Below are 279,761 nucleotides of genomic sequence, written 5' to 3'. Positions count from 1 at the left end.
CCATCCTCGTTGCAGGTCAAGCAGGAGGGAGCTCCAGGGCCCTGATGTGGTGCCCCAGCAATGTTTGGCTCTCTGTATAGCATGTCCTGGCTCTGGTCCCTCACAGGACACAATCACAGCAATCATGGGAAGGGGAAGGAGCAGAGTTCCCTTTGCTGCTCCCAGTTGCTTGGCAAACTCAGCACCACAGCCCTGGCAGCTCAGGATGAGGCTTTGCGGTGGTGTGTGGCCCGGCAGCTCGCCTGGAGCTGCTAACTGCAGGAAATCTGTGTCTGTGGCTTGAGAGTGAAGGCTTGAAGTGACCAGTCCAGACACTCGTCCACACACGTGTGTGGTGCTGTGCAGGGTATTGGAAAGCACGTGGCAGATGACAAGTAAGAGCTAGTTTTGCTTTGCTCATTGCAACACGATTTGTCTGGCTTGTACCGGATGAAGCAAGGAGCTGCAAGGAGCTGCCTCCTGATGAGGACACAGTGTACCAGAAAATCAGGTGCATGGCTTGATAATGATATGATGATACAATTTGGGCTCATACAAGCAGTAACAAGAGACAAGAGCAGAATTCAAGGAGCCAAGCTTCTTGTGAGAAAAGAACTAGAGAAAGATATGTGGGAAGGAGATAGGGAAAACTAGATCTGATCTGTGATAGGATTGTTACCTTTAGCTTAGGGCTATGGATCTATTCTTCCTGGGGAGACGGTGGGAGGGCAGAAGATGAGCCCTTCCTCGGTCTGCCAGGCAGGAAGGTGACAGTTCTGGTTTGCCCCTCTTGCCTGAAAGCTGCTCTCTGTTGGCAGGAAGGGGTTGGCTTCCCATACCAGGGTGCTTTCATTTTTGTTTCAAGTTTTGCTTTCTTAATAGAATAAAACAGAATCATAGAATCATTTCAGTCTGTGAGCAGGCTGCTGATGCTCAGGGGGAGGCTGGCTTACAATGCAGGAAGCATTATTGGGGGATGCTTCATGCAAATGCATAATATGCATTATTTACCAATACATTAATATTAATGATCAACCCAGCCTAACCCCTTGTAAACACAACCAAAACAAAACTGCTCCAGCAGCTGCACGGAGGTCTGGTTTTCCCACCAGCGGCAGCAGGGCTTGCTTCCTGCTGCTGCCTCCTTCCGCCGCGCTCGGGTCCTCAGCTCCTCCCTCAGCGCCGGGTGAGGCGATGAAATGCGGCTGTAACAGCTCCTTGGTGCCCTCCGGGGCCGTGCTGGAGTTTGTCCTGTACCTCTGAAGCTCAGCGCAGCCTCAGCACTCCTTGCCCTCACTTTCCTTCCAGACATGGGCTAGATTTTCACAGACGTCACTTTGTACCTAAGATTTTGTGGTTTGTTTTGGTCTGGGTTTTTTTGTTTGGTTCGTTGGTTGTTTTTTTCTCCCTCTTGGGCCCAGCTTATCCTGGTGCCTCTTTCCCACCCTGCTGCTGTTTATTACTTTATACTCGCTGTTCGAATTGTCTCAGCTGGCACAATACACTGTAGGAGTCAATGCTGTGTCATTAAGACTAGGTAGATGTCTCCTGTAATGAAGCGTTATTCCCGTGTTCAACTTCATTCAGATCTTCATGAGTTGCTGCTCTGAGTCCATCCTAAAGGACCTGGTTCCAAGGAAGTGGAGCCCATGTCTGATCCCAGACCTGTTGGCTATTCCACCAAGAGGACAGTATCCTTTTGGAAACTGCTTCAAATAGTGACCACTTCTGGAGGCAAAAGCATCTGAGACCTTCTCTGAGAGCATCTCCAGGGAGCCTCATCCACTGAGTAGCCACAGCCCTGTGGGCCAACCTCCCTGTCTATGTTGAGCTGCACCCCGGTGTTTTGGAAACATTCCTCCAGTTCTGGCTCCCTCATACCCAGTGACATGGGCTCCCAGCAGCCAGGGAGAAGATGTCTCAAGATGTGGTACCATCAAAGTTTAGGACAGGTCAGCAGTGTGGAGGAGATGAGTGAAGGAGGGAGGATTGAGGTAAGATAATGCACCAACTTTACAGTTGCCTCACACCAAGAAGACAGAAGGCCAGGCCGGACTGGCACTCAGCTGCCTCTTCCAGCATACTTGTGTACCTGCACATAAGCTGTACGAAGGCATGGAGTGGGCTCTGCAGTGCATGAGGTTGGGCGCTGGCAGGTCTCTGTGCACAGAGCAATGTTTGGCCTCTGTCAGAGGCATTAAAGTTCAAGCAGTTGTGTAACCTCAGCACTCCTGCTCTGACCTTCCCTGTCCTTTCCTCTCTGCAGATATATTGGCCTTTTTTTCTAGAAACTTGTATTTTTTAAACCTGACTAAGCCTTCCAGTTTTTGGGTTGGGATGCAGGAACTGCCACCTTCTATAATGGATGCACTTGAGCAATCTTTCCTCCCAGAAAATAGGAGATTGAATGAAGAGCATCAACCTATAACACAGCCTGCCTTTCTTCTGCTAATGCTCGGTCGTGAGGAGGGAAGCTCTCAGCTCCTGCCAACCAAGTGATGCACTATTATTAAAGCTCTGAAGCAGCAAAATGCTTAAGAATATCTTGAAGTGCTTTCAGAGCCTGGAGTGAAATGTCCCAGCTGCAGCACAAGGCTGAGCCCCACCAGATGCTCGGAGGAGCCCTCCTTCCCCAGCTCTGCGCCAGCAGGTGGGACAGTGGGACGCTGCTCTCCAGGCCCCAGTCCGGCCCCTTGCCTGGGGCTCGCGCTGCTCACAGGGACAGATGTCCCCACAGGAGCCTCGGAAGTGGGTGGAGAGGTGACTGTGTGCTGCAGTCAGGTTTGTGTTTCTCTGGCAAACCTGACCATGCCATTGGGTTTCTCCATTTCTCTCCTGATGTTTTGAATGAGGGTGGGGGACACATTTGGCCTGTGATGGTCCAACCTTGTGATCTTGCAGAGAATTCTTACCTTCCATTGAAAAAATAAGGACGGCCACATGCAGGATGAGTATGGGATGTGCTGGGGTTCACACTGCTAATGGTGTTTGAAACTCCCAAGTTGTCTGAGACACGGCGCAGGGTGGGCAGACTGGCACAGGACTCGGGGGCACTGGCAGGGGGTGCGGGGGGAGCTACACCGGCCCCTGCCTGAGGCAGCTCAGGGACCCTGTCTCAGAGCCGTGGGTCTGCACTCAAACACCCCTGCTCTGCCCCTTTAGGCACAGCCCGCACCCCACAGCTTCCTTTCCCACAAACACCCTTGCTTTCACGGAGCAGGGCGGGACAGGAGGGAAAGCAGAGGTGGGTTCTGCAGGGCACCCCCTTTTTAGCCACTCACTGTGCCAGGGAGTGGGGAGAGTGCTGTTTAGCATGGACACATTGCCTCTGCCTCATGGCCGCCTTGTATTTCTCATTTCTTGTCCTCCCTGCTGCTGCCCTCATTTGGCTGCTTTTTGTAGATGAAGAGTGACCTTTAAAATATAGGACAAGGTCACCCTTCCCTCCTCACGCAGCCTTCGCAGCCCTGTACGGCTGTGCCGTGAAGCCTGGTGACAGCAGCTCTGCAGAGGCACTGGCTGCGGGTGCTGAGGGCTGCCCCATGGGGACACAGCATCAGGGGTGACATGTGTGACCCTCGGGTGGGCTGGGCATTGGCAAGGGTGCAAGTTCGTGCCCTGCTCCAGTGCCACCTCAGTGCCCAGGTACAGCAGCACTGGGCTGGTGGCCAGAGGGCTGGGGCCGGCACCCAGCTGTGCCATCTCTGCTCTGTAGCAGGTTTCTTTGCATCACACATCTCCTACAGCCTTTCCTTTGGCCATGCTGCCGACTGTCCCTTCGTGCCCTGCTGCAGTCCTGCTGCTCACCTTGCAGGAGAAATGCCTGGCCCTGCCTGGGTGTCTCTGGAGCAGTGGAACTCAGGCGGTTGGGTTTGCAATCAGTGTGAGCCACTGTGGGTGGAGCAGGAAATGTTCCTCTTGCTCACCATAGGGCTTGCTTGCTCCTCCTGGGATTTCCAGTGCTGCTGGCATTTTTATTCCTCTGTGGTGTGAGCTGGTGAGGGAACCAGCATGCCAGCAGCCCAGCGAGTGTTTCTGAGCCTTGTAGACCGTTGTCAGGTGGGCACACTCGAATGTTCTTGCAAGGTGCCAGGGTAGGACCCAAGGGTGCTGTCTGGAAGGGGTCATCTGTGTCAGGATGGCCTGAGTCCATTTTATTGCATCTTTCTGCTCCTTTCATTGCTGCTAGACATTGTCCTCTGTATGTCTGAGCCCTCTGCAGTGAGGACTGTCACCACTCCAACACTCCAAGGCAAGGCAAAGTATGCAAATGAACTTTCTTGGGAGCAGTGCAGGCTGAAAGTCCTCTGCCCTCCTTTTAAGCATAAAGATATTGAATATAAACAGGCTTGTTATTTCAAGGAGAAACATGGGTCCCAGGCAAAAAGACTCCCAGAAGCAAATGCTGAGCAGCAGCAACCCTTCTTGATGAGAAGTTTCCTTGTGCCCATCCCTGATGGTTTTCCAGGTGGATGCCAACACTCCCATAGTGCTTTTAGTTAATGGAAAAAGATAATCCTGATGTCCCGGCCAGCACTATGTCTGTGCAGTGCCCAGGGCTGTCCAAGCTGCTGATGACTGTTCTGTTTCTTTGCGCTGCCGTGTGCTGCCAGGAACTAGCTCTCTGGCTGGAGTTCCTGGTGCCCCCGGGAGGGGACAACTGCTGGCCCAGGGCTGGGGACCATCCTCTTCTTGGGGGTGCCACAGTGTGCAGGTGGGGCTGAGACAGAGGTGGAGGGACAGGAGGCCAAAGGCAGCACTAGCCTGAGCACCAAGCACACTTCTCCACCGAGGTGCTGGCTGGGTGCCTTCTACCTGCAGCCCTTCCATTGCAATCTTTTTGGCAAAGCAATGCTGCTACTGAAGAGAGGAGGCAGGTGGTCAACCCAAAATAACCATATGGTGGTGTGTTTCTGAATGCAGGACGGAGTGGACCTGTAGCTCCCAGTGGTCTTGAATAGTGCCTGAAGGTCTCATTTCCATTCTCTGAATGGAAGTGCAAGGCTTCAATTGATGCTGCCAGCTCCTGCCCCAGGGGAGGATGCAAAAGACCTCAAGAGCCATGCAGGCCCACACCCCCGCCTGTGGGCAGCACGCTGGAGGCATGCTGGTGCTGCTGCCGTGGGGAACGTGTCTCCCTGGAGTCAAGGGGCTGTTCCAGTCGCAGTGGCACAGAAGATTATGGTTTTGCTGTCTGGGCTGAGATTATTTCTGACCTGATATCTGAGAGACAGAGCTGCTAGTGCAGCAAACTGTCATGCAGTGCCTGCACATCCCAGAGCTCAGGGAGAAGGCAGGGGTGGGCTCCAGCCCTGCTGCTGCTGGAGGAGCAGCCTGGTTTTGCTGACATCTGTGCACATCTGTGAGCAGGGTCCTCCTGCACCTGCAACTCAGATTTGCTGTAACAAAAGCACTGGCTTTGCACACCCAATGCAGACATCCCTATGATGGACAGGGGCCTCCGAGTGGCACCAGGTGAAACATCTGAAAAGTTGTTTGTTCTTCAGCAGAGACTCCCCTGTCTCTGGGAGAGACCGTCCTAGGGGTAGCTGCCCTTGACAAAGAAGGGTCCAGCTGTTTCTTTGCCTTGTGCATTTCTCAAGGGTGCCTTTTGGTCCTGTGGCCCTGGGGCATTCACTATTTATACTTTCAAAGCCAAGCACTCTGGATTCAAGATTTATAACTCCATCAGGATATTTTGCTTATTCACTTACTAAATTATACTGAGGTGTGACAGGCATCCTTCCACCTCTCCTCCAAGGAGATAAGCCTAGTAGAAAATGTGTTGATGATTAACTGCTGGTCTGTTCACTCCCTTTAGAGTGCACAAAGCTGACATTTGCATCCTGATGGGTAAGGACAAGTGAAGCAGTGGTCCTCTGTTTGTCCCCCAGCTTGGGCTGTGATTCCAGCCATGGAAGGGAAATGATTGCCTTGACCCTTCCCCACCATCCTGCTATCTGGCTTGATCTATCTGAATTTGAAAATAACAAGCTTAGTGTCATACCAGAGTCCTGGCTGGTATTTGTTATCCCACTAGCTTCCAATCTCCTGAACATGCAAAGTCTGAGATCCCATTTCGCTCTCAGATCTCAAATTTGTGGTGCCCAGAAAGGCTCATTTCCTTAGGTTCTTGTCACTGTCACCAGGACAGTTCTATCAAACTGGGAGCTTTCCATGCGTCAGTCTAATGAGCGGCCCAGCCCTTCCGACTGGCTTTGGGATTGTCGGGATTGTCTACAAAAGCATTACAGAACAACCTTTGGGTGCTTATGGAGCATTATATATGGATAGTCTGGTACTTGTCCCAGAGCTGATATGAGCTGGCTCTCTTGAAACCTCTCATAATGACTTCTCTGTCTCATAAGCACAAATGCCACGGGGCTCACAGTAGCTTCTTCTTTGTGTGGACAAGTCAAGTGAAGAAGACACAGTGAGGATGAGCTCTTCCACACTGCCTCCACCAGGGAGGAGTGAAGTTCAGGCACCATCAACCTTTGTTAACAATCATTAAACTTGTCCCGGCAGGTTGGCAGCCAGAAAATATCATGTGGCTTTTAGTAAGGCTGCATGGAGCTTTTTAAACATCTACATCTTCAGAAAGATGCAGGAAGAAATCTGTGCCAAGGTAGGAAATCAGGAATATGTCCACTGAACCTACACCAGTATGATTTCAGAATGGAAGGTGACCTCTGATGACTCTGTCAAAACCACACGTTTTTTTTAAACATCTACCTCATTTTTCAGGGCAGCAATTATAGGCAATAAGTGCTTGCTGCAGAACATCTTAGAAGATCTAACCTAAGATGAACCTTTTATTCGTGTACCTGTGAGAGTAGGGAAGGAAGGAAGTGAGCTTAAAGGAGACTTGATGTCCTGGTCCCACTGCTGCTCACAGCAACAGCTGGCAATAGGAACAAGGTCATGGCAGACATTGGCCTGCTGTGATTCACTTACCATGGGCCTCATTGAAGAAAATGGTCCCTCTGCATCACTGTCACTAACTGTCAATGCAGTGAAACTGAAAAGACAAAAACTTGCAGCAGATCAGAGTTTTAGTTACACAGTCCAACCATGCTCAGCAAGATTTGCTTCTGTAAGAGGTCAAGAGCTGGGAGGGTGCAGGATTCCTTCAAACTCCACTGCTGGCACTGCCAGCCCTACACTCTGTCTTGGTGAAAGAGCCAAAAGCTGCCATTTCTCAGAATCATTAACTTCCTGCAAAATACCTGAATACAGGGATATTGTCAATACTTTTTGGGTAAGAAGGGTTTGCATCCACACTCTGGCCCACGGTCAGCACTGCAATGCTCTATGGCAACAGGACCCTTACGGTACCAGTGGGAACACAGTGAACTAAACCCAGTGTCATCATGTGGTAGGTAGATGAGCTCAACTACAGCCTGGGAGGCGGGTGGACCGTCATGGTGTGAGCACAGTGAAATCTGGCACAGGCTGTGTTCAGGACCACCTTGGCCCTGGCAGCCTGGATGAATGTGGTTCTGTACCTGCTCCATCTTGCTACCACCTCCTGCTCTCCAAGACCTCCTGAATATCGAGAGGGTATGCTGGGTTGGCATTTGCCATGGTTGTGCTCATCCTGAACCCCCTGGTAGGTCTTGTGGGGTTAGTTCCCTCACACCATTTGCACCACGCTTTTTGACCTTGTTTCCTATCAGAGCTGTGATGTGCTGGGCTCTCTCCCAGGACTTGGTGGGGGTGGGACAGAGGCAACTGAAGAAAAGAAGATGTCTGGTCCTCAGTGGCTTGTGGAAAATGGCCCAAGTGGCAGGTACCCCTGGGCACGGGGGTCTGCACTTAGTCCTGCTCCAAAAGCTGCATTGCGCTTGCACTGCCAGACCCCAGCAAGCAGTGAGGGTGGCGACCATGCTGCCCGCACATTCCCAGCTGAACACAAAGGCTTTGGGAAATTCCCAGAAGTGGGAGCCAACTCAACTGTGAGTTTTGACAAGTGACAGACCTGGAGGTTGAGCTGCAACCCAGCAATAATTAATGTAGCACTTATTTTAATGACTGCCACTAATTGGAAGTGCAGACAACTCAGCATCCGTGTGTCACTGCAACCCTGCAGGTGATCCTTGGCTCCTCGTTTCAAGAAGTGAGGATGGGGAGCAGGATGCCTGGTTTTTCCTGCTCCCAAGGTGATCCTGGGTCACGCTCCCCTCTCACAGATGATGACTAGACAAAGGATTCCCGCTGCAGATTGCACTTCCCAGCAATGGAGGAGCAGCAGGACTTCTCTCTAGTCCAGCTCTTGGATGCCACAGCAAGGTCGTTCCACACCATAGGGCAGTTGCCCCTGTGGAAGGCAGCCCAGTGGCAATCTCTCCAAGCACATCTGACCTCTGGACCCTATGGACTTGTGCCGTCCCTTATCCATAACCAGTCTCTGGCTCTGACACCATTTTAAGTCTCCCACCTCACAGGGCTGCTGCCCTGCTTGGGGCACTGGACCAAAATCCTGGGCTGTGAAACAAATGTTCTCATGTGGGGGCTCTGAGAGAGACTGAGAATTTCAAATGCAGAGACAAGCTCTCCTTTAGGGCATACGAAACAGAGGGTGAGACCTGCTGAGCACAGTGTGATCACCGATGTCTGAGGTAGGAGCCTGGAAGCTGGAGAAACAGGGAAGTGGGAGGAGGGTCTCTTGCACCTGGTCCTTACTTTTACTCCCTCTGGCCTCTGTCTCTCTCCTTGCCTGTGGAAAGCTCCCCAGAAGGCAAAATCACAATTACTTTGTTTTCCCAACCTGAGCTTTGAGTAAAATATAACTAAATAAATATTCCTGATGCAGCAGTGGTTTTCAGCAAAGACAGCATGACTCTCTAGGTCTTGCTATGGGGTGGGATGAGGCAAGAAGCCATCCTGGAGCCCTTACAGGGTGTTTGTGTGCAGGAGTCATGTCTAATGAGCCCAGGCTGCCAGCCTTACTACCCAAACTGGGCATGCAAACCCAGCATGCTTAGGGCATCAGTTTGTGTCTGCTGAGCTCTGGGTCCCTGTGTGTTGGAAACCTGGTTAGCTCTGTTGTTGCTGGGGAGGGGAACAGGGCTTGTATTTGTTAGTGATCTTGCGTGTTGCTTTGCTTAAAAGCAACCAATACTTACTGAGGCTGATGACCTTGGATGGGGTGTTAGTGCGAGTAAGATACAGCTGTGTACTCCTACTAGACCCTCCTGCTGTATCTTGCTCCCCAGGACTGAACCCAGCCTCCTGTGGCAGAACAAGGCAGGCTTGCTTACCTGAGCTGGCTGCAGTCCTGGCATTTCAAATCACTGTTTCTTCTAGAGCTAAAACTGGACATTTCTGTAAACTGTCATTTGCCTAACCAAGACCTTGGTCTGCTTTGTATGACCTATCTGCAGTGATCCTTCAGCAAACCTGTTCCTCTCCCACTGGCACTGATGCGATGGGCACTGCTGTCTTAGGGAGGTTGGTGGAGGTTCCCTGGGGTAACCTGGTGCTGGGTATGGTAGCTCAGTAATCCCTGGCTGGAAATTTGGTTTGCTGGGTGAGAGGGAAAGCAGGGACACTCCAAGCAAGGTGAGGAGGGGGTGAGGGCTGCGCTCGCCCACCTCTCTGCGGTAACACCCCTTGCTGTGGGGGTCAGGTCGACAGGAGAGGCAGCACAGTCCTTCCTGCCCATGTTGGAGCACTACCTGCCTGTTCACATGCCTTTCCGAGGGGCTGCAACCCACAACCCTTACTCCAGCTAGCACCCTAATGGTCATGTCCTTTTGTAAGTCCCTTTCTCAAAATCTTGGCTTAAATATGCAGGACTTTGCTGCCAGCCTCTCCCCTGGGGTCACTCCTGGAGTGACTTGCACCAGCTCCAGCACTGGTGTCTTTTTCATATCACAGGGCAGAGATGTTGCAATAAACAACCTCTCAGGTGACTGCAGGAAGAGAACAGAGAGGGAATCACATTGCCCGTAGTCATCACGCTCCTCAGATGAGGACAGAAATGGTGGGAGAGGAAAACCATTCCCTCAGTCCTGCTGATCAGGCCTCCTGATCCCCTCCGCAATCGGGATCGCCTCCTCCCCTGCTGCTGCGGCTGCCCTGGCAGACACGGGCTGCTCCCGTCCACCCGCCACCCTGCGCGGATCCCACTGCCCTCCCCAGCCCAGGGACGCAGCACCGCGTGTCTGAGCCCGTTGGAGACTTTGCAGAAGTACGGCTGGAGGTGTGTGCAAGGAATTTATTTATAACCTCCCTGGTTTCACCTGTCTGCTCAGTCATAACAGTCCCAGACACACTGCCTTTCCTCCCCCGTTTTCCATATGCTAATGCTTTACTCTCACCTGCCAGGGGCTGCTAATAGACTAGTTCGTGTCAGCCTGATAGACAGGCCTTTAATTTTCTTCTCTTGCAAACTCTGCGGCTGCAGGAGAAGGAGGCCACCTGCCAGGGGCGCCATGGTGGTCTGATGGATTTCCAAACTACTGGGGTCCCTGGGAGGTGGGTGTTTGGATCTGTGCTCTGGATGGTTTGAGACAAGCAGCCTCCACACTGTGCTGCTGTGCCCAGTCTGACCCCAGTGAGAAACTGGGACTCCCTACCAACTGATGGCAGGGAAAGCAGGTACAGACACACACAGAGCAAGCTCGACAAGGTCCTCCACCTTCCCGGCATGCCGGTCCCTGTCCTGTTCCCAGCCTGGCAGAGGGGCTGAACCCGCATCTGAAGGGATGCTGCTCTCCCAGGAGCAGAGACCTGCCTGTCCTCCTCGCCCAGCACACACATGAGGACAGAGGGAATAGATCCCTCTGGACAGGGATGCTGCAGGGACCCTTGGATGTGACAGTAGTGAAAGGTGGTGGCAACCCTGCCTGTTTGGAGAGCTGGGTGTCTGGCTGGGATGTCAGTGTCTGCGTTCTGGCAGCCTTTGGGCAGGTTGCTCTGCCAGCTCCCTGCCTCAGTTTCTCCAGCCTTGTTTTGCCTCAATGCCTTTGTTTCCATTTATCTCTAAGCCAAAGCAGTTGTGCTGTCTCTGGCTTTGTTTTAGAGGGCCACAATAATCTGGATCTTTTGGAAACTGGGAGCAGTCTCCATTCCTCACCTCAGTCTCCACCAAGCTCTCCAGTTCTGTGCTTCCATGGCAAACCCAAATGCTTCCCCCTCCTCACTCTTCTCCCAGCTGCCAGAAGAGCGCAGTGCCCTGAACCAGGACCTGCAGCAAGTTGGAGACACGCTGGGCACCAGCATCCCGCCGTGCTGGGCCGGTGCTGGGCCGTGCCTGCAGCTCCCCGGGCAGGTGCTGGGGCTGGGGGCTCGGCAGCCCCCCCGCCCGCCTGCCCTCCCTGGGCCTCCCCTGACATGAAGTTATTTTTCTCACTACATGTTACTCACGTTGAGCACCTCCCTCTATTCTTGGGCCTTTTAAGCATCATTCGTTTCCCAGGCATTCTCCCCTCACCCCCCTTTTATTTTTAAATTAAAAGGAAAAAAAGAGATGTTTCCATAGGAACTTGGTGAGAGGCTGATCCAGACCTCGTTATTTGCTCAGTGAAAGGAACTTTATTTTCGTCTGTTTGTGTACATTATCAGATTTTGGCTAAACCTACTTTCCTGACTTTGTACAGTGCGTTCTTTTAATCTTCATTTCAAATGCATTCATCCCGTGGCTTAATTTATCCCATATTGTGATCGAATTTAGCTGAAAGCAATCTGCTTTGCCAATTCTGAATATTCATCAGCTGCCTCATTCATTCACTGGAGCAAACCCTGCTCAGAGCAGGGGCTGTGGCCGCAGCAGCCTCGGCCGGGTGCTGCAGGGCGGGTTTCTTGCTCGGGGCGCTGTCTTTTGCTCACCCACACCTGCTGTGGGGCTGCCCGGACCCCATACCCGCTGCCCACGGCAGCGCCTGGGTGCTCTGCAGGCCATGGGCTCGCAGCGTGCCAGCTGACCCAGCCACCACAGCCAGACCCGGCAGCCAACAGGTACGGGTGCCCCGGCACTGGTGTCCTTGGACCTCTCTGAAGAGAGAGGAAAGGAGGCTGTCGCGTCCATGGGGAATCACAGGGGATTAAGGGATGGATGTCTTTGCCAGGTTCACCCGGGGGACCTGGAGGTGGTTGAGGACATCTGCGCTTCCCTACGCTCCGTACCTGTTTGGGACTTGTGCACAGACGGGACCTTTCCGATCTCTCCTTGGGACCCACTTGACTCCTTCTTTATCCAGAACTGTCTTGTTTCAGCTTCCATCCTCCTGGGGAGTCTATGGATGCAATGAGGGGAACAGGAGGAGAAACACCCACAACCCAGAGCCCAGAGGAATATTCACAAGACCTTTGGGGAAACACAGCCCATGCAGGGTATAGTCTGTGCTTCCCGGCTGGCACTGGAGCACAAGCTGGGACAGTGCTATCACCATTCCCTGCCGTTCTAGGTCTGTCTTGTCTTCGACTCAAAGTCTGCACAAGGTAGCAAAGGTGTTCAGTGGTGGTGTGAGAAGTTACACATCTTCTTGCCCAGAAACATGGTGACTTGCTCTTTTTAGGAAGACATTGCACCCCTTTTGGCAAGTCCCATGCAGAGAGCACAGCTGTGAGAGGCGGTGCTGGGGACTCAAGCTGTGTGCTGCTCTGTGTGGATGCAGTGTGCAGCAGGAAGGGTGGGAATCCCACAGCTTCCACTACCAGGGTTGCTGTTCTGTGGGAAGGGTTTCTTCACCTTTATTTTCAGGCTAGAGGTAAATGTGACAAAGCAAAAAGAAAATTACTTGACTTTGGTGCTGATGTTGGAGTTTTCAAAGGTGTTTTGGTACAGACTGAATTAGAAAAGGTGTGGGATTGCCCCATTCCCTGCTTTACCTTGTCTCTATGAATCACCAGTGTCTTAAAGACGTGAACAAATTTGTTTGGAAAGTGGGGTGAAACAGCGCTGTTCACTAAATATTTGTGAAAAAAAAAAAAGGGGGAGATTTGACTTGTTGTGATGAGTGAGTGCCTCTTCCCCCCCAGCTCAGCCTCGCGGGTCCCGAGGGCTGAGGAGCAGTTCCAAAGCCACATTCCCACAGCTACACCAGTGTGTGCTGCCCTGTCCCCAGTGCAATGACCCTGTTGCTGGTTTGCAGATTGAGGGTTGAACATGTGTGGGAAGTGATGGACCCACAGCCCTGCAGCGAAGCACTGTTAGATCCAGGGTATGCTGGCTGTTACATGAAGCTATTCCACCAGGCCGTGGCATGTCCTGGATAAAATATGCCTTCAGGCTCTGTTTCTTGATCCATCAGAGGCAAAGTCCAACAAGATTTGGATAAGGGATCAAAGTGGTCCTCTTGGTATATTCAGCTGGAAAATGGGGATACCTGAGTTGCCCATGAGTTCTTCATAGGGCAGGGACCAGCGTGAGAGCTGGATGGTGGGCATCTCTAAGGCAGTGCTCGGTGCCTTCATCAGACAGTGCAGTGCTTGCTATGTCCTGTTCTCCTGGGAGAAATGAAATTAGTTAATTCATAAATAAATGATGTTTGGGAAGTGCTTCATGAGAGAGATCGGAAGCTGTGGGAGTTCTGTGGCTGAAGAGCCAGCTGGGAGAGGCACACAGCAGTTGAGCTCGCTTCTCAGTGTGGCTGAGTTTGCTCAGCAGGCTTGGGAAGGGGAGAGGTGTCAGAAATCTATCTCAGGGCTCCCACTGATTGTCCTTATCCCCTTGATGTGCAGAGTAAGGACCCCTCAGCTGCAGACCTGCATTCAGGTGTGGGCATCAGAATGAGGACAGCCCCAAGCAAACATTGCAGTCAAAAGGACTCAGCAAAGTCAGAAGCAGCACTTGTAAAAGATACTGAGCACTTTGCGCATCACCTTTGTCTGCAGAAGGGCTAGTGTGAGATGCCCAGAGTGAGACAAAGCAGAAATTCATGCATAATGCTACCTCCAAATCTCCCATTTAATCCATCTCTCTGTATTAATGTCACTTTACAGCTCTTCCACTAGCATTGCACTGCCCCTAGAGACTAGAGAGATTACTGGGAAGGAAACACGCTGGTGCTTTGTCATGGGCTCCCACAGCACTGTGCCACCTTACACTGTCTGAGCATCTGCCCCTAATCTGATTTAGCCACATACAGCTCAACAAAACCACTAAGTGGATTGTCTTATCTCTCCTCTACTAACCCAATCTGTGAATTAGATCTGGCTGGTTTTTGTATAGTGTACAAGTCTGTCCCCAAATCATTCAGGAAATCTGTACAGATGGGCTGCCTCGGAGGCTCAGCCTGGCTCCAGCCACCCAATGCTCTCCACTGCCAAGCTACTGGGAGCATGCGGTGTGCAACAGCCCCCAGTCCTGTGCCGCTGGGCACGGCAAAACACACCTTACCCCATCTCCTCTGTGTCCTTGGCAGACCTGCATCACCTCCCACTTCCCTTTAGTTGTTACAGCAAGGGGAGCAGCAGGACGAGTCCCTGGACTGATTAGTTCCCTTCTCTTGCAGCCTTGTCCAGACTGACATGATGCCAAAGGTAGGAGCTGGGAGCACACTGCTCTGGCACGCTCCGTGGGACAGGGGGATGAGCAGAGTCATGGCCATTGGAACGTGGCTACAGACACTGGTATGTGTAATGGAGATCACGTATCTGTCCTTTGTTTGACCTCAGTGGAGCTCCTTGTGCCTCTCAAGTCCTTCAGGACACTGCACCGACAGAGTAGCACAACCACGAATGCTTCCAGCTCAGCCTGCTTACACCAGAGACAGCAGCTCCCAGCCCTGGAGCGCAAACATCCAGCCCTGCTGGGACATCGCATTGCTCACCTGCCCCTCCCAGGTCAAGAAAGCTGGGATGAAGGGCAGGTGGGCAAGGGCTCAGTTTGAGGCAGAGATCTCAGGCTGAGCCCCCTCCAGAGGCATCAGCCGAGCATAGTGTGGTGCAATGTCCCCCACAAGCCACCTGCTCACATCTGCAGGGCCCTGGCAAAGAGTGGCAGTGTGACCACAGAGCAACCCCACCACCACAGCTACAGGGCAGGAGCAACACTGTCCCAAAGTGAATACTGACAGAGTATCCCAGACAGAACCCCCATATTTATGTAAAAAAGTGCAACTCGAAGCATCCTACCTCCCAAGTCTGCCCATGAAGCCCCATCCTCCCCTGTCATTGTTTGGTCAGGGTTCCTTAGCAGAAATGAGCAGATGAATTTCCTGCGTGCTGCTTGCCAAGGACAGGCTGTGTCTGTGACCATCAGTCCTGCAAGACGCACAGACCCTGCTGAGCCGCATTACGCCAGGGACACACTTGGCCTCCTGCAACCAACTTTATGGCTCCCTGGCCTTTCTGATTACCAGTCCCTGATCCTGCTCTGGGAGCCCCCCCTTGTTCCTATCAATTCTTATCTGTGGCTGGTGCTGGCTTTTTAATTTCCCAAGCTGCTTTCTAGGCAAGAGCAAATTGCCTGCAAGAATCAAGTGACATTGTACATGTGTTCTACCGGGACAGCCACTTTCTTGAGTTTCTTTAAAAGAAAAAGAAAACACCCAAAACTTTCAGAGACAGATTAAATGTTGCCCAGCTCCTCAAGACTCCAATTTAAATCGAGATCAGCTTTTTCTTACTGTGAAAGCAAAGGTCAGAAGAGGAATGATTTCTGGCCATGTCCTGAGACCTCTTCTCCTCCTGGATGTACGTCTGACACAGCTTGCACCCAGGCCCAGCTGCAAGCTAACACCTCATGCTCAGCTGCTCCTCGACATCAGTTGCAAAAAGGGATGCAGCAAAGGTGTGTTAGACTTGCTTTTATTTCCAGGCTCTGTACACTAAAACACAGAGAGAGTCTGCTCTGAGGGTATATGCTTTGAGCTGGGCGTTCCAGTCTAACACTGCGCCCCCCCCAGAGACCACCACTCCTCCCTGCTCCACCTGCGAAATGGTGATGATTCTTCTGCCAGTCGTGCTCCTGTCTCTCTCCAGTGAAGCCTGAAAACGGGGCTGACTGAACTGGGACCCACCATTCTCTTCTTTAGCAAACAGGGTATGGAAAAGCAGCACAACTCCAAAACCCCAGGCCACTGGGGACCTTTACACCTCTTACAGGGTGCTGTGCCTTGTCTCTTGCTTCCTTCATGTGGACACACATGCAGTGCCCTGTGCAGTAAGCTTGGCTCTTGCACACAGTGTTCAGTACTAACAACGTCGCATCACTGGCCTGACTTGATTTTTAATGGCAGAATGAGGCAAGTGCTGTGCCTTGGCAGGACCTCACCTTCCTTCCTCAGCAGTGCTGAGGGGAGGAGGAGGCAGAAGAAGAGGAGGAGGAGGTCTGCTCCAGGATGTGCATCATCCCCAGCATTTCTGGGGGCAAGAAAGAGTGGAAGGGAGCTTGTGGTGTGTTGGTGGTAACACTTGAGCCTTTGATGCATCATGGGACAACCAGTCGCAAGGTTTCACAATATTTAGTGACTTTTATTGATTTTTATGGCCTTGCACAAGCGAAAGGCAGGGCATGCTTCTTGCTTTAAATTAAGAGGGTGAACAGCCTATGAGCAGAGGAGGGTTTCCATGTTCAGCCTCACCTGCGGTAGGTTGGAGTTGGTGTCAGCTCTCATGTGGTGAAGCCCTGACTATGGGTAGGACCGGGGGGAGCCCATGCTGTAAGCCTGCAGTGGCTGCAGCCATTTGGCTCTGAGCGCTCCTTCACCGTCCATAGTCACAGCACAATGGCTGCGGTCAGCCCTGCCCACCCTGGCAGCAGCCTGCTTTGGCCCCTCTCACGAGAGCACCAGGTGAGGTTGTGAGACGCTGATACACCTCCTCTGAGCAGGTCTCAGATCACCTCCTCCAGTCACACATCATGCAATGGCTCTGTACTTATTCTCTGCCTCAGCTGGCTCTGAGGAGACCAGCATCTCTAAGTCTTCCAGCCCGGGACTGGTGGAGGATATGAAGGCTCTGGGACCGGCTCCATTGATCTCAAGAGCAAGTTGGTCACCTCAGCACCTCGGTGATTTGAGTCCAGTGTTATGGGGTGCTTGTGTCATTATTCTGTCCACAGTGTGGGTATTCTAGTCCTCAGAGCTCCCCATGGCCACACAAGCTGCGGTGACTGGCTGTTTTGAGGGAGATGGATGACAGAGGAGGTTAGATGTGGTGCTCAGAGGAGCCCCTGACTAAGGCTGCAGGTGATGGTCCCAGCCATTCTGCCATTTATGCCTGGTGACAAAGGCTTTGCTGGTCTGGGCCCCCAATCCTGTGGGGCTGGAGCCTGGCTGGCAAGAAGGGATTCAGTATATGGCATGGATCTTCAGGGGCTCTGGAAAGGCATCTTTCTGGTGCACCATGACCCAAGTTGCCTTCCCTCAGCCTAAATGCTCCTGCACATGGTACCTGCTGGTTGTACAACACCTCCACTCCTGCAGCAGGCAGACCTCCAGGACACAGGGCCCCTAACTGGAGGGCTGCCCCATATGACCAAAGCAGAGGGGAACAACACCATGCCTAGGTAAAGGATGAAGCATCGCTTCCCCTTTGCTGAGCAAGTTGAAGACTTTAGGGGACTTCAGAGGAGAGAGGCTGCTGTGCCATGACCAGGCACGGTGTTAGGAGGCTGATCTCAGGTAACCACAGCTGATATGCAGGCTGGAGGAAGACCCTGAATGCAAACATAGAGCTGCGCAAGGCACAACTTCTTGGGAACGTGGAAGGATGCGAGGGATGGTTTAGGTGGTGCGTTCTCATTTCTCTGCAGGTAGTAGATGAACTGGAGAGGGAAGATTGTAAGAATGCAGCTTCATTTCTTACAATAGCCTGCTCTGAAGCACATGATGTTTTTAATACTTTCAATTAAGTCAGGCAGAGGAAGCTAGCTATCACAGGGTATTACGGAAAATTGAGGAGTTCCGCACTCTGCACAAAACCTGAGCAGCTGAGCAATGTCTTTGAATGAAGTGCAGAAATCAACAGCAAGCACAGAAGAGTTTGTGGCTCTTGTAAATCTGAAGAGGCAATATTACCAGGGTTATTGGATCCCTGATACAAGATGAGATCTTTTAGCAATTTGGAGATGGGGAAAAAAGCTCAGAAAGCCTGACACCGTTGAGCTGGTATAGGTTCTGGTCATCACAAGAGAAGACACTACCCCAGAGATTACAAACAGCAGTGCACAGGTCTGCAGGTGCTTCAGTCACAGCGATTGATGGGGAGTGGCGGTAAGGGGTGACAGATGACCCCCTATGCAAGGAGTTGCCCAGGGTGGGTAGGAAGGAGCTGCCTCAGCTTTCACTTGCTGAGGGGAGCTCTGGAGGGCAATGTGCACTGCAGCAGCCGCAGGAAAGTCTGAGGAGTATTTTCGCAAACAGAGGGATGGAGTAAAGCCAGTTTCCCTTTGCTGGTCACTGCTGAGGTCAAGGAGAGCTGAAGGAATACCATAACTTCGTCTGCAAGAAAGCGTGTTCTGCTGCCTTTGCCAGCTCCCTCTGCCCCAAATAAATTCCTGCCCTGGTTGTTCCTGTGGTGTCTGGGAGATGCCCTTAGGGAAAGAGAGCACATGTTTCTGAAGATGTAGAGTCTCCAAAAAGAGGTGGGTTCTTCTGTATCCACTGACATCGTTTTTGGCTCTGAGGTGCTTCACAGAAAATGTTCCATTCAGGAGAGTATGGCAGGGCCCAGGTTCTCCACTGATGGCCTTAGAGAAACCATCAAAGACCATGATCAGCCTGTAAGAAGTTTGGGGAGCAGAAGGACCGTTGAGCTAAAGTAATGAAAGGATGTCCTCAGTAAATAACACATCTGGGACAGTGATGGACACAGAGGTGCCAGACTTGGCTGTGAGCAATTACTGGAAAACACCAATTATACCAGTGTGAGGGAGGTCTGGCCCAATTAGCAGGTGTGGGAAGTTGCCTAATCTCATCCAGACCACCAGGAACCCCAGATGGCGCTGAGCAGTGGGGGCTGCGCTCCTGAAGGGTTTCCCGGGCGCGGGGGCCACCAGCAGAGCAGGCATGGTCACCTCAGGGCTGTGAGCCTGGGGAACTTGGGGGAAGAAGCTTCGTTTCCCAGACCTCTCCTGGCTGGTGCTCAATTGAGGGCTGAATTAAGTGTTGGTGAAGGAGTCAGAGGCCAGGATGGAACCAGAGCCACCAATCCTGGGCTCCATGTATTGCCAACATGTGCCACCCATGGTCTGAAGTGCTGGTCTGCACCATGAGGCATCCTTATGAACACCCTTATGGGATATCGGAGCTGAGATTAGTCCCTGTGGTTACCACAGGGCTGTCAGTTTGATGACGTGGTTTCAGATGAGGTATCTGTCAGCTTTCAAGGCTTCCTGGCAGCAGGGTGGCCATGTGCTCTGCCAGCAGCTGCTATGGGGAGAATGGGAACCGTAACTGTCTCAAAAATGCAGCAGGCAAGAGAGGAGGGATGGCAAGGCTTGGAACTACGTGGGCAGTGGCACATTTGTGTAGTTGTCTTTGCAAGGCCCATCTCCCCCATCTGCATGGATGCTGCTGGGGTTCAGTGGTGGAGGAGCCCCCATCCTCCCCTCCCAGACCGGGGCGGGTTCCTGCTCCCCCTCTCCAGCTCATCCCCCTGCCCAGCACGAGCCTGGAACCAGCACTGCTCCTGATGCCCCGTGCAGGATCCTGCTGCCCACAATGCGCCTGCTCCACCACTTCAGTGTTGACACCCTCACAGGTCTCAGATGAGGTTTGTGTTCTCCAGTTCATTTCATTTTTGTCTGTCTGTCCTTTTCATCCAAACTTTGGTCTCCCAAGGGCACAAATACTGCTAACACAGTTTGACATGAAGTTTCCTGGAAACTAAAGAAAGACAAACCCACCAATTTTGCTTCTGTGCTTCATGCTCTGATGAAAACAAGCAGTCTGTCCTGAAAGAGTCAGAGTTCTCAGACTCATGCGTGGTGTACTTGTAACACAGAGATGGCAGAATAAGCCCATGGGCGAGGGGGTGGGGAAGTAATGGCCAAGGCACCACAAGGGACAGTGTTCCGTGGCCTCTGAGGGCTCTGGTTCCTACCCTAAGCTCAACCCAGCTCTGGCATTTGGGAGACAAGCTGCAGCTTGCACTGCAGCCAACCTGGGCCAGCTACCTCCCACTCTGCTGTGAGTGCTCCTTCCACATGTGTTCCTCTGATGCTGCTTTTATCATCAACACACTTCCTGGGCAACAGTTATTTGGAAGCAAATGCATATTAGCTAACAAACATTGGGGCAATATTTGTCTTCTGTAGGAGTTAAGCCTTGTCCTTAGGTTGCTACTAAGCCTGGGTGGGCTGCAGAGTCCCATCCCTGCCTGGTAGGAGTCCAAAAGAGCCCTGAACTGGCAGGACGAGGGTGAGAAGGGGCACGTCTCACCTGCTGTTAGCAGTTCCCCCCCTCTCCCTTTTTACATGTCAGTCACTGGTGTTACCTGTGTGGACCAGAGTGACATTTCTTTGTATCTCACACAAGGACAGCCGGGCTCTTTGGAGGAGTATTTCTTGACTTGTGTGCCTGTATTGACACGTGGGGGGTGGGCAGGTTCCCCCTGTCACGCCAAGGCTGCCAAAAGCAGTTGTCTAACCCCTAAGCAGAGGGACATGGCTTTCTAAGTGCTTATCATGCACAGCTGAAAGTGCCAGCGCCACCTTTTCTGCAAAGCTTGTGAATCACGTTTTGCCATCCCAGCATCTGCACTGATGGGTCCTGACACCATCCCCTTCAAGAATGCTTGGCTGGCAAGAGTCAAGGCCAGCTGAGGGTTGCTCCTGTCTTTTGGGATCCTTGGTTGTTGCAGCCCCCAAGAGTCCTGCAGGGGCTCTTGGTGAGGGCTGCCCCATGGCAGCCGCTCCTGCACCCCACAGGGCCCTGGTCCCCGCACCCTGACCTGAAGGCACTGGCTTTCTGGCTACTTCACTGCCAGGGGTTTGCTGGGGGCGCTGGGCTGTGTCTGACCCTGGTTACCATCAGTACACCTGATCCTGACCCTGGATCACTGACTCATCTTCCCAGCTTGGCCTTGGACCTGTCTCATCACCAGAGAGTTGCATGACGATCATGGGTCTTGGCTGAATCTGACTGCTACTGCCAGTGCAACACTGAAAGGATTGTTTTCCTTTGACCTGTGATGGAAAGTGAATATACAAATGAGCTGAAACCTTGCGTTACAGAATATTCCAGGTGAATAAAATATGGCTTTGTGCATCTGCCTAGAAATTCCTGCTCTGCTTCTGGCTGGTTTTTGCAGCCAGGGGAAGGCATGCTTGGGCAGTCCTGCCTTTCCCTTGCGGCTCCTGTGGAAGATCAGGGATAGGGAGTCACACAGTGACCTCTTGCATGCACTGCACAGTACCCGGTGCCTTGCTAGACTGTAGACTAGGTGCTAGGCACTTGCTATGGAAAGAGCTGGTACCACTGCAAAGAGTGGAGGCAGGAATATCCGTGTAAGAGGTATTGAGGAAAGGAAGTTACAAGCTCAAGGCTTTGCTGCCAGAATCGTCTGTGACCAGTGGAAGATGCTCGAGCAGAAGTGTAAGAAACATGAAAAGCCCCAAATGCCTTCTCCAGCTGCCTCATTGAGGTATGGCTGCTTGTTCAGAGACTTCTGAGACTGTGTGCAGACCGTCATCTCAGATGCTGGACTTATCCCATGTTGAATCCCATGTGGCAAGGAGGTCCACAAGTCCCTCACACATTTGCACAGGCAGATCTTTCCTTTTGCAAGTTTATACCTTCTGTGTGACAGCTTCTTTGCTGGCTTAGCTCCTGTGTTGTGAGGCAGAGTAAATAACTATTGCTGACTTGTATTCCTGCCCTCCTTATCTCCCCATCTGTGCCCCAAGGACCCTGCAGAAGCAGGTAACATCCAAGAGACAGCATGTGACTTTTCTGATGGGACAGTTCCCTTCAATTTTTATTTTTATTTATTTATTTATTTATTTTCACAGAACAAAGCCTGTTGTATTGCTGAACCTGTGAAGATAAACAAGAGTGCAGGGCGGCCTGTGGGCTGGTGCTTAATGCTGCCACCAGGTCAGCAGCACAATGGCTTTCCATGGAAGGCTCCAGGAGCTGTGCCAGAGCTGATGCCAGGACGTGTCCTGCCCTTCCCTGCCCACCTCCCCATGCTGACCGACCCCTTTTCTCCTTCTCCGCTCCCACTTTGGCCACGGGAACTCCAGCCGTGGATCATGTAACAGCTGGCTTGACAAAGTGCTTCTGAATTGGCTGAAATTAAGCAAGATGTGTGTGAGACAAGGAGCCTGGATTGAGCGTGAAATGACTCTGTCCCTCCCCAGCAGCTAATTTCTAGATTGTCAGAGCCATTTACAGATGTCTTCCTGCTGCCGTCCTCTTGTCCTGCAATACCATGGTAGCCAAAAAATGATGAATAATAAAATTGGTTTTATCCATTAACTCTGTCTCTCAGGCTCATGCTCACATACAGAGTACAACAATCTCGTGTTAACTGATAGGCAAGAAGCTGTAACACCAGCAGATCGCCGGGTATGCTGGCAAGAAGGTGAATCACCAACTAGACGGGTGCAGGCAGACAACTGCCAGGCAAGCACATGGCTGGATAAACAGAGGTACAGGAGCTGATCAGCAGGCAGAAAGGCACGAAGGATCCTTTCATGACTCATCTGTAGTGCAATAAATAAGACTCTCCCCAAGAGCAGAGAGCACATCTCTCTGCAGTTTGCAGGAGCATGAGTGATGTGCCTTTGCCATGATCTGTATGGAGGAACGATATGGTCCCTGATTGATAAAGCCAAAGACTTTTGTCTCCTGTGCTTCCAAAGCAGATCATACTGAACTGCGAGCTGAGATGTGCAGAAAAAGGGAGGATCTCAGCTCTGCAGAGCCGAAATTTCTGCTACACTGGTACGGTGTTTTTTTCCACTTCTGAGATTTTTGTTCTTAAAATTGAACCTTTTGTCTGAGATTCACAAAATTGATATCTCCATGCTAAGAACAATACAAATCACACTTTAAAGTTCTATTTTTTTGTACTTTCCCAAACAATTAGGAAAATAGAACATTTTTAATTAAAATATTCACAACATTTTGCAAATCCGTTGTGAAAACAGAATGGTTCTTGCATTCCTAATGAAGAGTGAGAGACTGACAGAGAGCATTCCCCTGTTTCATTGCATGTATTAGTCACTCTGAGTGGAAAAAGAGACACAGATGTAAAGGTAAGCAGAGAAATAAATCTATAGAAAAACTGCACTTTGTGAATGGACTGATGAGCGACACAAAAGGGGAGAAATAGGGCGGAATTTGGGCAAAATGTATGTAAAAACAGTGGTGATCCTGGATAGAAAAATACATGGAGGGGTCACAAATGGAGCACAGGAAGATGCCTTGTTAGTTCATCATCTTGCTTGCACCTGAGGGCTTCATCTTATGCCTTCCACAACAGATCACGGTCTACCCGCAGTGCCCAACCGCCCCAACACTGGACATCTCCAGGAGAAACGGCACGTTATCTGCTGCAGGATTGTCCCCAAAGAGAGCGAGGAGCATGTGCTGTCCTGCACGGGGTATCAGCTGCCCCAGCAGAACTGGCCAGGATCCCTGAACGTGGCAGCACCTCATCAAGAGTGGACACAACAGCCTGGGGGACGTGGGACTGAAGGGCTCCCCGTGTCGCCCCCACCCCCATCCCCACCCCCGGTCCCAGCTCATGGGGGCTGTGCCAACGCTTGGCCTAAAGTGCTCTGAATCTCAGTTCAGAGCTGGGAGGAGGCAGGCGGTGTTCCAGCCCGCCCACCATCCAATCCTGCTCAGTCCTGACACTTCCATCATTTTTCAAAATTTCACCTGGGAAACAACAATTACACTCAAAATTAATTAATTTCAAGACTCTAATGTTCAGGTTTGCATCACTGTTATTATTATTTTGATATAGTAATCCAGTGTACACATCATATCAAAAGACAGATCACGGTTTGTACAATCACTGCTGATATATTCTAGTAGAATTGTTTCATAGTGAAATGTTTTGACACTTTGAACAAGATAGGAAGAAAGGCACACAGCGTACTAATTAGGGGACCAGTGGTTTTCAACATATTAAATAATTATTTTAAACTAACACGAAGCTATTGTGTCAAAGTATTTTATTAAAACACAGAGAAACACTTTGATCTAGAAAATAAGATGTTTCAATCAATGCTGAGTAAAAGCTGTTCAGAGTGATGTGAAACTAATACAGTAATGTGAATAAAATCATGGAAAAGCTGGAATCCTCTGCCCCGGTGTGTGCCTGATTGCTGTTACACGGTGCTGCTGCTGGCACATCCTGAGTGACGGAAATGTAAATAAATACAACTTCTATCCCTGGGAAAACAATGAGATTAATACTTTATTTTAAATTGTATTTCTGTATTTTATTTTAAAACACAATTTGCACTTTCGTATTCTAAACTGTATTCATTCTGGAATCACTCATTTCACAGGACTGTTTTTTTACCCTGAGCTAGAATCAGCAAGGGTTTCAAGATGTGACGGTTTCAGCCAAGCCCCAGCCAGCGGCAGGTACAGCTCGCTGCCGCCGTCCTGCTGTCCCTTGCCTGTCCACAGCTGGATGAGGCAGGAGAGACCTTTCTGCCTGCACCATTGGTCACACGTGCACCCCAAAACTCAATTTTAGGCAGACAACAAGTTCCAAACCAGACTTATTCTAATCGGAAAAGCGTAGCAAATAAACCAACTACAAACAGGGTTTATACAATTATTTAGCATTCTGACAACATAAAATACAGGTTCAGATATCAGCTGAGGAGATTATTGGGGTACAACAACATAAGGGTAATGAGGATCCACACCGTGCACACATTCACTCAGAAGAAACAAAACCAGAGGCCTCTCACCCCAGAGCGCCCACAAGGAACAATCCCTCCCCTGAGCTGGGTGCGGGCTCACACTCGCCTGGTTAGGCAAGGACTCATTCGGGATATATCCAGTAAATTACCACTCACACAAACAAGGAGTTGAGGTGCTCTCATTCCTGGGAAGCCTCCTTAGATGGTGTCCCAATCTAAGGGGGGGCTCCAGTTCACCGACATGCTGCTCCCAGACCACTCCAAGTGGGTCTTTGGTGGGGATCCCATTTTATAGCCTGGTCAGACGTGGCTGTGGGCATTACAACATGACCCAGAAGCTTCGCAGCTTCTCTGGGCACCGCCTTGTGTTAAGGACCCTGTCAAATGACTGAGGGTCCCACCCTGCCCCCCCAGCTGGTGGAGGTGAAGTCACCCTGGCCGGGGTAGGAGAGGATGTGACTGTCAGTACCTTGAGACCACCCCGGTGTGTATGTGGGGACAGGCACAGTGGGGCACAAAAGGTGCTAAAGAACCGTCAACTGCCCCATTGAAGGCTCTGGATCTCAGGAGGATGTGCAACTGCCACACCAGCGTAACATCGTGCTCTGGGCTCACAAAGCCCAGTGACTGTGCCCAGGCTGTGACCACCTTGCCCTCAGCGGCTGCAGAGGGGTTGAAAATTGGTGCTTCTTTCCCTCCCTTGGGGCTGATGCTCATTGCAAGGGCAGCAGACACGTGGGGCCGGAGCAGGTGTTGCTGACATCCTTTCCCAGGCTCCTGTCCCAGTGCAGCGGCAGGATCCTGCAGCTGGAGTCTTTTGGGAGCTCTGGATTCTCCATGGACCAACGGTGTCCTTGGAGAAAACAGCATCTAAGGGAGTCACAACCAGCCACTGACTTTCCCTTCGGGCAATAAATTCTGTTCCTCTTTCACAGATGTCAGGCCCACAGAATCACAGACTGGTTGGGGTTGGAAGGCACCTCTGGAGATCATCCAGTCCAACCCACCTACTAAAGCAGGGTCACCAGAGCACATTGCACAGGAAGGTGTCCAGGCGGGTTTGAATGTCTCCAGAGAAGGAGACTCCATAACCTCTTTGGGCCGCCTGTTCCAGGCTCTGGCACCCTCAAAGTGAAGAAGTTTCTCCTCATACTCAGATGGAACCTTATATGCTTCACTCTGTGCCCATTGGGAGGCTGCGATGTCATCCCGTGTACCCTCAGCTCCCCAGGAGCAGAACTGAACCATGTGGTCCATCACCCACCCTGGCTGGGAGGCAAGCCTGACATTTTCTGTTCCACTGGGTTTTTCATATATATGCTAAGCAGGTAATCCTGGCTGGTAGACATAACCCATTCATCTTAACGTGGCTGGGGATCCATCCATTTCTCTCTCTTGTTTTGCAGGGTTATGCCAGAACCTGCTAGCAGTACCTCGAGCTGGGAAAGTGCCGAGATGCTACAGATCTGCCAGGGGAACAGCAGCCTTGTCTCAGTTATGCAGACAGGTAGGCAGTGCTGCATTTCTTAGGCACAGCCCACAGTCTTCTTGGTCCTCTGAGGGCACCAACATGACTACACAGGATTTCCATGGAGCCAAGGCCACCAAGCTGGAATGCAGTCACTCCAGCTGGACGATATAGCTGGAGCTTGCCTGCCGTAGCCCTACTGTGCTGCTGAAGATAGAGTCAGAAATAATCCTGCAGGCATCATTTCATGGGCATGGAAATTGCTTCTGCCCTTCACGAGGGAAGGAACAGCACACCATGACAGTGTGCAGCAACACCATGACTAGCACAAAGTGCTGTTTGGCTCAGCTGGTGCCCAAGTCACTCCTGACTTGCTGTTCACCCAGGGTTCACCCCATCGCAAAGGCACCTCTGCAAGCTTGCATGGGCCTTGGAACAGGCACTATTGTTCCATAAGAGGCTCAGGAGGGATGCTGGGCTCTGCTGGAACTGCTCCCTTTAATACACCAAATCCCACACAGGTATCAGGAAATGTACAAGATTGTCAGTAAAGGAGAAACAATGGCTGTCAGTGAAAAAAACTGTGTATGTCACTAAAAAAGGTAGGATGATTTAGAATAATCTGCTTTTCTTCCTTTGGCTTTAATCTCTTATTGTTGTCAATGCCTTGAACACACAATTTGGATTTAAGGATTTCTGTGTGTTTTGAAGATTCAAAATGATGGATTTGTTCTAGAGGGGAGCCTGGACTGGTCTGTCCCTGCTACAAGTCTGTACCACGTGTTCCTGGACACAGGCAGGGCTGTCCCTCTGCATTTCAGGAGAAGCCAATTCCCCTGGACTCCCGTGGTGACGGCCCAGGCAGGCCCGGGAGCTGCCCGAGCTGCTCCCATGCACCTGCTGGCTGCTGACCCTGTGGGCTCCCACCTGGCGCAGGTACCTGCTGGAGACTCGCTGACTGCTCCCCACACTGCTCCAGGGACTCAGCCACCACAGTCATGACTCAGTGTTGCCAGCTCAGGGACTTCATAAGCCAGATCGGGTTTCTTGATGTTTAATAACCTGCCTATGGATTCCATTTATTTTCATTTATTTATTTTTCACGCTTGTTACTGCTTGTGGCAGGATGCAAGCCCCCCTCTCTTCCCCCCCTCCTTCAATATGGAAGGAGCAGACACATCTCCCTTGCTCTCTGCTGTTTGAGGCTGACAGCTTCTTTTGTTTGGCCCCAGAGCCCCTGGCCAGGACCATTAGGAGAAGGCAGTGCCGAGGCGCCAGTGAGCCGCTGGGCACGTGTGACCTGTGTGGGGGATGTTTGGAGGCTTCAGGGGCACCCACAGCCGGTGTGGGGGTGCAGAGAAGCTTCTCAAATGCCCACAGTCAGGTCTGATCAGCCAATAAAAAACGGGACTCTCATCGAGACCCCGCCGATTGTCGCGGGTCTCTCGGAGCACGAGCGAGATGCTGCCGCCGAGAGCCCCCCGGGATGGAGACTGCGCCTGCCTTGGGCCACGTGTGTGAGTGAAACTGCTCCTCGCAGGATCATGAGTGTATTTATCCCTTCCGTGCACATTTGCACGTGTAACTTCCTGTGCTTAATACAAGCACGTATAAAATTATTTCCTCGCACAATCGCGAGTGTATTTTCCTCCCATGCTTCCACATAAGCAAGTGTAATATTCCGTGCACATTTGCACGTGTATTTCTCCTCGCAGGATTGCGAGTGTATTATAAATTGACCCTCGCAGAATCACGAGTGTGCACTTTCCGTACTCACTACGAGTACGTGTATCCCTTTAAAATAATCCCACACTGTGTTCAGGCAAGAGTGGACTCCTCCGGGCCTCAGGGACGGCTCTGGCATTGTTTTGGTGCAGCCATGTGTATGGACACTGTGGACCTCCTGTTGTATTAGTTACTGCCCCTTAATAATTTTCCTCAACTGATATCCGAACCTGTATTTAAGTCACTTTTGGAGTGCTAAAACCCTGTTTCTCACCGGTTTAATAAAAGTTGCTTTGGACCCTGTTGTCCCTTAAACGAACCTCCGGGTGCCTCCGTGACACTGCTGAACCCTCACAAATTTCTCTTTCAAGCAGTTTTCTGATCTCCATTTATTCCTGTACACTCTTGGCATCTGCAGTGTCCTGTGGCAAGGAGCACCACAGCTCTGCCTGCGCTTCCTCACAGCCCTTTGGGTTGGCCTGAACCTCATTGCTGTTGGTTTCATTTGGAGTAAGATGCTGTGAGCTTTTTCCAGGCCTGATTCCTGTGTATGCTGAGGGAAACAGGACTGCAGTCAGTGTTCAAGAGGTGTTTTTCAACTTGCACGGTGGCTCTGCCATCTCTCTGCCTGTGTTGCTGGGGCCCAGCGGTGCTCCCGGAAGGGGCACAGATCCCCAGCTGCACAGCCACCTCGGGCTTCGTGCTGCACCAGGGGTGAGACCGAGCTGCATCACGGCTGTTGGGAGCAGTTACAGGTGAACCCAGCTTCAGACCCTTGAACTACAGGAGCTCCAGGGCATGAGCACCCAGAGCTGCTTTACTGCCCAGGATGCTGAGGTCCGGAAGGCAGCAGTGAGCCATGCAGCTGGGCCATGCATCAGTTGCAGGAGCTGGGACCTGTTCAGCTCCTGAGGCATCACAGCCATCCCTGCATTTTACAATGGCCTTTCTATTTCATCTCTAAAACGTGCCTTGGCTACTTTCTGTGCCTGAAAATAAAATAATATAAAAAAAACCCAAAACAACAAATGTGGTATCTCCACACTGCATGGAGATAACAAAGACTAAAAATGATCTATGTTGTACATTATTTTAAAAACAAAGTACAGCTATTTCTATTTCTATTAGGCTTTTATAAAGCTTTTAGAGGCTTTTATGAAGCTTATAGTTGGCTTTTTTAATTAATTAACTGTAGGCCCTTGCCTATGGGATGCTGATGTTGCACCTTTAGATCAGGTGTACTCTCCCATCCTGCATCAAGCGCCTCTAGTCAGGGGACACATCTCCATCCATTTAACAAAATGTCTCTTAATCTTTCTAGATTTTCCTCCACACTGGTATTAAGCTAATTGCTCTGTGATAGCTCAGTGATCCCACATGTTGTGTTTGCTGCTCCTCAGTCCCTGGAATTCCTATTTTTCTTGAGGGAACTGAAACTTCACGCTCACCTGGAAGCTGCATTTCTCTTGCCTCCAGCTAAAAGCTGGTTCTTTTCCCAGCTGCATTTTCCCAAACCACCCTGTAAAAAGGGAAGCAAAACCTGTCTTTGTCTGCCTTTGTCTTTGCTTTGGCAGGAATGTTATCTGGAGATGGGGTCTGGATGTTTTGGAAAAGATACTGAAGGATGAGCATAGAGCAAATGCAGAAGGCGGCCACACGTGTGTGGTGTTGGTGTGAAGCAGCAGCAGCCGGCAGGCTCTGAGTTCTGTCCCAGCCCTGCACTGCCCGCTCGGGGCAGCTCTGCCCGGCCCCAGGGCTGCGCGGGGTTGGCGCTGCTGGCAATGGGCATTTGCATCAGCAGCTTAGTTTGGGTGGGCACACATCTCCTGGTCATCACCACCTCCGCACTCTCCCTCTTGGGCCACCACTTGCTGATGAGATGGAGCCAATGAAGGAGATTTCTGCTGATATGCATCTGATACAGTATTTATAAAGCACTTGTGTATTTGAACCAGGAAAAGGGGAAATTATTCTGTAGCAACTAATTAGGTTGACCACTAGGCACGAGAGAAAAGGAGTCCCACCGTTAGCCATTGAATATTTTTGCATCTCTAGATAGAGGATGATTTTATGGCATACATGATGTAAGACCCTTTGTCCCCGCAGGAAAACAGATGAAGTGTTATTCTTGGTATATCTATGAGAAGAAACATCTCACACTGGTCCCCATCTCAGGGTTGTATACTCCATCTGAGAAAAAGAAGGTATCGAAGTCCTTTTTATAAGAATGTCTTTTACAAGGTAACTGGAAAAGTTAAAAGAAAATGTGTTAGGTATGACCTGCCAATCAAATGTCTTCTGAGATCAGCTGAATATAGCATGAAGGGAGGCAGGCAATGTGATGGAAAAGATTAGGCTAGTACCCAGGCCTGTTTGCTGTGTTAAAACATCCCCAAAACAGCAAAAGCCATCGCCTCAGGATGTCCAGAGCAAGTCTGCTCTGGGCAGGCTGGGAGGGGAGGCTGTGCCTGGGCTGCCTGGTTAGGAAAGGTTCGTGCAGTCTGAACTGGGCAAATAAAACTCCACAGCCATAAACATGTCTGCAGATGCCTGCCCAACTCCGCTTTGCTCTGCAGATGACAGCTTCATCATTTCCAAGCATTTTAGTTTGAATTCAGTTGGACTGTAAAAATATTCAGTTTATCCCTAGCTCAGATGTTGAAATTGAATGTCAGTTAGAAGAAGAAACCCAAAATTATTCTGTGAGAAAATGCTAAAACGAGGCTTTTCAAACTTTTGCCCAAAGATACGATTTTCCAGTGAGGTAGTTTGCTCCTGCAAGCCCCCGTGCTCCCCACAGCCCACGCAGCAGCAGCTCAGCTCGGGACATTTCACAGCACCTGCAAATGTTTGTGACCTCCCGCAGCCCAACGCCCAGGGCAGTGCTGCCAGGAGAGTTCCAGCGCTTCCCTCCCCTTCCCTCTCGCCGTGCCCCTGGCGTTATTCTCACATAGTGAGAGCTTAGAAATACAGACTCTAAAGGTTTATACACTAGAAAGCAAATATAACTCCACAACTATTATTTTTATTTTATCCAAATCTGTAATCCAGTGACATGGATATAAAAAATAGTAATTTATCTTACTGTACTTTCCAGTGAGGCTGATTTTTTTCATCGTTAGACAAAGAGTAACCAGGGCTCTATTTAGCCAGGGATCAGACTGCACTTCCAGAGCATCCTACAGGATCTGATACTAAATTTCTTTCCCCCATCATTTTATGTTCAGTCTCTGCTGCTCCAGCAGTGCTGGGGATGATAGGGTCCAGGATCAGCCACTCTGCCTTGGTTTCCAGTGGCCAACTTAACCACTGATGAGTGCCTGTGCAGTGAACGGTGAGGTGGGTCCTTCTGAGCCTTTAAATACAGCAGTGAGGAGTTACCTCATACCTTTAAATACACTGTGGAGTTACCTCCTGCTTCTGCCAGGGGGCTGGTGCCACAGGGGTCTGGGTTCACTGTGTCACCTGCCCTGGCAGAGCCAGGAACCAGGCTGCTGAGAGCTACGCCACCTTGGACATATCAGATCGCCCTCAGACGCAGCCTCCTTGTGTTGCAAACACTGGTGCCTATGAGGAAACCCCATTTTCAGCAAGCACTGACCAGTGACCAGCACAGGATCGTGGCCATGGGAGAAGACACTGTCCTGGTAAAGCGAGGCTGTGCAGCCTGTCCCTAGGGCCAGGCCACAGCATTCGCATCTCACAAGGAACAGTGAAGTTACACTGCCAACATTTTTGTGGTTAGTACGCTGGCTTTGCTGCGCCTGTTTTGTGCTGCAGTGAAGCACACATTCCTATTTCTGGGTCACATCGTCAATCTCCCTTCTTATCAGATTGCACCTATTTTTTTAATTGAATGCACTTCTGCTTAGCTGGTGTGTACACCTCACCTGCATCCTCCCTGGCAGAAACGTGGCTTGTTCCTGAATGTTCACATGCTGAGAGTTATTACCATGTCCACTGCAACTGAGAGCAGTGTAAAAAATACTGGGGTTTGGGGAGGGTGTGTAGATTTTGGGTGCATGGTTTTAATTAGAAATTGACATTTCTAAGCCTTTGGCTGCCAAGCAACAAGCATCTAGAGAATGATCTCAGTTGTGATATGTAAGTTCCCAGCGTCCATCCTCACTGTTGTATTTAAAGGCTCAGAAGGACCCACCTCACTGTTCACTGCACAGGCACTCATCAGTGGTTAAGTTGGCCACTGGAAACCAAGGCAGAGTGGCTGATCCTGGACCCTATCATCCCCAGCACTGCTGGAGCAGCAGAGACTGAACATAAAATGATGGGGGAAAGAAATTTAGTATCGGATCCTGTAGGATGCTCTGGAAGTGCAGTCTGATCCCTGGCTAAATAGAGCCCTGGCTACTCTTTGTCAGTCAAGCTCAGGGCTTCCCACAACCTGAGGACTTGGCCCCTCGTTGAGCAGGCAAAGGGGAGCGTGCAGCCACAGCCCAGATCCTTTACTAACAAAATGCAGCAGGAGGAGCACAGAGACGCTGGCGCAGCTCTACAGGCACTCCCATGCAGCCTCCCCGGCCTCATCCGTTCAGAACAAGCAGGTTCCTCCTTATCTTTCCTTTCTGGAATATATTCTTGCCTTGAATTAGCTGACTGACTCACTGCACTCTTTGTAAAACAATGTTTTGTCCTTTCTTGCTTGCAGCACCCCCCTAGAGCTCTTCAGCCAGGCTGCAGCAGAGGAGAGCGTCAAGAGACTGTGTCTAGGAGCAACACCCTGCAAAGCTTTGGCATCTCTGGGTCATCCTGCACAGCTCTGGCACCGGGATGCTCAGCGCCCACCTGGTGAGGCTGTTCCTGGGCTCAGCAGGCGCAGAACTGCCCATTGGCTGGGGTCAGTGTGGCACCAAGATGAGCTCCTGAGTAACGGAAGGAAGGTTGAAGCTGCCATATTCATTTCCCTCTTCCTTTCCTGGTACAGACTAATTTCTCACAGAATATTACCCAGAGTTTCACAGGTATTAAATATACCGGTATCTCCTGAGGAACAGCTGAACAGTATTGTAAACTGCTTCCTAGTGCCCAAGCTATAGTTTCCTGCAGTAAAAACATGCGAACAGTCACACTGGAGAAGATCGATTGCCTGTCTGGTCCAACACCATATGTTCAACAGTGGCTCATGGCAAGTGTTCCCAAGGAAGTCATTTTATGCTCTTAATGTGCTTAACTGTGCAATCCTGTCCCATGGGGGCCAGGTCCCAAGTGGCCAGCTGCTGGTCTGTAGCAGGTGGTCTGCTGTCCCTTGTTTACTTCCCTCTCTGGTCTCTTCAGGTCCAATCTTCTTTCTGAATCTTACTAAGCTCTCTTCTTCAGTTTTATCTCATTACTCCTCAGCCTTCCTCCCTGACATCCCTTCAGATGACTAGATATGGCCTTATACTCTCAGCCCTGCTTGGCTCTTCACATATTGAATTGAACTTGGTGCATTGCAAATATCAGACTGAGAGTCTGACTAAGTCTGGTCCACTTTTTTCACCCTTCTGGGTATTCAGTTCTTGCTATGCTCTCTTCTGAGTGCTCTCTTGAGGTAGAGAACAGGGTATTTTTTGATTCCAATATATCATCAACTATAGGTGATGCATCTTGTTTATGTGGTACATGTCTCTCCCCAGATGTGCTGATGGTCTCCAGCTTGCTCAGGTAGGGTAAGAGACCCATAATCTGCCTGTAGGTGCCCAAGCAATAACCACCGCATCTGTCCTCAGAGAGAATGTGGGCTTGAAGCCTCCACTGAAGCCACATTGCCTGGAATGCACCACTACCGGGTCAGGAGGAATTGTATGACAAAGGGTAGCAGAGGCTGGTCTGACAGACCATTCCTCCTGGGTGGAACAGGCTTTGTAAGAGCTGCCGCCCAAAACCAAGGCAGGGACAGGGGGAGACATTTTCTGTGAGCAGGACACAGAGCACAGGAAGCCTAGGGCTGAGGTTTTGAGCACACGGCTGCGTTAACAGGTAGTTTACTCACCAGCATTTGATTTCAGCAAGGAGTAGGGAGGAGAAGGGTTTGCTTCTGAGTGATTTGTTGACAGAAGATCAGAGCAATCCAGGCCTGCCCTCTGCCTAGCTGGGAGGTGCAGGAGATCTGCATCACCCTTTGCAGGCACTTCTGATATTTTACAGCCCATTGCAGATTTTCTGTCCTTTCGCCTCTCACGGTCTCCAGAGGCACCTGCAGCACCGTGAAGGCACAGAGAGTTGCACGATCTCACCGAAAGAGCCACATCAGCTCAGACCTTCATCATATTGAGGGATTCCAATGCACCCTGTGTTCAGTGCATCACCCCTTTTCTGTCCCTCCATGTGTCTGAGAGCACTGGTTCTAGACCCTGCATACAAACAGCTGCTTCCCTACAACACCCTCATCTGGGTTCACTCTGTCTCTTCCTTAATTTGCGGGTCTTAAGTTGCTTGTCTCAGGGTCCCTTAGACTCAACACCATCAATATGGCTTTATGCGTGCTCAGCGCTGCAACCATCACTCTGCATTGCCACCTCACGCCTTCTCCTCTGACCAACCCCTCTCCATATGTTGTCCTCCAGTCCCTACCTTCCTGTGCAGAGCCACACTGGGCCATTTCTCCTGTTAGCAGTGAACGTTTGGTCCAGTATGACCAAAATGTTCAGTGGCATCTTTGACAAATTTTGTCGCCCTTGGAGACGGAAGCAATTCAGTCCCAGAGGAGTTGCTTCTGCTTTATAGCAGAGAGTTGCAAGCTGTGTTCAAAGACTGATCTGTGGGCTGCAAAGCCATTCACCAGTCAGACTCCCAGGAGGATAAAACTTGCGATAGAAGGGCCTTTGCATGACCAGGCTGGCTTCTGTTCTCACACACTCCAAGTGCTCATTGCTCATACAGTGGCATAGTGCAAGTCCCAAACTCAAGCCAGCTCCTCGACTCAAAACAGCTCCTTTTGGATTCAGTTCTGCCTTCTCCTCCCCAAAAGACTCTCTTGCTCTCAGCAAATTGACTTCCCACACAGCATCCTGCCACCATCTTCATGAAGGATGTAAGAGATCCTGACTTGTCAACCCTTGTCCTCTTCTGCTGCTCTGTGGAGATGAATCTCCCCTGCCACCTGGGGGGATTCTCCTGGATCCCTCTGTTTCTCCTGGCAACTCCACCTCCTCTCTCCCATGGGGGTAGCCCCATCCCACCCTCCCTCTGCTCTGCTCCCTCCCTAACCTGTGCTAGGGTCCCTCAGGCTTACAGCACAAGCACCTCTATGTCTGGAAAAATCCCCTCAGATTGCTGCCCGATGTCTTCCAGGCCTTCTGCTCTTCTACCTCCACACTCACACCTTCTCCACCTTCTGTCTCACTTGCTCAGCACAGTGTCCTGTGTTCAGGATTCTCATGATGGTTTCAAAGCCATGCTCAGTTGTCATCTTTGATCTTTCTCCTGGTCTCCATACATTCAGCCAGACCAGCTTAGAAAGCTGGTCCTTCTAAGCCTCTCTCATGTCCTTCCCTGTTTTTCTACCTGCCTTTCTCATCTCTGCTTCTCTGCCTCTTCCTCACACCCGCCTCCCTCTTCTGCTGGATGCCCACAGAATCCTGTCCTTCAGCCCTTTCTGTTCTCCTTTCACACATTATGTCTGGGTAATCTCCGCCACCCACTAACTCCAACCGCTATCTCTATGGTGACTCTCAGATCTACTCTGCTGTGCCAGACTTGCATCTTTCTTTCAAAAAAAATCAGCCAGCCTGGCTGACATTTCCTGGTGGAGGTCTAGACTGTCAGCCCAATTTCAGCACAGCGCGAGCAGAGTTCATCACCTCTCACCAAAGCCCTCTCTCATCTCTCCCGAGCAGACAAGACCTCCTGCCCTGCTTTGCACCACTTTGAGCTTAGCTCCCTAGTCCCAGCTGCGTCTGAGTCCCACACATTCGCTCCATACCCTGCTTCTAGACAAAGCCTTTCATATTAATTTCTCCAGCTAAAATACTTGTCTGGGCTCAAATACATTGCTGTTTGATTACTGCTACATTCTTTTCTCTGGGCTTACAATGGCAGCCATGTTAACGAATATTCAGCACACTCATTCCCAGAAAGATTATTTCCCCTTTGCCTTGAACATGTCACTTCTTCCCGTGTTCCCTCCTTTATCACCAGGAACGGGAGGCATTTGTCTTCACTTGGAAAAGCCTCTACCTTTGCCTGTGGCTTTCTCACTAGTGTCCAAGTCTCTTCTTGCCTCCTGTACACCTGATAAGGGAGGGTCTTGGCTGTTTTGTAGACAAAGCTCCCCAGTTGCCCTTCATTCCTGATATCCCTCCTTATCCTACCATCCTATTCTTCCACATGGGTTTTGCTGGTTTGGTAACTGAAAACTCAAGAAGGGAGCATGTCAGTCTGCCAGGGATGCTCTCCATCATTCTGGGTGTTGCACTCAGCTGTAGACCTTTCAGGACACTGCATGGTTTTTCTGAGGAGCATGCATATACTCAAGGTAAAATTAGCAACAAATTCATGCCTTTGTCTTCATTTCCTCTCAGACAGTTGGGGCTGACATAAGGCTCAAGGGGGCTGTAGGATAGACAGGATGATGGAAAAGTCATTGCCCCTCAAAGCCAAAAGATTCAAGACTGACTGGTCCTGCCACAGGAATCTGGAAGTTTTCTTGCCTTTGACAGATATGAAATATGCTTTGCCTCTGCAGCAGTGTGATGCCTTTTGAAGTCAACCATCCACTCAGCTTCTGCTCTCTTTTGTCCCCATGCCTCTGGACCTCAGTCTCCATCATTGACAAATAACTTGCCAAATTTCATTTTGAGAAGAAAAACCATTTTGAAGGTGATAGGGATTAAGAAAGGGGTTTTGAAAGCATGCAAGTAGCCTTCATTGCCCTGCAAAGGCACCCTTGAAACTTAGAGAGAAAATTCCTGCGTCGAGAAAGACTTTAGAGGGTGTAGAGAGCACTGTGAAGCTCATTGTTCCTCTCTACTTGGTCATTTCCCTCAGGGATGCACTGAATGGTCAGTTCTGTATTCAGAGCTGTGAAGGCAGCTGCACTTTTGCTGATTCTGCTACAGGAAGGAAAAAAATCTGTATATTTCCATTTTCCTTAGAGCGCGAAGCTTCTTGCCCAGAAAGCCAAACTGTCCATTTGAAAAACACCAGGGCAAAGTGACGCAAAAATAACCGTGCTAGCTGCTTATAGCACCTTGTACTCATCCTTCAGGCCTGACTCTGAAGACTCTAGTTAGGGAAACCGAGGTTCACAGTGGCTGCAACATTAATTTTTAGAAATGACAGCTGCTCGGCTCTCTGAACACCTCACTTTCTCATGGGGCAACCCTGATCCAGCTGTCCAAAGCAGCAAAGTCTGTGAATTACCCCTGAAACCACAGAGACCTGAGTTGTCTGAGGCCAGGCTGTGAACCTGTGGCAGGGGGAAGTTCAAGAGCTCTTGCTCCATGTCCTGCATGACCCCATCTGCTCAGCGTGCTTAAAAGCTCGTTGTTTTGCCTGCACACATCTCAAATGGGGCATCTGAATAGCAGGGCTGTTCCCCCAGATAGGTTCCTCAGGTCTCTCCAGGCAGTCAGGGAGGCTTGGCAGGGGCAATGCCAGTTAGGAGCAAACCCTCCTAAGAAGACCAGAGAAAGTGTGAGGAGCAAGCACACTTACCAAAGCCCAGAGCTGGCTGCCAGGTGAGGTCACCCCCAGCCTAGGGCAAGCTGGTGCCTAGGAAGACACACATGCAATGGAATGACCAAAGACCATGGGCAAAAGAGGCAAAATGAACAGTTGAGTCTAATTTGTGCAAGATTGTAAGCAAAAATTATTGTGGCAGATGGTCAGTGGATTGTTTTCCAGGGGTTTAAGCAAGACCTGAATTAGGAAAAAATGAGAAACTTTTGTGTGGTGTACAGGACATTATTCTGGGGCTCAGGACACATGGACCCCGGTGCCTTTTGAGGGAGTCCTGGCTGCACACAGTGTGAAGGAGCCCTGCCTGACATGGCAAAGCTGAGAGGCTGCCAGGGCCAAGCACACAGACCCTGCACACTGGGTTGACAACGTAGGTGAAAGGTGCCCCCGAGCTTTACATGTCCTTATAGCCAAGCTGCTGGCTGGAGTGGCTGGTGACCCCCTGGCTGGTGTCAGCCCTGACTCAGAAGAGGAGGACATTTTGGTTTTCCAGGGGATCCCTGACCCTGTTCTGGCCCGTGGGGGGCTGTGCCCACCGCCTGTATTCCCCAGGCTTTTTCTTGTCCTTGCCACCCTCACAGCACCGCTGGGTGCTGTGCCGGGGTGCTGTGCCGGGCTGGATGGAGGGTGCTGTGCCGACCCCACTCTGCTCTCTGCCCTGATTTCCTTGTGGAAATCCCAGAGTCTTCTCCCGATCCAGCTCTGGTTTTGGGGGCAGCCATCTCCCTCTCCCTCTCTCTCTCTTTCCTCTTCCCTCCTTCTGCTCTCCTTCCTCCTCCTCTCCCTCCCTCCTCTCCGCACTGTGCTCTCCGGGGGCTCTGGGTACCGCTGCAGCATCACTAGACACCTCCATCCAGGAGGCTGGGAGCGCGGGGCGGAAGGGGAGGGCTGCGGGGGACAAGCTGAATGAATGGGCATCGCCTCGGTGCTGCTGGAGCCTCCGCATAGGGGCGAGGCGGCCGGACCGCGCCGCGGGCAGGGGGGCAGCGGCGGCCGGCCAGCGGCGGGGGCCGGTGCGGGCCGGGCCGAGCCGAGCCGGGCCCCCCGCCGGGCCCGACGCCACCGGGGCACTGCGAGGAGCGGGCGCTGCCCCGCCGCGGGACCGCTCCGGCCCGGGCGCCGCCTCCTGCGGCGGCGGATCGAGGTGAGCGGGGCCGGGGACGCGGGGGCTGCGGGGCCGGGGGCCGCGGCGGCCGCCTCGACGCAGCGGGGGCGACCGAGAGCGGGGCAGGAGGCGCAGTCCGAGGGGAGCCGGGACGGGCTGGAGGGTACGGTGTTTAGGGACGGATGGTGCTAGGGAACGGTTCGGTGATGCTGGGGCCGGATGCTGGGGCCGGGCTGGATGATGCGGAGCTGGACTGGCTGGTGCAGGGCTGGGCTGGATGGTGCTGGGGACAGGCAACAAGGAGTTAAGTGTCTGTGGAGCCATGGGGCTCAGTGCGTGGATGTGTGTTTGCGTGTGTGTGTGTGTGTGTGTGTGTGTGTGTGTGTGTGTGTGAGAGAGAGAGAGAGATCCAGCACCCACCCGGGGGGGCGTGGCCCATCACACCCCACGGGTGTTTGTGCGCAGGAGGCCGAGGTGTGCAGGTGCTGGCCGCAGCGAGTCGGGGCCCCACGGTTGCGGAGGCTGGGTGCGAGAGCCACGGCAGAGCCGGTCCCCGCCACGGTCTCCCTGGGAGCCACATTGCGCTCCTCTGAGTGTGTGTGCGTGCCAGAACCCCAGGCTGAGTGTTTGCGCGTGTGTGGGGGATCCACTGCGGAGCTGGCATGTGCGTTTGCGCCTGGTTGTGAGATCCACAACACGCCTGTCAGTCCGAGGGATGCAGAGCTTAGCATGTCCCCATTTCCGTGTTTGTGCCAACTGCATGGAGCTCGTGTGCGGGAGCAACCCCAGCCTGAGTGTGCATGTTGTGTGCGCACGCCTGTGTATCGACAGGTGATGTGTGCCTGCGTGTCTGCGCGCCGCAGGATGTGTGTGTTTGGGGCTGTGGGTGTGCGCCAGGGAACACACAAGTGTGATGGAGGGAGCAGGCACGTGTGGGGAAAGCGGGGAGGTGTGTGCAGTCTGTGAGCCCCCACAGGCCAGAGCTGCTTGCTTCCCCCACGGGCCTGCGACAGGGTCTGATGGGAGCATCTGAGCCCAGGCTGGCTCTTGACACCTCCCAGGGAGAGGGGCTGCCAGCTCTCCCCAGCCCACTTCTGCATGTCTGTCCCCATTTCACCAAGCAGCTGCTGGCTCTGAGCGTGGCCTTGGCCTGTGTCTTGCTGTGTGCATCCCAAGGAGGTGAAAGGCCCTGAATGTGCCCCCCTCTGCTCCCTGGGATGGGGACAGGCATCGTCATGCTGTGCTGTGCTGTGTGTAAGGGCAGGCAGCGCCCACTGGCAGAGCTGCCCTGCAGAGGCAGGGTGGCCAGCCTGAACCTCACACCCTGCTGCCCGCTAGGTTTTGTCTGTGTAAAGGTGCTCCTGCTCTGTGCCAGATCACACGGAGCCAGAGGGGCTGAGGGGAAATGGAGCTATCTGACAGCAAGCGGCAGTGCCTGGCAGGGCAGTGCCCTCGGTTCCGCTGCGATGCGGGCGGCGGGCAGGCTCCCTGCGTGCCCCTCTGGCTGTAGCAATAGATCCGGTCAGTACACTCACGTTAGACTTTTGGAGGGGCAGACAAATGCCGCCCCGCATGCTAATTCCCCTCCAGGAGAGAGATGCCACGTAACAAACCCTCCTATGGGCCTTCACCATGACACATTTAGGAAGCCCCAGTCCAGGACACAGCCCAGGCAGGATCAGGATTTAGAGCCTTGTTGCCATCATTTCGACTGGAGTTTGGCACCAACATGCCTTGGAGGATCTGAACCTTGGTGACGTTCCCAACACCATGTCACCATTCTGGTGTAGGTCTGGCACCTACCACACCATTAGCAGATGTGTCCGTGGAGATGTGCAGGGGCTGGCAGCCCACAGGACCTGGGCATCTTGGTGCGCTTCCTGCAAAATGGACTCTCAAAGCCTCCAAATCTGCCTCTGACTGCTTCTCCTCTGAGGAAGCGCAAAGCAGAGCTAGCCCAGAGGCTTCCTGTAGGAAGCTGACACCTGGTTGGAGCCACCACCCCTGCTCCTGAGACATGGGGCTGCTTCTTACACCGGCAGGAAAATGGGGCTTTTCCAAATCCGGGCTCAGCATCTGTTGTGTGCAAGCCCAGTTCTGATCTCCACGGCAGCTCAGCTCCGTCTCTCCTCACAGTGTACATGACGTACTGGTACAGTTTGAAACACAGCTGCAAGTGATGAAGGAATAGAGCAGCTGAAGGGAAACGTGCCACTCTGCAGTAGGAGACTTTTCCACCTTCTTACACCCTCACACCAGCCCAATAGGGCCAGGCTGAGTTTCACCCTCGGACCCTAAACATCTGGCAAGCCAGAAAAAAATGTAAATCAAATAAACATCAGTAGTAATTGGAAGACCTGTTTTGAAATTGGTTTGATACCTGCATGCCTCCCAGGCAAGCTTTTCTCGTCTTAACCATTGTGCATCTTTGCATGAAAAATGAGGCTTTATTTTCAGTCTGGGTAAGAGCAGCACAGCATGGATAGAAATGAACACACTGTGTCCCCTCTAATCTGTCCACAATCAGGCTTCTCCCAAGCACTGAGCCACTGCTGCCGTCGTCAGAGATGAATAGTCCTGAATCCAGATGGCAGCCTGCTTTCTTCAGTGCCCACATCATCTCTTCACCATCCACAGAGGAGGGCAGCAGCCTGTGAGAAAGTGTTCCTGGGAGGACCCCACGCCACGGCAGCGCCTCTGTCCCTGGTTTTGCTGCCCGTGGCTCCGGCTGAAGTCATCAGGTTTGCTTTGCAGCATCAGCCATAGGCGAGGCAGCACCTGGTTGCCAGAAGCTGCGCTGACTTTCGATTTTCTTTTGGCAGGGTTCAAGGTGCTGATTTTGAGCTTGGAGCTCGGCATGGTTTTTCTTCTTGCCCTCTTCCAGCCTGGATCTGCCGCAGCCAGGGCCGAAGCCGCGGCTGGCCGAGCACTCTGACTGTGCCGGGGGCCGCAGGCAGCAGGCGTCTCTAAGACCATGGCGGGGTGTGCTGGTCACCCTGCGCCAGGTTGAGACATCACTCACTCTTCCCAGGAGGAGGCTGTGTTTGAGAAAGGACTCTACTCCATACTTACTGAAAGCACAAGGGTTGCAAGCAGACCACAGGCTGTACCTGGGATGATCGGCAGGAGTTGTTTTGAGCAGGGAGTTTACTCGATCATGCTTCATTTGGGGGAGGTTATTTTTAGATCTGTGCAAAATAAATGGCAGTGAAGATTCAGCTCCTATGCTTGGGCATGTGAGGGAAGTCCTCAGCATGAGCCGTTGTTTGCGGTGCTGCGTCTTGCTGAAAGCTAGCTTTGTTGAAACCACACGCCCTGAGATTTGCACCGACCTCTTGAAGCCTGGACTTGTTGTGTCTCGCTGTCCATGGCACAAAAATGATGACGCTTTGCAGAAGATATCTGTATGTCTCACTTTGTATCTGCTTACATGTCTTGTTTTGGAGTTCAGCTGGGTTCCTAAGCCCCTTCTTGCTTGCAAAGACATGGCATAGGGAAATTTCCCATGAGGCTGAACCCTGACATGCCAGCTCTGGTTTTGCCCAGGCAGGCTCTCATGGATGTCAGCCTTTCCCAGGTCTAACAGCTGGCTGGGGGGTTCTGACCATGGGCCGTGGGGGAAATTACCTTTCCTGGGAGCTTTCCCTGAGCAAGGCCTGGCTCACTGCAGCTCTTTGCAAAGCTTTCCAGCTGCTTGAAGGAAGTGCCATACAACTTCCAGAGCTGTCATGGTGATCTCAGCGGTTTTATGCCCACGGGGGATGACGGAGTGCTGACAAGCAGCCACAAACCCACATTCCTGCCTATGGGATTGTTTAGATGTCCCCTGGGTCTGGCTCCTGCATTCCCCAGGGTGTGTGGACCCTTCTGCACATCCCTTGGGTGACTCTCACATTGAGGGACCCTGTTCCCTCAGCCCCCAGCAACTGCCTTTGGGTTTGGCGTCCCCTTTTATCTCATGTGCTGCCCAAAAACCAGTTGGTGAGGAGTTGGAGGAGCTCTCTCTGCGGGAGGGACCCAGGAGCTTTGAAGAAATGTGTTGACACTTGCAGGTGGGCAGAGGTCTGGCCTGTGAGCAGGGAAGGTAGGTGGAAGCTCAGCGTGTGCATAAAACATGTATGAGGCAGGAGTATTATAACTGCTCAGCGCTGGCTTTGCTCTGTGCTCAGGAGAAGCAGTATGAGACCCATGATGAATGTCATGAAAGTCCCCTTACATCAAGTATTTAATATCCAAATCCCTCAGCCATTTGTCTCAATGTATCTTGGCAGGACAGGGGCCACCCACACTATTTCCCTTGTAAGATGACAAATGCGTGACAACACCGCAGTCCCAGGCATCCCCTGGCTGCACAGCATTGTGGTGGTGGCTGGCTGGCATGGTTTGGGTGCCAGGACCCTCTCCTCACCTCTTCCCTCTGTTTGCCATCCCTCTCGGATCTGCAAGGCATTTTTTTAATCCACATTGCCTCAGGGCCTTGGTGGAGGAGCTGGAACTGGAGGTGGGTCATTGATTTATTGCATTAGGTGCGCAGGATGGCCCTGCTGATGGCCAGGGCTTTGCAGGGAACAGCTTCTCTCCATGCCATGCGGACTGGGAAGAACATGCAGCAAATGTCCCCAGGATGTTTCAAGGCACCAGTTCGTGCTCTCAGAAGCCTCAGTTGCTACTTTCTCGTGTGTGAGACACCTTTGGGGAGCCCTGCGAGGATGACAGAGGCAGGCTGACTGTGTGTCAGGCCGGTTTGAGGCAGACCAAAGTCCTCGGCTGCAGCCACAGGGAGCCTCCTGGTCTGCTTTGGAAACATTGTCTGGGTGCTAAGGCTTCCCACCATCTTCTTACCTCCATCCTCCCGCTGGCTCAGTTCCATCCTCTTTGGTGTCCCTGTCCTTCTGTCCTTCACCCAGGGCAGCACCAGGCAGCTGCTGGCTCCAGCGATGGCCGTGCCTTCCCTGGGGAGGCTGCCAGGGCCGGCACCGAGGGGGAAAGGGCCACGTCCTGCTGTTCCATCAGCAGAGCAGCACCCCGCAAGATATTTATAGGCTCGGTAATGTTATTCCCCTGCCAAACTATTACTGAAATAGGCTCAATGTGTGTCATAGAAGAGAGGATTTTAATGGCACAGTTTCTTCGCTGCAGGAATGAAGTTGACACTCCCTTGCTGTTTCCCTCGTCCGATTAATCCTCCTGTAATGAAGAGGCACAAAGGGATGACTTCTCTGGCAGCCTGGCTGGGAGTTCGTGAACTTGGGCAAGTCCTTGAGCTGGCCACCTCAACCAGGTGTTCATCACCTGTGCCTGCTGGACCTGCTGCCTTGCACCTTAACCTGGACCTAAACCTCAGCGGTGGTGACTCTCAGGGGCTCCTGGGGGACACGGAGCCTGGGGGGAGCAGCCACACCCTGATCTGGGGGAGACCTACCAAGGCGGGTGGGACTCGGGGCTGGTGTTGAGACCAAGCAGATACATTTTAAAGGACAAGGTCCCTTTTCCAGTGATTTTTTTTTTTTGTGTTCTGAACAGTAAGGCAATTTCCGAAATGATCAGAAAGGGTCATTTTGGTATTTTCTGAATAACCCACCCTTCTTTTGTCTCACTGGATACTGCTGCTCATTTGGGAAGAGGTCAAAGTCCATTTAATCCTTTCAGAAGTGTCTTAGGGAAGTGTTTCAGCTGGCTGAAGCACAAATGATCTCTCAGCTTTTCAGTTCATAAACACTGGTGTGATTCCCTGCCTAGTCCCTGCTTGCCGTGGGCAAAAGTCTCTGGGTTGGGAAAACCATTTCCATGCCAGCTGTAGGTTTGGGTTGTGGTCTCTGGGCAGCATGCTGGGTGTCCTGGGAGCTGGAGGTGCACAGGTGGAGACACCCACTCCTCTCCCCCAGCTCATCACGGGAGGGTGAAGCTCACTGAAGGTGTAGGTGTCCCCTGTGATGGGATGCGGGGCAGCAGCACTGGGCAGGAACAGGGGCACCTGATGAGCTCCTCAGTCATCTCCTGGGGCTGGCCAGGCAGGGGGGTCCCAGCCTCAGGGGGTCAGATGGGCTTGTCTGTGGGATTTGAGCCCTGAAGGGTATGAACAGAAGAGAGTAGCCCTCCCGCTGCACAGCGCAGGAGCAGGGGAGGCCAAGATCATGGGCTCTGAGCCATGGGGGCCAAGGCCCCCATGTCAAATGGGGACGGGAGGCTACTACACACCAGGTTGTTTGGAAATAGTTGCTGCTGGGGACCCAAGGAATGATCTGAGGTTTCGGAGCTGGAGGAGCAGCTGGTGTGGAGCTGCTGACTGTGCAGCCCTTGTCACCCTGATGTCTCCACTCCTCTTGTTTGGAGCTGTGAGCTAGGGAAGGAAACCCTCCCCTCCTATTGCTCCCTGACAGCCTCTGAAGCTGCCCACGTGTGATGCAGACAGACCCGCTCCTGGGGCCTCCACGCCCTCTGCCCTGGGGCGAGCTGGCCAGGGGCAGGTGACCAGCAGCCAGGACCCAGGAGGAGCCCAGTGCCTGCCCCCCCAGTCCCCTGCAGTGCTCTCACAAGCGCAGCAGCCAGGCCCTTGCAGAGACAGCTTGGAAACCGGGAAACTCACCTGCTAAAGAAAAATGTCCTTCCCACACAACCCAACCTGTCCTCCTCCCGCTGCCAGTGCTGCTGCTGGTGAGCTGCACCCTCAGCGCTGCACCAGGAGTCAGCAAAATGATGGTACCCAGCAGGATGGAGAGACCCGAGGTCCAGGGCAGGTGGTGCAGGTGGAGTGGATAGCCTTGGGGGGCTTCTCCTGTCATGCCATCGGTATGTCCCAGGATCCAGCCCTCCTGCCTATGGCTCTGCAGGCCTCCCTTTGCCTCCTGCCAGGTCAGCAAGATACCTGGTGGTGGAGGTTATTGTGGATGGGGTGATGATGGCAGTTGTGTGGTTCTGGAGGCAGCATCCCAGCCCTGCTCCCTTCTGCCCATATCTCTTTGGCTTCCACCATTGCTGGAAGACCCACTGGACCCCTCATCCTTTGCACCCCTAATTGTTTTCCGGACAGTCGTTACCCTCCCTCTGGTGGCTGCGTATCCTGAGATCAATGCTGAGTGCGCTCCTCCTCCTCCTTGCTGTGCTCTCCCTTAGGACAGATCATTCATCTTGCTCCTCCTCCTCCTTTTCTACTCATTAATGAGTCTCTTTGCACTAAGAAGTCGTGATAGCTGCCAGGGGGCCTGGGAAGACTGCGGCGAGCAATGGGGAGGACACCAGTTCAGCTCCCAGGGTTTGGGATGTTGGGTGCTGGCTTTGGGATGCTGCTGTGGTGGCCTCGGTGCTGGCTGAGCACCTGGCATGGCACGGGGCGTGTGGGGCTGAAGGGACGTGACAGGCAGTGAGTGTTTTGCACTTGCTACCTTGCAGTGGCAGGAGACAGAGAAGTCAGTCTTGGGCAGACCCCAGCTGCTCTGCTACAGTTTTGCCCCATTTCTGCTGTGTGTGCTGCTCCTCAAACTGCTTCAGGGCTTATCCCTTGGGATTCTCATGGGCAGGGGGTGGCAGCCCCTGAGGCAGCCTGCCATCTCCCTCCCCTCAACAAGGCTCCACACCGCCTCTGAAGCTCCTGCAAAGGCCCATGCGTCTCACAGGAGGTTTGCACTGGCCCTGGTGGGCTGCAGGTCTTGTGGGCAGGACGTGTGCGTCCTGGGCAGCCTCACCCAGCAGCTGCTCCCCCAACTCAGTGCTGCTGGTTGGCAGCAGAGGGGTCTGTCCGGCAGATACGTGTGGCTCAGAGCCTTACTAATGAAAGCTGCATTTTCCAAACACATTTTTGTCTCAACGCTCTCCAAAACCTGAGAAACTGAGATGGTTTCTTCTCAGCAGGCAGGGAGGCTCCTGTTGTCGCTCCCTCACATATGCATGCACACACACACACAGGCTCTTTCTCTTCCTTCCCACTTTCCTCCTCCAAAGTACTTTGAACATTTTATAAAAATGTTATTTTCTCCCAAACTGTTGCCCTTCTGCCTTGCTCTCCCCAAGCAGCCTGCTGGCTTTCCCTGGGCTCTGCTCCTGAAATGCATGGCTGCAGCTGCTCTGCAAGTGCCACACCAGTGATGTCCCAGCAGCGGACACAGCCAAGCCTGCAGAAGGAGGAAGGTGCTTGGCTGGCTGTGCTGAAGGAGCTGGGCTGTCCAGGGGGGCTCACAGCAAACCTGTCTTTGCATCTAGTGGGGCTGATCCCTCGAAGTTGTTCTAGATGCAGTAAAGCAGAAGCCTCCTGCGAGGCGGTGCAGTGAGCGCACAGCTGCCCGGCTGTACTCTCCAGGATGCCATGGAAGTCCAATTCACCAGGAGCATGCCGGGTGATCTCCCCAGCCCCGTGGCAGCCTCTGGCAGCCGCCCTGCCCTGGAGCACTGGGTTCTGCTGTTGGGGTGTCCTGCAGGCATGGACAGACCCTGGGGACAGGGTGGGCTGGAGTTGAAAAGCCTTTGTTGTCTTGCAGGAAGGGGACTGAGTCACTGCTCTCCCGTGCTGTCATAAGCAGATGGATGATTTAATCACCTAGCAACCAAAATAACGTCAGGTGAGGAGCACTTCCCGATCTGCTCTTGGCCCACAGCCCCTCCACCAGGCTGATGGCAAGGGCTAGGTGACCCCCAGCCCCTCCCCAGGCCTTGGGCTTCCCTGGGCTGGCAGGGGGCCCCCTCCTTCCAGCCCCACCAGAGTGGGGTGCAGGATGCTGTGCATCACACCTGCACCCCAACAGAAATGGCTCCCAGAGCCGAGGCTGAGGTGGGGTGTGAGGGGCGAGATTCCAGGAAGGTGAAAGAGCCATCTCCAAACACACGCAGAGGGCCCACGACTCCAGCACCGTTTGGGCAGGTTGCTGACTGTCTGGAGCATCCAAAGGTCCTGTATGAGGAGGGAGAGACTTGTGCCTGGGACCTCCAGAGCACAGTGAAACCAGAGGACTTTGGATGAGATCTGCCATTCCCTTGGCATCCTCTCCTCTGTGTGCACCTCTACGGTGCCAGCTTCGAGCACCCTTGGCTCCTGCCCATTTCCCTTGTCTGGTACCCTCAAAGCGGGAGAATAACCCCAGCACTGGTGTGTTCATTTCAGTTCTTATCCCATCATGGGCAGGGAGCTGCTTGCCTGCCCTGCCATGCTCATGGCGTAGCTCTAATGCTGTCAATCCTGCACTGCCTGAGATGGCAATTACCTCCTGATGGCTTCAGCCACCCTGAAAGTCTCTTGGCACAAGGCTAATACAACCCTGCAGGATGGGCTCACCACAACCCACCTTGCAGATGATGAGGCCTCCTGGAGCAGGGTCTAAGCTGAGAAGGAAAGCAAGTGCTGGGCAGAGGGCTGCCCTAGCCCAGTGGGGCATTGGCCTGTGAGGACACTGTTGGTCTTGGGGTGCTCATGCCATGCCTTTGGAGCTAGCTGAGGTCCTTTGCTGCAGACCCCTTCATGGCTCCTGGCATGGGTGCATGTGCGAGGTGATGCGGTGAGGACACATCTGGCCAGGCCACAGGCTCCAGCACCCTTGTGGGATTGCACTATTGGGCTGCCCAGGGAGAGATGCTTCCCTCAGAGTGCTGGTCTGATGTTCAGACCTTGGTGGCAGTGAGAGATCACTTGCAGCCCTCTGGCAGCCCAATATTAGCCAGGCTGGAGAGTGGTTTGGAGAGGCCACTGGTCCATCAGACACTGACCCAGACCGATGCAACTGTCTTTTCCCCTCTAGAAGCAAACAGCCAGCCAGGGAGGAGTGCCAGGCAAGCCTCGCTGGCTGTGGAGGTGTGGGCAGAGGGGAGCTGCTGCTCCCCTTCTCCAGCCCGTGAGGCTGAAGGACATGGGGCCGTTGTGGTACCAGGGTGAGGGGTGGGCTGGTGCCAGAGCTGCAGCTGCCAGGGACCAGAGGACGGCTGTGTAAATAGGGCAGCCCATCTCCCAGCTCCTCTTTGTGGGACACAGCTGATATAATTAGACGATACGCCCTGTTCTGTGCAGCGCGCTGAGGAAGCCTCTGTGCCACTGCGGCCCTGGGGAGCCCGGCAGCCCTACTTTGGTGGCACCACTTGTCCCAGCAGAGGTGAGGAGCCACTTCCAAGCAATGAGCCCTGACTGTTTTGCTTCCTCCTTCTCTGTACTGCTCCAGGAAGCACTGCCTGGTCTGCTAGGTGACTATGTCTTCTCTGCTGTGGGGTTTGGTGGCTTTGGTGTATACTGCTGACCTTCAAGAGAGGGGTCAGTGAGGTGATGCTGTTAGGAGCTGAGCACAGGTCAGCACCTGTGACTCTGCACACCTATGGGAAGAAGTGACCCAGTCCAGTGACTACCACAGCAAGACAAGCTGCAGGACATGAGGCTGGCCTCCATGAGCCACAGCCCCACAGGCAAACCAGGGGAGTGGAGGGGGCCCTCCAAGTCAGGCTCTTAACCTCATTAGTGGACATCCCAAACTGCATCTGCACTCCCCCTGGAGAGCCTTGTCCCTCAAAACATCCAAGAAACCATCCTGGGGTAGCTCTAGAAGTGCAGAGACTCCTGGTAGCACACATCTCCTTAGTCTTCCTGCTAACATGCAGTTTGCCTGATACCACTGGTAGTGTGCCATTTTAGGGGAGAAGAAGAGCCAGGGCCTGCTTCCCTTCTGCTCAGTGCCACAGCTCTTCTCTAACACCCTGTGGTGTTCTTCTGTAGACAAATTAACGACCACAATCTAGGCAGTAAGTGGCCAGCTATTGATTTCTACCCCAGAGTGTTCTGCACATCCCTGTGTTGATCAGTTGACCCTACCGGACCAGTTCTGCCAAAGAATATGAACCATAGATATTTGGGAACTCCTGCTTCGTGATTCTGATGTCAAAGCCATGAAATCCGTCCATTTTTGCCCCTGTCAGCAGCCAGGAGTGTATTTGGCATCCCCATTCCTCCAGCCACTTCCAGTTATTTCACAGGGATGGGTTCAGATCAAGCACCCATCAGGGTCCCTCTGCCAAGCTCCCATCCAGGTCTGGGGTGGATCTGTGGGTTCTCCCTGCAGAGCTTGCTCTGGGAGCATCCCTCAGGGTAATTGCCACAGTCTGCTGCAGAAACAACTGAGATCTCTATGAACCAAGGCAAATGTCAGAGAAAGAGAAAAGGAATTTAAATTCTACAAATTCCCATTTACACAGATCTACTGATTTATACTGGAGATGTAAAGCTGCTTTAACCTCCCTTTCTCAGAGGGGTGTAAAGGGATGTTTATGTACATCAGACTCAGTACTCGGGTCTTCAGGCTGTTTTCCCCAGGAGTCAGGTCTGGTCTCCCGTCTGAGGACAGACTGGTGAACATACTGTCTCAGAAGCGGCTGCTCAGCCTTGTTGCAGCACCAGTGCCCACTCCTCTGTCTGGTCAGCCATGGCTCCTGGCTCGCTCCAGTCTGAGCACTTGGAGCTGCTGCTCTTCACCTCTCCAGATGTGCTGCACACACGGGTGCCTGTGCCTGCCCTGGGCATGGCTTTGTCGCCCTTCCACTGGAGGGCGCTTGCCTCAATTTGATGGCTTGACTGGGACAAAAGCCGTTGCCATTGCCACCAGCTGTAGCAGACAGTATGGACCAGGTGCCCATGGCAGCCGTGTGTGTCACCTCCAAGCCAGGTATGATGTAGTCAGCAGGAAAAAAGAGGAGAAAGGACAGAAGCTTTGATATTTCCTACCCTGGGCAGCAAAGTGACTTCATGAGGGGATGCATGGGACCGTGGGGCACACCAGGACCTTTTCCATGAGAAGTCACAGCACATTGTGGTCTAGAATGTCACAGAATGTCCTGAGCTGGAAGGCACCCCAAAGGCTCATGGAGTCCAACTGCTGTCCCTGCACAGGACACCCCACAGGTCACCCCGTGTGTCTGAGGACGTTGTCCAGTCTCCTCTTGAACACTGTCAGGTTGGGCCGTGACCCCTCCCTGGGAGCCTGTTCAGTGTCCAGCTCCTCTGGGGGAAGAACCTTTTCCTCATGTCCCACTGACCCTCCCTGGCACATCTTCTGCCATTCCCTGGGCTCTGTCACTGGTCACTAAAGAGAAGAGATCGGCTCCTACCCTTCCTCCTCCCCTTGTGATGAAGCTGTAGCCACCGTGAGGTCTCTCTCAGTCTCCTCCAGGCTGAACAAACCAAGTGACTCCAGCCGCTCCTCACACGGCTTCCTTTCCAAACCCTTCACCAGCTTCGCAGCCTCTTCTGGAAGCTCCAGCAGCTTTATCTCCTTTTCTCCTGTGTCCCCAGCCCTGCACACAGTGAATGCTGCAGGTGAGGCCGCCCCAGGCACAGCAGAGCGGGACAATCCCCCCCTGCCCGGCTGGCCGTGCTGTGTTGGGTGCACCAGGACATGGGTCCCTCTTGGCTCCAGGGACACTGTTGTCTTCAGTGCAAGGAGCGTCCCTGACTGCAGGGCCCCAAGCAGAGCATTACAAGCATGTGCATAGGTGGGCTGGCCTGGGGGTGCAGACAGGACTGTGTTGCCATAGGGACATGTCTGTGGCTTGTAGCAGCCCATGGTGAGGCCCCAGTGTAGAAAGGGCACTAGCAACCCCCAAGTTTTCCCTACCCCTACCAGGCTGTGTATGATAGAGCTGCTGGCAATGTGGGGAGCAGGACGGGGGTGGGAATGGGGCTGGAGGCTGCTGGTGGATCCTGCGGTATGTGTAATCTCCTGCAGATGTGGTGGGAAGGCTTTCTGGTCAGCTTCACATTTTTGTGTTGGGTGTCACCGTTTGTCCTCTCCTCCAGGCAAGGAGGACCAGCCTAGCAAGGCAGTGCTTCCCTGGAACACCTCATATGCTCTGGCACCTGGACCTCAGCCGGTGTTGCTCAGAAAGGGGATTTTAACAGGATTCACAAGGAGGAAGGAGGAGAAAGCCCAAACCTGTGGGTTTGAGGAGGTCATCCTAGGTCTGAGGCAGGCTCTGTTCACTCTCCTGTTTTTCCCAGTGATGAGGGGAAGGAGCCAGTGAATCAAACACAGGCTGCCTGCACCCAGCTCCAAGAGGAAGTATCAGAAAAATGAACCCCTGGTGGCAAAGCAGACAAGGGCCTGATGGAGGCTGGAGACTGGCTCCAGTATGACTCCTCCTGCAAAAGTCTGGCCCACAGGCTGGCCTCTCCACCTGAGATAAGAGCAGGAGGAGGGCAGGGAGAACCCATCAGGCCTGGGTGCTTAACTGGACCGGGGCTTATGTTCATTTCTATGAGCTCTTCGTTCTGCATGCACCATCTTCTCCACAGTAGAGGAAAGTCGGTGTACATTTTTCCATTGAAATTCACTGTTTTTCTAACTTTTGTCATAATGGGAACATGAAATCTTGCCTCTCCCAGAAGTCCGTGCAGCTTCAGCAAGACGTCACTCCACATGTAACTGGCGTGGTGCAGGGAGCTGCGATTTGGACAGTGGGTGCTTTTCTCCCAGTGGTTGTGCTGGCATTGCTGTTATAGTTGTCTGAAAAAAAATGCTCAAATGTCGTAAAAATGTGGATGAAAGTTCTGTTCTCTCTCAGATCATATATTTATGGGCATAAAGAGCCTGTATAGGTAGATTAATTAATTAAAATTGAAAGCATTCATTAATACCACTGCAACTCAATCTAATAATACCTTAAGTTGGCTGGGTTCATCTCTGTGATGAAGCTGCTCCTCTGTGGGTGCCTGTACCTGTCATTGAGGTTTCCCATCTTCTCCTTCTGCCTTCACACCGTCTTTGCATCTCTGTGTTGGACGAGGCCAGATGAGGGCTCACTCTGCAACAGGGTCAGCAGGGAGCACCTGGGGCCATGCAGGGTGGGAGACAATTCAGCGTGGGTCTTGCAGACATTAGGTCCCAGCAGGTCACACAGGGGTGGAGGGCAGGGGTATCACTGTGGCTTGTGCTTTTGAGCTCTGGCTCTTTGCTCTCTCTCCTGTGCAAAGTCTTTGCACACGCAGCATGGAGCATTTCTGGATGCAGCTTGGGTTTGTCCCCATCAGTGGGCTGGTTTTTACAAGGGGTGTGATGCTGGGGGATGAGGGTCAGGACTAGGATGACTTTTGGGAAGACCAAAACCGTAGAGCAGTTCCTGAGGTAGTCCTAGTCCCGCCGGATCTCCTGTTTGATCTGGAGAAGTTTCTCACCCAGAGAGAGGAACCCAGTCCTGTAAGAAGCTACGTGGGAAACAGGGCCCCCTAGAGACAGGGAGGGTTGGGAAGGGGCTGAAGCCAGCTCTGCTGACCCTCCTGGGCTGGGAGCAGCATCTTGTCTCTGGGCGCTGTCTGGAGGAGGTGTTCAGAGCAGTCTCCACACAACTCTCATGGGCATTACTGAAAGTGCACAGACACAGGCCTCCTTCCATCATGCCTTGCTGGTGACTGTGAAGCTGGTCTGTTCCTCTCAGAGGTGCGGCCAGGCCTGTCTGCATGCACAAGGACCACATCACCCATGGCCCTCAGCGTGGAGGTGCCAGCTGGGCCTTTCCTCTTGGAGTTCTTCCCCAGCCAGAGCCAGCTCCCTGCCGCCAACAGCCATGCGGGGAAGGAGACAAGAGGGGACCCAAGATGTGACGAGTGCTGTCTGGTGCTTGCTGTGCTGCTCCCCGCCGATGCCCAGTGCTCCGGCCTGACTTGCCAGTGGGTGGGCAAGTCCCCCTGACACAGCGCAGGTGGCCTGCAGCCTGGCGCCAGGCTGCCCTTCTCTGGCAGCAGCATGAAGATCCGATTTGTCTCCCCTGCCTTCAATTGGCCTCACTAAGCAGGTTTTAATTTTGTTAAATAAATATGAAGTAATGGCAGCGGGGCTAGGAGCCAAATGTCCTGGGGACATCCTTGGGAGCCAATTGAACTCTGCAGAAAAGCAAAATTCGCTGCAGGAGCTGTGCGAGCTGGGGATGGCGCGAGGCAGAGCCTCCCAGGGCAGAGGGAGCTGCTGGCAGTGGGGCCAGCGGGGTGGTCCTGGGCTTGCTGGCGTGGAGCAGATGCAGCTCCATGCTGTGGTGTGCTCACAGCGCCTCGCTGCCTTCAGAGCAGTTCCTAAATGGCTACTAAACACCACTGTCAGAAGCGCACTCATCTTCCCTTCCTAATTAGTGGATCAGACAGTAATTTGTAATCCTTTTGAATAGAAAGATCTTAGTGTCTAGCCCTGGAGCCTGGGCAGGGCACAGGGAACAGCAACATCGAACAGGGCTTACCCCAGCCAGTGAGGCACCAGGCAGGGGTAAAGCAGAAGGGCTTTCTGTAGGGTCCTCTTGGTCTCTGCAAGAAGTGCTCTCCCCTGTCTCTTTGGTCAAACCCACCTTCCTCTTCCATCTCCAGAATTTTGGTATTTTCATTTCTCTTTGTCATACCAAGTGTAAGATAATCAGCGCGGCAGCCCCAGCAGCAGGCTGGCTTGCAGGTCAGCTCCTGCTTGTCCCCAGGGTGGTGGAGGTGGCAGGGTGGCATAACCAGCGGAGCCAGAGCCCTTTGCACTGCTGGCAGGCTGGCTGGGCACGGTCACACTGGACTTGGGATGGGCTGGGGTCAGGGAAGCCCCCCAGGGCAAGCCTGTCTCACTGTGGCTCTGGTCTATAGGTGTGCTGATAAGCATTTGCGTTTTCAAGGCTGAGGATAAAACGTGACCTGGGAGCAGAAGGGTAAAAAACCCCCAAACAGCTGAAAAATAAGATGCAAAGGATCTGAGCTGGCAGAGGTGTGGGAGAGGGAATGAGGGCAGGAGTTGCACACAGGGCAAGGCCATGAGCAGAGCAAGCAGGAGCGGACCCAGGTTAGATCACAGGAGAAGGAAGCCAGCATGGAGATAAGCTGGACTGGTGGCTATCAAGAGCAGCATGTGCAGCAGAAGTTTGGTGTGATGGTCACAGCCTATCCCAAGTATCAACATCTCCATGTGGCCCTCGGACAGACCAAGCCATGCTCTAGGGAGCAAGGCAGAGGTTGGGGTTGGAGGTGGAGGCTCATATAGGGGTCACAGCAGCTTCCCTGATCCACAAGAGCGGTGGAGGGGAGAGCGGTCGAGATGTGGAGAGGGGCTGGTCCAATAGAAGAGCAGCCAGCAGACTTGCAGGCACTGGGTGATGATGCGAGTTGAGGAAGCGCTGTGTTAATTAACAGCAGTGACAGGCAGGAGCGCTGCTTTGGGCAGACTGAGGCCACCAAGGAGTAGTAGCTGGCTAGGAGAGGGTCATGCAGCCCTCACCACATTATCGGTGGCACTGAGCAACTCCTTGCTTGTGGTGTCTTTAGCATCAATTAATCTGGGAAAAGCATATCTGTCTTGCATGCATTAGCCTTTATAAATGGCTTAATATGAGGTGCAGCCACAAAGCACGGGAAGGGTCGTGGGAGTGATGCAGACACCGGCTCATGTTGTCACCCTGGGAATGGAGAGGCTGGGCCCAGGGGGCACAAGCCTTGTGGGGGGTAGATGCCCATTAGGCAGGCTGGGGGGGCAGAGCTGTCCTGAGGCACAGAAATCTTGATGGAAGGAAACAGCTTCAACCAGTAACTTCAAGGAACACCACTTTCCTACTGCATTTCTACAGCCTTTAGAAGAAAGTATTTGTAATAGCACCAGTGACTCACTGAGCGTGCTTTACTCACCAGTTAATGACTGAGCAGAGTTCCAGGGCTCTTAGCAATTCTGGCTTAGATAAACTCAACCTTTCTCTCAGATTCCCATTAATAGGGGAGAGGGGTCTGGGGCATCCAGAGAGGGCAGGTGAGCAGCATTGACAAGGGTGGCATCTTCTTACCACGGTCCCAACCCCCTACAGCTCCCTTGATGCTGAGCGTCTGTATCAGAGCCAGAGGTCAGAGGAGAAAGCAAGCGATTTCACAGGGAGGCTGGAGAGTCACACATGTAGAGGCTTCAGAAGCCACACACTCCATTTTTGGTGCTCATCCTTGCAAACCCCCAGGCAGCTGCAGCCCGAGGCAGCTGCCCACACATCCATGGAGAGGGTGGTGAGAGTGACCCAGCTCCTGGAGGAGCAGGAGGGGGTGTCAGTGGGTCGGAAGGGCCACTGTGACTGGAAGAGTACCTGGGGAGCTTCAGGAGCTGAACTTACTGTGGTCCCTGACCTTACGTAAAGTTATGAGTCTGCAGGGAAGAGGCTGCTTTGGGCATGAACAAGACATTCCTGGAAGACAAGCTTCAAGCCAGGCCTGGTTACAAACTGCTTGCAAAGAACAAAGCACTTGAGCAGGGCCACCATGCTGTGCAGGATCTTTGTGCACTGTCAGACATCCAGAGAAGGACAGGCTCTGCTCTCTGTGAGACAGCGTGTCCCACCCGTGTGCCCAGGTCCTGCCCCAAGTCCAAGTTGCCTGCGGGAGGTCCCAGCCTGGCCACAGCCGGGGCTGCTGATGCCGAGTCAGTGGAGCCCGTCCTGGCCCTCTGCTGCGGATGAGCTTCCCCCAGCGCTCACCCGGCCGGCTACGCAGTGCTACCCAAGCAGTGAATCATGAAGTCAGGGTGAGCAAGTGCTTGCAGGCAATCACAAGAAGCCTGTCATCACTGTCATGGGCTTCACACTCCAACCTACCACATTTGTCACACTCACCAGGGAGGTTTTGGTGGCCTCAAGCACACCCTGGCTGGTTTAGGCAAACAAGTGGTCAACCCTCCACAAGGCGTCCTGTCCTGGAGTGGTTCTGGATCTCTGCATGAAGTCTGAGTGTTGACATCAGCATTGGCACTGCTTTAGATAAACCATGGGATCAGAACACATTCCCTTCATGTGCCGGCAGCACACATGGGTCTGGCTTGTGCACGGGGACCCTGGGATGGTTGTAAAGGCTCCTGTTCTCTGCCAGGCACATGCTGAGCCAGTTGTGAAGCCATTGCAGAAGCAGGATGTGGAGATGAAATTGAAAATGATGCTTGAGTGTGTGGGGTGGGGAGGGGACTCAGAGGAACAGAGGTTGAGCTCTGCCTGCCTCACCCTTGGTGCTGCCTGTACCCCACGGGGGCTGGGAGGGCTGGAGGCTGCTGTGGCTTCTCGGCCAAGGTGGAAGGCACAGCAAGGGCCTTCCTCAGGCAGGCCAGCCACACCGCTCTGCTCAGCCTGCCATGTTCAGGCCATGCCTCGTCTGCAATTCAATGTTTCCCTGCTGGCACTGAGGCCAAGAGCCAAGGAAAGACCCGTGTAGCTGAGAACAGATTTGTGCTGGTCCGTCTTGTTTGTATGCTGCCTACACCCGAACCGCCTGGCGTGACAGCTCCCACCTGTGCTGGTCCTAAACCACGGCCTGAACCCAGGTGAGGGCTGTGCCCCTGGCGGGGCCCGCGCTGGTCGCTGGGCCTGGGGAGTTTCCTGGAGTCTGGGGCTGCCCAGGGCAGAGCTGCTGGAGCGGGTGACAACTGCCACACTCACAGTGCAGGGAAGGGGCTCATCCTCTGTCCTAACCAGGCATGTCCTGGCTCATGTGGACCAGAGAAAGTCCTCCTTGGTCACAAAGGCTGTGAAAAGGGAACATTGGGAGGTTTCTGGGGGCTTCACAAGTTCCTGTAAGGCTGGAGAGGGGCTGCTGCCAGCAGGCTCAGCCCAACCTGGATGTGGGGTGAGCCAGGCTCAGTGGGGCAGCCCTGGCCCCTGCGCTACTTGATGGCTGAGGCATTCCAGCAAATCCATCTTCCAAACTGCTTCTGACAAAAACATGGGGCTTGAGCTACATGTTTTGCTGTAATGGGGTCGTTGTCAACTGCCCCGTAATCTCACCGGGCTGCGAGGCGTCATCCCCTCTGGGCACAGAGACCTGCCAGGGTTGGCTCAGCAGGGCAGGGGGAACGTGCAGGGCCCCTGGTGTCAGCAGGGCCCTGTATGTGACCAGCTCAGCCCTGGCCCTGGGCATCTGGGATCCCAGGTCCCCAGGGAGGGCAGGCTGTGTGTGTGTGATGGACAGGGAGATCATCCCAAACCTTTGCACTGGGAAAAGAACAAACAGAAATATTTGTAGGAGAAATAAGTGCATTGGAGAAAGCATTTTAAGACTTTTTTCTTCCCCAGGTTTTTCTCCATAGATTACCAAATCTGGGACAGAGAGCTGGCTGTTTGCATTTGTCACACATGCACACAATGTTACATCTACACATTATCTTGACATCAAAGGGAACGTGTGACGTTTCTCTGACTGTGCAGGCAAGAAAGGACACTGCCTGCTTTTGGGAGAGAAGAGGTTATTATCAAAGGGTTACACACAGCACCTGGAAAGGAGAATGAGAAATAAGAACGGAGAGCACAGAACCAGGAGCGACAGTGTGGCACTGCAAAAGCAATTCTTCTCCTGGTCTTTTCATCTTCCCTCTTTATTAAAGCAGGGCAAGAGCGAGTCTCTCATGGCATGGACATAGTTATTATTTTAAGGAAAAAGAATCTGCACATGTGATAGCTGGAGGGAGTTGGGAGATTTTGTTTGGTGAGGAGACTAAAGGAAACCTATCCGCATACAAAGCTTTACTGCAGCGAGGCTCAAGGTTAAGCCAACACAGCTGCCTTACCCCAGCCAGGTGGGTGCTGAGCTCCTCAGGGTGGGGACACTTGTGCCACTCCTCTCCGAGGAGTTCAGCACCTCACCCCTGCGGAGCCCAAGCTCCTGAGCACTTGGAGGGGCATTTCCCAAAGTGCTACAAGAGCTTGGGAAGGGGATGAGCCTTTGGCACTCAGGTCAAAACAAGCTTGGGCTGAGGAAAGGTGTAAGAAGCAGCGTGTGGAAATGAGCAAGCTCTGCTACAGCTCCAGGGGACGGGCAGCCCCACAGGACCACCCATCCCACAGTGTCCTTCAGGGTATGCAGCCGCTGTCCCTTCCCTGCCTCCTGCCCCTCCCGCCTGCCCCTCTCTGAGCAGGGCGGGCTGGGGAGCTGCCGGGGCCTTCCTCACGTCCCCCTCCTCTGCCCATGGGGGTGGATGACCAGCTTGTCCCCGTGCACATCCCGGCAGTGCCTGTGAGAGCAACTGAGCCCTCTCCCTGCATGGAGTTGTCCTCACTGGGGCCATCTGGGCAGCCCGGCTGAGCCAGCTGAGCTACTGCCAGGCAGCTGGGCAGCCTGGAGGAGCCTGCCCTGCCTCCAGCCTCACAGCTGCTGCCCAGGCAGCCCCCAGAATTTGCCAGATGACAGCTCACCTTCCACCCCGAGGGGACTCCCAGCCGTGGTGCTCCTGGGGCTTTCCATGGGAGCAAGGTTGGATACTCCCAAGGGTTGCGGTCCCTGCAGACAGTGTCTTCTGCTGGGCTACCTCCTTTTTGCTCCATCTTTTCCCTAGCACCAGGGAAGAAACACAGTGATAGCGATGCCACCTAGCCACATTGCTTCCTAAAGTACCCCCCTTCCAGGCCTTGCTCTTCCCTGAAGCTCTTCACACCAAAGCAGCACAGCAGAGTTCCTCTCTCACAGAATCACAGGCTGGTTGGGGTTGGAAGGGACCTCTGAAAATCATTCAGTCCAACCCACCTGCTAAAGCAAGTACACCTGGAGCAGATCACACAGGGTCTGTCCAGGTGGGTTTGGATGTCTCAGAGAAGGAGACTCCACACCTGCTCTGGGCAGCCTGGGCCAGGCACCCTCAAAGTAAAGAAGTGTCTCCTCATGTTTAGATGGAACCTCCTGTGTTTCAGTCTGTGCCCATTTCCCCTCATCCTATCGCTAGGCACCACTAAAAGGAGTCTGTTCCCATCCTCTTGACATCCACCCTTGAGATATTTATAAACGCTGATAAGACCCCCTCTCGGCTTCTCTTCTCCAGTCTGAACAGCCCCAGCTCTCTCAGTCTTTCCTCATAAAAGAGGTGCTCTAGGCTCCTAATCATGTTTGTAGCCCACTGCTTGACTCCTTCCGATATTTCCTTGTCCTACTTAACCTGGGGACCCCAGAACTGGATGCAGTGCTCCAGATGTGGCCTCACCAGGGCAGAGCAGAGCGGGAGGATTCACCTCCCTGGACCTGCTGGTGACACTCTTCCTCATGCACCCCAGGATACCGTTGACCTTCTTGGCCAGAAAAGCACATTGGTGACTCATGGTCAACCTGTTGTCAACCAGAATTCCCAAGTCGTTCTCCACAATGCTGCTTTCCAGCAGGTCCACCCCAACCTGTACTGGTGCCTGTGGTTATTCCTCCCCAGGTGCAGGACCCTACACTTGCCCTTATTGAACTTTATCAGGTTCTTCTCTGCCCAGTCCTCCAGCCTGTCCATGTCTCACTGAATGGCAGCACAGCCCCTGGTGTGTCAGCCCTTACACCCAGTTTGGTATCATCAGCAAACTGGCTGAGTGTGCACTCAGTCTCTTCATCCAGGTCGTTGATGAACAGGTTGAACAGGACTGGACCTAATACTGAACTCTGGGGAATCTCACTAACTACAGGCCTCCAACCAGATTCTGCATCATTGATCACAACCCTCTGAGCTCTGCCATCCAACCAGTTCGTGATCCATCTCACTGTGCATTCATCCAGCCTGCACTTCCTGAGCTTGTCTATGAGGAGGCTGTGAGAGATGGTGTCAAAAGCCTTGCTGAAGTCAAGGTAAACAAAAACACAGCTCTTCCCTCATCTATCCAGCCAGTCATGCCATCATAGAAGGCCATCAGGTTGGTCAAATATGATTTCCCTTTGGCGAACCCATGATGACTACTTCTGATAACCTTATTTTCCACCACATGCTTGGAGATGACGTCCAGAATAAGTTGCTCCATCACGTTTCCAGGGATGGAGGTGAGGCTGACTGGCCTGTAGTTTCCTGAGTCATCCTTCTTACCCTTTTTGAAGACTGGAGTGACACTGGCTTTCCTCCAGTCCTCAGGCACCTCTCCTGTTCTCCAAGACCTTTCAAAGATGATGGAGAGTGGCTTTGCAATAACGTCTGCCAGCTCTCTCAGCACTTGTAGGTGCATCCCATTGGGCCCCATGAATTTGTGAATGTCCAGATTGCGTAGATGATCTCTAACCTGATCCTCCTCAACCAAGAGAAGGTCTTAATTTTGCCAGACTTTCTCTCCTATCTCTTGGGTCTGAGACTCCTGAGGGCCAGTTTTAGCAGTAAAAATGGAAGCAAAGAAAGCATTCAGTAACTCTTCCTTCTCTGTATCATCCTTCATCAGGACACCCTCCTCATTCAGCAGCGGACCTACGTTTTCCCTAAGGTTCCTTTTGCTGCTACTCCGCTGCATGCATACCACGGGTATGCAAACAAACTGATCTCAGGGCTTTACTGCAATGAAACTGGAGGAAGAAAAACTTCCAAGCCTGAGATGGGTGGTAAATCCTGCTGGGGACTTTCTGCAGCGGGTTTGTGGAGCTGACCTGTCCCAGCGCAGGGAGCTGCAACCTCGGTGCCTCCAGCCATGCTCCGGGTGAGCTCATAACTGGAGAACAGCAAACCACAGGGGCTGGATGTGCGCGTTGTCCCTCCTGCTGAAGGTTTCTTGTCTGTCTCAGGGGAAACCTGGAAGGTGAAAAGGCTCCTGCTGTCCTCTGAGTGGTCAAGGTCTTTCCTGGGAGCCAGTGCAGATGCTGGCTGCCACATGACTCGTGCCTACAGCGCTGTGGGGTAATGAGCTGGAAAGATGGTCAAGAGGCACAGGAAAAAGGCAAGAAAAGGAAGCAAACAGCAGAGCCATGCCCAGACTGGGGCCTGAGAAGGGTGGTCTTCTCTCCAGAGGTGCCTTTCCATGATCAGGTCTTCAGCCCCTGGAGTGGTGGGGAGACTCATGTGGGTATGCGTGGGGCGAGGGCTGCGAGCTCAGGCTGTGCTGGCTACCAAAACTGTCCTGGTTCTGCATCAGGATATTGCAGGTAGCTTTGCAGTGCCCCCCAGACATCTTTGCCTGGCCCTTCATGGACAGATTGTGTTTGTTTCAGCTCAGCACGCTCATTAGATTGAAGTGGAAGAGTTGATCTGATCAAACTTGGAATCATAAAAATAAACGTGCTGGGTTCAGCAGATGGAGGGAACAGCCTGGCAAGTCGGGCAAGCGATGGCAGTGCCCCACAGCAAGCACTCGCAGCAGCTGCCTCGCAGCAGCCCCGGACACAGCTCCCCGTGCCGCGGTGCGTGGTGCTCCCGCCCGCGGTGCAGCGCGGCAGGGATGGGGCTGTGCGTGATGGGGTGTGCACCGGGGGCCAGATCTGCTCCTGATGCAGCCACGTGGTTTTTCCCTCCAGAATCCTTGGCCGAGAGTCACATGGGGCTGCAACTCAGCCCTGGGTTTTCTCCCTTTTGCTTCCCCCAAACTTCCCCAGCAGTGAGCTCGGGAGCTGCTCCACCACCTCCTGGCAGCCTCGGACGGGGACATCCCCCACTCTCAGTAGTGTTTGCTGAGGATTTGCTGGGTGCTTTTGTCATTAACCTCACTAGTGTGAATGGTTGTTCCTCCTCTTGAAGGAGAGTGCTGGGAACAGAGGTGAATGAACCTGTGCACTACAGTACAGCTGCCAAATGAACGTTTTATGGGATATTTACTTTGCTGTGATGCTGAAGTACCTTTGAAATTCAAGCACTGCTGAAATACATCTCCTCTGCCCTCTCCAGCTCATTAACCCCCAAATGCAGCCTAGCCCATGCAAGGAGCAGTACTGCCCATCCTCTGGGGACCTTACACCCTCTGCAGTAGCAGAAAAACCCCCTCTGACTTCCTCAGCAGAGCCTTGCCCTGAGCCCTGCCCTATCCTGCCCTGGAGGGGGCCTGTGTCCTCCAGGCTGGTGGCACTGAGACCCCTCCCGAAAGTTTCCTAATCGCCATCCATGCCCTCCAGCATGGAGGGAGGGACTCTGCAGTGAGGTTTCAGCCAGCAGAACTGGAGTTACTTCTCTTGCTGGAGATGTCTCTGATCTGCCTCTGCCAGGGGATGCCAGGACATTGCTGTCTGCTTCTCCCATTACAGAGTCATTTTGCCTCTTAGATTTGGAGCCACCAGGACTCCTCCCAGCCCAATAAGGGCTGGTTGTGCATGTAACCTTCTCCTTAGTTAAATTCCTAATGGGTTTCTAATGGGTGTCTGGTCTGGGGGGGCTCCCAGTGCTCTGGCACTGGTGGTAATGGTTATACCTCCTGCTGAGCTCAGTGGGAGATGATCTGCCCTGGAGGGAAGGTGCTGGTTGCTTAGACCCCAGAACCAGTCCCCCCCGAGCACAGGTCCTGCTGTATTTGTGCACTAGGGGACTAGACTCTGGCACTAATATTCCAGCATGGATTTTAAGTCCTCTGTGGGTAATTTCAGTAATCCAGGCCGTAATGATCCTGACAGCTCTCCTCAACGGCTGGATGGCTTGGTGGATCTCTGTTTTGTGCATCTTGTTGCCCAGAGTGTGCTGATGATGAACCGGTGTCTCTCCAGGGAATGATGTTGCACAGACTGAGTACCGCCTTGCCATGAGTCCACACCCCTCTGAGATGGATGCTCTTGGGGCTGCTCTGGCTCCTAGTCTGCTTGTGTGCTGGAGGAAGAGGCCAGGAGTCTGGGCTTTGGCAGATACAGGCTCCATGCCTGGATCTTCTCTTGACTCCCTGTGATCTCTTTGGCAAGTCATACCTCTGTGTCTCATGAAACCTCATTGCAAGACAGATGTAGGGCTCATCAAACATACTGGGTCTTTGTACCGGTGTCATGCAGTGGCAGGATCTGCATCGCAGTAAAGCAGGGGCAATACAACCCCTCCCTGTAGCATGTGGGGACAGTCCTGGGCCAGCCTCGTGCCATTTTCCTCAACCCACTGGGAACTGATGGGTCTGGGATGAATCTTTCTGCTTGTGTTTCTCAGTCTGGGAAACCTCCTACTTGCAAGCGCTTCTGGGTTTACTTCAGGGTCATGTGAACAGAAGCAATCTGGTTTTTAAAGAAAATCAAGCAGGCCAGTCCTATGTTTACCTTGTGGCAGGTGACCTGGTGGGATCATGCAGTCAGGTCTGCTCCCTCAGTCCCAGGTGGGGTTTAGAGCCAGCGGAGAATGACATGGGAGGTAGCTGGGACACGAGGGCTCTGGTTAATGTTTGGGACTGAGGGAACAAGAACTGAAACCTGTTGGAGGTTGCCTTGGTCCTGAAGAAAAAGGAAATGGGGTGTGGGGGACTGGTGTGGGGTGGTGTGCAGGTGGAGAGGGGGAGGGATGTTGGGGGTGATGGGGCTCTGACCTCCTCCATCTGTCCGGGTGGTGGTGGGGAGAGGAAGCTGCTCTGTGGTCGACAAACCTGACCGCTCCCTCAGTCTGCCTGCACAGCAGTCACGGGCAGTGGCTCCGCTCCGCTCCTGCACTCTCCCTGCACCGTGGATGGGACTTATCCTGAGGCTCTCGACCAGTCTGCCCGGCGGTCACAGCCTGTCTTTGCAGGGATGGCCTGTGTCTGCTCGGTACCTGGTGTACAGAGAAGAGTTTTGAACTCTTCTGTCTTAAGAATTCAATTTATTCTATTTTTCTATCCAAATGTCTTTTCCTCCTTTGCCAAGAAATCTGTCTGATCAGCAGCAATTAACAGAGTAAACTGAAGCAATGATCTTCATAGCGTGTTCTGTGCGGTCTATCTGAATGACCTCAAAAAGAATGCGCCAGATGTTTAGGGGCTTCTGCTCTGCAGAGCCAGGGCCAGGAGATGACAAAGTGCAGGGAGATGCACAGGAGGGGCGGTGCTGGGCTGCGCTAAGGGTCACTGCTGAACTTCACCTGGGGCAGACCTCCTGCAGAGCCTCTGCTGGCAGTGATCCTAACACTACTTGGCAAACCAGGCATGGACTAAGGGACTGGCACTAGAGTCTCCCACTAAGGCTGAGAAACTTGGAATTCAGCAGCTGACTGTGCCTCTTCAACTGCAATAGGTCCTGCAAGCCCCTGTGGCTGCCCAGCCTCTTTTGATGGTTTGGTTTCAGCTCTTTCTTGTCTTCCTGCTGTTCAACAGCATATGCAGGAAAATGCTGGACTCGGGTACTGCTTTCCCATCCATCATCAATTATTCTCTTTTCATTTGCTTTTTGGGCTTTAGGTTTTTAATCCAGCTGTCTCCTGCCTTACAAATGTTCTTTCCTCTATTACTTACACCAAGCTGCAGGGCTGTCTCCATTCATCTCAGGAGCACAATGAAGTTGTGTACTCAGCCAAGACTTTGCCAGCTGAGTGCACGAGCACCTGCACCAGGAGTGTTGTCAGTCCTCACTTATGCCAAACAGATGGCCCTGGCATGAGGGATGGCTCCATCCTGTGCTTTCACCGCTGACCACAGCCCAGGTGGCTTCTGCCCATCTGACACACGGGTACTGCTAATGCAAACCTAGTGCAGGATCAGATTGCCCTCCTCAGCCTTCATCAGAGGATGCAGGTCAACACTTCTTACTCCCTCTTCCCAGTGCTGGTTTGGGGATTATCTCTCAAGGGACATGAAGAAGAAAAGGTGTCTGGCTTTCTTCGAGGAGCAAGTTGGAGAGCAAACAGCTTGTGTCTGCTTTACTGCTGCAGCAGTCAAGCTCCTGTTCCACCCATGAAGCATGGGTTGGGGTTGGAGATCACCCAGGTGGGGATGACTCTGGGTGAATGCCTCTGAATGAGGAGCGGAGCTCCGCAGAGGGCAAATGAGCCCTCTTTCCCCACATTCAGGAAGCAGAAGCACTTTCCAGAGGAGGGAATCCAGTGTCAGCGTGGAGCTGAAGTGCAGTTAGAGCTGGGAGGTGCCAGATCCCCTTACTGGAGGGAGAGATCCTGCCTTACTCTAAGGTCTCCTGATAAGGACTGTGCTGTCCTTGTTCCCATCCAGGATTTCAGGCTCCTGATATGGAATATGAGGTTTTGGAGCAATTCTATTTCCCTTATCAGAGCTCTCCCATCTCCTGCACTGAGGGGGCTGCAGGCATGGAAAGACAGGTCATGTTTGGAGGCATGTGCTGAGCTGCTCTCAGGTGCCAGGGCACATCACAGCCGGCTCTGCTGTGCTGCTTCCCAGACTAGGGACCAGATCAGACCATTCCTGCACCAAGGTTGCTTTATCCTCACTTCTTAATGCTCTTATCTTGAAGGCTCCCCTCAGATTAAAGCCCAGTCAGTCAGCCCCCTCCCTGGATTTATTGCAATGCAGTTTTCTTCCTCTAATCCGATCGGAGTGTAAGCTGCTCTTTTCCAAGTGCATGGGGAGGACAGATGTGCATGTCACTGTTGTGGTGAGCCAGGCTGATGGAAAGCCATGGGAAGGTGCCCTATTCTTCAGCTTGGTGGCACGTCTGACTGTTTATATGGCTTAAAACCCATTTCTCCTCTAAGACTCTGAGAGCAGCTTTGTGATGTCCCAAGTACACCAACAGTCATAAGGTGAAAGGTTTGCTTTGGAGTGGGATGAGTTGCTCACCATGCTGGAGCCTGTTGACCTTCCTAGACACCCTCATCAAGCTCGAGCACAATCTTTGGTCTCTGACAGCCATGGAGGCCCTGGAGTCAGGAGAACAGTGCTGTCCATTTCAACAGGATCCCAGGAGGTTTCAGGTGACATCTGAGGATTTAACCTCAGCTGTGTGACCACCACCCATTCATGGTGAACTGGTTGGTTGCTCCTGATGAGCTCATGAGTCCATGGCCATGCTTGGAGCAGGGCTGGAGAAGCCAGGGATGGACTTGCATCCCTGCTGAGTTCCTTCTTTGCCTCTGCCTCTTGCTCTACTGAGGGACTGGGGAGCTGAAACCACTCCCCTCTGTATGGCTGGCTCCCTGTGAGGGCTTTCCTGGTCCTTCTGATGTGTGCCATGTGGGTCAGCCCTGATCAGTGTGTTCTCAGACAAGGGAGGGGACACATGGGGAGCCAGGAAGGGCTGGTGGAGAGAGGTGTGTGTGTGGGAGATGCTGGGTAAGGGTGTGCTCTGAACCTAACAGGTTGTAGTACGTCTGGAGTCTGGGTATTGCGGAGCAGGAGCATCTCTGCTGGATCCCTCCCTCACTGGGTGGGCCTGAAGGGACCTGGGGCAGGGGAAGGCTGGAGGAAGATGACTCTTTTGTGACAGGGAAGGGACTGGTGTTCATCCATGCCTCCCTAGATTCACGCTTGTCTTTGCCCTCCCTCAGCCCAAGGATCCTGGTGAGCACGGCCACAGAGCTGCCGCCTGGCTCTGCCTGCGCCGCAGCCAGTGCATGGACCACCAACGTCCTCCAGCTCGCAAATGACGGCAGCGTCCTGGCAGAAGAGTCACCTCAGAGAGCAGCATCCAGACTGTGAGTGCTCGGGGCACCATGGGCAGGGCAGGGCCTGAGGCAGGACCCCCGCGGGGTCCCGGTCCTGCTCCCTGGGGTTTCCTTGGGTTGAAAGGCAAGATGACCCTGTGGGTGCTGGAAAGCCAGGAGCTTCTCCTCGCAGGATGTCCTTGCTCTGTGAGGCAAAGAGAGCCTGAGCGCCAGGCTGATGGGTCAGGGGAACATGGGGCTGTCCAGGGTGCACAGGTGAGCTGGTTTGAGGTGCTGGCTTGGCCAGCACTGGGGCCTGGGACAGAGGGAGGACTCCGTTATGGGTGCGACCGTGGCCAGGGAGAGCCGTGATGGTGTCTGCTGTGGGTGATGCCGGTGATGCTCGGCAGTGGCTGGAGCAATATCAGAGCACAGGAGCATCCAGGCTCCTGCTGTGACTGCGGAGCAGAGCCCGTGAAGTCCAGGCCAGCCATGAGCCAAGCAGCAAGCAGATGCGGGAGGCACCTACACCCACCAGGTGCAGTGGGATCTGTGGTTTGCTTTCTGCTCTCCGCTGTCAGCCCGTGACCATGAGTTCAGCTATGCATGTGGTGGTCCCCAAGGTCCCTGACTCGCTGTGGGCTAGGTGGGCAAGAGAATGCAGAAGCTTGACCCCCTCTGGCAAGTCAGAGAAGGAGGCTTCTGTAGGCAACGGTTGCAGCCTTCTCAAGCGCATGGAATCCTGTATTTCTCCCCCAAGGAGAGACGAGCTTGTGCCAAGGGCAGGGCTCTGGAGTCAATGAGTGTTGTCGCAGCTGCTAAGGTTCATTGGGAAACAACTTTTCATGAAAGCAGCAGACACTTGAGAGGTAGTGAATAGGCACGGCAAACCTATGGAGGAATAAATCACATGCCTGCCCCACGTCAGGAGTGATCTCCTGCCATGTCCCAGGATGTGACAATGGCTCCATCAGCAGCCCAGCCAAACCCAAACATTCAGAAGGTCTGGATTTGGCCTCCCAAAGGGAGAAGGTGGTCATAAAATCCAACAAGCATCAAACACATGTTAGGAAATTTTCCTTCACAGCCCTGGAACCTTGGTCAATAGCAATCAGCTGTGGGACCCCAAGGGGTGGGAGAGAGTGCAGGGGCTGGTGTGAGTGCCCTGTCCTGGGCCTGACGCCACTTACAAGTAGATAACAGCTTCTCCAAAGAGCACAGGCTGCCAGGGAGCTCATGGCTTTCACAGCACACGGCTTTCTCAACAGAGCAGCTACTAAAATCCTTCTTTGAATTATTGGCACAGGAAATTCCATGATGTTTTGTAACAAAGTGATCTTTTTGCCCACCCTCTGGGCCAATAAAAGAGTGTCTTTGTAGCCTTCTGGGTTCATTGAGGAAGAAGAGACATGGTTTTCTGCAGGCTGGCATACATGGAGGTTCCTGCCTAACACTGATGCTCTAGCTAGCGGTGCAGCAGCCTCAGGATTTGGGGTGAGGGTGGAGGTTGGGCAAACATGCACAGAGGGACGGGCTGTGCATCTGGGATGGCTGCTGTGTTGGATTGAGTACTGAGGTCATGCACAACTGCAATCTCATCCCCTTCTGCGCTGCAGAAAAGACCTTCTCCAGCTTTCCTCCTGAACAGCACATGCACAAACAGCAAGCCTTACCAACGCAAACTGAGCACACGGCTTGGCGATGACTGAGACACAGTGACAGACCAGGAAGCTCCCACACATTGTAGTGCCAAGGACAGGAAAAGGGACAGAAGAAAATGAAATAAGGTTGACTTGGGTATTTCCTGGATGTTACATCCAGGAGGATGAGTGAGACAAAGCTTGGTGTCTGATTTGGGAAGGGAGACCTGAGAGCAAACAGCCACAGTCCCCATGGGGCACAAAGGCAGATGGTTGCACAGGGAGGAGTTATGTCCTTAGGATAGAAGAAACCACTGGGAACACCCCTGGGCATTGGGAGGCCTCCAACACCAGCCAGACTGTCTGTATCATATGGGACCCACATGGCACAGTGGGAGCACCAGCCCCAGTCCCCGCTGGGAGATCCCTGGGCAGCAGGAGCATGGGGGCAAAGGCAGGCCTGGGTCTTCTTCTCTGACCTGGATGTGAGAGGAGAAAAGCCCTGGAGATGTCTTTGCTTATGTTCCTGTGAGGCTCAAGGTCAGGGCCAAGGGTGTGTGCACAGGATGTGCCCCCGCCCCGCCCATGCAACTGGAAGGTGCCCATGGTGCTGGTATGGGGATGGACTTCAGGGTGGCACTTGCAAATGCTGTGGCTGCACAGTGTTGGTCTGTGTCTGGACATGCCAGCGTGCAGCAGGTGATGTCCCAGGAGGCGGGTGGCAGAGCTCAGGACAGCCTGGCTAGGGGGACGCATAGCTGCACTGCTGGACTGGCTTCCTGCATCCTTTATAGCCAGGCTGTGGGTTGGCATTCAGGATGATGGTTCTGTCGTGCTCAGGAGGGAGGAGCAGTGGGTTAGAGCTGCCCTTCCTACTGTGAAGGACACATGGCAGGAGCAGAACACAGGGGTGGGATGCATGATGTTTCATGGGTTCCAGCCACCTCTGGATGCCTCTGCCCTCCCATGTTGTGGGACAGGCTGGAAATGAAGGGCCAGCCCCTCCCTGCCCCTCCTCCCAGGTGTCCCCTCATTCACCAGTCCAGGATGGCAGCCTTGGCTGGGTCCCCAAACGTGGTGAGGATGCTTGTGCATAGCCGGGCCTGTGTGTGCCCACTCCTAACCAAGCTCACCATGGGCAACCATTGGCACAACCACCCCATGCAGGTGGAGATGGAACCCCAGAGCAGGACCTGGAACTGCTCTCCTTCATCTGCTTGTTCTGTGCCAAGGAGGCCAAACCCCTCCTGGAGCCTGTCTGAGAGTTGCTGGATACTTCAGCACCTTCAAGATGCAGGATTTTGCTCGTGGCTGTCTGAAGTAGGGACCTTCTTGCATTTTCTGCACAGGTTGCTCAGAGAAATATGTCTTCAGAAAGGGGACTTGGGTCCTTATCCCTAGTCTGGACTTCTACTTTCATAACCCTTCTTGAAAGTACCAGAAAATGCAGGTGTAACTGCCTGTCTCTTGTCTTGTGTCTCATCAGAGCTCTGGTCTCATTTGCGTTTGTGCCCAGGGAATTTAGAACTTAAACAACCCCTTCCACGAGATACATGGTTGCATCTTGCTAATCCTCCTGTTGCCTATCAATTCTGAGAAACCAATAACTCAGTTTAAAGGAGAAAGAAGGCTTGCACTAGAAGCCCCTATCCCTTTGGTACCTGTGTCTGTGCACAGAGGCCTCTGGGATGATTACTGTCTATGCTGGACAACAGCATAAACCGCCCCGTCCTCCGACTTTGGGTCTGGAGGTGCAAAGGAGCCCAGGCTGGGCAAGGCAGGGCAGCAGGGATGTGTTTGCTGTGCTCCCGTGAGGATTTGCCCGTGTGGCTGGAGGGAGCTGCTGGTCTGCAGGAGAGGGATGGCAGAGCCTTTGTGCGTTGTAGGAGAATCTGAAATTAAAAACTAAAGAGACTGATTAAAGATCCCAGAGCTCTGAGAAGAGGTAGCTGAGGACTTCTTACTCCTAATGGCCTTCTTTTGTATGTTGAAGAGAACCTTAATCTAAGGCTCCAGCATTACTTATTGAGGCACAGGCAGTAAATGGGAGCAAAATTACCCCAGGGCTTGGTTCAGTCCAGCCTGTTTGGGAAGGACTAGGGGCCTTCTCCCCTACAGAGTTTTGCTTCCTTGAGTACAGTAGGAGGCTGAGCATTTACACCGTGCAGCCCAGCACCTGGCCCACACTCCCTAGGGTTCCTCCTGAGAGAGGAATGTATTTCCTGAGCACATCCGTGACAAAGCGTGGCTGAGGACCCATCTTTCCCGAAGTGTTCGGTGCAGCATGGAGCAGTGGTGTTTCTGCGGGGGGGAGGCTTGGCTGGGATGTGGTTCTCTGAGCTCCTGTTCAGCCTGGAGAATTGCTGGCACTGGACAACATGAATAACACGGAGCCATGAAACCTGGCGCCTGGCTTGCAGGCTCCCACCCTTGTTTCAAAGGAAGGAGGTCTGACCTGCTTGCACAGTCAGCTTCCACATTTGTATATGATGAGCTTGTGGGATTCTTCTGGTTTTTACATGCTGAAGGCCACTGGGGAAGTCATCTCTACTCCTTCTGGATGCCTACTTGCTTAGAGACTGAATAAAAGCAAAGGACAGACTTTAATGGCTGGCACCTTTTGCCCCAGGCTGCATGTTTTCAAAGCGGTGTCAGTGCCCAGACCTATGGAGATTCATCTTCTGTCTGGCACAAGAGTATAGTGCCCCTTCCCTGTAGAGAAACCTACAGACACACACTGGAGCTAACAAATGGAGATCCTAATAGTTGCCTGACTACCTTCCTTGATAAATAGCAATCCAGACAGCTGGTAGATTTGGGTTGTGTGTAGATAAAAGAGAGAACTACAGAGGACAGATGGCCAGGTGGATGGATGGATGATTTGTTCTAAAGGTTAAGCTAAATAAACTCAGAGGGGTGAAGAGGTGGGTGCTGTGGTGGGGAGGGCGGGACTGTAGAGGCAGACCTGCAGAGCTCGCTTGGCCAATGGCAGGTGGATCTGGCACCTCCTGACCCCACACGTTCCTGTGGTGCTTCTTGTCAGAAGACCTGGTGCATGAAATCCACTGCCAGGTCTCTTTGAAGACAACCACGACGCTGATGTGGCCCCCAGTAAAAATGAGTTGGACACCGCTGCCCTAAAGGTTTGTCACCTGCAAAGGACCCTGAGGACACTGTCCCCGGACTTCCACACTTCCTCAGTCCCTCAGCACCTGTGCCAAGGAGCTCAAAACCAACCTCTCTCTCCTTGGATAGTGGTGGCAATCATTGAGTAAAGTGGCTCCTAAAAACTTGGTGATGGGCAAACTTGTGCACCAGCAAACGTGGGGATTGTTTTGCTGTGGATTCCCAACAGATCTTTGTAGCCCAGTAGTGCTGTGTGCCTGGCAAGAGAACCTGCTGTGGGGCATGTGAAGTGGGTGTTGATGTGCACGTGTGGAGATGCATTTATAGGTTGGGAACATGAGTAACCTGAACCTCTGGAAAGGGGACAGCCTGTTCCTGGGGCCCCAGAGCACAGATCCCTACACAGACCAGGCAGAAACGAGCAGCTTTCCCAATACTGTATACCAAAAAGGGAACAACTTCCCCCAGTCCAGTTTTCTCCCAACCTTGGTCCTCCAACTGGTTTGGAGGAGGGGCTGCATGGGACGCACAGGGACAGTGCTGCACGCTGCCTGTGCCTTGGCCCCGCAGCAGCACGTGGCCAGAGCGCCAGGGCCCACGCGTGGGGCTGCAGCCGTGCCATGGGCACTTTGCTCCCACCATTTCACACAGCTCCTGTTGTGCTGCCAGCCAGCCTCCACAGGCCTGCAATCTTCTTCCCTCTGCCTTCTCCTCCTCTCCTCCTGCTTCCCAGGTTTGAAGAGAGAGCTCAGCCAGGGCTATCTGTGCTGGAAACAGGCACAGCAAAATGGGAATGGGTGGCTCCTGCTCCCAGCCAGGCTGTCTGCTAGGGAAGCTTTAGATTTATCTACAGATCCAGGCTCTCCTGGGGGCAGTTCCAGGACCTGCCTTGGGCAGGAGAAGGTGCCGGTGCTGTTCTGGACCCCTTTTCTCTCCAGAGCAGTTGTTTTCCTTCCAAGCAGCACTGCAGCACTCAAACAAGAAGGGATTTGCAATGCAGAGAAAACCTCCCACCCGCCACTCAGCAGCGCGTGGGCTGAGAGCAGAGCTGGGAGCAGCTGTGCCGCTTTCACCGCCTGGGCTCAACAGTCCTGCTCCTGCCCTCTGCGTTCGGCTGCCTTACAGCCTGTTCTGGGCCAGTCTGGGGCTGTGGGACCCTGAGCCTGCCAGGTGGGATTATGAGACTCCTCCTGGGACCCTCTGAGGCAGTGTGGTGCGGCTGGGGGGCTGCAGCACTGCTCAGGGACCATGGAGGGGATGATGGTCTGCTCTCAGCTGGTTTGGGGCCTCCTGCCTCTTTGCAATGTGCTCTGTTTTCCCAGTCTGCTGGTCAGGGACAGGACTGCTGGTTTCACTCCATGCCTTCCTTGGAGTCCTGGGTCTGAAAAGCACTATAGAGCAGGTAGAGCAGATTTAAGACAGTGAGATGTTTATGTCTGCGACACAGCAGATTGGTGTGTTACTTGAGAAATCTGGTGGATGCTTTGGCAATGGGGCACTAGAGAGAGGGTCTGGAGGACTCAGAAGTGTCACAGGCTAGTCCCGCACCAGAAGGGAGGACACTGCTCCTGGTCCCCTCAGGTCTGGGCATACTTTGCTTTCTTGCTGGGAAAATGAGGATGGCTGGTGGAGGCTGGTTTTGAAGGGATGGTGTGTGCTCGGTCTTGGCTGTCCCCTGTACTGCGTTGGCAGAAGTTCAAGCAGACTAGGTGGGGGGGAGCACCATCCCCAGGTTTGGAAACCAGTGCTGACCATGTGTCCTCTCCTGGAAGGCCACCATGCTCTCTGGGGCAGCTTTAGTGTTACCTACAGAGAGAAGTAAACCCCCTGCCAGGCACAGGGTAGCTATTTGTGCCCTTTTCAGTCTCTCAGTGGGGCAGGAAACGTTTGGGTGATCCCAAGGTCATCCCTTCATTGGGACTGTCACGAGCAATGCCACAGTGCTGCTGCTTTGCACTTTGGGCTGCTAACTCTGCCTCCAGCCTGCAAAAAGCAGGCCCTGGTGGCTTACATCGCTTCTCTCCAAACTGAGGGTATACCTGGAGATGATCTGCAGGTGCTGTAGCTGCTCGTCTCCAGGTGCCCCTGCAGCTGATGGGGCAGCCACCACTCTTGCAGCATGACTAATGAGCCCCCGAGCACATCCGCATCTCTCCTCCCACCCTCATTCCCTCCATACCCAGCTGACTGTGGGGCCTGAATCCTGTCTCTGAGCAGCGAAAGCAGAGGGAGCACTTCTATTTCCTGAGCTGTCACACTGCACTGTCGCCTCGAAGAGTCAGAGCTGCAGCCAGGATCACTGGGATCCCAGTGCTGAAGACACTGAAGGAAGCGAGCTGTACCATGAAAGCCCAGGGGCTTTATCTTCCAGGAGCTAGTGGAGTTTTCACTGCTCACCTCTTGGTTTGCAGATGGGTGCTGGGTTGTTTTGCCCCTCTGTGCTGGGTGTACTGGATTTCTGGGTGACCTGGGCAGCTCAGGATGCGGTGGCTCAGCGCAGCAGGATCTGCATGGCTGTGATTAGAGGGATGTCATCCAGCCTCTGGCAGGAGATGGTTCCTCCTGAACAGGCAGGTGCTGCACAGGAGAGGAGACCAGATAGTCTGAGATCATCACTTTTTTGCCAGAGTGAAAGGCAGAAGGAAACTCTGCCCCCTCCCCAGGGCAGGGTTGCGGGAGAAGGAGTTGCTCTGGTTTGCAAGGAAAGGCATGAGATCCCCCAGCCGAGGCTGGGACCACCTAGGACCTCACTGGTGGGATGTGTTTTCTTGGTTAGAGCACAACTGTCAATGGAAAAGTCTCGGCACAGACTTCAGTGCTCAGAAACACTGTGGGCTGGGACGTTTTGGGGAAGATTTTTAGCTGCAGCAAAGAAATTTGGCAGCTTGGAAGCAATCTAATCATCCTCCTCCCATATGCTTGGTTCTATTTAAAAGGGAGCATGTACCCAGTTCCTTCCGACCAGCACGGTGACATTTCCAGAGTGCGTTTGGAAATAAATTTGGCATCCACTGTCAAAATCTCAGATCGAGCCCAGTGTGGCTAATTTGGGCTCTGAATGCCTTTGCCTCTGCAGAGCACCTTTCCTTGCTGACAGATCCTAAAGTCAGCAATGGCGGGGTTTGCCTTCTGTGGCCAGGATGGCTTTGAGGGCTGAGATTTGGATACTGGCTGGTGGCTCAAGCCCATTTTGAACAACTGCTAAAGCTGAGGAGGCCATTCCCAGGTGGGTGATAGCTGTGTGCCTGGCTCTCCCAAGACGTTCCTTTTCCAGCATGGAAGCAGAAGGAACTGCGGATGCTTGGGCTCATCCTGCCATCCTCCCAGGAGAGTTAGGTCAGTCCACTTCCCCTTGATCACTAACAGAACACCCAACCTTCTCCAAGCTCTCTGCTCTCCAGAAACTTCTCTGAAAACAGTCCTGCCTCCTCCCATCCATTGCCCTGCCCAGTGCGGGGCTGACAGGCTGTGGAGGGACATTTAGGGTCCTCCTCACCTTCCCTCTCCCGTTACACACCTGAAGGTCTGTGGTGATGCCCCAGCAGGGTGGGAGCAACACGGTGCCTGGAGCACTGCCTGCACTGTGCACAGAACAGCCGGTGCTCCCGAGGGGGCTGGGGCTGCACTGCACCCCTGCGAAATGTCACTGGTGGGGACAGCAAAGGGCAGAGCCAGGCAGGTGGGAGGATGTTTGGACTGGGGTGTTACTGGGATGCTGCACACACACAGGCTTCTGTGTCATGTCAGCCTGTCCCAGTGTGTTAGGTTGAGGTAGATGGACTGTATGTAGAAATGAGATCTGGTGCCTTCCTCCTTCTTCCTGCTGATTTTGGTCTCTCCCCGTGCTGCAAAAGGGCATTGGGGTGACGGTAGAAGAGTAAAGTGGGTTGAAAGCATATGGTCAGATTAATGCCCTATCTCTGCCTCCTAGCTATACATGTGTTCCTTCTCTGCCTGTGCCATTAGCTTCGTTAGCACCACTGGAGTGGTGGATTAAACCCAGTGAGCTGTGCAATGAACCTCATTGCTTGAGTCAGTTTTAAGGATTATGGTGAATTATGTAGATCAGAATCAGACAGCAATCCGGGCATGGCTCGATGTCTCGAGGGGGTGACAGGGCTGTGGTTTTGCCATTCAGGAGGTTTGCTGTGATCTAATTAGATGTTCAAACAGACCCTCCTGGCCACAGTTCTGTAAATGCCTGCCTGCATTTACCACTCCTCTCTCTGCGCTCAGCTTTGCTCAGCCTCTGTAAACAGCAAGGTCTGGGCTAGCCTTGGGGACAGAAAGGGGCAGGATATGTTTTAATTAGTGCCCAGATGGCAGAGGGTCCTGGAGCCATGGAGGCAGTGAGGGAAGGACATAAAGGTAGGAAATGAACAAATGCTTCTTGACACCAGGTAGGAGGTGGGGCCTGACATCTCCCTCTGCCCAGGCTGAGCAGCGGGGGGTGCAGGGACGTGCCTGGGTGCAGGCTGCGCCTCTGCCCCCGCTGTGCAGTGCTGCAGACACCAGCTCCGCACCGCGCCCCCAGCCTGGAGCAGCGTTCCCTGCTCTCCATAGGAGCCTTCCCTGGGGCAGAGGGGGACCCATGGGTGAAAAAAGCAGGATCCCTCATTGGAGGGAAAAGGTGGAGTTTCTTCCATGGTCCTGATCTAGATCCTCTGACTGGCACAGTCCTTCAGAGCCATCCTAGTCCACTTCAGATATGCTGTCTGCACCTCCGCAGGGCTCACTTCCCACTGACCAGGGCAGACATACATGGTATTTTTTCCCTGTCTCTCTCCTTGAGCCCGTTTGCTTCTCCATTGCTCTGCAGTGACAAAGTGTGCTGTGCACTGCCAGTAAGAGCCCAAAAGAAGCCCAGCTCCCTGCAGTTCCCTGATCGAAGTCCCACAGCCCTGGGTGCAGGTGCTGAGCCTTCGGGAAGGCTCATCAGTGCCCAGCACCCTCTAACCAGCACTACTGGAAACAGAGTCAACCTAAGGCTGTTGTTCAGTGGTACACAGAATACAATACTTCAGCAACACCTCCTGTCCCAGAGTTTCAAAGGCCACCCAGGGATGAATGAAGTGAGCTCGACAGTCCCCCGCCAAGCCAGCTCATCAGAGCAAAAAGGAAACTGAGGCCGAGAGAACTGTGGATAGCTGAGACTAACTCAGGGCCACACGGCAAGTGGCAACCTCCCATGGGAAGGACACTGGCCTTCTCTCTGCCAGCCCCAGTTGCCGCACACCCGGTTTCCTCTGCCTTGGTGGGCTGTTGCACTGAAGAGTTTATGAGTTTACTCTGTCTTTCCCCTGTGAGAGATGTGTGCAGGGACAACACTGCCAGCTCTCAGCCTCCCAGTCCCGCTCTTCTGGGACTGTGGTGGCCCCACCTGCACCCCGGGCAAACCCGTGCTCTGCGCGGGGCTGGACACACAGAGGCCCAGCAGCCAAAAGTCTCCTGTGCTGCCCTGACTCGGACTCCTGTCCTGTGGTGAGGCCAGGATAGCTGAGAGCCCAAGTAAATCTTGTAACCCTGTGTCAGAAAATGAGGAAGGTGAAACCTGCGACTTAGTGAACAAAGCATTTCCTGGATTGCTGGGGCCACCCAAGCTGAGCATCCCTTCAAAACCTCACCTCGGCAAGGATCCTGCCAGGCATCTGCACCACAGTGCACAGTCTCTGAGCTCCAGGCAGAAGATGTAGGGAAAATTCATATGGAGACCATCACATAAAGTCTCAGATGGGAAAGGGGTTAGTCTAGCCCAGAATGACTTTGGTTTCAGCCATAGCAGTACTGGGCATGGGTCTGGTTCTGAGTAGTGATTGAAATGCAGAATAGCCGTTGGTATAAATCAGGATAACTTCAGCATGGGGCATCTTTGCTCCTGGGCTGATACCCATTCCTGCTTGAAGCCCACCAGGGCTGAAGTCCCTTCCAGGAACAAAACTCCCTGCGTCCCCTCCAGCCCAAGGCTCGAGGGAGGAGGTTTGGCTTGGACACACCATGGTGGCTGCCTGGCAGCACCTCTGGCAGCTCCAGTGGGAACCACCCGCCTTCCTGGAGTAAAAGAAAAGATGGGAGAGCAAAATCTGGGATGGGCACACACCAAATCAGGGGAGGTCTGGCTAGCCTGGGTTATTAAAAACCCTGTGAACAAATGGGTGACAGATGTAGTCTCCATGACAACTCACAGCTGGCTGGGCAGAAATCAAAGGGCACTGAGCTTCAATGGAGTGTCAGCACCTCAGGGTCATCTACTCACAGTAACGTGGGTAATTACAGATGCACTTGAAAATGTGCAGATCCAAATATGTTCGTGTTTTAAGCCCTTTGCAGATAGGCAGATACAAGGACAACCATCCAAAAGACTTATCTCCTGCTAGAGCTCCTGAATGCCAGTGATGTGTCTCCACAGTCTGTCCCTGGGTGTTGAGGGTGGTGGATGCGAATGAGGAGACCTCATTTGTTTGTTCTGCAGGCAGCTCACTGGAGAAGGAAAGACGGGGGTGCCAACACACATGACTTTTGTGTTTTGCACTGTGTTGTTTGGTAAACTGGTGGTTTGCATAGAACGCTTCGGGATCCGAGCCAGGCAAATCAGCTGTAATAGGTAGAAAGCAATTAATGGCAGGTTTAACCGAACACCATCTCGCAAAGGCTCAGCCCCATGGCATGGGCTCCCCTCAAGGTGAGGACTCAAGTCTGAGGGATTCCTTACATTGGGTAGGTTTGTTACTCAATAGCGGCTCAGCTCTAAACGAGGGCAGCTGAAAGCAGAATCTGTCCCGTTTAAATTGGTGAAGGGACTTCATCAATGCAAGGAAGAAACAAATGGAGACCAGCCTCTCCTCTGAAAAAATCTTTTGCCTGTTATTACTATAATAAGTCTCCAAGTCATGTGTCTGGAAGGGCTGAAGGGAAAAATCTATTTTTCTCCCTGTTTTTTCAGGCTGCTGCCTGTGTGACAGTCGCTCTGCAGTCACTGTGCTGGGTTCTGCGCAGAGGTAGCCAGTTTTCCTGTTGTTTGTGTGGGTTTCTCACATGGCAACGGCAGAGAGAAGATCTTTTTTGAAGAAGAAGAAGCAGCAGCAAATGTGATTGTGAAAAGCAACTCAAATTTGCAAGGAAGAGCGGGGAAAGTGGCAGGAACACAGACATCAATGTACTTCACTCCTGTCTCCATTGTGGGACCACTGCGGCTGTTGTGCTCTTCTCAAACAGCCGGGCCCAGGGATGTCATCTTCCTCATCTGCTCCAGGGACACCCAAAACGACACCCCAGCCCGGGGCTGCCTGGGTGTGTTTCCTAATGGCCAAGGCTGAAGCAGGTCAGCCTGAGGCTGACATTTTGCAGGAAGGCTCTGGGCACGCTGTGCTAGGAAGGATTAGGGGTTTGGATGCCTTGGGCCTCGGACACCCTTTGCAAAGCTGAGATAGCAAAGGGAGCAGGAGAGGTCTGGCTCTGCCGGGCCAGCGAGAGCTGTGCGGGAGCTCTGTGCCTGAGCCGGCAGGGGAAGCGCTTGCGCCAAGGCGGTTGGTGTTGACACAGCCCTGTGTGCGGGGTCCGTGTGCAGGGTCTGTGTGTGGGGTCTGTGTGGGGTCTGTGCGGGGTCTGTGTGGGGTCTGTGTGTGGGGTCTGTGTGTGGGGTCTGTGTGGGGTCTGTGTGGGGTCTGTGTGTGGGGTCTGTGTGGGGTCTGTGTGTGGGGTCTGTGTGGGGTCTGTGTGGGGTCTGTGTGGGGTCTGTGTGCAGGGTCTGTGTGGGGTCTGTGTGTGGGGTCTGTGTGGGGTCTGTGTGGGGTCTGTGTGGGGTCTGTGTGGGGTCTGTGTGCAGGGTCTGTGTGGGGTCTGTGTGTGGGGTCTGTGTGGGGTCTGTGTGGGGTCTGTGTGGGGTCTGTGTGCGGTCTGTGTGGGGTCTGTGTGCAGGGTCTGTGTGCAGGGTCTGTGTGGGGTCTGTGTGTGGGGTCTGTGTGCAGGGTCTGTGTGTGGGGTGTGCGGGGGAAGGTGCCACCCAGCCCCCAGGCAGTGCAGGAGGCCCAGCCCAGGTAAGGGCCACGGCCGCCTCCCTCACTGTGCTCCTTCCCAGTCCTCGTTGCTCCCGCTCTGGCCACGGCTGGAAGCCACGTGCAGGCTCCAGGCAGGCTGTTCTGCATTCTGCCCACCCAGCTGTAACAGCCCGCCCTTGGGAAACTGTTCCCTTCTTTGGTCCATCACATCCCTCCCACGGCTGGTGCATGCGTCACTTTTTTCCCCTTCTTCATACAACTGCCCTTTAGATATTTATATAGTGTTATCATGTTCTCTCTCAGGCATCATCTTTCTAGGCTATACAAATTAAATTCCCTTATTCTCTACCCATAAGTCATCCTTTCCAGTCCTTGTATCAATTTGGCTGCTGTACTCAGAGTGGTTATTTTTCCTTTTTTGTGTGTGATGTCTCTCCCTGTAAAAGCCATACTGGGTATTGTAGGGCACATTTACTACCACAGAGTAAAAATAGGATTAGGACCTATTTTGTCCAGTGAAGGATCATTCTGTCTGGGCTCACACCTGCAAACAAGCCGCCTTTCAGCAGGCTGGCAGCCTGGTGCTGCGTCCCCACCCTGGTGCTTCCGACTCTCCAGTCCATGGCTGCTCTGTACTCACTTCTCCCCGCGCTGCCCGTCTGCAGTCCCAGCTGGGAGGGGCTTGGTGCGAACCCTGAGTGCCAGTCTTGGTGTGCACCTGCTGGGAGAATCCTGCCTGGATCTCCTGGATGCTCTCCTGGCTCAGGGTGGCCACCAGATGCTCCTCTGTGCCCCAGCTTGTGGCAGCCCCTCATCCACACACTCACCCGCCTCATGTGCCTGGTGCCCCACTGCCCTGAGAACGTCCACCTTGGGCACAGTGGAGGCTTCTCCATGCTGCCAAACACACCTGGCTTGGTGACAAGGGGTGCGAATTAGGGAGTGTGGGCAAAGATGGAAATGTTGGCCCTATAGCTACAACTTCTGATCAGCAGTTTTGCTTGCAAGCACCTGGGGAAGGCAGCTTGTGGGAGACAAGAAGCCAACAGAACATGGGTTTTCCTTAGCCTGTCAATGAATCCGTCACTAGAAATGACTGTGATTAAATACTTACGGTCTCTGCCTTGGACACCTGCAAGCCTGCAGCTACGGTGGCAGCGCCTGGTGCTGTTTTCTTCTGCAGACACTTGGCTGTGGCAGAAGAATGGACTGGGAGGAACACATGTTAACATCATCTACTCTCTGCACTGTGACAGAGGCCACGGCAGAGCAGTAACAAGTGCTTGACACAGGATCAACTCATTCACATAGAACCTACATTGTATTTTATTCATTTTTTTCCCCAGAAAATTAGATTTTATCTCCAACTGTTGCTGCTTTTTCACATTCACTGCAAAGCTAACTGAATGATGTGTGCTAATGGGGTGCCTCAAAGCAATGCTGGCAGGGTTTTCCTAGCAGAGAGCCGGGCTCTCAGCACCTCTCTGTCTGCCGTGGTGGCCACATGTGGTCACAGAGTGACCTCTTGGGAGAAACTATTGTCTCTGTCAACCAAAAGGGTTTCTCTAATTCCTGCTGCCATGTTTGGGGTTTGTCCTTAGAGTTTTGCAGGCTGTATATTCATCCAGATCTAGTCCTGGGGGGCAGCTGGCTTGCTGGGGTGCAGCGAGCTGCATTGAGGACTCAGGGTGCTGCTATGGAGAGAAGGGTGATGAGCTGTGCCATCCCACCAGCTGTGGATTTGCAGCTGCTGTGTTGCAAGCCTTCCTCGTGAAGGATTTTGTTCTTCTCCCTCGATCTCATTGTTTTTCTCCAGACCCCTCCATCCATATGCCAGCTTGGGCTTTTCTCTTGGTTGTTGCCTGCAGGATGTCTTCTGGGGTGGTGGTGCCTGAGATCTGCATAAGGACTGGGGAGGATCACTCCATCCTTTAATGTGCTTTGCCCACGTTGCTGTCTGGTGATCGTAACCTCCCCTCTGAGGGCCAGTGGGTTGTCGATGCAGCATCCAAGACCTCTGGCTGCGCAAGGCTCAACCCGGCTCTGCACGGATGCTGCCGGCTACAGTCACTCTGAGGGGCAGCAAGGCAAGAGGAGCTTGTGTGGTTCAGCAAGTGTAGCGGGAGTCTGAAAAGCTGGAGTCTCAGCTTCACTCTCAAGCTCTGGTTGGGAGCCACCCTCCTCATCTGAGGATCCCACAGCTCCCGCGGGGCAGGGAGGCTCCACCCAGCGCTCAGTCCCCATCACATCCCCTGTTTCAGCGCCAGCACTCTGGAAAGGCTCAGATTGCCCATCTCCAAGCACCCACAGTCCTGCCTGCACCTCCCCAGCTGTAGCCTGGCTGGGACACCTGTGGAACACACACCAGCCTGGTGGAAGGGGCTCGTTTCTAGTGCCCAAGCACTGAGCACCCTGCGATGCCTTGGGCTCTCAGCCGTCCCTCCCCATTGCACTGTGCCCCTTCCAGCCTTCGCCAGACATTGGTGATCTCGGGCATTCAGAGTCACTTGAAATGCCACCATGTTACAGTCTCTCTTTCATCCCTGGTATCTCCATATGTTTCATCTTGGAAGGCTTGATATTAATAAGCATCTCATGAGATGTGATGAGAGGATTATAGAGGCTGAGTTAATAATGCATTTCACTTTGCAGCTTCCCTTTAAGCAAAACTTGGTTGGAGTGAGCTGCCTAAACAGGTGTGGACCCATGAGTGACAACATACAGACCAACCTGTATGGCTTGTAGAGTTGTGCGAGGCATTAAAATGAACTAAGTATTAATTAACTGAAACACTCTGAAGTATCCCTGTCATAGCAACCTTGTGTGTCAAAGCCTGCCTGATTTATATGCACGTAAGTTCACATTTTACATCAATATGGTCTGCTTTATGGATTCACTGCAGTTCCGTGTTGCATATCTAACCTGCCTGCAGGTTGATGGATTGTAGTGTGGCCCCGATTCAGGAAAGGAATCAAGTGTGTTTATAATGGAGAGTTGTGTTGAGCTGAATTGAAATGAAGCACATGCGTGGGAGTGGGCCACGTTCCCACCACGGCCAGTAAAGCACTTGTAGGGTGCCGGGGAGCCCTGCAGGACCTGCCCTTGGCTGCCTCAGCTCTCCACCGAGGCACCGAGCGCGTCACATCTCCCATGGGTGCCCCTTGCACCAGCCAGCACTGACCCCAGCGCCACAGGGACGTGCCAGGGGGCTGGGGTGGCAGCCGTGCTCTGGGCACCACACAGCCCTGCCTGGCTCTTGCACGGTGGCATCCTGCATATTCGAGACTGCTTGAACCCTTGTGCTTTCATCCTCTTTTCTCTTGAGGGGGAAAATCTCCGTGGGATTTGTCCTCTTCAAAATCTGCTGCAGCACCAGCCTGAGTCTTTGCTCTGCCTCGGTGCTTCTCGACTTCCACTCGCCATCTGGTCACATTGGATTTGACAGGTTCTTTTGATGTCTCTGTTCAATTCAGTCAGGTGATGCCAGAGAGGCTTTCTGCCTGCCAGAGAGCAAAGAGTTACCTGTTTAATGTCTGTGTAAGCCTTTGGGAAGAGTGGAGTTGGGGACATTAATCCTGAAATGAAAAACCTGCTCTTTGCATTAACAAGGTTGACTGAAAAAGGAAACCGTTAGATTATTGGAAAGGCAGCCACTCTGGGAAAGGCAGAGAGTTGGGGTAGCAAATGTGGGTCTGGAAACCTAATAGCTGGTGCAGGAGCAGAGAACAACAAGGAAGAGGTGTCATATGTTTTAAAACTCACTGCATTGATTCTGATCTCAGTGGCAGGATTTTCTCTTGGAAGTAAGGCTGCTGGGTTACTTCTGCCATGCCAGACCTGAATCCAGCTCTCTGGATTTCAGGGTTGTGGTTCAACATTTCTAGATTTCTTTCCCTGGCACTTGTGAGTTTCTGCTCCAGGGACAAGAGCAAAGTGAAATCTTGTTTCCCAAGCTCTTGCAAAGCTGTTGGCATCCACAGGAAAAGCACAGCATAAGAGCTAGGAGCAGAAGCCTGGATAGCTTGATTGCTGCCTATGCTGAATGCTAAAACATACAGGCAGGGCAAACTGAGCCCAGGGTGTTTGCAGAGCACAGCTCGGCAAATACAACATTGACAAAACTGCTGCCTGAAGGGAAAACCTCAGAATGGGACAATTGGTCTCCATCCCTTTGAATAGCACAATTTAACCATCCTCTGCTTTTATTTAGATATAGAGCATCACTTTAAAAAGCAAGAGAACGAGACTGCATATTGCTATGCACGCATGAGAGAGGGAGAACAGATTTTCTGCAAGACTAGCAAAGGATAATTAGCAGTTTAACCATTATAATCTGATACACGCACCGCCGCCAGCTTCTCCCCAGTGTGTCCGGTTGCTGGGGCACGCCGTGCCTGTCTCCTCGCCATGTACTCGCATCCTGGTGCGCTTTGCTTTCTGATCGTCCGGAAGAAGTTAGTCTGTCCTGGGGTCTACATCTTCCCAAGCACCTTGTTCAGGAAGGACACTGCCAAGGCCAGGGCCGAGCCAGGCTCAGGCTTGGGGAAGGAACGAATTTCAGTAGATAATGGGGACTAGGAGAGGGCAGTTTACCGACCATCACAAAGTGAAGGCTGCAAAGGTTGCGTCCCTGCAAAAAACTGCGGGAAGTCAGAGGCATCCACCCGAATCAGACTCCTTCAGAGGCTCGTATTGAGCAGCTGTGGGGACCAGCCATCCCCACCACTTGACAGGACCAGAGCAGGAGATGGGCTTTGCAGATGGGTTCCAGGCCTGCTGCAAACAGGCATGACCAGTCACTGCTGACCAGCTCCATCTTCTCTCGAGCAGATCCGTCCTCTCTGGTACCCAGCTGTATCACAGGTGCCAAATTCTCCTAGGACATGGTGAAAGGGCTGTGTCTGCCGGCAACATGGTCAGATCAGAGGCGGTTGGTGCTGTCAAGCTAGGGTAGGAGCCTGGTGGCTCAAGGGCACTAGCCCAGGTTGGTCCCCGGGCAATGCTGAGGATGCTGGAAAGGCACAGCTCTCCAAAGATCAGGCTAGCACTGATCAGAGAAGCCCGTTTAGTTTTGAGACATAAACTGTCCTACAGTAATGCCAATTAAATTTTACAGGCATCTAAAAATTTAATCCGAGTTTAATCTCCTTTGCCAAAGCCACGAGTCTCTGATAAATATTTTATTTTTCTCCAAGTAAAGAGGGTTTGGAATAATTAATGCAAATGATGAGTCCTTTACTGCACTTGAGCCGCAGCAGGCCAAGCCGCGACACGTCCGAGCTCCCGCGCTCCCCTGCGCCCCGAACGCAGCGCAGCCGAGCGGCGGCCAGCCAGGCACCGGCTGCGCCCCTCCCGAGCAGCTCGGGAGAGCTGCTTCTGTAGATAATAACAGAGTTTTGCTGGTTGCAGCAACACTGAAGAGTGAAGAGAGGAAGGCAGATGAGAAGGTCACTGCTTTCTCTTCACAGGGTGCATTTTTCCCTTGATGAAAGAATTTGCCTCTTTCCTGGTCATTTGGAGATGGTGCTCACAGTGTGATGCCGTGCCGTGTTGCACATGCCTTGTCAACACTTTCTTCTCTCCTCCAAGTGGGAAATTTTAGAAAACTTTTTTTTTTTCAAATCCTGTTACAGTTTATGGGAAATGCAGCAGCAATGAGAGAAGCCATAGGTGCACTTTCAGCTAGGGAAAGATCTTCCCACCTGGCTAAGGCAGGGAAGACTTTTCTGTGGGCTCTTGGCCACATTTTCTTACCTGATAAATAAGCAACAATAGCTGCAGGAAGATGAATGTGAGGAAGCAGGCTTATCAAAGAGGGTGAGTGCAGGCCATCGTGCCTGAGCCTGGCAGAGAGAAAAGTGGCTGCACAGAACAAAGAAATGATGTTGTCACAAAATCTCCATCGAGGGAGTCCATGGAAGTCTGCTCAGTGCACAGGGAAGGAAAGCATGTCAGCTAGCATAAATCTGCTCACCAGCGAGGAGAGCAGGAGGGCTGACATGGTTTGTGTTGGCGGAGAGTGAGCCAGGAGGAGTCTGGAGGAAACCAGCTGGGACATGAGCACTTCTGCTGGGAAGTCATTCACCTGGCCTGTGTTTCTGAGGCACTGGGAGCCGTGTAAGAGCCAGCCCCATCCCCCCCTCCATGGGGAGAACCATGTCCCCCAGCACCCTGTGTGGCCAGGCAGAGCGGGGCTGGGAAGGCGCAGGGAGACATGGCTCCTGGCATGGCAGGTGGAGCACGCTGGAGGAAAATCGAGCGTCCTCCACTCACCCCATCACCAGGGTGTTTGTCAGAGGAGGTGAGAGCGGGCTATGGGATGGGTGGGTGGCTCCCCACTGTCACCTCCCCACAAACTGGCCAAACTAAACAGCATGGGAGAGCAAGCAAGGCAGCAAACCAGAAACCCTGCCAACAGTCCCCATATCCACCCTGATATTCCTCCCTCCTCACTTGCCCCCTCTCAGCCTTCATCCAGCGATGCACCCAGAGCTGTCACAGCTCTGTTGCCCCCTCTCAGCCTTCATCCAGCGATGCACCCAGAGCTGTCACAGCTCTGTTGCCACAGCAGAGCTGGTGACAGACCCCTGGGACCGGCACCCCTGGCGGGCAGTGACCCAGACAGGGAGCGAGGCCAGGTGGTGGGGTCGTTACCCGGCCCATTGGCTGTGCAGTCAGGTCACTGGTGGGGCCCTGCTCCCCTCTGCCTGGCCCTGTGGGGAGGAAAACTGGCAGGTATGTTACGCTGTGTGCACAGTGTTTTGTTTTCTTGCAACTTTATATTTTCTTGGCTCTCTAGGATAGTGCTTGTAAAAACAGCCATAAAGAAGTTGAAAAGCAATGTGCTGGCTCAGAGGAGTCGTTCAATATCCTTATTAAAGATCTGCAATACTGGAACCATAATAGTGCTTGGCACTCAGAGGGCGTCTTTCATCTCACGAGTTCAAGTCACTTTACAAGCACTAATGAATTAAGCTTCGTAACAGCCTTGCATGCAGAGACTTGTAAACGAATTATTCATCTGTTCTCACAATATAGGCATTAAATAATAATAATAAGCTGGTTAATTCTGTCTCTCCTCTGGTCTGGGGATTGTCTTTGAGCCGATATCAATTCCTTCCCGTTTATCCAGTGCTAATGGCCAATATTTCTGATGTGTGGGATTAGGTGAGCAGGGTTTTGCTGGTGTATTTGACAGTCCGCCCGTGTTCAGGCAGAGCAGCTGTATGGTGGGGCTTCCCTTGGCACTTCTCTGCTCCAGCCACGTGTGGACTCTCAGGTCCTGCCAAGGGCTGAGCACTCACCTGGCCCAGATGAGCTCTTCATCACCACTTTTCCGTACGTACGTGAATAACGCAGTCAACATCCAGCAAAACACACCTTCCAGCAAATTTAGCCTGGTCTGTGAGGTTTTTCTGGCTGGAGGTTGAGTTGTCTGGTGCTTCGGGGGATGAACCCAGAAGAGGTAGCAGCGCTGTGCTCATGGAGAGATACAGGAGTAACACTGAATTGGTTCAGAGGATTCTGATCCACCAGGGTTTGGGTGAACAGCCCACTCAGGTACTGCCCTCACGAAGCTCAGGTGAGTGCAGGATTTCCTGGGGCAGTCCTGAGGGGTGAGGAGGGAATTGGTTTGGACCAAAACAGAAAAAACGACACTTCTCAACCAAGTAAAAACCAAAAGTCCCACTCTGAAATGTTTAATCTGGTGGAAACTAGAGACCCTCATGCCCCTGGGCGATCCTCCTTCTTATGCTTATTTTCTTTTAATTTGTGAGGTTTCAGTGTTAAAGCCCCAAACCTTGCAGTTTCAAAATGGTGTATTTAATGTTGCAAAGAAAAAGAGCAGCTGTTCCAGCACACCTGCCACAAAAGTCACTGAAGAACAACAAAACGCTTTGCAAATTGAACTTCCCTTCCCCTATTTTGGGCCCAAGCTCTTCACCTGGTATTTAATAGAAGCAACTAGATTTAGCCTCTCAACAGCAGATGCTCTCCCGTGCTCAGGGCACACTGTAGAAAGAGGTCGCTTTGCCTTTCCCACAGTGGCAGCACCTTCCTGGAGGCACTTTCAGGAATATTGGGGGCAGAGAGACGGGGCAGCCGGTGGGTCAGGCAGAGGTCCTTGTCCCGGTTGCTGAGCACCGGCAGCGTTGTGTTGGCTCTGGGAGGAGGGAGCTGAAGGCTGAATGCATGGGGGACGTGAGTAGGTGTCTCTTACAAGGAAATCTGCCCATCTCTTACAAAGAAATAACAAACTGTCTGGACTCAGTTGTCAGGATTGAGTTGCTGGTACAGGTGCAGGTGACAGCAACAACTGGAAAACTGCCCCAGAAATCCTGACATGTGGTGCCCCTGCCACGTGTCTGTGCCAAGCCGCAGAGAGCCACTGCAGGAGCCTGGCATCGGTGACACAGGGCACCAATGGCACCAAGCACCGACGACACCAGGTACTGAGGTCATGGCATGTTGGTTCCAGCCCTGAGTGCTGAAGCGCAGCGGGAAATGTGGGATGGTTGGTATCTGCCAGGGCCCCTGTTCTCTGAAGATCATCAGCACTGGTAAATAGGAGCAGTCGAAGTCAAGACTGGGTCACACTAAAACCCATCTGCCTGTGCTGGGATGGCTGGGCCACCAGCTGGGGGGTTGCTGGGGCACCTGCTCTTACCTGCCAGCACAGGCTGGCCAAGGAGATACCAAGTGTAGACACCTGCCCTTGCAAAGAGAGCAGAGCGGGAACAGGCGGTGGGCCAGCACCATCTGCGAAGCAATTTAGAACCACAGCAGAACTCTCACATCCCAGGCGAGGCTCAGGCTGTTTCTCCAAGGTGTCTCATGCAGCCCCTGGGCTGTAAAGATGGATACACAGGTGTGCATCTCTGTGCCGCCTGCCTCGCAGTGTCCACGGCATGTGACACTGAGGTGTCCCTTGCAGCAGCATGTCTGTGGAGGGAGGACGCCCCAAAAGCAGTAATGGCAACTGTGTGGGCATGCTTGTCCTCTCCTGGTCGGTGGACAGCCCTCTGCAGCAGTGGGATGTCTCCTTACAACCAACCAGCTCCGTGCGGTCCTGCCCTCTGATGGCACTGGTGGTGATCCCTCCCATCCTCGCCTGGGCATCCTCCCTTTCTCCTGGTTTCCATGGTGTATATTTGGGCGGTAATTATAAGGATGCTGCTGATGAACTCATTGCTATATTCATTTGTCTGGGTGCTGAGGTCACCATCTTCACACAGGCAATAACTATCAGCTGTGAGCACACAATAAAATAAATCTCCAGTTGAAGCCCCAGTCTAGAGAGAAAAAAAAATCCCAGGAGCTGTCTCTTCTGGAAGAATATGAGATAAAGAAGTGCTTGCTGCCAGGGATCTGCCATTTTCTCCCCGTGACCTGGGGAGCACAAGTGTCTAACAGGCAGTGTCTGAAAGGAGTGGTACAACAGGGTTTGAATCACCGAGGCCGCACGCTGCCAGAAGCGGCTGGGAAGCAGATGACACAGGAGGGATGCTGCGCCCGCCCCAGCGCTGGGGGTCGGGGACAGCAGCCCTGCTGGTGCTGGGAGCCTCAGCTGCGCCTGGGCGCTGCGGGATTGCTGAGTCAGAAATAATAGCTCTGAGGAGTCACAACCGAGCAGCAGATATGCCAGAGGGGCTGGCAATTGCTTCCCGCCTCCAGCTCCCGAAGCCTCTTGCTGGGAATCCCAGCTCCCACTAGATCCAACAGCTCTTTTGCTCACCACATGACCCTGGACGAATAATCTTTCCTCTGTTGCCTGCTTCCCCACCTGCATCGGGGACAAGGATTCTCCTTCCATTTTCAATCCCCAAGAATACTCGGAGATGGAGGCACGGGGGGTTTGCTTCCCCGGTGCGGGGCTCCCCGGGGCTGAGCTGGCTGCTCTCCTGGGACGACCATGGAGGGAGCAACGGGTGTCCGCGGGCTGGCGTGTGGGGCCGTGGATGTGGATACCTGCTTGGGCAGTGTTTGAGGAGTGCTGGGGAGCAGAGCCTGTGAATCATGGCTTGGTCCTGTCTGGTCGTTTCCATGTCACTGAATGGAAATCAAAATGATTTCTATGCCATTCTGAGCATAAAAAAGTTGTTGGGAACTGAGAGAGGAGTGTCAGCAGAGGGGTAAGTATGTGTGGAAATAGCGTAAGATTAATTACAGGAGCAACAATTATGACTGTTGATAAATCAGCTCCTGTTAGGAGAGTACCCGTGGTCCTATAACTATCTACTATTCTCCAGCTTGGATGAATGAACTAGCTAATTGTTTGCTGTGCTGAAAAGCAATCTTCAGGGAGCAGCACATTACATTAAATGAGTCAGCTCTGTGCTGGCAGGACTATTATCAAATATTATAACATTTAGCTGGACAATTTCTACCCAAGCTCAGTGTCAATGGAGAAGGGTGTTGTTTTCGTCAGTGTATGAAGGAAGAAAGACATCAGATACTGTTTGTTTCCTGATGAGTGGAGATCTGGCGAAAAATGGGATCATTTTACTTGTTAGAGCACTTTTGAAATGAGTCATGTGTGTTTCAGCACTGCTTCCAGAAACTTAATTGAAAGTTCTGGTGTCTGTTGTTGCAAGGGGAGAACCATATGCTACCGAAAGACATTACTTGTTTTTTATAGTCCAGAAAGACTGCAACAACATCCATTCCCAACTGTCGTGGCAGGAACAAATATAGGAGTTTCTACTGTACGGAGATCAAAAACTTGTCGATGACAACAACAACAACAACAAAGGAGACTGTGAAAACAGCTTCATTGTGCCGTTTTATACTGTAGATAATCATTGCTGACTGATCTACGTGAGGGCAAACGGCTGCAGGAATGTGTCCCCTCCAGCAGAGGACGGGATGTGTGACACAGTCAGTTGTTTGCGAGGTGCTGGTGCTGCTGGCCCAGCTTTGAAAATCCTGGTTAATCATCCCATGCCGTCCCATTCAGCCTTCCTTATTATTATTTGCAAAGCTCTCTTGGCTGGAAAATGAAGTCAGTGAATAACATGCTGGAAACAAATGCCTCGTGATGCCGGTCTCCAGCAGCGTCAGGAGCTGAGCTGCGAGTCCGCAGAGAAGTGTTCCCGAGATCCTCGTGTAAAAGCTTTCTTGCAAAGAGCTGGAATCCCTCCGTGACCGTCTCATCAGACTGCAGGCAATTGCCCTATGGAGGGCTTGCTAAGACAGCTTTTGCAAAATGATTAAGTGAAATCAAAAAGCCTGAAACGACAGCACTGATAAGTTGTATTGTCTGAGGAGAGCAACATGGGAAGCCGAGGGTGTTTCTACAGTGTCATCCCTCTTTCATCTACTGGAGATGTCCACAAGGACATAGTCAGCCAAAACCAAGTATCACAAGTCAGAAGCAGCTCAATTTCCTGGGCTGTGAAGTTGCAGAGTGTTAGCAGTTGGGTTACTGAGGTTTGCTCTTTGAGTTCAGTGGGCATTTCTGTTCGGATTGACTGTTAACAGCTCTGTTGCTTACATGGTGGTCGCAGCACAGCCCCACAGCTCTCTGCCTCCTCTACCCACTGTTTCACATTTAGTCCCTTCCTCCTGCAGGTCATCTTCAGCAAAGCACTTAAACAAGTGCATAGTTTTAGGTATCTGCTTAAACCCCAATACAACAGCACCTGTTTAAAGTGACATACATGCTGAGTGTCTGGTATGCTGGGATCGAAAGGGGCTGTTTCCCGAGTGGTCTGTGTGCCGGGCGGCCGCGGTGCAGAGCAGCAATGGCTCTGGCCCTGTTTCCAGGGTGTGTTGAAGGAGAGTCCTTGCAAGGACCTGCAGCAGATACAGCGATGAAATAATAACAGCCTGTCAGAAGTGGTAATCTGCAGGAACTCAGCCTTTCCCTAATTCTGCATTTCCCTCTTTAATACATATGCTGTATGCTACAGTAGTAGTGTGTCAGAAGATAAATTGCATGTGGCAGAGTAATATATTATGTATAACTAGAACACGGACTTCCTATTGTTGATAGATTTCTCCTTTCTTTTTATTTCTTTCCCTTTATTTTCCTCCTTTTGCATGTTTGTGCATTGAGAAAACACCATTTCCCACAGGACACTTGCAGGCCTATTCACTGAAAGTTTATCCAAGTGCCTATGAAAAGAAACACAACTAACAACTAAAAGAGGGGAAACTTCAAAATTTTAACTTCAAAATAGGGTGATAAAATTGAATGTAAATTGCTTGTTTCAGTGGGCATATTAACCCAATGAAAAGACAAACTGATGTTTAGCACGTTTTTAATGTCAGGAGGATGTTTCTGAGGATCCACCAGGCTCTGCACCTGAAGCAAAGGTCATTTTAGGTACAGGCAACCTGTCACCTTAAAATGTTCCTTTGAGATCTTATGGGAACAAAAAGGTTGCTGTTTTTCAATTGCTATAATTAAACACCCAGCTAGTAGGGGAAAAAATTATTTTTTTTCTACTTTTTATTTTGTCTCAGAAAGAGCAGTAAAATGTCACCTCTGAACGAAGGATCCTGCAAGACCCTCGGCTCCCTGTGCTCCATGAAGGCGGTGGCGCCTTGGGACCTCCTGGGATGCATTTTGCAGATTGAGTGGTGAGCAGCATAGAACAGAGGTTCACAAAACCCTTCTCCTGCCTAAGGGAGACAGCGCTGTGATCCAGCAGGCTGGTCTCAAGGCTTTAGAAGTTCATCTGTCTAATAAACCACCAAGCAGCTGCTTTGGAAGCCATTGACTTGCTTGCACTGCAGACATGTGGATATATCCTGGTCAGAATTCAGAGCTAAGTGGCAGGAAGAGCATGTCTTGGAGCATTTACCTCCTGGAGGGGCACTGAGCTACAAAATTTGTTTTCCAGTATTGCAGTGGACTCCCCACAAGCGTGAATGACAGGTCAGGACAGATTGCAGGCTGCCACCTCATCTGGACACTGGTGCAGTTTAACCCCAGCCAGCAGCTCAGCCCCACGCAGCCACTCGCTCACTCCCCCAGTGGGAAGGGTAGAGAATCAGGAGAGTAAAAGTGAGAAAACTGGTGGGTTGAGATAAAGACAGTTTAATAGTTAAAGCAAAAGCTGCGCACAGAAGCAAAGCAAACAAGGAATTCATTCGCTGCTTCCCATGGGCCGGCAGGTGTGCAGCCATCTCCAGGAAAGCTGGGCTCTGCCAGACAAGTTCCTTCTCCGTTTCCTGTAGCAGAGACTCAGGCATGGACTCTAGAAATCTTTCTAAAACAAATAATGTATCTGCAAAGTGCAGCATAGAGCAGCTCACGCTGATGCCTCCTGAAGAAGAACCCTTAGGAGAAAAAGGCTGGGAGAATTATACCCCCACAATCCCAGCCCCGGGCGTCACTCTGGGCTAACTGCAAAATTAGAGTCTGGGATCTCCCCGTTCTTCATTGGTTCTCTTCATTTTCTTCGGGAGGGCTGTCAATTCAAGTTCTGACCTTCAGTTGCTATTTTACACCTGCAGCTGGAGAAAAATGAAGTCTTGGCAATAGCCAAACCATTCTTTTTTTTTCTCCTCTGTCAGGTGCAATTACGTTCCTTTACTTATCATCAGGGATGCAACTCCTCTTATCTTCTATAGTTTGAAGACTCTATGGCCTTTTCTACTTCAAGAAGCAGAAAGTTTCAAAGGTTCACAGCTTGCAGAAGTTACGCTAAGCCAAATTACGCATGCTAAGTGAATCCTATGTTAGCAGTGTCTAAACAAGTTCTACATGAAGCAATACACCAAATAATTCAATAAACTGAGGCAGTCTATTCTCTAACCGCCCATAACACGTAACAGTGATGTGGGAAGACACACACCATAAATCCAAATGTCCCCCACTTCCTTCTTCGTCCCCCAGCTTTTGTACTGAGCTTGATATGCTGTGGTGTGGAATACCCCTTAGGTCAGCTGGGGTCAGCCATCCTGGCTGTGTCCCCTCCCAGCTTCTCCTGCATCTCTAGTCTACTAGCCAGTAATTCCTTGACCTGCTATAAACATTGCTTGGTAACAAACAAAACATCGGCATATTATCAACATTTTTCTCCTACTAAATCCAAAACATAGCACTGTACCAGATACGGAAAAATCAACTCTATCCCAGCTGAAACCAGGACAGAGACACATCTGTGAGGCTGTGTCCTGGGTGGGGGTGAGAAGCCCCTCCTAGAGCTGGAGGTGGCAGAGGGCAACGCGGGGGCATGGAAGGTGTCCAGCCTGCATTTGGGCAGGGGCCCCCATGGCCTCCCTTTCACCCGCAGCAGCCGGCCCTGGGTACCACGCTGTCCCCCAGGTCCTCACAGGTTTTCACAAATCTGTTATTCTTCTTGGAAATCACACTCTTCCTCCTGCAGTGCTGAAAACACCGGGCTAGGAGAAGGCTTCTGCTCCCTGTTGCACACACGAGAGCAACAGGAGTACCAGCAAACTCGGGGCTGTGCAGGAAAAGTAGATTTCTAATTACTTGAGGGGTCTTTGATTCCAAATTTATATATACAAATATATATATAGCATCATGACTCATGACAGTGCTCTGGGAGCACAGGAGGATGGTGAAAAGAGAGTCTGATCACTAGCAATTCGAGGATCTCCTCCTGTACCAGATGCTCACCGGTGCAGAGACACTGCTGACCTGATGGAGCTTTGGGAACTCAGCAGCATCCCGGAGTCAGCGTGCTCACTGCACTCTTCAAAGAGCAGCCTGAAAAGGCCCCAGATGCCTGTGCCAGGCTCTGAAGGCTCCCCTGTTGCCTTCCACTGTAAAGCACCACATTGGTTTTAAGCTGCAGACATAGGAAGCAACATTTCTAAAATGACCAAGCATCTGTTCCCTCCATCTTTTCTCTGTAGAGTGAAATGCCCATTTTGGAGGGGGTTCAAACAAGGGTCATGACCCTCTTTCATCTCACGTTCACCCCCCTGTGTTGTAGACTTTTGACAAAACCACAATGGATGTGGTGACATTTATTGTAGGCGCACCAGTTGATATTCCCCTTGTCCCGGTGACTTGGAAGCCCGCGTGGCCTGCCCAGCGCAGGAGTGGCTGTGTGCTGGCAGACATAAATTGCAGAGATGCTAAAGCAAGCAGGGGGGAGGAAGGCACACCAATCTGTGCTCCACTGGAGACATGCAGAGAAGTAGAACCTCTTGAGGAGAAAATGTCTGCAGGTGGATGAATTTAAATTCCCAGGGACTAGGACAAGCAAACAAATCACAGGAGGCTTGTGTTAGACTTTCATCTTGTATACAGAAGCAAAGCCAATTGCAAAAATTGCAAACTGCAAAAATGACAATGCTAAATAAGCCAATTTCTGTCTTTGGTCAGACAGGCGTACAGCTGTAGTAAGGCTGTGATGGAGGAGGCAGCCTTAAACACAAGCTTAGGTTGTTGCCCCTCTGCCTGACAGATTTCAGTCCACACCTGATGGCTCTAGTGGCCCAAATGCTGCAACACCCACATGGTAGGCAAGGTGCTTCGTAAGACAGGAGCAGTCAGTGCCTTTCTACATGCCTCTACATGCCTCCCCATGCCTCCTTGCCTTTGCCAGCAGCTGCAAAAGCTGTGTAGAGATTATCAACAGAACATTTCTTGCCATGAGGAGGATTATTTTTACTCCTACTGGAGGTGCAGCTGCAGCAGCCACAAGGCTCAGAGCCACCTGGCAAGGTGAAGTGTAGCATGTGGGCACCCCCAGGCTTCTGGTGCCCCTAGGACCCGCAGTGAAGAGCAGAGGGCTACTTTGCTGCCATCCAAGGGCAAATCAGTGAAGTGCCCAAACTGAGTTGCTCACAAGCTATTGCCAAGCAATGCTCAGCATGCTTAGACAAACAGATTTATGTGTTTGGGGAGAACAATAATTTGCCCATGTTGCCAGGTCTCTTTCTCTCTCTTCTCTGTTAGTGCATACATTTTACAGTGCCCAAAAAGGAAGAGTGAAAAAAAGTCTGTCAAGAAACTGCTGAAGAAAGAGGTCTTGTGAAGGTCATAGGTGTTCATTTTCTGTACTCTTTACTAGTTGTGTATCTCCCCAAGAGCTTCCAAATGATGTTCTTGTCCTTCAGCATCTTTTGGGGTGAAACACTGAGAAAGCACAAGCTACAATGGCTCCTTTCTCCTTACTAATTGTTTTCCTTATTGCAGCTGATGTATGCACAGCCCAGGACAAAGGTTTAGTGGGGCATTTGCTGAAGGATCTATGGCCAGAAAGATCTCTGGGTCCTGCTGACATGATAGCTATGTGGATTTTTGTAGAAGACCTGCAGAGGCAAAGTCCCTGGGAGAAATGACCTCAAATGAAAATCCTAGCCACAGACAGTGAGACAAAAACAGTGCATTTTCCGAGTTGTTGAAGCAGGAGTTGATTAGCTGTGTAATATTACATTACTTAGCAATCTACAACAATAGTGCACCTGATTTATTCTAACATTTATCCTAATGGCATTTTGGTATTACCCTAATGGCAAAACCAATCAGTAGAGCACACATCATCTGCACCACCTTCAGTGGGGTGCACAGACCGCAGAGCCGCTGTGCTGTGACACCTGGCACAGCTCTGTGACAGCTCTCCAGCCACCCAGAGGGCTGGGGACTGAGGAGTCTCGGGCAGAGGAGGCTCATGGCATTCACAAGCTGATCTGGGGATACCTGGGTGTCTTCCTAACTGTTCGCATGAGCATTACCAAATCTTGAACAGCAAGAGCTTGTGGAGATTGAGCCTTATAGGGCCAGGTCCAAGGCATTTCTTCACAGACAACACAGGGCCTCTGTGAGAGCCTCCGGGCTCAACTGCCTAATCTTCATTACCATGTATTTACACCTGTTTGCCATCTCCTCACAGTCACTTCAATTGTGAGAGCAATTAGCAGGTCTGGCGCTAGGAAAAGGTGTTGTGGTGTGCAGTGTGCGACAGGACCAGAAGTTATTGTTAGGTCTGTCGCACCCCTGTGCTGCACTGCTCTCCCTCCTGTCGTCAGCAGAAAGCTCTGCCAAACAGGGCTGTCATGGTCCACTCGGTGATGGACTCATGATGGTTCGTTTACCTTGATCTCAGAGCGCAAAATTAAGGCAACCAAAAAGCCAAGGTGTTATGATTCAATCAAACAGTGTTACTTTATTAATTTGCCTATAAAGCGACACGCGATAGAGAGAGAGTAAGAAAACAAAAGGGAGAAGAAATGAGGAGAGTAAAAGTAAAGATGAGAAGTGAGGTTGCATTTACCCCCAGTAGAGCTTCAGAGGCGTCCCTCTGGTCTCTGGTCCCGTGGTGTCCTGCCAGTCCTCCGTCATGGTTCAGGATCCTCTGCTGGGAAGATCTCGACAGTGTCCATTCGGGAGTCATCTCTTATGCTTCTTCACCCCCCTTGCTCCCATTGTTTGAGGCCAGTCTCCCCCCCATATCGGAGAAACAGTGCAACACAATGCTTCTCCTCAAGCCTCTCTCCAAGCCATTGTCCATCTGTTCTTTCTGTCAGGGCCTCAGTTCTCTCAGTTCCTGATGGCGATGTTCAGGCAAATACTGCTCCATCTTCAGACCGACTCTCACAAGGGCAGAGAGCAGTGACCCCAGCACCACCATTCCCTGCTCGCCCACGCCTGTTTTGTGCCATGCGTCTGACATCCACTGCCACGCTCACTTCTCACCCTGAGACTGGCAGGGAGGCTGACTCTTAATGGAACAACCAGGGGTACGCTTTGGGCCAGCCAGGTAAGTCACTAGAAAAAGGCACGTTCATAGCCAAGGAGCAAGTAGGTTGGTCACCACTGTGAATGTGGAAAGACTACAGTTAAATCAGGGTATGTTTTGTTCCCATTTGTAAAAATAAATAGAAGTCTCTGGGCTTCCTGCTGCAAACTCTGTGTAAATTTAGACCTTGTGCATCAGAGCCTGTGATTCTGAATGCCAACAGATGTCCCTCAAGCTGCTTCTGGTACAGGATCAGAGGTTTGCAAGCCTTCAGCACCTCTCAGCCCTGAAGCTGCCTTCTCAGCTGCGTCCAGCCCGAGCACATCTCAGAAGGTGACTCTGAACACGCTTTGACCCATGGAGCTGACAGGAACAATGTGGCATCCTGGGAACGGCTCAGCAGGCAGGACCCTCAAGCATGAAGTTGGATACGGTCCCAAATGCAGCCAAGCAGTGAGCCGGAGCTGACAGCTGTCTGCAGGGGCCAGGCAGCCTCCGTGAAGGAGCCCCTCGGCTATCCAGGGGAACTGTTGTCATCGCTGTGGCTTCAGGAGACACCCAGAGCAGATTTCTCACACTGTGGAATGATTCACCAGTGGTGCTCTGGCCTCCCTTCTGGCTACTACATGGGCTGTGACATGCTGTGTTTTGTCCCCAGGGGAGTTCTGACTCGAGCTGGCTTTGTCCTGAGTGCTTAAACTCAGGAACATTAAAAAAGAAACTAGCTGGGGAGTGCTGAGACCAAGGCAGCAGTCCCTGCAGGCATGGCGGACAGCCGTTCCCATGTCACCGGTTGGTTGTGGCACACAGGAGCGCAGCCGGGAGCTGGCCCTACCCCGTCCTGCCCATGGAGTGGGCTCCCTTTGCCGGCTCAGGGGATGGAGCCACAGGTCACAACCAATATTTATTACAACACCTTTTATTAGTGAAACATCATTATGAGCAGAATCAAGCTGTAACAGAGCAGTGTTACTAACTCACACACCTGCAGTGCCCTGGCTGGAGCCCCAGCAGGCAGAATGGCCCCGGAGGGTTGTGGTGATGTGCTAATGGCTTTTAGGCTCAGAAAGTCCTTTAGGAGTCCCTGCTTTCACCAGATGCGTATGTCACCTGCAGTCTTGGTCTGCAGCAGCACACACACTGGAGCCTGGGGCAGGCATGTTCTGCGAGCCCCAGCACACGCGCTGTGAGAAGGAAGGGCTGGTCCTCGACCGCGGGGACAGCGGCCCTGCAGTCCCTGTGCGGCGCCCACTCCTCTGACAAGATCGACGGGGCAGTTCAGAGTGTTTGTAGCTGCCTCATAGAAAGCAAACGAGCGTGGTGGTGTCTTCTGCGGCTCTCAACAGCGCCTGAGGACCTGACCTTCCAGCAGTCCTTGCTGCAAATCACATCACACAGGCTTAATTCTTCCTCCCTGCATAGGCCCTTGTGTTGCTACTGCTGTGAGTACATGGAGCGCTACAGTCCCAGATAAAACTCCGTACAAGATGTGATGTAGCTCACAAAGTGACCTGGACTCGGGGAGAACGTTATGCTTGCCATCTTCAGGTCTACAGACCGTCCCCTTCCAGGCTGCTGAAATCTGAACTTCCATGTGCTATTGCACTGCATTCCCACGCTGCTCCTGGAGGATTTGAACCCAACCCACACTTTCGGGTCTGTGCCTTTCTGTCTTCCCCAGCCTTGCCATGCCAGCTGGCCTGTTCCCATCCCGCTCCTCTTCCCAGTTCCCCAGCAGACCGAGGGATCCCATGTTGTGAAGGTAGAAGCAGACTCTGCTACCGTCTCCTCATGCTGCCTGTACTCTTTGGGATACCGGTCTCTCGTTTCTCAAATGAGGCCTAGGGATCGCCTGCAGCTCACCTACCAGCTGGCCAGGAAGGTTGTGCTGTGGGCGGGCTGGAGCCCGCCCCGTGCACGACAGGGATGGGACCCAGGAGCAGAACAAGCCATAGCCTTTCTCCACATGGCCTGTGCCAGCTGCTGTGTTCAGACCAGGCTCATGCAGTCCACAGTGGGCAGGCAGGGACACCCTGGACTGGCTGGGTGGTGTGAGGCTGGCTGGGCACTGGGAAGGTGTTCAGCACTGGTGCTGGGGGGCCATCATGGCCCTCGGACAGGCTCCCTGGCTCACCCAAAACACTAGCCCAGAGGTGCCAGACTTTGTCTGCAGGGAAGCGAAATGTCCCCTCTGGTCCATGCTGCCCGTGCTGGAGTGGCTGGCAGCAGAGCTGGGGGCTGACAGAGGCACTGGGGCTGGTGGCAGGGACAGAGGTGATGGCAGGGACAGGGGTAATGGCAGTGCTGGGGATGATGGCAGAGCTAGACCAGTGATAGGGACAAGGCTGATGGCAGTGACCACAGAGAACCTCTTTCCTGGGCTCAGCGGGAATAAGGGACCCTACAAACGGCTTCACGAAGGGGCACAGTGCCAGCGCTGTGCCAGGTCACAGCGGGGATGGCAGGGAGTGTGTGTGCTGCTTTGATGAAGACAAATGAGCACATTTATGTCAGCTCCATAAAAGTAACATCTGCATGGGACCTTAATGAAAAGCCAGGTACCTGATAATATAATTACCATCTGGATTGCCAACAGCAAATTAAACCCTGGTTAGGCTGGGTGCTACCTGTCGTCTGGGACTATCAGCAGAGCTCTTGGGGCTCAGGGCTGTGTTATTGTTTGCTCTCACAGACCCAAATTTCTGCTCTCCCTGGAGCATTCAGCCCCTTGCCTCTTCTGATGTGGCACAGGCACCAGAGGCAGCTTCGCCCTCAGGGCCCTGTCCTGCAGAGATGCTGCTGCAGGGGCAGACATGCCCCTATCTTTGAGGGGCCGGTTTTGCAGATTCAAACCCTGCTCCCAGTCTGGGCAATTGACTAACTGCAGGAAAGGCCTCAAGGCATGTCCTGAGGGATACTGAGCACCTCCAGTGGCTTGGTAGGCACCAGGGCTCGGAGTCCAGTGCTTACACTGAGAGTGACTGGTCTGCTGCCTTGCTGCTGCACCCTGCAGAGAGAGCTCAAAGCAAAGGAAGGGTTAACGTTGGGGTTCCCGTGGCTCCTGGACTATGGTGACATCAAGCATAGAGTGAGCTAAGTTCACCTAGGTCCCAGCTTGCTAATTTAAAGCTGACACCAGTGTTTGTCTGGATTGGAGAGGAGCCTGAGCAGGGGCTGTACAGCCAGCTCTGTGCCCTATGGCCTTGCGAAGCTGGGCTCACAGAGGGACACAACGTTCCCTGTCCAGGAAAGATGCTCATGGGCTTCCACTGGGCTCAGCCCCCCGTCTCTGTCACTTCACTGTCTCCACTTCCAACATCAACATCCTCAAAAAACTCTACAGCTGATGAGGGATCTCAGTACCCTCCATTGCAGGCCCTCAGAGCTGGGAGGGACTCGCTGCAGCTGCGCTGCCACTGCCCGAGGAGGCAGGAGGAGGCGAGTGGGCAGCGAGTGACAGCACGTCTGTGCCCCTTGCGCTCTTCCATACTCCTTATTGTGCTTCCAACTCCCTTTTTTGGCCAGGCATGACATAACAGCTGTTCTTAGATAATCACAGATGGACGGGAAGCCGAGGCAGCTGACAGCACAAACATCCTATCTCTGCCCAGCACTTTTTCTTCCCCTGCCTGTTTCTGCTCTCCATCCCTCTCAGAGGTGGAGGAAACCAGGGAGCTCTGATGAGCATGTGGCCTCCCTGCCAAAAAACTACGTTGTCTTCTTGGTGGCAAAAAAAGCGCTTCCAAACATGCCTTCCAATGGATCAAGCAACATTTTTAGAGTGGGATTCAGTCATGGGGTGAATGAGCAGGGCACAGCACCGCCTGTCCCACATCATGGATATAGAGTGCTCATGTCCCCCAGAGGTGTGAGTGGGGCGGCCCTTTTGCTCGTTCATCATGCAGAGTGTGTTGTGTGTTTTTACTGATCAGTCTCTGCTGACCACAATTCCCCAGGGAGCTGCATTAATGAGTGCCACAGATAAAAAAAGCGCCTTTACCTAAGTCTTCCACCAGCCCTAGTGCCCAAGTGCACTGGGAGAGTTTTCAGCAGGAGCCCAGGCTACAGCAGGTCTGGAAAAAGCAAATTATCATGTCCTGGTGTCTCTCCTGAAGGGCTCAAAAGCACTGTAGATCAAAAGAGCCAGTGGGACTGATGCTGCAGAGTGGGTGAGGCATCATGACATGCAATGTCCTTTCACCTTCACTCTGTTGCTTCATGCTCAGGCAAAAGCCCCTCTCCTGACCGTGAGTGCTGGTCGGCTGTGCCTGCTCCGTGGGGAGCTCAGTGGGCACTGTGTCTGTGGGCGCCATGTGCCGGGGCACGGCACCGGCAGCGTGAGCTCCTTGTCTCTTTATAGCCTGTGCAGCAGAAGCGCTCTGGCTTCTTGCCGTACACACGAACAGCTGTTCGGAGGTCAGCTGTAAATCGTGCTTTCTGAGCAGTTGGCAGATGCAAGCTGGCAGGCATGGACGCCCAGGACCCTACCAAGTGCTGGAGCGTATGGATCAGAGCAGAGCAATGCTGCCAGCTTCCACTGTCCCAGCCCCTCCAGCCACCAGCAGGATGCTGACCCTGGGACAGAGCAGCCCCACAGGCTGCATGAGGGGCTGGACTTGGGTAGGGAGGCATGAATTTGCCCACCAAAGTCCGCTGAGTGCTTCTCACAGAATCTTGAATAAGCCGTTTACTGCTAAACCTGTATAAAGCAGGGATGGAGCCTCCCTGCTTCATGGAAATGATGAGAAAGAAAAATCCTCAATACTTGAATGCAGTGGGATGGCCATGTCAGCTCCTACAGGGACAGCACTGTGTGCAGAGGTGCAGGTGGGAGATGGTCAGAAGCTATTTTAGGCTGGTGCTCAATGGCATCCTGATGTCTTGTCTCTGGTGGTGTTTCAGCTCATCGTGCCTGGCAGTACGTTACACTCACCAGCCTGCAGCGTGAGATGCCCTGATGATAAACAGTTTCAAAGACAGGACAAGGTAGGGCTCAATATATTATCATCTTACTATCATAGCCTCAGGTGTCAAAAAGCAGCTTTCCTGGCATGCTTTCAAGGCTGTTGTGCCAGACCTGCATCCCAGCTGCAACTTTGACAATGACGCTCTTGAGCTGTACTTGTTCAGGTGCAGCACGCAAACAAACCACAGTAGCAAAGAGATTAATAGGATCCTCAGCCTGTCCTGTCCCAGATGTTATTTCTAAGCATGTCCTTGGCCAGGACTGTTGAGGGTATTTCAATCCCATGGACTGAGTGTCCCAGGGATCTGGTTGAGACAAGCAACCACCTCCTAGCACTGTTGCCAGGTCCCGCAGCAGCAAGGCTGAGCCAGCCCTGCTGGGCACGCAGCCTGCAGGGCAGAGCAGACAGCGCGGGCCCGGGGGCAGTGCCTGTGGGGGGATGTAGGCAGCACAACCCCATCCTACTCCTGAGGCTCACAGCTGAGGGAAAAATCCCTTCATGGGTCTTTTCAGTATCAACTTCCCAGACCTTCAGCCTCCCCGGGGTCTGACTCCAGCAACGCCTGTTGCACTCCCTGCTGGATCTGGATCACACACACACACAAGGATGCACCACGCTGGAAAATAAGAAGGCAGGACAGACTGTATGTTCCTTCTTGTCCTACCAGGATCCCTCCCTTTACCCATCTTTGACCTTTCTCTGAACCATCCTATAACAAGTACTGTGCAATCGCCAAATTCCCTGGTTCAATCCCCAAACTTCCACCAGGACCCCCCAGGAAGCTCTGGGCACTGTGTGCAGCAGCCCCGTTAGAACGCACACCTTTCCAGAGAGCTCCCGCTGCTGGATCCCAATGTGGGGGTCGCCACAGCAGCAGAAGTGTGAATGCTCAGCCATGATGGTTTAGGGGTATCTGAGGGCTAGCTGAGATGGGCACTGCCTCATTTCCTCTGGTCACTCTCTGTTTATTTGCATTGTGGTTACACAGCCATCCCTGAAGGACAGGCACAGGGACGCAGCAGGGAAAGTGCGAAAGAAGCATGTTCATCACAGCTTTAGGTGAGCATAACTCTCATTTGAGGTGTTGCGCTTCTGTACAGCATAAAAATGTGTGAACACACAAGCATCATAGCAGCCCTATCTCTAAAGGGTATTTGTGACCCGTCCTGACCCTTTAGCAAAGAGTCCGCTGTCAAATAACAGCACAAGATAAATTGGTGTCTGTGAATGCCTGAGCTGAGACCACTATGCTCATTACATGGGAGTGCAATTCGGAATGAAACGGCAGCCTTGGAGGCATGTGTTGTGTCATAGCTGCTAAACTCCCATCTCTGAGCACCAGAACAAGCACCCACAGCATCGTACTTCTCCTCGCTAGACATAGCACAAGCGATCACGTTAGTCCCTAACGAGCCCAGGGATCCACTGTGTGAGCCAGACACAAATACATATTTAGAGACTTTTCCAGTCCCAAATGGCTTATGAGCCATCCTGGTAAGACAGACAGGGGAAATATCACAAGCTTCACTTTACAGATGGGGCACCAAAAGGTTTAAGTGACTTAACAGGGATTCAGAGAAGAGGATCTCCAGAGCTCAAGCGCAGAAACATCCCTAGGAGGAGGCCAGACCTTTTAGCATTCGCCTCATCAAAAATACCAGGTGGCACAAAATGAGAGGTGTCAGCACCTGCAGATGAGTGTTCCCGCTGCTGGCGCCACTCAGGTGTGCCCCCAGCTCCCCCGCGGCAGCAGGCTGGGGGGACACAGCCAGACCCTGGGGACAGTGCCCAGGCAGAAACCTGTGTCCCCTTCCTGGGCAAGGTGCACGCAGGACACACAGACCAGCATGCAGGACACGTGCGATGCTGGTGCAAGGCTGATGCCGAGGTTAGAAAAGCAGCTAACCTCCTGACATGTGCGAGGTTCACAGAGGAAGCCCCCAGAGCCCGTTGACACCTGCAAGGAGGGAGTTAGAAGATCCCAGGGAACTCTTCCTTCAGGGGCTCTGCAATCCTATCTGTCACCAGCTGGCCAGTGTCACCTGAGCACTCCTGGGGTCTTCTCGATGGATTTGTCTCCCTCTTGTTCTGTTGGGTACTTTTGGTGGCTCTGGCTTGGGGAACTGTGTCAGCATCTGCCCCATGCATGCACCTACACGTGTATGTGTGTGAGCATTGGCACGTGTGTGCATGCACATACATGCTTGGAAGGGGAGAGGCAATCCCATAACCTAGCCTAATATTTTACCAGGGCTGGTCTCAAGAGTGACTGGACTTTGGAAGAGGCCATGGCGAGCATGGGCATGAGCCTCTGCATGGGCAGGAGCATCTGGGGTGCATAGGAGGGGGTGAGCAGGAGGAGGGGAGCTAATGGCAAGTGCTGCCCGTGCTTGCAGCTGGCTGGGGTGAAGGTCTGTGCTCCCACACAGGAGTTGTGCACCAGCAGTAGAATCCATCCCTGAGGACAATCAGGTCAGGGCCACCCACCCAGATTGCTCAGAGCTCTCTCCATCTTCAGTAGTGACAGGGGCACCTGGAAGAAGTGCGGGAGCCCTAAGCCCCTCTGACACACCTAGGAGCCTGTGTCCCCCAAAGGGATCGATCGATCATGAAGGCACCCTTGTTAGCCCCCGCTTACTCCATCCTCACTGATGCAGATCAGCCCATGGCCCCAGGTTTCCTGTGCTCTGTAAGACCTAGGGAGGAGATCTGCAGAGAGGTACTGGAGCGGCTTTAGAAACACCTTGTGTTTCTGTACATGGGAGGTCAGGACAATCAGTGTTGGATGCTCAGATGTCACGTCTGGCTTTCTACAAAGCTGGAGATTGAAGATTTTGAGAACACCACATGCTGAGATTTATTTGCTTCTTTCTGATTTTTCAAGCTACTTGGCATGCCATCGCACCGCCACAATCAGGAGGCTAGAGCTTTGCTACTTAAAATACAGGAAAGCAAGCTGGGTTTTCACGTAAGCCTGTGGCTCCTGGAGCTGCAGCATGTGAAGCCCACACTGTGAGCTGAAGAGTTCACACAGGTTGGCCAGGTGCTCTGTATTTTTGTGAATGAATAAATTGGCTGCTGGACTCTGAGCCAGGGGAAAGCTTTGGAATTTTCTTGCTGAAGTGCAAAGTGGCACCGCACCGTGTGCAGCCTTGGCTGGCCAAGGGGCTCCGGGCCTCGGCCGGGGTCGGGGAGGCTGTGCAGCCCAAGGGGCTCCCACAGGCCCGAGGGGAATTGCTGTGGAGCAAATGCCCCCACACCTGCTTCACACCCTCCCAGGTGGGGTGGGAGCCTGGCCAGGTTGGCATGGCCTCGAGGCCCTACAGCTTCAGGGTCATGGGCCGGTTGCCCCATCACCCCCAACAGCAGCAACAGGCCTGGTTTTGCAGACCAGTCTTTGCAAGAAAGGTATTTGGTACCGTTGTTTGTTTTTTGCTGTTTTTTTTTCTGAAGGAAAGATGAAAGGTGCTTTAGCAATAGTGGTGGAAGAAGGACTTGAGTAATTGCTTATGAGAGCAGGTGTGCAGCAGTGTAAATTGTAGCTGTGAATCCTGGATCTGCATGCAGTGTTCGGGGGGATTTGAGACACATCTACTATAAATTTTGGGTAAAAGGGATTTGATGGCTTATAATCTCCTTCTCCTGCAAGGAATTTGTGTCTCAGGTTTGTCTCAGCAAGACTGTGTTGTCCCTGCCCTGTTTGCAGGAAGCCCGAGACTGTTTCCAATAATACCTTCTTGTCTTGTTCTCTGAATTTATTTGGGACCAAGCATTTGTCTCTCTGGCTCTCTGTTAATATTACATGCTGTAGGGTTTTGAAGCTATTTCATGGTTTGGCTGAAGGCCTCACTTAGTAACTGGCCGATCTCCTGGCTCAGAGAGATCACTGCCACGTTGCAGGCATGCAGTTCATGTTAGCGCCATGCTCAGGAGGGTCCTGTGTCCGAGGAATGGGGTGTCAGAAGTGCTCTGCAGTGAGGTGAAGTCTGAGCCCGCAGACACCAGGAGCAATTTGCCTGAGTGGAAGAGATGGCTCTGCAGCGAGCTCAAGGCCTCGATGCTCTCTGAGCTGGGGATGGGTGCAGGGTGCTTAAAGCCAGACATGGCAAAGCGCTGGGTGGCAGTGCCTTTGCCCAGACCCCGAGAGGATGAACCTGAGCTGCATTCACAAGAATCCCTCTGCTGAGGCTGTGCCTAAGCACCCAAAGAGGGGTCTTCTCATGCCCAAAGAGGGATCATCTCATTGCATTCCTGAGGCAGGCTGGTTATGGAGGGTTCTGCACGTTCCCCGTGATTTACACAGCCACAGTCTCCTTGCTCTGTGCTGCAGTGGGGAGCTGTTCCCAGGGCTGCAGGGCTTGGAGAGGGACAGACCCGTAAGGAGCGGTGTGCGTGCGCGGGACGGCTGCAGCCCCTCCTGCACCCCACGGCCTGCTCTCTGAGCTTTGGCTCAGCCAGGTCTCCTTCTCCAAATGCTGAAGGAAAGTCCTCGTGAACTGCTTTTAGGCTGCTGAGTCCCTGCCACAGCCCTGGATCAGCCTGGCCCTGGGTCCCACTGACTAGTCAATCTGGCCAGGTGTTAACCCCTGGGGAGCTGATTTGGGGAGATGTGATGTTCATGCAGAGAGGCAGCTGGTGGTAGCTGCAGTGGCCCTATTCACAGATGTCTGCAGGGCACACAAGCCCAGTACAGCTGCCCATCTGTCCTGTCCAGTTTTATGTCTCAGAAACAAGGAAACAAATGACCCAGAATGAGATTTTTAAAGCTGAAGGGCGACTGTGTCAGATGTGGTCCTTTTCAAGGCATTTGTGACATCTGCTGACCAGAATGACAGCTTTCCCATGGGAGCTGCTCCAGCTGTACCTGATGGGTGTCTGTACCCCAGTTTCCAAACCAGAGCAGCACACCAGGCCGACTGCCAGCAGGCTGCGACCACCCGGGCATCCCACAGCTGCACAGCCTGGGGCTGCCACACCAGTGCTGGGGACCAGTGCTCATCCCAGGGTGTGGTGTTCCCAAAGCACGAAGGGGTCCACAGTCTGCAGAGGTCTACTGGTATCCCCTCTCCGGGTCTCTTACCTATTAGAGAGCAGCGTAGGGGAAAGGGACCTGGGGGTCCTGAGGACAGCAGGGTGACCATGAGCAAGCACTGGGCCCTTGTGGCCAGGAAGGCCAATGGTACCTGGGGTGGGTTAGAAGGGGATGGTCAGTAGGTCAGAGAGGTTCTCCTGCCCCTCTGCTCTGCCCTGGGGAGACCACACCTGGAATATTGTGTCCAGTTGTGGCCCCTCAGTTCCAGAAGGACAGGGAACTGCTGCAGAGAGTCCAGCGCAGCCACCAAGATGCTGAAGGGAGTGGAGCATCTCCCGTGTGAGGAAAGGCTGAGGGAGCTGGGGCTCTGGAGCTGGAGAAGAGGAGACTGAGGGGGGACTCATTCATGGGGATCAATATGGAAAGGGGCAGTGTCAGGAGGATGGAGCCAGGCTCTTCTGGGTGACAACCAGTGACAGGACAAGGGGCAATGGGTGCAAACTGGAACACAGGAGGTTCCACTTAAATTTGAGAAGAAACTTCTTCCTGGTAAGGGTGGCAGAGCCTGGCCCAGGCTGCCCAGGGAGGTTGTGGAGTCTCCTTCTCTGCAGACATTCAAACCCGCCTGGACCCCTTCCTGTGGAACCTCAGCTGGGTGTTCCTGCTCCATGGGGGGATTGCACTGGATGAGCTTTCCAGGTCCCTTCAAGCCCTGACATTCTGGGATTCTGTGATTCTGTGTAGGTAGCACTCAGACCCTTCTGTTGCAGAGCCCTTGGCTTTCATCAGCCTCTCAAATTTGCTGTCATCTCTGCTCCACCATGCAGACATGCACGGCTCTCCAGGGCCTGCTGGGGAGCCAACAAGGAGGCTCATAAACCCAGTGGTGGTGGATACCACAACTGTATGTTAGGATCAGCATTCTGGTAGACTTATTTTTTTCTGTTTCTTGCCATACGACAGATAGAAGCAGAGTTTTCTGGCTTCCTGGGGCAACAGTTGAATTACTCAACCAGACAGGGACAGGGAGAGAGCTGGAAAGCTGGACACCTAGTTGCAGCCCTGCAAAACATGTCTGGGTGTGCTGCCAGGCCTTGGTTTCTTCCTCTGTGAAGAGGGCGTGGTTGTTCTTAGCTGTTTGATGCCAGACAGGCACCCAGAGCAGCCTGTTGAGCTGAGTAGAGTAACTGGGTGACTTCAGCCAACCAAAGTCCTTACTCGAGAACTTTGGTCAGCTGAAGTCCTCTAAACCACAGGCCACACTGGGAGAGCCTGTCACTCTCCTGTGTCCCCTTCCAGATGGGACACAGCTGGTGTGAGAGCAGAGGGGAGCCCCAGCACTGCTCCTGCTGCAGAGACCCCATCCCGGGGCTGTGCCTTGCACCGGGGGACGCAGGGAGGTTGCAGCAGGCCCGTGGGTCTGGCTGGTGGCTGGGGACCGTGTCTGCAGCACACCCTGCTCAGCTGCGGAGGTGTGTGTGCTTCATGTTAGGAAACGGCAAGAATGGGGTCAAGCTGCTAAAAAGTGACCCATGAGAAAAAGGAAAGACCACAGCACCCCTGAAAGGGCCTTGGGTGCCTGGAGCCTGTTTGCTTGCAGTCAGTGTTAGATGTCCTTTCTGCTTGGATTTTTCTTAGGAACAGTCAGGATCTCAGGTTTTATCACCATCTGCTTTGGTGAGGAACTTCCTGGGCTGCCAGATGATTCGGGCACAGTGTTTACGGCCTGACATCTAGCTGCCTCTGCAAGGGCTGGCCTGCCGCCCCTGCTCATGGTTTTCCTCCCCTTTCCTCTCTTAGTACCTGCTGGGGCACTCCTGTGCTGCACCAGACCAGAGGGTTAAGATTTAACCCCATGGGGAAAAGAACAGCACTTTCTGGTAATCTGGGTCCATAACCGGCTCCCCTGGGATATCAAGCAGGATCAGGTTTTCTTCTATCTTCTTGGGCTTCTCCCATTACTTCTGTTGGGATTTTTCCCAGGGCTGTCCAACAAGGACAAAGCAGCAGGACAACCCATCTGCAGGTGTGCAGCAGTGCAACCCAGAAGCTGCAAGGAGTGTGCTTTCCTGGAGAGGGGCTGCATGGCAGCTCTGGCATTGCTGAGTTAAGACACAGGTTTAGCAGGATGGTGGGCATCTACATTTGCAAAACACAGCCTTGCAAGGCTGCCGTCAGAACCTGGTCTGGTTTTAGAAAGAAAGGTGTCATGCTGTTGGTCGTAGTGTTTTTCTGACCTCCAGAGGATGATGCTACGGGGGGTGGTGAGCCCTGGGCATGGCGCCTGCCCTGCAGCAGGTCACTTCCATCTCCATCTCCATCCAGGTGTTGCTGGTGTGTGTTTGCACACCCTGCCCAGGGCGGCACTCACCGCCACCAGCTCCTGCCAGCCCGGCCAGTGCCGCTGCACTCACCTGCTGCCTGTGAGCTGGCTGCACCGGGGCAGCTCAGGGTGGCTGCCAGCCCAGTCCCCGCTGACACCGGCTGGTGGGGCTGGTCGGGATACCCACTGCGGGGATCCAGCAGATCCAGTGCCTCATCTCCTGGCAACAGTCCTTCCGTAGCAACTGCCGAGCCGTGAGGGGAGCAGGAGTGGGAGGGCTGCTGCTGAGGAGGAGGAAGAGCCTCGGGAGGCCTTGGCGGATCCCCCAGGTACGTGTGGCTCTGGCTGGGTGGTGTCTGTTACCAGATGCTGGGCAGGTCCTGCCGGCATCCTCTGCCCGGTCCCAGGTACCGAGTCAGCCTGAGGCTGAGTGCAGTCCCCAGGCTGGGTGGCAGCTCGGCCTGTGAGCACGTGGGGTGGCCAGAAGTGGCGAGTGGCATGTGCAGGGGCTGCTGGCTCTCAGCCATCACTTAGGCAGCAGAGTGCAGGTATTGGGGCCAGTAGGGACTCGGGCTGATGTCCCCCAGGCATGCCCATGTCCTGCCAGCCTACCCAGCAAAGCAGGCACTGGGCTGGTGGAGCTTCCTCCAAGGACATCCTTCCCTCAGCTTTGTCAAGGCTGAATTGCCTGCTGTACTGACTGGTGGCATCAGCACCTGGCCCCACTGGGGTGTTCTCTGGCTGCCCCTCACCAAGGAAAGCCAGTGCCCACAGACCAGCCCTCCCAGCAGCCAGTCAAGCCCCAGTCCCGGTGCATGGGAGCTCCCTGCCTGGTGTGCACCAAGGTGTGTCCCTTCAGTGCTGGTCCTCCTTGGCCCATCTTGGTTTTTCAGTTGCATGCGAGTCACAGAGCGAACATCCCTCTGACTTGCCTCTACCCTTGTTACTCCTTTTTTTCACTGCTGACCTATTTTAAGCTGCTCTGCTTTGCGTTCCTGGTTGCCTTTCCTTTGTCTAAGCAGCGCCTGCACCTGTTGAGTGCAGACTGGTACATTCCACCACTGTAGTTTAAGCTCAGCCTTTTGCTGTTCCCCAATCTCTCCAAACCCTGCCCCTGCACATGACTTCCCCGTCATGCCCATGGGTGGGTACATCTCTAGGGCAGGGGGCTGGGCACCATCTGGCTGAGATTGAGGGCTGGGTTGTAGCATGGTGATGGTGGGGACGTGGCCAGGTAAACTATGGGGAACTTTGTGACCCTCTGCAGAGCATAAGACTCACACATGGGATGGAGACCGTTGCTGCTGCTTGCACTGAGACGTTCGCTATTGCCCTATAGCATCCCCAGAGATTTGCTATAGCAGGTGCCTCTTCATTGGGTCTGTGGTTCCTGCCACTGCTGCTCTTCTCCATCCCTGACAGCACTGCCGTGCCTGCGGGATGCAGGATGTTCCCCACAGGGCTGCAGGCTCAGGCTACCACATCTCATCCCACAGCCAGCTGAGTACGTACGGAGAGCTGGAGAGAGAGCTGCAGCTTGCACCACCGTGGGCTGCCAATGTGCCTCTGAGGCAGACAGTGCACGGGTCCCTGCAGTAGTCATCATGGCCAGAAACGCTGCTTTTTTTCTGTAACAACAAACGGCATTCAGATGAACACAGTGTGCAAATCAGGCACTTGGAGAATGACAGCCAGGGAGTGCAGGTGCCAGAGGACACAGGCAGAAAGCACAGCTGGTGCAAGCCACCCGCAGGCCTGGGGGAAGGAGTTAAGATGCAGCCAGGTCCTGCAGACACGAGGCGGCTCTGGGCAGGGATCTGGTGGGAGAGTAGGGCTGAGGCAGCTCATCCCCCTTTCTCCCACCCCTGTGCCTTTACCTCCTTACAAGTAAAATTCCATGTAGCCAAGGTGGACTGATCGAGGGATGAGGGGTGTAAGTAGGCAGTAAGCAATGTCTAGCCATCACTCAGTGCTGCTCTGGGGCTCTTGTATATCTAGCCAGCACTTCTACCAGGAGGGCCCCTGTGTTGGCTGTGGATGCTTTGTCCCACACCCAGAGACAACAGGACTTGCCTTTCCCTGGGCCTTGCACATGCTCATATGTGAGGCATTGTCAGACTCAATAAGACCCCAGAGACCCTACAACCTGACCACAGATACCCTGACCATGGAGACTTTCTTTTCAGGGGTTCAGGTGTCATTCCCAAGTGACATGTTTGGTCTAAGTCTCCAATCTGGAGATTCCCCATCTGGAGATTTCCAACCCCAAAAGTGACTTCCAGGACCCCCTCACATTTCTTGAAGCTCCCTGCCCAGCACGGGTGATCAGATTCCTTGTGACTCACTTGAGTTCTGGAACTTTGGGTCAGATCTGCCTGGAGCAGACAGATCAGTCAGCTCAGCTTGCAGAATGCAGTCTACCCCATAAATTCAGCAGCTTCTCTCCCTTTCTCATCCCCTGGCTCAGAAGAGGCAAAGGCAAGGTGTGACACCGAGGTCCTGTGCCCATGGGTATCCTCTCCATAGCTGAATGTTTGCACAGTCCCGTGATGCGGCAGACTTCTCCAAGTAGGGAGAGCTGGAGGCAATCAGATCTGGGGCTGTTGTAGGAAAGACAGCAGAAGAAATAGGGAGGTATCTCTGGGGCAGTGGGAGCTGACCTGAAGCTTTCAATTAGTGCTCAATTGGTGCTGGGCCCCTTGGAGGAAGAGGAATTTCTTATACTGGAATCTGTCTTTGTATATAGAGAGACCAGAAGAAAATTTTTCTTCTACCACGTGCATCTGCGTCTATATGAGATGGGTCCAGATCTACCCCCAAAGCACAGCCTCCCCTGTGGCAGCTTTTCTCCAGCCTTATTGAACTGAGCCTCCCAGAACTTGATATAGCCATCTCCAGAAAAACTTCTTGGAGAGACTGTGAGATCTTATGCAGATGGACTGTATATTTCCAGACCTGTGGGCAGACAAGTGGGAAGAGCCACTGATCTCTGGTTTTGGCCTTCATATGTTGCTGTGTTTAAAAATTTAGCAGCTATAATTTGAGGCACTGCAGGCAGGTCTCTCCATGATGCAATTGGACTGGTCCAATTGAACTCAGGGCCTGAGAAAACAGCAAGACCTTGGCTTGACTTTGGAGATCCCAGATCTGGCTCCCCCGAAGCAGTTAGGTTGGAGAAGCCCAGGATCTGCAACACAGAGAAGAGGGAGCAACACTGTCTGTCAGCAGGTGGTCCGCTCGTGCACCAGCCCCGGTGGCGAACACGGCGCAGTGCCACGGGTGGATCTGTATTGCCCGGCATGGAGCTTTCATTGCAGCCAATGTCCCTTCTAACAGCCAGCTGCAAGGAGCGCTGAATGAAGCGCACACGGTGCAGGACCAGGGAGTGGCGTCCTGGCATGCGGTGACACAGGAGGACCCCAGGAAGCACTGACTTGTCAGCCTCCCGCTGTGCCTGGGAAGATCACGGCACAGATCCTCCAAAAGCTGTGCTGAGGCACATGGAGGACAGGGAGGTGATCCGAGACAGCCAGCACGGCTTCATCAAGGGCAAGTCCTGCCTGACCAACCTACTGGCCGCCTAAAGTGGAGTAACTATCTCAGCAAGGGCTATGGATGTCACATATCTGGACTTCTGTAAAGCCTTTGGCACGTTCTCCCACAACATCCTTCTGTCTAAACTGGGGAGGTGTGGCTTTGATTGGTGGACTGTTCCATGGCTGAGGAACTGGCTGGATGGTCACATCCAGAGACTAGTGGTCAGCGGCTCAGGGTCCAGCTGGAGCTCAGTGATGAGTGGTGTCCCTCAGGGGTCCCTATTGAGACCAGTACTGTTTAATATCTTCATCAATGACATTGACAGTGGGATCGAGTGTATCCTCAGCAAGTTTGCAGATAAAACCCAGCTGAGTGGTGCAGCTGACACACCTGAGGGCTCAGATGCCATCCAGAGGGACCTGGACAAGCTTGAGAAGTGGGCCCGTGTGAACCTCATGATGTTCAACGAGACCAAGTGCAAGGTCCTGCACAGGGGTTAGGGCAACCCCTGGTATAGGTCCAGGCTGGGGAGGAAGGGCTGGAGAGCAGCCCTGAGGAGAGGAACTTGGTGGACAAAGGATTGGACATGAACTGGCAATGTGCATTTGCAGCCCAGAAGATCAATCATATCTTGAGCAGCATCCCCTGCCTTGTAGACAGCAGGTTTGAGGGGATTCTGCCCCTCTGCCCCGCTCTGTGAGACCCCCCTGCAGTGCTGGTCCAGCTCTGGGTCCTCAGCACAGGACACACATGGACCTGCTGGAGAGGGGCCAGAGGAGCCACAGGAATGACCCGAGGCTGGAACAGCTCTGCTGGGAGGACAGGGTGGGAGAGCTGGGCTGTTCAGCTGGAGAAGAGAAGCTCCGAGGACACCTTAGTGCAGCCTTTCAGTGCTTAAAAGGATCCTATAGGAAAGACAGGGACAGACTTTTAAGCAGGGGCTGTTGCAGTAGGACAACGGGTAATGTCTTTAAACTAAGAGAGGGGACATTCAGGCTAGACACAAGCAAGACATTTTTTACACCGAGGGTGATAAAATACTGGCCCAGGTTGGCCAGGGAGATGGTGGATGAACCATCCCTGGAGACATCCCAGGCCAGGCTGGACGGGGCTCTGAGCAACCTGAGCTGGTGAAGATGTCCCTGCTCATGGCAGGGGGGAACTGGGGGAGCTGGGAAGGGCCCTTCAACACAAACTATTCTGTGAATCTGTAATCTCAAAAAGGATTTAGGGATGAAGGTAGGGGAACATTAACTGCAAGATTCCAGTGAGGACAATCCTAAGGGAGTAGAGTCAACCTGCAAATACAGAGTATGCAAGGCTTGTTTGGATTGTTGAAAGAAAGGGGGTGCAACAGCTATCTGTTGATGCATTACTGGGTGAACACTAGAGTAGAGAAGAAGGGCAGAGTTCAGCTAAAGAACACAAGAAATGGTGCAATGTTTGGAGGTGTTTAAGCTGGAAATTCAGGCAAAAGCACAAATCAGCACTGTGGGAAGGGGCTGCAGGGAGAGCAGAGCTGTTATGCCCAGGGGCTCCTTACATGTCTCCTGTGCAATGTGTAACAGGAATGGAGAGATGGCTCCCTGCCCATACCAGTCCTCTCATAATCACTGCTAAAGTAGCTGCATTTCTTCCTGGGCTCTGTGTTTCAGAGGGGACACTAAGAAATTGCAGATAAAGTTGCTTTCCAGTGCAAGAATTAAGATACTTGATCTGTTTATCATGTTCCAGGCAGGATTAAGGATGTCATGTCAGAAATTACAAGAACCAGCACACAGACAAGATATTTTGTCCCTATGGCTCAGGAGCATCGCAGAAGACTGCCAGAGAATGGGGGTTAGGAGGTGAGGCTAAACATGGCCATAGCTAGGGGTATGATGACTCCTTCGTGTAACAACCTGGTGCAACCCAGGCTGTGGGCTAATTGCAGGTGCAGATGGGTGACATATTCCAGCCCAGGTCCCACAGGACCAGGTGTGGGAGCAGAAATGGTCCCTCTGCTCCCACTAGATCTGCAGACCTTGGACATGGAGACCACATTGTGTTATTGCTTCATGAACTCCTAGTCTCTGGGTGATCATGCCACAGCAATAAGGAGAGATAAATGCAGTTAGAACTATTGTACAATTAAGATATTTGATACAAAATGGCAGAAGAGGCAATGTTGATGGCATTGGAGGGTTCACTCTTGAAGCCACGCATGACAGAAGAGACTAGGCGGAGCAGGAGATTCCCCTCAGTGTTCATCAGCCATGGAGAAGGCTTGGGGACTTGGCAGGTTCTCCAAGACGTGAGAAACACCAATCTGCCATGGATGTTGGAGAGGTCTGGCCCATGTTTCCCTGTGCTGTCACCCACTGGTGACTGTCTCCTCTCCCAAGCCTTGCTGCTGGCCTCAGGGAGCAAGGCTGCATCTCCTCACCTGAGCCCAAAGACCTAACACCAGCCTGTCACCCACAAGAGTTGTGGAGCAGCAGGTGACTCAGGGTTTGCCAGTCCCGGTCCCCACCAGACCAGCCAGCAGCGACTCCAGCTGCATTTGCTCGCTGGCTGTGCCCCCGGCAGCGGCACATGGGAAAGGGCTCCCGGCCCTGGCTGGGGCACTGCTGGGTGCCAGCCCCGGGCAGGGCGCAGGCTCCTCCAGCCCTGTCACCCGTCCCTGTCACCTCACCAGCACCGGCAGCTGCCTCGGGCTGTCCCTCGCCCTGCAGGCACTGCCAGCCCAGGGGTCTCACCGGGGGCTGCCGGAGCTCAAGGCAGCCTTTGCCGTCGCTGTTCAGTTCAGGCAGGACTGCGGCAACCCCTGTGTTGCACCAGGCAGAAGAGCTGTGACAAGTGGAATTTTTCAGCCAAAATATTTTTCTAAGTTGGAAAAAAACAGCTTTTTGATTTTTTTTTAAATCTTCTGGAGAACTCACCTGTCACACTGTGTGGGTCAAAATCCTTTTTTTTTTTTTTTTTAAAGTCAAAATACTTAACCACAATACTTTCCTCCAGGATGCCTCAGCAGCAGTGTCAGTTTCTTTGCATTTCAGTCTAATTTTATGATACTTCCTTATAAAATTTTGCCGAAGCTGGAACTGAAAGATCTTGCCTGGGCCCAAATAAAATGATGTAGACTTTAAAGGTTGCTTCAAAAGATGTTAATTTTAGTATTACTTAGCTCAAAATTTCTTTTTGCCATTTGCTGGCTGTGCACCCACTCCCTTGATCTGTCCCTGTGCAGGAAGACCGCTGGGGTGCCAGTGGTTCCTGGGACGAGCCCCCTGGGTGCTCCCAGTGAGCAGCCGCAGAGCTCTGGCTGCGGCGCAGCGCTGCCCTGGTGTGCTCCGGCAAACATCACCTCCCGTCTGCTTTGGTCGTGTGCCTTTCCAGGGGAGGAGGGAGGTGTCTCAGGGGGATAACTCTGAAGGTCAGGCAGTACAGACTGAGGAGGGAGGGTCTCTTGGCAACAAAGCACCAGCCTTGGCTTCCACCTCGTTCCTGGCCAGCCCAGCTCTCAGGATGTCCCTCTTATGTGGTCCTGCAGGTCCCTTTCTCGTCGGTCTCTCCCCTTGTGTCCAGGGGAGCTGCTGAGCTCCCCATCCTCCAGCATTTGCCTTTACGACAGTCTGTCTGTCTGTGCAGACAACAGGGTTCATTTTCTTCCTTTCCGCTCTAGTTTTACTCTCTCTCATGTATATCTGCAACCCTCCCTGTTGTGCCCTCCGCTCCAGCTCCTCCAGTGCTGCCCATCCTCCAGCTCCTGGGTACTCTGGTTAGCTGCCTGGGACACATCACTGACTCACGGACCCTGCAATGTTCAACAGGAAGAACAGAGTAACGGGCAAGACCTGCCCGTTTTGTCTGTCTGGTATCTCCTGCCCCATCTATCCTTTGTGTTTATCAGACGCCTAAAATAAGACTCATGTTAATATGTGTCTTCCTCCCAGGAGTGTTGGGAGGATTAATTAGTTAATGTTTGTAAAGTGCTTTGAAGATAAGTGCCAAGGGGGATGATGCTAGGAGTAGAAATGGATTCTTTCATCGTGTCTCCTTCCTTTTTCACTTGGGCTAATGCTAGCAGCCGATATGCTCTTCCTTCACTAGGTCCCTCATGGGAATAGTGTCACCTCTGGTTGCAAACCAGGGTGAGGAGAGAGTGTGTGAGCAGAAATCACCAATGGGGAGTAAATAAGGAAGCGGAGAGAAGGTGACCAGCTGGAGGGTCTGCTCTGCTGGGGTCTGGGCACGCAGCTGTGTGCCATAGCCCAGGAGGGTTGCCACCGGCTTAGGCTGGTTCAGTGGGTATGAACTGTGCCTGGGATGGCTCTGGCTTGTGTGGGAAGGCGACTTCAGCTCTGCCCACTGGTGTGCAGCCTGAGTACCAGCAGCCAGCTCAGGGGAGACTTCTACCCTTTAACGACAGGAGACGCAAGCTCTCCCTGGATGGCTCTGCCCAGAAGGGCGTTCGGTATTTCTCAGGCAGGCAAGAGGTTGATATCTTACTGTCGATAGACTGGTGTAAGATCTCGCGTGGCTCTAGTTTCCACATCCCAGTCTCCCCACTATACTGGTCATTCTGATCTCCTGACTACTTTCCTTGGCTCTTCAGCTCAAGAGGTTTGGTTTTGCTTTAAGGTGACCTTTCTCATAAAACACATGTAGCAGAGACAAGAACAAGAAGCTGAGTGGGTGACATCACCCCACACTTTTTGGCTGGCACATCAGGAGATTTGCTCCAAGGTATTTCTGCCAAGTGTGCTCGTTCTCAGAAGCTAGAGATAAAATGCCCAAAATGTAGGATAATAGTGTTCTCTGGGCTGGTGCTCCTGAGAGGGTGATTTGGGTCTGATACAGTGGCAAGGAGGGCTGGAATAAGTGGAGGGCACTGCTGGGACAGACATTTCCTGGGCATGGCAGGACAGCTCAGTGCTCATACTCCCTTCATGGTATGACCTGCTCCAGAGACTTCATGGCAGCACCGCAGCTGAGCTCCACTGCACCTGGATCACTGGGACACGCTCCCACTGTCACCCACCTTGGCTGCACCCAGACCCTAAACCACCTGTCCTGAGGACAGGACCCATGCCAGAACAGCACTTGATTTTCTGCACACGATGTAGGTGCAGGTGCTGAGGAGAGGGAGTCTCTGGAGCCTGTGCTCAGAGCAGCCGGGCTGCCCGCGCTTCTGCCCCTGAGAGCCTGGGGCTGCGCTGGGCTTTGATGCCTGGATGTGGTGGCCATTTTCCATGACAGCTCCAGGATGCTTATTGCCATTTTTACCAAAATCTCTTTCTGAAATGGCCAACGTACTTCTCTTATCAAAACCACACTTTGCTACTGAAAACTGAGCATTGTTTTCTCACGGAAAGAATGAGATTTTCTTGTGCAGAGTGATAGCACAAGAAAGTGTTCCACCCGCAGGGCCCTCTTTTCTTCTTTATTCCAAACTATGCAAAAAAGAAACAAACTCCGGTTGTTTCACCAATTTTCTTTTAGTCATTCATGCCAACTGCCCCCAAAGCAGCCAGCTCTGGGGAGGGTCACAGCAGCTGTCCCAGTCCTGGAGCAATACACGGGAAGCTGAGGCAGCGCTTCCCTGCCTGAGCAGGACAACTCCAGCATGCTGGGCAGCAGGACTGACGTTTCAGGCTAGTGAATTACCACCAGCCGTGCCCCAGCCCTGGCTCTGTCTCATTGCACATCAATAGTGGATGAGCTCCGGCTTTGTCTGGGCTGGGGAATACATGTTGTAGCTAGTTATGTTAATTAAGCGGTAACTAGACTGATGGAGATTTATTTTCAGACTGCCTGCTAGAAACTGGTTATACACATCTGGGAAACTGAAAATTGACCTCCTGCTTGTTTCCTGTCTTCTCCAAAGCAGCAGTTAATTATCGTGGTAACCTGAAGAAGCTATGGGGCAGGCTCCACACAGCACTCCCCTGGGGCTGCCCGGACAGGCCCAGCAGGAAGCTTCTCTTCAGTCTGGCTCTGGAGCCTGGTCCTCATCTCCCTCCCTGATCCTCATCCAGGTGATCAGCCCTGAAGCTGGCAGGGGTGGTCTGGGGTGGCCTCCCAGTGCCTCTTCCTCACTTTCCTCCCACTCCAAGCCAGCACAGCCCCAGGGAGAGGGAGGCTGCTCATGGGTGTGGAGATCTCTAAGCCTGGAAAAGGGGGAATGTGGTGAGCATGGAGGGCAGATAGAGCAGCTCTGGGCTCAGCTCAGCACTTAGGGCATGTGACACTTCATCCCTGGGAGCTCTTTCCACAGTGGGGACAACAGGAGGTGGCACTTGGCAGAGTTCAAGCAACCAAAGGTCTCTCCCTGTCTCCATGACTGCCCTTCCCTATCCTATGCCTCAGTTTGCCCCGAGTGACGGTGATGGTTTGCGTGAGGGTGATGGCCATTGCACTTGACAAGGTTCACTGTTTTGCTGCAGAAGAGGCCAGGAGTACTCACTCCAGAACCAGTGGCTCCAGTTGGTACAGGATTCTCTGTTTATCCAGACCTGTGCAACATGAACTACTCCTTCACATGTATTCCTCCATCTGGCTTTGCACACAATCTTAGTCTCCATCAGCGCATTGCTCAGCAGCTGGAGCATGGAGTCACTGGACTCGGGAGATCCGCTTGCCTGCATGGGGCTAACTGCGCTCTGCCAGGCCACCCTGGGGAACTCCCGTCTCCTGGGCAGGATGGGTGCTGAGTCCCTGCAGTGGGGCCAGTCCTGTGCCACACACGCGGCAGCTGCCTGGAAAAGCACAAAAGGGCCGTACAGCCTGTCTGGCTCAGTGCTGAGGCACGGACTCCATCTGCTCCCCATCTCCTGGGCCAGCAGAAGAGGGGAGACCTGGACTGGGAGTGGGGAGAACAATCAGCACTTCACTTTTAGGTACTCTTAACCCTTGAGTTTCAGGTCACTTGCAAACAAAACCCACAGCCCCCACAAAATCTCCTGGTTAGTGCCAAAAGCCAGCACAGCAGTTGCCCATAATGCTTTTATAATCTGCTTTCTTTAAGATGACTGTTCCCACAAGAAAGGGAGGAGGAGGCATGATTAATTTTCATTAGCCTTGTAAATAATAAGCTTGTTTCCGCTAATCTTGCCCTGTAATTAGGGCTCTGCTTCCAGGGCCCTGCAGAAGGAAGCTGAGATTTGCCGGTGACTCACGGGAAGCGGGGCCAGCCTGAACATCTCACCCTGGGCAGGAAAAGGGAAGCGGCTGCAGCCCCCTCAGCTTCCCCCGGCTGGAGCGGGGGTGAGGGACGGCAGCGCTCCCCGGGCAGCGGCACAGCACACCCGCAGGACGTGCGGGCTGAGGTTCGCGCATCTTACTTATTCAAATAAAAATGAAAGCAAAACTTCAGGTTCAGGGTTGGCAGTGTCTGCCCCAATAAGTGGATGTTGAATATGGATGTAGGACGATCTCAGGAGTTCAATGATGTGGAGATGAGGTGGGGAAGGAGCGCCTGGGTATGTGCATTGAATCTGGGGCTCAGTGACCTAGAACCACCAGTCCCCAAGTGCACAGTTCGAGACACCATCGAAATATCTGCATGTGGGCCATGGAGGGAGCAAGCCTCTGCAGCTGAGGACACCGCTATGTCTCCATGAGAGGGACCATGCAATGGTGATGTCTGATCCTCTGGGTAGATACGGCGTTGGTGTGGGCTCAAAGCCTCAGATGAACAAGAGAAAAATTTTTGGAGCATTTTGGAAAAATTTTTTAACAAAAGGGGGGTGGTCAGTAGGTCAGAGAGGTTCTCCTGCCCCTCTGCTCTGCCCTGGGGAGACCACACCTGGAATATTGTGTCCAGTTGTGGCCCCTCAGTTCCAGAAGGACAGGGAACTGCTGGAGAGAGTCCAGCGCAGCCACCAAGATGCTGAAGGGAGTGGAGCATCTCCCGTGTGAGGAAAGGCTGAGGGAGCTGGGGCTCTGGAGCTGGAGAAGAGGAGACTGAGGGGGGACTCATTCATGGGGATCAATATGGAAAGGGGCAGTGTCAGGAGGATGGAGCCAGGCTCTTCTCGGTGACAACCAGTGACAGGACAAGGGGCAATGGGTGCAAACTGGAACACAGGAGGTTCCACTGAAAGAGGAGAAGAAACTTCTTCTCAGTAAGGGTGGCAGAGCCTGTCCCAGGCTGCCCAGGGAGGTTGTGGAGTCTCCTTCTCTGCAGACATTCAAACCCACCTGGACACCTTCCTGTGGAACCTCAGCTGGGTGTTCCTGCTCCATGGGGGGATTGCACTGGATGAGCTTTCCAGGTCCCTTCAATCCCTGACATTCTGGGATTCTGTGTGATTCTGTGATCTATTTCTATTTTGGTGCCTGCTAAGCAAAAACATCTTGGTTCTCAATCTGAAAGCGCTGATTTGGTATATTTTAAAGAAAGAGCGATATTTTAAAACAAAAAGATTGAATGGTTTAAAGAACCCAAACCAAACTAAACAAGTATTTTATTATAGATCCCCCAAAATGGTCATTCTTATCCCAAAAGAATTTCTTATGCCAATTCCTTGAGAAAACCAAACAAAAAATTTAATTGCAGTAAAACCTGAAAGAAGCAATTCTTTCCTAAGTTTATCCGGAAACTGAAAAATGTCTGTGTAGACATCTCCCCACCCTGGTCTTTGGGAGCTGTAGCGTCTGCAGTGTCACCTTCCCTTCTCAAAGCTCCTGTGGACAAGGTGGCACTCACCAGTGAAAGGAAGAACCTGTCTCATCTGCTCCTCCAGAGCGGCTCTATGCGAGGTAGACCTCGAACCCAGCTCAGCTGTGCCCACGCTATGAAGAAAAGGGCTGGAGCCTCATCCCAGTCCTGGCATGTGTATGTGGAGGTCATGGCACAGAGGTTTGCATGGAGAAGAGCCTGGTTGTGCAGGACCACAGCAGAGCTGTGGGGAAACAGCCTCATCCAGAGCAACCTGCTTTTCTTCTGGCTGCTGCCCTATCCCTAAGCTGCCTGATTCCCATCCCTGCCCAGGGACCTGCGGCACAGCAAAGGAGCATGGCCCGGGACACCATGTCCTTCATCACCTTGTCCCCAGCTCAACACCATCTTTCTAACAGGATGAAACTTGAGCCTACTCTACCACTCACCACAAACTCTTTTGTTCTCCCTGTCATGAAAGATATATTTCACTGCCACTCCTATTTTATTTTCCATAGCTCTATCTAGGTTGAATTACACTCTCCCTTCCTGTAGGTTGGATCCTGCACCTCTGTGCAACCCAAAATGTCTACCAACCAGGATGTGTTTGGACACAGGGCTTTGGCTTCACCTGAAATGGAGGTGGCAAGTAAATGACTCTCACAGTATTTGGTATGACGCATTCCCTTCACCCAATGTATTGCTATTGCTTGGAACCAGACCTTGTATCTGGGCATCATGTTTCCCAGTTCTGTCACTGCCCCAGAATGTTACAGGATATTAGGTCAGAGCAGAGGTGACAAAATGACCTTCATAGACATGTGCAAGGAACTGTAGTTGGAGAATTTAGTGACTTCTAGGGGAGCAGCACTGGTTTCATTGCAAGGGGCAACAGCATTCGGGCAGCGTGTAGGTGGCAGGGGGCTGTCGGTGCTAGAGGCAGAAACGCCTTCACTCGGTCGTGCCCATGCTGTGGGATGGTGCTCAGCCTGTCTTGCCCACGGCAGCTGCACAAAGGCAGGAGGCTCTTGACTAAGCAGCAACACTACGTCCTGGCCCAAAATCTTTGCATGGGAAGAAATAAAAAGGGACTCATGGGGCTGAGATCTGGGAAACAGAGCACACCCTAAAGCAGGCAACTGCTGCTTTGGTTACTCTTTTCCCTAACACAAGGACAAAGCATCACAGGAAGCGATTGAGGTAGAATCCTTTCTCCTCTGGAAAATGCAATGTCCAGGATACCACAAGTATGGGGTATCTCCAGGAATGCCTCCATCCTGGCAGCAAGCACATAGTCCTTCCTGGGGCTTACGGGTTTCTCCGTTACCTCTGCATGTTGCTCAGAGCAGTCTGAAAGCCATACTGTCCAGCTCAGGCAGCCTGGGACGTGAACTGCAAAGCCAGGCAGGAGCCACCAATGAGGACACAGCTGCTTCTCCACTTCCAGTGTGCAAGAAGATACACATCTTCAGCAAGGCAACAGCCAGTTGTGGCTAAAGACTTCTAGAGTCAGGAAAATAGCCACCCTGGGTTGGGGTTACCACCCAGAAGTCAGAGCAACAAGTGGCTTCTCTGCTGGGTGCTCGTCCCCACGGTGGGCCAGGGATGAGCAGGACCTACACCATGCACAGTCCTACAGCCTCCATGGTAGGAACCTCTTGCCAAAGAACTAAGACATGGCCCCTTCTGGGAACAGTGTTTTCTCAACCTAGCAGATGCAGCAAAAAACATTATTGAAAGACCTGTTTGCTAAGTAAAGAGCAATTGGCATACTGATTAAAAGTGACTAATTAAAGGACTGAAAGGGAATTACCCATCTTGCTAAAGGCAGGCACCTGCAGAGCTCCTCTTGCTATCAGAGCAACAGCATCCTCCATACCACAGAGAGGACACAGCTGCTCGGCAGTGGTCAGCGCGTGGAGCAGCCCTGATCAACACAGCACACCCTCTCACCCAGCACAAACCTGCAGCCACCAGCCCAGCGCGTCCCAGGGAGCCACAGCAAAGCGATGCCCCATGGGGCAGTGCCAGGCGGTGGCTGTCGGTGACAGCGGGCAGTGCAGCGCAGCCGGTGCCGCGGGCCTGGCTGGGCCGATGCAGCACGACCGCATCCCAGCCATGCGGCCCCAGCAGCACCCCATGCAGGGGGTGTGTGCACGTACACTTGCCTCTCTCTTTCTGGGCTGGCTGTTCTCTTCTAGCACCAGTATAGGCTGCCCTTATTTGCGTTTGCCACAAATGGCTTCTCAATGTACTTCATCTTTTCCATCCCTTGCAAAGATGGGGCAAGTGGCCAAGTTGGAGCAGGGCTCAGGTGAGAAGCACAGAACAGAGCTGTCTCAGGAAGAGCCAAGGGTCTCTGCCTCAGTGGCACTCAGTTACCCGGTGCAGATTATCCCAGATGTCGTGCCAGGAGCTCTGCCAGAGTACTCAATGGCACAGTGGGTAGCCAGAGCCAGTGAGAGGACAAGGGTAAGGGCTTCTGAGCAGGAGCTGCACAAGTGTGGGGCTTTCTGACATGAGTGGTTGTGTGGCAGACCTGGTTTAGGGATTTTTTGCTAAGATTCTGAGTGCCATATCAGGTTGTGTCCAGTCTCAGAGACAGATGCTGCCCTTTGTCTCATTAGCTTGAGCAGACAAGCAGCATCAGGGCGGGAGAGCACGGAGCAGTGGCAAGGACCAATTGTTTGGGTCTTGTCTGCCATAGAAGAGTAGATATTCCTCACGCGGGGCTTCATGAGTGTGGTCAAGACACGGACACTTTGCAGCAGCAGATCCCTTCAAGCCCCAACCAGGAACAGGCTCCTCGGTTCCCTGAGTGAGAAGTGCAGCAAGAACAGACTCTGCAGAGCCACAGTCTGGGAACAGGTTGGGCAGCAGAGGAGGTGGCTACAAGCCAGCTCCTCTGGCCTTATCTTTACTGTGCAGCCACATTTCAGCTCTGGCTGGCTATCTCACCTGTGTGATCAAACCTGTGTCCTCTGGCTTTGCGTGATCAGCCGAAGGTTAAAATAAGAGCCAGGAGAGACTGTGAGCATGTGCCAATTCATGGCTGAAGGTAATTACAGCTGTAGGTACAGGGGAATCTGCTCTTCTTTGACTTTTGCCAAAGTACCTCCATCTTTTTCCACAGTCATGCATAACCTTCTTGGAAAACCTCTTTCAGTTGCACAGCCACCACTGCAGCCTGTCCTGCCTGGGCTTGGGCTGCAGCCACCAAGTCTGTGCTGCCCTACATCTGCCCCGCAGCCCCCAGCGGGTTTCACCTCATCCTCCCTCCCCTGGCTCAAGCCTGGTCCTGTAAGCACCTCACGCGGATCCCTTTCTCAGCCTGGTCCATCAGCAAGAGGCTGGAAGCAGCTGCTTGTTTTCCTTGCTGGCAGCGTTCACACCTTTGTCCTGGGTCAGTTGGGGGTAGCTAGGAAGGAATGTAGAGTTTCTTGGAAGAGGTGATGGCTGGGTGCCAGACACCAGCAATGTTCTCCCGTAGGGTCAGACAGTCTCCTGGCATCAGCTCAGGCTTTAGGGGACAAAAAAACTACAAGAAGGGTGGAAACTGTCATGGGAAAGCATTCACCACCTGAGAAAGGCAGAGAACCTCCTACCGGCACTGAGGTGCTGTCTGCAGGACAGCCAGGCTGGCAGCGGTCACCTGGAGCAGTGGTCTGTGTTCCACGCCAGGTTCCCAGCCCACAGGCTGGGCAGGCACAGCTCCCTGAGCCGAGCTGTGCCTGCACCCACGCGATTCCCAGCCTGCCGCAGACTTTCTCCCATGCTGCTGTCTGCTGCTCAGAGCAGGGAGGCCACCCTAGGACCAACCAGCAGGGGATCGCAGACCTCTCCACAGCACCCAGCTGGAGCCAGATAGTTTCCCACTGCCTCACCTGGCCCAACAGAGGGTCTGGCATTTGCCCCATCCTGTCTGTGGAGCTGAGTGGTACCAGGATGACTTGGCCATCTGATGCTGTTCTGTGTTGTGGTACTCGCAGTGCTATTTTTAAGAAAAAAAAAATGCAATCAATCTGGTCTGTCTCCTGGAAGATGTAAGCATGAAATCAGAGGGTCTGAACTTGTGTAAGTGACCCATTTATTGCAGTGCCCCAAAACAGGAATACAGTCACTTTTGGAAAGGTAATAGCAACTGAAGAAGAAATCTCTGAATTTGTATACCCTTCAGGTCTCAGAGCTGTATTTGAACTAAACATCTTGGGAAAAATGTCTCAGGTGACTTGACCTTTTGTCCATGATGGAGAACGCCCTGCTACGCTCAGCAGAGCGTGGTCCTTTTAATGGCCAAATGCTTTTGCTTGTTAAAAATAAAACCTCTCTTTGCTTGTGGTCTAGGCTGAACCATCTTCAGCTGCCTGCCCCTGGATGCACATGGGGTCTTGGGTGCAGTGCTGAAAAGCCCTCTCGTGTCAGCCTTTTAGGGACTGGTGGTCTGCAGTTAAAATTCTTGCGTTCTTGGTGTTTCCCAGTGACAGCCACACCGTGCAGCCCTTGTGGCTCTTCTCTAAACCATTTCCAGTTTATCAACGCCCTCCCAGATATCAAGCTGCCAGAAAAGGACCCTCTTTTCTAGTAAGATACTGTCTGTGCCAGACACAGGCCCTGCTTCTCTTGTAATGTCTTTCACTGATGGTGGCAGAGTCTTATTTTAGCCATCATTTTTTTACAGATGTCCAGCTGTTTAGCCACCATGTCCCTCAAGTCCACCTTGGGGTCATACTAGGATACAGTTCTCAGCACAAGTCTCTCCAGTTAAGTTCCTCATAACAAGGCAAGCTCTTTTCCATGCACATCACAAAGGCGCTTTCAGAGCAGGCTGTCAGGCTCACCGGGATGATCTGGTGGGTTGTGGAAGGTCCCATACATTTTCCATCTTCCTCTGCTAGGACGCAGATCTGTAAGCTTTACAGTTAGATATGACTCAAAAAGTTGACCTTGCCTGCCATGACATTCAATGTCCCTCTTTGCTCTCTCATTCCTCCCTGAAGGTGTTGATTTTAACATTTGCTGATTTTAACACTCCAATTATGTGATGTTCCTAGCCAGATTTTGGGAGCACAACTAGGTCGAAATTCGTGTCCGTGCGTGAGCAGAGTGTATTATCCAGGCTCCCTACAAACAGTGTGAAGACAATTAAAGAATTTCTCTTCAAGTCCCTTGCTGTCTGGACCAATTTTATTCTCAACATCATGATGTCACACACTAATGAAAGCTCCTCAGTCTCTCCTGCTTGCCCTTCTTCATTGTTTCATATCCTACTGGGTCTGTCCTGCACGCTCCTTGCTCCTCATGCCCTCAGAAGTTGTCCAGCATGTCCTGGACCACTGCACAACACGGGACCTGGCCAGCTCACACCTCACACTGCCAGCTGGGCACCGCGCAGGATTCTTCTCCTCTCAGAGGCCAGTAGATGCCCCAGCAGAGCCTCCAGCATGCCCTGCCCCACCACCGCCCTCTGCGCGCCCAGGAGCTCTCTGCCAGTGGGGTGTGTCGTTATCAGACTAGTGAATCCCTCCGCAGCAATTATAGACAGCCCAGCCTTGTGGACACCCAGCACATCTGGGTCTGGGGGAGGGACAGGTGGATCCCTCAGGAAGAGCATTCCTCTTCCCTGCTGGGTGCCACTGTGGCCGTGATTATCTCACTGCACAGACCAGAGAGGCTCAGTTCTGCTCCACCCAGCTCTGTCTCCCATTCCTCCACCAGAAACCTGAGAGATGTTTTCTGCTGTTCCCATGCTAAGAACTGGTAACCTCCACCCACAGGGAATTATGTCACCTTCTTTCTCTCTGGTGCTGCTGGCCTGCCCAAGCTTCAATCTCAAGATGGGCAGAGTAGATCCTACTTGTCTGTGTCTTTGTTTAGTAAATCAAATAAGTAAAATTTAATACAGGATCTTACAAGAAGTGATGGTGGAGTTTCTTTCAAATGAAACAGATTTCAGTGACTCAAACTCATTCCCTCTAAAGAGTTTCTCCTTCACGTACTTGCAAGCTCCAACGTTTATATCCAAGAGGTCTTGCCAGGTTCACCTGCTTACAAAATTAGAGGAGCACTACTATCAGGTGCTCACTGTGTCTCTGAGGTTCCTCTTGATTGACAATGATGTGGGTTTTGATTCAGTCTTTTACACCCTCTAAGAGTCATGATGGGTGCCTCGGACTCTTGTTTACTTCAACTTAGGCAAGATCAGTGTGCGTTGTCTTTCTGTTCAGGGAACCTTCCTGTGGGGAGAGTGGGAAGAGGAACGGCATGTGGAATGTGCTGTAACCTTGCTTCCCTCCTCCCATGACCCAAATGCAACTCTTCTACTGACAAGTCACCTGTGTGGACTTTTGCAGGGCTCCAGGTTTCTGGGCTTGGAGAGGGGAACATGTTCCCCGTGGTTCAGCAGCATTTTGCCATTCTTCCCACCTTTGCTCGATTGTTTCCTCTGGTGCTTTCACAGACGTATTTTTCCATTCATACCTCCTTCAGAAGAATCTTGATACTGGCTACAAATCTGTTCAGTTATGAACAACCACACCTCATCTGTGCTCTCCACTTTCTTCACAGCATCCTTTTTTCTTTCTTCAATGTGAAACAGTGATAACACTTAAATCAGGCCCCAAGCATCCTCCATACAAAATGTAATTCTTTCTGGGAAACCCAAAGGAGCTCAATGCATTTGTTTTATCCAGAGAAATGGTTATGGGATTAGAGGTACAAGAACACACATATATGTATTTTCAATATTGCTGCTGTTGGATTTGCATAGAATGATGCTACGACCAATTTCATAAAGGAGAGGAGGCCAGAGGTTTGTAATAACTATGCTGAACTTACTGTCTCTAAGTCTAAGTATTAGAAGGAACTCAAGTAAGAGGAGGGGAACACTGCCTTTTCAATAGGCCTTGCCGCCACTGGGAACCTGCATGCCTGGTTGTGCTCTTCACCCATTTCTCACTGCCCCTGTGCAGGACTTGCTCATCCCCTCCATCCCTGCGAGTGTCTCTGCTGTGTTCACAGGATCGTCACTTGGCCTCACGTGTCCCATATCAGAGTTTTGGATCCTACATGGGGCCAGCTACAAAATAGAGAAGCACAGGCAGGTCACTTTGCTGACACAAGGACTTCGTTTCTTCTCAGGTTTAACAAGAAGCACACATGGGCAACTTGCTGAGGCTCTTTCAAGTTTGGAAGAGAAGCAAAAGTCCCTGCAGCAGGAGGTGAGGGACCGGCCAGGAGTGGACCTCTCTTTCTCACACAGACCCGGCCCAAAACGCTGCTTTTTGAGCCTGTGACATTCCATGGTATTTTCTCAAAAATTAAATCCAGTACCATCGGAATGTTCCCAGGAATGCCTACAATGACTGCTCTGCTTGCCTTGCTCTGCTCAGGTTGTGGCCATGCCAGCATGGCCACACGAGTCTCTGGCTGGAATGGAAAGACCATCCTGCCCTTCATGTCGTACTGCCACGCGAGCAGGCTATGCTTTCAACAGCTCGGTCATGACTGAAACCCTCATCAGCTTCGCCTGAAGAACCCAGCAGACAATAGGGTCTTTTATTCAGCTGTACCTCTCTGTCACTTCTGTACAGTCATCTCTGAGGTGGCAATGCCAGGGATCATGAACGTTAGATTAGGCTCTTCAAGGTCCTCTTCAGCCACACATCAAGGCTGACAGAACTACATGAGCTACAGAAAGGCAGGTTGTGGCCCTGCTCTCCTAGACCAAGACTCAGGAACAATAATCATGAGCTGATTCTCCAGTGAGGTCTGGCTGCAGCGCGTCCGAGGCCCTAGGTAACCCCAAGTGTCTTGAATCATGAAGGGAGGGGAGATCGGTTGATCAGCAGGACAGGCCCGAGCAAACAGCAGCATGGGAGCATGCACACTGCCTTGGAAGGACCCTCAGCAGCTTCCTTGGGCATCCTGGGCTTTCATTGACTGGAAGCTCGGGGACCCCAACTTGCCTCCTGCTCCCCACCATTCCCCTCAGTCTGCAAACCACTTGCCTGAGGCTACACCACCTCTGGCAGCGGTGTGTGTCCTTCCACACGTCATCGTCAATCCCAGCCCCTCCATGCAGCAGTCATGACGTGAGCGAGCTGCTCCTGAGAATAGGAAAAAGAGGGGGATGATGGATGCGGATCACTGGTAGTTAACGTAACGTAATTGTGCTGGTGGCGCAATTGTTCATTTGCATTTCCTTGGGGCGTTGCTGCTGATATTAATTAAAGGTAATTATAGCTCTGCTTTCTCAGTGCAACAGCAGCATGCAAAGACAAAAGCAGTATTACAGACAAAAATGTTTCCTCCTCCAGAGCTTCAATGCCATCTTTTATTTCGAGAACTCTGCTGGGTGAGTGGAGGCCTGGAGCCCAGGCACTGCTCCTCCCACCCATCAGTCACGCTGTGCCCAGGGGGACCAGGATGGGTACCGTTCCTAGATGTACTCTGAGATTCTGTGAGAGTGCTGGTGACAGACACAAGCATCATGGGCGGTGGTAGTACACTTGCAGCACAAGTAGCTACTGGTGGTGACACAGGACACTGGGCACTGTGGTGAATAATTGTGCAGCCAGGAGAGGTGCTGAGAGCATTGCTAACAGACGCTGATTACTTCTGTGTTGAACATTAATTATGTACTGTCACCCTTCATAACTGTACTGGTGACATTAGAGCAGTAGAACAATAACTTTGCTGGTGGACACGGGGTAGTTGGATACTGTTGCTATGGACGGCTATAGGTAGTACTAGCTGGGTATTGGCTGTTGCAGGCTCTACATGTCTGGATTTTTGGCTCAAACCTAATTCAACTCAGTCATAGCTGGAATTCACTTTTCATGTGGAGAGAGCCATGAAAGGGTTGGATTGTGTCAACACAATTACTGCTGCATGGCCATATGCAGCACCCAGACTCATCATATATAGTCTTGTCACATTCACACAGTGCTATGTTTAGTGCTGGGAGAACTGGCCAATTGGTAGCAACTTGCAACCTCATTGACATCTCTGAGCTCAGAAATATCCGAGTTTGGGATGTGGAATTGTCCCTTGTCTTCAAGAGCTGATTCCTCCAAAACAGAGGCCTCCTTGGTGAGGTAGAAGCATGTTTGCTGTACCTCCCGAGTGTCTGTCTCCAGTTTTCACAGCTGAGTACCCATCAGCAGCAAGAAACTCAAAAAACAAGTGTTTTGGTGTAGATGACAGGTGAGCTCTGGGGACATATGTGACTGCTCTGTCTAAAAACCAGCTGTCTCCTGCTTGGCTTTCTCAGGGCGTGTGCCTTTCCTTTAACCATTTCCTCTGCATCATGGGGTTTCAAGTGGTACAGAGCTAGTGGGAAGGTGAAGAGTTTGTACTGGATTTAGGAGGACTGTTTTCTGATATTTCCAGGCGTTTTATTCCTCTGTCTGTTGGGATATCCAGCATGAGAGTCTCTGAATGCCACTTGAACACCAAGTCCTCTTGTTCTCTATGTGCACTGTATCTGTCCATCTATCTAGTCTTTGCTTCCTTGGGACAGATTATAAGAAGGGCTGTTGAGCATGTTTGTGAGTCTCTACGGAGGAACCTGAACCGGCTGGATCGATGGGCTGAGGCCAATTGTCTGAGCTTCGACAAGGGCAAGTGCCGAGTCCTGCACTTGGGTCACAACAACCCCATGAATGCTGCAGGCTGGGGAAGAGCGGCTGGAAAAGGACCTGGGGGTGCTGGTGACAGCGGCTGAACATGAGCCAGTGTGTGCCCAGGTGGCCAAAAAGACCACCTGCACCATGTGCATCAAGAACAGTGTGGCCAGCAGGTCCAGGGCAGTGACCGTCCCTGTGCTGGGACCTGGGTTGGCCAGACCTCGAATCCTGGGGGCAGTTTTGGGCCCCTCACACCAAGAAAGGCCTTGAGGTGCTGGAGCGAGTGGAGAGAAGGGAACGGAGCTGGTGAGGGGCTGGAGCACAAGTGTGATGGGAGCAGCTGAGGGACCTGGGGGGTTCAGCTGGAGAACAGGAGCTGAGGGGAGACCTTCTGATCTCTGAACTGCCTGAAAGGAGCTTGGAGCCAGGGGGGTCGGGCTCTGCTCCCCAGGAACAAGTGCCAGGAGCAGAGGAAACGGCCTCAAGTTGCGCCAGGGGAGGTTGAGGTTGGATCTGGGAACAAATTCTTCCCCAAAGGGCTGTGGGGCATTGGAACAGGCTGCCCAGGGCAGTGCTGGAGTCACCATCCCTGGAGGGGTTTAAAAGATGCATAGATTAGGTTCTTAGAGACAGGGTTTAGTGGTAGAGTTAGGTTATGGTTGGACTTGATCTTAAGGGTCTCTTACAACCAAAATTATTGTACGATTCTGTGAAACATGGTGCCTCTGGCATAACCCAGGCCTGCATTGCACTGGGCATGTCTGTACAGACCCCCTCCAGACAGGAGTTAACTGGGGAGAAACCCCTTCTGCTGGGTGAGAAAGCGGGGTCTCGTGGGAACCGCAGAGCCCACGTCTCTGGGGACAGAGTTGCCGTCTGATCACTGGCACCAGGGCACTGGTTTTGTCTTCCTCTGCTTCACCAGAGAGGGAGGGAATCAAACCCACCACTCAGTCCAGCTTTTCTAGGAAAACTGGTGAGATTTCTATCCTTTTCACAGCCTTCCATAAATCCTCCCAGTCAAGAAACTGGCGTTCATTTATTTTAAAGGGCTCCAGGCCTTCTCAAGGCCCTCATGGCTCCTTTGTTCAATTAGGAATGAAAAAAATACCATCATAGGAAGGGCGACCCCTCCCCTTGAGTTACCATGCCATTACCGCCTCTTGCTTCTGAGCATTGAAAGGCTGAGCTCCCCAGATTGTGCCAGCACCATGCCTGCACCTTCTCAGTGCAGAAGAGAAAGCAGGCACACATACACACAGCCTGCCTTGAAAATCGATTGATGTAAACCCCAAATAATACATAATCTCACTGATAAAATTATTCAGACTGTGTTCTCTGTTGTGATGTGTAGGATTTTGCGGACATTAAGAAACATGAGGTTTTCCCCAAATTTATTTCTTTTACTTCTCATACAGGGAGCATTTTCTTCAGTTGTTTGCAGTGTAGCTGATGGTGAATGATAATGAAGAAAGAAGCACAACATTTTAGCTGCAATACAGTAGCACCTAGTGACCAAATGGGAGAGATTTACACTATGAACTGCTCCAGTGAAAGTTTTATGAGCAGCATTGGTAGGTGACAGACATAGATTTTGGCAGGAATATATCTAGGATGCACCAAAGGTAATTGGCTGCCATCTGCCACCCTGGTCAGGGGTTTTACAGTGTGAATTGTCCTTCCTGCCTTACCAGACTCTGTTCTCCCAGGGCTCAGAGCAAAGTGAACAGAAGATGAGGCACAGAGGGTTACAGAACCATCCTACTCAGGACAATAAGCTCCTGGCATGGCCAAGGGCTGAAGACACAACCATGGCAGGAAGGGGATTCCTTGAGGGATTTTTTCATGACAAAGAAGCAAGGGAAGGAAACTCAAGGAGCACATTCCCACAAAGGGGCTTGCCCCAGCCTTGTGCCCCTGAGGAAGGAGCCCAGGCGTTTTGCACGTTCCCTCCTCACCTAGCTGATTTCCAGTCCATCCCTTCAGTCCACGGGCAACACAGAGGGACATGGGAACCCTTCCACACCTTCACCCCTTCCCATGGGTATTGCCTCTGGCTCTTTACATAGGATACTTTCTCATGTTTGCCTTGTGCCTTTGATAGGACTTAATGAAGACCACCCTGGTGTCAGAGTTGTTGTGTCTTTACAGCATCGGGGTTATGGCCTGGGACATTTGGGAGGAAGGCACCACTCTGCTCTTTGTGACCTGAGGACATTTTCCCTTTTCTCTCTGCCTGGCAGGTCTTCATGAGGGACAGCTCTGGAGCCCAGAGGGACGTGAGGTGCACAGGATGCTGAATCTGGCCTAGTCCCCAAGCCCATCAAGCTGTGAAAGGTACAGTATGCCCCAGGGCTGACTTTGGAGTTGTGCAGAGACAGCCCAAGAGCGGGACGGGAGGGACAGATACTGCTGTGTGCTCGTGATACGAGGGTCAGCAGAGAAGGAGGGAGAGGGAGGCTGGGGAAGGGGAGCTGGAGAGGGTGTTTCAATGACAACACTCCCTCCATCTAGTAGTGAATCCTGCAACACGCCCATCACTAAAACAAAATTATGAAATCTAATACCGATTGCTATAGTAACGTCATGCCTCCGCGCTGACCTAGTTTGAGACAAAGGAAGTGTTCCTGCAGCTTTGAGCACACAGGAGGCTGCAGACGAGTTTCAGGCTGTTCTCTGGAAAAAATGGCAGAGGGAGCTGCTGGTTTTTCCCCACTTGATTCCCCTTGCCCTCAGGCAACATGAGGCACTGAACAAATCTACTGCTGGAGAGCATCTCCATCCTGCATCCCAAATGCATGCAGAGCCTCACCTTGCTTCATCTGGACATTTAGGCAACAGAAACTTCAGCCCTGGAGCCAAGCAACGTACTTGCAAAGCTTCAGAGACCTGCTGGCACAGCAGCAACAGCCATCACCATTCGGAGCACCCTGTTACTACTGTGCCACAAACGTGCAGGGCAAGAAGCCTGTCCCTACCCTGCGGCTGTCCCCACCTCCTCCTCATCTTCTTGATCCTCGGTACCCAGCTCTGGGGCTGCTGCTCTCTCTGGCAGCACAGTGAGACAGGAGGATCTGGCTGGCAGTTTGGGGCAGGGTGGTAGCCGGTAAGGCCAAGCAGAGTGGCCTGTCTTCTTCTGAGTCACAAGTTTTCAGTGCAAGTGTGGACGACATCCTTGGGAGTCACGGCATAAGTAAGGTCAAGAGCAGCTGTGTTAAGTGCTTTTCATCCTCTCCTTGCTCCACAGAGAGCTTTGCAAATACACAACCCTTCAGGCTTCTTGGGCAGCACTGACCAGAACAAATCAGTTTTGGTCCCAAAAGGTCTCATTAGCTGCTCTTTCAGACAAGCTGAAACACGCACCATGTTGTCACCAGCATGTGCCCTGTAAGAGAGTGGAGACTGCAGGTGGGTTTCTAAAGACAGTGACCCTTGCTCACTGCCCTGGTTCTTCCACTCCATCTCATCAGCTCTGCTGTTTTCTTCCTGAAAACTCTCTCTTGCTTATCTTACCTTCATTTGTCTCATTTGACCTACTTAATGCTTTGCATTTCCTTCTTCAGAGCAGATCTCGTCTTCTGGAGAACTTTCAGAAACTTCTATTTAGGGACAGACAAATAGGTTGCGAAGTTTCTGAGGTTTTGTTCCCTTGACAGTTGATTATATTACCAGTGACATTTGCATGAAAATAAGTTCTCTGTCTCTCTCAAAGGTTCATCTGCTCCTCCAGCTTAGTCAACATCTGAAGTAAATCTCTGGTTTTGTTTTGGTAGCAGCACAACTGAATGCCGTGAAAATCAGTGTCTGCGACATGAAAAACAAACAAACAATACCTAGAGTAAGAAAAATCATTCTTGGTCTGTTTTGGGATGGCTCCAGTCAGATCCTGTCCCTCCCGGTCACCTCAGCGGGTGTCAGCCGGCAGTCCCAGCAGGGACAGCCCTTTGCCTGAAGAATAAGTGGGAGAGCATGGGCTCTTCTGGCTCCAGGGCTGCAGGGCAGCATTGAACTCCCATGGGGCCTCAAGAGCTGTGTGCAGATTCCTCATAAAAAAGGCACAAACCAGATTCAAACGTTCAATGATATGCGAGATTGTTCCACCAGAAGCATAGGAGTCAGTAATATTGAGAAATCAGTGCTGCACATTTTCGTGAGCTCATACACCCACGTGGCCTACACTGAGATTTGTTTCATCTAGAGTTAGCTGTGTGGAAGCTGGATTTGTAAGTGGGCTGGGAGAGCCTATTGGGTCACCTTCAGGCAACGGGCAGGGTGGCCCTTGTAAAGCAATTCACCCATCTCCTAAGGACATATCTCACTTGGACAAGACACAAGACTCTCTGGAAGCCCCTGTCTCCCCGCCCTTGCTGTACAGTGAGTGAGAGGCAAAGGGCGGTGTGCCTCGGTTCTCCTGGTGATGCTATCACACTTCTCAGTGATATTAACCCTGGATTAAACTCCCTCAGCAGCCCCGTATGGGCAGCATTGGCTGCTCAGACCTCGGTACCCGCGCTGTCCCTGGGACGAAGCTGCCCGGCAGCACTGGGAAACTTCCCAGAGAGAAGCGAGCGGCAGAAGGAGGCTGGAGGAAGGTCTGTTGTATAATGAATTGTTCTAAGTAAAAGCCGGTTATTTTTATCCCCTGTGATTAGATGCTGAACTCTTTGAATCATCATTAATGCAACGCCCTGAAAGCCAGCGGCCCCCCTCGCTGAATGCCACATGAAGTGTTTCTGCTAATTCAGGGAACGTTTGAATTCATGCGTGTAGGCAGATCAACGTCACCTACACCACAGTATACAATTTTTTAAGCTTCTTGTGGCAGGGTGAGGAGAGTCATTTTTTCTTCTGCAAGTTGAGAATAATTTCTTCCTTATCTAGCTAGTTATTAGCACACTGCTAGGTTTCTATATATAAAAGCCACCCATGTGTTTGCAGACAGCTTGGATGGCTGGGCTGAGCTTTACGTGGGAGATTATGGTATGCGGAGCCCTGGAAGAGCTGATCAGCAGAGGGCAGGACTAGCTGACTCCAAAGGGTGCCTGTAGCCCCACCACAACAGGCATTTTATTCCTCCTGTGGGATTTGTGTCCTGAGCAGTTCCATTTTACAGGCTGCTGCTTCTCCTGATGCTTCGCCCTTCTTCTCCTGAGCCGCACCTCAATGACCCTCATGGCCAGCCCTGCCTCAGTAGTACGTGTCCCTCCCCAACCAGTTCTGTTCAGGTGAACCCTCCTTCGAAGGTTGTGATCTCAAGAGATGCATTCCAACCTAAACAAGTCTGTGATTGTTATACAAATGCTGGCCAAGAAACCTGGTGAGAGGGTCTCTGGCTTCTTGCTGGCACCACCTGGACCAAGGTCTGGCTGTTGGTGCCCGATGTTTTGCACAGGTGCAGTGATTTTGTGGTGCATTATGTGTGTTAGATGGGATGTGACAGAGGTTGAGAGACCCAAGCTCTCCCAGGGGCGGTAGGTTCTTCCATTTAGCAAGGACGAAGGGCCCCAGGCTGGCATGTAGCACGGGGGCAACAGCTTTGGTGTTTCCACAGGGAACAAACTTAGAAGCTGTTGGAAAACCCTGCTGGTGGGAACAGCAGGAAGTCTATGGCTAAGTTGTGAGGGGAAGGCAGAGAGGAGAGGGAAGCAAGGGAAGAGAGGAATGATACTTTTGGCTTTGATTTGGGGAAGAAAGAAGAGTTCTTCAAGTGCCTGTTTCTGGATGAAGGTGCCACTCAGTCAGGGCAGCCACAGCTGTGCTTGCAGAGGAGGGCAACCAGGGAGGGGACATGGACTTCTGGCATGGAAGATGTGTGCCAACGGCAAAAAAGAGGGAGGCAGCACCCATGGCTGGCCATGGGTGCTGCCCTGGTTTCTCCAGGAGCCCCCGCAGGTAGACTGCGGCCCCTTGGGCTGTGGGAGCTGCAGAGGTTGGTCTGACCTCCCTCTTGGCCACCTCCAGTGCCTGGCATGGCAGCCTGATCCCTCTCACCTGGGTCTCCACCTTGCACACCACTGGTGATAGCACACAAACACACATGCACAACCCACAGCCACAGGCATGTATTTGCCGTCATGCTACAGTCCAAATAGACAGGAGCACACAAAGGAGCAGAAATCCAGGTGAAGCTCAGGGTGCTCTCAGGGCCCCCTGTGCCCTCCCAGGCTTGGTGAGAAGGTGCAAGCCCTGCCCAGTGACCCCCAGCACATCAGATTTGTAAACACCAGCTAATTGCAAAGTGAAAGCCCAGAAATGGACTGAAGCAGACAGCAGCAAGCAAGGATGGCAGGATAAGGTCCTACATCTCCTCCGCTTGTCCCCTCCACACCGACAGAGGGTGGAGGGTTTCCCCTGTCCTCTGCCCTGTCTTCTCCATGCCCTCAGTATAAGCTGTTTTAAGGTGAGTTTGCAGAATTTAAGTTGGGAATTTGGCCCATGGAAACCCAGAGACATGAGAAAAAGGGTAGTTTCTCCTGGAAACGCATCTCCACCATGAAAGTTAAAATGGAGGCATGGTGGGCAGTGGCAACTGGCTTATGCAAGTCCCTTGTTGTGCAGAGTCGCAGCACCGAAGCTGAGCAAAACTGGTGGTCCCTAATGTGGTTGGCTTGGAGAAGGTGCTCTGCCCTCTCACAAGCACAGGGGCCTCACAGGCTTCATTGTTTTGTGTCTTGGGGCTCGAGCCTGTTCAGAACAGGCAAGGAGCAGCCCCTGTGGAGCACTGATCCTCTGGCTCCACCCTCACCATGTCACAGCAGGGAGAGAAATTACTGTGGGAAGATGGGAATGTAGCCGTGGCCAGTGTCTCCTGGGTAGCCATCCTCTCAAGGGCACAGTGCATAGCCTGATGGAGCACCTCAACATGGAGAAAGGAGTTCTGTTTTCATGTACAGGGTGGAGAGGACATCACAGGATGGAGCTGCCACCAGAGAGATCTCAGATGGATAGTAAAAACTTCAGAGCTTTATAGGATTGCAAAGATAAACAGGCGTGTCCAGGACAGCTCCTTGGACTTCTGCTCTGGTACTGCCCTGGGTGACATTTTAAGACTTCTCACTTGTACTTTCTGCCAGGAGTTACAAACCATAATTTCAAGGACTCACGAAACACTGCCTGGCTGGGCGACTGGTTAAATGGACAGTCATAAGCTGGTGTCAAGGTTTGATTGCAGGGTGACAATAAACCATGGCAGGTGCTTTCTGTTAACCCCCTCTCCCCTCTCCAGCCCCCGCCTTCCCACTAAGGAGAGGTGATAGGAGGAAAAGAGAAACAGACTTGCAAGTTGGAAAAAAAGTTAAAAATGTTTTGCTAATGCTACTAATAAAATAGAGAAAATAACACAAAATATACAAAACCAGTCTTGAATTTCCTGGCAGCTCAATGCCAGCTGCTCCAGCAGCTGCAGGGCAGGCACCCGGTAGTTCTGAGTTTGTCTCTGCAGCAAACCAGAACTGGATTCAGGGATGCAGGGTCTGTCACTGCCCTCAGATTGCAGGGACGACTCGCAGGGTCCTCCCCAGATGCCAGCCATAGTGAAAGAGGAACGAGACCCTCATGATTGCCCACTTCTATATGAACTATCATGTGGATGGGATGGAATACTGAGTTGGTCAGCTTCAGTCACCTGTTCAGTTCGCTCCTCCTTGTCCGTCTCACTTATGGGACGTGCATCCTCATCAGCGACCTTGCATTCCATTGCTATGTCTACCAAAACGTATCCAACTTCATAAAAGTGCAATTACTTAGAAGAATTTAGCTGAAAGAAAAAATCACTAAAAGAGAAACTCGTCTTGTTTTTAACAAAACCAGGATACCTGGTCAGGCACGGGAGAGCGAGGACAGGACAGACAGACAGCAAATCATTGCTTCGCTAGCATATACACTGCATTGCAGCTGTCTCCTACATCCAGTTCCCTTCAGTTATCTTCTGCTCTGCCCAGAGTCCAGGCCAGCCTAATCGCTTTGCTGTTGCAAAGAGAAAAGCAAATATTTGCAGTCATTGAAGTATCTCTTATAAAAACCGAGGGTTTTCAGCTCATAATGAAGATGTGATTCAGTTACTGTTAAATGGAGTGAACCACCTCCCACCAGCTTCATCAGTCCCCAGACCAGCCCCATCTCCCACTCACAGCAAATGAGCGCAGCAGCTGTGGGTCCTACAGGAGGGGAATATTGGCAGTGCCCAGCGAGGGAAGGAGAGGAGTCCCTGCTGAGCAGGAAACTTCTTCAGGCAAAGCTATCATCTCCTGCATGATTTGAGATTTCATACACTGCTTGGTGTCTGGAGCTGCAGATGTGTTTTGCAGGAGGTGTTGCTGTGCGTGAATTCAGCACGGCCAGTCTGAGCCTGCGAAGAGGCAGCTCCAGTGCTGCCATCGCTGACTGTGCCCCAGAGGAGGCTGACACCGGCTGGGGTTCAGGGTGGTTTGGGACACACAAAACTGCCATAAATCAGGTCAGGTTATCCACTGTATCTCAGAGACCTCCAAGTGTCAGCAAAGCCACTGGGAAGAGGAAGGGCAATCCTGAAAAAACACAAGCTGAGGGGAAGGAAGGTAATGGGGCCATGCAGCAAAACCAGCCCCTTCCCCTGGACGCATCCTCTCCCTGCCCTGGCAGCCGCTGCTGTGACCATCTGCTAACCAGGGTCTTCTCCTGTCACCACTCTGGGTGCCCTCTCTGTGGTCAGGGACTGTATGCCTCCTTGCTGTGGTACTTGACCTGAAGTGGGGGGACACAGCAGGGGCACCAGGCAGCTGTCCTGGGAGACAGCCCTTGTACAGTTTGAGAGCTGCAGGCTCACAGAGTTGGGAGATTTAATTTCAAGCTTTTTCATCCTTCCAAATTAAAAAGATGGTGGGGAAGAGGCTTGCTGGGTTTTTCCTTTCCTAGCCCTACTTCTCAAGGAAGTGCCAAGGATTGCAGAGAGTAATTGAAATGTAATGAAAACAGTTTAATCCAACTTAAAGAGAAAGCAGCTCACAGAGGGTGCAGCAGACAAGGCAGGGTGGGGACCAGGGGCTGGGGAGTCCTGGCTGTCCCACCAGCCCTGACCAGCCACATGCCCAGCAGCAAGGGTGGTGCCCCACACTGCAGCTGGCCACGAGTGACACGACACCCAGGACAGACAGGAGGATTGGGACCTGTTGGCAGCCCTGCAACAGCCCACAGCAGGAAAAGGGGAGCAATGAACCATCTGCCATGTAGAAGCAAGTGTCCACCCTTGGGAAGAGCACACCAGTCTGGTCGAGAGGGAGCTCCCTGCCTTCCCATCCCGCCTGCTCCCACCTCTCTGCCCCCCAAAAAAATCTTCACTTTTCCTCCCTTCTCACTCATCCCCACAGCCCCTCAGTCACTCCTGCCTGCCCCTCTGCTTCTTGAGCTGTCCTGAGCCAGCCTGGTCCCCGGCCCCACTCCTCCCTTGCAAGCCAGGCTTTCATTGCATTTCATTTATTTTCATTTATTTAATTTCATTTCATTTTCCCATTTATTTTGAGTCCTAAGGCAGTTTTACTTTATTCTGGAGCCCAGTGGACACAAAAGCAGTGATGCTGATGTGCTTTATGGCAAAACAGTAATGCGGCTGAAGTCTCTCTCAGGAATGCCTGGAAGATTTCTGCTTCAAATATTGATTGCCCTTTGTAGGAAAAGATATATTTACTATCAATATCCAGAGACTTCTCATTACAATCAAATTAGCGCTGTGTTGTCTCCGTAGGGACTATCTGACTCCTGTAGCATGGTGTGATGGGAGAAGCACAGCGTCCATCACAGCTGGGCTGGCCTCAGGCAGCTGAGCCCGAGAGAAGGACCTTGCTGGGAGTCCAGAGCTGGGACATGGACGGAAAGGAGAAAGAGGCCATGGTGGGCTACCTGAACCTGGACAGGTCAGGGTGGTATTCAGGGTTCCCTGCTACCTGCAGAACTTTCCCTCCAAGTTGGGCGGGGGTTGAGCTTGCCCATTCATGGCCATCTGGAATTTAAAGGACCAGATGGATAGCTCGGTCTGAAGCCTGTCCTTCTCCACCCTGTTCTTCTCTCAAGAAGAGGAAACCCCTTTGAGAAAATTTCCTGGGACTTTTTGTCACTGCTTTCTAGCACTTCACTGATGCCAGCTCGCACAAAGTGGGAACAGGGCTGCCTGGCCCATCCGTGGGTCTCTCTTCTGTGGCACTGCTGCAGCCAGCACCCACTGCTGCTCTGCCAGCTCCCTGTCCCATGGGCAAGAGTCTCTGGAGGGGCTAATGCACTGATGCACCCGCAGGGACCATGAGCAGCTGGACACCAGTCAAGGCTAATGTTGCATTGGGTGTTTCGGCAGGAAGAGCAGGTTTGGTATCAAAGTTCCGTCAGCCCAGGCCAGGATAACAGCCAAATCCTCATCTCCAAAATGCCTGGGCACTGTCCATGTAGTGAAGAGGTGTGAGGGCCACATTGCCTCTCCCACACCACGAAAGCCCAGGCCACGTGGCTGGGTTTGGGTTGTAGGTGAAAAAAGCTGGAACAGCTGCAGGGCTCAGGTCAGCAGCAGCTCGAGAGGCCCCATCGCATGGGGTGGGACATCTTCTCCAGGTGGGTTTCAGGAGAAATGGGATGGGACAGAGCAACCCTTGTGTGAGGTCACAGGATCCCCTGGGGACAAGAGGAGTCGCGCGGGCTCATGTGGGTGCTGGGGCAGCCGGCTACGTCCACACGTGCTCTCGGCTGAGTTCACCATGGGGCTGGCAGGGCCCCGGGAGCAGGATTTGCAGAGGGGCAGGAGTGTCCATGTCGGAGTGGGAAGGGGATCCCAGGCTGTGCTCACCTGCTGCCTGCAAGCCACTGATGTAAAAAGACTGGCTTTGCTTTGCCAATCCACTGGGAGCGACAGTTAGACTTTTTAAAACCCATCGAGCCATGGAATACATTGCACTTCTTTTTTTGTGCTCCCAAACATCATGAGCTATTTTTCATTATTAATGCCTTCTTCCCTGCGTGAGGATGGAAAATGAGTCTGTGAATCTCTTTTGTCTGCCAGTGATTGCTGACCCTGCTCCCCCACACCAGTTCAGTCCCAGCTGCTTTTGCTGGCCAGACTGGTTGTGGGGGGACAGGATCCTCAGGGAGACCAGACTCAGGTTGGTGGCTGAACAGGGAGAACCCAGGAGCCCAGACTACCAGCTCTGCTTCTCACAGGGACACACCATTATCCAACTTGTTCTCTAAGAATAACCAAATGATGGGTTTCTTTCTAACAAACCCACCGGAGGCTCTGGGGGTCCAGGTACTATTTCTCCTTTCAGATCCATGTTGGGCAACGTTGGATCAGCCTAGTGTTGGAAAATGGTTCTTCTGCACAGAGCCCTGTCATCCGAGCTCCAAGATCAGCCCCTTTGTCTTACCAAGGAGCAGCCATTCAGCTATGTGTACATATTTTGTGGCCATGGATTTTGCAGAAGTAGCCTGGGATACCAGTTCTCCAGATTTTTACACCCATAGGAAGCTTTAGTGTTTGCGGCTGCCTTCAAGCTGCGCTCAAACTAAAATGAAAAGGAAATAGGGCAGTAAACTAAAAGGTAAAATTAAATAAGAGTTACTTTATACACTACATTATTTCAAATAGGTTTTAAGCATGGAAAATCAATACATTGATTGATCAACATAAGTAATCTATGTGTTCATTGAAAATTTTAAAAAGTTTGTCTTTTTTCCCTGTATAACCCGATGCAGATGAGGATCCCTCCAAGCCAAGCAGGATAGGGATGAGTGCACTGGAGAAACCTTTGGTGAGGAGCTCCCCTGCTGCACGGGGACCCCCGGTGTCCGGCTGCCCCCCCCACCGCCCCACAGGGAGCCTGTACCCAATGAGCAGCCTCAGCCCCTCGCTGTGGCACAGGGGACCATAGCGAGGGACACGGCCAGGCTCGGAGGGTGACACCGCTTCCCCAGAAGCAATGCAGCAAGGCAGGACAGATCAACTGAGCAGCAAACAGCTCCTCAGGTTAGGCTCTGAGAGTTCAGAAACACCTGTGATCTCATCATAGCTACTGAAACAATTTCCTCTAGGGTAAAACATGCCATAAACCAGGGTACTTATTGGAGAGGAGACATTTGACATCATATCACATTAGCACAGTTGCACACAACACATGGAGCAGGGCTGCCAGCCCTGTTCCAAGATACAGTAACCAGAGAAACACAAAGCATCATGTAGGAGATGGGATGCTCGGCTCCAGATTTCCCTTGGCTCAGACAGGGCCTGAGTACAGTGTTTGACAGCAGGTTTTTCTCCAGTCCCCTGAACAAATAGGACAGAAGCAGTGATTTGTTGGAAGCCTCCCTGCTGGCCTTTGTTACACTGTCTGTGGAAGAGACTCTATTAAATAAACATGTGCAGAGACCAGACAAATAGCAGCAGCATTATTTAAGCATCCTGTGGTTGAGCACTGAGACACAGAAGCACTTAAACTGCAGCTAGAAAGAATTAATCCCTTCCCCTCCTGTACCCCCGGTCTCACGTCCCTGCCTCTCTCCTCCTGCCATGCCATCTCCTTCCCATCCTGCTTCTGTCCTTTGTCCCTTAACCTTGGTGGCATTTGCTTTTAGAGCTGTGACAGTCCTTGCAAGGATGCCCCGGTGAGGCGTGGGCTGCCAAGGAGGTTCTCGCAGGGTCTGAGCATCTCTCCTCTTCCTGCAGGTGCTGGGAAGTCTGCAGGGAAGCAGGGTTGGGGCTTCTGCAAGGGCTCTGCTGCACCATCCCTGAGCAATGCTCTAGGAAACACTGGGACCATGAAGGGCTTAGGAGATAACAGAAGCCGTCACCTCTCCGACAACTTGGACTCCCCTCAAGACTCTCTTTATGCCCCCCAGGACAGGAACCCTTATCTCCTCAGCCCCACCGACTCCTTCACCATGGACCCCCGATTCCCGGCGCAGAATACCCTCCATGGCGACTGCCTCCTTCCACTCAACAACCAGATCTCCAACAGCAGCACATTCCCCCGCATCCATTACAACTCTCACTTCGAGGTCCCAGATGACAACCCTTTTCCAAGCCATGCCCAAGCCACTAAAATCAACCGCCTGCCTGCAAACCTCCTTGACCAGTTTGAGAAGCAGCTGCCCATCCACAGAGATGGCTTCAGCACCCTTCAGTTTCAGAGGAGCGATGCGAAGCACCGGAGCGAGAGCCCTGGGCGCATCCGGCACCTTGTCCACTCTGTCCAGAAGCTATTTGCCAAGTCCCAGTCTCTGGAGGGCCCCACCAAAGGCAATGTGAACAGCAAGAAGGGGGCGGATGACCCCAAGCAAAACCGGAGGAGCAAGAGCAAAGACCGAGCGAAGACCTCCGAGCCCAAGCGCAGGACCAGATCCAACATATCAGGGTGGTGGAGCTCAGATGACAACTTAGACAGCGATACCTGCAGCTACCGTAATCCAATGGGCCTCATGACACTGGGTCGGCAGCCGGACCACAACCAGCCGAAATATTTCATGCATGCTTACAACACCATCAGCGAGCACATGCTGAAATCCTCCAAGAGCAATAATGACCTCAAGGTCACCCCTTGCACCAATATCCCCATCAACAATGACTCCAACTACATTAAAAGGGGTTCCTGGTCAACACTGACACTCAGCCATGCCCGGGAAGTGTGCCAGAAGGCCTCTGCCACAATCGACAAAGCCTTGCTTAAATCCAAGTCCTGCCACCAAGACTTGGCTTATCAGTACCTGCAGGTGGGTGCACCAGGGGGGGGTTTATGGCTTGTTTCATGCAGGGACAGTGCAGGACAGGTGACACCCTCTCAGCAGGTACCCTGTTGCCCAGTAGAGCTTCTCAAACAGCTCCAGATGGTTCAGCTGCCACCTCAAGTCCCATTGCCAGGAGAGGGCTGGGGGAGTTGAATTCACCAAGGCCCTGGGGACAGACTACCACACCCGTGGGGACACCGATGCTGATGGGGTCCAGCTCCCCAGCTGCAGCGCTGCTCCAGGACCTCCCAGCCCATGTGCTGGATCATAGCAGTGTGGAGAGGAGGTGATATGCCCCCCCGCCCAGTCTCGGCACCCTCTGCTGGGATCCCCATTTGCTGCAGGACCCCATCACAAACCCACTGCCCACCCAGACCCTGCAGATGCTGTGGTGGGTGGGCCCTTGGGCAGCCAGGCACAAAGTTGCCCACATGTAGCTGTTTCCACTCGGTGCCCAGGCAGATAGGTACGCCGAGGGGCCATGGCTCCTGTCACCACTGGCCGAGCACCGCTGCCATCCCACAGGCTGAAGGTCACCAGTAATAACTGATGCTTAACCCCTTATATCCACGCATCACAAGGATGTGCCGGCGTGCCCAGTAAGCCCAGCTCTGCAGAGCTTCCCTGGAGCACTGGTAGGACCCGCAGCCCTGCGGGGCATGGCTGCCTTTGCTGCTCACCTGCCCGTGGGGCAGGTCTGTGGGGCCGGAGGGGCAGCGCCAGCCACCCCACTTGCATGCCGGAAGCCTGCATGGCTAGTGCTGGTTTGAACCCCTCCGTCACTGGTCACTGTGGCGGTTTCAAAAAGTGGTGCTTGAAGAACACAAAACTGGTTGTGCCCTAGAGAGAGGAATGAAGACAAATAAGCCAGGCCTGGATGGGGGGAGAAGGGGACTAATCTGTGTATGTAAATCTCCAGCATTCTTTTTAATGTAAAGGTGTCATGGGCTCCCCTGGCTGTGGCCAGCAGACTTAGAGGCTTTAAAGAGCAATGAATTATTGAGGTACACTCTGCTTCTAATACCTTGCTGGCCACAACTGCAAATCAAATTTCAGAGGGACTTATTGCATCAGGAACATCATCAGAAAAAATTGTTCTTGGCCTGGTTTCTTTTTCTTTGCCCCCCTCCTTTAACTGAAGCATTAGGAAGTTAAAGAGCTGCAGTCAAAATATCCACCTCCGTTCCCCCTCCGGGTGCAGCAGCAGAGCCCAACAGAGGCAGCCCAGGTGCCGAATGCAGCCCCCCAGCCCCTCGCCTCCTGGGTTTGGCCGTGGCCGGGGGTACGAGTCTGCCCTGCTCGTCATTCCCCACCCATGTAATGAGCCTCCGTTTCTCGACAGCCTGACGGAGGGCTGTGGGCACAGCTGGGTGGCGTGAGCCCAGCCAGCAGCTGGGCAGCCCCACCGCTCGGCTGGGAGGACACGGGTGCCGCCCTGCTGCAGCCGAGCGAGCCCCCGCGGCGGTGGGACCAGCCCCTCAGCCCTGGGCCGACCGACGCAGGCAGCGGCCAGGTAGGGACCTTGTTTTGAGGGGAAGCTTTTGCTCAGCTCCTTCCCTGCCCTGACCCTCCTGGGAACACCAGACGGGGTCAGCAGCCAGTGCCTCCAGACCTGGAGCAGGAGCAGCATGGGTAGGGAGCAGCGGCAGCCGCTGTCTGCATGGCTGGAGGGGCCCTGGGGACACCAGAGTGTGACAGGCATCCTGAGCACCAGGGCAACCCCTGCAGCCGGCAGCATCTCACCAGCAAAACCAAGACCCCAAGCACCCTGTCCAGAAAACATGATGTTTGGAGTCCTCACAAGCTGACGGGTCACAGATGCTCAGGCTGACCTTGCCCCAGGTGTGAGCCCCTCAGGCTCAGCCCCTCAGGGCCCTCAGAGTAGGATGGGGCGATTGTATCCAGACACCTCCTTGGCACAGGAAGGGGACTATGCTGGCAATGGAGAAGTTACCTCTGGAGCCCGCTGCATGGAAACCATCCTTCTGCAAGGCCACACGTTCCCTGCCACCCACTCCTCCTGCTTGTGCCATGGTGAGGGACCATGTACCTCTGCCTGGGGGAGCACGTGGGCCCTGACCCACAGTGGATGGGGCTGCTGCAAGGCAGAAGTGCCCTGTGGGTCCCAGAGGTGGTGAAGTGCCCCTTGACATGAGGGAAGGTAGGAGTGGGACGGGGACAAACAGGACCCCCAGCCTTCCAGGATGGAGGAAGCCCCTAAGGCTCCTCAAGTCCCCTGACCCATTTGCAGGCTCTGGGTAGTCTTGGGATTCATTAGGGACTATTGGGGGGCCATATGATATTTCCAATCCCATCCCCAGACCCAAACATTGGAGCAGAGAGTAGGCAATCACCCAGCTCCAGGTTCAGCCCAGTCCTGTCAGGGCAGAGCATTTCTCAGGAGCAGTCCCCAAGGCCCTGTCCTTAAGGCCCCATCCCCAGGGAGGGAGGCCGTGCTCCCTGTCCCCTGTTCTCCCTTCCTCATGGGGCCCTGGTACAGCTGCTGGTACAAGGGGAGAGGCTGAGGGGTCAGGACCCCAATGGCCAAGAAGCCCCTTGGAGTGAGAGATGCCCCAGACAGAGGCTGAACAGGAGGCAAAGCTGAGCACCATTTCTGCCCCAGACACAGACTCAGACCCATGTCCATGGATACCAAGACCACGCTGAAAAGATGGGCAGTGTCGGGGCTCTTACAGGATAGTGTCGTATCACAAGCACCATTAGCCTGGTGCGTCATCCAGTTTAGCCTCCCCAACCCCACTCACAGTCAGATCACACTGAAGTTTCCTTAAGCCCAGTAGTCCCCCAAATAAATTCATAATCCAGAGTGGGTGGCCCGTTCAGTGACAACCACTCTGCAGATGCTTGCTGCCCTCACACCTGCCCTACAGAGCTCCCATGGGGCAGGACACCCAGCCCAGGTCCTTCCCAAAGGGTGCCCTGCCAAAAGGACAGATGTGGCCCGTAGGCAGCCTGAGCTCCAGCGTTCTTTCTTGAGGACGTGCCTGAGACCACACACAGCCCTCAGGACACCACGAGGGATGCGGCGCTGGAGGGAGCGGCGGTGAACGCGCATCGGGCTCAGTGTGTGCGTTGGAGCCTGGCTGCATGGCGCGTGCACCCCTGCGCACCGCGGGTGCCTTTGTGTGTGTGCATGTCTGTGTGTGCCGGGGCTGGGCTGCATGTCAGAGCTGGCACAGGTGCGAATGGGAATCCTGTTTGCTCTGCAAGTCTGTCTTCCTCCAGACCTCACCGAAGCAATGGGAGCAGTGCAGCTCTTTCACCCCTGCTCAGTACCCAGGATTGGAGTTTCCTCCTTCCCCCCCTGTTCCTTCTGTTAATGCTCCAGGTGACTGGGGAATGCCCCAGGTAGAATTAAGGTAGGAGGAAACCTCTGTGTGGCCCCTTCTTTCCTTTTCCTTCCACGCTCAGCTCATGACTCGGAGCAGAAGAGACAGAAGGCACTGCTTCTTTGCAACGTGCAGTATTGTGGCAGATTGGTGCCAGTGGAGTCCAGCTCCCAGGGATGGGCGCATGCCTGCATCCCACATGTCTGCACCACAGGGCACCACACGAACTGAGCCTGGGCAAAGAGGAGGATCTGCATCCTGAAGCCTGGCAGAGCATCTCTGCCGTCCACTCCTCCCCTCCTGTGCAGCCACTGGGCAGGGTGGATCCCCAAGTTCTTCGTGCCAGCAGCCACCCACAAGGGCTCTCAACCTGGGTGTCCTCTTGCTCCCACCTCTTTCACACCAATCAAACCACCATGGGCAGAACCAAGCCTATATCTGGGAGAGCAGCAAAAGCAGAAAAGCTCACACAGCCTTTGAGGAGCCTCCTGAGCTTCCCTGTGCCAGCCCAGGTGCAACACAAGGCAGGCCTCATTTCCACTTTCTGTAATACAAAGGGTCTCTCAGCTGCCAGGAAAGTTGCTGCCATCGAGGTGCTGCAGTGGCCACTGTTGAGGACTGTTCCCTGGTAACAGGAGGTGCTCTGGGCTCTTCAGCCCCACCACAGAGCTTCAGAGACTGTGGGACAGGTTCCTCACATCCTCAGGTGCCTAAAGGTGCAGAGAAGCATCCTGGAGGATCCTGAACAGCACCTCAATACCTGCATTGCTTTCGAAGACCCCGAGGGCACTGACTTGTCTTTTCAGGTGTGGCACTTTTGACACACTTGTCCTGCCTTCTGTCCCACAGGAGCAAGAGCCGTGGGAGTCCCTGTGGATTTTGTATGCAGCCAGAGGCAGGACATGCTTCCAGCTGGGGCACCAGATTTGAAGGGTGTCCTGCCAAGCATCTTCCTTCTCTTGATCCTGCTAAACTGGAATGTGGAGCACCTTGTGAGCACCTTTGTTTCTTGCTGCCTTGCCAAGGCACAAAGTAGAGGAAGGGAAAGGAGAAATAAGGCAGCTCAGTTAGGACCACTGGGCTGCTGCAATGTGAGAGAAAACTGGTGGAGGCTGTCCCTAGGAGAGGGACAGGGTCTGTACAGGGCAGGCAGTGCTGAGGGATGCTTGGCTCACGCTCCTGTAGACAAGCTGCCCCAGCAGAGACGTACTGAAACCACTGTATTTGTGATGCTTTGCCTGTAGCTGGGAGTGTCCAAGGCCAGGAGACAGATGCACAAGCCCAGGCAGAGGTGAGCAGCCTGCATCCCTGCCCTCCAGCAGCAGCGGAGCGGCCACAAGAGCCAGGGGTCTGAGTGCTTCCTCGGCCCTTGGGCTTGCTGGGCTGAGCCCAGCACCTCTTGTTGCCCCACAAAATGCAGCACTTACCTCTGCACAGGGGATGTCTGTGTAGTCCCCTGGCCCCTGTTTGGTCTGCCTGGCTGCTGGCAAGCTCTCGCCTCCTTCTCCAGGGGCTGCAGACACTGGCCCTGTCTGCCCCTCACCCCAGAGGGGGCACTCACACCCAGCAGAGAAAGGGCTCTCTGCTCTTCCTTGTGCAGGAACCTGACAGAAAACACCCAGTAGCTCCTGAGCCAGACAGCCTTGCAAGCAGCCAGCCCAAAAGCCATCGCCAAGCACAAAGTTTGCAGGAGGCAGAGTGGAAAACCTGCAGCAGCAGTGGGTCCAGGGAGGCCTGGCCAAGTTGATGACTGACGTGTGAGACCCGCTCCACATCAGTCACCCACCTGGATCTCACAACTGGCAACACCTGTCTCTCACTTTCTGTTCCGTGTCCCCCAGCAATACGGGTCCTGGCTCATGGGCGCACATCATGGCAGGAGTCTCGTCACCAGAGTGGTCCCACGGGCTGTCTGGGTTCTGCTCCACGTAGCGCTGGGGTCACCCCTTGCCTTCTGAACACACACAGCGAACAGCGGGCTGCAGGACATGGGCTGGACCCTGGCTCCTGTGGGAGAATAAAGCCCTGGGAGTAAGCTAAGCTGTTGCATGTGGATTGAGCCTGCACCTGGCACAGCCCAGTCCCTCTCAGGAGAACAAGAAGTCACCAGCTGGAGATCTGAAGCTCGTCTGAAGGTGTTGCACCCCAGCAGCACCAGATACCACCCTCAAGCTGGCTCTGGCTCCCACAGAACATGCCTGCTGTGAACAAGGAGGGGAACCAGAACCATGCAGCACTTAATGACTCTGGCTCATTGCAGGTAGCTGCAACACAGCTCTGTGTGTCCTCAAAGCACTGGTTAGGCCCACCATGTCCTGGGCAGCTGAGCAAATCCAACAGCTCCATCCAGCAGAGTCACCATGGATGCTCTTGGCAGCACGAGCTGCGCTCAGCACAAGACCCTTCGCTGCTCCCCAACCAGCCTGATTCCCACAGCAGACTGGGGAGCTTCAGGCTGTCCCGGTGCCTACATGGTTTGCACATTGCTGCATTCCTCACATCTACCCCTGCTTCTCCTTGACCACGTCTCCTCAGATCAAGGGTGACTCACAGGCCAGCTACAAACCAAGCCAGCCACCAAACCAAGGCTTTCTCCTGGCAACCCATGTTGCCCCATCTTTCAGCTGGCCTGTCCCACACCATGTGTGGCTGTTGTCCTGATCAGTCCTGGGCTGATGTCTGGCTCTACTGCTGGCCGAGCACCTTGGCTCTGCCTCCGATCACCTACACAAACCCTTCACAGGCTGGGCAGACTGTGGTGTTGGTTACTTCAGTTGCTCACTGCTTCAGTGGAAACATCAGCTTGCCTATCTCTAATGAGGGAATGTGACACCATGTGTGCTTTAAATTAATCACAGAGTTAGTGAAGTCAGAAGCGTTTTTCTTGCACAAGATGCTACGCATCTCTGTGCAGAGAGGCCAGCACAGGGTCTGTGTGCCCAAGCTGCTCTAGACGGACTTGTGAGGGTCTGGCTTGGCTTCAGAAATTAGTTTCAGCCACTAAGAGTGACATTCAACTCAGAAACCTTAAAGGGTATTGGACCTACTGACGGTCTGGGCTCGGATCCATAGGTCTGGTCTACAACAGCTCTTAATTGCCTTGACCTGAAAAGCATATGCACTTTACATCAAATGAATGTGGCCTCTGTGTTGAACAAGTGTGTGCCACACCTGTCCCAATGCCCAGTGCAAACCTGGTGAGACTCTTCCCTCCCCGTTATGTCTGGCATTGTGCAGCTTGTATCGACTGTGTAAGCATGGTCCAGTGCGAAGGTGGTCTGCAGTGGTGCTGGGGCAAATGGCTGCGGGTAAATGTGCTAAAACAGGCAATCACACGCAAGGCTGCCTGGCATGAACTGGTAAGGGAGGGTCAGAAAGGAATTGCATTGCCCATTCCATCCACACTCCAGCTGAGGGTCCAACAGTTGTCCTTGACACCAGTTCCCCAAGTCCTCATGATCCTGCTGGTCCTGCAGGTGCCGTCCCTGACATCTGCTCATGCTCCCCTTACTCTTGCAGGTGCCTCAGGGGGAGTGGAACAACACGCTGTCTCGGGACAAAGACAGTGAGATCCCGTGCCGGCGCATGCGGAGCGGGAGTTACATCAAAGCCATGGGGGATGATGATAGTGAAGACTCAGAAACGAGCCCCAAACCATCCCCGAAAACTGCAGCTCGGAGGCAGAGTTACCTCAAGGCCACCCAACAGTCCCTGAGTGAGCAGAGCACCACCCAAAGGTAACGCTGGAGCTCCTCCAGGAGCTCTCCACAGGTTCCCAGGGCCACCGCAGGACAGTCCTTGGGGTCCAACCAGCAGCACCCACATGGAAACCCCACCTGGGGAACAGAGCCCAGCAGGGTTCTTGCAGACCGGCTCAGACTGCCAATGGAGCAGCAGATGAGGAGACAAGCAGGACAGAAGAAGATATGGCAGAGAATGGAGAGATCTATCCATCCTTGTGGCTCCAAATAGCCCTGGTGTTAGTAGCCTGCCCCAGGTCCCTGTCCTCCCAGTGCTGGTGAGGGCACCTCTTTGATGGAGCTGTGTGGATTTCCTCTCTAAGCATCCACTCCTCTGAGGGAGTGCAGAGATCCCAGCCCCATGATGTTATTTAGATGTGGGGGATGCTCAGCCAGCATGGCTGAGGACACTTGGCACGCAGCCTACAGGCTGCTGGGACTGTGCCATCTGCTTTGTTCACAGGTGTCCCAGGGACTTTGGGATCAGCCAGAAAGTGTCTTGTTGGCACACTAGGCTGGATGATACCCTGAGGCCTGGAGAGGTGAGTTAAAAGGTCTGGGATCAGGTACTGAGGGAGGAAGGCCCACTGTGGCTCCAGCCAGATAGACGGCAGAGTAAGGCAAACACAGGAAAAGTTTTCTGGGCAAGAGGCCGGTCCTGGAAGGACAGGGTCTGTGTGGACCACCTGACAGGAGATGATACTGTGCAGTGTCCTCACCAGCTGCTCTGCTTTCCGGGACAAGGCACCCAGCGTCTGTAACAGGCTGTCAGAGTTTTGGACGCTGTGGCTCAGGAGCAGCACAGAGGGGCAGGAGGAGGCAGGAGCCACTACGGATGAACTGCTGATGTTCAGCAGAGCCAGAGGGAAGCGAGGATGCAGCAGACTGTGTGGAGACCGCTCATGGCGGCTTCAGATCGAAGACCAGATGCTGCTTTATTCTGAGGGACAGTGACAAAATTAACTGTGGGGAGCCCTGAAAATGCTGACTCTGAATCCATCCTTGTTCCCTGCCTTCACATTCACTTCAAGGGGAGCAAAGTTGGGTCCAGGCGTCTCTGATGCAAAATACCCAAGTTGAGAGACTGACGTTTGTCTGGTCTTGGGCTCATTGTCCATCCAGGTCACCTCCCTCAGGGTATGACCTCACCTGGGCTGCCGGGGTCCGTGGGAGCCCAAGGACAGGCAGCTCTGAGGACGGGAGGGTGTTCGAGCGGGGAGCAGAGCCGGCCGAGCTGGGGGTGCAGGGCGGTCTGAGCGGCGCTGGGCTGGACGTGGCGGTGGCTGCGAGCGCTCGGTCGCCAGCGGGGGTCGCTGGCGGGAAGGGGCTCGCAGCTCCAGCGGGGACACGGAGCGGCCGCAGCCTGAGCACGGCCGCCATCTGCCGACCGGCCCTGCGCCTCGCCCCCGCACCACCCTGGGGACACTTGGGTGCGGCGGGGCCTCCTTGGGGTCCCCGCCAGCCCGGCACAGCCCCGGGACAGCAGCGGGTCACCGTGCCCTGGCACAGTCCTGCGCCGGCCCTCGCCAAGGTCCTCGGTCTGCTTGGCCGGAGCTGCTGGCAGGCCCCGGACCCGCGGTGCGGACAGGAGGGTCAGGAGGGACTGCGGGGAGAGCTGCAGCCTGAGCCGGAACGAGGCACAGAGCAGTGAGACAGGATCCGTCCCTGTGAAAGGGTCCCTGCCCTTCCAAAGGCTCTGCTCTGTGACTCGGTTTCCCCACAGACAGGCGTGAGGGCAGATCAGGGTGAAGCCCGGTGGGGTGGGCACAGGGAGGCTGGCAGGGACACAGCCTGCCCGAGGACACACCTGACTCACACCATGGGTGCACGGTGAGCTCACATACCAAACCCACTCAGGCCAAGGGAACCAAGGCAATCAACACAGCCCAGGGTTTGGGCTGCCAGTTTGTACCTGGCTGCTCAGCAGTGAGTCCCCTCGGGGCTGTCTGCTCCATCAGCCCTGGCAGAAGAGACTGCTGCCCGCTCTCATCACATCCCGGGATGGAGTCTCAGGAGGTGCCATGGTCCTTCCTGGAGGTCGACACTCTGCACAGGGTTCCTGCCCAGCTGGGATGCTCCCTGCCCTCAGCTTCACTGTCCCCTGGGCTGGTGAAGGACAGACCTCTGCACCCATGGCCCTGCTGGACACGGAGGAAATGGCTCCTCAAGGGTCCTCTGCAGGGATCGTGTGCAATTCAAGAGAGAGAGTCCCCACAGCTCTCCTGGGCTGATGCGGCTAATCGTGTCCTCAACCATGCCCCACCTCATCTGTGACAAGGACTCCTTCACACAGGGTCTCATGGTGGAATGGAAGAATGAGGGCACCCCATCTTTCCTACATCTCTCCTCTTCCTCCCACATCCTTCCCATCGTTCCCACATCTTTCCCAGCCCCTGTGCACCTGGGTGTCAGCAGAAACTGTAGCTCTGGTCTTGCCTGGGTCAGGCTCAGTGGCAGCCCTGCTCTTCTCCTGCTGCAGAGGCTGCTGCTGAGCCCTGGCCTTTTCCAGCTGCTCTGGAAATACCAGACGCCTCCCGCTCCCGCAGCACTGTCATTCAGGTTTGGGTCTGCCTTAACTTCTTCCAGATAAACTTTTGGGTTCTTCTACACAAATAATTATAATAATTAAAAAATCCTGCAGATGTTTCCAGTTGCCAAGTCCACAAAATACCATCTAAAAGTCATTTCTCACCTCACACCTCATCCCTTTCCCACCAGTCCAGACAGTGAATAGAGTGTTTCCCTGACCCCAGCCCCCAGCATCAACCTGGGCAAGAGCTGGTCTGTCACCAGGGCTGTGACTCTGACGGCTGGCATGGATCCCTTGTCCTCACTGGGGTTCAGCTGGACTAACCTGGAATCTGCAGTGTATTCCTGGGGGCAGCAGGACCGGAGATCTTGTCCCCTCACCTTCCCCTGCACCCCGCAAACCTTCACCCGTGTGCCAGACTTGGTAGCTCAGGCCAGGGGCCAGCAAGGTGAGAAAAAGCAGCAACAGGGGCCAAGTGGCAGACTTGGTGCCCAGCACCGTCTCCATGCCATCACAAGTGCCGGTGCCTGGCAGGGGTGCCGCGGGCAGGGGTGGTCTGGCAGGGCGGCAGCTCCAGCACAGCCCGCTGTGCCGTGGGGACACCCCTCACCCCTCACACCCTCTCTCTCTGCTGGCAGGAGCCTGGACCGCCTGGACTCTGTCGAGATCCTCCTACCTCCAAAGTTCCCAACCTGGGAGGAAGAATACAATCAGATCTCCGAGAGCGTCAACGAGTCGAGTTGCATCAACCAGGTGAGCCGGGGGAGCGCTGAGCCCTGCAGCACCGGCATGGCCCAGGGAGAAAGGAGGCCTGCTGAGGGGAGGGAGGAACTTCTTTTACTCACTTCAAAATAAGACTCTGACTGTGCTCCAGGAATTGCACATGCTATTCTCTGGCAGCTTTACCAAAGTATCAAAACCAGCTCCTTAATTCTGATTCATGTGAGACCCCCGTTTCTCTAGCTTTGCCTTCCCTCTGCACTGCTGGTGCAGCTGGAGTCTCTCTGCCTGGGCAGGGGTCTGGTGGCCCAGAGCGATGCGTCACAGTGATGGGTGAAACTCGGGGTTGCTCTGAGAACAAGACCCCCCCATGTCATCACCCAGAAGCCACCCATGAGCCTGCTCACTCCTGTCACAAGCTCCTTACACCCATTGGGTGGGTACAGAGCCCGGGCCAACCTCACCTGTGGGGATGGTGGCATCCAGCCTGGGACCCTGCAGCGGGTCACCGGGGACAGTAACCCTGTTTAGCTCTGAGGACTTTGTCCCTCATGCAGCAGACTGGGCCCAAGAACAAGGTGACCGAAATTCAGGAGACTGTCCTGACATCTGGCTGGGGATGTCTCCCTTGGATCACCCTCGTCCCCAAGGGAAATGCAAACCCAAGGATGCCAGTGACGTGCTGATGGTGGGTGCAAACCCCTTACCACAGCGTGGGCTCATGCCCTGACCCCAGTCTCCGGGGTGCAGTTAATGCAAGCTCAGCTTAACACGTTGTTCCACACTCTGGCTCTCCCTTGAGCTTACTCTGGAGCAGCTCAGGACATGGGTGGCTATAAGGAGCTGCCTCACAGGCCAGCAAATATTCCATGCCAGGATGAGGCCTTTGCAGAGGTCCTGTGTGCTTATCTCACCTCGGGGGGCCTGTCCTTTTAGTACCCAGGTGAATGTCCCCACCAGCAATGGCTCCACAAGCTTCACCCAGCCTCTTTGCTGTTGCCATGGGCCTCTGTCTCGTCCCGTCTCTGTTCACACGTGTCTGCGTGGGAACACATGCACACACGTGCCCCCTCCGAGCTGCTCCGCTCTGACTGTGCGATGACCCAGGGCGGCAGTGCAAGGCAGGGGCAAAAGCAGCAGGATGGGCAACACAAACCAGAGCATGGAGGAGGGTGGGCGGCATTGCAGCTGTTCCTCTGCAGGTGTGTGGGGCTCTGGGTCCTCCTCTGTCCCAGCCCAGCCTCTCCAGCCCCATCCTGCTGCCACAGAGTGCTGGAGCCCTTGGTGGAGAGCTCTGGGGAAGGGCACAGGGCATTGCTCACTGGTGTACATGTTCCTTGTGGTCAGTCTTGTTCCTTGTATATCAGCAGCAATGTGCTGGGTGTCTCATTGCGCAGAGAAGGGGTCAGGACCGTCACTTTCCTGTCCTTTGCATGTAAATCCATGTCTGAAGCCAGGTCTCTGCATGAAGACAATTGGTGGGCTGAGCCTGTGATCTCTCTTTGTCCAAACTGCCATTTAACGGCTGAGTGCAGCAACTCCATGAAGACATCAGATGCTGGAGCTGGAGGGTCTGAGCAGCCCATGATGTGCCAGGAGCTGCCCAGACAAATACCGAGACTCAGACCAGGAGCACTGTGATGCTGGGGACACGTCAACTGCCACAGCACCCGGTCACACGTGGGGCTGCCATCATCATGCGCATTCTACCTGCTTTCCTCCAGATGACAGTTCAGTTGCAGCTGGGTTGGGATTTAGAGGCCTCCCATGAGCTGCGTATCTGTTGATCCAGGATGGAGCTGGTACAGCCACCAGTGTGTGCTGGTCTGATCCTCTGGCAGGTCTGACCTGACCTTTCATCCAGTACCAGAGGCCATTCCTCCCCTGCCCTCACTTTTGTGTGCCCTCCAACACCTTCCTTGTGTGTACAACAAGACCTTAGTATCCTCCCACACAGAAACATCCGGAGCTCTGAAAGACAAGTCCACTCCACTTGGTTTTGTCCCAGCTGACATCCACCTTGCAAACCTCTGGAAGTTCACCAGGTGTACACGTCAGTGTCCACCTGTCACACCAAGGGGACCAGTGGCCAGAGAGAGCCAGCCGGTGATCCCCAACACCGCTTATCCACACGGTGAGCTGTGTCCTGTGTAGAAGGGCCGGACCCAGCTCCGGTGCCAAGCCTCTTCCCCCGGGTACACGTTAGACCTGGATTCTTCCTAAGATGTGTCATCTTGGGCAGCTCACGCAGGGCAGAGCTCACCGGGTGGGCGTGCTGTGCAGAGCAGGGATGCAGAGGAGGAGGAGGTGGCATTCCCCCCACAGGCAGCGCAGTGTCTGTTGGGCCTCTGCCCTACGCCGAGTGTGTGCTGTGGTTTGCTATGGAGAGAAGGCTTCTTCCTGTTGCAGGGACAAAGGATATGACAGTGAGGTGGGCAGCGCGACAGCCCAGGGTGAAGGACAGTTTCCGGGATGTGGAGCATTCAGACTGCCCATCCTGCCCGGCCCTGCAGGCTGTGGGGCCCATCGCTGCTCCTGGCCATGCCGTGAGATGCTGGCCAATGCCGGGGGCTTTGCAGAGCTGCCACCTGGGAGCCACAACAGCCCTTGTCCATCAGCCACAGACAGCTCACGTGTGCCGAGGGGTGTCCCAGCACTATGTGTCCCAAGTGTGCCCTGTGTATATATATTGATATATGGTGCATACAACAGGCTGAATGCATCAGCAGCTTCTCTCCGTCTGGGAGGTGTCCCGTGGAGCTTTGCCATTCTGTGTGTGTGCCGCTGTCTGAGGGCCTGTGCGGCATCTTGCTTGGCATCTTATGAGCTCTGAAGTTTGTACTGAAGTGTCAGCAGCGGTGGCCCTGGGGGATGGGCCATCCCCTCCCCTTGTCCTTGGTCCCTGTGCATTGGCTGTCTGTGTGAGGGGCACCCCCGTTCTTGGCCTTTAACCGTATCCAACTCTTTCTTCCAGATCTTTGGACCCCCCTCACTTATCCCTCAGATATTTACTCATGGAGAGCAGGTACCGTCCCACTGGCGTTTCCCTCTTCCTTCCTCACAGAGCTTTCTCGGGTCAGCCTGGACTCCCACGGCAGGGTGCGAGGCAAGGCCACGGGTCAGCCCGCACACCGGACCGTGCAGGAGGAGGAGGAGGAGGCAGCACTCCCGACCAGGGCACTGCACAGCAGCTGGAGAGCCTGGTTCCCCTGGCCCTGGCAGGGCATTAGGGACCATAAGTTTTAGGCAGAAAATAGAATAACTTTTTCAGCCAAACCTTGTGGAGCTCAGATGCCAATTCTGGACAGAAACACTGTCCTTGAGCCCAAAGAAAGGGCCACGAGAGATGGAAGTGGGCAACAGGGCTAATCTCGGCATCTCTCATCTGTATTTCAAAATGTTCTGGTTTAGGCTGCCTCTGGTTTAACCTGTATGAGCCTTTCCTGAGCCCAAGTTAGAGCAGCTGCTGCTGCCAGAGAGCAGGCGAGGGAGGGAGGTGGAGGCAGCAGGAGAAGCAGGAGTGAAGCTGCCCCTGCCCAGCTCACACCTCACACCTCAAACCTCACCACGCCTGCTGCCGAGCCCGCTCCTGGTCCCCACCGCGGACGAGGCTAGGACCTGCTCCTGATGGTGCCACCCAGAACCAGTCCAGGCAGCCTGTCCCCAGTCCAGCGCAGAGGCTGTCCCCTCACCCACGCTGTCCCACTTCTCTGTCCACACTGCACCCACTGCAGGGCCAGGCCATGTCCCCACATTGAGGAGCACACCTGTCCTGGCAAGGTCTCAAGGCTGAGGCTGGTGGGCAAGGGGACCTGTCAGAGGCTGGGCAGGGATTTTAGCCTCATGCACTCTCAGCCTCTCTGTCAGAGGCTGGGGCGTGTTTCACAGGCACTGTGGTGGTAAGTCTGTCCTGCTCCACAGGCAGGGGCCCTCTGGCCTCCAAGGAGGGTCCCCTCTTCCCTCTCTCTCACCACAGATCACTGCACCTCCGGGTCTCGTCTGCCATAAGCAGGACCAGGCTGGAGCGGTAGCAGGGCGGCTGCGGGAAAGGAGCAGGAGGGAAGAGAAGGGGCTGTGGCGGGCAGGGGTGACTGGTTCTGCTCCTTTTCCACACAGGCCCCTGAGCCGGAGCTGGGGGAGCAGTACGAGGCCGTCTGCGACTCCACCTACAGCGAGGCTGAGTCGGCTGCCGCAGAGGTGCTGGACCTGCCTCTGCCCAGCTACTTTCGCTCCCGGAGCCACAGCTACCTCCGAGCCATCCAGGCGGGCTGCTCCCAGGAAGAGGACACAGGCTCCATCCGCTCCATCTCCCCCCCGCCAGCTGGCAGCCTCAGCGGCAGCAGGACCCTGCCCACCAACAGCAGTGAGTGCAGCGGCGCGCAGCGCGAGGGGAAGGGGCTCGAGGCCCGTGGGGATGTGGGATGCTGCTGCCAACCGCCTGGCAGGTGTCAAGGACGTGAGGCCCTGGGCTTAGATACCAGTACCTCCAGCCACAGTTGTCCAAGACTTTTGTGGGCTCACGGGTGTCTGCTCTGTGCTGGAGAGGGAGGCCAGTAGCCAGGTGTGCCGCGAGGGCAGCTGGGGCTGGATCTCCAGATATGGGTGCAGAAATGGCAGACAGGCTCTGGTTGCTGGGGTCTGGCTGGACTGATGCAGCCTGCAAAGGTCTGGGAGAGCACAAGTCTTTGCTTGGTCAACCAAACCCAGGCCTGAGCAGGGAGTACCCCACGGGGTGCCCACCTTGCCCAGGAGCACTGGCTGCCCTCTGCCTGAAGTCCTGAGGGGCTGCGGGCGCAGCAGGAACCTGCAGCACAGGCAAGCAGCCCTGCTGCCCTACACTATCAACAGCTTCCGTCCTCCTCCTCTCCACTATACACCTCTTATTACCTCAGTCCAGGCTACAGCTGACAGGTTTGACCTCTCTCAGGAACACGTCTGTCAGGGACTCTGCACCAGTTTCTCCAGGGCATATCCTGGTCTCTGTAGCCCCTTCAGCCAGAGGCAGAAATTGGGGCTGACAGGAGCGGGGAGGGCAAAAGGCATCTGCCTCCATCCCTTGGTGATGGAGATGTGACAAGGCTTTGGAGTTCACCATGGACTTCTTTGCATGTTTGTGCACAGGGCAGGACTCCTGGAAACAGGTCTGGGAGATCGGATCTGGGAGAAAAGGTGAATGATGTGAATTTGCCCCCTCCAGATCCACAGGGTTTGTGACACTGCCCAGCCAGGTCCCTGAGCAGCAGCCAGTGAGGGTAGGACCTGGCCAGCCTGGAGCTGGGCAGCAGCCCAGGCAGCACTAAGCCGAACATCGGGCTCATCAGCAGCTCCTGCACCATCCAGGCCACAGTCCAGCTCCATGCAGAAGCAGAGCGGTGATAAGTGTGGGGCTCACAGCACTCGCATCCCGGTCCTTTCCCCTGCAGTCAGGGCAGAAAAGGTAACAGGCAGACAGCATCACCCTGGCACACCCAGCCCTTAGGCTGCTGTTTAGAGACAAACCTTTCAAAACCTTCTGACAGTGAGATGATGGGAGTTCATCCCTTGGCTGGACTGGCTCCAACTGCTTTCTTCCCAGAGGCAGAATTGCAGCAGCCACACGGGTGTCTAATGCACTGAGTTCTATTTGCCCCCCTCCATCAGATGTACATAGACTAGAGATCCCAACATCCCTGCTGTGGAGTAAAAACAGGTCTTGCTCCGAGTTTCAAGGCACCAGTGGGGCTTCCCAAGCTCCAGAGCCCAGCACCCTGCAGCCTCGAGGCACTGAGTGATCAGCAGCATTATATGCAGCTTCAGATGCCCTGCCTGGTGCTGGATGCAGGAATTACTAATTTCAGGCCTTTCTCTTTTGATTAGTAATTACTGTACTGGACAATAGCCTGGCCTCTCCCTCTGATGTGAGTCAGGATTGGCGCCATTCCCCCGAGTAGGGTGAGGCAGCCCTGTTCGGCTGATGTTTCGCACCAGCCAGGCCGTCTCTCCCAGGAGCAGCTCCCAGCATCGCGGCAGAGCCGGTCTCTTTACCAAACGCCTGGCCGGAGCTGGCTCTCCTGCATGCCAAGCCCTCCCTTCCCCAGCACCTGGAGCACCCAGCAGCTCTGGGATGGGCCAGGGCTGCCCGTGCTGCCCGGCAGCACCACCATGCCCACCTGCAGCACTGCCGGAGAAAGCTTCACTGAATGCCCCATGTATTCAGCACCCGGCTGGGAGGCAGAGAAGGCGATTGCTATTCTCCAGGATGTAATTTTACCAGGATTCTGGGGTCACTGGCTCAAGAGAGCAGAGAACAGCAAGGGCTGCCCAGACCTCGCAGCACTGGGAAAGCCCAGGAGGAAAGAGAGCTGATTTCATGTCTCATTCAAAAATGAGCTGGTGCTGGCTCCGTGCTGGAGAGAACAGCACCGCCCGGCCTGGGGACAGGTTTGGTACAGCCAGGCTCCACCTGTGGCTGCCTTTACCGAAGCACAATCTGCAGCAGGGGCTCCACTCCCCAGTGATCTGAGCCTGTGCTGGAAAACACGTGTGAGGGCTGCAGGTGGCAGGGAGGAGCATTGCTCTGGAGGTGCTGCTTCTGCAAATGGCTCCTGAAGGCCTGAGCAGAGCCAGCAGGTTCAGCTGTGTGGGGAGCAGCTCTGCTCTCACTGCAGCATTTCGGCTGGTGCGAGGCCCTCCCAGGGTGCTGGGGGTGAGAACAGGCTCTGGAGAGTTGGCAGGCTCTTGCCAGAAGAGAAACCTGTTACCTTTCTATAATGCTTCGAGTCACTTGATCTGCATCACTTTTGCATCATCTTCTTCAAGGCAGCCTGGGTCCCTCTCAGCTCTGTGACAGCCCTGGCGCTCTGGGTGAGGCTCAGCTGTGGCACAGGGTGCAAGGGACTGAGAGGTCCCAGCCCAGAATGGTTTTGGGACCTGGTTAGAAAAGGTGATGCCTTGGTGCTCCTGGACATGGTAGTGCCTGGACATCATGCCAGTGGACAGGAAGAGCTGAGGATTTCACCAGCATTTTACGGTGGCTGTACAGCAAGCCCTGTCACCCACAGGGACACCAGGGTCAGGTCCAGCAGGGTAGGCTGCTCTGGGCATGAGCACAGAACCACAGAGCTCTGGGGGGTTTCAGAGCAGCCTCGGTGTATGTGCCCTGGGAGAAGCTGCCGGGGTGCAGGAGTGAGCTGTTCTGGGGGAGCCAGGGCAGAGCCCCATCCCAGCAGTGGGCAGAGGGGGATGCAGGAAGGGGAACACCAGCAGCCTTCACAGCCAGCTCCAGGCCTTCCCACCCACGGACATGCCCATGCCCTTGTGTCTCCCTGCAGCAGTCTACACTGCAGGGCCATCACAGTCAAAATTCACAGGACGAGGCAGGGTGTGGAAGAGATTCACTGGAGGGACAGGCTCCTCGCTGAGCCCCATCCTGCCACCCTCCCTGCTCTGCTTCTGTCCCACACTCTCCCCGCCCCAGCTTGCCCCATCCTCCACCCGCCCATCCTGCTCCTCGGTGGCAGCATGGCCGATGCTGAGCTCAGTGCTGCTGCAAATCCAGGCTGACACCAGGAAGCAACAGCAGGCACAGCACAGAAGGGGGTTTCAAAATGGCTGGTTGACACCTCTCTCTGACATGACCCAGCAGAGACCTGCTGATTTCCAGAACATTCTCCAGCCCTTTGCATTGCCTGCTGGGGCTTGGGGAAGGAAACCTTTTTGATGGAGGGGGTGGGGAGCAGAGAGGAGCATCTGTGTTTGTGTGTGTGCACAATGGGGAAGGCAGGAGGCATATCTGGATGGCAGTCACACCTTTAATCAGCCACCTGAGCTCAGTTCAACCTGCAAATGTGCAGCACTGAGGCTCTAATTGGTTGGTGTTGTATGAGAGGGGCCTCCCAAGTACCAGATTGGTACCTCTCAGCTTCACACCATCAGTCTGGACCAAGAGAGAGGTGTGCACCATTGTCTGCAGGCCTAATGCCCACTCATGGCCTCTGCTCCACACAGGGCTCTGGTGTGAAACTGCTCCACCTGCTCCTTTCCTACGAACATGCCCCTGCACCAGCACCCATGCACCAGCCCAGAGGAACGGTTCCCATCATGTGCTGAGTCCCTCAGAGAGGGATCGGGTTTTTTCTCTGTAGGGACACATCCTGAAGAGGCACCAGCAGCAGCAGTGCTGTGGCTGACACAGGGTTCCCGTTCTTTGAGGACAGCATGGGAGTTGAAAGCAAAGGGATTCAGCCACCAGCTGAGGGCATGGGGCGGTGCAGTGAGCTCGGTTTCACCAGGACTGTCAGTGTCCGGGTCTGTGAGGAACAGGGCCCGGTGGGACGGTCTTGACAGCTGTCACACCTCGGACAAGCCCTGCCCCACTCGCGCATTACAAGGCAATTAGCTCCCATTTGACAGCCAGCAAAACAGATGATGAGCTGCCCTTGATCAGCCTTAAACAAAGCTTTGTGCCCTGTGAAGCTGGAGACTCAAAAGCCCCAGTGAAACCTATTCATATAATTGCCAGGCATTTAGCCGACAGCCAGGCCGGCTCCTGAGCATTACAAAGGGCTCCCCAGCCTCAGCTCCTTCTTATTAGAGGCAGCACTGGGAATTGCTTGCTTAACAGGCTGCTTAAAATACAGAGCTGAATATTTGATGTCCAGGGGAAACAGGAAAGCAGAGGTGGGAAAAGCACAGCACAAGGAGGTGAGAATCCCCAGTGCAGAAGCCCAGCCCAGCCTCCGCCCGACAACCAGTGACGGCAGGGACAGCTCACACCAACCCAGGTCCTACTCAAGCTCTTCCCAGTCCTCCCTGCGCCGTTTGGCAACATCACCCTTGCTCAAGCATCCTGCCCCGGGTTTCAGCAGCCTGTTCCCAGAAAAAAACAGGTGCCCGGTTCATCCTGTGCTCAAATATCTTCCAGGGAGGCCAGGGAACCCAGCTTTGCCTCCTCCTCCAGGACCGGGCTGTCTCTGTTGACCTGTCTTACCAACGGTTATGGCCCTGAGACGGTGAGCTCTGGAGGGCAGTGATGCTCCAGCTCTCCCCGTCTGCTGCCCCTGTGATCGCAGCTCTGGCTGCAGGCCCAGCCCGGCCCAGCGTGGGAACCACAGCACCTGAAGCAGAAGGAGCTTGAGAAAGCCCAGCCCTTCAGGCCAGCCCAACCCTGACCCCAACCAGAGCCAAGCATGAGGCTCATCCTTGAGTGCCACCAGCCCTCCCATAAACAACTGCCAGGGCTGCACATACCTCATGCCCATCCATATACCAGAGATCCTCACAGCTAAATTGAGGAGGTGTGGTCTAGACAGTAGAGTAGTGAGGTGGGTTGCAAACTGGCTTATGGAGAGAAGCCAGCGAGTGGTGGTCAATGGTGCGGAGTCCAGTTGGAGGCCAGTATCTAGTGGAGTGCCTCAGGGGTCAGTACTGGGGCCAATATTATCCAATATATTCATTAATGATTTAGACGAGGGAATTGAATGTACTATCAGCAAGTTTGCTGATGACACCAAGCTGGGAGGAGTGGCTGACACGCCAGAAGGCTGTGCTGCCGTCCAGCGGGACCTGGACAGGCTGGAGAGTTGGGTGGGGAATAACCTGATGAAATTTAATGAGGGAAAGTGTAGAGTCCTGCATCTGGGCAGGAACAACCCCAGGTTCCAGTAGAGGCTGGGGAATGACCTATTAGAGAGCAGTGTAGGGGAAAGGGACCTGGGGGTCCTGGTGGACAAGAGGATGACCATGAACCAGCACTGTGCTCTTGTGGCCAGGAAGGCCAATGGCATCCTTGGGTGTATTAGAAGGGGGGTGCTCAGTAGATCGAGAGAGGTTCTCCTTCCCCTCTACTCCGCTCTGGTGAGACCCCATCTGGAATATTGTGTCCAGTTCTGGGCCCCTCAGTTCCAGAAGGACAGGGAACTGCTGGAGAGGGTCCAGCGTAGGGCAACAAAGATGATTAAGGGAGTGGAGCACCTCCCTTATGAAGAAAGGCTGAGGGAGCTGGGTCTCTTTAGTTTGGAGAAGAGGAGACTGAGGGGTGACCTTATTAATGTTTATAAATATATGAAAGGTGAGTGCCATGAGGATGGAGCCAGGCTCTTCTCAGTGGCAAACAATGATAGGACAAGGGGCAGTGGGATCAAGCTGGAACACAAGAGGTTCCACTTAAATTTGCGAAAGAACTTCTTCTCAGTGAGGGTGACGGAGCACTGGAACAGGCTGCCCAGGGGGGTTGTGGAGTCTCCTTCCCTGGAGACATTCAAACCCGCCTGGACACATTCCTGTGCGACCTCACCTAGGCGTTCCTGCTCCATCAGGGGGATTGGACTGGATGATCTTTTGAGGTCCCTTCCAATCCCAAACATACTGTGATACTGTGATACTGTGATCTGCCAAGCCCAGGCTGGGCACAAGAGCACTGCCTGGGAGAGATACTCCCCCACGTCATGACAGTACAGCCACCCTTCTGCCTCCAACCTGCTTTCTGCCTTTGTATTGTCTTTTTTTTTTTCTTTTCATCACTAAATTAGAGATATGGCTCTCAGGTCCATTGCTGTGCTGGGAACCCTGTCCAGCCCCAGGAGAAGGCAGATCCCAGCTTGGTCCCCTGGCACTGATGCTTTTGCAGGGGGACCGTAGTTGGGCTCGGCAGCGGAGAGATGAAGTGCCTGCACACCTCCATGCAGTGTCACAGCACAAAGCAGCATCGTGCTGACCAAATCCCCACGGGCTGGTTCACGTGGCACAAGCTTTCACAGCTTCTGGGAAAGTCACATAGCTCTGGCTTGTGAGGGTTGAGCACAGACACCCTTCCTCCTCCTCCTCCTCTGCACAGTGACTACCTAGTCTCTAGGTAGGAAGGCAAGTTCTGCTCTTTTCCTCTCTCAGCTGTCATGGCCTTCTCTTCTTTGTGGGGAAAACATAGTGGTGTGAAGGGAAAGGAAAATCCAGACCAGCCCAGGACACATTGTTCAGCCTGTGCATGAGCGTCCACAGCTGAGGAGTAAAGCACCACTGCAGCCCCTTTGCTAATCGTATCAGCCAGTGCTGACCCCATGCAGCCTTTGAGGAGAGAGACTGTTATCATTCCCTTCAGATTTTCTCTTTCTTTTGACCTAGATTTCATGTTCCAGAAATAGCTTTCTCTGACATACCAGCAGGAAAGGGATTAGAGAGTGTGTGTGTGTGTGTGTGTGCACGCCAGGGAAAGATTTCTGTTGCATGCTCCACCAGTGTTTGTAAGGGAAAAAAGGTAGATATACATGTTCCATGATCTATTCATATGACTGTAGGACAGAAATAAATTTATGACAACTGTTGCTCTCCACATTCACCTGTTAGTTTTCCACCTCTAATCTTTTCCTTGTTATTACGGAAACTGCACTACCAAGCCCTGTGCCCAGACAGTACTCCCTTTTCCCCAGGAAGCCAGTGCTGTGGGTACAGTGCTGCTCTTCAGCTCCACTGCCAAACCCAAAATCTCTCTGTCCTTCTACCTCAGCAAAGCTGCACTTGATGCTCTTTGCTGCCAGGTTTCAGCTCTCCTACAGGCAGCATCCAGCACAGCAAACTCTTTCTGCTGTCTGCTGTGTGCATGTGTTTGTCTGGCACCCAGGAATGGCTGCAACGGGTTTGAGCCGTGTGGAAATATCCCTTGCGCAGACCCCAGGAAGGGGGAAGCTGCAGCCCGCATGTGATGCTGTGCTGACACAAGCAGGTGAGGTGAAAGCGGCTGCTCATAGACCTAATACTAGGAAGTGAGCATGGCTCCGAGGTCCTGGCCGAGCCTGCCTTCTCCCAAGAAAGGGCAGCTGCCAGCATTTTCCTTTGGTAATATGGTCAGAAAGCCAACTGCTTGTTCCTTGCTTTCATCAGCTTTGATGGCAGGAAAGGGAGTCTGCAGTGCTGTCTTAATGGGAGAGAAGGAGACCAAAGCACTGAGGGTGCATTAGCTTGCTCAGAGCCTGTGTGAGAGCAGCAGCAGGGAGCCCATGCACGGGGTAGTGCTCTCACCATGAGGCCGCGTTCGTTGGAGGGCAATGTGCCAGGTACACCAGACACCTCGGATCTCCTCTTAGGCTGAGGGGGCTGGTAGCATCCCAGCACGCTGGCCCTGCTGCCATCCATGTGAACCAGGTGGGCACAGAGCTGCCCTGGTGCCAGGCAATCACAGATCCTGCTGTTGTCCCTGCTGCTGGTGATCCTCAGCACCTCTCTGCATCTCCCTCTGCGGCCATGGGGCTTGTGCTGTCACTGGAGCAGCCCAGCAGTGACCAACAACAGTCCTGGCTAAGACACACACGTGTCCCAGGACAGCAGGACTGGATGAGGTTTAGAAAGGCCATGCAGCCAGGCCTGGGCATTCGCAGCTTTTCAGATAGCACAGGCAAATGAGGATTTCTTTGTGCGTGTTTCTCTTGTTCTGGGGTTGCTTTTCTTCTCCTTCCTGTTTTTTCCATTAGTTTTTCCTTCTATGGAGCCACGACATGGGCATTTCTGAGGATCTGGGAAGAGATCGGCTCAGAGCTTTGCAGAGCCACTCACAGCCCACGTGGATGAGGGTCTCGAGGTCTGAAGCTGCGCATCACTCCCAAGCCTGGAAGCAGTTAAACTGAAAACAATTTTCTTGTTTTCCTTGATAGGCAGCAGAGGGTAGGGGCCCTGAGCTGCAGGTCCCAAGTCTCAGGGCTGACTCTGTTGAGATCCTCCTTCAGCCCCACTTTCCTGCTCTGTTTCCAAGAGCAGAAGCCATAAATCCACAGCGATTCCATCGCTGAACACCGAGGGTGATGGTGTCTCAGCCCTGCCTGCCGGAACCAGCAGTGTGTGAGCTCAGTGCAGTGATTCCCCAAGGCACTTTGATCTCTCCTTGCTGGAGACCAGCCCTTCTCTCCTGAATGCCATGAACCCAGCGAGTCAACAGTAAATAAGAGCATCCAAGGCCTGATGGTAACAAGAAGTAGTTGGGGTGGCACGTGTTCCTGGCAGGAGCCATGCGGCAACACCGTCACCTGCAAAGCCACAAGCCCTGCCCCAGGCCAAGCACTCCGCAGGCAGCACCAGTAGCAGTGCCAGCACCACGCTGGGTCTGCGGGCACCACTGTTCGTCTCACATCAGACCACGGTACAGCGTGGCTCTGGCCTCACAGAGTCTGGGTGATCCCCACGTTCAGCTCTGGGTGTCTCAGGGAGGCTCAGAGGGATGGAGCCAGACGCTGCTCCAGCACGTCTGTGCCCGGGCTGCCAGACCTGGCATGGCTCTGCCCAGGCAGGCTCTCCCTGCAGCCCGCAGGCTCTACCAGCCTTGCTCCCCTCCCCACATCCATCCTGCTCAGGCAGCTTAATGGGGAGGCAGAAGACACTGGTACCAAAGCACAGCAACGGCACCCGCTGAAGTGAGGCTTAGTTCCATCTCCCTGTGCCCATCAGGATGGAGCTCAGCTGGCAAATCTGTGACAAGCAGGAAACACCCACTCAGGGAAACATCCACTTCCCCTCTTTTCTATCTCCCCCGCTAGCACCGTGCTCTCGTTGGAGTGATCCGGCAGCGATCCCCGGCAGCGCTCGCTCCCACCGCCCAGCCTGGCGTCCAACCGGCGCACGGTGCCGGGGCAGGAGTGGCTGCGGCGGGGGGGGCGGGAATTCTTTCAACCAAACCCACTTGGTGCGTGGGCGCCAGGAGGGGCCGTGCTGGAGAAAGTGTCACTGTGGCTCCCGCGGCCATGACAAGGAGACAAAGCTCCCGCCTGGGGCCGGGAGAGGCGCCCGCTTTGTTCAGCAGCGTGCGGCTCCCCCGCTGCCGCCACGCACGGGGCTGCCCCCGCAGCAGTTCCGGTGCGGGAACAGCAGCGGCCGATCCTGTTCCCGTGCCCGCTTCACGTCTGCAGCGGGCGGGACGCGGGGTCACGGTTAACGCTTGGGACACTCCGGGCCGCCTTGTTCCCGGCGACCGACCGGGGCCGCGGGCGGGGCGGACGGGGCCGCGCCTGCGCGGGGCGGGGCGGTGACGCGCGGGGCGGGTGGGGGTTTAAGGCGCGGCCCCGCCCGCAGCGCGCAGCCGGAGCGGCGGGCGGGCGCGGTGAGTGCGGTGGCGGCTTCTGCGCGTCTCCTCCCTCCTCGCGGCCGCAGGAGCAGCCGGCGCGGCCCCAGCCCGCGGCCCGTCCTCCTCCTTCTCCTGCCGGGCACGGCCCGTCCTCCCCTCCGCGGGGCCCAGGCCGAGCGCCCCCGCCCCGCGCCCCCCGTCTCTCCGGTCCCCTCCGCCCCTCCTTTGTGTCTCCCATGGCTTTGTGTCTGGAGCTCCTCAAGCAATGTGAGTGACTGCCCGGGGCGCGGCGGGCGGGCGGGGGGCCGGGCCGGGCCCTGCATGGCTCCGTGGCGGGGGTGCCGCGCCCTGCCTGCTGCCGCCGCCGCTTGCCGGGCCCGCCGCCCCGCCGGGATCGCAGGTGGCGCTTCCGCTTCCCACGCGCGTCTGACCCTCCGTGGGGGAGCTGCGTGGGGCGGCGGGCGGGTTCCTGCTGCCTCCGCGCTCGTCCCGGGCTGGGAGGTTGCCCCATCCCGCCACGCATGCCGCCTTCGCTGCGTGGGGCTCCGCGGCCACTGCGCTGGGGCGGGCGGAGGGAGCTGTGCCCGGAGCTGCTGGTCCCGCTGCCGCCCCGGGGGCTGCCCGCGGAGGGGGAGCCCCGGCAGCGCTGGGCCCCGCTGGCCCCGTCCCTCCGAAGTGAAGCGGGGTCGTGGCGGGTCAGGCTGGGTGCCCAGGCCGGTGCTTAAGGCCTTTAAGGAGTCCCTGTGTGCTGGAGTAAATGAGATGGTGCCGCACTAAATGCGTTCGCCCCCAGGAAACACTGACTCTTCTTTGAAGGTGGTGTTTGGATTCTTCTTCCCTTGGAGAAGAAAAGGGTATTGTCTGGGTGAGGCATGAAGCTCCAGCACCCGTGGCTGCTGAGGGCTGACATTTAGCAGCGCAGCAAGCTGGCACCTCCTGGCCAGCACAGGCTTTGAAAAGCCTCTTTTCTTAGCCTGGGAGAACAGGTCCTGGCCGAAGCTACCTGGTGATGCACCCCAGCGTTGAGCCGCCCTGCCCTGTCGAAGGGCCCAGGCTGAATGCCTCTGCGTTTGACTGCAGGTGTAGCTCAGGTGTCTGTGTGCTGTGTTGGAGAGTGGGGGTGTTACAGCTGGTTTTGAGCAGTAAGTAAATGTAGTTCTCAATTTCTACTCCAGTCTTTAAGAGGCTTAAGAAAGAGGCTTATTTTTAGGATGCTGTTGATAGGACTAATATTACTTATTCTGCAAAAGTACAGACCTTGACCCCAGGTTGTGCAGGACATGTGTGTTTGAGGCAGGAATGGAATTACGATCTCTGAATCGTGGGCTGTGACTTGGTACTGGGGGGTGGGTGAGAAAGAAGGAAAGAAAAAAAATCCCACAGCATGTGGCATTGGATCCTAAAATAAATCCCAATCATGTGGGATGATAACAAGCCAGATTGCCAACTCATGTAAGTTGGCAGACTTCGCTCCAGAGGGTCCAAATCACTTAGCTGGTAACTGCTTTTCCAACAGGAGTTTACACATCCTTGAAAGTGTGGAGAAAAGTAAACCTAACTAGTGATCAAACCTGGCCTGCTTGTCTCTGAGGTGGCTTGTGTGTGCTCTGCAGTGTTATACTCAGATACTGAGAAGGAGGTTTTCTGCAGAATTTATCTGACATGTTGCGGTCATGGAAAACCTAAAGGCTCATGTTTGGTTTTGTGTCTATATCTTGCTATTTCTATTCCCCTTCTGCAGTGGCAGCGTCAGAGTTTTTGGTGTAGCCGAGGGCCCTGGGATCTGTAACTTGGCTCTTGGGTGTAACTACCATGCAGTGTGCCAGTTTTGAAAGGACAAGACGACCCTGAGCAGCCCCTGCCTGATCCTTGTCAGCGAAGGTGATAATGGAAGAACTTGATTTCTGTTATATGTGGATTGACTCTCTGGAGAATACTGAGAATCTGGTGGGATGTGGTAAACCAGGGAGCACTGCGAGGCCAACAGGTACCTTTGTGGAACTTGATCGAGTGTAGCTGGTGTCCCAGTAGCTGACAGGGCAAATATTGTCAGCTGTGGGGAGAGCTTGTGTTTCGCTTTGCAGCTGTGTCTGAGTCAGTTGGACACTCGGTTGCTTAATCTGTGCATGCAGTTTAGATTTGTAGACACTTCTGACTACTTAGCTCAAGGTTATTCAGCTGCTGCTCCAGCCTAATGTGTAATGCATGGGAGACCTGCTGTTCCGTGAGCTCATTCTTAGCTGTGCATGCTGCCAGAGCAATATAATTTTAAAAGCTTTTAATGGATAACTAATAACTGCCAGGCGCTTACAAATAACTGTATGTCAGTTCTTGTCACTTGTATTGATTTTCCTGTTGTTTGAGTCCAGACTCGAGTAGTTTGGAGTGAACTATTTGCTAGACCCTGTAAAAGTCACTCTGTGACACTTAATTTTCCTAATAATACACTACATGCCTGGCTGCAGAAGTAAAGCTGCAAAGCCGTGCTACAGCAGGGCTTGTTTTTGTCTCCCCAGCTGATACTTTTGCTCTGTGCAACCTGCGCGACAGCCTCAAATATTTTTAGTGGATTGAGGATGCATAATTGGATTCAGTGCAGTGCAAGTTACAGTAACATATGTGAGCTGGAAGGATTAAGGCTGTACAGGCGGGTGGCTTTGTTCAAGAAAAATCCACTTTAATTTCTGCAGTGAAAAGTAGTCAGTGTGTTTCCTATCAGAGCAGACTTAAAAGGAGGGGAGGAATACTAAGTATGATTGCTGTTTGCTTTGAAAGGTGATTGGAATTCATGCTGTTGGCTAAAGTTCTGTGAAGGATGTAGTTGGGCTTGGGGATGAGAGCAGTGAATCCACGTCCCTCCAGAACAGCTCACAAAAGAATGTCTGTCTTTCCCTTCTCTCCTGGTCTCTAAGCCGGCCTGTCACCTGGAGAGAGGGAGGAGTGGGGACAGGATGACACCAGGGTGTTTGACATAAGCTGCCTTTAAACAAGAGGAAGTTAAACTATTTGCAGATGGACTAGTTAATGATGAGTGGAAATTCTGTCCCCTTCAATTTGTCTTGCAAAATTAATGAATTGCTGGCGTTGTGCTGCAGATGGGTACACTAAGCCTTCTGTCCCCTGGAGAAGCGGTGGGCAAGAGGAACAACAGCCTCTGGGCTTGGTCTCGCACTGTGAGATTGCTGGTAAGGGCACAGGGGGCACACGCACGTACTGGGGTGCGAGAAACTTACCTGAGTACTCTGATCCATGAGTACTGCGGCCTGCCCGCTGCTGCTTTGTCTTAGCAGACAGCACATGCAGGAGCTTGGTTATTTATCCTCACTGCTGTACAGGGTCTCTGGGGGTTGTTTGTCAGCTCCTCTGGCAACACCAAGAAAATGAAAAGAGTTTCTTAAAAAGGGACCTGCCTGAGACAGGCTGTGGCTTGCTGCGTCAGACAGCAGTGCTCGGAAGTGGAACGGTGTAGGGATGCATAAATTTTAAACATTAGTGCTAGTATTTACATCAAGGACAGGTTGACTATCAGTCATGTGTATCTTATTTGGGACTCTTCATTAAGACATCCAGGCTTCACTGTGATGATCTTTTCTTCTGAACCCAGTTCTAAGAGATCAAAGCTTAAACAACTGTGTTGTCTCTCCAGTTTGAAGCTGGCAAAGAAACTTGAGTGGTGAATGTTTCAAAGGTAAAGTCTTCCTTGTGGTGCAGGTCTGTCAGAGCTGGAATTAAAGCAAAGATTAGGAGTTTCATATGCCTTTCTACTGATGTGCTGTCATAGCGCATGGTGATACTTGATGAAAGCTGAAAAGGTATTTAAGAGTTGATAAAAAGGAATTTTTACTGCAAGTTGTTGTCATAAAAGTATTCAAGTTTCTAAAAATTGTCTCTTTTCTATTCCGGGGGTGGCTGAGGATCTGACAGACCAGAGTGCCAGCAGGGCACTTGCTGTGTTCAAGAGGGATCTCCAAGCTGAAAACTTCCTACCCATGGTGGGTGTACCTACAGCTGCATTAAGTTGAGAGTTAAAATTTGAAAGTTAAAACATGGATATTACATCCCTCGTAGGCCGTAGGTATAAGACATCTGTGTCTGAAGCTGGAGAAGGTGTCCCGAAGGCTGCGGTAGGGTTGTCCCCAGGGGGTTCCTGACCCCTCTTCTGAAGGCCCTTGTTGGGAGCCCTCGTTGCCAGTGCCCGCGCGGCTGCCAGCGCAGTCAGCGCTGCGCTTGTGGAGAGCAGCGTGTCGGGGCAGCTCGCGAGCCAGCAGGCTATTGCAGAGCTGCTCTCCCTTGTCTCTTGTAAGCCCACTTGAGTAACTGTTTTGTTGGGAAGTCTTCTTTTCCTTGTTTGAATCCTGAGGCTTTTCTCAGTCCCTCAGCTTGGCCCAAACATGGGGTCCCGAGTCATGACATTTCTGTCCAGGAACTTTTCCAGGTTTTGGTGCGCTCTATTGAACAGCTACCAGGGCTTTCTTGTCTGACCTGCCACTCCGGCAGCAGTCCCGGGCTGGGAATTTTGGCTGCTTAGTGCTGCTACTGTGAGCAAAGCAAGACACTTGGCATTGTGGAGCTAGTGTAATGCTCAGCCTTGTATAGCATGGACTGGGACTTTCCAGGAGGGAAGGTGGATTTGGGGTGATAGGTACTAGTAGAACAGAGCTGGATAACTTTTCCCAGTGCCCAAACAGATGCTTATTCTCTTCCCTTGGAAATAAAAGGGTGTTGGACAGTGCTTGCACCTCCTGAGCTCTGGTCTTGGATGAAATAGCTACTTTGATTTGAAAGGACTGAGTTTCAGTGACCCTCAAGTTTGCAGTCTGCCACAAGCAGTGCCTTGAGCAGGGAGATCCTGGGTGCTGGGAAGCAGAGATCTGCTCACCAGCAGCGCATTGCCTTGGCTGTGGCACCGCTGCTGTTGGCCTTTGCTCTTCGCACCACGCTCCTGTGTCTGCATCTCACTGTCACCCTGCAATCTTCTAGGGCATTCTGGAGGCTGCCGCTGCTAATAGTGGTATTATGCTGCACATTAGCTTTTATCGCTGCTCTGTTAACGTGCTTACTGGAGATGAGTGCTGCGAAATGCTCTGGGTTGCTAAGCAGAGGCTGCCAAAGCCGGCTCGTACAGCCCTGCTCTCTCACAGGAGCCGTTCTTGCTCGAATCAAATACTGACTCAGGCTGATGGGTGGAAGTCGGGTCTGTGGGGGAAGGGGAACAAAAAGGTTGTATGGGTATCTGTCTTCAGTTGTCTTGCTCGTTAACTGCTGACACCAACGCTGTTCTCTGTCAGCGTGTGAGCTGTGCGCACGGTTGAGCTTGTGATGTGCATGTGTGCCGTGACCCCCGGTCACTGCGTGGCCGTGGGCTGGGAGGTATCCCGGATTTCTGGCTGTTCAGCTGTGTGATGCTTCAGTCCGTCTTTGTGATGCTTCAGGGACAATGTCGATGTGGCATCAGGACTGAAGCAATCTGCAGGCTGGGAGCTGGGAAGGGAGGCGGCGCCTCCCGACTGCGAGCGGCGGGGCCGCGAACAGGAGCCGTCCATGGGCCGGGGATGCCCGGAGCCTGTGAAGCGCCTCTCGGGGGTTCTCACGGCGGCGTAGATCAGAGGCGGCCTGTGCCGCTCCTGCGGAAGCGTTAGGGGTGACTCCGTGCTGCGGCTCCAGCACCGTTGGTTCTGCCCTGGCCCAGGCAGCGCGGGGCGGTGGGGAACCCGGCTCGGCCGCGGGGCCTCCCCCGGAGCGCCGGTGCCGGAGCGGGGCGGATGGCGGCCCCGAGGCCCCGGCCCGCGCGCTTTGCGGCCGCTGCTCTTCGCAGCAGCCGTGGGGCGGGTGAGCGGCCGGGCCGGGCCGTGCGGGGCCGCCTGCCCCGGGAGCGCTGAGCCGCGGGCAGCCCGGCCTCCGCCGTTTCTTCAGTTAGCAAGACGAGCTGTGAGCGCTTGTGCCGGCCCCGCTGCCCCTCCGGACCGGTGTGAGCGGGGCCGCGGCAGCGCCCGGAGCCCCTGCCCGGGGCCACAGCGGTGCTGGTGCTCCCGTGAGTTCCCCCACGGCCCGGGCTGGCGGGAGGTGGCTGAGCCGAGGAGCGGTGGAGAAGCTCCTCCTAACCTGTCATCTCGGATGTTCAACAATCACAAGGTTTAAAAAGCAAGGCTGAAAGTGCCGATCTGTTTTTTCCCTTCTTTAAAGCGCTGTGCTTGGCCCTGTGCGATTAGTCCTGGCCATCCCCGCACTCGTGTGGCACCGCTCTGAGCTCGCTGTGCTGGAGCGAAGCTGAGCAAAGACTAATGAGGCCACTTCAAATCAAAGGACAGAACTGGGCCAGCCTTTCAGGCTGCTGGTGCTGTGACAGCACTGGGCTTTGAAGCACTGGCTGCTTTCTTCTGACACTGCTACTTGTGTGCGCACCTTTGATTATTTTTTTTCAAGGGCTCTGAATATCTTGGGTGCTGGGGGAAACAGCTCTAAAAATAACTTTAGAGGCTGGTTATTTCCAAAGTCATTATTTCTGCGTCTCTCAGGTTTCTTTCCTTCTGTAGCTAGTGTGTTTTTCCAGTGCTGCAAGGCCTGGTTCGTACTTTATTGCGCTTTCTACTCTCTTCTGGCTCTTGCTCTGTTAGCCAACGTGCTTTGGCTGTGGGTGATGGTGTATGTGCAAATAGCAGGTGGATGGGATTGCAGTTCTGGGTGAACAAGTTCACATACCAGGAATGCTGAGGCCGGAATGAACTAAAGAAGAACTAACTAGAACCTTTTTGAAGGGCTTGTGAGAACTGGAGCTGATCCAGTGCTGTCCTGTGTGCATCTGCTGTGTAAACCAGCTGTTTTCATGGGTGACAACGGCTCCAGGAAGTCCCGTTGTCCCATTTCTCAGAAGTGTGCCACAGGATGCCTTGTTTTCAATGGACGAGTGAATCCTAGCAGGAGCTCTGGTCACTGTGAAAGCATTAACTCGAGTCCTGCAGTTGCATGTGAAAGAACTCTACCGGAATGAGGTAGGAGATGGTAAAAGTGTTGTGCACGAAGTCTCACTTGACTGGATTATGACTGAGAACTGCGTTGCAGTTGTTGAGGGTACCTGTTAAATATATTTTATGCTAATTCTTATGGTGTGATGCTTTTCAGCATCAGTTTTAAGCTGGCTCACTTAGAGTTTTAGTCACAAAATAGCAGATAACCTGATTACTGCCCAGCCTCCACAAGCCAGTACTGGGGACCCGTGTGCTCCGCTTCCCCTGCCGAGAGAGCCGTGTCTCCCATCGGGTTGCCGGCGGGGCACGGAACAGGTCCGCTCGCTGCAGCTCCGGGCAGCAGCGCTACCCTTGAAGGTCTGGCCGCCAGTTGTGGGCACATTCAGTAACTGCGCTCAAGCCGCTGTGCTGGGTGCAGCTCTCCACACGCCAGCTAGCCGGGGTTTCTGCTGTGCTGTATGTACACCTCCACGCTTGCGTTCTTGGAAAGTGTACCCTAAGCTTATGCGTGGACTGCTGCAGCAGTTAGGCTTGCTTGAGAAAAGAAAAATGCTGTAAATGGACTCCTGAATGTAACTAGTATTTAATGAGCTGAATCTATAGACAAAGTAGAGGTGCCTAAGGCTTAAAACCTGATTGTGGTACGCTCTAAACAACTGCTCCTCCTGGGGGCTTTCTGCTGGCTTTGTGTTGCTCCTGGCCCCATGAGCAGTTGCCTCGTCTGTGGGACTGCAGCAAGTGCTTCCTGGGGAACATGCACTGTAGAGTGGGGATCAGTCAGCATCAGATTTAGCTTAACATGCCACCAACAACACTGGAACAATTTAACTTACACTAGCAGAGTGTGCTCCCATGTGTCTCATTGGTTTGGAGGTTGAAAACAACATGATGGAGATACTGAGAGGCTCCAGGTCTTGTTCACATCTCTTTCAAATCCGGAGTGTGCTTCATCCTTGGAGGCGGAATCTTGACTGGCCTGAGTCAGTATGGATGGGAGGCCTCGGGTTGGTTTCTTTGTGTGTTCCCCCCACACACGTGTGCATGGGAATTGTGGCAAGTTGAAAGGCACTTGGGAGGGTTTGCTTGAGCACGAGGGGCTGAGGAACCTTCTGAGCATGTGGGCAGGGAGGGAAGGGAGAACTCGACATGAGGGGAGAGGAAAAACGTGCTCTCTGATGCAAGCTGTGCTCAGTGTTCTTCAGAGCTGGGAGGGAAGCTAATGATATCATGGCTTTTCCAGTCTGGAAGGGCTTTTTTATACTTAGCTGTGATTTGGGGGTTTTATGTTCACCTGGCAAACTAAAAGCAAGGTTTTTAGTGTTGGAATGATGTACTTTCTACAACAACTTCTCTTATTTCTGTCTATTACTATGGTTGCAACCACAAAAGAGCTTTCTTGTTCTAATTGGCCTCCTCCTGTTCAGATTCAGTTGTGTTGCTGTGTCACCATGGAGACAATCATGATGTTGCAAGCTATGGCATCACTGAAAAGTGGCTGGGAGGCAGTTGGTAATATTCCCCCTCATCCCATCCACCCCAGTAATCAACAGCTGGGAGGAGAAAGCAGAACAGCTCAATAGGTTTCAGGTAAGATTCAGAGCTTTCACATGAGCCTGAAGTACAGCTGCGATTTTAAGGCTGTTGCTTCAGTAGTGATGGCAAGAGGTGTAATATAACCACTTTCTTGAAACCGCCTTTATTGCCATGTCTGTTGTTGAGCTCACTTACTTAAAATAGATGGATGGCAGGATGCCCAAAGTCTCCCAGTATTGCTGCGCTGCTTCACTTGAGCCATGTTAACAAACATTTCTGATACTAAAAACCCAAGTACCCACTAGGCTGCATTCCAGTCACAGCGTGCTGGGCTTGGCGTTGCTTGTGGCTGGGTAGCAGGTACACTGAGCTTGCCTTGCCAGCCCTGACATCAGTCAAAAAGGCTGTTGTATCACTAGGGAGGCAGTTTGAGGAAATTTTGGGGTCTCTTGCCTTTCTGAGATGCCTGTTTGCACTGTGGGAATACATAGGCACATAATGGGGTAGCTGGGCTGCTGAGAGCTGTGTGATGAGATCATGGAAGCCAACAGGATTTGACTTGTGTGCTCTCATGTGTGAGCTCAGTGGAGATGGTAACGTAGTGGAGAACTGGGCTTCCTTCATGGCTTAATTTTGCTCTTTGCCAAAGTGCTGGGAACTTTCTCATTTCCTGAATTGCCACGACTTGTCGCTGCAGAGACTGTTGTGTGTTCTGCTCTCTGTGATCTCTTCCGTGCGTTCTCAGCTTTATGCATTTTCTGGTAAGGGGTCTGGCTGAGAGTGTGGCACAGTGTACTTGGTACTGAGTCTGGAGCTGTGACAGCCTACTCAATTATTAACTCATCTCCCCTTGATTAATGGCAGGCAGGATGGTCTTCGCTGCCTGACCTGGCAAACAGGTACCTAATGCTTTCCAGTCATTTGTCCTTTTTGATAAGGGGGCTCTGTCATAGCTATCACAAGTGTGCTATCTGTAACTTTCTGTTTGTGTTACTGTGATATCAGGGAGGGGACGTGCCGGGTTTCCCTGCGTGGTGTGTCCGGAGCTCTGGGCTGAGACCGGGGGCTCTGCTGCTGCACCTGCTCGGTTTGGCTTGGGCTGCTCTGGGCTGTCATCTGTCAGGGCTTGGCAAGCACAGTAGTACATCTTCTCCCTTGTGCTTTGCTTGTTTTAAGCAGCCTTGTATTCAGACAAAAAGGGATAAAATTTCATGTAATGTGAAAGCTGAAACAAGTTGGCTTTTTCAGTGTGAGAGGAATTTCTGGCTGTTTTCCTGAAAGGATTAGAACTTTAGCAGTTCTGCTGACAGACTCCTCTTCTTTTTCTAATTTATTTTCTGAATTGCTGGTTATTTGAGATGAAAGGCTGGAGCAGCTCGTAACAGGAAGATTGCTTTTCACCTTGTCTGTTCCCTTGGAACTCTTGGTAAGTGTCCTGTTTAGGAGGAAAATGTGACTGGAAGGCCAGCTGCCTTTGAATCAAGTTAATTTGCAGTGCTGTTGATCTTCAGGTAGCTAGTGGTCTGGCCAAAGGTGCTTAAACCTGCTTTTTAACCAACATTGGTCAAAGGCCATAGAGGGTAAGAAATGCTTTGGTTCTCTTCTGCTGTTGGTCACATCTGTCCTGGTTGCTACAAGGGCTGTGGAGCAACCCACACCAAGGCTACTTGACTCTGACTTCTAACACTATAGTTACTATAGAGGAGAAAATGGATGCATAAAGGTTCAAGATGGAAAATGCTTAGGACTACAGTTTGCAGACAGATGTCATTCTGGAAGAAAGTTAAAAGCTCATTTACGAATTGTGTGGCTTTTAAGTTTAGCTGTATTTTTAGCATGCTTTCAGTTTTCAGTGTGTAGAAAACTACCTCATCTATGGGAAGGGTAAGATGAAGTTTCCCTTAAGATAGCAAAACAGCTAATTCCAAAATATTTGGAGATTTCCATTAAAGGCCATGAGTGGATTGCTTCCTAGAAGGAAACTAGTCCTGTCCTTACTCATGGGCTTGTCTAAGCACAGTTAACCCCAAAAAGTTGCTGTGAAATGGCTTATTCTTTCGGAGTAAGACTCTTCATGGGGTTCCCTGTGCCCCAGGGGGTTAACAGGGGATGAGTCCATGATCTGCTGTTCTCGGTTGCCAGTGGTGGCTGGGGGAGCCTGGATGCTCCTCTCCTTGCCTTGCTCTTCTAGCAGGTAACTCTTGCTGCTGAGGAACGGGGTTGCCCAGCTCTGGAAGGGGCTGACCAGCAGCAGCTGTCACGAGTGGCACGTCTCTGCGCGTCTCCTGCTTTCTGCGTTGTTCTCCCGTGGCTGCCGTTGGAAAGTGGCAGGAAAGGCAGCTCAGCGCTGTGCTGCTCTGGGAGCAGAGGCCCCTCCCGTGGCAGCTCCGCGAGCGCCCGCGCCCCAGCCCGCCCTGCTGCTCCGCACCCGCTTCCACCTGCACGGCTGCGCCTCGGGCTTCAGCGCGGATGCTTCAGCCTTGTGGTTGTGTTGGATGGTGTCCTCCCCACGCCAAACCGCTTCTGCAGTACTTGCAGGTTTCTTGAATTCCCCAGGTTGGTGTCGTGGCATCTATAACAACTGATGCACCTGCAGGAGGAAGAGCTGAGGTGCTGGCCCAAGGTAGGCTGAGTACTTGAGGGTGGGAACAGAACCATAAAACCTATTATCCTGCAGATTAATGAGGTATTCTACTGTGTTCTCTGAAATTCTAGCATAATGGCACATACCTGTCATTCAAACAGGTTTCAGAAGATGTCTTTGTAGAGCACTGTCACTGACAGCGTGGTCAGCAGTATCCAAACTTAAAAGGCAAGAGTGAGTGGGCACTAAAAAAATTTGCCGAATAACTTTGTGAAACATCTCTGAGATGTAAAGGGAAATGGCGTTCCTGCCTGTAAGATAAGGTACTGAAAACTGGTACAAGTTTGTCAGGACATCTCTCCAGCACCAAAGTTTCAGACATTCTTTGAGCAGCAGCTGAAGGGTTGTGACATCAAGTGCCTGTTCAGACTGTAAGTCAACAGATTGCATGCTGCAAGCCAGGACCTGGAGATGAAAATCAAGTTGTCTTGTGTGATCTCTGATAAGGACCTTGAAACTAGAGCCGCCTGATCCTGTAGCAACAAAGGCTGTGTATCCTTGTTCAGAGGCAAACAGAGCTCCTGCACACATCACCCGGCCATGGAGGTCAGTAAAATACGCATTTGTGCTCAAAGCAAGCTGTTCTAGACAAAAGCAGGTGACGCAGAGCTGGCAGGTGACTAAAAGTGAAGTTACTTAATGTCTGGAAGCCTCATGTTCAGAATGATAGAGTGGGACTCTTTTATTGGTGTCTCTTCACATCTTAGTAACTGCTGATCAGTGAGTGGTGAAAGATAAGGCTTTCCCTTTGCTTTGAGTCTCGTGCATTCTTTTCTAACCCCTCAGCAAGGAGAAGTACCTCAGCGAAGGTGACTGCCTGGGCTCCCTCCGCTTGGGCTGAGCACCGCAGGGCAAACACAACACTGGACAAGGGTGGCACTTGGCTGCTCCAAGGATTAAAGGTCTCCTTGTCTAGCCAGTAGTGACACATTTCAAGGATGTGAATCACTTCTGTGTCAGTGATATTTGCATATTTTGGGCAGACTTGCTGCACTGTGGTTTGTGCAACACTGAGAAACTTGAAAGATAGAAGGGAATAATAGTGTCAGATGCATTTCTTGATCTGAACTTCTGGTGCTGAAAGTTGAACTGTCAATTTAATGTGAAAAGTGTTAAAACTGGCTGGTGCTTAATCCTGTTTGCAGGATTGCAAGAAGTTTGCAAATGGCTTGTAAGTTTAAAACCTGCATGCGGGGCCACAGCGGCAGCGTCACCTCCTGCAGTAAGTGTCCCCAGAAGCCACAACTTGTGCTTAAGCCCTTGCCCAGGTTTTCCAAGTCCTTTGAGGTTTTAAGGGAGGGTGAATGCCTGCAGGGGGGAGCTGGTCTGTGCCGGTGTAGGAAGTGCCGGTGTGCATTGTGCTGTGGCCTGGGCAGACCCGTGGTCGCATGTTCTGTCTGCTCCATCCATGCTCTTGCCTTCAAGTTACCAACAACTGTTCTTATTTGAAGGGGCAGTGGATGCTTTTCAACTGGCCTCTTGCCCCCAGGTTCCCCGAGCCTGTTCAGCCCGGTTCAGCACTGCTCTGGATTGAGTGCAGCTGCCTATGGCTGCATTGGCTTGGAGTTTGTCTCCTGTGACGCCTCAGGGCCCAGTGAGCAGGGTGATTGGGCTGTCAGTGCAGTCTCTTGCTGGGAAGCACCAACTGCTGTTCCCAGCTCTGTGGACTGGTCCTTTGGTTGGTGTTTTCCTGCATCTCTAAGTGTTGAAGATCAGAGGTAAGATTTTCACATAGCTACAGTCACAAATGTAGGAAGGAAATACTTCAGCAGCATCTGCTGAAGGGGGAACTTTGCATGTTCTGCAGTGGAACTTGTGCATATGGGAGCTCTGGTCTCTCTGCACAGTTTCTGCATGTTCAAATGTCTAAAAAATAGAGAGTTCCTTTTTCCTCTTATGGGTAAGATTTATGGATAACTTTCTTAGTTGACGTTATGGTGAAGTCTTACTGAGAAAACACGCAAGTTGGGTTTCCTTAGTAAGGAGTCTCTGAATAGCAGATCTAATTTTTGAAGTATTGGTAAATACATCTACGTAGCAGGGTGCTTAATAACACATTGGAATTGGTACTTGGTAGCCTGACAGGTACCAAGGCATGAAAAGCTGGGCTGCTGTTCTTGAAGGTACTGGACATGACCAAGTGCTGCGATTGCAGCTCTGCATGTGCTCCTTGGAGCACAGTCGCTGGGCGGTTTGTGGGTTGTGGTTGTTTCTTGCCTTGGGAGGCAGCAAGTGCTTGCTGCTCACCTTGTCAGGCTGCTTGACGTCTGCAGCACTCAGAGCAGTGAGTGTATGGGGATGGCGGGGAGGGCAGCTGGATCATCTTCATGTCGTGAAACTTATGCTTGGTTGTGGTTTGGGATTTTTTTTGAGCATCATTTCCCTTTGGAGTTTGGGTTTTGCCTGTTTTGCTCTTGGGCTCAGTTTGTCATTTTGTTCATTGGAGCCACCACGTCAGCCTGGCTCTGTCAAGGGACTGAACACTGAAAAGGACAGTAGGACATGGAGCCTGGCTCACCACCCTCCGCAGCAGGCTGGCAGCTTTAGAACTTCAGAAGCAATTACTTAATGCCATTGCTGTTTGCAGTGCATTGCTCTCACACATATCTGACAGAAACTAATATGTACAATGTATATGTGAGATCTAAAGGAAGTGTCAAACAACTTCAGTGTTTTGAAGCACCAAAGCCTAAGGTAAATGTATTTGTTCTGGCAGGGGACACTGAATAAAGCAGAGCTCTTGTTAGTCAGGTTCCTGAGAGCGTTCTCTGATGCCTGCAGGATGGTTTGCTCACTGGAACCCATCTCTAGCTTCAAATGCTGTTGTGCTTTCCTCTGCGCTCAGTGCTGTGTGTGGCAGGGAGGAGGCTGCTGCAGAGCTCTGGCCGGGCAGGCACAGGCCAGAACATCCTGCAATGGAACTCTGGTGGAAAAAGTAGCAATCTGGTAACACAAGGCTTCCAGTGATTGTGTGAATCCTACTGTGTTAAAACTTACCTTCAGTCCTGCTTGTACTTCCAAATCACTGCGGAGGAAAGCAAAGAGAAAGATCAGGCTGGAGTCCTTAAGACAATAAACTGGAGGGTTGTTTTAGTTTCGATGGTGGTACTCAACTTCCCAACACGTTCGTGACTGTTTCCTGAAATTGTGTGTGCATACGCACCAGAGTGTGCAGAGCTTGGGTGTAGTGGTGCTGTTGTGCAAAATGCACCAGCTCATTCAAAACATCCGAAAGGGCTGGATCTAGGCATTTCCTTTGGTGTTGCCATAGCATTTGAACCATCTGCCTTAATTTTGAACAGGGAGCGCTTCTAGAGCTGTCACTCGAGACTGTACTGTTGAGACCTGTCCCGTGGGACAGGAGCTTTGGAGTGTGCGCTGTGTTTTGGTGAGATGTGATCCTGGCTCTTGTGAAAGGTGGTGCTTAATTTAACAGAGTACTAATATTTGTACTGCAAATAGCCACATGCTTGGTTTCCAGACTTAGAGAAACCACAAACTATGTGGATCTCGCGTCCTGCACCTGGGTAGGTGGATGTTAATGAGCCGCAGATCCTGTGCTGCTGTGTGAGCACCCGAGCTCAGCAGCCGGTGCGGGGGGAGCCATGAAGCCCTCACTGGCAGGTAAGGGGGGAGAAGGGCCCTGCTTCTGTGTCCTGACTCTTTCCGTCCTCAGCTCCGAGCTCCCCGGCTGTCCCTTGGCCCTGTTGCTGTGGCACCCATGTCACAGTGGGGAGCGGTGAGCACAGTTTGAGTTAATGCTCCCTCTGCTGCCCATCTCATACTGTGCTCCCATGTCCAGTGTTTCCTTTGATCTCAGATGTTGATCATGGTCTTCTGTTTGTGGATCTCATACACATGAATGCTTATGTTAACTTGTGCAGAAGACCCCACCATTAATGTTATTCAAGGTCCTTGTTTTCATGTCTTGCTTCTTGGTTCTAGAGTGAGCTGTATGCAACTTTTTAAAGCACTCAAAGTACTGGCTCCCCGGTGTGAAGCCTGCCAGGGCAGACAGATCATACCGAAATCGGGAGGCTGTCCTGGTGTAATTGTGTCAGCTGTGTGGGAGGTGACTCACTGCTTTTGTTACACCCTTTCCCCAAGGATAAGACATCCCTGCTATGGGGAGTAGGAGGCCCAGCTTGCACCAGGCTCTACAGCAGTTGAGTCAGATCTCTTGACAATTAATGTAATTAACAGTTAGCTGTAGAATACCTCCTGTAACTGTCCTCATGGTTGTGTCTGTGTTAGTGTCTAGAGTAGGAGGGGATAGTCCCATGGTACCCAAGGGAAGATGGCACTTCACGAATTATTCCAGCATAAGCTGCTGATGTTGTGGAGTCACAAAGTTTCCTGATGGAGATGGTGGGAGCTGCTCAGGGCCTGCAGCTGGAGAACCTGCGAGCACTCTGCTCCCTCCCCGAGCCTGCTCACAGTAATGTTCCTGCCCTTAGATAACTGCCCATGCATTTGTTTGCAAAACAGTATCCAAAATAACTTGTTACTGTTTTGTTTCCTCAGCTGTACTGTGCATCTTGGTTACAGTTAGAAAAATAGAAGAACTGAATCTGTTGCTGAAAGGGAGTTGGATTATTTTCCTATCACTGCTTTAATGCGAAGTTGTTTTCATCACCTCAGGGCTGTGGCTTGTTGGTGAGAAGCTTGTCCGCTGTCATCTCATAGGCATCCTGTGTCTCCTGGATGTCTGGGACAGTAATAGAAACAGAGCAGCTTTACATCCCTGTCTGAAGACTGGATCCATTCTTGGTCTGATCATGCAGAGGACACTAACCCTGGCACCTGGGAATGGTTGCTTGCGTAGGAAGGGCTGTCCCGGTGCGGCGGGTGCTCGCTGGAGCCGGCAGAGCGCAGGCAGCAGCCCTGCCCCTGTGGGCAGCCGCCCCTTGAGCCCCTGACCAGGACTTGATGTGCGGTTGGAGCTGGAGCAAACAGGAGCTTCCAGCTCTTCACTAGGTTTGTGTGACTGGAACATAACAGAAACCAAATGCTTGAAAATTAAAGGCACTCACTTGGTGTTGTCCAACCTCTTCATTTGCCACAGGGCTATTCAAAAGTACTTCTGTTTGATTTTGGCGTTTAAAAGGTTGTTAAGGGATAAAGGAGATTTTCCCCTTGCCTGTTGTGTAGTGACAGAGTTGAGAACACAGCCGCTGCTGTAGGTGTGCTGAGGAGGAAAAGGAATTTCTGCAGCATGTACTTCAGGTCTCCATTCACCTGTGCTGTAACGGGAGCAGCTTCAGCTCTTTCTTTCAGCTCCTTGACAGCACTTCTCCCCGCTGTGTCCTTCTCTTGTTGACAGCAGGTTCCGTGTTTCTCCTGCCCGGCTGCCAGAAGCTGTGCAGAGGAGACCTCTGGAAGGATCATCCAGCCCACTGCCCTTCATCTAAACTCTGGCTGAGACTGCAGAGCAGCTTTGTTCTCCCGAGGGACGGACCTCTGTGGTGGTTATTTGCTTGCTATGATTATGAAGAATCTTCAGCCGGTCTTAACCCTTCTGGCATAGCCTAGATCCAAGAAACTTGACTGGGCATCTTTGTCTGAAAGTGCAGCTCTGGTACATCAGCAACCTGAATGTTTCCTCAAAAGTGCTTTCTAGGAAGACATAGAAAGGATTAGATTTCCCAGTCTGGTGTCAGAGACATCAGGAGTGACCCCAGCCCCCCAGCGCACTGTCCTGTCCCAGGCGATGCTGGGACCGGCGCAGCGTGGGTGTTTGGCTGCGGTTCGGACTGCAGTGCTGAGGGCAGAGCAGCTCCCCTCCCAGCCGTGTCCCTCCTGGAGACGCTGTTTGCTGGTGTATCCTGCCATCCTCCTCCTCTCACTGATGGAGGGTCCTTCTGGCAAATGAGCCACTGGAGCAGATAGCTGGAGACCTGCTGCTGCAGAAGATCTCCTTGATTCCGACTGTACTGCACCCCACTAATTAAATGCTGCTCTAGGTTTGCATCTGCATGATCAGAGTTTGGTTATTTTTGTCTAGTGGTTCTTGTTTTGCAAGGCTGTTTGAGGTGAAAGCGCTTGCCGGACTAACCCCTGAGTAGCTGACATGGTGCCAGTCTGTGCTCTGTGCCCAGCAATTGCTTTGAGCTAAACACGCGAAGGTGGGGTTGTGAGTGCCCTGGAAAGCACTGCATGGAGAGATTGGCATTTCATCGGAAGGGTGAGCTGCTGGTACTGTGCATTTCATCCTACAGCTGGTCTTGGTGTTGGACAACTGGCATGACAAGGAGTGGCTGCCTGAATGCAGTAAGTCGTTCCAAGCCTGGAGTTGTTTCCTGGCCAAGTGTGGGGAGATGGCCAAGTGGAGAAGTAACTCCAGCCTTGGGCAATCTTCAAAGTGTCTGGCTTGGCTGGAATTTTCAGAGAAGTATAGTGGTGGGATTTTTCACTAAGAGCTGGTGGAATCACACTTGCCTTGGTGTATGTGTGGGAGCGAGGTCAGGCCACCTCCAAACACTGCTGCGACGTCGGCTCCTTACTGCCAGGAGCCGTTTGGAAAGGCCAAGCTGATTCTCTCCAGAACCACATTGTCCTTGGTTGTGTGAGGAAGCACCTGCAAGGAGCAGTGTGAGCTTGTTCACTTTATCCTGCCCGTGCAGGAAGAGCTTCTTGGCCTGGATGGTTTAGAGTTGCCTGCACCTCTGTGCTGTAACAGCTGCTGAATGCTCGGGCTTTGGGTGGGGGTGATGGGCAGAGGTGGGCAGGACAGGGTCAGTAACAGTCCTGACACCACCTGGGTGAAACCTCCGATCATGTTCTCCAAAGGCAGGATTGTGACTCTGAAGACCTCTAGCAAAAAGCCTCATAATTTCCTTTCCAGGACTTCAGGCTTGGCAAGCTCCTGGTAGGAGAAGCAAGGCCTGCCCACTGTAGCTGTTACATTAGTTTTGGTACTTCCCGGATGTTTTATGTCAAACTAAGTGTCCAGTAGATCTTGCATGTTTTCCATGGCACTGCTTTAGTTACTGTTTAGGTTACTTTGTAACTGACAAAAGTCTACTGTGCTTTTTTGGAGCAGGGGGCTTTGCAGTGTGAAAACCTCCCTGGCGTTTGTGCTGCCGCTGGGAGCGCGGGTGCCCGGGGCAGCCCGTGGAACTCCTGCCCACGGGAGGGAAAGCTGGGCGGGGAGGCAGCGTTGCAGAGCGGCTTCTGCAAGGCCGTCCTCTGCTGCTGAACCAGCCGCTGTGGAAAGTCTGCTCAGGACATGTTTACAGCTCTTTGGACCAAAGATTAGCTGGGGTGGGGTGTCTTTCAGCAGCGTCTCCTGGGGGCTCATCTGGCTCTGGGAGATCCAGTGAGCGCTGTTTTCAGGAAGGCTGGGTAGCTGGGCTTCAGCAAGGAGCAGCTTCCTCCAAAACCAGCTCCACTGAACTGTTTCTTGCTGGGGTAACTTCACAACAGTCTGATCATTCTCATCACCTTCTTCAAGCCACGCTAGATCAGTGGTTGTTACCTCCTTCCAGCCTTGTCAGACTAACAGCCTCTGCTTAGTGCTGTGCAATGGATCAGGAAAAGCAGAAGTGCCAGTACTGAAAGTTCTGCTTCACTTGCTTGCTGGTATTTAGTGTTTACAGGTGAAGTCTTGGGAGGGTGTTTTTTGGAATATCATGCAGAACAACCATAGGATTCCTGAGTTTGATTTGGATGGTGTTTATTTTGTAGCTGGAGCTATGCAATTGTTAAGTTGAAAGGAGCAGAGACAGAGGAGGTCGCTCATTTGGGAAAAGGAATAAATATAAGCAAGATGGAAAATGAAGCCAAGAGGTCTTCTGGCACGTAGCTTTCAAGGCAGGAAAATAAAGTAGTCAGTTCTGCAGTTGAGCAGGTTCCTGAACGCAGCAGGGGCCGCTCCGGTGACATTCAGTACTTTGCCTGGGTTTACTGCTGACCCCTCTTGGCAGGCCGGGAGTCACAGCGTCAAACGCAGAATTCAAGACAGCAGGACAGAGAGGAGTAGGTGCCGAGAGCGCCGTGGCAGACAGAAAGGCATAAGCAGCATAACTAAGACTGCCTTTAGTTTTGTGTCCTAGAAGCTGAATCTGTAAATGGATGTGGCAGGACTCTTCACTCGCCTCTCTTGTGTCCCTTTTCTGGTTATTAGTCTTAAATCTTCAAAGTGCCTTTCTGGCAGGTTCTGCAGGCTGGAGGGTCAGGTGAATGTGGGTGTGGGTGAACAGGTACCACACACATGAATCCAGACCTTCTGCTGCCCATGTTTGTGGCTGGAAGTGGTGGTCTGGGCTCTTTAAGAGTCCCTGTCATCTTTTAAGACTGTGAGCCAGGAACTTGGTGTGTTGGAGCCTCCAGTGAAAGCAAACTGAGCTGTAAAGATGGAGACTTGTTAGTGACTTGAAGGTGTTTTGGTCACAGGTAGCAGAGCCTCAGACGTGCTTGGAGGAGAAACTCAGTTCACACGTGGGATTTGCCCTGCCCGTTCATTTTGGAGCTGGTGCCTGCACGTGGCTCCGTTGTCGAATGGCCTGCCTGGTGCCCAAAGTGAAGTGTTCCAGAAAGCACCGTCTTTGCTCCGGGTACCCTTTCCCTTGGGAGGGTGAGAGAAGGGACCATTGTTCTGGAAGTGCTTGTGATATTTGAAATTCTTAAGAAATCAAAGCTGAGGACTCTTGGCCTGGGGGAGAACAATGTGAGCGGCGTCACTGGGATGTCCGTGACTGTTTCTCGATGGTACCTCTCTGTGCTTAGGAAGAAGAGTCAGCTCAGCTTTGCAGTACACATAGGTTAGTTCATACAGGAGCACTAGGAAATCCAAGCAAGATAAACAACTATGCTTTCAAACACTTTCTAGTACCCTACCCAAAAGGATTAGAGGGTTGGACTATTTTCTGAATTGCCTGCTCTGGCTTTGAGGACTTCCCTTGCCTCTCCAGCTCAGACCAGGGCTTTGCGCGCTGCCCGTTCTGGTTGGTGCCGCAGTTAACCCCGGCAAACTTGGCTAACGAGGAGGGGGAGCAGCCTGCCACAGCCTTTCCTGTCTTTGTTCATGTGGGTTAGTTTTTTTTAATCTTATCACTAATGCCATGTTAAATTGTGAATTAGAATATGGAATAGCTCTCTCTAACATGCAAAGCTTGTCCTGTGCCTCAGCAGACAGAAGTTTCCCAGCGATTTTGACTTTGATTCTTCAGTATTAGCATAATGTTGCCACGTCTTGGTTTGTACATACTTAAGGGAGGAAATAGCTTCAATTGAATCTAACTATTCAAATGTCTTGATGATTGTAGCTTTGAAGATGTAAATCTTGGGTGCTGGCTGCCCAGCAGCAGATGTCTAAGTAGAGAGGCAGTCTTGGCAAAGGGTTGGGTGTTTTCCATGGGCTGGGCGAGCGTAGGGCGCTGTGTCCACCCTGACGCCGTCTCCCTGCGCAGAGCCTGCGTTGCGTTGCTGTCTGTGCTGCTGACACATGTGCTTTCCCTGGCCCTGTGGTACAGGGTGTGGTTTGTTTTTAGCTTACAAAGAATTTGTAGTCATCTGGGGATGGGGGATTTCATAATGTTCTGGCAAAACCATCTCTCCTCCTGGTGGCATTGCTGAATGCTTGCCCTTGCCTAAAACAGCTGCAATCTCATCCTGTGAGCAAGAAAGAATAGCAGATGCCTGCAATTCCTTCTCTTAATCAGGTAAAATTTGGGATAGAGTAACAAAAACTGTGATTAAAATCTTAATGCTGAATAAAGTGATGGAGAAATTAATTCTTCTCTGGCCTCGAGGTTTTTCAGCAATGGTGGTGGCAATTTTTAGATCTTCTGGGTAGGCCAGAGAATCTCTGACTGCTTCTGTTCTTGGGGATGCAGCAATCCCCAAGGAGCCCTGTTTATACAGGGGGAACTCTGCCGTTGCTGCCTCCAGCGCAGCCTGTTCTGTTATCGGGCTGCGTTGACAGCCTGCTGGCTGCCACCAACATTTTCAGCACCCTCTTGGCCGGCTCTTATGTGAACAGTGTTTAAATGGGACACTTAAAATAATGGTAACCATCCACGCTGTTTCCACAGCTGCCTGTTGGTGGGAATGTGCCGATACCATCTCAGCAACTGTGCAGCTTTTACAACACCCTTCCGCTGTTCCCCGAGCACCGCGGATCAAACTAGCGCCGGTGGGCACTTCAGGTGTGATTCTGTGATCCTGGAGCTCGTTGTGGGTCCTGTGACTGCAAAAAGGTCCTGGACAAAAAGTGGGGTGCGTTACTGGTGGTCTTAGGGGATGGTCACTGAGCTGAAAGGAGGTGTGTGGGGAGTTACTGCAGAAAAACTGTGCTGTTTGATGGGCAAATTCCCCTTTCTGAGGGGGCAAGCAAGTTGGGTGTTTGTACTGTTTTTTTGCTCAAGATGCAGCTTACTGCCTGTGCATGGAAAGCTTGCAGTTTATCTCCTTTGACATATAGGAAATGTTTGGGAATGACTTGATTTTGTGCTTTAGCAGTCAGTATATCCTAAAACAGTAAGTTCGAGATGTTGAGCTTTGACATAGACAAGAAGAGATGTGGCTTACCAAGGGGTGCTGCGTGCTTTCTAGCCATATGGCTTTTGGCTGGGTGTGACTTTGAGGAGGTGTGTTAAGATTCCCTGGACTTCTGCAGTGACAGAGAAGCGCATTAAAAGCATCTGCATGTGCCATCTGCTGAGTGATGTGGTGTTGCATAAAGTGGTGGCAAATGGGAAGGATATTTTATGCAGTGCATAATTAGCTGGTGGAGCTTACTTCTGCAGGATATTCTAGAAACTGCTAGCTTGGAGAAAAACTAATAAGACCTGCCAAATTAAGCTAGCATTCCTAAATACTTTGAAGATTAATGCTAATACCCTCAGTGCACTTAGAAGTGGATATAGTAGTGCATAAATGGCGGATTCTCAGTCATTCCTTACATTAGTGTCTCCTCTAAGCCCTGGCCTGTGCCGCTGGCGCTTTGCAGTGCAGCAGCAGGCTCGTGTCCCCGGTGGGAAGGGAGAGGACAGCCTGCAACCCAGCGGCACTGGCTGCTTCAAGTTTGGTTTGCATTTATGCCCTAAATTCACGTGTGTGCTGCTAAACTTGCAGAAAGAGTGGCATTAAAACAGGGAGAGGAGGACGGAGACCCATCTCTGTTGTGTGACAGTAATACTGTGGCAGCCAGTTCAGAGCAGTGCTCCCCTCAGTGCCTCTCTCCAAGTTGTCCACGGTCTTGGATGTCCTGTACATTCCTTGTTCTTCACAAGGCCTTTCCAATACGGACCCTCAGGGATGTGGAGCCAGAACTGGTCTGAACTAAGAGCTTCAGTGTGCTCAGCAGTGACAGACTCCCCAGCTCCTTAGTGAAGAAATCATTTTTTGAGACTGACACAGTATCTATTTAAAAGCAAGGAGGAATGGGGCCTGCAAGAAGTGATATTTGGGGAAAAATACTCTCTGGAATGTAAATCTCTGGGTATATTCAGTTGCTTTTTCTCTCTGCTGTCCAGCTGGCAGATCAGGCTTGTCTCTCTCGTCTCCTGGCTGGTGGTGTTGGAGCCACCCTGAGCGCTGTGCTTGTGCTGCTGCACTGACAACCAGCGCACGGCCACAGTCCAGCAGACAATCCCGGTGCTGGGGCTGTTGCTGCCAGCTGAGCTTTATTTGCCACATCTGGAGAGCCTGCTGCAGGCATGGATCACAGCGTTGGGGATGTAAAGTGGATGATGATTTAGTCCATTAGCAAAAAGGGTTGTTGCTCTCCTGTTGTGGCAGCACCTTTCAGCGCAGCTTATCTCCCTGTCTGAGCAGCTTTTGGCTGATGCGTGGTCCATAAGCGGTGGTCCGTATACTGAAGTGGTTCTGGTGTCTTGTCAGCCCTGTGAGCCGTGCCTGCTGAGCTGCAGACCCGCTCTGCTGCCCTGGCTGGGCTGGGTGAGGTGCCGTGTGCTCCAGTCTGTCAAGTCGCACTTCTTCTTATCAGATGCAAGGTCTGGCACTGCTTGCAGGGAAGTCCATGTGGCCTGTCCCAGTGGCAGGGTCTGATGGAAATGTCTGTCTAGAAATCCTCTGCCTCTGTGGTGTGGATGGCTCAGAGCTCAGCTGCTTCCTGATGACCCTCTGAAGAGAAGCTGCTGTGTGGCCTGGGTGCGTAGGCTCGGTGTCAGCAGCGCTTCCCTGCCTTCCCACGGTTGGGAAAAGCAGCAGCGTAGCTTCCCTGTGGGTGTTGCTGTGTGCGCAGAAAGGCCCCGGGGACCCTTGCTGGGCCAGTGCAGCCAGGGGCTCCAGCCGCCTGACCCAGGGGGTCAGAGCCAGCGTGGTGCGGTGTGAGTGAACGGACCCGGGGCAAGGAGGGGGCTCGGGGAGCTGACTGTGCATCCGTGAGGCAGACACGCTGCTGGGTGTGCAACGAGTCCTGCCAGCTCTGCTGCCAGCCTGGTACGTGGGCTCCTTGGCTCCATCCATACCCCCGCATGGGTTTGCTCACCTGCATCCCCTGGACAAAGGCAAACAGGAAGAAATGGAGTATCTGAGAGTGGTTTTAAAGCCAAACTGAACTCCTGTCGCTGGGAGCTTTCCACACTTGTAAGAACTTGCCATGGGGATGGGATTACGCTGGCACTTCTGATAGCCTCTGCTTGCCATTCCGTGCTGAAGGGCTGCTGCATGGCTGGGGATTTGGCTGGGGAATGGTTACGTGTGGTCATCAGAGGAGGCAGCTCTGTCTTCAGTCCTGCCTGTGTGGGCTCATGGAAGTGGACTGGGCTGGTTTGGTGGCTCTGCAGCCCTGGTTGTGCTGGTGCAGCTGTGTCAATGGGGCCTGTGGAAGGAATGGGTTGGTTTCTCTGCTGCTCAGGCTGTGTGAGGCCGGCTGGCAGAGCCGGTCTGCGCCTCAGAACCTGCCCCTGGGGAGACTACGGGAGCAGAGCCCGGAGCTTTGCATTTGGGTTCTCTTTAGCTGTGCTGCTTCACATGTCTTGGTGTATTAAGCATTAGCCCTCATTGGTGAGGCTGCTGGGGGGATAAGCACAACCTGATAAGCACGAAGGTTGAACTGGGGGACCATTCCCTTCATTTCATCCTCTTTGTGGAAAAATGTGTGCACCACCACTACATGGGCAGCAAGGGACCCTGTCCCTGGGGGTCGGGCACCCCCACCCTGTCAGTGCTGCAGTTCTGCTTCTCCTGCAACTGTTCTCTTCGTAGTAACTTCCTGAGGCAGGATGGCTGGGTTTGGAGATCTCTGTTCTTGTTAATGGATTGAATGATAGGCAGGGAGAGGAAGGGGATGTTCCCTTAAGCTACTGCCCTGTGCTAGCTGGGCTGGAGCCGTGCCCAAGTCCCACAGGACAGACGGACAGCTTGCTGGCTGTGCATCTGCGGAGCAGGATGGAGTTGCCTATCACTGTTCCAACTTGCTTCAAAACCTGTGCTGAAAGTCACTGTGGGGAGAAATTACATCTCCTCTAATACAGATAGAAGCCTCAGTAATAGCTGCTGCAGATGGGTTTGGGAGTGTCTGTGGCCGCGTTCTCTGTAGCATCTGTTGTGTTCTCGCTGTAACCCTGCTGGAGCTGTCTGTGCTGAAGGGGGAGATGACCAAATAGGTCAGAAGGCCAGCAGTGTGGGATACTGTATTTTTAACCCACAGCATTCTTGGGTGGTGTCATCTGATGCTTCGTGCCTCCTTTAAATTTGTGACCTTCTACAAGTGGCTTTTTTTAAAGAAAAGGCAAGCTACCCTGCCATCCCAGTGTGATAGTTTTCAGTGTGTAAGTGCTTTATTATTTCTCTGCTCAAACATGGCTGTGAATTCTAAATCAGAACATCTCCAGGAAACTCAAATCCAAAGTCCCTCATGTAAAGAGATCACAGCCCTCTTAGCCTTTCCTTCACTCGTTAAATGTTTCTGCTCCCCACAAAGTACAGGGACTAGTTCTCCAGCCAGAAGTGGCTGTTAAATCTGCTGTGATCCCGAGTGCCTGTGCTGCCCCCCTTGCCTGCCCCGTGCAGTCCCTGGGCACCCAGCACAGTGATGGTGCTGTAACTAACGCCGCAGTTCACCCTAAAGGCATCTCAGTCATGGGTGACCAGAGAGCACACATGGTTGTACAGAGTGCCTTGTGGTGTATTTTTGGATGAAAGCTGTACTGTTAGTCTGAAAGCACACAACTGATATTCAGGGAGATCCCTTTGCTTCTCTGTTTGCATTGGGGCTGCTCTTTTACTGTAACATTTGAGGCTTCAGCTTGCGGTCCTTTTCCTGCAGATATGCCCAGTTCATTTGTTTTCATAATATGCAAGAACTTAACTGTACTTGGCAGTAGTTGAGCAAGTGCAGGGCAGTCCCTTATTTCTTAATAGGTGATGAATAGTGTCCTGCCAGCATAGCTGTAGAGACCTGAAAGAGTGCTGTGACCAAGCTGGGTACTGAACCTGAATGGGAGCAACAGGTGACAAATCGTTAGCAGCTCTGTGCTTGCTTGACCAGCTCTTGCAAGTGGTTTCCCAGCTGGGAGGCAAATTTTCACAGGGCTGTGTTTAATACTGTAGCCCTTGCAAACATGGAAGTGCTTGCTGCTTGGTAGTGAGGAGGAGGCAGCTGTGTTAGCTCCTCTGGCTGGATTGTAGTGGGGCTTTAGGGAAGCAGGTGTTTCTCTGGAAGCCAAGAAGTGATTTTTGTTCTTTCTGCAAGGAAATGCCGGGTAGCTGAAGTGTAGTCTATAGACCTGGTACAGGCTGCACCAACAGGGATCTGGAGCGTGGGTCAAGCAGGGGTTGGATGGTGGGCTGTCCCAGGAGAAGCCAGTGTGGGAAGAATGGTACTTGTTAGTAAGGGCATCTGTGTGCGTATCTCACAGGTAAGTTGATGCTGTTCACTTCAAGTGGAAATAGCTGCTTCCCACAGCTGTGTGGCTCAGGAAAAGTGACCTGGGTACAACTCCAGGTGAGGTCAGGTTGCCTCCCATAGCTGCTGATAGAAAAACAGCTGCAACTTGGTGGGATCTCAGGCTATGACCCCAAGCTGCTTCAATGGGAGAGCTGAACCTGCTGGCCCTCACCTTTCCTCGGTCTGTGCTGCAGACCCCCTGGCCTCAGCACGGCCGCTCTGCGCTCCCTCGTGTTGCTGTGATGTTCTTGCTTCTGGTTGGAGTCCGCCAAGCTGGTGTGAAGGGGTGCCCCATTGCCTCTGGAGGGGGATGGTGGCAGAGAGCCCAAGGCCTTGTTCTCTGCCCTGGAAACAAGCGTTTGTCTTCAGACAGTTGTGTGTGGAAGCAGCGGCAGCCCGTGGGCAGTGGTGTGGCAGTGGCCCCTCGTCCCAGCTGTCAGTCCAGCCGTGCCCAAGCAGGCTGCAGGGCTTGCTGCTCTGCCTGCTGGGCTGTGGTGGGGCGGAAAGCTGAGGATGAGTAGGGCAATACCAAGGGATATGTAAGGTCAGATTTCTCCACTGACCTCCTACAGAAGTACTTCAGGTGATGTGGATGTCTGGAGAAGGAGCTGGCCTGTTGTGTGGCTGGGTTTGAGCAGGGCTACAATACTGGGGTCATGGTGCTTTTCCCTCGACGCTGGTGCCTGGGAGGAGCACCAAGAGTGTGTTCTGTCTGATGTACTGGCACAGCCTGGCTTGTGCATTGGCTCTGTGGTTACAAGGAAACAGCAGGTACAGTGATTATAAGGAAGCATCTGGGATCATAAACAAAGCCAAGGGCTGTGGGGAGCTGGTGAAGTGTTAACCATCGTCACAGAATGTCAGGGATTGGAAGGGACCTGGAAAAATCCAGTCCAGTCCTCCTGCTGGAGGAACACCCAGCTGAGGTTACACAGGAAGGTGTCCAGGCGGGTTTGAATGTCTGCAGAGAAGGAGACTCCACAGCCTCCCTGGGCAGCCTGGGCCAGGCTCTGACACCCTCACCATCAAGAAGTTTCTTCTCAAATATAAGTGGAACCTCCTGTGTTCCAGTTTGCACCCATTGCCCCTTGTCCTGTCACTGGTTGTCACCCAGAAGAGCCTGGCTCCATCCTCCTGACACTGCTCCTTTCCACATTGATCCCCAGGAATGAGTCCCCCCTCAGTCTCCTCTTCTCCAGCTCCAGAGCCCCAGCTCCCTCAGCCTTTCCTCACACGGGAGATGCTCCACTCCCTTCAGCATCTTGGTGGCTGCGCTGGACTCTCTCCAGCAGTTCCCTGTCCTTCTGGAACTGAGGGGCCACAACTGCACACAATATTCCAGGTGTGGTCTCCCCAGGGCAGAGCAGAGGGGCAGGAGAACCTCTCTGACCTACTGACCACCCCCTTCTAACCCACCCCAGGTACCATTGGCCTTCCTGGCCACAAGGGCCCAGTGCTGGCTCATGGTCACCCTGCTGTCCCCAGGACCCCCAGGTCCCTTTCCCCTATGCTACTCTCTAATAGGTCATTCCCCAACTTACACTGGAACCTGGGGTTGTTCCTGCCCAAATTCAAGACTCTACACTCACCCTTGTTCTATTTCATTAAACTTTTCCCTGCCCAGCTCCCCAGCCTGTCCAGGTCTCTGGATGGCAGCACAGCTTCCAGTGTCACCACTGCTCCCAGCTTGGTGTCAGCAGCAAACTTGCTGACAGTCACTCTAGTCCCTCATCCAAATCATTGATGAATATATTGAATAATACAGCTCCAGTACTGACTCCTGAGGCACCGCACTGGATCCAGGCCTCAACTGGACTCTGCCCATTGACCACAACTCTCTGGCTTCTTCCCTTCAGCCAGTTCCCAGTCCACCTCACTACCCGCTCATCCGGACCACACTCCTCAGTTCAGCTGTGAGGATGCTGTGCAGACTGTGTCAAATGCCTCACTCAAGTCAAGGTAGATCACGTCCACTGCTCTGCCATCATCCATCCGTCTTGTTATGTCCTCATAAAAGTCAATGAGGTTGGTCAAGCATGACTTACCCTTGGTGAAGCTGTGTTGACTGCCCCTTATCCCTGATATTCCTTGAGATGGCACCAAGGAGAAGTCATTTCATCAGTTTCCCAGGGATGGAGGTGAGGCTGACCAGTCTATAATTACCCGAGTCCTCCTTCTTGCCCTTTTTGAAGACTGCAGTGACATTTGCTTTCCTCCAGTCCTCAGGCACCTCTCCCATTTCCCAAGACTTGGCAAAGATGATGGAGAGTGGTCCAGCACTGACCTCAGCCAGCTCCCTCAGCACCCGCGGGTGCATCCCATCCGGACCCATTGCCTCACTGCTCCCTAACCCAGTCCTCATCAACCCAGGCAAACTCCTCCATTGTCCTGCCTTCCTCTGGGGCCTCAGCAGCACGGGGCTCCTCAGGACAGTCACGGCAGAGCAGACAGAGACAAAGAAGCATTCAGTAACTCTGCCTTCTCTGTGTTTTCTGTCACCAGGGCACCCACCCCATTCATCAGTGGGCCTGCATTGCCTCTGGTGTTGGTTTTATCTGCCATGTATTTGAAGAAGCTCTTCCTGTTGTCCTTGACCCCTCTGGCCAGGTTTAATGCTAAGGAGGCCTTAGCTTTCCTAGTTGTCTCCCTACACCCTCTGACAACAGCCTGATGTTCTCCCCAGGTGGCCAGTCCCTCCTTCCATGATTTATAAACTCTCCTCTTCCACTTGAGCTTACCCAGCAGTTCCCTGTTAAACCATGCAGGTCTCCTGGCTCCCTTGACTTCCTACGTGTCGGGATGCTCTGATCTTGTGTCCGGTAGAAGCAGTCCCTGAACACCGACCAACTATCCTGGGCCCCTTTACCTTCAAGCAGCCTTACCCATGGGATTTCCCTCAGCAATTGCTTGGAAAGGCTGAAGTTTGCCCTGCTGAAATCCAAGGTTGTGATTCTGCTTGCTGTTTTGTTCGAGCCACGTGGAATCCTGAACTCCACCATCTCATGGTCACTGCAACCCAGGCAGCCCTCAACCTTTACCGCTTCAACCAGACCCTCCTTGTTAGTGAGGATGAGATCCAGCAGCTCCTCTCCTAGTCGGCTCCTCCATCCTTTGCATCAGAAAGTTATCGTCAATAACGTCCAGGAACCTCCTGGACTGTGGCTGGCCGGCTGAATGGGCCTTCCAGCAAACATCAGGGGAGCTAAAATCCCCCACCACAACCAGGGCCTGAGACTGTGAGGCTGCTCTCAGCTGTCTGTAGAGGCCTCATCACCTTCCTCACCCTGGTCTGGTGGCCTATAACAGACACCCACAACAGTATCACCCCTGCCAGCCTGCCCCTTAACTTTCACCCACAGACTCTCAACTCGCTCCTCATCCCTGCCTGGACAATACTCAATACATGGTAGTTGCTCTCTCGCATAAAGAGCAACTCCACCACCCTGCCTGGCTGGGCTGTCTTTCCTGACAAGGACATAACCATCCATGACCACATTCCTGTCATGTGAGCTGTCCCACCATGTCTCTGTAATTGTCACCAGGTTTATCTCCTGCCCGAATGCAGGTTTCTAACTCCTCCTGTGTATTCCCCGCACTGTGCATTGGTGTGCAGGCATTTCGGGGAGTAGGTATTCATAGCATTTCCACGATCTCTTTAAACGAATGCAGTCACATTTGCTTTCGAGGAGTGTGGTTTTGTTTAACCAGTGTTTGACTTTTAAAGCTGCTCTAGCACTCTGAAGACAGTCATTCTTTGAAGGCGGTGTCTTCACGTGGATTCCCTATTTTGTCTAGATGAAAGAATCTTCCTGTTGACTAATAAAGTTTGGGTAGGTTTCTCATCTGTGCCTGGAGCTGATAGAGGCATCTTGACCTTGAATCTGCAGAATACCCAAACAGCTTCTGTACAACACAAATATGGGTTTGAGGAGGCCTGTGTGCTGTGGCCATGGCTGTAAATGCTAGAAACATCTTGTTTTAGCAGAAAATAAGGTCTGAAGCAATTGCTGTGAACCGTGAAGTCAATAAAGATGTGTATTGTCTTCAGTAGCACTTGTAACTGGGGACCATTTTTACTTGGACTCTCTGCAAATAAAACATCCTTCAGCTCATTATGGTTTCAACCCTGAAGTGTTCTTTGAGCTGATGAAAATCAGAGGTCAGGCTGCTTGGAATGCAGTGGCTCCAGTTCCCTTTGCTATAGAAAACTGCCTCTAAATGCAGCTCCTTCCACATGCGAGACCCTGTGGCAAGCACAAGCCCAAAGGCATGTGACTGAAATCTCTGAGGGGATAATGCAACTGATGGTGGTTCTCATTTGCTGCAAGGTTATTGGGTTGTTTCATTTAAAAGACAAATGAGCTTGTCTAGTAGTGGGAGAGATTATTTCAGAGCCTGTTGCTTTATGCATGAGGAAATGAGGTCATTTCTTCAGGTCTTCCCATGGAGAAAGGGGGGTGTGTGGAGCAGAAAGCGATAGCAGTCGGAGCTCTGCTGATACGTGTGAAGGCAGTGGAACTCGTCTCCACAACTGACTGCGCCGTGGAGCCTCTGAGATTGTTTAACAACAGTGAGGGTGGCTTGAGTGGGTCCTTGGAGTCACTGGAATGATTAGAACTATCACCAGGCTGCACTGAATCAGCAATAGCAAGAAAATAACTGGGCACTTCATTCTAGATGCACACTTGAGGGCAATTATGATATTCAAATTTAAAACCAAATACCTTTCTGTGATCTTGGCTGTGGTGCTGGGCAGATAAGCGTAGCCTGATGGCATTTGAACAGGAGCCTCTTAAGGCAGTGCTGGATTTAACGTGCTGTTCTGGCTCCTTCATGTAGTCTTTCCAAAGCAACCCCCTGTCCTGTGGCAGGAGAGGCGCAGGATCCCAGGATCGCAGTGCCCGGCTGCTTGGGGTCAGAACACAGTGCCTGGGGCTGCGAGTGGGTATTGCACAAGCTCCCGAGAGCAGCAGGTAATGTCATGTGGAAGATACTCACTTGGAAACATGCTGTTTCTAAAAATAATTAGGCAAGGGAGACTATAAACAGACATCCCCCCCAAAAAAAAATCAATCATCCACAGTGCAGTTGTGAATTCTAGCAGCTTGCTGAAATAAGCCTTAGAAGATCCCGTGAGCAGGAAGAGTTTAGAGCTGCAAAGCTGGAAACTTAAGCAAAACTTCCACATTTTCTTGTTTTTCTACACCTTTCTGGGGCGTGGCTGATGTTCACAAGCAAACTTAGCAGAATGAATATGTGTACCTGCTCCAGTGCCCACACGGATTGTAATCCAATGTAATAGCACAAGTTGATTTTTGAAATACAATAGGTTATGACCTGCAGCAGCTCAGGAGCAGGTTCGCACCCTGCTGAGCTGTAGCCTTTTGTTAGAGGGTAACTCGGCAACCGGAACGTTCGGAGCTGGTGGGGTTGACCTCGGAGCCACAAGGACGTGCTGCCTGCGTGGTCGGTCCAGTGGCATCTTTCCTGCAGAAATACTGAGGTGCTCTTGGCTTCCTCAGTGTCTTGTCTCTTCCCACTGGTGCAAAAACCCCACTGAAGCTTAGTCCAGAGTTGTGTTGAGGGAGAAGGCCAGATTGTTCTAGATGGGCTTACTCTGATTTTTGCTTTTGAAACCTGTTTTAGGTAAGGTGTGATTGGTTTCTGGGTTTGCCACAGTCATAAATCCCTATTTTATGGTTGCAGAAGGCGTCAGTGGGGTTTCTTTGTAACTGAACTAATCAAAGCATCCTCAGTTCTTCAAGGCTCCTAGTCTTTTTTGTTTCTTTCATTTACAGTGTTTCTTAAAGCCATAAACTTGTTTTTATAGCTCACATAGTCAACTCTTTGACCACATGTATATCAAGAGGGGCATTTTTTGTTGGTACTGTGTGATTCTTCATAGCAAAATCTGTGATGCTCTTCAGCTGAGCCAGATAGCATGAAGGGATCCCCAGAAACAAGACAAGGGGACGCTGCAGTTTCCCCCTGTATATAAAGCAGCACAAACAGCATTCATAGTGTCTGTTGGTAGGTGGAAGGATTAATTTGGATCTAGCTTATTGGCACCACTGATCTTCCCCAGGAAACTGCTGCCTTCCTGTGCTGATGTGCTGCCCTCCCTTTGTTTTGCCTGGTTGCAACGTTCAATGTCAGATAGCAATTGATTTACTTTCCCCAATTACATTACAGCCCTGTGGGTGTAAACAGCAGCTGGGAAACCTGAGCTGTGTTTGTGGTAAACACGCCGGTAGAACCACCGCTGGGACGAGGTCACAGAGGCTCGGTGCCGGTGACGGGGACCCGGGCAGTGCCCGTTCTGGGCCCCCTCCCTGGGGAAGGACAGAGCCCGCGTGCAGGGAGGAGAGACGGTGTTTACTTGGGGAGACATACGGAGAGGTTTTCTCCACTGCCAGTTTGGGTGGCTCTTGCTTGTCCCAGGTTAACAGCTGCAGTCCCCCTGGTACGGTAATGGGAGGCAACGTGGGTGCCCTGTGTTTTGGGGGTGTAGCCACAGCTGATCAGAGGTACTTCTGTGGTTGCTTCTGTGCTGCTTGGTTGGGATGGGCCGTACAGGACCGGGCATAAGACTTGGCCTAGAAATTGCTGTAGCTGTTTAAGGTGTTGGTGTCTGGTCAGACAGCCCTGGCAGAGCGGCTGTGGACACCCCTCATCTGTGGGGTGCGGGTGGTTCCCCCTCTGCCTGCCAGCTCCTCCAGCCCCCAGTGCCTGCGCGGCTTCGCTGGGGGCAGCGATGGGGCTGGGGGCTGCTCTGTGCTCCCTGGCGCACGGCTGGGGTTGAACGTTCCCTCGTCCCGAGCGGGTGTCCTGCCCGGGGCGGTGTTGTGGCAGATGGCTGTTTCAGCACGTGCCCCCGAGGCCGTTCAGCTGCACAGCCTGTGAGTTCTGTGCCGGGGCAGAGCGCTCGTGGCCATGCTGGTGTGAGGAATGCTCGACCGGTGTGGCAGCTGTAAGGGCAGAGCAGGCAAACATCTGTAACAAGGCAAGTTTTAAGGAGGGTTTTGGGGATGTCCAGCAGAGAACATGGGGAAAGAGAGGGAGTGATTGCGCAGGGACTGTTCTGTTAGCACCTCTGTGCCTCGGGCTGTGCCGGCAGCTTGTGCATCTGCACCGTGAACCAGGTCCTGTGAAGCAGCGCCCGTGGGCAATGGTCGAGCTCTGTGATGCTGTTCAACCTGCGCTTGCAGGAGCAGTGCCATCTGATCTGGTACCTCTGAAACGGGCATCCCAGTGGTGAGCTTGGCTTGCTTGGAGATGCTAACTGCTTCTGAGCTGGTGCTGTGTGAGCATCTGTAGCAGGTCCTGCGCTGCCCTGGGTGTAGGGGCTTCCACTCTGCGTGGGAGGTGACACCAGTGCCCTTGTAGTCATCCATCGGCGAGGAGCTTGCGGTGCAGTTGCACGCTGTTTACATGATTGAATAAGTATTGGCTAAAGCATGTGTGTAGCTGTTTTGGTGTGTAAAAACTTGACAAGGTGAAGCACTTGCATCTGGCCTTTTAGGAAATGATTGTAGGTGTGTTTTAAAGTTCACAGTGAGTTCCTCTCCTGGCTGAGGATACGGCAGCTGAGGGCTCAGGCTGCCCTGAGTGGTTTACAGGACATGTCAATTTTAGGGGGAGCGACCAAAGGTGGGACAAGAAAGGGGTTTTGGTGACTTGGGGAGGAATAGGAGTGGGGAAATAGAGGGGTAAGGCCATAAAAGGGGCGAGTTGTGTGTGGGTAGCTGGCTGGTCAGTGTGTTGTCTGGCCGTGCCCTGCCCAGCACAGTCTGTCCTGTCTCACAGCAGCTGCGGTGGGACCTCGGCCTCGGGTTTGTGTGTCTGGGGCCAGGAGCTGGGCAGGCTGGGTGCCCCAGGACAGCGGTGCAGGGTCCACCTTCTGCGTGTATTTTCACTAATGGACTTTCCATCCTATCAAGCCAGAGGCAGGAGCAGGATGAGGCCATTGCTGCTGTGTGGGCGCTCTTCTGTGATCTGTGTTGCCAGCGACATGCAGATCCATACCTGTAGTGGGCACGTGTGCTCTGTGTGCCTGCTGCAAGCATCTCCAGCCCTGCTGCTGGTCCGTTTGGGGACGTGGAGCAGCAGTGGCAGTCTCGCCACTCTTGGGCTGTTGCATCCAGATAATGTATTTTCCTCTCATGCATAGGTTTTTAAAGGAACTTCACAAATGTTCCTCCCTGCCATCAGCATCTAACAAACTTTATGGCTTCTTTCCATTTTTATAGGAAAAAACACCACTCTGGTCCAGACACTGAAACTTGTCAACTGACGGGACAAAGAGCTGAGACACTTGACTGTACTAGGACAATAAAACGTAGGGTTTAGCCAAAGAAAATTTCCCCAACGTAGAAGCCTACACCTGCAAAACCCTGTAGCATTCTTGGGAGGCTTTTCTGTACCTCTTCTCCATTTCCAGCCTTTCACACATCATGGTATTCCTTTTGACTTCTTTTGCAAGCTAGCTCTGGCTCTGCCTTCCGCTTCCCCGTGTGCTTTGGTTTGGGTTACCAGTGTGAGCTGCTGGCTGTGGGCTGTTTCTGCACTTCTGCCTCCAGCTTCTGCTTGGAGGCTTCTCTTGGATGTTGTGACTGACCTGCTTTTTCTTTCTCTTTTACTGTATCTCTCTCTCTCCCCAATCTGTCTTCTGCATTCTCCATTCTTCACACCTCCGTTACTGCAGGTTCATCATGCCTAGTGGCATATAAAAAGACTCCACCTCCTGTCCCGCCTCGGACCACATCAAAGCCGTTCATCTCTGTCACTGTGCAGAGCAGCACTGAATCCGCGCAGGACACCTACCTGGACAGCCAGGACCACAAGAGCGAGGTGACCAGCCAGTCGGGACTCAGCAATTCCTCAGACAGCTTGGACAGCACCAGGACGCCCAGCGTGACGAGGGGCAGTGTCGTGACTGCAGCGGGAGAGACCCCGGAGTTACCCCAGAAAAATGCAACTTTGAAAAGTGACAAAGGGACTCTGACTAGTGAAGAGCCTAAAGTGGAGAACATCCCCAAAAGAAAGCTGTCGTCTATAGGAATACAAGTATGGAATACTTTGTTCTCCTTTGTTGTAAGGAATGGCCTTAACCCATATATTTAGCACGTGCATTTTGTGTGACTGGGTGTGCATCTGAACTCACTTAGAATAGCAAGAGAAACCCCCTGCTTGTCAAACTAACTTCCGGTGTTCCCAGGGTTGAATACAGTAGAAGCTTTCCATAACAGACCATAAAGGACTAAGTTTTTAATACAAAATTAAAACGTTTCATAAAGCAGAGGGACCGTGTTAACTGTGTGAGTCCATCTGAAGAGGCCTTTTGCTGCTGGGGTGCCCGTGCTGAGCCTCTCTACCGTGTATTACTGCAGTGCATTCCCTGCCCACCACTGTTCCAGAGACAACTCTTTCCTGGGTGCCCGTGCAGCCTGGGCCGCTGCAGCGCGACGCTCCCAGGGCTACCGCAGCAGGGAGCAGCTCCTTGCTGTCCACTCCTGCCTGCAGGCTGCTGCTTCCCTTGCTGGAAGTGTTCAACTCTGGAAATTGATGGAAATGAGCTGTTGATTATATAGTCAAATGAGAACCAATTGGTAGTGTAAATCCATGCTTTATTCAGCGAAATTTAAGTCATCTGCAGTTGTATACTCTGCTTGTAGGCACATTTCCAACATACAGATGGCTGAGTGCTGGGCTAGAGGAGCAAAACGCGTGACAAAAGGGCAGCAAGGCAAGATGAGTTGCCTTTTCTGTGCTGGTTCCCAAGCCACCTGCCCAGCACCTGGATTTCTTTCCTAAAACCTTCTAACCCTCTTATCCAGAGCTATGGGGGGTGTCAGTCCCTGGGCAAGAGGCAGCCGGGCTTCACTGTCAGTTTTAATCAGGTCACTGCCCTCTCTCAGATCTCTTGGTCTGTGCCCATGTCCGGTGCCGCCCGTGCAGCGGCTCCCTCGGGGTCACGCAGCCCTTCCCGTTGTCACAGCCAGGCGGGCAGCGGTGGGCGGCAGAGCAGATCCCTGCGGGACGTGGTCCTGGGACCTGCTCCCGTTGGCGTGCGGTGTCAGCGTGCTGTGTGTGTGCAGCGCTCCTGGTCTACTGACGTGAATTCAAGCAGCAAGTTCTTGTGTCTGTTTTTGTCTGGTTTTGTTTTTGTTTGATAAGGTTGACTGCCTCCAGCCAGTGGCAAAAGAGGAGCCTCCTCCACCAGCCACCAAATTCCAGTCCATCGGGGTACAGGTAGAGGACGAGTGGCGGTAGGTGAATGACGCAAGCTTTTGCGGTTTCCTTTCCTTTAAATTGCACTTCCCCCACTTTTGCTTAGACCTTCTCCCCTTCTTTGTTCCGAGTGCTGTTGAATGGGGGCCCATGGAGAGTTCTCTCTCTGCAGCACACACCTGCTGCAAAAAGCACTTGTTCTGTAAACAGCCAAATCAATGGGAGTGGGAAATTTAAAAAAAGGTACAAGATGTCATTGTAGATGTGCGTCAGTCCTCTCTTCTGAATGGTGTATCGCAGTAAGCAGGCAATAATTCTGTGTGTGTGGTGGGTGTTTGTGTGAGGAGGGGCAGGGCGGGCAGGGTGAGGCTCAGCCGCAGGCGTAACAAACAAATGCGTTTCACTGGCAGCGTGCGAGGCCGGCCAGGGTGAGTTCTGCTATTGAGTGTTTGCTTTTGATCTCTCCAGAAACAGCCACTCTCGCAGCATGTCCTCCAAACAGGACACAGACTCTGACACACAGGAACATAATAACTCTAGCTGTAAATCATCTGAGAGAAGCCTCGCTGAGTGCCCCCAACACAACAACTCTGTTGGTGTTGATGCCACTACCAGGCAACCAGCCAAGCCCTCACAGATTAAGAGAAACCTCTCCTATGGAGAAAACAACGACCCAGCCCTGGAGCCTTCCTCTCTCCCTCCTCCTGACCCCTGGCTTGAGACGTCCTCCACCTCGCCATCAGAACCCGCGCAGCCAGGAGCCTGCCGGCGGGACGGGTACTGGTTCCTGAAGCTGCTGCAGGCGGAGACGGAGCGGTTAGAAGGCTGGTGCCGTCAGATGGACCAGGAGACCAAAGAGAACAATCTCTCTGAAGAAGGTAGATGTTGTCAGCCTCTGGGTGCGAGACTGGAGCGGCCTAACAGCTCCTCCTTTCAGAAAGAGTTGTAACTGAGTGCTGGATCAGCTCTGTGCAGTGAGATCACTGACAGCCCGCAGAGTAAGGGTGAACGTGGAGATGAGTATGGGACAAGGAACAAGTTTTTGTTTTCTTTGTAAAGGATAAGGTAACCTTCTCTAGCACGTGGGGTAAGAAACAATGCTGTGATGCAGCACAGAAGGCTTTCAGGGGATGGTGCAGCTTCTGACCGTTCAAAACCGCTAAAAGATTAAAATGATCGCTTTCAGGGAGGCTGTGGGATGTTCCTCCCTGCCTAATCCGTTGTACTCAGGTGGGCAGGGGAACGTTTGATTGGCAGTGGGGCCGAATGAACATGACTTCTGAGCTTGTTCGATCTGTTGAATTGGTGGACTTGTTTTCACAGCAAAGAGGTTTCTTCATATGGGAAAGCTTCACTGAATTTGTGCTAAATACACCAAAAGCACAGGGAACACAAAGCCACTTGATTTTATTGGGTTTATTCCCAGTTGGCCTTGTTTCATTATTTTCAAACGAGTTGGCAAAACCTGTGCTTCTTGCAGTGAAAATGATGCCTGTGGCGCATACATAGTGCCACAAGTGGGTGACTGGGCTGCAGAGGGCAGGATCTCTGAGTCTGGTTCATTTCTATTGTTTTGATACCTGAGGAAGGTGAAATAATGGTGAGGTTCGGTTACAGCTCATTGTCAGTGCTGGGGTGTGGGGCGCTGATCTCCAGTCCTGTTGCACTACTTTGCTGCGCTGGCTGCCGAGTGGGACGGGCAGCACCAGGGCTCTCCCTGCCGCGGGACAGACTCGTTTTGCCCATGGCAAGAGTGCTCTGGCAAGAAAAGACACCAAGACCAGTGTAGCGTTATGTCGGGGACCTCTCACAGCAATCTCCTGATAGATTCTGTAACAGGGAACTTGGTGGGTACAGAGACAGCCCAGCTTACCCTTGTCCCACCAAGGTCTAGAACCGTTCAGATGATTCACTGGGAGCAGCCGCACACCAGGGAGGAGGAGAATCCATTCATCCCTGCTCATGGTGCGGTTGCACTGGGGGTCTCAACCCTGCCTTTGGAAAAGCCCATACAGTGGTTTTCCGCTAATGAGCAGAGCAACGTTGCCATACTCAGACACCTCTTGGAAAGCCCACCAAGAGCAGCACGAAGTCCTGGGTACTAAAAGCCGTAGCCTGCCAGTATTTGGATCCCTTGTGGTAAGCGGAGGTTGGAGACTGTTCTCCAGCCCCTTGTCACCTTCACCTCATGCATGAGTGGAGGGGCAGGTTGTGATCTGCTCACTGAGATGATGCTGGTGGGTTGTCTGAGGGGCTGACAGCACTTTCTGCAGACTCTGGTGTGACGTTCTCAGTCTGGCCTGCTTTTGACCTGCTCTAGAGGGAGCAAAAACAGATGGCGAAGACAGATTATAGTTTCAATACATCTTTCCCTGAGAGCAGTTACTTCCTTGAGGATCTCTGAAACTCATAATGCATCGAGAGTGGTTTTTTGCTCCAAAAACACTGAAGTTCATTGTTGCATTTAATTGTCTGTTCAACTGAGGTCTGTCTTTTTTCTCCCCTGTAGTCTTAGGAAAAGTCCTGAGTGCAGTGGGCAGTGCACAATTACTAATGTCACAAAAGTTCCAGCAATTCCATGGCCTCTGTGAACAAAATTTGGTGAGTCTGGGTCTATTTCTCCTGGTTTTTGGAAGGTGGATGTATGTGTTTCAACAGCACTGCGAGAACATGATGGGGTATTAATGGGCTGCTGTCGCTGTGAAAGCAAAGCCAATGCAGTGTAGGCTCCAGGCTGAGCACCAGCTGTGGCGGATGGATGCTGATGTAAAACTGCAGCTATCACCTCAACAGGCAGATCGGGGGCTGTGCTGTGCTCAAGGATCAATGTTTGCAATTCCTTTTGCTGCTCACTTGAGCACAGGGGAATTTTCTTGACCTGCTGGTCAGGGCATGCTGAATACGCAGGAGTGTCTCTCTGGGTCTGAATTGTCAACCGGCCATACTGTGTGTCACAGAATCACAGAACTGACTGGGTTGGAAAAGCCCTCAGAGATGATCCAGTCCAACCCTTGGTCCAACTCCAGTCCATTGACCAGATCACGGCACTAAGCGCCATGTCCAATCTCAGTTTACAAACCTCCAGGGCCGGTGAGTCCAGCACCTCCCTGGGCAGCCATTCCAATGCTGACCACTCTCTCTGCACAGAATTGCTTTCTAATCTCCAGCCTCAATTTCCCCTGGCAGAGTTGAAGCCCCTGCCCCCTTGTCCTATTGCTGAGTGCCTGGGAGAAGAGCCCAATCCCCCCTGGCTAGAACTGCCCTTCAGGTCGTTCTAGAGAGTGCTGAGCTCACCTCTAAGCCTCCTCTGCTCCAGACTGAACAAGCCCAGCTCCCCCAGCCTCTCCCCATAGGGCTTGTGTTCAAGTCCCTTCCCCAGTCTTGTTGCTCTTCTCTGGACCCGCTCCAGCACTTCAATCTCTTTCCTGAGCTGAGGGGCCCAGAACTGAACACAACACTCCAGGTGTGGCCTCCCCAGTGCAGAGCACAGGGGAAGGATCACTGCCCTTGTCCTGCTGACCACGCTGGTTTGGATACAGGACAGGATCCCATTGGCCTTCTTGGCCACCTGGGCACACTGTTGGCTCATGTTGAGCCTCCTGTCCGTTAGTCCCCAGGTCCCTTTCTGCCCGACTGCTCTCCAGCCACTCTGTGCCAGCCTGGAGCACTGCAGGGGGTTGTTGTGGCCAAAGTGCAGCACCCGGCACTTGACCTTGGTGAACTTCAGCCCACTGGAATCGGCCCATTTTTCCAGTCTATCCAGATCCCTCTGCAGAGCCCTCCTGCCTTCCAGCAGCTCCACGTTCCCTCCCGACTTGATGTCATCAGCAAATTTGCTGCTGATGGTCTCAATCCCCTCATCTAAATCATCAATCAAGTTGTTGAACAGGACTGGACCCAACACTGACCCCTGGGGACACCCCTAGTGAGTGGTCAGCTGGATGCAGCCCCATTCACCAGCGCTCTGTGGGCCTGGCCCTGCAGCCAGTTCTGAACCCAGCAGAGAGTGCATTTGTCCAAGCCATGGGCTCCCAGCTTTTGTCCTGCAAACTACCTCTTTCCTGTTGCTTCTAAATGGCTTTTAAGGTGAACCACCAAGGTTTTGCCAAATTGGGGGAAATGTTTGAAAAGTCTGTTGTTCTTCTCCAAACACACTTGCTTTGCATGTAGATTATGTGGATGGTAAAACTGTTGTGACAGGATTGTCCCCCATTGGTCACAAAGCCCTGAGTCTGATCTCTGCAGAGGCAGTGCGAGGGTCGCCCTTGCTGAGAGCTGAACGGGGCCAACACGGGGATGGGTGGGAGTCTGTGTTTTGTTTTTCCCTCAGGCTTTATCATGGTGTGAGTTTTGCAAACTTCCTCAGAGGTGGAGTCCCCTTTACTTGAGAAGAACAAAGCTTGGAGAAACTCAGGGGTGGCGGAGGAGGGTGTGCAGGGTGTGCAGTGCCAAGCGCGGCTGGGGGTGTCAGCCCCCTCTGAGCGCCGTGCTCTGCCTCTCCGTGCTAGGGTGCTCAGACCTGATCCCAAGCTTTGCTGAGGCAGTCCAGACCTGTGATGGCAGTTCAGATACCTCAGAGCTGGGAAAATTCTGTTCTTTGGAGAAACGTAAGCCATGTAAAATTTTTCAAGCTAGCCTGGGAAATACTGATGCTTTCAGATTGTTTGGGGAGGATGTCACAAAGTAATTTTGGTTTTGAAAGCTGTATCGGCTTCTTTGGCTTGCTGTACACGGGCATGCCAGGTATCGGTGTGGTGCTTTGCATCATGTTGTGTCCATTTCCATTATTACCCACTCTGAAATCAGGATCTCCAGCTCTGAATCACCTGCTGGGATCTTCAATGGAAGGTACCGCTGTGGGACGGGTGTTCGCCGGCGAAGCTTTGGGGAGAAAGGGAGCTATTGCTTCTGCTACAGAGAGTGTCTGTTACAGGATTCTTCTTCAGGCTGCTACAGGAGAAATGCAGTCAGGATCTCTGCTTCACAATCTTTGCAGAAATGGTTTTGACTATAAACGACAGCATTTTATCTGCATTAGGGCTGGTGACTTCTGTGGGTTCTTGGTGTTTCGGTTGTTGGGCAGGTAGACTCAGAAGGGTGAACACGGAAGCTGTGCAGACTGCTCTGCCTGTCAGGAGGAGATATTCTATTCCTTCTGAAAGGTTTTCTTTATGCTTTCCATTCTAGAACCCCAATGCCAACCCCAGACCCACAGCCCAGGACCTCGCTGGGTTTTGGGATCTCCTGCAGTTGTCCATTGAAGACATCAGCATGAAGTTTGATGAGCTGTACCACCTGAAAGCCAATAGCTGGCAGTTGGCAGAGACACCGGAGAGAAAGGTGAGCGTGGGGCAGTGGAGAGTGGCCAGAGCCCCTCACAGACATTTTGGGTAGCTGAGGTCTATTTCTGTCTGCAAACAGAAGATCTTTAGGGCTTTTACTGTCTTGCACTTGTGCAGTATAATCTCACCACCTTTCAATGCGCCAAGACCATTCTTCATGAGTGATAGTGGGAACAATTTTGTACAAGGGGAAAGAGTGTTACGATGGAGAGAGACCACAGCAGAGCGGTGGGTGCTGAAGGCGGCGATACAGAGGCCTCTAGTGTTACAAGCACTGTAGGCTTTAACTGTTCCTGGTGTCTGAGTAGTACAAAAAATACCTACCGGAATATCTTGCAAATACAGGCCAGGCTGTGTCCCCGGGCCTGGCTGGACGTGAGGGCAGGAAGGACAGGACTGTGACTCTGAGTGGCATTTTAAAATGTTGCAGTTCTAGATCAAGTTCAGTCTTGGTGCTGCCTGTGCTGTGCTCTGACCTATGGCTGCGCCAGACCTGGTCTGCAGACTCTAGTCCACTGCACAGAAAGCCTCTGCACCATGATGTGCAAAATGACCCGTTTCTAGAAATCGGGAAAGCTGGTTTTAATGAGGGTCTTGCTCAAGAACTGCTCCCGCTTCTTCCACCTGACACTTGATCTCGTTGCCTAGTCCCTCACGTCGTGAGGGTGCCCACCATACGAGGAAGATAACTTCTGTATGTGCATTTTTATTTTATGTTTGGGTTTTTCCTTACTGTCTCCCTAAAGGAAGAGAAGAAACCACCCCCTCCAGTGCCAAAGAAGCCAGCCAAGTCCAAATCCCAACTGAACCGGGACAAAGCCTCTGATTCAGACAAGCAGCGCCAGGAAGCTCGCAAGCGCCTCATGGCAGCCAAGCGCGCCGCCTCCGTCCGGCAGAACTCGGCCACGGAGAGCGCGGACAGCATCGAGATCTACGTGCCCGAGGCACAGACCCGCCTTTGAGCAAAGGGGCAGACGAAGGAACCGTGTGCTTTTTATAAGTCATTAAAAAGGAAAAAAAAAGGTTCTCTTAAACTAGTGTGATTTATTAAGTCTAGAGACAATGAGCCATCCTTGAAAAGGGCTCCTGAGTTGGCTTTTTTTCTCTCAGCTTTAAGTAATGAAGATTTTAAAAAAAAAAAAAACAAACAAAAAAAGAAAAAAAACACCCCTCGTTTTCTCACTGGCTGTGGTGTCGCTGATGGACTGAACAGACTCTCCTGGGAACTCCAGCCCCTCGACCTGGAACTTCAGTCTTTTTACTTGTTCTATCTAATGAGAATTATTAGCTTGTTTACAAGAAGAGGACAAGAAAACATGAAGCCTCGAGCACTCGCCATGCTGTGTTCTTCCTCTTCCTCACTTCTGTTCTTCCTCCTCATCCTTTATTTTTTTCTCCCTTCTGCTCCCTTTATACCCCACCTTCTGCATGGCTTTATTTACCGTGTTAGGAATAACCTCTCTTCCACAGAGCTCCTGAAGAGAACACCCACTCAGTGTGTACTACTGTTGCACTCTGCTAGCAAGCAGCCTTTCTTGGGTTTTTATTTGTTCTCCTTTGGATGGGGATGCTGGGGTGGGGGGAGCTGGGTGGGCAGGGACGGGGCGCAGCGGGTTTGTATTCCTCTGATGTACTGAAGCGAGAGGGTGACGGGGTCTGTGGAATGTAACGCAGAGTTGTTGAAACGCAGCCCAGAAGCAAACGTGCAATAATCTGGCAAAGGGGGAAGGGCCGGGGCTGGGCTGGCGGCTCCCGCGGGCAGCGCCCTCCTCGGGGCCACACGGCAGCCGTGGGCACCATCCACACATTCTTCACTTTGGTTTTTCTCCTCTTCCCTTTACCAAATTAATTTCCTTGAATTGCTTGTTGAGAAAGAAGCTGCTACACTGAGGGACCTGTTTCAAAGTGGGCTGGGGAGAGTGTCATGGTGTTCTGGGGTGGGAGCACTGGGTTTTGTACAAAGCGGAAGGCACAGGTAGCTGGTGGTAGGCTGCCTGCCTGTATGTATGTGTACATATGCACATATACACTTAGTAGTACCTGTACATTTAATTCATACACACGTATACATGCCCATACACACAGTGCAGATGGTGTACTAAAAGCACCTTGGTGAGAATGGGCATATGTATAGCATATATTTTTACATGTACTATATCTAGATGTGTGTAAAAGTGTGTGTAAAAATATATACCCTGTGTGTAATCAGATGACTATTTTTTTCCTTATCTCCCTGCTCTCTGGGTAGAGGAAGGATTGCTAAATATTTTTTAGCCCATTTTTCCCTTTGTAGGTCTCCTTTTCAGTCTGGCTTCTTGCAGCCGGAGCTGCCACCACTCAGTTCTTTGCCACCCCCTTAAAATAAGCATTTGGCCCCGTGCTGGGCAGTTTTTTTTCTTCACGTGATGGAACGAGGTGGGAGGCTGTGCGCTGCTTTCATGGGATGGGGGTAGAAGCCCAAAGAAGTTTCAGCGAGGGTGTTGGTGATCCAGAAGGCAAAAAATAAATAAAAGTGAAACCCTGAATGATGTCTGAGTGACCATTCTCTGCTGTCCAGTGTTGTCTGAGATTGCCGCCCCAACTCTCAAACTCGGAATCAGCGTTCTGTCAAAGCGGGGCTGTATGGTAACTCAAATTCAGCATTGGTCTTGAATCTTTGTGGGTGCACACGCTTGGGTTGCACTCTCAGCTTTTTGGGGAGAGCTGTAAAGATACAGTTTTAGAAATGCCCAGCATTGAAATTGAACAGCAAGGGAAGGTGGGTGGTTGGTTGGTTGGTTTGTTTTTCTTTGAATTCATTGTTCTAAAGCAGCTGAGGCTGCTGCTGGGTGCTGGCCGGGGAAGCTGCTTTCTCTGGGGCTGGTGGCCCGTGGGCAGCAGCCCCTGTTCCCCAGTTCCCAGCTGATCCTCACCCCTTGGGCTGTTTTCTGTCCCCAGCCAGGTGCGCACTGGGCCGGGCAGCGGGGCCATGGTGGCCGTGTTGAGCGCCCGCCCAGCTCCTGCTGCCGTGTGGAAGAACAACCGGCAGCGGCGAGGACAGCGGCACAGGACAGCGGCACAGCGGCTGTGGGCCGGGCTCAGAGCTGCCGGCAGCCGCTCCGCTGTGTTCTCTGCGCTGGTGGCCACAGCGGCTCCACAAGGGGCTGGTACTGGCGCCACGTTGACCATCGAGCGCGGGCGCCCCAGACAGGAGACCGGGAAAGCCCCACCCTCTCCTGCAGCACCTGCTCAGGGAGCCACACCCTCTTCTGGTCACATGGTCTGTGGTGATTGGCTGGCAGGACTGTCCCCTCCCAGCCTGCCCTGCCCCCGCGTTGTCTATTTTATACCATGGGCTGTATATAGTTAATCTCTACAGCTTTATGAACATACCTATATATTTTAAAAGAAATACACAAATATATAAATATACAAATATAGAACAGTGCATGTGGAAAATACGCATTTATACATACTTATACACACCTTTATGTAGATAATTCTATATATGCATACATTGCATATAAATGTCTGTATTTTTATATCTGGGCATTTCTGGGTCCAAAGGAAGCAGGCAACCAATCACAGGGTTGCCTGAGAACACATGACTACGATGGTGCCAAGCAAGTGCTGTCAGCCAATCACAGAGCTGTGTGACGTTTAACAAAATGGCTGCTCCCTACCATAAAATGGTGGCCAAAACAAAATGGCTGCCCCCAGGGTACAACGAGGGGGTGGCCTGCTGTGTCAAATGTACTTCCGGGTAAACCAGGAGGTGGGATGGCTGGTCCTGCCAGCCAATCACAACAGACCATGTGCCTTCTGGGGCAAATAGCTGCTGAGGCTGTTGGGAGGGGGCGGGGCTCCCTTCAGCCCCGCCCCCAGGGATGTGAGGGCGTGGCCAGAGGGACCCCGCCCCGTGCCCGGGGCACCAGCACTGGGGGATGGGGCCATCCATGCTCGGCGCCTCTGGGCCCTGGTTGTGCTGAGCCACCCCCAGGCCCCAGCTGAGCAGAGCCCCGGGAGCCGCGCGGGGCCATGGCCGAGGCCAAGGCGTGTGCCCTGGGCTGCGCTGCAGCAGCTGCGGGTCCCGGCTGGATGAGCCCCTGCCAATTTTCTCGCGAGTGCCATGTGTGCCACCTCCATGTCCACCGCGCTCCCGTGACAGCGCTCAGTGCCCTTTGCCCACATGCAGCAGCCCGGGCGGCGCTGAGCTGGGGGCACCAGCCCCGTACGTGCCCTGGGGAGCAGCCCTGCACTGCCCGGTCTGCGGAGCACAGCAGGAACCGGAGGGGATGTGGTTTGTGCTGCCACTGACCAACACATCCCTGAGGGCTCAAAGGCCCTTGTGACACATAACTGCCTTCCAGTTGCGCTGGTTTTGGGGCTCGGCATGGTGCCCTGTGCTGCCTCCTTGCCTCAGCAATTGGGGATGCAGCTGCTTTACACTCATGGGGATTTTCAGGGCAGTGTTGGTTGTAGCACAAGCATAAAGTGTCATGTTAACAAGGCTTTTCTGTGCTCTATGTGATGTCTGCATGTGGCCATGGGAGAGCACAGGGCTGGGGGGATGGCTGCAGGGATGGGAATGGAGGATGACGGTGCCCCCCCCAGCTGGGGCTGCTCCTGTGTATGTGGGACATGTCCATGGCCCCGTGGGGGGTGTGCCGGAGCCTGGTGGAGGCCCCTTCCCCGTGCGGGTGACTCAGGTCCCTGAGGTTTTGCCTGACCTGTCTGGGGTTCCCCAGGGCCTGGCCGGGGCAAAGGCACCGCTGCAGCTCAGGAACCCTGCAGTGCTACTTGAGGCTACAGCAAGGGCAGAGCTGGGGCAGCGGCTGTTTTACCCAGTTGGGCTGGCAGCCCCAGCCATCCCCTGTGCTTCAGCTGCCTCGTGGGCCCCAGCCCACATTCATACAACCATTTTGGTTGGCAAGGTCCCTCAACATCATCAGTTCAACCGTTACCCCACCCCTGGCACTGCTCCATGTCCCTGAGAACCTCACGTCCATCTGTCCAACCCTCCAGGGATGGTGACTCCAGCACTGCCCTGGGCAGCCTGTTCAATGCCCCACAGCCCTTTGGGGAAAAAATTGTTCCCCACATCCAACCTCAACCTCCCCTGGCGCAACTTGAGGCCGTTTCCTCTGCTCCTGGCGCTTGTTCCTGGGGAGCAGAGCCCGACCCCCCCTGGCTCCAAGCTCCTTTCAGGCAGTTCAGAGATCAGAAGGTCTCCCCTCAGCTCCTGTTCTCCAGCTGAACCCCCCAGGTCCCTCAACCGCTCCCATCACACTTGTGCTCCAGCCCCTCACCAGCTCCGTTCCCTTCTCTTAACTCGCTCCAACACCTCAAGGTCTTTCTTGTGGTGAGCGGCTCAGAACCACCCCCAGGATTCAAGGTTCGGCCTCCCCAGTGCCCAGCACAGGTGGATGGTGGCTGTCCTGGGCCTGCTGGCCACAGAATTCCTCACCATGAGCAGAAAGCACCAGCAGCCTGACAAGGATGGGGGACGTCCTGTTGCCATTCCTGTCACCAGAGCTGCCCAGGGGTTTCCCCGGAGCTGCAGGAGCGAGGCCTGGCTGGAGGGCAGGGGTCTCCATCCTTCCCCTGTGCCTGGAGTCACCCTGCACCACAGGAACCCGGGCTGAGAGGCCTGCAAAGGGCTTGAACTGGTACCATCCCCACTGCAGCAGAGAGCAGGGTCCCTCTCAAGGGAGGCACAGGCACTGCAGCCCTGAAGTGACAGCCATGGAAGACGCCAGCAGACAAAGTACCCGCAAGCTTGCTCGCATGTGCCAGAGCGCAGGAGCAGGCACGGCCCTGTCCCGCGGCACAGCCAGGCTGGCAGGGGCTGCTGCTCCGGGCGGCTCTGTCAGCCCCTCACGGGGTTCCGGGCAGGGGGGCCCCCCCATCGCTGCCAAGGGGCAGCAGTGCTGCTCTCACCCCCCGGCGCAGGGCAGGAGGAGGGAAGGCACAAATGCCTCAGCCCCCTGCTGCTGCCAAACGCTTTCTGGTTCCCCAGCTCGGGGATCAAACGCTGTGGGAAGCAAGCACAGAACAGACCAAAGGACGGCGCGTACGTGCCGGCCTGTGCCAGGTACTGGCCCCGTTTTTCCCACACCCTGCAATGCTCCTTAGAGCGCTTAAGCTGCTGCGGCTGAGCGCCAGGAGCGGGGGCTGGAGGTGAGGGAGGAGCAAGCAAACCACCCCCAAGTGACACAGGATAAAGAAATACTACACACCACACAAAACTAAAAAAACTTTTATTTGACAACAGAACAAACAAAAAGGTATTTACAGTAGTTTCTTGCTCCATAAGTTTCGATCCAATTATCTCTGCCCTCCCCACTCTTTCTGGTCCATCCCCAGGGCGGCCCCGCTGTCCCCGGCACAGGCACAGCCGCAGCGCTCTGCCCCGGCCGGATCCGCTTTGGTTTGACTGGGGCAAAATAAGGGAAGGAGACTAAAAAGCGTCTCCCTACCCTGGGGGAGGAAACAGAGCTGCGGGGGGGCAGCGGGGGGAAGGGCTACCTAGAAATAAGGGAAGGAATCCTAAAACTCATGGTTTTCCCCAGAAATTAGGCAGGGAGCAAAAGCTGGACATGAAACGGAGCTGGGGGAGATGAGGAAGGGGTTGTTCACAGCCCCACAACGAGCATCCACCCAACGTGGTGCCCCCTGCCCAGTCGGGCAGCGGCGGAGCTGGAGCCATCACTGCACAGGGACACCCGGCCAAACACACGCCATTGGCAAACCCTCCCGCAGCCCCGCTGGCACCCGGGAACTCCTCTCCCCTTCTCTCTCGAGAAGAAAAGGGCTGGGGAGAAACACTAGTCCCCAAAAATCAGTGTCTTCCCTTTCCAGGCTCCATCATTCCACAGCACTGCTCCCCCAGCACCGCTGGTTCCAACCGCTGCACAGCACCAGATCCTGTGGCCATTATTATCTCTAGTCATGCAACTTAATAATCAGGCTAATTACCTAGGATTAGTGTTTCTCAGGATAGATAACATAGGTGCGTACGTATCGCTATTTAACTTACATTTTACAGCGGAACAGCAACAGCTCAGTCCCAGGACCAGCACAGCGTGCAGTGACAGCCCAAAAACCACCCCAGGCCAGGCTGGGGGGGACCGGCCACCTCCCAGCAGACACCAGCTTGTCACTAGAGGTCCCCAGCACCACACAAGCAGACACAGCCCCGCCAGCCCTGGAGCAAGAGCTGCAGGGAGGGGAAAGGGAGCAACAGAACTCCCTCCGTTCCCGCTTGGCTGAGGAGACAACTCCGCTTTCCAGGAACGGCCATCCGCAGGCCGCCAGAAGAACACACATTCCCGTGCCTACAACACACCTCTTCCCAAACTTTTTTTCTCTATTTTTTTTATAAGATAGAAAAAACAAAGAAACTGGATAAAGAATTTCCCAGTCTGAGGCTTTGCATGCACCCCCGCAGCAGCCTGCTGTCAGCATCCCACAGCGCACCCCCTGCTCCGGACACAACGTGCACGTGTTCAGCGGGAACTCCGGAGAAACCCGGGGAAGTTGTGGAAATGCTTATCAAAGGAAAAAAAAATCATATAATAAGTCACAAGTAAAGGGAAAAATGGTTCAACAAAAAATTGCTAAACAGCACCATAGAGATCGCTACTGGCAGCGTGTGTAACACCCTAAGGCAGGAGAGGAGGGTCCCGTGTTTTCCGTGCGAAAAACGCCACAGAATTCAGGTTTCCAGTTCATCTGTCCTTCACCCTCCCGTGGGCAAGGCAGGGCCCCCGTGGGCAAGGCAGGGCCCCCGTGGGCAAGGCAGGGCCCCCGTGGGCAAGGCAGGGCTCCTGGCCAGCGTGAGGTGTCAGAGAGGTTCTCCCCAAAAAAAGGAGAAAAAGAAAAGGTCGGGGAGAGAGATCAGATGTTTGGGAGAAAAAGCTTTTCATCCGTAGTCCTTAGAACAGACACCAACTAAAAAAAAAAAAAAAAATAAAAAACAAATCTCTCTTTCTCTCCCTGGAGTGTTGGCCGAACCCTTGTTTACAGGAGAGAGAAACAGAAATCAGCAGGTTTTCCAAGGGTTGTTCCACAGGGACCATCAGTTGCAGGGAGAGGCCAGTGAAGCTGCAAAGGTCTTTTCCCCGCGCCGCGTCCCCCCAGGGCACCGTCCTGGCAGCGGGGCAGCGGGAGGGGACAGTCCTTCCTCTCCCTGCGGTGACAGAGCCCGGAGCTCCCCGGGAGCCGGTCAGGGGGTGCACACAGATTGGGACATGAGGGCGGAGGGCCAGGACCCCTGGAGGATGCACCCTGGGGGTTATTTGGAGAGGGAGGCCCCCGGGCGCTCAGTCTGGGGCGAGCGGGGCAGCTGCCCGCCCTGCCGCTGCGACTCCAGCTCGGCCGCCTTCTGCAGGGCCACCTCCACCAGCAGCTGGAAGCTGCTGAAGTCGTCACCAAAGAGCTCGGGGGGTGTGGGGGGCGGCGTGTTGAAGAGTCCACTGGTGGGGCTGGCCGCCTCGGCCCGGGCCAGCAAGGTGACGGTGCTGCCGGCGGCACCTGGTGGCACTTTGGGGACAGGGTCCAGCTCCGCCGGATACAGGTTGGGGGCTTTCTCCCGCTCAGGGCTGCGGGTGCTCAGCACCGTCAGGTTGCTGCCCAGCGCCTGCGCGGGGTGGCACAGTACCTGTGGGCACACAGACATCGACAGTACCTTGGAGGCCCCCGTGGCCGTCACAGGAGGTACCACCAGCACCCCAGAGCCAGCAGCAGCCCCCCGCGGCAGGGCCACCTCGCCAGCTTTGCCCCCTCGGCGGGAGATGGTGAACTGGTTGGGGTCCTTCCCATCCTTGCGCAGCATGTCGGGGAGCAGCCGCCGCCTGGCGTTGATGAACCAGTTGCAGATCTGGGAGGAGAGAGCGGTGAGAAATGTCAGCCCGGGGTGCCCCATGGGCACAGCACCAGCCAGGGGGAGCAGCCAGGCCAGCAGAAGCCCCAGCGGACCCAACAAGCAGCCACCACACATCCCAGCCACCACACGGCTCCCCTCAGCCCCGCACCCCTTCCCGTGGGGCTCCGGAGAGGCAGAGCCACTGCTGGCAAGGGCTGCCTGGCCCCCACGGAAACCCCAGCGCCGGCTGCTTCCTGCCCAGCACCACTTGCCCAGGGCAGCCCCTTCCTCCTGCACCCCGTCCTGGCCACCCGCGGTGCAACGCTCCCACCAGCCCTCCAGCCCACCCTGCCAGGGACCGTGCGCAGGTATCAGCCCCCATGGCACTGCCATGCACCCCACGCCACTGTGCGGGACAAACAGCCCGGGCAGCTCCGGCGCCCCACGAGCCAGAGCAAGGCTGCACAGAGCCGGGTTCTGCGCTTTCCCCCCAGCACAGCCCCATAGTCACAGCAACTGCCTGTGCCTGGCCACATGCAGGTAACACGGGGTGCAGCTCCCAGCACCCTCCCAGGGCTCCTGCCATCCCCAGACAGGCCGGGCATTGCACAGAACCAGCCCTGAGCCCCACGGCCTCAGGCGAGTCCCTGGTCTAGGGGCAGTTTCCCTTTCTCCAGGCAACTGACCCCAGAGGTCGGCGTGCCCGGCCGTGCCCCACACGCTGACCCAGTGCCAGCCCGGATGGCCGCGCTGAGGCTGCCCAGAGCAGACAGATGGCAGGACAGCAGCGTGGACGGGAAACCCCAAAAACCATCAGCCCCCACCCCCTGACGGCACGGCCAGGATGGCGGCAGCACACCGACGCCTTCCCGGGCCTCCTGCCCCGCACCAGGTCACAGCCAACTTAAAGGCTCTTCAGCATCCGCACGCCAAAGCAGCAGAGCTCTGCAGCCGGACCTCTGGAGGCCCTTCAGAAACACAGCGGCTGTGTAGTCAGTCTCAGCCTTGTATGGTTTCTTCATCTTTATATAAAAATGTTACATTAAAATAACTGCCTTCTTCCTAGAAAACAATTAGAAGATAATAAATCAGAGGAAAAAAATAACTGATCTTTCCCAAATCAACAGCTATATAAAATATTTCCCTTGGGAAGAGAGAACTTACTACAACTTTGATCATGGCAAGATCTCAGTTGTCCTTTTTTTGTCTTTAAGACAATATTTGGCATTTAACACCCTCAAATTCACCAGTCTCACCCCCTTTTCCCTTCCAAACACCGTCCTCCCTTGCAAGCCTCAGCCAGGTCCCCCTCACATGATCTTGCGGTTCCACGGCCTTTCCCTGCTGAAAACCCCCAACCACAGGGCTGGACTCCCAACAAAAAGCCCAACCAACACTGCAGCACTGAGAAGCCCCCCAAAAATCCTACCACACCCCTTCCAGCATCCCGCTCCCTCTGGAGAACATGGCACGAAGATGGGCACACACCGCTGCTGCACAGCACTGCCTGGGGCTGCATACACCTCAGCTTTGGAGAAGCAGCTTATTTTTTTTAAACACAGCCATTTCTTGGCCGCACCACCAGTGCACACTGGACCGTCACTCTGGGCTGTGTCTATCCCCACCCCACCATGGGCATCCATCCCTCTGCAGGAGAAGCCCACCCCCGCAGGGGCACAGACCTGCTGTCCAGGAGGCCTCGCCAGCAGCCGGCACCGCTTTCTGACCTCCCCGCTTTCTGCAAGGGAGACACGTGGCTGCCCCTGGAGACCCAGGGCTGCGCTCCAGCTCCCTGGACACCAGACTGGGCAGGGGGGTGCACAAATAAACACCCAGGGGTGTTCGTGTTGTGAAGAAGCAACTGGAGGGGTCAGATTGGCACCGATGGACTGAGACACTCCAGCCTTCCCATGGGGGTTTGTTCCACACCTCCAACCCGTTTCCCCTCATCAGATGGAGCAGCTCCCATGACATCCTGCCACGTCACCTCAGACTGACAGAAATCCCAGTGACAGCTTTCAGCTGGCCCTGGGAAATGCCACTGGGCTGGGACCCCCTGCCTGGGGGCTACAGGGCAGCCTCCGCCCCAGGCACACGCTGGCTGCAGGGGCTCCCACGGGACGGACAACAGCGGCGTGTGGCACGGCCACACCTCAACACAAGCGCGTGTGCCTGGAGCACCCTCCTCGGTCCCACAGAACTCAGGGCACAGAGGGCCGGGCACCTGCTGGTCCCACTGCTGTGAGCTCCGACACCAGGCACCACCGTGCCAACCTCGGTCGAGGACAAGACCAGATTCCCATGGGCCCAAACCCATCGCTGAGCCCCCACCACTCTGACTTGAGCCCTCCCAGGACCACCAGCCTCCCTGCAGAGCAGCTGCCCAGATACAAATCTTTTGCACAGCCAGTATTAAAGAAATACATTAAAATGAAAGTTTGCCTTGATGGTCAGGAAAAGCGAAAGCAGGCAGGCACTGCCCACACACCGGTGTCTGGCACAGCTGGCCAGAACTGCGCTGAGCCGCAGGGAAAGGAGCCAGAGGTGCAGAGGAAGCCCCGAGGAGAGGAGCTCAGCTGCAAACCCACCAGCCCTTGCCTGCTCCCCTGCACACAGAGCTGTCTTCCACCGCGTGGTGCCACCAGAACAAGAGAACAGCAAAACCTCCATTCATCTCCCAGCCTGCCAGGCTGGGAAATGAGGGACAGGGCTCTGGGCACACAGGGATCCCCTGTGAGAGGCTGCTGGCATTCGCCTCCATCAAAGGGACAGGCAGCTGCAGGCACGGCGAAAGCCAAAGCTGCAAGGAAGAATGCTGCCCCCCCCACCCTGCGAGTCAGGGCTCCTGGCTGTGAACCTGGCACAGCACCTGGAGAACATCCGCTCACAACCAGGGCCACCCCAGCCCAGGAGCCTTCAGCTGGCTGCCCCTTAATGCAACTGGTGTAACTGGGGCCAGCTGGGCCAGCCAGTATTAGTGCTGCTAATGGGTCAAAGCCTAGCCCAAGTGGCTTTTTCTGTCATGGGACAGTTGTCCTGGGCCCAGCTCTGTGTGCAGAGGGGTAGTCCTGGCCCCTTTGCTGGGGGGTGCCCAGGGCAATAGGACAACACAGGACACCCTGAATCCCTCCCACCTGTGGCAGCTTTTACTAATGATAAGGTGTTGTTTAGTTTGTCCCCATCCAAGTTGCTCCATTTTCTGGCCAACCAAAAAGCTCTGCTCCAGCACTGACAAAAGATGGGCCCCCAGGGCACAGATTTCTGCCAAAAAGGGGCTGCCCACATGCAGGTGCCTTTGCTTCCCTGCATCCCCTCCCTGCCTCCTTGCTGCCATTCAGAGGCAAGAGGTATCAGTGTGCCAAGTCCTCTGGGGTTCTCCTGGTCTGGCCCATCCAAAACACCATGGCAGAGGACTCAGCGGTGTCCCCAGCATGTGGGGATCTGACTCCTACCTGCAGCACAGAGAGGCTGGTCTGCCCCGACAGGCTGAGCTTCTCCTGCTCCGAGGGGTAGGCATTGAAGCGGTGCTCGTACAGCCAGTCCCGCAGGATCTTCACGGACTCCTTGGGCAGATTGCCCCTTCTCTTCCTCTTGTTGGACTGTGAGGGGTCTGGGGATGTGGCGCTGTCATCCTCCCCGAGGTCACTATCCGACATGGTGGAGCTGCCTGCAGATCTCTCCTGGTTAAAGCCTGGCAAGGTGGAACCAAAGAGCAGGCATCAGGCAGAGTCCCGGCCAGGGGAGCACGGGGGGGATGCAGCCACAAACCCCCCTGATGCCTCCAAGGTGGAGGGCGGCTCACCCCCTCCTCATCCAGCCGGGGGCTAAATCCAGGGGCAGAGGCCCCCCTGGGGAAGGAGAAGTTACAGACACCGGCCAAGACAACAGCCCACCCCAGCTCCCCGGTGCTCTGCGGGGACAGCACGGGCAGGACCCCGCACACGCCAGCGGGGTGCTGGGGGGGGACACACGCCAGCGGGGTGCAGGGGGGACACTCGCAGTGGGCAAGAAAAAAGCAAGCATTTTGCGCGAAAAAAAACCCCAAAAACAAAAAACAAAAAACCACAAATCTCAGCAGGAGAAAAGGCCGGGGCTGGCTAGTCGGAGTTGTTTCGGGCACAAGGAACCACGCGGGGTCATTGTGCGGCGGGGATGGAGGCGGGGGGCGACTTCCCCGCGCCGCTGTCACGGGCCGGGGGCTCGGCGGTGCGGACCGGGCCGGACCCGCCGCCCCCCACTCGCAACAGGTAGCGCGGCGCCGGAGCCGCTCCCGCCGCGGACACAAAGCCGGGGAAGCGGCGAGCCCGAGCCCCAGCCCCCCCCGCCGCCCGGGGACGAGAAGGAGAAAGAAAGAGAAGTTGGAAGCTCGCCCACGGCCCCAAACCCCGCACCCCCGCAAACGGCAGAAACCGGCCCCAAAATAGCCCCGACCAAACAAACAACAACGGCCAAGTCAGAAACGACGCGGAAAAGGAACAAAACCCACCCGAGCGCGCCCACCCGCGACTCCCACAAACTTTTCGCGGCGGGGGCGGCTCCCGGCCCGGCAGCACAAAGGCGGCGGGGCCGCTCTCGGCTCCGCGCCGCCCCGCGCTCCCGGCCCGGCCGGGACTCCATGTTTGCCGCCCGCCCCGGCTGCGCTCTTACCCCCGGGCCGCCGCCGCCGCCGCCTCGGCCCTTGCATGGGCCGCGCCGGGGTCGCGCCGCCACCGCTGGTGCCGGGGGTGCGGCGGGACCCTCCCGCGGCGGCGGGGCGGGCGGCCGAGGCGCAGCGAAAAGTTTTGGGTGGGCGGCGGTGACAGATGCCGAGACAGAGTTCCCTTTGTTCCCGAGGAGGCAGGAACTCGGCCGGGCCCCCCGCCCCCGGCCCCGGCCCGCCCGCCCCCGGCTGTCACCGCCGCGGCACCGGGCAGCGGAGCCCCCGCCCCGCCGAGCCCCGGGCCGCTACCTGGCGGCACCGGCACCCCCGCCCGGACACGGTGCCCGGCGGGAGGGAGCCCCGGGCTGCAGGGGCTGCGGAGACTGCAGAAGTGTCGCGGTAACTCCCGCCGAGCAGAGCTGCATCCCGCAGCCCAACAGGGGCACCCGCAAAGGGACACTCATGCTCACCCACGCACGGCCACCCGCCCAGCGACACCCACTCAGGGACAGCTGCACAGGAGGACCCATCCAGGGGCACCCACCAAGGGATTCCCACCCAGGGACAGCCGCACAGGGACATCCACTCACGAGGATCCACTCAGGGACCCACACTCCTGCACAGTGACACCCACCCAGTGACATCCACCCAGGAGCACCCGTTCATGGGCACCCACCCAGGGACACTCCCACAAGACACTGCACAAGCTCCTTCCCCCAGGCCATGTTAAGGCTGAACCCTGTATCTGAGCACCGACCGGCCAGTGGTGGCTGTAGGCAGTGAACAGGCAGGCACTGGTTGCCGGGTCAGGCCTGGGGACAGGAGCTGCTGGAGTGAGTGTGGAGTGGGTGACAGCCCCAGGGACCTCAGACTACCACTGCTCCCATGGCAGTGGAAGGTATTTCAAAGTAACTGTGGTGACTCAAGAGGCACCTGGTGGGACCTTTGCCATGTTCATTGACAACAGGCCAGGCTCTTTGGAGACCTTACTGGGCTGCCACTGCTCGCCGTCTGCCTCTCCACTGCAACTGCAGAGCCTAAGGTGACCTTTTGAGTTTTGGAGACCGAACCACTCCGTTTAAACGCAGGCATGCTGCTGGTCCAGGGTGTGGGTCCTGCAGGATTTCCCCACTGTGTGCTCCGTGCCTTTCTGCAATGTGGGGCTGGGTCACACCTTCACGCTCTGCCAGACACTTGGGACAAGCAGGTGAGCAGTGCGGAGCCCAGAAGGGAACACATCCATCGTGTCTACCCTGGCATGATGCCCTTCATCGGTGGGACCCACAGAGACGGTGCCACATCCCATGGGTTAAGCACCCTCTGGGCTGTGTGGGTGACGCAGTGAGAAACGCAGGCTGATCCCTTCCAGCTCCTGCCATGGAGAAGGTGCTGCCGTGGGAAGTCAAGATGACCCCATGCAGCAGCCAGCCCAGAGGGGTGCCAGCAGAGAGATACTTCTTTGTGGATGTCCTCGTTGGCATGGCCATCCCCCCTCTTGGAGACGCCTGTGCTCATCCTTGCCAAGCTGAGCACAGCATGTGGGACCTGTGTGCTCGTGGGGCACAGCAGCCCCAAGGGTCACCGGGTCCTGCTCTATCTTTCTCTATGCAGAGCTTATTTGCTGCTTGCATCTGACGGCACCTGGCACAGGAGCCGGCCTTGGGGCCACTCTGCCCTCCCAGGCTCCATCACGTTTGCAAGCTGTGCTGCAGCTCTCCTTCTTCCCCTCTTTTCTGCTTGCAGGGAGAAAGATGGGTATCCATTCAGGTATTGAGAAAGGCTGCAAAAAAAACTTCTATGGTAGAATTTTGGTCTGTGAAAAGCAGACTGTGTGGTGCAACAAATAATTAAACGAAACCAACAGGAGAATTCCTCAAAGTATTTGTTTAGTTGCTGCTAAACCTTCAACGTCCTGAGTGAAACTGTACCCACAAATTGCTATTGCTGCATTAATGCAAATGCAGTGTGGGCTGGTGAACCACAAATGAGGTGTGGAGTCAGCCCCGGGTGCAAATCCTGTCTGCTGCAAGATTGTACCAGTGCACGGTGCATCCCCCGGCCCAGGCAGCCCCCTCACACCAGGCTCGCTCCTGCCTGCTCTGCTCCCTGCCCAGGCACCCAGCCTGTTCCTGGTGGGTGGTGCCAGGGTCTCCTCGGTCTGTGTCAGCCACCGTGCCCAGGCAGAACTGTCCATCCGAACAGTATGGTTCTGCTCCCACCCTTTGACAAAGGTTGTATTCGTCTTCTGCCTAATTGATACACCTGTGAAATGGTGCCTGGGCAGCCCAGGGTTAGGCCATGAGCCCTCCTGCGCTCCCTGGGCTGCAGATACAGGCCATGTGGAAGCAGCATCGGAAAAATCCAACTGGATGCCTGAGCACAGCATCTTGGGGATCCAAAATCCCTGGACAAACACAGCCTGGAAAAGGAGACAGGGAGCTGCAGCTGATGGGGAATTGGGAGCTTTGTGGGGCCAGGGGCCATGGCAGGGGCTCTGCCTCTTGCTAAGGGCTTGTCCAGGCTGAGTCCCCCCAACCGGGCCGCAAAGTCTGGCCAGGCCCATTGACATGATAATACTATTAAACTTCAGCAATTTGAAAAACAATCAGCCAGCAAGAGCCTGAAGGGGGATGCTGGAAAACCCAAGCAGCCTCGAGAGGTGTCCCAGGTACAGCTCCCTCCACCCTTTGCCCTCCCTCTGATATTGAATCTGGACTTTTGGCAAGGAAAATTGGATTTGTCATCAGCTGTGCCAGCTGTTCGCTGCAGCCCTGGTGCGGGGGCCTGGCTCTGGGTCTCCAGCAGCCAAGGTCCTGCTCCCTGCTCAGGGCCACTGGACTCCCGCAGACTGGGATTCCCCCATCAGCACTGGTGCTGGGAGTGGTGTTAAAAGGGCTTTTCTACTGGCGAACAGCCTGTTTTTGCTCTGCAAAAGCCAAGGCATGGTGGCTGGAGTCATGGCAGCATTAGGAGGGAAGCGATAACTGGGTTTGTCTGTCCCCTGTGCAGGGGTGGAGTGGGACCCTTGGGCTGGTGAGCTTCACCCATCTCCTGCAGAGATTTAAATGCAGATTTAAAGGTTTAAAAGCAATCGCTGCCTCCTTGCTGAAGAGACCAATGGTTGCACTAGGGTGCCATCGGTAAGGGCTGGTGTGTGCCAGCCGGGCACTGACTGGGAACTAGCAGCACCTCAAGCTGTGCCCAGCTGTTGGTGCCACGGCCCCGCGGTGCCAGGCTCAGCCACAGCACCAGCTGCTCCACCACCTCCAGCACCGTGTGATTCTGCCTGGCTCCAGCACCGGAGCCCCACACTGGGGCACCACAGCCCCTCCATCTCCTCCTGCCTTTTCCCATGGGGCAGCCATGCCCTTCCCAAGACCGTAGAGTAGGAACAGACCCTCTTTCAGCAGGTACAGTGGGCTGTATGAGCAGAGAGGGCTGAGAACGAGAGTGCTGGGTCAGTGGCACAAAGGCTGATGGGAGGCCAGCGACCAGTGGGGCACCCCAGGGGTCAACGCTGAGCCCAGTCCCAGTGATCTTCAGTACTGCTCTGGGTGATGGGACGGGGTCCACCCTCAGCAGCTTTGCAGATGGCACCAAAGGGGGAGGAATGGATGATACCCCAGAGGGACCTCATCAGGCTGGAACAATGAGCTGACAGGAACCTTGTGAAGTTCAACAAGGAGAAATGCAAAGTCCTGCTCCTGGGAAGGGTCAGTTCCAGGCACCAGGATGTGCCAGGGGTGGCCCAGCTGGGAAGCAGCTTGGTAGGAAAGGTCCTGGGGGGCTGGAGGACACAAGTTGACCAAGAGACATCAAAGAATGGCCAGTGGTGGTGGCCCAATGGACAACACTGGAAGTGTCCCAGCAGGGCCAGGGAGCGGATCCTTCTCCTCTGCTCAGCTCTGGTGAGGCAGCCCTGGGGTGCTGGGCTCCCCAGTACAAGAGAGACAGGGACGTACTGGAGAGAGTCCCGTGAAGGGCCATGGAGATGATGCAGGGACTGGAGCGTCTCTGCTGTGAGAGGCTGGGAGAGCCGGGACTGTTCACTGGAGCAGAGCAGGCTCAGGGAGATCCCGTCAGTGTGGAGACAGTGGAGGGAGGGTGCAGGCAGGACAGAGCCAGGCCCTTCCAGTGGTGCCCAGGGACAGGACCAGAGGCCCAGAGCACAGGAGAGTCCCTCTGAACATCAGGAAACACTTTTTCACTGGGAACAGCTCTTTTAGATTGAATTTAAAGTACAGTTATTTTCTTAATTTGGTGCTCTCTTCCTGTCCCCTTCCACTGCCCCACCCCATGCACACACTTCTGAAATTAAACATCTAGTTTTATTTTGATGCTAACACCTTAGAAATCACGGAGTCACAGGTCGACCTGCTGGCTACGGTTCTTCTAATGCAGCCCAGGACACACTTGGCTTTCTAGGCTGCAAGCGCGCATTGCCAGCTCTCAATCAGTTTGTCCTTCTCCGCAGGGCTGCTCTCAATGCATCCATCCCCCAGCCTGAGCTGGTACTGGGAATGCAGGACCTTGCAGCTGGCCTGGTTGAACTTTCTGAGGTTCGTATCAGTGCAAACAGTTGCTGATGTTTCTTTCTCCCTCCTTGGATTAAGGGGTTGACCAAAATGGATGAAGTCTTTTCGGGGAATGCCTGTTTGACAGCACAGGAGAACTGCCCCATCTGCTTGTGTTGGTAGCACCAGGGGCTTTCCAAGAGCACCAGCGGATGGATGATGTGAGCCGATGTGATTGGAAAGGATGCTCTCCAGCCTCTGCACTGCTAGGAAAGCCAGGAAACCGACAGCTGAGCAAAAACAGGGGACTGGGCTCAGTTAGTACCAGGACTGAGAAGAAACAATGAAGCTTAGAAAGGGCTCTGACCATTGCTGGACTAACTGGTATGTCTTCTGGGGTCCCATCTCCCACCATGGCTAGAAGCAGGTGCCAAAAGAGGATAAGAACAGAGCCTGAGGGTGTGATGCTCCTGGCTCCAGGCGCCCTGAGCCAGACGTGGTTCCTGCATGTCTGGTAACACCCGTGCGCAGCCCGAGGAGGGGTGGGAAGCAGCACTGTCCCCACGCTGCCACCCTGCTCCCCGTACCAGGCCAGAGGGTTCACCCTGCCCAGGGTGTCCTCGGGGGGACGCTGGTCCATGCTGCCAAACCTTCCAGTTGCTCTTCTCAGGATGCTTCCACTTTGGCTCTTTTTTATATTCAAGACGTGAGCCATAAAGGGACCTACGCAATGGCTGAACAGTGGTCTCCCTTTTAATCTCCTTTCTTTTCCTAGTAATTCCTAGCATGTGATTTTCTTTCTCCATTTTTTTTCTTGATTTTCATAGCCACTGAGCTCTGACCTTTCTTTGGGGTGTTTTGGAGCACTTGGAGCCTGTGGTCTCACCTGTGAAGTCAGTGATGATCTTCCCCACGTGCTTCACTTTCCATCGACCCACCTACTACTGCACCTGCATTTTGGTGGGTTTCACTCAGCCTCTGAAGTCCTGCAAGACAGCCCCATTTCTGCTGCCCAAATAACTTCGTGCTCCACCTGCAAAGAGCTCCAGGATGTGGGGGAGGCAGAACTCCCCTTTGGAAGGGCCAAATTTACTCTTCTCATATGTACCTCAGTGTCCACTAGCAAAGTTCCTCTACTCTGTTGGCATCAGGGTTGCGGGATGCCCTCTCCTGAGAGCCTGGTGGTGTAACCCTAGCCATGCCGGTGCAGGAGCAGCTCAGACACAACAGCTTTAGTAGCTGCTTGAGACAGTGTTTCTGAGCCCCCCATGCTGGAGCCTCTGGCGGCTCTTTGCTCGGAGCCAGCAGTGTCTGCAGCTGGTGGTGACCAGCCGCTGAGTCCATCCCACTCCTGACACTGGGGGAACCTGGGCTGGTCACACAAGCTGATCCTTTGGGGCCAGTGGGGCTGAATTTCGCTCCTGGATGCAGCCGCCTCCAGAAGACAGTTTGCCCACAGCGTGGCTGAGACCTTGCTGAAGCTGGAGGTCCTTTCCCACACCTCTCGGTGCACCTCCAGCATCGGACCCTCTGCCCCAAAGTGATGTCTGTGAGACAGTCACTTTTATGTGAGTGCCAGTGAAAGGGAATTTTCAAAAAGCATCCTGCCCTCCAGCAGCCTTCAGGCCTTGGGCTTTGCTCTGGAAGTGAGAGACCTGTAGGTTTCTCCCTGGTAGGGCATGGAATTAGGGAAGGAACATGGCACCTGTGAGCCTGAAGGTGGGCTGGTTTGGGGCTGTTGCTGCAGAGCATGAGCCATGACCCTGGGAGCTCACTGGAAAGCACATGTTCAGCCTTTCTTGTCTCTGTGTCCCTGATAATTCAGTTCATCTTTCCTTGTGTTGGTAGCACTTGCAAATAGAAGCACTGAGAACCAAGGAGAAGCTTTTCAACCGTGGGTCATCTCCCAGGTGAGAGCACCTCCTGCGGCCTGGCAGGTCTCTGTGCAGGGATGGTGACCCCGCTGACCCCAGCAGCACACACCGCGGGGTCCCGCAGGGCTTGTCCGAGCTTTTCCAGTGCGCTGGGAGCATCTCTGGCATGCACTGTGCCCTCACCAGCTTCTGTGGGTTTGCATCACATTTTCCACCATTTTAAATAAAGAAATTCAGGAAAGTCATCCTTCCGGGGCAGAGAGACGAGATGACTTCAAGCAGCACTTACAATAGCAGCTTTGCAGGGTGGGAGTCCCACTGCACTCCCACACCCTTATTGAGGTGGTGATAAAGAGCCAAACCAAGGAGACACCCTCCCCATTTCTCACCCTCCCTGTCTCATACCCACACCACTGCAAAAGGGTGGCCCCCAAACCAGCTGATGGGGGGAGTGTGGCCAGCACTTGCCAAATGTATCTCAGTCGGCCCACCCTGATGCAGGGGCCAAGCAGAACCCTCATCCCATCAGCGTGGGATCAGAAAATGACGCTGAAGCTGATTTTCTGCAGGTTGGGAGCAATTTTCAAAAGCAGGCTCCCCAGCTGGGAGGAGCCCTGGCTGGCAACAGCAGCGAGGTGGGGAGACATGGTGCCCAAACCCACCCCTCAGAGCCGCCAGGCAGTCAGACAGCGGGCTGCAGCACAGCACGGCGTGGTACGGCACGGCACGGGTCCGCGAGGGAGTCGCACACAGCACACCTCCGTATCACACCCGTCGGGTTTTATCCGCCGCTTCGGCTTCCCAGATCCCTCAGATCACAGGCTCTAAAGCCATAAAACAGACAGGGAGGAGGAAACAAAGTGGGTTTTCTTTCATAAACGAGGGCAGTGTGGGAGGAGGGGGAGAGGCACTTTCTCTCTGTGCTGTGGCCCTGAGACAGGGATCGCTTGGGCCCGAGCCAGCCAAAACCCCACGGGGCAGCGCTCACCTGGATGCTCACCCTGGCCCCAGGGACTGGTGGCATGGTGGCTTTGAGGGGGTCAGCTGCTGCTGGGGGGGTCACAGCCAGGCTGGGGGTCCCACTGGGGCGAGCCCGTGGGTGGGAGAGGCGATGGGAGGGGAGGTCTGGGGCTGGTGGCTGGGCACACAGTGGTGAAGCGATGGCAGCACTTCCCCTCCAAGCGTGACCCGATGTGGGGTGACGGTCCTGGGAGGTGTTTCCCATGGGGGAGCTCCTGTGGGGCAGCAAGGGGGCCGAGGGGCAGGGGTGTGCGCAGGGAGAGGCAGAGGGGACGGGCAGCCCCGGGCTCTAATCGTCCTTGTCCTTGGCCCCATGCTTCAGGATGCGGGTGAACTCCACATAGTTGAAGTTGCCCTTCTTGTCGATGGGTGCCTCCCGGTACATCTCGTCCACCTCCTCGTCGGTGAATCTGTCTCCCATGGTGGTCAGCAGCTCACGCAGATGGTCCTCATGAATGAAGCCTGTGGGGACAGGGTGGGGTGGCATTAGCAGGAGACAGCACAGGAGGGCTGAGTGGCAGGACCTTCCCTGTCTCTCCCAAAGATAGCCTTGGCCAGCTGTCCTGCTCTGGAGCTGCCTGGGGACTGTCCCCAAGGATTTGGCCCCAGCCCTTGTCCTGGCTGCCCAAAAGGCAGAGCCCGGGCAGGCAGCACCTGACCTGACGCCTCCTCGTCGAAGCAGGCGAAGGCGTTGCGGATGACGTCCTCTGGGTCGGTGCCGTTCAGCTTCTCCCCGAACATGGTGAGGAACATGGTGAAGTTGATGGGCCCTGGTGCTTCACTCATCATGCCCTCCAGGTACTCGTCTGTGGGGTTCTTCCCTGCCAGACACAGGCAGAGTTGTGTGTTTATGCCCTGTGCCCCCACAGGACCCATCCCCAATGCCAGCCCACCTATTCAGCTGGCTGGGATTTTCATTGCAAATGAATTTGCTGGCTTATGTTCACCCACCTCACAAACAAGGGAAGGGGGTTTCTACAGTGCCTGGTGCTGCCCCCCTCAGCAGCTCTCCCCATGCTTTAATCCACGCCCCAGGCCGCTTGGAAGCAAGCTCTGCCAGGCTCAGCATTGAGGGAGATGTGGAAATTTGTCTGGGGTCACCAGGAACTAACCCCCCAGCTTCTCCCCATTCCTGTGGCAGCCGAGACCCTGCCCCAGCCAACGAGAGGGGCAGCAATGTCCCCACGTGAGCCTTGTGCTGCTGATGTCCGTAGCACTGCTCCTGCTATGGATGCACCAGCAATGGTTTAAGCTCCGCTGCTGAGGTCCATGCGCCCCAGCACCCAGCCCCTCTCTGCTCCCAGAGCTGCTGCTGTCAGGGAGGGGGGAGGTCCCTCCCAAGGCCAGGCAGGACCTCCAGAACAGGTTTGGCTGCCAGGTCAATCATTGACAGACCTCTGAAAGTGCCGTGGAGGCACCATGGGGAGCAGGAGGTGGAAGCCATGGCCTGCAGTGAAGGAGAAGGGGCTTAGGGTGCAGGATACAGCCAGAGCTGCAAGTCTCAACTGGTCGAGGTATCATGCCAGCACAGGGACCTACCTCTTCTGTCACCCTGGCTGAGAGCAACAGAAGCTTTGTCCCACAGGGTACAACCTCAGGTGATATTCTGGGGTGAAACCACTCAGATACTCAATGGCTGCAGCTGATGGTTGCTCCTAGAGCAAAGCTTCTCCAGCCCCAAGGGTCTCTCCCCTTCTAGTGAGCATGGCTGTAAAAGCAGCACATCGGGCTGCTGCCCTCGGGTGCCTCCGCAAACACACCTTGTGCAGTCAGCTGGTGCCAGCAGAGAAATCTGCCCCAGGTTTCACAGCCAGCATCAGTCTGGCCCAAAGCAGGAGGGCTGTGCCCCAACAGCACCCCACCAAAGCTGGTCCCCACCGCTGGCTGTGGGGCACTAGGTGACCCAGCAGCTCTCCCCACTTGCCAAGGAGGTGTTGAGGGCAGAGGGGCTGAGAGACACATGGAAGCACAAGGGAAGGGTCTCCTCACCGAGAGAAGCCAGCATGTCATGCAGATCCTCCTTGTCAATGAAGCCGTCACGGTTCTGGTCAATCATGTTGAAGGCTTCCTTGAACTCCTGGATCTGCGACTGGTCGAACATGGCAAAGACATTGGAGGTGGCGCGCTGGGGACGCTTCTTGGTGGTCTTGGCTTTGGCACGTTTGCTGGACATCTTGGCGGCTGGGGTGGTACCTGGGGGCAAGGGAGCAGGCAGGGGCGTCAGGGGGCTGGCGACAGACAGAGCCGGGGGGGCTGGAGCAGAGGCAGGGACACACAACTCCTGGCACATCCAGTCCCACGCCTCAGTTTCCCTGCCACTCACACAGTTTGGCAAGAATGCAATAAGGTGGCCGCAGGGTTGTACATGGGGACAGGTGACATTCAGGCTCTAACGAGTCCCTTGGGAAGTCACAAGCACTCACTGGCACTCCTTGCCCAGGGCTGTCCCTGCCGGCTGCAGACAGGGCTCTCCAAACTCACTTGCCACCTGTCCCCTTTGCACCCCAGGCACAGGGAGAGATGCCCAGTCCAGCACCCAGCGCTCCCCCACTCCACCAGTCCCGGGGGGCCCATGGGGACAGGTGCCTCGGCATTTTGGGCAGAGCTCAGCCATGGCCCCTGCCCCCCGGCAGGGCTCCCCCCAGCACTGGGTGTCCCTGCGCACCCTCCATTCGCTGCCCACGGCAGCCGCAGCCCGTCCCCGGGCCACGGGCAGCACCCAGCGGGAAGGGGTTATCTGCCCCGGGCACATTCCTCACATACCACCGCCTCCCTTCCCCCTCCGTCCCGCTCCCTCCATCCACCTCCCGCCCCCGCCGGGCCAAAGGCCGCGTCCCTCCCCGCTCTGCCCGGGGAGCCCACGGGAAGGGCCCCGAAGCGGAGGGGAGAGGGGGTCGGGGACCTCTGGGGGCTGCAGAGCCCGCGGGGCGGGGGCGCAGCAGCTGAGTAATGCCGGGAGCACGGGGCGCCCAGGGCTGGTGCTGTTGTTACAGGTAATGAATGCCAGGAGAAGGCGACAGCCCGGAGGAGCAAAGAGGGGGGCAGATGTGGGATGGGCACACCTTTGGGGACACGGCTGGGGCAATGTCCCATAGTGAATGGCAAAGGGAGCACATGGACCCCAAACACCACCAAGGCAAGATCACAGCAGGAAAACCTGATCTCTCAAAGGGGTGTTCCTGCCCCCAGGCCATGCTGGCGAGCACCCAGCAGAGCCAGGCTGGAGCAGAGAGCCCATGCCCAGCAGCGAGATGGTACCTGAGCCGCTCCAAAGCCTCCGAGCAGTGGTTTGGTGCCATCCCCCCATGCTGCCAGACTGAGGGATGCAGTTGGAATTTAAGACATCCTGCACCATGGGTGCTGGGCACCCAAACAGGATCTGTACAGGGTGCTCAGCACTCCTCTGTGACCACCAACGTTACCTGAGAGGAGGATGCTCAGACCTCTCCCAGTGGAATCCTGGACAGCGTTACTCAGCAAGATGCCAGCAAAGATGCCTGGTGGAGCAAGGGTGGCAGCTGCCAGCTCAGCACGGCCCCATGGGGAGGTCTGCGGTGGGGTCAGCCCAAGGGAGAGATGCTGCTCAGAGCTTTCATGTGTCTACTGCAGCCATTTCTCCCTCATGTGCAGCCCCATGCCTCAGTTTCCCTATCTGGGTCAGTACCTGGCATGGGGAGCAGTTAAATTAATTTGGCCTTGGTGATCCTTGTGGGTCCCTTCCAACTCAGGACATCCTACGATTCTGTGATAATGGATTATGAAATAATTGTCTGGGGGAAGAGCAGAGTATTACTACTCTGTTCCACTGTGTCCCCTGACATGGCAGGCAGCAGGGCCGCCTGGGTTCCTGCCTTTGCTGGACACGCAGCAGTTAAGGAGCCACATCATGCTGTGTGAAGCAGCACAAAGCAACGACACCAGTGAGCTCCATGCCAGCAGCTGCGCCCGGCTGGCCTGGCCGCCCTGGGCGTGCTGCTCCAGGATCTGCTCCCTGGCTGGGTCCTTAATGCTGACACCCAGGGGCCCACAGGGGAGCACCCCTCCTAGCGAGACCCCAGCGCTGGCTTGTCCGAGGCCTGAGCAAAAAGCCTTCAACACCTGCACGGCTCCCGCCAGCCCTCCCCGCACCGGCCCTGCTTGCCAGCTCTTTCCCTCCCCTTTTCCAAGGGGCTGCAGAGCGGGGAGCTAGAGTGGCCATGAGCCTGTTCCCCGGGCTCATCTGGGCTGCACTAGAAGGACATTCTAGGGGCTGTGGTGAGTGCCACATCCCAGCTATGGTGACAGTGCCTGCAGGGCTGGCTGGCATCACGGTGCACAGTCAAGCTCAGTGGGGGCTGAGGCCTCTCCCCGCACCCCTACACCTGCTCCCATCCCACTGTGGCAGCATTGCACCGCACCAGAGAGCCTGACAGCACCCTCTGAGCCCCAGCCAGGGCCTTCATCTGCAGGGGAGGTGCTTCATGTCCCCACATGGTCCCCTCCTCATTCCACATGAGCCCCAGTGGCTGCAGGGCTGGGATGGAAACAGCGCTGCCCACAGCTCCTCTCTTGTGCCGACCCAGCGCCTACCCACAGTCATCAAATCACCCCAGCACCCCCCAGATGTGCTGTTCTTCCCCAGTGTCCCCCAGGAAAGAGGCATTTGTCACAGCAGCAGGAAGGCTGGGTGGGCAGGAGGTCTCAGCCCCCCTGCTTCCTCCAGCACGGCTGCACTGTAAAGCTCTCTGCAGTGGATCAGCCTCTTTCTGCAGGCCCTGCGGGACCCCCGTGCGCTGCCGGCCCCGAGCCGCGGCCAGGCCTGGGGAGGCTCAGCCGAGCACCACAGCTGCGCTGTGCCAGGCCAGAGCCAGAACAAAAGCTCTGCCGCTGCCCCACGGCACTGGGCTGAGTTTTCAAAACATGCTGAGTTATTAGCAGAATTATTACCAGAAGACTAGAGAAACAAGCAGGAGTTTTGCTCTCACCACATGAATTAATATTATCCAAATATTTACCCTGCCCCAGCTGTGACCAGCAGCAGAAAGCGCAGCTTGGCACCCTCTCCAGAGAGATGATTCTTGTTATAGGGATTAAGTGTGATTTTGACAGCATATGGTTTTGCTGTTTGATCCAAAATATGCCCCAGAAAGTTGCTTGGGCCCAAGGTCCAGTTCAGCCTGGTCATCTCCTAATCATTCTGTTTCTGCTGCTAGCAGATCCCCTTGGGCTGGCCGGGACTTGGGAAGAGAATTTTTGGGGTTGGTGCAGGGAAAGGTGCCCCTTGCATGAGACAGAAGTGATTTGCAGAGAGTCCCGATTCAACTGGGGCAGTCTGTGCCCTGCACGAGGGCTCGGCAGCTGCGCTCCCCTGGTCTTCCAGGCTTTGCTTTCTGGGATTCCCAAAAGCCTGATGCTCAGCCCATTTGAGGAAATGCCCAGCCATGATGCCCTGCATGCTGGAGTGGACTCTGCTGAGCCAGTTGGTGCAGCCACCAAACCATCGGCTTCCTCCTTGGCAAGAAGGAAACCCACAGAGACCCGTCCTGCTCCTGCCACCCCCTGCTGAAAGCCTTGTCCCTGCTTGGGGGCTGCTGACCTCAGGCAGCAGAGCCAGGGAGGTCAGTGCTGGGCTGAGACCCCAGCCAGCCCGGCACGGAAGCCGTGTGCCGATGCCGTCACCACACCTGCCCCATCACCGGCTCCCTTAGTCCCTCATCCTTCTGCCACCACTCCTGCCAAGATGATTTCCCTGCCTCCTGCACCACGAGGCTTGTGCCTTCCTCAACTGGGAGTCAGACCCCAGGGACCACGGGCCCAGCTTCAAAGGTTCATTAGTTAGTAAAAAAAATTGTTTCAAAGAGAGAGAGCAAAAGCCCACAGTTATCAGAAAAACAAACCGCCATGTGCTTCCTCCTTGATAACACACGGGATATGCTGCTAAGGGTTTCCCAAAGGAGGCTCCTTGGAAGCTGGCAATGCAACCACAGGAGCCACCTGTAAAAGTGCTGCCGAGGCTGCCCTGCAGTCCCAGCACAGCCAGACATCACCTCCTGCTCACAGCCGGCTCCTCTTTGCCACAAGATCCCAGCAGCAAGACACACGATGTGCATCTGTTGGACACTTTTGGTGAGGGTAGGGAAAGAGCGATTCAAACAGCCCAGGCTGTCCCAGAGGACACCCCCGCCGGGTGAACAACAGCCCCTTGGAGGGACTGCGGTCAAATCTCTGCCCAATGGCTCTTCCCAAAATGAGTTGCTAGTACCAGTGAGCCACAACACAGCCATGTTTAGTAACGGGCAAGCACTGGCCCACCACAACACCCAGCCAGCCACACCTCAGCATTACGGCAGTACAGGGAGTGTCAGTCCAGCACAGGCAGCAGTTGCCATCCCCTCTCCCAGGGTGGCACGGGGGCCAGCATGCCCGCACAGGGGCTGCAGGCCAGCATCTTTCCACCCGCAACACTTTGTCTGCTGCGCACCTCTCCCAGCACCAGGACTGCCCAGGAGCAGACATCCCGCTTCCGGAGCCAGCAGGACACACAGACCAGGTTGTTGTGTGCTAGAGGAGTGAGCAGCTGGTCTTCCCTGCCTAATTTGTCATTAAATGTTCCCTTTCCTCCAGCACAGCCCTGCTCAGGATGCCCGTGGGATGTGGCATTGCTCGGCTCTGTCCCCGCTGCCGAGGCGGCCGGGGGAGCCCCAGTGCCGGCCAGAGGCACCAGGAGCTGCAGGAGCAGCCCCTGTCTGGCTCGGCACTGCAGGAAGGGAGGCAGGCTGATGTTCTGCTCCTTTTTTGGCGTTATTGGAGATGGATGTGGGAAAGGAAGTTTGGAGGCAAGAGGAAAGCAGAACACGAGCCCTGGGCTGTGACCCCAGGCCAGCACAGCCACCAGCGCTGAAGACAGCGAGCGGGTTTCATATGTAGACAGAAGGGAGCAGAGCAGCCTCAGGGAGCCAGAGGCACCTGTGCAGAACGTTCATCCCAGCCTGCCCTCCGCTCCCGGCAAGCCCCATGTGCAGCTGTGGGGCTCAACTGCAAGTTTCGGCAGGCAGTTTCTGGGCTAGCTCCTTCCCACCGAGTTTAGGGGACAAGGACCTCACCACACCCATATGGCACATGCAAACCTTTCCAAAGCTCACCTTCTGAGGCCACCATGAGAAGACCATGCACAGACACCGTCATCACACAAAAGACCCAGCACCCTTCTGGTGCCCAGGGAGGGTGGGAAACAAGACCATGGGGCAGAAGGTCTTTGTGGCCTCAGACCACTAGAATAACATGCCCTGGACTGGGTTTGATATTTCCCAGGAGAATTAAGGGTCTCACCTTGGCAGGGGAATCTGGCCGCAGTGCCTCAGAGGGGGAGGTGTCCGCAAACTCCTCCTACAGCCGCGCGGAGCCTGTCAGCGATGAGAGGAAAAAATTCAAGTGACTGAAGAAACCCAACCATCTTTGGTCAGCAGTGGTGGCTGTTGACACTTGGGGATGTTCCACTCCAAAGAAAGCTGCTCTGGCTGTCATCTTCTGCTACACATCCATGTTTTAGAGCCTCCCTGGCTTTTATCACAATCATAACATTTTGTACCAAAAGGGCGTGCAGGGAAAGAAGCCAAGATGACCTCAAGTTTTCATGGACATAACTAAACAAAACACAAAGTTCCTCTGTGTTCAAGACTGAGGGAAATGAGCTAAATAAAGCTTTTCTGCCTTACAGCAGTTCATTGCCTGAAGTTGCTCACAGATCACTGGGAAGATCACTGGAGCATCACACAAGTATCTGGACCTTGGGTCTGATCACCAGCAAAAGGATTTTGGGGAAAAAGCAGATGTTCCAGATAGGAACAGTTATCACAAACCAGGAGGCAGGTGAAGCCGCGAGCAGCGGGATCTGCTCTTGCAGCACTGCCATCCGGGGAGAAACCGGGATGTCTCAGCTCCAGGTGTTGCAAAGAGTTATTAAGAGCTTTGCTCAAGACCGATCCTGGCCTCCCCTGGCTGGGACATCCCTGCCGGGCCCCGCAGAGCGGCTCCTGCGCGGCCGGAGGGGACCAGAGGGGCTTCTCCTGCCGCTGCATCGTCCCCTCCCTGGGCCTGAGCCAGTGCGGGGGGGCGGCCGGGAGCTGCTCCTTCCCGCTCTCCCTTCCTGTCCTGCCACCTCCCCTTCGAGCTGCCCCGGCTCCATCCCGCCCGGTCCGCCGGAGTTACCCCGGCTCCATCCCGCCCGGTCCACGGGAGTTACCCCGGCTCCATCCCGCCCGGTCCACGGGAGTTACCCCGGCTCCATCCCGCCCGGTCCCTCCCGGCCCGCCGTGGCTGTCCCGCTCCCTCCCGTGCCGGGCGCTCCCCGTGGCCGCTCGGCTCCCGGCCCGTCCGGCGGGGCGGGGAGCGGCGGGGCCGGGTCCCCGGCGAAGCCGCCTCACCTGGACCGGAGCGGGGCAGCTGCGGGGCGGCGGGCGCTGCTCTGCCGGGGCCCGGCCCGCGGCGCGGCCCTAGCGGGGCGGGCGGGCAGCGGGGCCCGGGGCGGGGGGGCCGGGGCGGTGCCGCCCGGCCCGGCGCGGCCCATACAAGGCAGAAGAATGCGGCGGGGCCGGGGCCGTGGGGCCGCGGGACGGTGATCCTGGCCTTATATAGACGAAAGGGCGGCGGGGATGGCCCACGCCTGCCCGCTTTCCCGCGGGGAGATGCGCAGCACGGGGTGGTACCCGCGGGGCTGGGAAATCGCGTGTCCCGGCGTCTCCGTGAACGTCTCTGCACCCCCAGCCTGATGACACAGGGGCCAGCCGCGCTCTGCGGGGCTGCGGGCACCCACGGATGACAGCAGCCAGGTGCCCACGGGTGACATGGACCTGGGCACAGCCTGGACGCGCACCCTGGGCGTGCTGGAGCAGCTCTGGCGTGGAGCTGCCTGTGGACCAGCAGGGCATTCGAGTGACATGGAGAAGCCTTGCAGGTACCTTGAAGGCTGCACCCCAGCTGGCTGAAAGCTTCTCTCCATGGTCCAGCAGGACCACACTAGCAAGGGAACAGTGGCCAGAAAGACCAGCCGATTGTTCTGAGCCCTGCTTCTGCTGGGCTGTGAGCACCAAAAGGACATGGTTGAACAGCCCCTCGAAGTGGAGTGGAGAACAGCCAGGGACTCAGCCCATTCCCGAGCTGGGGTCTGGAGCCCTGAGGCGCAGAGATGGGAGCTCCTGCCCCTCACCAGCCCTGGGGTCGCCTCTCCAGGGCAGCGCGTCTTGCTCAGGTTTCCTTCCCAGCACCAACCCTGCGCCGCATCCCACCCCCGTGGTCACCCAAAGGAGCTCCCTGTGGGCTGCTGCTCAGGAGCGTCATGCCCTCCCCAGACATCATACCAGGGGGAATTTGTCTTTGATTTGGAGGACCCCACGACACTGGAGGCAGAATTCAGCCTGCAGAGGAGCAGGCAAGTGGGAGATGGAGACACCAGGAGTGTTTCTGAGAGGGATTTGGCCAGCCCTAGAGCAAGCAGCCGGAGCAGGACTGCTCTGCCCAGGCACTGCCGGTGGCTCTGTCGCTGCCCAGAGAGACGTGGGAGCTCAGGGACAAGGACCATACTCAGCTGTCCTCCTTGGCCACTTCTCAGCATGGCAGAAGGGTGCTGACGGGACAGCATGGAGCATGCGGGCTGCACTCGCAGCGACACAGGTGAAGAGCGGAAATGAGCATGACACAAATTACTCTTCAGCTGGTGGTCTCCTGTGGGGCGTCACTACAAACAACTGTTAACAAAAAAAATAAAACAGTTCCAGCAGTGGTGCAAAAGCATTGGCCATGGCCTCCAGCAGCTCGGCCAGACCTGCCCAGGGCGCAGATTTTGTTCCCGCTAGCTCAGAAGACCAGTGACCTGCTCTGCCAACAGCCCGCCAGACTTGGAGACATCCTAATCCTGCTCCTCTGCTGCTTGAAGAAGCCTGCTGGGCATTTCCTCCTCCAGGGAAAGGGGAGGGCACAGGGCTCATCCCGCCTTCGCTGGGGCAGGTGTTCTGCCCACACCCCCCAAAGCACAGGCTGTGCTGGGGGGAGTCAGGAGCAGCCAAGTGTGGAGATTGGGTTAGAACCAGCGCTGAGCGCTGTGCGGGGCAGAGGCGAGGGAGGGAGAGCGCAGAGCATTCACCGTGCCCATGGTCTGCCGGGGGTCCCAAGAAGGTTTGCCTTTTTACAAAAAATGTAAGGAAAGAGGAAAAAGAAAGAAAGAAAAAGAAACAAATCACACGAGTCAGCCTGAGCTGCCACCCCGTGGCTGGTCCCAGGTGCTCCTGTGCTGGAGGAAATCCCGGACTCAATCGTGTCCCCAGCCTGGCAGGAGGCAGGACACCCCCAGCCCCTCCGGGGTGGCCGCTGCCCCTCCCCGAGCCCAGGCCCTGGAACCGGGGAAGGGGACAGGATGGACATGGCAGCTCCTCGCATGCTTTGCAGCCCCTGACGCTGCGCACACACAGGGGGCTGCTGCTGGGCTGCCCTGCACAGCCCCTCCGGCTCACCCTTGAGCCCAGTGCAGCCCTTCCCACCTCCCCCTGCCTGTGCTCAGGCTTCCCATGTAATCCTCTTCCCTGTTTCCACAAGCCTACCGACACACATGTGTTACTGGGGACCTGTTTGTACCCACATGGCATCCTCTGGCATCTCTCCTGTCTCCTCCTTGTTCTTTTGAACCCCAATTTAATTTGCTTTCTCTCTGGGCAGTGGATCAGGCAATGGAGATGGAGTAAAACAAGCCAGAGTTTTTATAGCATGTGAATTTTAGATCATTTCGCTGATCCAGATGTCGTGTTGCTGTGCAAGTGCTTCCACCCCTGCAAAGGGGCCTGGAGCAGGATTGTGGAGCTGGGGACGCAGCCTGGAGTTCTGGAAGAGGTCAGCCACGGGGTCCCCCAGCTGGCGCTTCCCCCGTGCTCAGCAGCCGTGTCATCGCAGCACAGAGGGCACAGAGCACGGACGGGGCTGCCGTGCCCCAAGCGCCTGAAGAGCACCCTGGGAGCCAGGCTGGAACCGGGGCGCGTGAGACCTGGACCCTCTGCAAAGGGCCCTGCGATGGTGGGCGTGTCAGAGGCAAAGGTCCTGCCAGGGACACAGTGATGACCCCTGCTGCATGTCCCCTTCAGTGCAACATGGCTCCATTGGCTTGGACCAGCCTTTGGCTTGTGGCAAATGCCCTAGTGGTTGGGCATGTGCTCAGGGGCCTTCTGAAGTCCAAAAGTATCTTGCATAATCTGTATTTAAATTACATGGCCTCAGCTGGACATGACCAGAGGTCTGGGACAAGGACTCTCCTGCCTGCTCCCCTCAGTGACAGCCACACACAGCGCACACAGGCCCATGTGCCCTGCAGCTTCCCAGCTCCTGCTGCGATCACAAGCAAGGTGTGTGGATATTTACCGCTGCAGGGAGCAGGCACGCTCCCGAGATGCTCAGCACATCCTGCATTTGCTGGTTTGTGCAACAGAAAGCAAAGCGGGACCCTGGGACTGGGGTTTGCTGACGGGGAAATGGACCAGTGAACATCGCCAAGCGCCAGCGCTGGGGCCGCGTGCACAGGTGAGGAAGGAAGGGCTCCCCACGGGGTGTCTGTGCAGGGCTCGGCCCGCACCTCCACCAGCAAGGTTCGTGGCAGGATCAAGGTCTCCCAGCAATGCCTCGAGTGGCCCCTGCCCTGCTGAGCTCAACCAGAAGGGAGATGTAGACCCACAGGCATGCATGGGGCATTCAATCATTTATTGTCACAAACCCAGGCCCTCCCCTACCCACACAAGCTCACCCTGGATAAGACAACAGTGAACTGATCCCAACCAAACACCCTGCACACCCCAGGTTGGAGAAGCAATTCCCAGCGTGTTTTTTCATGGGGAAAAAAACGTTTTAAGTTGAATACCATCACTCTTTTAAGGCAAGAATATCAAAAAAAAGGTCAAATCTTTAGGACTCCATACGTATTCCAGTGATTATTCTATTCGCATACACTTCCAAGCGCGTAGTTTCTGCAGACGGTGTATGATTGCCTGCGCTAAAGTCTGCTTGAATAAACAGAGATAACAAGCTGTAGTGCCCTGCACAACTGTGCTTTCTTTTAAAGGCTGTCCCGCTCCAAACACCCCGTCCTGCAGTCTGTCTGCAGGAAGGACGGACAGAGCGTCCCCACCGCGCGGTGCAGCGCGACAGAACCGAGCGGCCCAGGCACAGCACGGGGGTCCTGCCCCGGGAACCCGGGTCTCTGTGTGGCGGTTCTGTTTGCACGGCTCAGCACGACGCTGCGGCGCGTCTGCGGAGAAGGGCTGTCCCCTGTCCCTGTCCCCATCCCCATCCCCTGTCTCCGTTCCCTGTCCTCATCCCCTGTCCCTGTCCCGCCAACGCTCCAGGACAACACGGGGTGAGCTGTCCTGCGGGCCCGCCCTTCACCGGGTGCCCCTTCAGGCAGCGGTGCCGGGATCGGCGGCTCTCGCCCCGCGGCCGCTGCCAGCCCGGGCACCGCCCGCCCCGGGGGCCTGCCCGAGACCGCACACCGGGGTCCCTCCCCGGCCCCCTCCGGCGAGAACAGCGGCGGCAGCGCCGGGCCCCGCAGCGCTGCGGAGGCGCCAGGAGGCGGCGGGCGGTGCCGCTGGTGCTGGTGATGCCGGTGATAAGGGTGATGTCGGTGGTGCTGGTGTTACCGGTGGTGCTGGTGATACCGGTGGTGCCGGTGTTACCGGTGGTGCTGGTGATACCGGTGGTGCCGGTGGCGCTGGTGTTACCGGTGGTACCGGAGGTGCCGGTGGTGCTGGTGATGCCGGTGATAAGGGTGATACCGGCGGTGCTGGTGATACCGGCGATACCGGAGGTGCCGGTGCCACCGGGGCTCAGAGGCCGCGCGGGTCCCCGGCGACAGGAGGGGGCGGAGCCCGGTGGAGCCCCGCCCTCCCCAGGCCCAGGCTCCGCCCCCCGCCCCAGCCCTGCCCCCGGGCTCAGTGCGCTCCTGCCCCCCCCCCCCCCCCAGCTTGGTCCCTCTCCCCCGCCGTAGAGGGAGCGGTGCTTGTCTTTGTCACGTGTGACGCGCGACGCCTCTGCGATTGGCGGAGCGGGGGCGCGGGCGGGTGACGCTGCGCGGCGACCGCTTCCGGGCCGGAGCGGGGCGGGAGAGCGCGAGGATGAGCGGCGCGCGGCGCAGGGAGGAGCCGCCTCACGCGCAGCAGCACGCGGTGGCCAACGGCGGCGCGCGCGGGTCGGTGTGGGGCAAGGCCCTGCGGAGCGACGCGGCCTGGCACGACAAGGTGCGCACCGGGGCGGGCCGGACCGGACCGGGGGTGCTCGGCTGGCGGGACCGGGGCCTCACCCGCCTGTCCCCGGGCTTCGGGCGGCGTGGCGCGGAGCGCTCGGCGGGGACTAGCGGCCGGAGCCGCGGTGGGAGCGGAGCGGAGCGGGGCAGACCGGCCGCACGGACACGGCAGCGCCCGGCACGGCGGCCGCCCGGGACGGTGTGGGGTGAGCGTCCCCGCGGTGCCGGCCGCGGCCGCTCGGGGGTTTAACCCCATGTGCGGGGTTTTAGTGCGTCCAGTGCTGCCTCCTCAGCTCCAGAAGGACAGGGAACTGCTGCAGAGGGAGTGGAGCATCTCCCGTGTGAGGAAAGGCTGAGGGAGCTGGGGCTCTGGAGCTGGAGAAGAGGAGACTGAGGGGGACTCATTCGTGGGGATCAATATGGAAAGGGGCAGTGTCAGGAGGATGGAGCCAGGCTCTTCTCGGTGACAACCAGTGACAGGACAAGGGGCAATGGGTGCAAACTGGAACACAGGAGGTTCCACTTAAATTTGAGAAGAAACTTCTTGATGGTGAGGGTGGCAGAGCCTGGCCCAGGCTGCCCAGGGAGGTTGTGGAGTCTCCTTCTCTGCAGACATTCAAACCCGCCTGGACACCTTCCTGTGGAACCTCAGCTGGGTGTTCCTGCTCCATGGGGGGATTGCACTGGATGAGCTTTCCAGGTCCCTTCAACCCCTGACATTCTGGGGTTCTGTGCAGGACCGGTGGATGGGCGGCCTGTGCACGTCCCCCCGGCACTGCCCACCTGGAGCCGCTGTCTCTGCCAGTGCCAGCTTGGCTGCACCCCGGGTTCCGCAGCACTGCGGAGCCTACAGCCCCAGCCTGGATCCGTCGGAGCCGTCCCCCCTGGGTGCCCTTCCCTGCACACAGAACCTGCCCTCCCAGCCCTTCCTGCAGACAGATGTGGCACATCTGTGCTGGAGCCTCCAGCAGACCCAGTTCTCTGCTACTTGGACGTGGAGCCACAGTAAACACAAGCCACATTTATATTAAGATACCCCATTTGACTTTTGGGTTAAGCTCTTACAGGATTAAATAAAAAACTACTTTGTGTAATGAAAATAAAAGTTGAAATATAATCTACCTTAAGTTGGGGGAAAAATATATTTGCAAATCCAGCTGACCTGTCAGGCATGAAGGGAAAGGGCAGCAGCAAGAAGGGGCCTGTTCGTGTCTCTGCTGCAGTGCCAGGGCGCCGGTTCCTGCAGAGGAGCAGCACTGTGTGGTGGTTTAGCTGTTTGCGGTCTGCTTTGCCATGCCTAACCTCGCCTGTTCCAGTGATCAAAGAGGTTTGGCTTCCACAAAATTTCATGTGTGCTCAACTTGCACATTTTGTTCGTGTTTGCCAACAAGCCTTCCAAGCGTGGGTGAAAACATGTCAGCCACAGACTTCCCAGTGGTTTTAGTGCCAGTGAGGCTATTTTTGTGGGTGCTGTGATGCCCTGGTCAGTGCCTCTTCCTGCTGCCCCCAGCGCGCAGGCACAGGGTGGTCTGAGCTCCTGCGGCAGCCCCGGTCCTGCCGTGTCCCAGCTGCTGCACACGGTGCGTGGTGCAGCGCGACGTCTCCTCCCTGGTTTGCTGGCTTTGCCTTTCAGTGTGGAGAAGGTGCGGATTCTGTCCTGCTTTTCCTTGGGGGACAGACATGAATCTGTGTCACTGTTTTCTTATCAGCTGCTGTTGCTCGCAGAACCGGTGGAGCTCTCCTGTGCTCAGCCTCACCCCCCTCTGACAAACTGGGCAGGAATTTCAGAGTTAGAGAGAGAAGCAATGACAATGCAACAGGATGTGAACTGAAGGCTAAAATGACTGAGAGACCATATCTGACATGGATTCTGGTCTTCCACGTGGAGCCAAACAACTTTGCCCATCCTACAGTTAAAATCACAAAGGCCGTTGGTGTTTGGGGTGTGCTGGGGCAACCCTGTCCTTGGGGAGGGCAGAAAAAAAGATGTGAGCGGAAGTGAATTTTATTGAAAGCGTGAGTCAGCATTGTCCAGCTGCAGAACTTACAGCTGTGTTGGCCCTAAGGACACACAGGAGCCTCACGCTGCTCCGAAGGAATGCAGATGTGCCTGCAGAACGTGTGAGATACAGTTTGTGGTTTGGAGTTGGTCGAGTACTGGGTGGGAGAGGACCTGGGGCACTGAGTGTGGCATAAACAGTTCTTTAAACTTTTATCCCAGTGAATTTTTGTAGACTTGAATCTTTAGTAAACAAGGAGACTAGATACTTGTTGGCCTCTGCAGTTGTCCCACTGGAGGACAAAGCCAGGTATTGAATTTGGGAGCAGAGAAGCCCAGGGTGTGTGATGCCATAAGCTGCTTCCATCTGGTCTGAGTACAATATCTTATGCTCTGAATGGAAAACTAAGTGTTCGGTGTGCTAATTTTTCAACTGTTACTTGTATGATGCTTTAAAAAAACCAAACATAGTAAATGCCAAAATCTTTCTTGTGCTTTATCTCCTCAGGACGAGTTTTTAGATGTGATCTACTGGTTCCGGCAGATCATTGCAGTTATTTTGGGAATCATCTGGGGAGTAGTTCCACTGAAGGGATTCGTGGGAATAGCAGTGTAAGGTTTATTTCCTTTTCTGTCTTATGTACTTTCCCACATTTGGACTTCGCTCGGTGTCTGTTTCAAAGTTGCGCTGTGAACAGTGGGCTGCCCAGACGCAGTCCCTGCTGTGCGTCTTAAAGCCAGCGTCGCATTCCAGACTGTTATTTGTCATGAAATTCATACAAATCCTAACATATCTTCATCAACCTCTTTCTCGTCAGCCTGATTAATGCTTTTAAAAATTATTATTATTTTTTAAATATTTACTTTTATTGAAGGGGACAGGGGTAGAAGGGAACAAAAGATTCAATTGACTTGTGAAGTGGCCTGTTCCCGCATGTGTGAGTAGGGGCTCTGAGTGTGGCGCCTGGTGTGGCTACCAAAGAAGTGAGACCCACAGAAGGGAAGGGGTCGTAGTCCTTGTCTTTGAGTCAGGAGCCCTCCTCAGAGAGGAGGTTCTGTTGGTGGACAAGAGAGGCAGCATCTCTTCAGAAGACAAAAGGTTTCTTCAGAACACCGCTGACCGCAGGCAGCCAGCGGGCTGAGCCGCTGTGTCGGCAGCGCTCCCGCTGCGGGGGAGGCAGGGCCTGCAAGGGCACAGACGCGTTGGATCCCCACCAAGACGTGAGATTCAGGTCACCTACCTGCAGGTGTCCAAAGGCTGCAGTGAGCACTCGGAGTTAGGAAACAAAATTTATTTGGCCCTGGCATGTTCCCGAAAGCCTTTGGAGGTTCAGCAGAGATGGGAAACACAGCCCTGCTCCTGGAACACCAGGTTGGGAAGAAGCTGCGTCTGTTCTGGGGAGTCACCGTTTGCCAATGTCTCTGCCTCGGCAAGGTCTCACAACCTCACAGCTTTTCTTAGGGAAAACTGACTTGTCATCTTGTCCCTCCTCCTGAGTGTCCTGCCTGTGGCAAGAAAGTGGAGGGAGTAGCAGCACGTCTCTGTAAGAAAGAAATTTTTAAAAGTTTGAAATCTAGGGAAAAAGGGCTTAAAGCAGCAATGCTCCCACAGAAACACGGAGCTACAAGCAGACAGTTAAATCTCAAGTTTTTCCAGTAACAGATGTGGAGTAGCTGACAAGAATTGTTCTTACTTAGTCATCCATTAATTCACAAGGCCCCTTCAGGCACCTAAGCCAACTGGGTTAGTTAAATCGATCTGATGTACAGAGGAAGAACTAAAAGCGTCTGGAACGGTGCACACGGCTGCTCTGTAGTCACACAGCTACTCACGCTTGCTGCCCGTCACCGAGCTCCTGCATGTCTTCCCATATCGCCCTTCCAGCACAGCCGTCTTTCCAGGAGACGTACCCGTCGCTCCCCAGGCTGCGCCAGCCATCGGCTGCGGCGGGTAAAGCCAGAAGTGTCTGAGGACAACCGAGAGGTCATGTTTTTTCTCTCCGTTGAAGCATAACTGTTGGCACGGATTAGGGAGCGCTGAGAGTTGTCTCAGGTCAAACCCTCGCGCTGTGGCTCTGAGGGCACTATCCAGTCTTCTCTGGCCCTTGTCCCTAAGTCGCTACATTTGATCATGGGACGCTAACAGGGGTCTGGTGCTGAGCACAGCGTCTAACAGTCTCCCCTCTTAGCTGCCTCAAAATCAATTAGCACGCACAAGGCAATTGGATTCTGTGTGAAAGCAGGGCTGCTGCTGATCTGTGGACAGGAAAACCTGCAGGGTTTGCTGATTTGCTGATACTTCCAGCTTTTGACAACTGTCTATTGAGCCTTACGAGGAGTTGGTGGTGCCTTGTGAGGTGAACTCCATCCGAACCCAGCATGCTATGGCAGGCTGTCGTGGTTTAATCCCAGCTGGCAATGTAACCACAACAGCCGCTCACTCACTCCCCCACCACCGCAAACGGGAGAGAATCGAAAGGGAAGGGAAAAACTTCTGGATTGAGATAAAAAGTTTAATAAAATAATACAAACATACTACTTCTACTACTATATATAAAATGGCAATAGAATATAGAAGATACTCAATGCGATTCCTCACAAACTCTGTGCCGAGCAGCCAGTCCCAGGAAGAGGGAACACCCTGGTCCTGCACAGCCGATCCCAGGGGAGAGAGAAAAAGGCAGAAAGGCCCAGAGGCCACTGCAAAACGGTGGAATGGCAAAAAGCCACACTCAGAGACTCCCGAACAGAACTCACCCAGAACAGAGCAGAACTGGAATGGGTCTCCCCAGCTGGAAAACCGGGCTCTCATTAAATCTGCAGCCTGACGCTAACGGTGTGGAGTATTCTTGTTGCACAGTCTGGGTGTCAGTCAAGTTCTGTCCCACCCGTGTCCCCCTTCCCAGCTGCCTCACACCTGTGGGCAGAGCTCAGAGTGTCCTCGGCTCCCAGACAACAACCAAGATAACAGTGAGCTCCGACATTGTTCCAACTCAAAACCACTGCTAAGGTACTTGGAGAAAATCATTAATTGTGTCGCGGGGTGTTATCTTCTTGTTCTCAAACTAAATCCAAACCACGACTGTGGTAGCTAAGAGAAAGTTTGTAACTGCATGAAGAAAATTAACTCACTTTCAGCCAAACAAGCGCACAAGCTGCCCTGGAGCTGCTGTTCAAGCAGTGCCTGAGCGGCCCCGAGCGTTGCGGGAGCAGGTTCCCCTTTGCTCTCCTCTGCTGCGGATGGAAGGTGTTTTGCTGCTACGTTGCGGTGTGGTGTGTTGGGTACCTGCACCCTGTATCCCTGACGTGACGGTTCCTCATCTCCTTCTTCCAGATTCTGCCTGATCAATGCTGGTGTTCTGTACCTCTACTTCAGTAGCTTCCAGCAGATAGATGAGGAGGAGTATGGTGGGACGTGGGAGCTAACGAAGGAAGGATTCATGACATCTTTTGCACTGTTTCTGGTAATGCCTCTTGCTTTCTTTAAACTGATTAGTGAATTGTGTTTCTGAAGGAAAAGACCTGGAGGAAAAGCAGGTGAAGTTGTGCACTGATAGAAGAGAGAGGTGTTAACACCGTCTAATAATTGAAGTTGATTTGGCAAGAAAATCCCCAGATCTGATGGCTACTGGCTAGGAAATACAGTATTAATGCCTGGGATGTCTCTGTAAGAAAGGATGTAGGAACAGGCAGCTCCTCTTCTGCATCTGCCACTTTTATGTCTTCCCATCCTCTGTCCCAGGTATCCTGGTGGAGTTTGATCTAGAGCTCGTTACACCCAAACTGGCGGCTTGGGGGTCTTTGTTTTTTCCCTTACTCCCCTCTCCCAAGTCCCTGAATACACCCAGCACGTGATTTGGTGGTGTTTCTAAATCATTAGAGGGACTGTGGTGGGATTTTGATGTGCAGAGACTAGTCACCCCGGAAGGAAAGCAAGCTGAATGCCGCATGGCGGCACACGGTGATCCCAGCATCTCTCCGAGACCATCTAAAAGCTGGAATTCAGTCCCCTGTGGAGAGCAAGGCATGGGCCTTCTTTGCTGTGTCTGAACCATCCTCCAGAGGCTTCAAAGTAACCTTTGCTTCCTTTCCACAGGTTGTTTGGATAATCTTCTATACTGCCATCCACTATGATTGACATGGTCTGCAGCTTCTGCCTGTTAAATCAGTCATCAGTAAATTGAGGAGGTTTTAATAAATCATAGTCTTTAGTGGACTGGTGGGAAGGTCGGGGAAGTCCAATCAGCTCCCTTCCATACCAGCGGTCTGATTAACCGGGAAGAGCCCCCACTTTTCTGCTGGAGAAGCCCGTCTCCGTTTTATATACCGTTAATTGTTGGAACTATTAAAAAGCCATTGGAATTTTTGGCAGTGGTTCAAGACTGTTCAAATGTTGAACTTTCTGCGACTCTAGCCAGTAATTCTATCAAACTCCTGTGTGCTGAAGATTGAATCTGTTAATTTAATGTATGTGTGCCCTTCTATCTGAAATCTGTCATTAAATCCTGACTTGTCTTCCATTGTTGTCCTTTAGACAAACAGTTTTTACCAAGCAGTTGTAGGGTCCATGGGCGGCTGGCGCTGCGCCATCCGGGATGTGAGTTGAGTGGCTGTCCTTAGCATGGTTTTGTAGTAATCAGATCCGATTTCATTGAACAGACTGTGTCGGTACCATTTCTAATATTATTTGTTTTATTTGCAAATCAGTTGTTGACCAGAATTTTTAACTTGTCTTTGTTGAAGACAGATTTTTAAGCAACTTTACTAGAGAGAATTGTGATTCTTTTGGTTAATAAAGGTTTAACTTGGGGTGTGTTCTCCGCTCATTCTGCTAGCCTGGCCAAGTTACCAGCATGTACCTCAGAGCTCAGTCGTCCTGAAGAACACTCATTCTGGAGATACAGCCTTTTCAATGTTAAGCATTTAAATTCTTTTTTTTATTTTAAAGCTATTGAATTCAACTGCTCCTCGTTAATAACTGCAGGAGATTAAGACACCACCGAGGCAGCTATTACCTTAAACACAGAATTACTAACTTGCAAATCAGGCAATGTATGATACATTTCCTTTGGTTTGTGAGGTGCTTTTTATGCGTTGATCGCTTCGTAGCTCAGTTCCTCCTTAGTCATGCCTGTTTTGTGCATCATTGGGGGAGTCTCTGCATTAAGATATTTTAAGGACATGTATTTCAGAAACAGTTCTTGAGAAACACGCACAGTCCTTGTTCTTGTCAGAGGACCTTGTCCTGTTGCCATGTGGTTCTTGCTTTTCTAAACAACAGCTCAGGCACCCAAAAAGTCCTGACCTAAAGCTGCCTTATAGTGAGGAGTTGATAGGTTTAGCACGCTCTTGCTGAGGGTCTGCATTGCTTCCTCGCTGGTGGGGTTCAATATCCTGTTCTCACGTGTGAGTACGCGAAGCAGAGATCTGTGTCTCTAAGCACTGTGCTGGGGGTCCAGAATTGCCCACCGGTGCAGGTCTCCGTTCTTGCCGGGGAAAATGCTGCCTGTTCTTGGTGGAATAGACACCTTGGGCGGCCAGGGGAAGAGTGCAATAGCAGACAACTGCCGCTTGTGACCTGCCAGTTTAAGTAAGTGATCTCAAGCAAAAACTTACATAATTGCTCCTCCCCATCCCCAAACCTGCTCAGCTTTTTAGTCTGATCCTCTGCTTTCAGCTGAAAGCATTAATTTCCCCACAAGAATTGCATAGCCTGCTAGTTCTAGGTCACCCTTTCCTACTGGCATCTGTTGCATCTTAGCTGTTCACAGCCATCAGTAAAATCATTGTATAACATGAAATGCTCTAATAAATGTCGCCTGGATAATCCACTGTGCAGCTTCTGTGTCCGCTGGTCTTTGAAGTTTTATAAAATGGTGGAAGTGTGGGATTCCTTTAAGAGTTTGATTTTTGGTAACTGTCTAAGCCAGCAGCTCTTTGGGGTTCTCGGGTCTCCCATGCAGCAGGCCTGCACTGTAAGAAGGGGAAGTAGTACTGCTTAGATCCATGCTTTAATGGGTGATTAAGCAGCTTAAGCCAAGTGTTGCCTCTACATAAGCTGTTCTGCTGCTTCAGCAGCTGTCCCTGCCCCGTGATGCGCAGTCCTGACAGAGCCACCGCTGCCCTGCAGAGTCCCCAGGGCTGGGGCAGAGCAGGACCCGCAGCACGGCTCTAAAACCTGCAGGGTGAGAGGGTGCAGAGCCGGGGACTCGCCTACCTGCCCCTTGGCTTTAGTCCTTGCTTGCCTGCAGTCCCGCCAGCTGAGTTTCTTGGTCTTTGCAGTTCTCTACAGTTCTAGTGTCTGGAAGCTGAGGAGGATCCTCTTTCGAGGGCCATGGCTATGTGGAAGAGACACTAGTCCCTGGATCTCCTCCTGGTAAAGAAGTCAGTGATCGCAGTCACTCAGCTCCAAGCTTTTAGTATATTACGGTTTCTGTTTTAAGGGGTGCCTCAGTGGCTAGAAGCAGGTATTCCCAGTGCTGATCACCAAGAGAACTAAAGCTATGGTGTCTGCCCCCAAAGAAATGAGGTTTAAGAAGCTCAAGGAAATGTGGCAGCCTATAGAAGGGAGCTGAACATCTTACAATGATAAAAACAAGGGTTTTTTTTTTTCAGAGACTTGAGAGATTGACACAGGGATGGTCTGGCAGAGAGCATGAAGTTGAGTGCTGGGAAGACAGAAGAGCAGCAGCTGACAGGAGCAGGGACATGGTGAGGGGAACGGCTCGGGCAGCACCTCTGTCCTCAGCAGGTTTGGTATGGGCACAGTGCGCATACTTGCTCTGCACTCTCCTCTCCTTGAGGGACGAGGGGGCTAAACCAATGGCTGGTGGGATCTGTGCTACCATGGAGCAGTGACTCGTGGAGGAAAAGGTCTTTCCTGCACGGCAGAGCTGAGCTGCAGGAGCCACAGCTGTTGGGATACAGTTCCACCAGGAGGCTGCATCCTTACGAGGCCTGCGTGGTGGTGCAGAGCAGAGGCTGTGCTGCCGCAGGCTCTCTGCGGCTCACCGCTGGCTGCACCGGGAGGAACATCACTGTGGCTTTCAGCAAAGAGCAGACTGTCCCTGGCCTAACCTCCTCGTGAGGAGAGAAGCAAATGCATTCTGGTGCGGAATGGGCAGAGAAATTTCTTGTGGCCTTTCTTGGGCTTCAAGCATAATAGAATCGTTTAGGTTGGAAAAGACCTCTTAAGATCATCAAGTCGAACCATTAGCCCTGCCAAGTCCACCATTAACCCATGTCCCTGAGAACCTCATCTAAACGCCTTTTAAACCCCTCCAGGGATGGTGACTCCAGCACTGCCCTGGGCAGCCTGTTCCAATGCCCCACAGCCCTTTGGGGAAGAAATTGTTCCCCACATCCAACCTCAACCTCCCCTGGCGCAACTTGAGGCCGTTTCCTCTGCTCCTGGCGCTTGTTCCTGGGGAGCAGAGCTCGACCCCCCCTGGCTCCAAGCTCCTTTCAGGCAGTTCAGAGATCAGAAGGTCTCCCCTCAGCTCCTGTTCTCCAGCTGAACCCCCAGGTCCCTCAGCCACTCCCATCACACTTGTGCTCCAGCCCCTCACCAGCTCCGTTCCCTTCTCTCCACTCGCTCCAGCACCTCAGTGTCCTTCTTATGGCGAGGGGCCCAAAACTGACCCAAGGATTCAAGGTTTGGCCTCCCCAGTGCCCAGGACAGTGGCACAATCACTGCTCTGGTCCTGCTGACCACACTATTCCTGGTACCAGCCAGGATGCTGGAGCCCTTTTTGGCCACCTGGGCACACTCTGGCTCATGTTCAGCCGCTGTCACCAGCACCCCCAGGTCCTTTTCCAGCCGCTCTTCCCCAGCCTGCAGCGTTCATGGGGTTGTTGTGACCCAAGTGCAGGACCTGGCCCTTGCCCATGTTGAACCTCAGACAATTGGCCTCAGTCCATCGATCCAGCCGGTTCAGGTCCCTCTGCAGAGCCTCCCACCCTCCAGCAGATCAACACTGCACCCAACTGGGTGTCATCTGCAAACTTACTGAGGGTGCACTCGATCCCCTCCTCCAGATCATTGACAAAGAGATTAAACAGAACTGGCCCCAATACTGAGCCCTGGGGACACCACTTGTGACCGGCCCCCAACTGGATGTGGCTCTGTTCACCACAACTCCTTGGCTGGCCCTCCAGCCAGTTCTTTGTCCATCGCAGATACACCATCCAGACCGGTTTCTCCAGGAGATGCTGTGGATACGGTGTCAAAGGTTTTACTGAAGTCTAAGTACACAACACCCACAGCCTTTCCCACATCCACTAAGCAGGTCACCTTGTCGTATCTGCTAAAAACTACTGCAAGTTATTTTTGTTAAAGTGAAAAATGGTATGGGTGCAGAGATGTGCTAACGGGTGTTGAGAGGCGGGTGCACACCTTGTGCCCTGGCAACAGCGCCTGCCCGCCGCAGAGCAGCTCTGCAGCAGCCATGGCTGAGCATGCGGCGTGATGTGAATGCTACCTGTGGGTTTGGCCTAGCAAGGGAACGTTGATGTCACTTGTTTTTAACAGTGCTCAGGATGTCTTTAAAGCAAGCGGTGCCTGTTGGGGCTGGGAGCACGGCCTGTCCGCCCTGCGGAGGTGTCAGCTCTGCATTTTTCCAGCTTGATTTCCAGTCTTGCAAAGGTTGCGCTCATAGTCACTGGGACTCAGGTGCCCACAGGTGACAGAACTGATCAGGTTCGGTTTGTCAGAAACACGAGAGTCATAGAGGCTGGGTTGGTCCGGAGCAAGCAGGGTCTTGAAAACCCAAGAAGTGGGACATAGAGCTTTGTCTTCAAGCACTGTTAAGTCTCATGAACAACTGGGCGACTGGGGACAGCGTTTGCTGTGATCTTCTGGGACAGCAGCATCCCTGCCCACACTTCCTGGGGTGTTCCATTTCAAGGATGTCTGTTAATACTCTGCCAGACAAATAAGTGGACGAGGACACAGTGAGCACAGAGCTCCTGGCCTTGGAGGAGCTGCTTTGGTGGGGAAGAGACCACCTCCAGCTGCTGGGGGTGTGAAGGCTAGAGAGATGTCTGAAAATGGGGCAGGCTGAGACTGGCTTGTAAAAGCCCAACTACCCTCCCACAAATATTTAGTTACTACCTGGCAGTGTCCATTATGCCCTCAAGCTGCTGGAGAGCACCAGTGAAAGCTTGGCGCTGCCACGGCTAAGGAAGGTTTACACCTCCCTGCGTTGATGAGCATTGAGCTGGTGGAGCTGCTCACACAGTGAAGAGCAGGGGGCACTGGCTGCCTCGTTGGAGGACGAGGAAACAGGACTCACACCTCCCAGGTGACTTCCCCACAGCCACACAGCCCAGCACTCAACACACTGTCTCCCAAAACAACAGATGGGCAGGATAGATCAGGGCAGAGGGTGGATTTTTCAGATCTGGCAGCCAAACAGCCAAGCACACGTGCCAGCCTGAGAGGGAGCGGCCAGTGTCCTTGTGGGAGAAAGCGATGTGTACAAACCTGAAGCGTTCTGTTCAGCCAGAATGAAACAACCTTTCCCACCTTCCAGTTATTTTACTGGTGGTTTTTAGGTCAATCTCTGAAAGAAGTGTAGGAGTAAAAAACGAAACGTTTCAGCCGGTTTGATTTCAGAAATGTCCGCGCAAACCAGGCCTCCCCGCTGTACACATTTCAATCAAAACTCCGCCGAACGGGAGCTGTTGTGAACCACAGCTCCAGGTTGCCCCAAGCAGGGCTGATTCTGTGGCCGCAGCTGGGGCTCTGCCCGGGCTGTGCCAGCCGAGCTGCCGGGCAGCCTCAGCCCCTTCTGACGCAGGTGCTGGTGGTGCTGGAGCCGGCAGCAGCGATTGCTGCTGGAGCCAGGGCCGAGCCTGGCCAGATTCACCGCTAACACCAACCAAAACCTGGGGTGCTGCAGGTGATCTTCAGCTCTCGTCTTCAGGCGGTTACGCACACGCTCACACTGCAGGCCGAGCTGGCTGTGCGCAAGGACACCCAGGCTGCTCTGCGGCAGTGTCGCGGTGTCACTGTCCCCCTGGGTGCCGCTCGCCCCTCGCTGCCAAGGCGCCAGGTGAAATGGCGCCGTGTGAGCCTCCTTGCTAGAGGGTGGCTTGAATAAGCAACGACACAAAGCACACGCACGTCCCTTGGAAAACTTTCAGCCTTCTGTAGGCAGGACTGGGCAATCTCTGATCCAGCTGCCCCGGAGGCTCGGCCCGGGAAGCCGGGACCGCTGGCCCGAGGGGGCCGGGGCTGATTCCTCCGCATCGGCCATCAGCTCCGACCCAGTGTGCGGAGCCGGGCCGAGCTCGGCCCCGCAGCGCTTCACCGGCTGCAGCCAGACCCAGCCGGGCCGGCCCTTCTCCTCCGCCCCGAGCCACGGAGCCTGGCCCCGCCGGCCCTCAGTCCCCCGGACCTGCTGCCCGCTCCAGCGCCCGGGCCGTGCGGCCGGGCCGGCTTCGCTCTCCTGCCCGCGCAGGAACCGCCACGGCCTCGGCAGCGCCCCCGGCCCTGAGCTCCGGCACCGGCCGCTCCCCCGCACGGCCCCGCCGCGGGGAGGAGCCGAGCGGCCGCCCGGCCCGGCCCCTTCCGGCAGCGGCGGCGATGGCGGTGCCGGTGGCGGCGGAGGCGGGGGGAGGCCGGCAGCGGGCCCTGGCCGCCGGCTCGCCCGTGGACTACATGAGCATCACCAGCTTCCCGCGGCTGCCCGAGGAGGACGCGGGCGGCGCGGCCGAGAGCGGCCTCCGCGCCCGGAAGGAGGAGGACGCGTTCCTGGGCGAGCAGGACACGGGTGAGGGGCGGCGGCCCAGCCCGCCCGCGGCGCAGCATGTCCCCGGCCCCGCCGAGCTCCGCTCCGCCCGCGGCCCCGCACGCCCGGCCCGGGGGGCCCCTCAACCCGCAGCCCCCTCACCCTCCAGACCGGCCCGCGGCGCTGCTCCCTCTCCCGGCCCCCGCGGGGAGCGGGGCCCGCCAGGCTCCTCCCGGTCCCCAGCCCCTCGTTTACCTTGCGGGGCCGTGTCGGGGCCGCGGGCATGGGGGAAGCGGGAGGTGCCGGGGGTTGGCACGGAGCTAGCGATCCCTCCCGCCAGCCCCGCGGGGTAATAAAGTCAGGTGGTCCTTTGATCCTTGAGAAAACCCTTGGTTGTTTCTAATTGATTGCTTCCTTCTCAGTAGTTCAGAGAAACGTTTCTTCTCCCTCATGCCGTGCTTCTCCAGGAACGTTGCCCTTCATCCCCGGGGCTGCTTCGTATCCCGTGAGCAGGCGTCTGCCCTGCTGACCCCAAAACCCCGCGTTTGAGCAGAGCCCGTGTCCTCTGCCCCGTCCCACCGCGACTGCCGGGTGCAGTTCCCATCGGTCGTTCTCCTGTGCCGTCCCGTGCTGGTGGGGTGAAGCTGTCGTGTGCGGCTTTGGGAGAGCAGCTCTCCCGAAAGCACGAGGCCTCTTGGCTCGCACGCAGAGCACGAGCAGTTCGGAGCAGTTCTGGCCGTGCCGCCGCTCCGCTGGGCATGGGGTCTCAGTCTCCCCGGCGCCTGCGCGGGGGGCGGCTGGAGGAGCTGCTGCTCTCCTGCCATGTGGAACCTCACGCTCATCTGACACTGCATGCGTGTTGCAAAATCCAGCTGTTTCTCCATGCTGCATTATCTGCCGGACCAGCAGGGAGGGAACGTGGATCTTAGGTTTCTACCACCCAGAAGATCTCATTGAAAGGAGGGAGCCCTGTTGTGCTGTTGGTGCTGGGGATAGACCCCAAAAGGACTGAATGGTCCCACATCGCAGTGCCTGCCAGAGCTTGTGAGCAACTCCAGTCTCTGCTGTTCCCTCCGCAGCAGCTCCAGCGCTGAGGTGGCGCTGGTTCCCCTGGGGAGCCATGTCTCCTTCACAGCCCCCACAGAAACCAAGTAGTGTTTGGTGGCTTCTCTTTCAAGCATGGATGTTGGTGGTGGGACAGTCACTTGTGTGTTGGGCTCTGGGGCTGCTCCTTGCCCTCTGTGCTGCCGACTGACACCTTCCAGCCCCTCCTGTCCCCAAACCGCGGCCCTACTGTCCCCATGCTGTGCCGGGGGTTACAGAGACTGAGTGACTTGCCCAATGCCATGCGGGATGTCTGTGGTGGAGAACGAAGGGATTTCTGTGTGGGTGGGCAAGGCCACCCTGGAGCACCGTGGCCTGTCCTCTCCCCTGGTTGCTCTCTGGATGTTCATGTCCCCTTGTGCTGGGCTGGCCTGTCACCAGCGCTATGGGAGCAGAGCGATGGCGTCCTGGCGGGGCTGTGCAGAGGAGCCCAGCTCACCCCTCACTGTTTCCCCACTGGTGAGGCTGTTCCCCACTGGGGGGTGCTGGGGGCCGTGTGTGACATCGCTCCCCAATGGCGTCCCCTGCCAGGGCGGTTATGGCCTCAGTGGGGACACCCCAGCCCATCACCCCCTCCCAGGTCTCTCCCAGCTCTCTCAGACCAGACGTTCCAGGGAGGGGCTCCGTGCATGCTCAGGTGCGGGCTGGGAAAGCTGAGCCTTTCCCAGTCCTGCTCTTGAATCACCACGGCATAAATGAGATTAAATTCACCCAAAGGGGATTCCCTGGCTGCAGGGGGTTTACTCCTGATTGCAGCATCACTGAAAAACTAACTCCTTGCCTGGCCCCAGGACAGCTGCAGCCAGGAGGTCTTGCTAATGTCCTGGCAAGGACAGGGCTGCAGCCCTCAGGGAGATGCTGCCCGCCAGAGCAGATAGAGTGGGGTGACAGGGGATGCACGATTTCCTGCTCACTCCCTTGTCCCTTACTCCAAACCCAGGAAACATCCCCTGAGTGGATGGACAAGCTTCTCATCTTGTCTTTTCCACTCAGTGCTTCTCTTCTTCCCACCATGGATGCACAGGGCACTGCAGCCCCGCTGGCTCTCAGCAGCCCCTGAAAACATTCATCCAGGAGCCCTGGCCGGTGCCGGAGCTGCGTGTCCCCTGCGGTGCCCGGCAGCGATGGGCACGTCCCCAGGGCTGCAGCAGCAGCTCCGTGCACGGGCAGGGTGCGCTCGGACGGCATCCGCCCCGCCGCAAAGGAGCTGGCGCGAGCAGAGATTCAGAGCATCTTTCAGAGCAAAAGAGAGACTTTTTCATCCTGCTGAGCAGTGTTTGCCACCCGGCAGACGCCCAGCAAAACCCTGCCCCACTGCATTTGCCATCTCAGAGCTGGGCATTCGGCGAGCGGCTTGATTTCACAGTGGGCCCGGTCAGCCGGAGGAAGCGAGAAATTAAAACAGAGCGGATCCTGCCGTCAGAGCGGGCGGACGCCCCGGGGCCCTCCGGTTTGCAGGTTTGCTCCTCTCTGCCCCGCTTTGCCGGCTTCCACAGGGGTGTTTCCTGTGCCCGGCCACACATTTTGCTTCACCTCTGTCTTGCTCAGGTGCTCTAGCTCAAGCGTAGTTCCCAATAAGGCTGCTGGATTTTTTATTTTAATATCTTAATTTCCTCTTCTTCAGTCCTGATGCATTTCAGAGACCTGTTTGCAAGTCAGTGCTGTGTTAAGAACCCATCCACACGGAGCAGTAACTGTGGGCCTGTCACTGAAGACTGATGAATGGACTGAAATGGAGCAAAATTCAGGTTTTTTTTGCCCTTCTTAATCTCCAGGGAAGTCAGCTTGAGCTGGCTAGAGCTAGCGGAAGGGATTGATAAAGCGGCCCAGAGCAGTGTCTGAGCCAGAAATTCTCTATCGAGCTGGAATCAATAGGGAAGATAATAACCTTGCTGGAAGGGGCACGACGTAACGTTAGCGCTGGGTAAACACTGCAATAAGAACCCCGTGTTGCTCAATAACTAACACTTGTTTTCTCCCTGCTGCTCACAAAGACCCAGACTCCTTCCTGAAGTCTGCGCGTCTCCAGCGCCTGCCCTCGTCCTCGTCAGAGATGGGCAGCCAGGACGTGTCCCCTCTCCAGGAGACCAGCAAGGACCCTTTTTCTGGAGACTGCAGCTGCCGGCAGGACGGGCTGACTGTCATCATCACCGCCTGCCTCACCTTCGCCATGGGGGTCACGGTGGCCCTGATCATGCAGATCTATTTTGGGGACCCTCAGGTAAGATGAAGCAGTGCCTTTGCGGTTGGGCTTTGACTCCAAAAATAGGAGAAGCTCCCTAACTCTCCACTTTGCCCACAGTTTAGTGGGGTAAGTGCTGGTGAGCCCCGGCTGGTGTCAGTGAGACCCTGGGTTCTGAGTCTCTGTGATTCCACTCCAAATTGTCTTGAAAGCTTTTTCCCGTGGCTGGGGCTGGGGGTTGTGCTCAGAGAGGCGAGCTGGGCTCTCAGCGCCGCGGTCAGGGTGTGGGTGGCTGTGCCTGGTGGGTTTGGGGGTGCTGCCAGTGGGAAACAGGCACCCCCGCTGCTGTGTCTCCAGCCGTGGTTTGAGCCAGATGTGAATGCTTTCACAGAGCAACCCTTAGTTAAGCAGTAGGAGTCTTTCGTATATCTCGACTTGAAGAGAGTTCTATGGATCTGTATGCCCAGACTCACCTCTGGAAGGATCCATCCAGGACCAAGCAGGGGAGTAGCTGAAAACAGAGCTGAACGTCCTGCTGATCTGTCCCTCGTTGCAGCGCTAAACTGCCAAGCAAAGGCAGCGTGGCCGTGGGGTTGTACCTGCAGAACAGCTCCTGCCAGGCGCTGCAGCCTGAGAAGGGCCAAGGGACAGCCAGTAGTTGCCGTCGTCTTCCCCACCTGCTGCTCGAAGGGCAGAGCAGCCTGCAAGTCCACATGAAAAGGATTTGCTTTTTTTAAGTGTTTTGCTCTCTCGCTGGCACACAGAACACAGCGCTGGGGGTGCAACGCCCGAGGGAGCCTGCGCAACGCAGCCCTTCTGCAGGAGGGGCCGGTCCTACCCCCAGCCTGCCCCCGCCCTTCACAGTTCCCAGAGCCACGGTGGCTCATGCTGAGATGCTGCAATTTGTACCGTAAGGTTGAAATGAGCCTTTGTAATTCCTGTGACTGCATTAGTGGTGGCACTGGCACCAGGGCAGGATGAGGACGAGCCGTGGTGCTGGGCGATGCTGCATTCTTTGCAGCTGTATTCCTGTTTCCAGTGACCGCGTTGTGCAGCGCAGGGACAGCACGCTGTCACCCGTTGCTCTGGGGTTGTGGAGGACAGGGTGAGACGTGGCCCAGCAGCGCAGCACCTCTGCGGTTGGAAACCGGCTGAGCTGATGGCCATGGCTACATGCAGAGCGGCCACCGCTGCCCTGGGGGGCCAAGGGACGTATTACTCCCACCTGCCTTTGGAGGCACCTGGAAATGCAGATCAGCTACAGACTTGGCAGTGGCCTCAGGCTTCAGGTCCCAAGGAGCTGGGTGAAGATCTGGGGGGCCCCAGCACCCCTCCCCGGGCACAACCGCTCTCCTTGTCCGGCAGATCTTCCACCGCGGTGCCGTGGTCACAGATGCTGCCCGCTGCACGGCCCTGGGCATAGAGGTGCTCAACAAGCAGGGCTCCTCGGTAGATGCAGCCATCGCCTCAGCCCTCTGCGCAGGAATCGTCAACCCCCACACGTCAGGGATCGGCGGGTAAGTGTTGGTCATTCTCCCCCATGATGTTTTCTGTGGTTGTTCTCAAGCAGATGGTTTCTCCATCAGCTGAGACTTGCCTCCTGGTAGCCCGAGTCCCAGCACGTGGTACCAGGTCTCTGACATCAAGCGGTGGATGTGTCCACGTCTGCACAGGGACCCTTCATGTGCGCTCAGTTGACAATGAGGGACACAGACACCCATGGAGGGAGAAGCTGTGTCTGCCGCAGTGGCTGCCAGGGAAGCCCAAGCCTCGGGCTCAAGAGGGTTGAAAAAGTGACCACAGGCTGCGAGCCCCTGTGCGAGTGTGCTGGGAGCTTGCGACACACTGAGCTCGGTCCCATCGCTTTCAGAGACTGAGTGCTCCCCTCCGTGAGCGCTGCTCTGGCTGTGGCAGCGGGCTGAGGCTGGAGTGGGCGTGGGGCAGCAGCCGGGGCAGCACCCGGTGGCAGGTGGCCTCTTCACAGCCCCGTCCCAGGGTGGCATCCACGTGAGCTGCTGCTCTCCGGGAGGTCTCGAGAGCGTTGCATAAAATGCCGTCACCTGATAGCTTCTCCAGGCTTGGCCACGGGCTGCTGTTGTAAGCGAAAACCCTGTTTTGTTGCAAAACTGCTCAGATTAGAAAGAAAATCCCAGGTAGTCCCAGGCTGACGGTGGGACAGAGCCAGTGGTCCTCTGGCCAGGCTGGCAGGGGCTGCTCCAGCCTCACTGCAGGCTCAGCACAGGGCGGCCTGGTTGTCCTGAGCCGCTCTCTGGGGCAGGGCAGCAGCGTTCCCCTGCACCGCTGGCCAGCCCTGGGTCACTGCTGAGCCTGGGCACCTGTGACGATGGCCCTGTCACGCTGGGGCCCCGGTGGCACCCGTGCTCTTTGTTTTGGCTTTACGGCAGCACCTGTTGCAGGGGCAACTGTGCCAGCTGTGACCCCATCTCGCTGCAGGGGGGGGGTGATGCTGGTCCACGACATCCGGAAGAACAGGAGCTGGGTGATTGACTTCCGTGAGGTGGCTCCCCTGGGCATCCCGCTGGACGGGGACCTGCAGAAGGACACCAAGGTGAGCAACGGTGTCCCACGCCGACCCCTCCAGGGCTGCAGCTGGCTGATGTCTCCGGCTCTCCTCTCCCCATAACTCTCTGGAACAGGAAAGCAACAGGAAGCCTTTCCCACCACCAGGGAGACCCTGGGCCCTGCAGACATGTGAAGTCCAGGGAAAATACTTCTTTGGAAGCGCAAAAACACCTGGAGCCTGCTGGGCTGGGGAGTAAAGAGCCATGTCCCTCTGGCAGCGGGGAGCCAGAAGGACAAGGGCCGCAGGAGGGGCATGATCCCGTGTTTTTCCTGACCAAACTGGATTGAGAACAGGATTGAATTTGCCTCATTCCTTCCAAAACCTTTTATTCCCTAATTTAGTGTGTTGCTCCAGACCTCTTCCCCACTCCTATAGGCCATGTGAATGTGACTTGCATCTTCTTGACTTGCAATCCCGTTTTGTCCTTCCTATTGGTACAGCCAGGTCTGCTCGTGGGGGTGCCAGGCATGATACAAGGACTGCACCAGGCACACCAGTTACATGGGAGGTAAGAGACGAGGCGGGCACAGGCGAGCTGTCCTTGTGCTGCACACACTGTGCCCTGGGGTCCCCACAGGGGACCTGGAGCTCACAGGCCCTCACCATCAGAGCGTGTTCTCAGCCATCAGTCAAAACCATTAGCTAAGGGGTGCTTGGAGGCTTGTGCTGAAAAATATGTTCATTTCTCAGTACTTCATTTAACAAAAGAAAGCATTCAGCTTGGTCAGGTTTTCTGCAAAGAAAAATTTTGGCTAACAAGATGGACAATAAATGCTCTTTTAGAAACAGGCACAGGACATTTTCATGCATGTCTGCACTTTCATTGCCTCTTTACCTGGACCCTAAGAAGCGTGGCTGTCCGTGATGCCCCGCTGGGACAGGGAGGGAGAAATGTGAATGATTTGCTCAAGGCCAGGACCTGGCTTGAAATTTTGCTCCAGAGATGGCCCTTCCCCTGTCCTTGTGCCAACCTTCCTCTCTTGTGCCCATCATGGAGCATTTGATGATGGTCCTGCTAAAAAGAAACAACCCACTGAAAGCTCAGTCCTCCCTTTGGCCCCGCTGGCCCCACAGCCTGGTCTTTCAGAAGCCCCCTGACCACAGAGCCGAGCCCAGGGCAGCACCCCGCCCTGCTGCACCCCTCCATGGCACGTTCCTCCTTGTCCTTTCTCCTCTGGCAGACTCCCGTGGTCCGAGCTGCTGGGTCTTGCGGCTGGAGTCGCCCAGGAGGGGTTTAATGTCACACACGATTTGGGTGAGTACCTGGTGGGGAGCCAGTGCGTGTGGCGTCTGGGAATGTAGCTCATTATTCATGGGAAATTAGGGCTCTTTGGACCTGGAGGTGGGTGGTGGTGGGAGCTGAGCAATGCGTGTGCCACAGACTGCAATGGGAGAGCGTGGTGGCAGCAGAGCTGGAGCCCTTTCCCAGGGCCGGTCAGGGACAGGTCAGAGCAGCCCACGCTGGGCAGTCCAGGACCAACCGGGGAACAGCACAGGGTCCTCTGGGGTCCCTTCCTGGCCCTCAGGGGTGCACGGCCCAGCCTCACAGAACCCCAGAATGTCAGGGGTTGAAGGGACCTGGAAAGCTCCTCCAGTGCAATCCCCCCATGGAGCAGGAACACCCAGCTGAGGTTCCACAGGAAGGTGTCCAGGCGGGTTTGAATGTCTGCAGAGAAGGAGACTCCACAACCTCCCTGGGCAGCCTGGGCCAGGCTCTGCCACCCTCACCAGGAAGAAGTTTCTTCTCATATTCAAGTAGAACCTCCTGTGTTCCAGTTTGTACCCCTTGTCTTGTCACGGGTTGTCACCCAGAAGAGCCTGGCTCCATCCTCCTGACACTGCCCCTTTCCATATTGGTCCCCATGAATGAGTCACCCCTCAGTCTCCCTCGAGTTTTGAAATAGGGCAAGAGGCAGCAGCAAGTCTCCAGCATCCCCATCAGGCGCACAGTGGCTCCGGGTCCCCTGCGCGTTCTTGGCTCTTCTGGATGTCCCTCTCCTTCTCACCCACAGCCAAAGCCATAAGTGAACTGAAGGACCTGAACTGCTCGGACAGATTTCGCGAGATCTTCCTGCCGGACGGCCAGCCCTTGCTGCCGGGCATGTTCGTCAGGCGCCTGGACCTCGCGGCTGTCCTGGAGCTGGTGGGGACAGAAGGGATCTCAGCTTTCTACAGTGGAAACCTGACCCAGGAGATGATCTCAGAGGTGAGTCTGTCCATGGCTCTGCCCCAGACCGCGTGGCACAGCTTGTGCTGGGGATGCCACCTGCCATGTCACCTGCCCAAGGTGACAACCTGGAGATAAGCCACACCCAAGTGTCAGCACAACAATGGGGACAAATGCATCGAGCCTCCTTTTTCTTTCCTGTCCCCGTCACTGCAGTGGTATAAGTGCCACACAGGTCACTTCCACAGCCTGCCGAAGTGAAACCTCCATTTCCTCTGTAACCAGGACAGGCTGGTTTTTTGAAGGCTCTTCTCAATGTCAAGACCCCCTCTAGGCTGTGCTGGTATTAGTGACAACCCTATTTTCCCCGTAACTCGAGGTGCCCCACTGTTAAACACAAATTTTGGTTGTTCTTGGGACTGTAAGATATAGACTCCAGCAAGATGGTTTAAAAATAAAACTGTGAGCCTTGTGAGCAGAGGATCAGGCAGGCTTGGTCCCACTTAGGGTTGCCCTAGTTTAACTCCTGCTGTTAGAGGTGCTCTGGAAAAAATAGCACCAACAAACAAAGTAATTCTTCTGGTAAAAAACCCCAAACTTATTGCTGTATAGCTGCAGTCAGGGTAGTTGGTAGCACTATTTTTCCCTACTGATACAGTTCAAGTGATGCGCCTTCAGCATGCCGTTGGTAATCTGGAAAGGGCTCATTCAGCTCGAGCCTGAGACATTTGTGAGCTCTGTGTTTGGAAATCTTCTCCTGTGGTTCATTTTGGCCACGGCAGAGGTGGAGAACAAGGAACAGGACAAGTCCCAAGCTTGTGCATCTCCACAGGTGAACCCTCGCCACCCTCTGCCCTGGCTGGGCTGCCGCAGGGAAGCACAAACTGTGGAGGAGCAAGGCCTGGAGTTGCAACACCAAAGGCCCTGGCAAGCTCCAGGATCAAGTGCATAATTCCAGCTTTGGTTGCAGAGAAGGGCTCAGTGTTTATTGTTCCAGCAAAGGGAGGACGTCAATGGTGAAATCAAGTAAAGCTCCAGAACACCCCACCCTTTGTTTCCATCCCATGGTGGGAAGGCACAGGTGCAAAACAGTTTTCCCTGGGGAATCTGAGGTGATGCCAGCGCCATGTGGCTGACCAGGGCTTGTCTTTCGGTGCCGTCAGGGTCCTCCTGCCCCACTCCCCACCGCTTCTCCCGGGTTTCAGGGAGGCAGCTCCTGGCGCGGACCTGCGCACCTCAGCGGGGTTCAGCCGGCCTGTTCTCCGGGACCTTGGGAAGGGGACAGGGATCCCAAGCAGGGGCTCCATCTTCTTTTGCAGCTTTGGGGTGGTTTGACATGCCCCCCACAACGTGCCCTTCATTAGCTTTTCTGCTCCAGTGATTCATCCATTTCTGCCAGAGAATTTTTATTGCCAAGTTAGCTGGCTAGCCTGGAAATCAGAGCATGCACATTTGTTCTTACCCATTTTGGGGATGGAGATCCAGAGGACTCATGGCAGCAACTCACCCCAGCAGAACCTCTCACTGGGTTGTGTGGCTTCTCCTGGGTGGAAGGGAAGGGTTCCCCCGTGGGCACAGTGCCCGTGTACGCGGGCTGAGAGCGCCGCCTGCGCCAGGGCCGGCAGCAGAGCGCAGCTGCCATCGTCCCACCTCGTCCCCATCGTGACTCAGCCGCAGGAGAGCGGCACTGGGGGCGTTACCCATCTTTACTGTATTCATGACAATTATCAAGCCCAGCAAAATGTACGTTTAACAGAGTCTTAAAGAAAGACCAAAGGTACAGCAGACCCACTATCACCTGAAAGAATTAAAAATGGGGTGGAAATGGAATGCTAAGGATTTCTAGTGATAGTGACCTGTTAGGTCTGTTCTGGATCCATATGTATCTTTTATCCTGGTAGTACTCAAATGCTTCCATAACCTTTAACACACTCATCCTTGCTACCCAGGGGAGAGGAGGAAGCGAGGCAGTGCCAGTCCCCATGGTCACGGGTGGGCGGGACCTCTTCAGAGCACCCTGGGGCGGGTGAGCTTTTGGAGAGGGTGAGCGAGGCCACCAGGGCCATGGAAGCACAGGGTGCTGGGGCATCCTGAGGAACCTGGCACTTGGCTCAAGAATCTCGGTTTGTTTGGCAGCGCGGTGCGTGTGGACCTGAGGAGCACGGAAAGCCTTGACCCCGCGTTCTCAGGGTGCGCTGCTTTGCTCTCCTGCACAGGTCCAGAACTACGGAGGAGTCTTGGTGGAGGAAGACTTCAGCAATTACAGCGTCACAGTGGAGAATCCCATCCACACGGTCTATCGAGGTAAACGCCTGGCCCATTGCCATGCAGCTCTGGTTAAAATGTGCTCTGCCTGGCAAGACACGGTGACAGCATTTAATGGAAGTCAAAGCCGCACTGAGGCACCTGCAGCGAAGTCCACCGGAGAGGTTCTGCCCTGCCCGCTGCCACTGGTGCATCGTCAGCACTTCAGGGCGCTTCCAGCACTTCGAGCCTGTGTTTTCCTTCGTAGTGACCAGTGGTATTTTGATGGTGTTAGAATGTAAAGGTGCAAAATGATCACAATGTCTAGATAGAAGCTGGACCACGGGCCAGCATCTCCGTCTGAAGGCTGTTCCCATAGTTGACCTACAAGGGAGAAAAACTTTATGCAAGAAGTTTCTAAAATGCCATTCTCTTCTAGAAATCCTTGTAGTTATTCTCCTTATAGCTGTAATGTTGCAGACCCCTTTTATCTCCAGTCTTCCTTACTGCAGTTTAGAAACCAACTAGCCAACCAACAAGAACTGAGTTTCAGATATAAAAAAAAAAAAAGCATCCTTATTTGGGCTTCCTTCATTCATCATAAAGAAAAAGAAAGATACAACAGGAATGTTTTAGGAAATCCTTTTCAAATAATGTTGCTTTCCGTTATTTCCCCCCAAATCTGGAAAGGTATCCCAGTCCTCAAGGACACTAGCTTATGGGAAGGTATTATAACTGGACAGTATCTGACAAAAGCAGCTTTATTCCTCTTTTTCTCTTCACAGGTCATCTTGTTTTCAGTCCCCCACCTCCACATGCAGGTCCTGCGCTGATCACAGCCCTGAACATCCTCGAGGGCTTTAACATCACAAGTCAAGCATCCAGGGGGAATGTCTTGCACTGGATGGCAGAGGTAAGAAGAGGTTCAATATTTGTATGAATTTCTTGTGCTGCTAGAGAATTATTTATTTATTCCTTGGTTGTGCAAAAATGTTTGTAGATAATTCCGAGAGGAGAATGCGCAAATAGGCTGCTAAGGTGTAAATCTGAGCTGTGCTGCTGCCTCAGGTAGGTGTAGGTGCTGGAGCCTCCTGCTCAGCTGAGCTCTTTCTTGCTTAGGCAGAGCTTTTACCGAAGAAAAACCCCGCGGCTTTTGCCCATTTCTTGTGTGCAATCGTCTGTTCAGAATGACCCACAGCAGCTGAGGGTGATCCCATCTCTTTCCTCCACCTCGTTGTGCTGCAGTGGCCCTGGACACAGCAGAGCACTGCTGGGGCACTGCGAGGAGAGGCAGCAAAAACCTGTGTGAACACTTTATATTTAAAAAAAATCTTTACATGTAGCCAACCTCATGATCTCAGTGGTGCAGATCATGATTTTCCAGTACTCGGGGCTGTCAGCCCTACCAGAACATTGCAGCTTCCCAGGAAGTTGAGCAACTGCCAGGTTCCTGCTCTGTAAGCAGAGTTACGTTCTTAGATGCTTCTCAGGCCCACCACTGGGTTTTAGGAGTTGTGGACGTTAAGCAAGGATTTCACCATGTCCTTGTAGCAGACAGGACAGTGGGCGCTTGGAAGTCGTCGCCTCTCATAAAAAATGCAACAGCTGGAGGTGTTACACGCTGCCAGGCCTGCGCAGCGGCAGAGAAGGTTGACTCACCTGTTTTTGTTGAGCTTTCTTCAGGAAGCTTTAGATGAATCTGTTTGCTCTGCATTTGCACCAGGCCAAGAGTTCTACCCACTGGTTATCATGTCCCAGCCGAGGAGCAGCAACCTCCAGATATAGGGCTGACTTCCGAAGGTGTGTAACCCTGACCAGCGGGGATCACGTGGCTGAACACGCAGCTGAGATTCAGTGCTAGGGCAGCACCAGGTAGTCCAGGCCTGGGACAGCCGTGGACAGGGTGTGGGGTGGACATGGTCTGCGTGTTTCAGTGGAGCTCCTCCATGGCCACCAAGTACATCCTCCATATGGTGTGGTGGTCAGGAGACTGTTTCATGCAAATGCCACGTTCTCCAGAAGTTAATAATGTTCTACACTGTACATCAGAAGATAAATGATGACACTTCTGGATAGGCTGTTGATATGTGGCATGTATCAAAAGAGATGTCACATCTAGCTACCTACCTGCAGGACAAAGTACTGCCTTGAAGCTTGAATGAAAATGGCACAACCTGCAAGCTGAAAGTCTGTGTGCTTCTGCTGGACACAAACTGGCTTGGTTGAGGAGCACGTTTCTCCTCGTGGCTGCCTCTGGCTGTGCACGACTGGATAAACTGTCTTGAAATGGCATCTTCCTTCCCCATTTTTAACAGACCGGCTTAGCCAGGATTCTGCATGTATGAGAAACCAGATCCCTTCCTCTTTTTAAACCATCATCCCCTTAAGTGTGCTGGGACCAACACTTTCTGTTCAAGCACTTTGGATGACTTACAACTAGGAGCATGGGTAGCAGCTGATGAGCAGAATAGCTCATTTCTGCTCAGCTGTGGTGCCGGGCCAGCGGAGCTGCCATCCAGGGGCAGCGGTGAGCCCAGGACCCCCTGTCCCACTGGGATTCACCGTTATCTCCACTCAGGAATGGAAATAGAAAGTGAGTGACATCCTGGTGACCCCGTCTGCCAGCTGGCAGTGCAGCCGGACCACGGAGCTGGGTCGAGCCAGCTGGTCCGCTCCTGCCAGGGATGTTCCACCATGTTCACACAGTGCTGGGGACACTCAGCTCCCACACACACAGTTTTCCATGACAAACTGATGCCCTTTTGGTCCCCATACCCACGTGTGGCAGCCCTTTGCATGAGGTATTTCCAGGACCAGGCTTTTAAACATTTTTCTTCATAGCCTTTAGCCAACTTGCCAGGAGACCAGATACCTCTTTCTCTTTGGAGTATGAAAAGTTGTGTTTCCAGAACCCTCTAAGTGTTTCTTTCTTTGTGTGTTCAATGTAGACATTAAAAATAGCCCTGAGTCTAGCTAGTAACCTGGGAGACCCATCTGATGATGTGTCCATCACTCACGCTGCAGAAGACATGGTGAGGTAGGTCTGAGGCTGGCAGGTAAGGTGACAGTTGCCAGGTGTGTGGTTTGGATATCATTCCTGGATTTGCTCTTTTCAGTGCCCAGGGAAACCTGAGGTTTTTCTGCCTCTGTCCTACTGAGGACACTTCAGTGTCCTCCCAGGGCTCACTTGTCCACAGGGATCACAGCTGATACCAGGGGGCTCTGGGGGTGGGTTGTGGAGTGTCCTCACATGGAGGCTTCCTGGAACCAGCTTCATCTTCAGGATTCCTCCTACTTATTCACTCTTCTAAATACTCCTTCTCAGCAGGTCGTGTAAACAGCCATCCACATGGTCATGACTGTTCACGCACGTTCTGGCGCTCCCTTCCCCACCCTGGGGCTCAGTGCCCCTGCAGAACACCCAGATGTGTGGGAGAGGCCAGGCCGGGGTTTCAGCCCAGCCAGGTTAATCTATGGCTGGTGGCCCCAGGCTGTCCCTGACTTGCCCTCCTGCTGGTGGACTGGCCCTCAGCCGGGGGTGCCAGCCCATCTCCATGTGGCTGAGATCACCACAGCAGACAGAGCCCAGAGCTCGGTGGCGTTGCCGCTCTGCGTGGGCTGAGCCAGCTTGTCTCCTTCCATCGGGAACTGGAGCAGCTCCCTGTCCTCAGCACCGGCCCCGTTTCAGGGGCACGCCGCCAGTAGCCATGTAGATGTGCTCCCAACAAGAGACCAAGAGATGTTTGGCTTCCTAGGCTCATGGCTTTCTTTCCTCTTTCCCTCCCTCATTGGTGAAGCAAATCAGAAGCTAATTCTCTGCGCCAGCTGATTAATGACTCCCAGTCCTTCTCGTCTGATCTCCATGTGCCTCACTTCTCGGTGGAGAGCGGCCCCGCTGCTAGCCAGGTCCTTGTCATGGGACCCGATGACTTCATTGTTGCGGCTGTAAGGTGAAGGATTTGCTTCCTCCCTCCATGATGGGCTCGGAGGGTGGGAGCGGGGAGAGAAGGCAGGTTCACCAGGACGGGATGGGGACCAGAGCTGGAGCAGCTGGGCTGCTCTGTCTCAGTCCTGCAAGAGGAGGGATGGGGAGAAGTGTGAGCTGGGGCTGCTCTGCCCTGTGCGATCCTGCACCTCTCACAGCGAAACATGTCTGGACTGGCCTGACTCTGCTCCCTGGAGAAGAGGTCATGGCCAAATTTGAGGACTGATAGGGGCATGGAAACAGATCCATCATGTAGAGGGGAATCCTTAAACACAGGGAGGGACAGAGCTGTTGTCGCCCATGTGGTTCCTGCTCCCAAGTACATGGAGGCTTTCCTCACATCTAACCAGCCCTAAAGAGCTACTGAGGAGTCTCTATCAAGCCAGGATGGAACAAAAAATTGGAGCTGTGAAAGCCTCAAGGTGTACAAAAGTCTCTGGGAGGATTTTAATGAGGTTTCTTCGTGCTTCTTTCAGTTCTTTGAACCGTCCCTTTGGCAGTGGAATAATGACACCCTCCGGAGTCCTCCTGAACAGCCAGATGTTGGACTTCTCTTGGCAAAACAAAACAACGAACCACTCCATTCCCAGACCGGTAATGAATGACATGACATGACATTGAGCTGTCTGCACCATTTTTTTCAGTTTTATTCTCATCTCCACAACAGGGAGGCTGTTTAATACCTTATTAATAACTGAGATGCAGCAGTCTGTAGAAAGCTCCTATTTTTTTATTATATGAGCCACTGAAACAGAGTGAACAGAAGGCTTCATGTGCATCAGTTATTGTTATAATGCAGTTTTATCAAACAATACTGCACATCTTAGCTGGCTGTTTTCCCTGCAGTCCAGATGCACTTTAAAGCAACCGTCCTTTTCTCTCGACTTGAATTAAGGACTCTCTTTATTAATTGATGTTCTGCAGGTTTAAAATTAAAAGATAGTGGAAAAAAAGTCTTCAGGTCTTGGGAGGAAGCAATTACAGACCAATACTGGTGGCTTCCAGTGCTGCTGTGTTGCTTCTTCTTGCCTTGTGTTGTAAAACCATCCCACTCTGCTGGGCTCGTACTTTAGAAGTGGGCAAATGGCTCCATATACCTTCTGTATATATAAGATGGCACAGTGTGAAATGGGACAGTCCTGTTAACACCAGAGCGTGTTATCGCAGCAGTGAGGGTGTCAGCCTTGTAAAACTACACAAGCGCCATTGCTGGCTGAAGCGTGAAGAGTAAGAAGTTAACGTGCACAACCTGAGCACCAGCAACTCTTTAGACACCTTGTTGAAATTCTTTGGTGTGTCTGTTCTTCAACTGCAGCAAAACCTCATCCAGCCTCGGAAACGGCCCCTGTCTTTCCTGTTGCCCACCATCGTGAGACCGTCCAAGGGGATGTGCGGGACGTACCTGAGTCTGGGAGCAAACAACGGGGACAAAGCCTTGAGCAGCATCGTTCAGGTGGGTGCTGCCCCTGGGAGCCGCGGTTGAGCTCAGCGCTCAGTAGGGTCCCCCCCGTAGCACAGACTTTCCCCTCCCAGCATCCCGCGCTGCGCTGGAACCGGTGGCCACAGGATCACCAGTTCAGTCTTTCATGTCACCAGCTCCACACATTTGGGTTTTCAAATTTCTCAGAGCTACTGATTTACTTCTCTTGTACCTTTCCTGGTTGCACCACTCACAATTATAGAGCAAAAGCATCTTGGCAAAATGTGTAATGGTTTTGTGTCGTTCTGATACCTGTTCAAAACTCATCACAAGGATCATTAGGGAAAAAGGGAACATTTTGTATTCAGAGAATTGCGGGAGACTGGCAGCCCTTTAGCCCTTTTCCCTATGAAACGCTCCTTTTAGCGCATTCCCAAATGAATTCCTCCCTGCTCAGCATGTGCTAGAAATTGGGCAGCTCGTCCTAATTTATGATTTATGATAATGAGAAGTAGTTGCATATTGCATGATTACACACTCAACATCAATGGATTGCTAAAAAGAAAGGCACAAGTGAAGCTGGCTCCCATGTTCCTTACCTTTTTGGATGGCATTATTCAGAGCAAAACTAAAGCCAACCATTGCTTCCCAATGCTTTGTTTGGGGAAGTCTTGTGCTGAGCTTTTGGCTGTAACAAACACATATTTAGAGATTACATCACGTTCCGACACACGAATCTCCTAAGTTAGCAGGAGCTATGTGAGAAGAAGTCCAGGCAACCCTGAGAAGGCACCGCGTTTCCACCAGCAGTGCACAGCCTGTATTTCAGGGGTCTCTGTGTGTGTGAAACCCTGCGTTAGTTCGTGCTGTTTGGTAAAAGGTTCAGAATCTTCTTTGCCTGCTGCATCTGCAGATGTTGAAGCCACCAATGAGGGGGATGCTCGAGAGGCTGGCTTCTCCTATTCTCTTTACTTTTTTAAATTATTGAAGGTGCTTTATTCTCTTGCAGGTTTTGGTAAATGTGTTAGCGTTTAACAAGAATCTGAGTGAAAGTTTGTCACTTGGTCGACTTCACCCACAGCTTCAGTCCGACACCCTGCAGGTTGACAGTGAGTATGGACACTGGGTGTTGTGCAGCCAACAACTCCAGGGTGTTAGAAAAGGAGACAGGTTTCCTGGCGCACTGCTGTGGGGGTGGGACAGCAGCGCACAGCTCACCGTGTTCTAGGGTCCCCAGGGGTGCAGGGCGTTTTGGGGAAGACAAGAAGCAGCAGCCCGGTGTCCGCAGAGCTTGCAGCCCTTGCCAAGCCCTCTCCCTCGTGTCTGGGGAACATCCCCTGACCCCTCCAGCACTACCTGTCCAAACTCCATGGGGTGCTTCTCCCCATCCCTCCCTGCGTCCCCGCTCACCTCCTGGTAGCACTCCTGCTGTCCTTAAAACCTTTTGGCGATCTGATATAACACCATTGAGGACATCCAAATAAACAAGAGTGCAACCACAGCTTCACCCAGACAGGTCCTGAAAGCTGCCAGCTCTGCATACACTTTATTACCACTGCCATGAATGATGTTCTTTCACCTTCTAGTCCATGTCCCTCAACTCCACCAGCCGGGGAGAAGACCAGGCTCACAGCAAGGCTTGTAGCTTGACAGTGCTGGAAATGCAGCATCCATGCTGACCCTCTGGAGACGGCACTGCCAGCTCTTGTCCTTGGTGTTGCAAGTCTTGGTCTAGCTGGTGTTTTTCACAAAGCTCCATACCTTACCAGAGTGAACCATAAGTGAAATTCGGTTTAAATTTGACACAAAATAGCCAAAGTTTCTAGGATTTCACATTTCAGAGGAAAATCTAAAAATACCTGTGGAGTGTGATGCACAGACTTGGAAACCAGAATGTAATTCAAACAAATCTAAAACTTCAAAAGGTCATAATTTCGGGGGTTGGACATTTGGCTTCAACAAGATCTGTGCAATATATCTGCACTGTATAGAGCTTAAATAACTGTGGGATTTCTGTGTGCCTGCTTGGTTTGTCCAGCTGCATCCCCAGCTCGTGTCCTCAGGCACTTCATACAGAAATTACAAACCACCAAATAAACAGAATGAAGGCAGAAGAGCAAACAGCCTCAGGTGGATGGCTGGAAGATTGAGAAATGCATGAAGGGGAAGCTGGAAGGCTTATCGCAAAGTTTGTCATTTGACAACTTGTTCTACTATCGTTACTTCTGAGTTGCCTTGCATCTTATTTTCTCTCGTAACTGTTAATACTGTCATTTGTCCCTAAGCTCCTAAGAGCAGGAACAGCCTGGTGTTCTGTAAGCAGAATGACTACAATAGGTGCCAACAGAGTATTTTCCCCATTTTCCAAAGAGGAGGATCTCCTACATCTGTAAATGGTCTCCTGGATCCCCTCATTTCCCTCTGAGCGGCAGCAGCGCTGGTCCTGGCGCTGGGCTCGGCCCAGCTGGGACCCCCAGGGGCCGCAGGCGCTTCCATCGCACCGTACACCCCAGCAGGGCTGGGACAGGGCTTGGCATGAACGGCAGCAGTGGTTTCAGTTACAAACTCCTCTTTTAAAACCCCTACAGGTGAGTTTTCTGAAGAAGACATTGAGTTTCTTGTAGCCAGGGGCCATCAAGTGGACAAAGTCAAAGTGCTCTCCCTGGTTCACGGGGCCAGGAGAACCAACAGTTTCATCATCGGCCTGAAGGACCCCAGGAGCGCGGATGCTGCCGGAGCCACAGTCTCGTAGCACTCGCCGGTGGCGTGGCCGCCGAGCGGGGCTGGGACGCTGGGGGTCCCGTGCGTGCTGTGACACGGCCCTCCCACCGGGGCCCGCACACCCGCTGATGGACTTTCTGCCCTCCCCACCAGGATGACACCAGAGGGGTTCACAGCCCAACACAGCACTCTGATCTTTTTTATCTTTTAGTGGTTTGAGTGGCAGACAGCCCGGTCCTGTTAGAGGAGCGCAGGGAACACACTTTTTTCTTTCGGCAGAGTCTTGCTAATATTTTTAGTCTTTTCAAAAGCCCAGTTCTAGCCAGCATCTTCATTTTAGTGAACAGGACCATTAGCAAAGGAAAAAACAGCTGCTGCTGATACTGTCATCTTCATCTCCTTGTCTGTCCCAAGTTCATTCTTTGCCTCCTGTGCAAGCCAGTAATTAATACAGCCTAATGCAGTGTGCGTAGCTGCCTGTATCTGGAGTATCGGGGGGGTCCTTTCATGCGCTGTATGGACCAGCTGATTTTCATCAGTCTGCAGCCTCCTGTGTTCATTCCTTCTCTCGCATCACTACACACCTTGAATTTCAGGAGTAACTATTCTGAATGAAGACGCTCCACAGACTGGCTGACAGCCTCATTTTGTAGCCAGAGCGGTGGGTTTCAGCTTCTAACTACTTGTGGACCCCCCCATATTTTCTTACAGAGGTTCAGCCTCCTCCATGGTAAGTTTAAGCTTAGTGGCAACGGGCTTAATTTTCTGAGCTACTTTTTGGAGGTGTCATAGCAGTCCTCTCCAGATTTATAAAAACCCACAGACCACAGACTGAAAATCAATGGTTTGGGTGGGTTCAGGGCTTTCCTTACACTGCCGTGTCTCTGCCCGCTCTGAAAGCCCGAATCGCATAATCCCCACAGAGAGGCTTGAGATTTGCTGCCTACTAAATTCACACCTGTGCTGTTTTGATACTGATGGCTCTGTTGGAAAAGCTGAGGAGAGCGAGAGAAAAGGTACAAACCAAACCAAACACTACTGCGATCATTTTCTGTCCACAGCACGTAGTGCAAAATACAAGCATACTTCTGCATTTCTTGTCTGAAACAGAGAAGAAATAATACCACGTCTGACAGCTGCATCACTTCACTCAGCCCACATTTGAACATTTCCTTCTCTTTTTACTGGCAAGTTTTACAGACACCTGGCACTAAAAAGCTCTGGAATCTGATCATTTTCTGCAGCTTAAAATGTTATTATTTCCTTCATAGAGCAAATGCATCTATGGCCACTGTACATATTATGTATGTATGTCTGCTGATGGTTGTCTTGGTCTTTCATGTGATGATTACACCTGTCACCCCAACCTTCCTGCTGAGGGGCCCGCTGACCCCCACCGGTTTGCACCGCGCCTCCGGGCGCTCGTTGCCGTTCGACACGGGGAGCGCACGGGACGTTTTGTGGCAGCCAGGGCACTGCGGCCGATCATCGGACTGCGCGTTCCTGCCAGCCGAGGATCTCGGAGCACCTGATGCGAGGCCTTGCAGGTTGTGCCCAGGAAGGACAGAGGTGCTTTCATGCTGAAGCGCAGCGCCCGTGAGCGGAGCCCGGCAGATGTGTCAGTCGCCTCAGCTGAGAGCGGGGGGAAGTACGACATTGTCTTTGGGGTGTTGTCTTCTGTGCCGCCACGCTGCCCGTAGGACAAGAAAAGACTTTCTTCCCCGTAGGAACATCAAATAATTTCCTTTTCTGTCGTCAGCACTAGTTAGTCACTGCGTTCCTAAACCTTGTTGTGTCCTGGAGCAGAGCCCCGGGTTTCACAGGGAGGGGAGGCTGCGGTTCTGTGCGTTCAGTCTCACCGCTGGAAACTTGGGGTTGTCGGGTACAGGTCAGCAGGGATCCGTCCCTCGGGCACGAGGGTTTACTGAGCACAGCTGCAAAATACGGGGTCAAGTCATTGTTCCTTCAGTACTCTGCATGGAATGTCACAGAACACTTTGAAAGGTAAAATTCCTCCTTATTAAATGAGTTTGCCAACTTCCTTCTGATGCTGGGAACTGTGTATTCATTTGGGAGTTCAGGACTCTGGTCCTGATTCAAAAGGGCACTTGCACACCGCAAGGTGCAATTTCACAGCAGTTATTCAGAATCTTGAGGTAAAGCGTATTCCTAACGGCTCTGCTGGAAAACGGCCTGTGTCACCAAAAAATTAAATTCAAATAAAATAAAGTAAAATAAAATAAAATAAAATAGGAAGATGTGACTGAGGCCCCTAAGGTCGTGGCTGAGAGAAGTAAAGACAATTTGAATTATTTCCCTTTTTTTCTGTTTAAAAATGGCATCAAGTACAGTACAGATGTATTCAATACGGAAACTGTTAATCTGCTAATCGGCCCGGTGTCTCCGATACTTTGAGTCCATCTGTTGTGATGAGATCTGGTTGGTTTAATGTGCAGTACCAGGGAGTACCTGATGTTTCCTTCTGTGCGGGTGAGATGGCCATTGTGGAATAAAGGGCCGTATTCTGGACAGGTGTGTGTGCAGAGTAACTGCACTGATTCCCACCCGGCTGTTGCAGACGTCTAACAGCTCTGAGGCGAATTTGTCCTGAAACTTGCACATGACAGTATCGGTGAGGAGCTGAGAACACAGAGCACAAAATATAAAGTGACTGACAAAACAATAAGGAAATTTTAAAGGCACAAACGAAAACATAAATAAATAAGTGTTGCCTTTGTCAACTGTGACTGTTATGATCTAGAACATGACCAGCGTGTCTCTGCCCGTGTTTACACTGCTCCCTGTGGGTGTGCACTGGGTTTTGCGAGGGGATAAGCTGGAGACGGGCTCTGCCGCTCGGTGTTAGCTCAACTGATCGACATTTCTCACTAAGGCTGTTGCCATTCATGAGCGCAGTTAACAAGCCGTGCTCGCTGGCTGTGGGTACCGCTGTGTGCACTGAGCACCGATCGCGTGTGTCAACCCTGCAGGAGGGATGAGCCAGAATTCAGCGCCACCGTCCCACAGCCGGGGGACGAGGACGCTCCATTGCGGTCCTGTTCAGTGCGAGAGGGGCTGGAGCCGGCGCTGCTCCCGCTGCTGTGTCCAGGGCAGCTGCTGCTGGGGTTGTCGTCCCACTGCCGGTGTGGGGCGTGGGGTGTGCGGTGTGGGGCACAGCACCCGACACAGGCACGGGAAGCGCTGGGATCCCCGCTGCCCCCGGCGCAGGTGTGAGTGTGGGAACCACAGGACGTGCAGTTCCAGCTGAAGGGCCTTGGACAGATCATACACAAGTACGTTTTTTATGAGTGTAAGGAGTGGTAGCCCAGGCCAGTGAGAATGGTATCTGGGGTCAGAAAACCACCCCTGTGTGTATGATGTGTGAATGTTGGGCCTGG

The 279,761-nt window shown here is 53.8% G+C and overlaps 5 protein-coding genes and 1 long non-coding RNA gene across 17 annotated transcripts; 3 read left to right on the top strand and 3 right to left on the bottom strand.

Annotated features, from left to right (window-relative positions):
- Positions 1-38,639: 38,639 nt before the first annotated feature.
- DLGAP4 (DLG associated protein 4) lies at positions 38,640-213,608 on the top strand. Of its 6 annotated transcripts, XM_065850140.2 has the most exons (13): positions 38,640-38,784; positions 66,765-66,911; positions 133,662-133,755; positions 144,095-145,137; positions 152,022-152,239; positions 155,411-155,525; positions 159,609-159,855; positions 204,216-204,577; positions 205,688-205,779; positions 206,210-206,619; positions 208,251-208,342; positions 210,929-211,081; positions 211,830-213,608. In XM_065850140.2, the coding sequence occupies exons 4-13, from the start codon at positions 144,187-144,189 to the stop codon at positions 212,043-212,045; spliced, it is 2,856 nt and encodes a 951-aa protein (XP_065706212.1). In that variant the 5' UTR covers positions 38,640-38,784; positions 66,765-66,911; positions 133,662-133,755; positions 144,095-144,186; the 3' UTR covers positions 212,046-213,608. The 6 variants fall into 6 exon arrangements, with proteins under 6 accessions (XP_065706212.1, XP_065706214.1, XP_065706215.1 ...); XM_065850142.2 differs by lacking the exons at positions 38,640-38,784; positions 66,765-66,911; positions 133,662-133,755; positions 144,095-145,137 and adding an exon at positions 146,608-146,665; XM_065850143.2 differs by lacking the exons at positions 38,640-38,784; positions 66,765-66,911; positions 133,662-133,755; ... (2 more) ...; positions 155,411-155,525; positions 159,609-159,855 and adding exons at positions 169,555-169,779; positions 203,761-203,849.
- Positions 213,609-217,305: 3,697 nt separating this feature from the next.
- TGIF2 (TGFB induced factor homeobox 2) lies at positions 217,306-225,136 on the bottom strand. 5 transcript variants are annotated; one of them, XM_065850018.2, is made up of 3 exons: positions 225,112-225,136; positions 223,381-223,619; positions 217,306-219,943 (listed from the first exon to the last, which is right to left on the bottom strand). In XM_065850018.2, exons 2-3 carry the CDS (start codon positions 223,582-223,584, stop codon positions 219,359-219,361), a joined length of 789 nt encoding a protein of 262 aa, XP_065706090.2. In that variant the 5' UTR covers positions 223,585-223,619; positions 225,112-225,136; the 3' UTR covers positions 217,306-219,358. The 5 variants fall into 5 exon arrangements, with proteins under 5 accessions (XP_065706090.2, XP_065706091.2, XP_065706087.2 ...); XM_065850019.2 differs by lacking the exon at positions 225,112-225,136 and adding an exon at positions 224,877-224,987; XM_065850015.2 differs by lacking the exon at positions 225,112-225,136 and adding an exon at positions 224,576-224,772.
- A 6,582-nt stretch (positions 225,137-231,718) lies between these two features.
- MYL9 (myosin light chain 9) lies at positions 231,719-240,495 on the bottom strand. Of its 2 annotated transcripts, none has more exons than XM_071815673.1 (5): positions 240,378-240,495; positions 239,284-239,357; positions 233,965-234,203; positions 232,635-232,796; positions 231,719-232,437 (listed from the first exon to the last, which is right to left on the bottom strand). In XM_071815673.1, exons 3-5 carry the CDS (start codon positions 234,146-234,148, stop codon positions 232,265-232,267), a joined length of 519 nt encoding a protein of 172 aa, XP_071671774.1. In that variant the 5' UTR covers positions 234,149-234,203; positions 239,284-239,357; positions 240,378-240,495; the 3' UTR covers positions 231,719-232,264. The 2 variants fall into 2 exon arrangements, with proteins under 2 accessions (XP_071671774.1, XP_065705997.1); XM_065849925.2 differs by having other exon boundaries at positions 233,965-234,168.
- Positions 240,496-245,050: 4,555 nt separating this feature from the next.
- RAB5IF (RAB5 interacting factor) lies at positions 245,051-253,055 on the top strand. The gene is made up of 4 exons (XM_065850126.2): positions 245,051-245,219; positions 247,732-247,835; positions 250,558-250,687; positions 251,320-253,055. The coding sequence occupies exons 1-4, from the start codon at positions 245,097-245,099 to the stop codon at positions 251,359-251,361; spliced, it is 399 nt and encodes a 132-aa protein (XP_065706198.1). The 5' UTR covers positions 245,051-245,096; the 3' UTR covers positions 251,362-253,055.
- On the bottom strand, positions 251,319-258,711 carry LOC139829227 (uncharacterized). Its single transcript, XR_011741619.1, has 2 exons — positions 258,212-258,711; positions 251,319-253,196 (listed from the first exon to the last, which is right to left on the bottom strand). It is a non-coding gene; the product is annotated as an uncharacterized lncRNA (long non-coding RNA).
- Positions 257,781-278,404, top strand: GGT7 (gamma-glutamyltransferase 7). 2 transcript variants are annotated; one of them, XM_065849756.2, is made up of 16 exons: positions 257,920-257,998; positions 260,685-260,808; positions 261,055-261,281; positions 262,608-262,759; positions 263,697-263,811; positions 264,267-264,334; positions 265,008-265,081; positions 265,839-266,032; positions 268,210-268,297; positions 269,023-269,150; positions 271,186-271,274; positions 272,035-272,187; positions 272,699-272,816; positions 273,538-273,675; positions 274,652-274,751; positions 276,231-278,404. In XM_065849756.2, the coding sequence occupies exons 2-16, from the start codon at positions 260,793-260,795 to the stop codon at positions 276,392-276,394; spliced, it is 1,824 nt and encodes a 607-aa protein (XP_065705828.2). In that variant the 5' UTR covers positions 257,920-257,998; positions 260,685-260,792; the 3' UTR covers positions 276,395-278,404. The 2 variants fall into 2 exon arrangements, with proteins under 2 accessions (XP_065705827.2, XP_065705828.2); XM_065849755.2 differs by lacking the exon at positions 260,685-260,808 and having other exon boundaries at positions 257,781-257,998.
- The last annotated feature ends 1,357 nt before the right edge of the window (positions 278,405-279,761 follow it).

This window comes from Patagioenas fasciata, chromosome 16, assembly GCF_037038585.1.
Source record: "Patagioenas fasciata isolate bPatFas1 chromosome 16, bPatFas1.hap1, whole genome shotgun sequence".
Taxonomy (NCBI): Eukaryota; Metazoa; Chordata; class Aves; order Columbiformes; family Columbidae; genus Patagioenas; species Patagioenas fasciata.
The sequence above is the reverse complement of the archived record's forward strand: the minus strand, read 5'-3'. Positions and strand labels throughout refer to the sequence as shown.

Bases quoted from the DNA above. Each gene is read 5' to 3' on its own strand.
- DLGAP4 (XM_065850140.2), top strand. From the start codon at position 144,187: ATGAAGGGCTTAGGAGATAACAGAAGCCGTCACCTCTCCGACAACTTG. The intron at 152,240-155,410 runs GTAACGCTGGAG...CTCTGCTGGCAG, and splicing joins GAGCAGAGCACCACCCAAAG to GAGCCTGGACCGCCTGGACT. The intron at 204,578-205,687 runs GTATGGAATACT...TTGTTTGATAAG, and splicing joins TGTCGTCTATAGGAATACAA to GTTGACTGCCTCCAGCCAGT.
- TGIF2 (XM_065850015.2), bottom strand. From the start codon at position 224,612: ATGCAAGGGCCGAGGCGGCGGCGGCGGCGGCCCGGGG. The intron at 223,620-224,575 runs GTAAGAGCGCAG...CCACCTTGCCAG, and splicing joins GCGGCGGCGGCGGCCCGGGG to GCTTTAACCAGGAGAGATCT. The intron at 219,944-223,380 runs GTAGGAGTCAGA...CTCTCCTCCCAG, and splicing joins CCAGCCTCTCTGTGCTGCAG to ATCTGCAACTGGTTCATCAA.
- MYL9 (XM_071815673.1), bottom strand. From the start codon at position 234,148: ATGTCCAGCAAACGTGCCAAAGCCAAGACCACCAAGAAGCGTCCCCAG. The intron at 232,797-233,964 runs GTGAGGAGACCC...TGTGTCTGGCAG, and splicing joins TGACATGCTGGCTTCTCTCG to GGAAGAACCCCACAGACGAG. The intron at 232,438-232,634 runs GTCAGGTGCTGC...CTGTCCCCACAG, and splicing joins CTTCGACGAGGAGGCGTCAG to GCTTCATTCATGAGGACCAT.
- RAB5IF (XM_065850126.2), top strand. From the start codon at position 245,097: ATGAGCGGCGCGCGGCGCAGGGAGGAGCCGCCTCACGCGCAGCAGCAC. The intron at 245,220-247,731 runs GTGCGCACCGGG...TTATCTCCTCAG, and splicing joins ACGCGGCCTGGCACGACAAG to GACGAGTTTTTAGATGTGAT. The intron at 250,688-251,319 runs GTAATGCCTCTT...TCCTTTCCACAG, and splicing joins CATCTTTTGCACTGTTTCTG to GTTGTTTGGATAATCTTCTA.
- GGT7 (XM_065849755.2), top strand. From the start codon at position 257,812: ATGGCGGTGCCGGTGGCGGCGGAGGCGGGGGGAGGCCGGCAGCGGGCC. The intron at 257,999-261,054 runs GTGAGGGGCGGC...CTGCTCACAAAG, and splicing joins CCTGGGCGAGCAGGACACGG to ACCCAGACTCCTTCCTGAAG. The intron at 273,676-274,651 runs GTGGGTGCTGCC...ATTCTCTTGCAG, and splicing joins CCTTGAGCAGCATCGTTCAG to GTTTTGGTAAATGTGTTAGC.